Source organism: Pinus tabuliformis, chromosome 9, assembly GCF_031772625.1.
Source record: "Pinus tabuliformis cultivar Carrire ecotype Pingquan chromosome 9, CPIR1, whole genome shotgun sequence".
Lineage (NCBI taxonomy): Eukaryota > Viridiplantae > Streptophyta > Pinopsida > Pinales > Pinaceae > Pinus > Pinus tabuliformis.
The window spans coordinates 933,242,781-933,531,138 of NC_142307.1; the positions used below are offsets into that span (position 1 = coordinate 933,242,781).

At 39.6% G+C, this 288,358-nt stretch overlaps 1 protein-coding gene across 2 annotated transcripts; it reads left to right on the top strand.

Annotated features, from left to right (window-relative positions):
- Positions 1 to 48,865: 48,865 nt before the first annotated feature.
- Positions 48,866 to 220,464, top strand: RPC14 (RNApolymerase 14 kDa subunit). Of its 2 annotated transcripts, XM_089439707.1 has the most exons (5): positions 48,866 to 49,031; positions 49,308 to 49,369; positions 112,189 to 112,308; positions 142,732 to 142,808; positions 220,048 to 220,464. In XM_089439707.1, the coding sequence occupies exons 3-5, from the start codon at positions 112,208 to 112,210 to the stop codon at positions 220,191 to 220,193; spliced, it is 324 nt and encodes a 107-aa protein (XP_089295833.1). In that variant the 5' UTR covers positions 48,866 to 49,031; positions 49,308 to 49,369; positions 112,189 to 112,207; the 3' UTR covers positions 220,194 to 220,464. The 2 variants fall into 2 exon arrangements, with proteins under 2 accessions (XP_089295833.1, XP_089295832.1); XM_089439706.1 differs by lacking the exon at positions 49,308 to 49,369 and having other exon boundaries at positions 48,871 to 49,031.
- Positions 220,465 to 288,358: the final 67,894 nt, after the last annotated feature.

Here is a 288,358-nt window from a genome sequence, read left to right on the forward strand (position 1 = left end):
TTTTATGATTTTCAACCCCACCGATCTAGATCCCTGATATCTCCACAAAATACCCAAAGAAACTTGCTATGATACCAAATGATCCATAAATTGTCGTGGATATTCCACTGGACAGTTCGTCACAATAGATCTGATAATAATATATTTAAATTCTGAAATTTTACGCTATTACAGTTTTATTAAACTTCTTGATCTGTAAATTTAACCGTAATTAGTGCATTCATGCGAATGGAAATTATGCAGAAAAGTAGAGAACAAAAAAATATTCTTACATGCACACATAAGACACAAGATATGCTCTGTGAAACCCTTTCGAGAGAAAACATAACTGGAAGGTGAGGCCAATTCACTCTCTTTCTTTGTCTGGAAACTAAGGCTGCAAATACAAAGAAGTAATGTCTGTGGCCTTTGGGATGCAATAGCGCACAAATCCTCTCTATGTGCACTACCTCCTATGTCTTATGGTTATCTTTGCTCAATTATGGAACAAAATGCTCTCAAAATAATGGAATGCCTTTTCCCCTTAGTGGCCCAGCTATAACACAACTCGATAGCCTACTAGTGGTTAAGTTTGACTAATCAAATCTTAACTAGAGTTACAATATAGACTCTTCTAAAGTCTTTTACATCACAAACACGTGGCTAGCCCCTTTTCAATGAATAATGGGGGCTAACACGACATCCTCCTGAATTATAAGTGTGAAAACAGGAAGGTCAACTTCTGAGTGGCATAACTTTTGCATACAGACTCTGATTTACACGCTTCTTACGTCATTGGAAATATCTTTGTTTGTAGAACAACATGAAAAAATTTCGTAGTGAAGGGACAAAGTTTATCCCCCAAAAAAATTGTTTGATGCCTCAAAACGCTCCCGAAAGGTTTTAGACCCCATTTTTCGAAACTGTGTCCCACCGGTAAAAACGGTCCCATGAGTTGATTCCTTCACTTTTTCCGCCAAACTGTGTCCCGCTGGTAAAAATAGTCCCACGAGTTGATTCCTTCACTTTTTCCTTTCTAAATGCATCGAGATGGATGAAAAACAATATAATGATCTAATCTAGATCATACCTCCCAATTTTGGGAGACTTTTGGTCCCAAAAACCTTCTACTTAATGAGTTAAGGAAATTTTTCCTCCACCTTCTCTCTAGTGTACCATTTAGCTTTACCCGGAAGTTGTCCCTTCAACCTAATCTCTGAAAGGTCATGCTGACCTTATCATGTAGTTCTAGACCTCTTATAAAAAACTGTATCTTCTGACAACTCTGCCTGAGCATCTGGTGCCAAATCCTCCATAGAAGGTAGGACATGTTCTTCTTCTTGATCTATCATGGAAGGCTCATAGAGCTTCAAATTATCTACATTTACAACTCAATAAATCCTCATAAATAGTGATAAACTAAGTCGATAGGCATTATCACCCACCTTTTCCAATATCTCAAAGGGAGCATACCTCAGAGCCTTTATTTTCTTACCAAGCCCCTACAAACACTCCTTGTTCAACTGTAACCACTCTTTGTCTCCCACCTTGAATGATTTCCCTGTTTTGTGTTGATCATGTCTGGCCTTATACTTATCCTGTGAATTCTGCAGTGTTTCTTGTACCTGTAGATGGATCGGCCTGATCTTATATAAAAAAAAAAAAAAATCAACCCTCAAAGCATCTCATGTAAGATCTTCCCTCACCCCTCCATGTTGCCCATATGCAATGTCCAATGGTAAAGGTAGAAAATATCCAAAAAAAGTTTTAAATGGGGACTTTCCTGTAGAATTGTGGACTGCTCTGTTGTAAGAATTTTGTATATATACCAGATTTTCATCCCAAGCCTTTAGATGCTTCTGTTTGTATTCCTCAGAAAATGCACCAAAGTCCCGTTGACTACTTTTGTTTGTTCATGGAATGTTGTATATCTCTTCAACTTTATGTCCATCTTATCCCATAATGTAGTCTAGAATGCATTGAGAAATCTTGTCTCCCTGTCTGAAATGACACTCCTTGGTATCCCAAAATTCACACAGACCTTTCCAAAGAAAAGTTTGTTGCTTCTTGTCCGTTGATGGTCTTTCCACAGGGAATTAGGAAAAAAATCCTGCTAAACCTATCAACTACCACGAACATGTAGTCATGTACCTCCTTGGTTGTCTGTAAACCTCCCACAAAGTCCATGGAAATTATTTCCCAAGGATAAGTAGGTACAAGTAAGGGATGATATAGACCCTGTTTCCTATTGCTAGGCTTCCTAGTACAACAAAGAATGTATCCTCTTATGAACCTAGCTACCTACTCTTGCATCTTGGACCAATACACATACCTCTGCAAATCAGCCATGGTCTTCCCTACTCCAAAATGCCCTGCAACCTTGGAGGTGTGAGCCTCTATAATCAGCTGCAATTGGTCACCTTTAGGAACGCATAACTTATCTAGTCTATAGATTAACCCATCCTTGAGATGGTAGTGAATGGTGCTATTTCCATCGTGCACATGAATCTGACTCTGCAACTATTGACACACCTCCTTGAAATCCTCATCCTTTGAATATGACTCACTATATGCATCATGGGTGAATGGATCCATGCGGATAAGTGTCCCCAGAGATCTAATATTTGATGTGGGTGGCCTTGAAAACATGTCGGTCAACTTGTTTGTGTTGCCCTTCTTATACTTGATCACTAAATGAAATTGTTGTATAAACCCCATCCACTTGTAATGCCTGGTTTGTTGTAGCTTATTCTAGGCCTGCAAGTACTGTAACGATTGGTGATCCATGTGTATTATTGTCTCCTTTCCCATCAGATAGTGCTTCCATTTCTTCATAGCTTGTAACATGGCATAAAGCTCCTCGTTGTAGGTAGGGTAGCTAAGGATTGCCCCATGAAATACTGCATAATGGTAGCATACAAGCCTTCTTCCCTACATCAAGATAGCTCCCATAGCATACCCACTCACATTTGTCTCCACTTCAAAGGGTCACTGCAAATTTGGTAATGCCATAACTGGTGCTTGACTGGTATTCTTCTTTAACTCCTTAAAAGCCCTCTACTAACCTTTCCCTACTGGAAACTCTTGCCACTTGTTGTTATGGCATGGAGCAGTGTTGTTGCCATTGAAAATGAGGCTATGAATTTTCTCAGGTACTGTGCTGCCCCAATGAAACTCCTGACCTCATAAACATTAGTAGGAACTTGCCATTTCACGATTGCCTCCATCTTAGAAGGACCTATCTTCATCTCTCCTCCACCGATCACATACCCCATATACACCAAGGACTTCTGAGCAAACTCACACTTCTTGAAGTTTTCTTGCAGCTGGTGCTTCTTCAATGTTTCCAGCACCAACATCAAATGTGAAATATGCTCCTTCGAGGTAGCACAATATACCAGTATATCATCCAAATGGACAATAACAAATGAATCTATAAAAGGTTGCAATATATCATTCATTAATCTCATAAACAGAGTTGGTGGATTACATACGCCAAATGCGATGACTAACCACTCATACAAACCTTGCCTAGTTTTGAAGGCAATCTTCCATGTATCTTCTTCTTTGACTCAAACCTGATGATATCTAGACTTCAAGTCCAGTTAGGTGAAGTACTTTTCTTACTGCAACTGATCCAATAGATCATCTATCTTGGGTAGGGGGTGTTTGTTCTTGAGTGTGGTTTTGTTCAACATCCTGTAATCTATACACATCTGCCAAGTCCCATCCTCCTTCAACACAATGATGATAGGTGACCCATATGGTGATGTACTCGGTCGAATGACACCATGTTCCAGCAACTGCTACAATTGTTTCTTCACCTCACTTGCTTCTATAACATACTACCTGTATAGCCAAATATTCGACAATGGGGAGTTTGACAATAACTGGATCTCGTTCTCCACTTCTCTCTTAGGTGGTAACCATTTAAGATCTCATAACACATCCCTGTATGCCTGTAACAACTCCTCCATTGTTGTTTTTGTTTCTTAATACACTTGCCTTGGGGTGCCTTGTCTCGTATTGACTCCTATTCATACTAACTTTCTCTTAAAAACAATAAAACATGCTTCTTGCTAGAACTGATCAATTTCTTGGCTTGATTGGCACTTACTAGTGAAATTTTTGACTCGCCTTTATACACGTCGATGATGAACAATTTTCCATCCTTAATGAGCCAGTATTGGTTGGCTCTCCTCATGACTATTGCATCACGCATGTACATGTGTGGACTCCCAAACACGACTCCACATACATCAAGGGAAACCACATCTAGATCTACTTCATCAATAAAATCAAGGCTGGTAACAAATCTAATTTTACAATGTTTTGTTACCTTCAGCTCTGCATCCTTATTTACCCATCCTAGTGGATATGGGTTTGGATGACCACGAACTTCCAGACCCAACTTCTTGACTAGCTCTGATGTAATGAGATTCTCTTGTGATCCTAAGTCAAACAGAGCATTAATCTTTGTCTTCTTGACCTATATCTTTATATGGAAGATTTTAGTCATTTCTTTGTCTTCCCGTTGTTGAAGGCTACTCAGATTCACCTCCTTATGAATTGACGTACAAACAATCTTCTCATCCACGTCCGAGTTTCTTTCAACCTGATTGTTAGAATATGTGGCCATGAGATTCTTCTTCTTATTATCCTTCTTCTTATTCTTCAAGTTTAGCTCTGAATGCAACATCCAACACTTCTCCTCTGTATGGCCATCAATGTTGCAGTGGTTGCTAGGATCTTTGCACTGGTGTGCTCTAACTGTTGTCTTTTTATCTTTCCCCCTTTTTACTTCTTCTTCCCCTGCTTAGAAGCTTCTTGTTCCTCCTTCCGCTTCAATCCACTTGATTGTGCTCTTTTCAGGCGTATGTTCTCCAGGTACTATGCCTCTACACAACCCTCATCCACTGATTGAAAAACATCACTTGCCCATGAAGATGGTGGTGCATACCCCCCAAATACTTCATGAGTACATATGGGTTCTTTAGAGGGATACCCAACATTATATCTTTCCAAATTTCATGGGGTACTCCTGCACGCTTTGGCTAGACTTTTGCCATAAGTAATTCAACCAAATCCACTGGTCCTCCACGTACCCAATGGGATAGAACTATGAATTAATGAGGGTTTTGAAATCCTCCCGCTTAGTCACTAGAGGTTCTCCCTCCAACTTGAGGGTTTCTGTGTGGTTCTCCCTCCAAGTCAGTGCATGGCCCTCTAATTCTAGCTGCGTGAATGAGATCTTTTGCCCTTCCTCGATATGATGAATACTAAAATAAAATTCCAATTATTGCAACCAGTGGTTTAGCTTCAGAGCATCGATCTCATTGTGGTCTGGCATGATATTGACTTTTTCTTCCATTTTAAATAAGGACTAATTCAAGGCACTCGAACCAGGTTGATATTTTCTGGATTCTTTCTTCAACTGGTTCAAAGTTTCCTCTAAATTCAAACCCCAATATTCTCCAAATATTCCTAGCTTGCTGTTCAAGGCCACCACAAGGAGGTTTACATTGCAGTTGATATCTACGACTAGTTGTTCTAGCTGCATAAACCTCACCTTTGCAAGATCACGAGGTTCGTTTATAGATTTGTTGGCCATGATTAGGGTTTTACTATTTTCGGCCCCACTAATCTAGATCCTCGTAATTTCCAAAAAATACTCAAAGAAACTTGCTCTGATACTAAATGATCCATAAACTGTCGTGGATATTCAATTTGACAGTTCGTCACAATATATATGATAATAATATATTTATATTTTAAAATTTTACACTATTACAGTTTTATTAAACTTCTAGATCCATAAATTTAATTGTAATTAGTCCATGCATGTGAATGGAAATTATGCAGAAAAAGTAGATGATCCAGGAGGATGGATCCAGGAGGACTGATCCAGGAGGATCCAAAAGGATTAATCCAAGTGGATCTCTAAGAAGTACCAGTGGCATGGTAAAAAGGCTCAAACTTCAAAGTGGTAGAATCTTGATAAACTTAGCTTCATATTGAAGTGCTCGACATCCTAATTCCAACGATGCGAACGACACTCGAATCTGAGCTCATATGAAGAAGTTAGGGCAAGTCAAAGTTCAAGTTTGACTTGGACCGATGGCAGGAAGAAAAATGACATGGAAAAGTCTTCAATGAATGGGGAAGTACCAAGTGGCATATTGCCATTGGCCTTGCAATTCGTTGATCGCAAAAGGTAGAGGTCTGCAGTTAAAGAATCGGCCCCAAGAAAGAAAAGGTGTGATGTGATGATCACATATCGCACATCACAAAGGGAAGCGTTTTACAAAATCGGCCTCGACAGAGTCAGGTGTGATTGCGATATCGCAATCACATATCGCACATCGTAGGGAACAATGCCCCGTTATATGTATTACCCTTGACTCTGCTGATTGTGATATGCCGATGAACCCCGGATGTGATACGGTTATAGGGTGTGGTTTTTAAACTCGTCGATCTTCCGATTCACAAATCACAGTTCACACAACGCAACGGCCTGTTATGGAGAATCACCCTCAGCCCCGCCGATTGTGATACACCGAAAGGCCTGCGAACGCGCACAGTTATACACTACAGTTTGATAGTTCCATCGGGTCTGCCTTTTATCGCACATCGCTAAGTGCAAAGTCCCGATAATAGTACCACCCTTCGGATTCCGCCAATTGTGATTTTTGATGGGTTATCGACGCCGATAGACTAAGGTCGTCACTGATAAAGCCACCGGTTAAGGATTAATGCGCTGATTCTTGTATTCTTCTATCGGTTTAATGTTTAATGTGAAACGACCTGTATGAGCTGTTCGATGGAGTTTTTTCTATGATTAAATAGGTTGTTACCTATAGAACTATTTAAGGGTCCGAGAATCTCTGTTTGAAACAACTCGCCTACCTAAACTTGTCGTTTTGTTTAAACTGCCTGGATCGTTAAGGATCCTGCCACCGACATATAAATTGTGCTATCAACACAGCGAGACGGGGGGAAACAAAGAGCAGCGTAGATTTACAGAGCAAAGCACCGACATCTACTCCTAGCAGGTGGTCGGAACCTTACCTCAAAATCATAAGGTTTCGAGAAGGTGCAGAAAGCCCGATTATCTGAATTGGGTGTTCGGATAGGCGATTTTGCATGATTTTTCGCGAGGAAGTTAGTGGCACTCTCTATTTTTAGGGTTGGGCTCTCCATTTGTCATCTATATTCCAGATTGGAGGTATAAGGGTGTTATGTAAAATATGCTTGTACTTCTCTCTTTTCATGCCATTTAATGAATGAAGGCCTCCCCACTATTGAGCAGGGCACGGAGATGTAGTCCAAATTGGATGAACTCCATAATCAAATCTCTGTGTCTTGATCTCATGCGTGATTATGTATTTTTATCTTTGTTTTATATGCTTATGTTCCATGGTTTTTAAGTGCTCTTTTATATGTAATTTAATAATGCATCCATAGAAAAAAAATCCTGGATCAAGTGGTATCAAAGCAGGGCTTAGTTGATGTGAATTGCATGAGTACGCTAACCAGAAATAAGCCTCAAAGGACGTGCATCATGAAGAGGAGACATGGTGGATGTTGAAGCTCGTTGGGAAGAGAAGTGGTCTTGTTTCTGTTAAGAATTGCGAGCATGAATGACCGAGTGTGCAACCATGGAGAATGATAAAGAAATGCATGAGACCTTCCTGCGAATGTCCAAAATGGTGGACATCATGTATGGCACGTATGAGAAGAGAAGAGAGGAGGAGACAGAGAGATTAGAGAGCAATGCGTCATCCACATCTTTTGGTGCTTATGCATCTTATTCATCACCTTCCTCGAATGAGGAGATTAACCAGAGACTTCAAGAAGAGAACGTTGAATTAAGAAGGCTATTGCGAGAAGAGAAAGAGGAGAAGCAGTGATTGCAACTTTAGTTACGAACCACAGATGAGGCCCTGGAAGAGTTGAAGTGCAACGACCAAAGTCTTAAGGCAGAGCTTGCTGAATTAAGGAGGCTTCTACATGAAGAGAAAGAGGAGAAACATAGGTTACTATGCCAGTTGCAAGCTAAGGACGAGGCCTTGGAAAAGCTGCAGCGTGACCCCCGTGAGGTAAAAAGCATTTATTCAACTCCATGTAAGTTTCCTAATGATGATTTCGCCGTTTTTGAAAACCATACCATAGGAATTGGCTCCAAATTGTTAAGGAGAATGGGGTATGAGGGGAAGGGCCTCGACATTAATGGCCAAGGCATCATAAACCCCATCAAAGTAGAGGAATTACCCCGTCAGGAAGGACTTGGGTATGTCAGGAAGGAGGTTGGGGAATGCACCAAAAAATCCAACAAACCACAAATGATAGATGATGAGAAGCCCTCATCAATTCTTTCCAAATCGACAGTGGAGGTAAAAGATGTTGATTTCTCCTCAGTTTCGTCTTCGCATGATATAATTTCTGTTGGAACTGTGGAGATATCCATTACAGGGAAAAACATGAGACTCCTTACCGAGATGAGGTACAAGGAAAAAGAAGGACTTGGTGTTAAAGGCCAAGGCATCAATCAGCCATTGGAGGTTGAGAAAATACCTTGATTCGCAAAGTTGGGGTGCACTGAAGGACAATGCTCAAAGATGTCAGAAGATTCCATGACATTGTTGAAACCGTCGAGGAAAGAGGATGATGGGAACACATCACCATCAACCTATGGCAATATGCATTGCAGAGAAAGAGCTAAGGCAAGCTCCCATTTCCATGATCATACCAGAGACCAACATGAAAGGTATAACAAGTCTCGGTATTCCAATGTTCATTTTGATTACAACAGTATTGTTAATAATGAACGAAAATCATGGCATAGAAGAACTTGCAGTTTTTGTGGATTGCATAACCATGTGTTTGTTGAGTGCTGGAGGAGAATAGTAGCATGAAAAAGGATGAGGTGTGAAAGACCCTCTCAACAGCAGGCAAAGAAGAAGGTAAAGCAAATATGGAGGAAGAAGGCTTATTGTAGTCATTGTGACAGAGGTGGTCATCAAAGAGCCACATGTTGGAGGCTCCATCCAAAGCAACATCACAAGGACAAAGCATTCGTGCATGAACCAGGTGAAATAACTGTTCGACCAACGAAGGTGCCACAAGGAGATGACCCAGTCACTTTGATAAGTGAGAGATGGTTCTTCTAGGTGTGGTAGAATGTCATGGCCTTATTTTTTCAAATCATGTGTTTCATTTTAAACTATAAAAGTGATGATGTGTTTTCCATCACTTGTTGCAGCAATAATGATGTTTGGCCTTATTTTGTGTTGCATTTTAAACTGTGAAAGTGATGATGTGTTTCCATCACTTGTTGAAGCAACAATAATGTTTGGCCTTATTTTTGTAAATCATGTGTTGCAGTGATGATGTGTTTTCCATCACTTGTTGAAGAAACAATGATGTTTGGCCTTATATTGATAGCTAGGGCATTATTTCCATTTTTATGTAAACTTGACCATAAAGTATGTGTTATAAACTCGTGGCAAGTATTAGATGCTTGGCTCATTTTTGGTCATATAACTAAACATGTAATTTGCAAGATATTTTACTACAGGTTTGCAGGAGATGCAAGTGTCGGCTCATCGCTTATGGCTCCGAAGGACAAAGGTGAAGGAGAAGGAAGGATGACCTATTAGGACACTTGTGGTGCAGACAATGTACAAAGTTGTTGTAGATTATTTAATGCTTTTGGAGGACCAAAAGATTCTCTTAGTGGGGAGGATTGATCCAGGAGAATCCAAGAGGATTGATCCAGGCGGATCTCTAAGAAGTACCAGTGGCATGGTAAAAAGGGTCAAAATTCAAAGTGGAAAAATCTTTATAAACTTAGCTCCATATCGAAGTGCTCGACATCCTGATTGCAATGATGCAAACAACACTTGAATCCGAGCTCATATGAAGAAGTTAGGGCAAGTCAAAGTTCAAGTTTGACTTGGACCGATGATAGGAAGAAAAATGATGTGGCAAAGTCTTCAACGAATGGGGAAGCATCAAGTGGCAGGCTTCCATTGGCCCTGCAGTTCGCTGATCACAAAAGGCAGAGGTCCGTAGTTAAAGAATCGGTCCCAAGCAAGAAAAGTTGTGATGCGATGATCGTAAATCGCTGATCCAGGTCTGGGTGTGACGAAGGACCCTTCCAAGACCTTTTACTTTCGTGATGTGTTAAATTGCATTTAAAAAAAAAACATAAATGAATACATGTGCGTGCTGTAAAGAAGAGGAACATGATAATCATCAACAACATAAAAACATAAGTCGTTGATACCGGAGTTCGTCCAGGAGGGACTACGTCTCCAGGCCCCAGTGTCAAGATGGTGTAGGTCGTTGCATTAAGTGTTGTCAATAGTGATGATGTACATAAGAGATGACGTTGCGATCATACAAGGAAAATGCACTCACGCAGGAGGCTCTAGAGATGTTCCACTATAGGAACTCTTAGTCAAAAGACTCCTATCAGTATGACATAAAACTCATGCATGATGAGCATCCCGCCAACATGGCATAAAAGGGATCTCAATGCAAAAACATGCATGACGACAACAAGAGTATCCCAACAACATACAACAAAGGGATCTCAAAGCATAACATGACGAATCATGACAACAAGTACATCACATATACGATTCCGCATCACATCAAGTAAGGAATCATGAAGACATGTAATAAACAAGATCCTGCATCAACATCAATCAAGGATCCGTGAAACATAATGCATAAAGAAGAAGTACATGAACACATCATATACCTCACCACCAGGGACCATCTGAAGAAGAAGATGCCAAACTGCTGAAGCTATTTGGACCATCGATCTCACGACATCAATCCCATGAAAATCACTGCTCGCACATGAATATGGACATCTGCACTGGCACTTAGAAAAAGTGGCTGAAGAATAGAATGAGAGAATGAGAAATCTGAATGCACCATCAGATTTGTGGCGTCGAGTAGTGCAAAATCAACTATCCAAAATATGAATTCTCAGAAACTGAGAATCTGGGGCTCAAGGAATCTTTTAGATTCCTCAAAGATTCTGCTCCATGGGTGGACTGGAAATCTGCAACTCAAATGGAAAATCTGACCTCGCCATTGTGATCCCTGCGGAAAATCATGAAAAACAAGTATAAACTTGATGATATTCTAACATGGAGAAAAGTTACCTCCTTAGGAAAATTACAAGGATCGTGGTTCCGCTCCATGTTTCTGCAGCAATCATGGTTCCACCTGCAAACTGAAAAATGGTCGAAAATGCAAAACCCTGATGGAGAAACAGACAACTCCATTGCGTTCATGGCGACGAGAGGTGTTGAATTCATATAAACTTTGTCAAATTCTAACAAAGTGAAAATTCAACCCTCCTGCAAAATTCATGGTTCCTGCATTAAAAATTAATTAATTCGCCTCTATTTGCGTGCCTACTCCTGGTTCCTCCATCTCTCCCTATGCACTGAAGAAATCTGGTTTATGTAAGTTTTTGGGCAGATAAACCAAGGAATTAGTTATGGTGCATTGGTAAAGAGGTTAATTGGTTGAAGAGGGGTCAGGTGGTCAAACCCCACCCCTTTCGTTTTACCACCTTATGGTTTTGTTTATAAACAAAATTCATTTGAAAATGGGTGGGCGGCCTGCCCCAAAATCCCCGCGTGCTATTTGTTGTAATGTGATATGGTTTAAAGGTTGGCGCATAGTGTTTTTGGGGTCGGCCACGTGGGCCGGGCGGGTTCGACCCCCACTAGTCCCGTATTAAATGTGATATGGCACATGTTTTGGTGGTTGGGGCGTGGGCCGGGTCCACCGGTGGTGGCCCATGCCCACCCCCGTAATACATGGTAATGTGTATGCTTTGTTGGGGGTTATGGTATAAGGGCTCAGCGGGGTGATGGCCGCTGAGCAAAAATTAAAATGTTTCTTGTTATATGGTTGGGTTTTGGCCAGCGGGGTTCATGGCTCGTTGACCTTTTAATAACTCATTTTGTTATGAAGTTTTGGGGTGGCGGGGGTGGTGGCCCGCCATCTCATAATAATTTTTTTGACCTTTTTATAAGGTAGGGGTGTTTTTTAAAATCTTTAGAAAATAAGGGTCATTGGGAAAATTAACGAGGCCGCAATTTCAACCGATTTCGAGGGCTAGGTTTCATGCCTCGGGGTCGGTCAAATTGTAGGACACTTAAACTTGGCCCACAGCCCAACTTTGACCAAAACTTTGACTAGACCGTTCTCCCTCATACGAGCTTGGATTGACGAATCGTTTGCACCTCCGCGATCAAGACGAAAAGATCTACGCTCTGGTCCTAGGTCAAAGTCATTCTGGGCACTTTGATTTTCGAGCGTTCATAAGCCCTCTCTATCCTATGTGTCTCTAGAGCCACCTGGATCAATCCTCCCCACTTAGGAGCTTTCGGTCCTCCAAAAGCATGAACAATAATTTGCAACTTCTTTGTACCCTGTCTACATCACAAGCATCCTGAAAAGGTCTCGCCTCCATCTCCTTCACCTTTGTTCTTCGGAGCCTTAAGCGACGAGTCAACACCTGCTACCTCTGTAACCTGTAGTACATTGTTTTTCAAAATACATGTTTGAATGACATGACCAACTAATGAATCAAACATCCCACATTTGCCATGAGTTTATAACACATACTCGGTGGTCAAGTTTACATTAAGATGGACGCAATACCCCAGCTACGACAACAAGACCATCCTATCATGGTTGCTTCAACAAGTGATGGAAAACACATCATCACTGCAACACATGATTTACATACATAAAGCCAAACACTATTTTTTTGACAAGTGATGGAAACATAGCATCACTTTCATGCGACTGAAAATACGACCAAACATTGTTGTTGCTGAACAAGTGATGGAAAACACATCATCACTTTTACATTTTAAAATGCAACAAATGATTTACAAAAGAACGACCATGAAATGACAACATGTCTAGAAACCATTTTTCACTTATCAAGGTGAATGGGTCACCTCCTTGTGGCAGTTTTGCTTGTCGAACAACTGCTTCACCTGGTTCACACACTGACGCTTTGTCTTTAAGGCGCTGCTCTGGATGGAGCCTCCAACAAGTGGCTCTTTGATGGCCACTTCTATCACAATGACTGCAGTAGGTTTTCTTCCTCCATATCTGCTTAACCTATTTCTTTTCATGTTGTTGAGAGGGTCTTTCACACCTCATCCTTTTGTGTGCTGCCATTCTTTTCCAACACTTAGAAAATGTATGGTTATGTAATCCACAAAAGGTGCATGTTTTTTGATGCCATGTTTTACGTTCATCTCTAACAACATGATTATAATCGAAATGAACATTCGAAGATCGAAAGTGGTTATACCTTCCCTTGTTGTCTCTGATGTCATTATGGCGATGAGAGCTTGCCTCAGCTCGTCCCTTCCCTTGAAAACTTCCATGGGATGATGGTGTTGTGTTCCCATCATTTTCTTTCCTCGACGATGTTGACGATGTCTCTGAAGAATCTAACTCCTTCGAGCATTCTCCTTTGGTGTATATCAAGCCTGCAAATTGAGGTCTCTGCACAACCTTCAATGGTTGAGTTATGCCTTGGTTATTAACCCCAAGCTCTTCCTTCTCATGCTTCGTCTAGGTAAGGAGCCTCATGTCTATCCCTGTAATTGGGATCTCCACATCTCCAATAGAATCATATTATGTGACGATGAAACTAAAAGGAAATCAACATCTTTTACCTCCCCTGTCGATTTGGAAAAAACTTATGAGGACTTCTCATCATTTGTCGTTGGTGGTTCACTTGTTGTCTCAGCGCATTCTCTAACTTCTTTTTTGACATACACAAGTCCTGTTCGACACGGTAATTCCTCTACTTTGATGGGATTGACAATGCCTTGGCCATTAATGCCCAAGCCTTTTCCTTCATACCCCATTCTCTTCAACAATTTGGAGCCAATTCCCATGGTATGATTTTCAAAAACAGCGGAATCATCATCAGGAAACATACATGAAGACGGACAACTACTTTTTACCTCACATGGGTCACGCTACAGCTTTTCCAAGGCCTCGTCCTTTGCTTGCCGTTGTTGTAGCAAACTTTGTTTTTCCTCTTTCTCTTCATGTAGACGCATCTTCAATTCATCGTTCTCTGTTTGAAGATTCTAGTTGTTATGCTTCAGTTCTTCCAGGGCCTCTTCCGCGGCTTGCAACTAAAGTTGCAATCGCTCCTTTTCCTCTGTCTCTTTTTGTAGAGTTTCATACATTATCTCTACCCTTTTGGAAATGTTGAGCATGGTCTCGTACATCGCTTTTTCATCCTCTGTCATTTCACATTCCATTTTTCACGCTACAATTCACATCAACACAAAGACCGCTCTAATACCACTTGATCCAGGTCCGGGTATGATGAAGGACCCTTCCAAGACCTTTTACTTTCGTGATCTGTTAAATTTCATTTACAGAAAAAACATAAATGAATACATGTGCATGTTGTAAAGAAGAGGAACATGATAATCATCAGCAACATAAAAACATAAGCCGTTGATAACGGAGTTCGTCCAGGAGGGACTACGTCTCCAGGCCCTAGTGTCAAGATGGTGTAGGCCGCTGCATTAAGTGTTGTCAATAGTGATGATGTACACAAGAGATGATGTTGCGATCATACAAGGAAAATTCCCTCACGCAGGAGTGGCTCTAAGAGATGTTCCACTACAGGAACTCTCAGTCAAAAGACTCCTATCAGTATGACATAAAACTCATGCATGATGAGCATCCCGCCAACATGGCATAAAAGGGATCTCAATGAAAAACATGCATGACGACAACAAGAGTATCCTAGCAACATACAACAAAGGGATCTCAAAACATAACATGATGAATCATGACAACAAGTACATCACATATACGATTCCGCATCACATCAAGCAAGGAATCATGAAGACATGTAATAAACAAGATCTTGCATCAACATCAATCAAGGATCTGTGCAACATAATGCTTAACGAAGAAGTACATGAACACATCATATAACTCACCACCACGGACCATCTGAAGAAGAAGATGCCAAACTGCTGAAGCTGTTTGGACCATCGATCTCACGACATCGATCACATGAAAATGACTGCTCGCACATGAATGTGGACATCTGCATTGGCACTTAGAAAAAGTGGCTAAAGAATTGAATGAGAGAATGAGAAATATGAATGCATCATCAGATTTTTGGTGTCAAGTTGTGTAAAATCAACTGTCCAAAATCTGAATTCTGAGAAATTGAGAATCTGGGGCTCAAGGAATCTTTTAGATTCCCCCTAGATTCCTCAACTGGAATTTTGCAACTCAAATGGAAATTTTGACCTCGCCATTGCGATCCCCGCAAAAAATCATGAAAAACAAGTATAAACTTGACTATATTCTGACATGGAGAAAAGTTACCTCCTCAGGGAAATTGCAAGGATCGTGGTTCCGCTCCCTATTTCTGCCACAATCATGGTTCCACCTGCAAATTGAAAAATGTCCTGAAAATGCAGAACTGTGATGGAGAAACGGACAGTGCCATTGCATTCGTGGCGACGAGAGGTGTTGAATCCATATAAACTTTTTCAAATTCTGACAAAGTGAAAATTCAACCCTCCTACAAAATTCATGGTTCCTGCATTAAAGATTAATTAATTCGCCTGGATTTGCGTGCCCCCTCCTAGTTCCTCCATCTCTGCTTGTGCACTGAAGAAATTTGGTTTATGTAAGTTTTTGGGCAGATAAACCAAGGAATTAGTTATGGTGCATTGGTAAAGAGGTTAATTGGTTGAGGAGGGGTCGGGTGGTCAAACCCCACCCCTCTCGTTTTACCACCTTATGGTTTTGTTTATAAACAAAATTCATTTGAAAATGGGTGGGCGGCCCACCCCAAAATCTCCGCGCGCTGTTTGTTGTAATGTGATATGGTTTAAAGGTTAGCGCATAGTGTTTTTGGGGCCGCCCGCTTGGGTGTCAGCCACGTGGGCCGAGCGGGTTCGACCCCCACTGGTCCTGTATTAAATGTGATATGGCGCATGTTTTGGTGGTTGGGGCGTGGGCCGGGTCTAGCGGCGGTGGCCCGTGCCCACCCCCGTAATACATGGTAATATGTATGCTTTGTTGGGGGTTATGATATGAGGGCTTGGCGGGGTGATGGTCGCCGAGCCAAAAATTAAAATGTTTCTTGTTATATGGTTGGGTTTAGGCCGGCGAGGTTCATGGCCCATCGGCCTTTTAATAACTCATATTGTTATGAAGTTTTGCGGTGGCGGGGGTGGTGGCCCGCCATCTCATAATAATTTTTTTGACCTTTTTATAAGGTAGGGGTGTTTTTTTAAATCTTTAGAAAATAAGGGTCATTGGGCAAATTAACGAGGCCGCAATTTCGACCGATTTCGAGGGCTAGGTTTCATGCCTCAAGGTTGGTCAAATTGTAGGACACTTAAACCTGACTCACAACCCAGCTTTAACCAAAACTTTGACTGGATCGTTCTTCCTCATATGAGCTCAGATTGACAAACCGTTCGCACCTCCGAGATGAGGACGACGAGATCTATGCTCTGGTCTAGGGTTAAAGTCATTATGAGCACTTTGATTTTTGAGCATTCATAAGCCCTCTTTGTCCTGTGTGTCTCTAGAGCCACCTGGATCAATCGCACATCATAAAGGGAAGCGTTTTACATAATCAACCCAGGTAGAGTTAGGTTGCGATTGTGATATCGCAATAACATATTGCACATTGCAGGGAACAATGCCCCATTATATATATATATATATATATATATATATATATATATATATATAACCCCCGACTCTGCCGATTGCGATATGCCGATGAACCCCAGATGTGATACATTATAGGGTGTGGTTTTTAAACTCGTCGGTTCACGGTTCGCACTGCAAACCGACCCGTTATGGAAAATCACCCTCAGCCTCGCCGATTGCAATACACCGAAAGGCATGCAGACGTGACATGGTTATACACTACAGTTTGATAGTTCTATCGGGTTTGCCTTTTGTTAGTGTCGGTCTTGAAAGCCCTCCATCAGTGATCAAAGCTCTTTGCATTTGCATTAGTAGGTGTCTCATCAGTGTCAAAATTTGCATCCCGTTAGGCATGCCATAATCCTGATGGAGGAGCTGGTCTATTCATACCCCTCTTGGCTTTGTTGGATCAGGTCATATCAGTCATTGAGTTTGTCAAGCTTCTCTTGTTTGGTCTTAGTGTCAAAAGTCTAGGTCTAGGGTTTTGGTCATTTGTCTTTGCAAGGTCATGTTTCTGAAAGTCCTTGAGTGACCAGTAAGCCAGAGGGAGGATGGTAAACATGTTCCTTTGAAATTTTCATCATGTATAGTTCATTTTTAACCTTGGATTTAAAAACCCTGTTTTTAAAGCCAAGGTCATGATAATTTTTGTACAAAGAATAAATTTCCAAAATGTCTTCAAAAAGGGCAGCAACAACCCTGGTCCCCTTGCCACAGTCCTTCAGATGATCTACCTGCAAAAAGAATCAGGTCAAAGCACTCAAAAAGTCAACTTCAGGATAAAGGAAACCAAGAAAATCAGTGTTTTAAAAAAAAGTGTCAAAATAGACTTTATAAAGTGGGTTTATGGATGAAATTTTTTCAAATGAGATTATAAAAGGTAATGTTCCCTCCTTTCACTCTCATTGTGCATTTCAAGATTGCAAGAGAGATTGTGAGAGAGTGATAGGCGAAGGAGGCGAAATTGCAACGGTTTCGGGCAGTTTGCAGGTGCGCGACCCGTCCAGGCTTGTGCGCGACCCGTCCAGAGCACTCCAGCAGTTCAAAAATTCAACGGGCGCGACCCGTTGGGAGGTGCACGACCCGTTGGGAGCCCTGCGCAACCCGTTGAGCTGTTGGCTTCCAAACTTCAAACGAATTCCTCAATCTCCCTTCAACTCATCTCAATCGCTCGAGGTAGGATCTTTACTCATTGTTTTGGAGGTTGATGATGAAAATAAGGTTGTATGCTATGGTTTTAACCTCACATCAAATGTGAATGAAAGGACTTATATGGCTGCAATATTTGTATGCAAACTGTGTTAGGGTTTATGGTGTTTCAAGTTGTTTTTCCTTTGATTCCTTTCCCTTCCTTCCCTCTTGCTCACACTCATATGTATATCATTTTTCCCCATGTCATTTTATCAAAGAAATGAAAATCCCTTTACATCCCTAAATCACTAAAATGAAACCCTACCCCTCCCAAGATATATAAAAAAAAATAAGTTTCAAAACCCTAATTCCCTCTACCATACACATGCAAAAAATAAAACAAAAAGAAAAGATACATTTGTAAATAAAGAAAAGAGTCATGTGAAAATAAATGTTGCTGTATATCTAGAGTCATGTACATAACCCCTACATACCCTTGATATCCCCTTGTACATGAAAACCTTCCCTCTATGTTAAAACAATGTACATGTACTCTTTAAAAACAAAATCTGCCTTATGACACACATGAACTCCTATAATTAAATTTGGTGTATGGTGTCCCTATGTCCCTATTGATACATGTATGCCCCTTCCATGTTCATTATCATACATGTTTTTGTCCCATATGAGATGTTCTTTGCAAATGATTTCCCAATGTTAAAATGTGTTCCTATATGCATGACAATTTGTAAAGTTTCCCTTGAAAATTCCCTGTTATTTTTATATATTCCCATTCCTCGTTAAGAAGTTCCCTCCCCTAACATTCCCCTCATGTTTTTTCCCCTTGAAACAGCATCAGTACTTTTGCAGGCAGAGGCAGCAGTTCAATTTGTCCTTCAGTTTGCCCACCTTGCTCCAAAACCATGTCAGATACCGAGACTTATGAGCAAGGTGATGATCATTCATCATCTACAGAGATTGAGGAATAGAGGAGGCCTCGTAGAGGAGGTAAGGGAGGCCATCATAAGAGGGAGGAGCCTACTTCTTTGGCAAAGTTACAGGCTTGTCCTTTGGCACTGAATTGTTTCCAGTATATGTCATGCTATCAGTTTTGTGAGAGTCTCTCTCAGATTCAGCATCATAGAGAGTTGGCCCGCTTGTTTGTCTTACACCTCCATGATGGACATGTCACTCTTGCAGGGGTGAATTTCATATTGACACCCGAGGTGATCTCAGAGGCTACAGGGATACCAAATGTGGGTGAGGTGTGGCCTAAGCGCAGATTACTTGATTTTGTTCACTTTGAGCCTTATGTCCGACCATCATTTGTGAGACTGTTGACGGGTGTTTTCCCATTCAGATTTCTTCGGAGTGAGTATGCCCCCCTCATGAGACTTATCATGCATTATTTTACATGTGAGGGCAGATTTTCACAGGTGTATTCATATCACATTCGCCTGTTGATGCATTTCACCCGGGTGAGGATGATGAACCTCCCAGTCTTCCTGTTTCAGAACATTCAGAGGATGGTGCCCATGTTGCAGAGGAAGACCCCGGCCCAGCAGTACAGGAGCCTTTGTCACCATGGTTTGATCCAGCTTATAGTCTCTCATCAGTTGACTCAGCAGGGTATCTCATGGGAGGAGTTCATCTCCCGTGAGTTTTTCACAGTGCCACCTCAGCCACATCAGGAGGCTATTCATGAGGAGGGAGGACCATCTCAGCAGCCTGATGCTCCCATCACCCGACATGTCAGCTCCACTCCTATGGTAACCTATCAGAAAGGCCCAAGGGCCTTATTTGCAGCAGCTAGGCGAGTACTATCTCCACAGCAGGTGGAAGGGGTCTCGCCTTCATCTTCAGATCAGCGAGTGTTATCTCCACACCAAGTGGAAGGGGCCTCGCTTTCTTCACCAGCACAGGTATTGCAGAGGGGCAAAGAACCCATGGTTCATGAGGATCCGGTGATTGATCTCGAGGTCAGTTCTCCTAGCCAAGAGGCAAAGGAGATCATTCATCAGCTCAGGGCCGAGAATGATGTTTTGCAGCGGAGACTTGAGGGTGCCCAATGGACCATCACATATCTAGAGCAGCGGAACACATAGCTAGAGGAGGAGAAGGCACTTGATGAGATTTGGAGGATTCGTAGTGACCGAGTCCTAAACCGTAGGAGGCCCGGTGACCCATTGACTGTTGACCGGGAGTCATTGCTTATTCAGGAGAATGCCAACTTGGAGAGGCTGTTGGCTAAGGCCAACCAAGAGAAAAAGCTGCTAAGGAACATGAAAAACCACTATTGGGCTAGGATGCATGTTTGTAAAGCAAAGATGAAAATGTTCCAAAGAAGGTTGACCGAGGCTCTTAAGAGGAAGAAGAAGACCAACCCCCTCCGCATCTTGGCCAAGGCTTCTCTCACTCATCATGACACCCACTAGCCTCTTCAAAGCACCAAGCACAAAAATTTTTGGAAGTTTTGGCTCATTTTTGACATTTTTGGGCAATTTACAGGTTTTGGCTTCTCAACGGGTCTCACCCCTGGTGAGACCCTTTGTCATCGTAGCTCCGTTTTGCGAAAACTCAGCATTGTTGGATTTTTCATGCAAAGTTATACATGTCTATGGATGGATTTGAGTTTTCATGAAGTTTTGGGCCTCCAAAAGGTCAAAATACATGAAAAATTTGACTTTCTGCCCCTTTTTTGAGTTGCAGAAGCAGTCTTGGGAGAATTGACTTTTGACTAGGCAAATGACCTCCAAATCCAAAAATTTTAGTTGGGTTGGAAAGTAGACTCAGAGATCTTTCCAACGAGCTATCCTGCACCTCATTCTGACACCGGGAAGGCCTCCAAACAGGGATCCAAAGTGCGCGACCCGTTGAGGAGGATGTGCGCGACCCGTTGAGGAATTTGTGCCAGATTTGACCAGTTCAGCCCAGAATTTGCAGTTTAGCTCCAGTTTGACTTTCTGAGGTCGATGGTGGTCCTTTTGACTGTACTTGTGGCACTTTTTGGATACTTTTACCCTTGTTTTACTCTTCTAGAAGTTTCTCTCATGTAAAAGGGTAAAATTGACTGTATGAACTGGTTTCCAAGTTTTTAGAGGCAAGTTGTTTTGACTGCCTATTTTCTAGTGCTTAGTTTAGAAGTGGTTTAAACAGCTCCTAGGATAGTGAGCTCGACCCATGGATGCAGGGAAAGAGGTTAGATCATCTATATTATGTACTTTCTTGCTCATTTTCATGGTTGGACTCTTGAGGGAGAAGCTATCATTGTATATTTTCACTGTATCTCTGCAATTTTTGGCTAAGGAAGACCAGGGTTTTGCAGTCATCTTTGGGATTCTTGTGGACTCATGTGTTGATGATGTGTATGTTAATGTACTTGTAAGTGTTTTTATGTGCTTCATTTCCTTTCTTTACTGCTGCACATTAAACAAATGAAGTGTTAAAGTATGAATTCATGCTAGCCATGCTCTGCTTTTAAATTTGTTTAATTTCCATGTTTTCTACTGTCTAAAGGGAATTCAAAGTCATTGTTTGCTCTCTTTAGCTCCTCATCTTTCATTCCTGATCATCCATCTCAAGTTAAGGCATCAATACTATTTCCTACCTCGCCCCAAGGAACCCCCTGCAGAAACTGTGTCCAATCCCCGCACCCAAAATTGCAATTCCTCAATTTGCCACCAAAAACCCAAAAAACCCCAAATCAACCTTTTTAATCAGTTTACTAGCCTAATATCAGTGTTACCTTGTTGGTCATCTCATCCCATTGAAGATCTACCGAGATTGACCGGAGAGAGCCTTCTCCTGCCCCGTAGGGCTAGCTACGAGGCTGAATGGTTTGATGTAGCTTTGAGAATTGCCTTTTCAGCCTGAGGTGAAATTTCAAGTGCTAACACCTTTTATCACACATCGCTAAGTGAGGAGTCCCAATAACAGTACCACCCTCCGGATTCCGCCGATTACAATTTTCGATGGGTTATCGACGTCAATACACTAAGGTCATCACTGATAAAGTCATCGGTTAAGGATTAATGCGCCGATTCTTATATTGTTCTGTCGATTTAATGTTTAATGTGAAATGACCTATATGAGCTATTCGATGGAGGTTTTTCTATGATTAAATAGGTTGTTACTTGCATAACTATTTCAGGGTTCGAAAATCTCTGGTTGAAACATCCCGCCTGCCTAAACTTGTCGTTTTGTTTAAATTGCCTGGATTGTTAAGGATCCTACCACCATCATATAAATTGGGCTATTCGCACAAGGAGAGGGGGGCAGCAGAGGGAAGTGTAGATTTACAAAGCAAAGCAGCGACACCTGCTCTTGGCAGGTGGCCAGAACCTTGCCTCAGAAATCAGAAGGTTTTGAGAAGGTGTAGAAATCCCGATTATCTGAATAGGGTGTTCAAATAGACGGTTATGCATGATTTTTTGCCAAGAAGTCAGTGGTTCTCTCTACCTCTAGAGTTGGGCTCTCCATTTGTCATCTATCTTCAAGATTGGAGGTATAAGGATGTTATGTAAAATATGCTTAGACTTCTCTCTTTTCATGCCATTTAATGAATGAAGGCCTCCCCACTATTGAGCAAGGCTCAAAGATGTAGTCCAAATTGGATGAACTCTGTAATCAAATCTCTGTGCCTTGATCTCATGCGTGATTATGTATTTTTATCTTTGTTTTATATGCTTATGTTCCATGGTTTTTAAGTGCTCTGTTATATGTCATTTAATAATGCATCCATAACAAAAAAATCTTGGATCAGTAGAGAACGACAAAATAAGTTCACACACACACACACATAAGACACATGATATGCTCTCGGAAACCCTTTTGGGAGAAAACCTAGTTGGAAGGTGAGGTCGCTTCACTCTCTTTCTCTTTTTGGAAAAGAAGGTTGTAGATACAAAGAAGTAATGCTTGTTGCCCGTGGGCCGCTACAATGCAAAAATCCTCTTTGTGTTCTCTACCTCCTATCTCTCTTGGTTATCTTTGCTAAACTATGGAACAAAATGCTCTCAAAAGAATGGAATGCCTCTTCCCCCTGGTGGCCCGGTTATAACACACCCTGATAGCCTACCAATGGTTAAGTTTGACTACATCAACTCTTAACTAAAGTTGCAATATAGACTCTTCTAGAGTCTTTTACATCACCAACATGTGGCTAGCCCCTTTTCCATGAATAATGGGGGCTAATGCGACATCCTCCCAAATTATAGATGTGAAAACAGGAAGGTCAACTTCTAAGAGACATAACTTTTACATATGGACTTTGATTGAAGCGCTTCTTACAATGTTGGGAATATCTTTGTGTGTAGAACAACATGAAAATGTGTTAGGCTAAAGCAACAAAGTTTTACCCCCAAAAAATGTCATTTGATGCCTCAAAACGCTCCTGGAAGGGTTCACGTAGGTAAAAATGGTCCATGAGTTGATTTCTCCACTTTTTCCACTTTGGATGCATAAAGAAGGATGAAAAAAAATATAACTATCCAATCCAGATCATTGCCTCAGTTTTTTGGAGAGAGAGAGAGGAGAGAGAGTTGCATTTAAATATATGCAACTCAAAACAATTTAGAAATGGAACATAACATTACATTATATTTATTTGAATTCAACAGTGTGTTTCATACATCTTTAAGTGCTAATATGTTTAAATTGTTCTTGTGCATAGGTGCACAACAGTCAATAATTCACACCAATGCTTGATAGTAGATATTTTTCCTTGCAACTTTTAAAATTTTATGATAGGCATGGATAGTTTGATAATAACGTGACCCTATCAATGCATTGTATGCATGAAAATGCACTGGTACTTTTAATGAACTTTAAAATCCATTAGTGCATAGTAAATATGTGTACATTGATGTACTTTAATGCATTGATTAAAAAAAATACTCCGCTATGGCTTTAGATTGCCCATAATTTTTAGTTTATTGAACATTTTCAAAATCCCCCACTAAAACCATTGTTGTTAATAATAAAGGTTTTAATAGTTTTTTGGGGATTTTTTTTGCACAATCTTGTAACAGTAAAAACCTCCACTTAAACATCTATTATATTGTGTTTTTCTTGTTGTATTTCAATTTGAGTAATTACATAATCCTGTACCATAGAGTTTATGATTGCACTTTGAGCTCCAAGACATCGTGATTACACATTGAACAATTTTGTGATCAAGATACACAATAGGTGCTCTCGGCCACCATGATTATGCTTTGAGTTCCGAGACATCAAAAATGAATCCAAGTGATTGTGTAATCATAACGCTATAGGGCTTGGAGTGAAATCATGGCACCTCATATCTTAGAGTGCAACCATGATGAGCTAGAGTATCACTAAGGATTAATGATTACACTATCATTTGGAGTGCAATCGTGATGTCCCAAACCTTTAAGAATAATCATGATGATCCATTGTGAGTTTACAATCATGACATGTTAGAGCACGTTTGTATTGTCATTACTATAGGTTAGTTTGTGACAAGGGTGGTATGAACATGCTACGTGGCATCATGATTATGCTTTAAGCATGCACTAGGGACCTTGCCAATCTCGATGTGCATGGGATATTTGGCATAGCCCTTACGCTATCGATACTTTGAAATCCCCACATCTTTTCCAATAAGAAATTGTCCATTAAAAGTGAACTTAATGTATTGTGTTACTTGGTAGTGGATGATCGTTATCAAGTTATTACATCAAAAGGAACTTTCAACCCAATATAAAGGAGATGTGTAATTCCTTTCATGCTCATAATGGAGTTGACACGATGCTATAGAGACTGAAGTGAAATCATGATATTTCGTAGCTTACAGTGCAATCACGATGGCTTAGAGCACCATTGAAGTGTAATGATTGCACAATCCTTTGGAGCATCCTCATGATCTCTGAAATCATGGAGCATAATCATGATGACCTATAGTGAGTTTGTAATCATAATTCCCTAGAGCATGTTTGTATTGCCATTGCCATAGGTTAGCTTGTGACAAGGGAAGTATGAACTTGTTATGGGGGATCATGATTGTACTTTGAGCATGCTCTAGGGTCCTTGCCAATCTCCATGTGCACATGTCATTTCTCATATCCCTTGACCTATCGACACTCCAAAATCACCACATCCCTTTGAATAGGTAATTGGCCATTAAAAATGAACTGCATTTATTGTATTACGTGGTAGTGGATTATAGTTTTCAAGTGATTGCATAGAAACATTGTTTCTACAACCTAGTATAAGGGATATTCATAATTCCTTTCGTGTTGATCATGGAGTTGACACATGGCATTTAAAAATATATTTTAATTTTTGCCACAAATAACATTTCAATGTCTACTTTAAGTAATGTAATATTATATCAACTCTCTCTCTCTCTCTCTCTCTCTCTCTCTCTCTTTATATGGAGAGAGATATTTGGTATTAAGGATTGAATTTAGGACTTGAGAGATGGCTAGGGCTCAAGATAGTAGGGACATTATCATTCCTCAACATGTCGTCGTCATCCAGGGTGATCCTTTTTGTAGCTTCTGTTAATAAATGGATCGGATCAGGATGATCGATTAGAGGCCCTAAAGAACCCTTGCAAGATTTTCTGCAAAGGTCCAAAGGGGTCTCATGGCTATCATGGTCCCAATCAATCACAAGGATCAAACTAAGAGGAGGAAATTAAGAGTTCAACAGGCCTTGGATGATGATCTGCTTGCCAAAAATTTACGAAGGCGACCACCATGCAAGTAAATGGGAGTGTTTTTTGATAGGTTGTTCTTTTGTCGGCCCAGATCTGGTATTTATCCCCCATGGGAGCAATAATCACAGTAGAATGGCCCTCTTATTTGTTGATACGAATAGTGAAGCTAAATCCACCAAATATCTATGCAATCGTTGCCTTCACGATATAGATCTGGCTGCCAAAAGGGAAAAAAGGCCAGATGATCAATGGAGAGACATGGATATGGGGCCAAAAATAGATTATATAGCAGATATATTCAACATTACTTCGGATCTAAGAAGTGTAAGACCAAATATGGGCTCCCTAAACCGATTCTTAGTATAATTTGTCAAGGAAAACAAGGAATTTTTTTCTCCCAAAGAGTATCCATCAGTGAGCCATGAGAAAACAACTATTTTTTGTGTAAGGATGCAATCTTCCAAATATTGCACAAACCCTAATAGGAAGATTGATCATCTTGGGGATTCGAAAGGACCTTATGGTGTGATATTTGAAATGGGCGATCTACAAAAGATTTGGTATTCCAATGGAACTGCAAATTCTGATCTATGTGAGTAGATCTATGAAGGAACAAATGCGCTTATATGACTGCAACGTAGAACAATACTCATCAATCATCATTAACTTGAGTTTGCGCCGGGGGGGGGTTCGACAATATATTTTGGTCAAGGGATAAACCAATGGATACATCCTTAAAAGAAAGGTTGTTACTTCAGGCAAACCTAAACAAACTCTCAATATTCTTGGGCCCTATATTGTGGAGCAAATGAATCAAATCCCGAAAATGAAAGTATATCTAGCAAAGATAAATAATATTCGTACAAATTATCAATCCTAGGCAATCATTTGAAGGTTCAATGGTTTCTGGCCAAAACTTGTGGATCTCTTTCAGTGGATATTTACGACTTGGACAGTAAACTTTGATACTCACTTATGTTCCAAGGGCTTCTTCATAGTAAAATTTGAATCATCAGAGATCAAAGATTATATTTTACAAGAAGGTCCATGGTCATTGGGAAATGTGGGGCTATTTATCACCCCATGGTTCCTAGATTTCGATGCTAATTCAATGACGGTCTCGAAAATGCCGGTTTGGGTAAGACCGCATAACTTACCCCTTCAATTTTGGCATCCAAAAGTTTTAGAAGGAATTGGTAACATGCTGGAGAGATACATCAAGATGGATGCATAGAGAACTAAAGAATCAATTTATACTTTTTCCAAGATTTGGGTAGAGGTAGACCTCAGCAAAGGACTACTCAACTATATCCTTTTGACACATAACGACCAGTGTTGGACCCAATTCTTAGATTATGAGAACACAACATCCAGGTGTCATCTTTGTCTTCAAACTAGACATTTACAAATCACATGTCCTTTGGAAAAGAAATATTCTAGGAAGAAAAATAAACCAGCAGAAAAGCCCAAGGGATGGAAATTCCCAACACCACAACCTAACAAAGAAGAGGAAGATGAGAACTAGGGCACCCCCATCAATGAGGAAACCCCAAACCCACATACATCGTAAGAAAATGAAGAAAACAACCAAGAAGGAATTATGTTATCAAGTTCTCAAAATCCAAGAGTAGAAGGACACTCAGGCCGAGCAATGTAGAAAGAGAAGGAGATAAGAGGATTCAAACATCCTTATACATTTGAGAGCTCAGACTCAGGTAAGGAACAATCGAGGCAGACATAAGAGAACCAACTAATTATTGATTATTGTAACAACCACACTTGATAAAGGAGGATGGGGAAAAGTAGAAAAGTAGAAAGGCACAAAAGGGTGACTAAGCTTTCTTTCTTAGCCCCAATTTTATTTGTTTGTTTTGCTTTTTTGGTTTTGATCTTATGGGCACCAGTTCTTGAGTGGTCCCATTTGGGTCAATAAAAGAATGCACATTGTACATGTACATATGTAACTTTTTAATATTAATAGAAAGTTGCGATTTTTCCACGGCAAGAGAGAGAGAGAGAGAGTTTTATAAATTGTCGTGGATATTACACTAGATAGTTTGTCACAATGGATTTATTAAAGTAACCCAAAATCTATATTATGAAGGGTTAATTCCATTAAATTTCACATCCCTTATCACTAATTTTTTTGTTTATGCGTGTAATAGGTAAAATGTGGAAAATAGAGAACAATGAAATACAATCACACGCCGATCACAATGAACACCAAGATATGTTATAGGAAACCCTTTTGGGAGAAAACCCAACTAGAAGGTGAGGTGCTCTTCTCTCTATTGTCTACAATGGATAATGTGAATAGAAAGGAGAAAACACTCTCTATGGAGTTACTCGAGACATGTAGCCAATGGGATGTTACACAACATAAACCCCCTATGTTATTCTCTCTCACTTCAACTCTTGAGTTGGTCTACTCTATTATCAAATAAGATACAATCAAAATGAATGGACTCCCTTTTCTTCCTAGTGGATCAGTTATAACGTGGCCCAATAGCAAACTAAGGTTTAAGTTTGACTCCTTCAACTCTCAACTAGAGTTACAAATTTGACCCTTCTAGAGTCTTCTTCGTAGTCTCCACATGGCTAACCCCTTTTCCCAGTGAGTAACATGTGTTGACATGGCATCATCTCAAATTGTGGTGGTTAATCACGCTAGGTCAACTTACGAGAGGCATAACTTTTGCATTTGAACTTTGGTTGACATCTTTCTTCCATCGCTGGAAAGGTCTTTGAGTGTAGAATAATGTCATGGGGTCTGATGCTTGTGTATGAAAGTTTTTACCCCTAAAAAAACATTAATTGAGACCTCAAACTAGCCCTGAGAGATTTCAAACCCCAATTCTCCAAACTAGATCCTACTAATAGATTACTTTTGTACATTGATTCCTTCAATTTTTCCATTAAAAAAACATTGAGATGGATGTCAAATTATATAGTGATTCAATTTGCACGAGAGAAAGAGAGAGAGAGAGAGAGAGATGCTTTATATAACCCAATATGGTTGGGATATGTAATTCCTTCCATGCTTAGTGTGGAGTTGACACATAACATTTAAATGAATATTAATAACAAAAAGAATTAGTGTTTGCCATGAAACAAATATTTGAATGCTCACCTTGAGTGAACTAACTTTATATCAACTTTATATGTATAAAGAAAAAAAGGAAATTAAAAGTAAAAGAAGTAAAATAAAAAATCTTATTATATTCATGGGCGCTTTCTATTTTTTAGTGCGAGGGAGAACATATGAGATTCATTCAATTCTTAATATGGTGATGATATATGACATCTAAAAATTGTTAATAACAAAATAAAATAAAATATTGTAAGTTAATTAAAGCATTGCAATACCAACGATGTGTGTAAATCAATTGAAAGTAAATAAAAAAATATGGTTAGAACATCTAAAGGGCGGGAGGGATCAAAATTTGATGACAGGTTTGAACCTTTAAGGACTTGATTGTGCCAGGTACATGGTGGTTAAAACATTTCAATGGTGTGTGTTGCTCAATATGGGGGATATGTGTAATTGCTTCCATGCTTAACATGGATTTCACATGTGGCATATTAAGAACTTGCATAGATCCATCTTAACTATGGATCTATCATGTATTGAGATGGATCAGAGTTTGATGAAAGGTTTGCACCATTAGGGATTTGATCCCACTTGGTGCACAATAGATTCAGAGTTAATATATATCTGTGTTAGTTTATGAGTCTAGTGGTGGAAATGTAGTTTGGGAGATTAAATTTTCTAAGGCAACACCTTTATTAACCAAATGCTTTATATGTAAAAATAAAATATAGAAAAAATCTTGCTTTTTATACTTGCAAGCTATTCAACATGAATCATGTAGATATAATAATTTCAAACTCTTGTATTTCTACTTTTAAAATTTGGAAGATAATGCTTTCATGCTTGGAAACTCTAGCCAGTTGTTTTGTAACATTTTTGCTTAGCCTTGAGTTAAAAAAAATACTAGCTAATAGGTTTCAAAAATTTGAGTTCCATATGTTGAATGTTGTTTGGGGATTGACAATACTGGAACAGAAGGCCCTTCAGAGAATAATTTTTTTATGAAGGGCGTAAATGGTGTTGAATTGGGGGTTACTTCATCTAGAGTGGTGCTAAAAGCTAATGATGGGGGGGAGGATTTAATAAAAACATGACGAAAATGGTGCAAAGAATGTCTACTAGATGTTCTTTTCACTTATAATATAAAAATCAATCCATTATGTCCAAAATTTTGGAACCCATTCAATCCTTTCTACTAGAATACACTTCAATTTATAGAATCACACATATTGTATTGCAACTGTATATATACTCATTACACTTTATTTCTATATTTTTACTTGGGATGTGACAACCTCGGGTTAAAAATTCATGTAATAAAATTAATAAAAGCAAAATAAGACAAAGGTCATAGGACACGTATTCCAAGCTGAATTTTGGGCAAAACATTCTAGTGGGTGTTCATTTGGTTTATTATGGCTAAGGAAATTGGCAAAGGCATTGAAAAAGGCAAAGAAACATTAATCAATATTTTATTTATGAAAATAAAGGAAAATAGGAGAAAAGGAAGGTGAAAGGTCACATGTTTGCATGAGAGGAAAATTGAAGGAAAAATAGAGGAAATTGAAGAAAATAAAGGCCTCAATAATAAAAAGGCTTCTGAGAATCAATTCACAACTTTTGTTGGTTAATCTTTTTGTCAATTCAGTTTTGGAGCTCTCTCTATTCTCTCATACTCTTGCGCACTTAGAGCATTTTTGGAGCACTCTATCATTGAGGAAGGAGAGCAAAGGAAGGCAAAGGAAGGACAAGGAAAGTAAGGGAAAAACAAGAAAAAGTTGGATCAAGCAACTTCAATAAGAATATTTGTAGGTAACAGGTTGTGTGTATGATTTTCTCACTGGTTGGTGAATGCATGATACATACATGTCATTGGCATGGGTTTTCCCAAGTGTGACAGTGGTTTCAAACTTGCCTTTCCATTTTCGGATAACCATGGTGTGATGGGGTTCTTTCATTTGGTTGAGCTTTGGATTGCTAGATGGTTTTGGAACCGGGAGAGGTGGTCTCGGGAAAATTCCCAAGAGCCTAGGAATCCCTTGACCGATTTTGGCGAGATTGTGGTAAAACCCAAGGGTGGAGACGTGCAAATTCCTTAAGGTATTGGTGAAGAAATCCAGAGGCATCCAAGCTTGTTTAGGGCCTAGTGATCCCCTGACCGGTTTTGGTGGGATTGCAGTAAAGCCTAGTTGATCAGATGCTTGCTTTAGGCCTAGGAATCCCTTGACCGGTTTTGGCGGGATTGCAGTAAACCTTGAGGAATACTTGGTTGTTTTGTCTTGAGTCCAACATTCATGCTTGGAATATGGCACGAGGGTGATTGGTTGAAAGAAAGATTTGGTTCAGCCCAATCTATGGTCTGGTGGTACGTGGAAGTCCCTGACTTTGTTGGCTTTTGCATATGTTAATAAGAACTCTTTTCCCTCTTGTATTTCATGAGTAATTGTTATTGTGTGGCTTTGATGGCTATTCTATTATGGTTATATGTTGGTTACAAGCATGATCCCATAATAGGTTCTAGTTATGCCTCTTGATATGTTTTGATTAGTTGATGAATGGTCAATGAATGCATGAGCTAACAAATGTTATTGCAACTATTATGAGAGGGAATTAGACCTTCTTGGTGATTCTCAGATACATTTTAGACCCCTGTGTTCAGATATGCATTCGTAACCTATAGATTACCTATTTACCATATGTTTGACGAAATGTTTGTCATGGTTAGGCTTGGTTAGGACAAGTCCTTGGTCAAGTTTGTGTTAGAGGCATTTTCCTTGTGTCATTTGTTATTCTGGAAAGTATCATCAAATTCTAGGTAGTGGTCTAAAGACTAGCCCTAAAAAGGTGGATAAGATTCCAGAACCGCAACCTTAGAACTGGGAAATCTGGGTTGTAGCCGCATGGAGGCAGTGTTATACATGTGACTGGAGGATCATAGCCACTGGCTTGCAGGCTTGTGCATGCGATTGGGAGTCTAGGTTAGTAAAATAACTATTTGGCTCAGGATTTGGGCATTGGGGGTGGATGTTTAGCCTCTGAGTGTCCTGTAGGATGTTAATTTTTGGTTCGTAGGTTCAGTTGTAAGCCCCATTTCCATAATTGAAGCTTGGAGGTCGGGTCATGTCACAGTAGCTCTTCCTCTCATGTTTACCCTTAGGTCAGTGAGAGTGGGTAGATATGGGAGGGGTGGTTACATGGGATATGGAGAGGCAGAACAAAATCAAACTACAACAAACATTAGAAACAACTCAAGTATAATATCCATTGCAATTGATGAAGAAACAAGGCATGCAAGCAATTCAAGTCGTGACATTAGTTTAAGTGATGATTAATGAACAATATAATTGAATTCTTCAACTTTTATATTTTGAAATGTTTGTTTGTAAAATTTAGACATTTTGTTTAAGGTAAACTTATCATCCGAACTGAAATGACGAAAAACTACTAGTAATTGTAACAATAAAAAAATAAATCTTTTTTATTGCAATACCAATGATGTAAAATATTATGTTGGATGATTAAATATAGGGATGATTTACTTATTACAATGAATATAGGTATAATTCACTAGTTTTTGTTTATTTATTTATTATTATTATTATTTCATATGAAGAATATACATGTCTTGGAGCCATTACAAGGATATACTCATTATGAGCTCACCATGTCACATGCGAGAATTGAAATTGAGTGGCGAGTATAACAACATTTCCCCAACCACCCAAGCTACATCCAATCGACACATAATTTTTAAGTGTATTTGTTTTAATGATAGAATACATTAATGCAATGACTCTATCCAAACACATTAATTAAAATATAAAAATCAATAAGGTAAAAAAATATTTAACTTATGATAATTAATAGAAAATTTATAAAAAATGAAAGTTGCATTTTCATACTCACAAAGAAAAACAATTCAACAATGGAACGTATCACTGAATTATATTCATTTGAATTCAATGGCATGATTCACACCTCTTTAAGCATTGTTGCATTTAAATTGTTTTTATGTGCTAGTGCACAATAATAGGTGATTCACATTGATGCTCAATTGTAGATAATTTGTCCAAGGGATTTTAAAATATATGATAGGCATTAGTTATTTCATAATAGTATAAACATGCACTCATACTTTCAAAGTATTAAATATGTTGGTGCACAATAAATATGTGCACATTAATGCACCTTGTTATTTTAAACGCATTAGCAAAAAAAACCTTAAAATCTGTCGGTGCATAATAAATATGTGCACATTGATGCACCTTGTTATTTTAAACGCATTAGCAAAACAAACCTCCATTATGGCTTTTGATCACCCATAATTTGTAATTATATTAAACATTTGCTAAATCCTCCACTAAAAACTTTACTGTCAATAACAAAGATTTAACATTTTTTTGTTGGAAAAATTGCTCAATCTTGTAACACAAAAACCATGAACAAAACATATGTTATATGGTGTTTTTCCTATAATGAGATTGTGAGATTTGAGCGATTGCACAAGCATGACTCCATAGAGTTCATGATTGCACTTTGAACTTTGGGACATCATGATTGCACTTCAAACAATTGCATATTCATGACACCCCATAGGCACTCAAAGTCTTCATGATTATACTTCGAGCTCTAGGGTATCATGATCGTGATTCGAGCAATTTTGTAATGATAATGCCATAGAGCTCAAAGTGTAATAATGACACCCTAGATCTTGTAGATCAATCATGATAGCCTAAAGCACCATTAAGGTGTCATGATTGCATAAGCATTTGGAGTGCAATCATGATGTCATAAAACTTGGAACATAATCATGATGGGCAATAGAAAGTTTGTAATCATTGTGTTCTAGAGCATGTTTGTATTACCATCACCACAAGTAAGCTTGTGGCAAGGGCAATATAAACATGCTCTCATGATACTGATGAATTTGGAGTGCAATCATGGTGCTAGAGAGCTTGGAGTGTACTTATGACACCCCAGATCTTAGAGAGCAATCATGATGACCTAAAGCACCCCCAAGTTGTCATGATTGCATAATCACTTGGAGTACAATCATGATGTCCTGGAGCTTGGCGCATAGTCATGATGGCCTACAATGAATTTGTAATAATGATGGTCTAAAGCATATTCGTATTGTCATCGCTACATGTAATCTTGTGGCAAGGGCATTACAAACATAACATGCTCTAGGGAGTCATGATTACACTTTTAGCATGCTCTAGGGCCCCTTGTCAATCTCCATATTCATAGGTTATTTGGCACAACCCTTACCATATCAACACTCTATCATCCTCACATCTCTTCCAAAATGTAGTTGCCCATTAAAAGTGAATTGCATTTATTATGTTACTTTGCAGTGAATGATGACTATTAAGGGATCTATGAAACTAGTGGTGGAAATGTAGATCAGAAAATGAAATTTTCTAAGACAACCCCTCCATAAAAAAATACCTTCTATGTAAAAAGAAAATAATAACTATTAAATCGTTCAATAACTCTTAATATTTCATTTAATAGTATTACTATAAAGTATAAAACAACCCTAACACTTGTTTCTTTGATGTTTCTTAGGTGCTTTTGTGTGGATACTTGTTTGATGCAATGAGGACCAAACACTATATCAATATGTTTTACAAACAACATCCATAATTATATATGAGAAATATTACAAAATACTTTTTAATACTTTGATTATCAAATATTTATTATTTAGTAAAATATAAGTTGTCATATGATCATGATGAGTGACTTAAAAACAAAAATTTCCATTTCATCCTTTTTTATATAAATGCATAAATCAAAGAAAAACAAACCAACCACATAAGTAATTAACCCATAAAAACAATAATAATATCAAAACTTTACCAAGTAAATAAACCCCTATCACAATGCATAAATTTTGTTTCACTCTTTCCCATATTTCATATATATATCCGTTGTAATTTATAAATATTTATTTTTTATTTTTTAAATATATTTTTGAATATATAAATAAAATTAATGCTAAAAAAACTCTTCCGAATTTCAAATTTGTGATTCAACCTCACACTAGGGGAGAGATTCCTAATGTTGTGCAGGGACCAGTAATTGATATAGTACTGGTCCCACCAAACCACCAGAAATTGAGACTTTTGCAACCAATATTTAAACAAAGATAAATAACATTAAGTATAAATAAGTATTAATTTATGTCCAAAATTTCCCCATACATTGACTGGGCCCACAACTGTTCATAAGTAGTATCTTGATACTTAAGAGTGCAAACCATATTGACCCAACTAGAAAATAGCTAAAACCATAAATGCTTCCAAAATGGTCTATTCCATAAGTACAAAGTAGAAGTCACTTCAACCCCCACTCATCAGAACTAAAGCTTTGTATCCCAAATAAATATCCATACCTGCACATAATAAAAGGGAATGTATGTCAGCCATAACTGTTGTGTTGTTCAACAACTAAACCCCCTATGTTCAATAAATGACACCCAACCCAATAACATTTAAACCCACTTTGTTCAATAAATGACACCCAAACCCAATAACTACAATAAATGACACCCAACTCACTCTATTTCTCATTAAAACAGATCAAAGCACATGGATCAACAAATAACAAATTCCCAACCATTAGATCACATCAAATTAAATCCAGACCACACATTCAAAATGAAGCCATTGCAATCCATGTCCATCCATGTCCACCAATTAAATTCAAGTGCCAAAAACTATAAAAGAAGTTCAACCACTGTTGAAGTTGCATCTTATGCTTTCAAACTATTCAACAAACTTGAAGACAACATCACAAAACAGTTGCCAGTATATCCAGGTTAGTTATATCAATTACAACACATTCTTCTTACAGTTCTGTTTTCATTTATCAGAGTTCTTACAGTTTCAGTTCTTACAGATTCAGTTTCACTTTCATGAAAATCAACACACAACCTACAGTTCTATTTCACAATTCACCTTCTTACAGATTCAGTTTCACTTTCATGAAAATAAACACACAGCCTATAGTTCTATTTCACAATTCACCTATTTCTATTTCTATGTTCAGACTTATAGACGTATTGATGTGCCCGACAAGATTTTATTGAAAAGCATAATCAAATGACTACTACTTAAGAAGAGCTGACATATAACCAGGAGGATCAGACGAAAACAGACTGTAAGGGAAATACTGTTAAGGAGCACCGAGATATAACCACAAGGATATGACAAAAATAGACAGTAACGAAAAGACTGTTAAGGGGAACCGAGTTATAAGATGAAAACATACAGTAAGGAAAATATTGTTGTCCATTTAGATGAAAACATACAGTAAGGAAAATAGAGTACTTAGATTTCATAAAACAACATTAAAGACTTTGCAATAGGTCAATTTCTCCATGGAGAATTTATCTTTTCCTCTCTATACTCCTTTACTTCTCTTGGTTTGATGATCAACATATGCATGACCACATTTTATTAACTCCACCACCAGATCATAAAGCTCTTGAAAATAGTTACTGTTGTAGGTTATCTTAAAAGTTCCCCAACCCATCCAATGTATATTTCTTGAACAAGTTCTATATATTTGTTTTCTCAGATATGGAAATTTTTTTGTGATTTATATAATTGAAGGCGTTATTTGCTTAATCCAAGGATGTCAAAAACATTCTTATAGGACAAGATTTTACTTTAATCTTGATCTATCACCTGGAAACCAATGTTATGTGTGTCATGCAAATTATGGGTGCTGACTATCGTTTTGTTTTTGTGCTACATGGATCAAGTTTGTCTAGCTTTGGATATTTTCGCTTTTTGGTCACAGGCCTTCCTCTTTTCCTTGGCTTTTTGTCCTGCTTATTCCTAGCTTTCTGCCCATCTTCTGAGGCAAAAGAAAGTTGTAATTTGCAATGAGAGACTACGAAGTAATGCAATTCGATTTTTTGGAAGTCAAATCTATGAAATATTATAATTGAGAAGATTTCTTGGAAACATGATCCAACTTTTCCTTTATTTCAGTTACCCCATTATCGAGCATTTCTTTCTCTACATGATGAAAGCATGGATTCAAGGCTTTTTATGCACATAACTACCGATAACCAAAACATCACAAGTTGTGATCAATAAAGTAACTGAATGTGAAGGAACTTCTTCCTTGGCCATAGGCATGGTTCTAATGATGCTAGCATGTGCAATATCACTATCAAATGATACGAGACAGAGTGAAACAAAATATATGTGCACATTTCTCTTGCTTATGCCTTAGCTAAAACAATGTGTAAATAGGTGAACAAAGGTCAATGGAGAGACTCAGAATGTAATAATCAAAATCGACTAAGCTAGAAACTCAAGATAATTTGGCTTTTGGTTGCCTATCCTCCAAATGAACTAGGACAAGATTTTACTTTAATCTTGATCTATCACCTGGAAACCAATGTTATGTGTGTCATGCAAACTATGGGTGCTGAATATCGTTTTGTTTTTGTGCTACATGAATCAAGTTTGTCTAGCTTTGGATATTTTCACTTTTTGGTCACATGCCTTCCTCTTTTCCTTGGCTTTTTGTCCTACTTATTCCTAGCTTTCTGCCCATCTTCTGAGGCAAAAGAAAGTTGTAATTTACAATGAGAGACTATGAAGTAATGCAATTCAATTTTTTGGAAGTCAACTCTATGAAATATTATAATTGAGAAGATTTCTTGGAAACATGATCCAACTTTTCCTTTATTTAGTTACCCCATTATCGTGCATTTCTTTCTCTACATGATGAAATCATGGATTCAAGGCTTTTTATGCACATAACTACTGATAACCAAAACATCACAAGTTATGATCAATAGAGTAATTGAATGTGAAGGAACTTCTTCCTTGGCCATAGCCATGGTTCTAATGATGCTAGCATGTGCAATATCACTATCAAATGATACGAGACAGAGTGAAACAAAATATATGTGCACATTTCTCTTGCTTGTGCCTTAGCTAAAACGCTATGTAAATAGGTGAACAAAGGTCAATGGAGAGACTCAGAATGTAATAATCAAAATCGACTAAGCTAGTAACTCAAGATAATTTGGCTTTTGGTTGCCTGTCCTCCAAATGACCTAGGACAAGATTTTATTTTAATCTTGATCTATCACCTGGAAACCAATGTTATGTGTGTCATGCAAATTATGGGTGTTGACTATCTTTTTGTTTTTGTGCTACATGGATCAAGTTTGTCTAGCTTTGGATATTTTCGTTTTTTGGTCACATGCCTTCCTCTTTTCCTTGGCTTTTTGTCCTGCTTATTCCTAGCTTTCTGCCCATCTTCTGAGGCAAAAGAAAGTTGTAATTTGCAATGAGAGACTACGAGGTAATGCAATTCGATTGTTTGGAAGTCAAATCTATGAAATATTATAATTGAGAAGATTTCTTGGAAACATGATCCAACTTTTCCTTTATTTCAGTTACCCCATTATCGAGCATTTCTTTCTCTACATGATGAAAGCATGGATTCAAGGCTTTTTATGCACATAACTACCGATAACCAAAACATCACAAGTTGTGATCAATAGAGTAACTGAATGTGAAGGAACTTCTTCCTTGGCCATAGCCATGGTTCTAATGATGCTAGCATGTGCAATATCACTAGCAAATGATACGAGACAGAGTGAAACAAAATATATGTGCACATTTCTCTTGCTTATGCCTTAGCTAAAACACTGTGTAAATAGGTGAACAAAGGTCAATGGAGAGACTCAGAATGTAATAATCAAAATCGACTAAGCTAGAAACTCAAGATAATTTGGCTTTTGGTTGCCTATTTGGCTGTTACTAAAAATCTAAGTTTTCTTCCATTTCCATCCAGTTACATCACTGCAGTGGAAACGTAGGGATGTGGTCAAAGGACAGGTTTGGAGAAAGGGATGCTGAGGCATGAACTCTATTTGTAATCTTTGACTTCTGTAATAATACATATTCCAATGTCAGCCAATCACTTACAAAAAACAACAAAACAATATTTTAAGTAGTCAAACCGAACAAGAGCTCTGTTGGGAAATGCATAACAAAACCAATGTAAAGACAAGTTATCAAAACAACAATCACTGATAATTTTGAAGACATACAACAAAATGATTCTGTATATTTGATTTTTCAAGGATACTAACATACATGTTGATAATTTCCTGTAATAAAGCAGAAGTATTTTTGCCTTGTATGAAAGCATAATTTACAAATATTCTAATGTCTAAATGCATGCAATAATTTTACAGGTTGTTGCATCTATGGCAAAAGGAAGTTATGCTGCTTGTACAAGGAGAAGTGGTAGGAGAGTGACAAGGGGTGCGCAGCTGCGATGCACATCATTTGATGAGGACAGGACAACTGATGTCAATGTCAACAATGCACCAGGGAACATTGTTGAGGATGACCATGTGACGGCAGCTGATGTTAACAAACCATCAGCCACAGAACCACCATCAACAACAGTCCAAGGGGCAAGTTCAACTAAAAAGATAAGTGCTATAAGAGGATGGACAAAAGAACAAATGTTAGTTGCAATTAACGACATAGAGTTTAATGGATACTCAGTTCGGGCATCTGCAAAAAAACATGGTATTCCTCCCTCATCAATACATCATTGGATAAATGCACTGACTCATACAAAACGTAGAGGGCCTCTTACAGTTATGACTGAGGAGGAGGAGGCCGAGGTGGTTGAGTGGTGTAAAGAGATGGCCCAATTGGGACATGGGCTAGAGTTGATACAATTCAAGTCTACAGTTGCTCAAATCTGTCAAGGGAGGCCAAACCCATTCAAAGATGGGTTTCCTGGTAAATCATGGTGGTTTGGGTTTAAAAAAGGGCATCCAGAACTTGTATTGTGTACTGCTGAGGGCCTTCACAGAGACAAAGCATTAAATTTGTGCCTTGCAGTTGTGAAAAAGTTCTATGACACACTTTCTAGTGCTTACGATAAACATTCTTATGGAGCAGACCATATATGGAACTGTGGTGAAACAGGTTTACAGGTAGGGAGGAATTGTGGCATGCGGGTAATTGCCAAGAGAGGGAACCGAAATGTGCCAAAGATTTTGCCTAAGAGCAGGGAGTGGATAACTATTTTATGTTGTGTCAATGCAATTGGTACTTCAATCCTAGGATTTTATCTATTCAAAGGTAAAAATCAACTGAAAAACTATATACAGAACTGTGAACCAAGTGCATGCATGGTTGCACATCCCCATGCATGGATGACTAAAGAATTGTTTCTAAGTTGGCTTTTTCACTTTGCTGCATCGGTACCAGGTGGCGTCTCGCCTAATAACATACACCTATTGATATTAGATGGCCATGGGAGCCACATGGTTATACAAACAATTGAGGAAGCAAACAATTTAGGCATCGACCTGTTGACATTGCCCGCTCATACCACTCACAGACTGCAACCCCTTGATGTTAGTGTGTTTGGCCCTTTCAAGAACTATTTCAAGTCGGAGTGCGTTGCATGGATGGCAAAGAATCCAGGGGTTGAGGTGAAAAGGTTCGAGCTAGCAGAGCTTGCAAGTAAAGCTTTTAAAAGGGCTTTGACACCATCAAATATCAAGGCTGGCTTTAGGAGGACAGGAATCTGGCCACTGAACTATGATGCTCTTATGCATGATACTAGTTGTAGCCAAGCGTTTCATGTGGATGGTCAGGAAGAAGGGAATGCCCAAACAGGTGTTGAAGTGCAAGAAGTAGATGACTAAGATGATGTTGTTGCGGCTGGTAATATGATTTCCCTATCTCAAGGACACTTATATGCTGAAGATGATGAAACTGTATGTGAAACACAATATAACCATGAACGAATTCGCAGTAACATGGAGATCGTTCCACCAACTCAAGAACATGAAACTCCTGTTGTTGCTATTGTTAATGACATTGTTGAACATGCAGTTGGCAATGACCAATTAACATTGCCAAGCCAAGTAACTCCACCTTCATGGCTAGCAGAAGCAATGATTAATATGAATGCACATAGTGTCTCAGCAACCAATGAAGAAAGCATGAACATGCCCTCACAACCAGCAGAATTGAACAGTGAAATTGTTCATTTTTTTGTGGACAATAGATCAATGGAAGAAGATGAAGCACATAATGAGGCATCAAATGAAGATAATGATATAGTTCAATTAGTTCCATCAGATACTGAAATGGAAGTACCAAGCAATGACATGCAGGTGGGAGGGGTGGAGAAGACACTTGGCCGGTTCCTAAAGCTACCAGTAGAGAGAGTATCAATGAAAAAAAAGCAAGGTGCACCGAGTAGTCTTCGTCTGGGCCGAAGCTCACAGTTACTCACCTCAGAGGACTATATAAACCTGTTAGTTGAGTCTGAAAAAAAGAAATTTGAAATGCAAGAATTAAAACAGAAAAAGAAGGATCTAGTCAAGGAGAAGAAGGCAACAAGGATTGTTGCAGTGCAACGTCGAGTAGATGAAAGGATTGAAAGAGATAAAGCAAGGCAAGTTAAGGACCAACAAAAACAAATGGCAAGACAGGAAAAGGAAAAATGAAAGGCACAACAAATGCTTGAAAAGGAACAAGGGATGATCAATGATACAAGAATAGCTGATGAAACCATGATTATTTCAAACTCATTGGACTCCATTACAGATAATACACCATTATTCCAAGATTTCATAAACATTCAAGTGCCTCACTATCAAACTAAGGGTTTACCCACTTGCCTTATTCCTACCAAAGTTGGTGTCAATTCTATGTATGCTCATTACACACCTCCACTTAATGCAGGGGTCAGTAGTGCAAATGTGAGGTATGGGTACTCAATACCTCCATGGTTGGAAGCTGCAAATTGGAGTCAATCATATGGCAGCAATCAACCATTTCCTAATCAACCCTTGACTGGTAGGCCAACCTACCTAGCTCAAGAAGGTAACTCAAGGAGTTTTGGCACTCAAGATTCTCAGGGCCATAAAGAATAGGGATGTCATATATTTTTGGTTGTAACCACATTATGATGTGGATTTTGGATGGATTGTATCTTTTTCTTGTCATAGAAACATTTTGGCTTACAACCTAGGTTGTTTTATTTCATAATGTGTGCGACATTGTAGCCAAAATCCATTTTAGAAGGAACATCTATAGTCTATTATAATGTAGAAATCTTACAAGATTCTCAGGGTCATAAAGAATAGGGGTGTCATATGTTTTTGGTTGTAACCACATTATGATGTGGATTTTGGATGGATTGTGTCTTTTTCTTGTGACAGAAACATTTTGGCTTACAACCTAGGTTGTTTTATTGCTTTGAAACGCTAACAACATTATGGTTCTATCCACGCGTCATCTAAAGTACATAGAAATTAAATTGCAACCATTGCTATCAATCTTCATTTAATATTCTTGCACAATTTGGGACGTGCAATAAATTTGAAACTTGCAAACTTCTCTCCTTGGATTTCTATATCTATATATAATCTGGAAAGAAAAAATCTTTATATTTCAGAAAGAGAAATATACATGTTACATCCTCTGCAGGGAATTGGAAGTGGCTCACAATGCTTTTCTGTAAACTTGAATCATACACCAATCCTGCTGATATGTTGGTGTTCATAAATCCTGCAAAATACTTATCACGGTTTGCGTCACTTGTCTTTTGAGCATCCCTCCTATTTGAAGCCCCGAGTCAACTTGATCACCTATTGTTCAAGGCTATGTAGCTAATCTACCCTCCTCCCAGATTATCAAACTAGATCGAGACCAAAACATATCCAACAGTAAGCAGTTAACTATTAGAGCACAAAGATTAACTCAATAGAGCCAAAGGGTATACTAGGTTGATTTCTCTGTAATATTTTTGAAATGTTAATAAAATTAAATTTCCATGTTTTTCCTTGAGTTGCATTATTATTCTTTTGAGAAATTAGCATTTCATTTTAGCCAACACAAGCGTGATCGAAGCAGTGGACACATAAGAGCCAGAGAAGTTGCAAATAAGCGGTACACTGGGCATTCCACACTCCAGGACATTGTAAAGGCCAACAAAGCCATGTAAAAGTCCATAGTCACTAGTAATTCCAAGTACACACATTTCATTAGAGTGTCATAGATTTCCTCACTGTAAAGTAAACATAATAGTAGTGTGGTGGAATTTAATCAAAATGGAAAACCAGTGTCGTGATGTTTCTAGTTTCCTTTGGGTTTGGGGAAGAAAATCGTATTAATAAACAAAATGTCCTTTTTAGACAAGTTGTGAGTTGTGACTGAAAATGTTCAAAGGAATGCTTTTACTGCACACCAACACATGCTGACTTTTGATTCAACAAACTCATTTGTTGGAGAAAAATAAGTCAGCGCTAAATAAAGCACCTCCCATAATCCCTATAAATATCTCAAATCTAAGAACTACCATATGGTTTGAGGAATGTGCGTGAAAATAAGAAATTGTGAATCAACTTTCTTTCAATTTGAGCGAAATACAGATACATGCTGATAAAATGAAAATGAAAATTCATGTTATGTCTCCACAGTATATAAGATGTGGAGGTATAGTTCCAGAGTCTGCTTAGAGCATAAACTATTAGAATGAACTGCATCTTATCTCAAAAAATTAATTTTTGGCCAAGGCATGATATATTTTATTATTAAACAATCGAAATATCAACAGTGCTTCATATGGGACCAAAGTATGGTCATGCTAGGTAACTAACATGTCTTCTATGTAGCTAATCTACCCTCCTCCCAGATTATCAAACTAGATCGAGACCAAAACATATCCAACAGTAAGCAGTTAACTGTTAGAGCACAAAGATTAACTCAATAGAGCCAAAGGGTATACTAGGTTGATTTCTCTGTAATATTTTTGAGCCAATACAAGTGTGATCGAAGCAGTGGACACATAAGAGCCAGAGAAGTTGCAAATAAGCGGTACACTGGGCATTCCACACTCCAGGACATTGTAAAGGCCAACAGAGCCATGTAAAAGTCCAAACAGCAAAACAAGGTGAACTCAAAAAGGTTTCACTCAATGCTAGCTTCTCCATAGATCACAATACTAATATTACTTGTCCGAACCTAATGTAACAAGATTTCAGTCTAAAAAAACAACAAAACAAGGCAAACTGAATATCTGCAGGTTTTTAACTCATACAAACCCCTTTGAGGCCTAAGACACAGACATTGCTGTCAGAATATCAGAGCTAATCAGATATCGTTATGCTCTGTGCCAATTGCAAATGTTAAGTTTAAACGACAGAACATAGTACTTGAGTAAATTTTCAATATTAACTCAAAAAGACCTCTTCGTAGCTAAATACGAGAATATTCCCAGTAGAAACTGAATTTAAACATTTCCGGCTTCAAATTTCCGCAAAGAAAAAAATATACCAGGGCGACTTCAATAAAGTTCAAATTTTTCAATCAAAATGATCCTCCGTTACATTTATTCCTATGATAACCTGAAATAGAGGTTTCTGGCTTCAAAAAAGAAAAAAATCAAGGCGATTAAATTTACAATTTTTCACTCAATGGACCTCTCTGTAGCTAAAGCATGCAAACTTTCCTACTAGAGCCTGAGTTTAGCGATGTCCGGCATCTGAACTTCACCTGTTTGGCTTAGAGGAAAGAAAATGATAAGGTGATCCAATAAATTTACAATCTTTCACTCAAAATCAACCTCTAAATACGCAAATATCCCTATTAGAACTTGAATTTAGAGATTTTCAAATTCATAGAGAATATATCAAGGCGACTTAAATAATTTTACAAATCCTCAGTCAAAATGAACCTTTATGTAGGTAAACATGCAAACAGTCCTACTACAACCTGAATTTAGAGATGTCCAACTTAAAAATTTCACCTTGTTAGCTTAAAATATATATATATATATATATATATATAGGTGGATTTAGTAAATTTACGATCTTTCACTCAAAATGAACCTCGTTCCAGCGTAAGAACGCAAGTATTCTTACTAGAGCCTTCCTAAATATGGAGATTCCAGGCTTAAGATTTCACAGTTTTAGCTTAAAATAAATATTATGCTTGGCAACTGCAATAAATTTACAAATCTTCACTCAAAATGAACCTCTTAGTAGCTAGTAGCTAAATAGCTAAGTATGCATTTAAATCTAAATTCAGAGACCAAAGAAAGAACAAAATAAGTTAAATACACTAAATTTACTGCTCTGTTGCTCGATCTGTTCGCCTTTAAAGCCAATAGCACCAATAATACCATCACTTCATAGAGAAAATGTTACGCTGATTTCACTAGTAATTCCAAAAAAATTTAGAATTTTGCCCAAAACCCTAAAAAATTTAGAATTTTTCCCAAAACCCAAAACCTTGCAAAAACTCTGATGGGAAACATGATGGGAAACCTACGAAACCCTAAACCCCTAACATGCAAAACCCTAAACCCTCAAAACCCGCCATGCAAAGTTAACAAAAATTCCAATAAGGTGTTTTGTGTTGAAAAACACATAAGAAATAGTTGGTAGGATTAAAACCCTACTGGATAGAAGCCATGTTCAAGTCCAGAGCTCGCCACACCTTCGCCAGACCTTCTCCGGAGCTCGCCACACCTGCAACAAGTTGGAAATTAGCAATTGGACAACAAAAAAACCAAAAAACCAAAACAAAAAACACAAAAACCTGCAATTACCTGTAAATGCAACCTTCGACCTCGAACTGGCTGAAACTGCTACTGGCTCCTCCCCAAACAACGGATGAGCGCGAATTAAACCACCACCAAGGAAACCCTAAACCACCGACGGTCCAGAATGACCAACAATTGCAGGCGGAAAACCACAAGAAAGACAGAAACCCTGTTCCAACCATGGACGCATATCGACAAACAATGGTGGACATCAGCTCAACCATGGCGGACGAAGCGCGCAGGTACTGGAGCCGTCCTGTGCCATCGTCGGCGAAGGGATTCGCCCAACAACCAGAGTCGAACAAAAAAACAAGAGGGAAACAACACATCGCAGAAATGAGGCGGAAACAACCCTATTCACGGTGCGGAAGTGTGTTTTATTAGCTTGACACGATGCCCAACACGTGGCAGTCCACAGTGGACATCTGTTGTACGATAACCATGCAGTTCACGTGGCGGTAAGCCCCAGGGGAGGTGGAGAGGAAGGCGAATAGGTAATGGCGTCCCTCCCCTGACTTAGTTTTGAATAAAATTTACTCAATAATAAACATACCCATTAAAAAAGAGCAGCAGCATACAGATTTATACATACGGCCAACTTTTATATTATATTTATTTAATGACCAAAGTTCCTTTTAATTTGTTGGAATTTAGATGTAAAGGAGGAAAGTAGATATTTAAAATTTGGGAAAATATATTTGTATAAGTCCTACCTCCTTCCTTCCAGCACGACTGAGATTGTTTACCTTCCTTCTATGCAATCTATCACCTTGTATTTGTTTACATTCAACCATCTTTCATTTGCTGTAACGATTACACCTCTCCTCAAGATGATAGGTAAATTGTCTCTTGTTAACATTTTTTTGCAATAGCTTCTCTATTGACATTATTATCCTTTTCTTCATATTTTCTAGGAATGAAAGGGAAAAGATTACCTCTAGGGGATGCATAACAGGTAAACTTGGTATATTTTCTACAACCATTAACCCTCATTCATTTCCAATAAGAGATTCTAGTAATGTGCTTACTGATACTCCTAAATTCTTCATATCCTATCTACAGGTATAATAAAAACAACTTCCATTTTTTCTCGCTCATCATGTATGGCTTTATGTTACAATGCTAGCTAACAATGCCAACCCTGTATAGGTCAGTTAAACAATTATTGCTCTTGTTATAATAGGTTGTTCAGAAATTGTCCAACGGAAATTCCTCTTTATACTCCGAGTCACTCTCTTCATGGTCATGAATTTGGCCCGTTTCTTTATTTTTCAAATTTGTTTCCACAGAAGGGAAAAAATTGTAATTATAACTATTGTGGACCTGGAATTTTTCTCCTCACGATTTTTTTCACTCAGATTGTAAATATATTGCTCAGTTATGTTTAGCTTGTTATTTTGACATGTTCGGTCTATTTGAAGAATGGATAATTCAAAACAAAAGACTCTGAATATTTCTCTATTATAATTTCGATGACTAGTACTCACTATTACTTGTTTTCTTTTTGAGTTATGTATTTATAATGTGTTTCCTTGTTTTGTATAATTCCTATTTTGATACTGTCGTACTTACTCCAGTGATAATTTATATAGAATATGTATGATCTTTAGTAGCTTATGATTTACCATTAATTAACTTTTTCCGATAATTATTAGCTAGCGTAACAAAGGATATATCCATAAATATATGGTTGTGTGTATTTCTTGTGTGTATATTTTATTCACTTTCCAATTCTAATAGAATATATTTTAAATATACCGTATAGGGTACTTACATCTGTATCTGGCCCATAGTGGCTTTATCAATTCCTCTGATTTTCATGGGTTATTCAACTATAGACCCATTTATCCATTTATCAATTAGTATAGTTTCATTTGTTTTACAAGATTACAGTCATTACTAAATATGGTTTCATGTATTTGTTTCTCATCTCTCTAAATTTGCATAATCTGACATATAATCAATATCCAAGTTTAGGCTTCTCTTTACAGTTAACCTTATTATAATTCTATAGCTCGGTCATCAACGATTTCTCTTGTTTATTTGTAACAACACTTTATCTATGTTTATAAGTACCTGTAGGTTAGAGATTTCTCCTATCATTTCAACTGATTTCTCTTGTTTATTTGTAACAACACTTTATCTATGTTTACAAGTACCTGTAGGTTAGAGATTTCTCCTATCATTTCAACTTTTCACACCTGATCCTTATCTCGTTCTATATTATGATTCCCTTTTGGCATAGGAGTTGAACTACCAGTATTGATACCTCTATATTTGTACATTTTACCTGCTAGCCTAAGCGTTGCCTACCCTCTACATCACTCACTTTCATTATTCCACCACTAGTAGCTTGACTGGTATATACACATCTATGAAGATTTACTAGTATATGATTACTATTGATCTATAAAAATTATACAACACACTGTTGTCTTAGGACCTGATCATAATAAGTATATAAATTTTCTTGTAACCAATTATATTTATATTTATTTGGTCTTTTATATAAAATTACTAGACTTGGGTATAACATTAAAATGATTATCTTGTAATATATATTTCTTTCCAACTTTTAGAGTTCGATAAAGGAAGAATCATGCAAATGATTGAGCTCCACTGATACGATAAGATCATTGCTCTTAATCAAATTGAAAACTTCCCCAAACTCTTTCCATGATTCTATTTGAGAACATAATTGATCCATTCTGCATCGATAATGCTAACTAGAAATAAAATGTATGAGATCTACCTCTCCAATTTCAATAAGGGACAAAATTAGTAATCTAGAATCTGTAATATGTATATGAAGTAGAATCAAGGACTTTATATCCATTATTTTAATAGGAATAGGATTTATAAAAATATATAGCTATATCTAGAAAACAACACAACACATGCAATAAATAAATAAATATATATATATATATATATATATATATATATATTAGTTGTAAATAATCAAAATCCTCGAAACAATATATTTCGTCTCACATATTTTCAATAGATGAATCAAAACCCTAAATGACTCACAACATATAATTGAAATAACTAAATTTATAATATAAATGTACAACAACCAAACCTCTAATTACGCCGTAAGGCGTTCCCTCTGAGAAAGACATCCCTAAAATGTGACGTGTGCGATCCTGAGCCATTGATTCTGTGTGTTAGATGATTGGGGTGTTTTCTGCCGTTCGTTTAATTGTTTTTTTCATAGAAAAATGGTTTTTTTCCCATAGTAATGGGCCATGATTCCAATAATTAGAGGGATTGTCATCATGGGGTGATAAGAAATTTAATATTCCAAGAAGAGGAGGTAGTAGTAGATTCTAAATAAATTAGCAATGCAATAACATAAATGTTTGCAACAAATTTAAAGAGATCCACCTTGTTGAATAATGCATACACTACATGGATAATGGATTTCCGCACTTTATGCCTTAGGGCGTTTTCTTTGCAACATCTGGTGCAAATGCTAGTTATTTAATGACCAAAGTTCCTTTTAATTTGTTGGAATTTAGATGTAAAGGAGGAAAGTAGATATTTAAAATTTGGGAAAATATATTTGTATAAGTCCTACCTCCTTCCTTATTTTGTATAGCATGGTTTTTGAGCAACTGGATTTTTAGAGACACCCAACACAATTTTTCTTCACTCGCGCAGCGACAGAGGATAGCTTAGGCTCGAAGATCTGTTCATCTGTAGAGTACGGCGGCGAGGACAGTTTGAAGAGGGCAAGAGGTAAGTGAATCGTTCTCTGTTTTTTTCTTTCTTTCTTTCATGCCATTAAACAGAGAAGCTAAAGCACCCACGCCTCCGCCTCCACCGCCACCCAGTTCTAATTTTGGTCTACTTTCCATTCCTCACTCCAGAACCCACACCCTGTAAAACTCCAACTCTCCTTGTAGAGTCGCTGAAACTGGAGAAATTTGTCAAACCACGCGTATTGAACAAGTGTATTATTTTTCTAGGGTGTCTTTCCTTGTATGCTATAATATAAATGAACGACATTTTCAGGTTGTGGGTTCAAATAAATAGAATTGCTTCTGTCAGTAATGGAGAGCTGCAATATAATTTAGGTATGTGATTGGATTTTGTATGTTAAAAGCCTCAATATAATGGATACTGGGACTTCTTGACGTGGTTTTGCCTTAGCATTAAACTTCAAGTGTTCTTGGAATGGGTTTAAAGTATTGTTTTTGCATGTAGTGTTATTTCGAACATCTCAACAACGAAAAAAACTAAAATGGTATATGCTGGTTCCCTTTGTTTTGGGATCAGTTTACTTCTCGGCTTTTATTAGTAATGGCAAGCTGCGGTAGAATATAAGTATGTGTTTCGATCCTATGCATTTGCCATTAAAAACCTCAACACAATCGGGCTTCTTGACGTGGTTTTTATGGAATAATAATTAAAGCCTTCTCATAATATTGGATATATTCGGTGACAATTGATTTCTGTTTCTTTTGGGAAGTTTGCATGTAGTGTTGTTGAAAGTTCGCAGGTTTCTTGTTGAAATTGAGTCTCTGCCGTTGTTTGCATACTTACCCGATTCTACTTGGCAAATTACTTGGTGAGGCAAATGGGTCAAGAGTTCGGCCTGGCTCGAGAAAATACTTGGCTCATTCGTAGACTACTGCTGTGAGTTTTTTGTCGAGTCAAAGTTTTTTGACCCATCAATGACCTGCAAGTACTTGTGGGTTAAAGCTGCCCTTGGTGAGCCAACTTATTGAAGGCGAATTTGACTCGCTGGCACTTTGTAACGGCTTGCCTAGGCCAGGAAGCTGGGTTTTGACGCACAAGTTTAGGTCAAACCTGGGAGTCTGGTGGCCATGGTTGCTTGCAAATTTGTTTGTTCATGGTACAAGCTTTTCTCGCAACTTTTTTTGTTTTTATTTTTTTAAAACTGGCTTCCTCATAGCATGATGTGGTAAACGCAACTAACATCATTCAATTTGGAATCTTTGGCTAAGAGGCCACAAGTGGGGGTATCTATACCACCAAAGACATCCGTGACTTGAACCTGGCCCCAACTGCTGTTGTGTATGCTGATGCCTATATGATCATGAGCACAAACATGAGCTTGTAATTGGAGAGACTTGAACCTGGGTGGGGTGCAATACCAGTACTTCAGTTTTCGGTGACTCTCAAGCCACTATTGACCCTCTCAAACTTCATTTCAGGTTTTTACTAAAGTATTTGAAAGAACCCTTTTATGGTTGTGCTTTTAATTGTTTGCTAACTTGTAAGACCATACATAATTCTCAGTTTCATCCTATCATTTTTGTTGTCCATGAACAAGCGAAGCACCACCAGCATTTGATGTTTATGCTATTAAATTCAATTGTCGGCTTCACCATGAAGAATTGTATTCGAACTTTGGGACTCCATGCAGAGGAATGATGTCTCTTTACGGCTATTTATTTTTTGAGCTGTAAAATGCAATGCCCAGTTTGATTTCTTTTTAATTTTCTTCATGTAGTAGTTTAACACTTTCTAGCCTTGAAGTTTTCAAAGGCCTGGTAATTGCTCTTTATAGTAAAGGATTATTTTAAAGGATATAGTGTAACCAGCATGCCATCTTTAAATTACACGAACTATGTAATTATGGCCAACTATGAAACTGAACCTGTGACTGTTCAAAACTGTAATTTCAGTTTAAATTCATACTCCCTGAAAATGCACACTGATTACTCTATAGCTGGAGCTTATTATACTTGAATTTCAATTTTGGAAGGGCTTGGGTTGCATTACACTTAAACCAACATATCTCTCGCAGGAAATCAAGCTTTTAAATACATATTTGGTCACCATATGGTTAAAAAAATGTTGGGTTCTCATCAAGTCATTGGTAGAATGAATCCACTGTCCAAGTTGGAGACATGAACACGTGTGCTGGCCCAGATGTTTTCCACCTTTGAGACAGTTTTCATGTATGTAATCATTTCGACATAAAGTCAGATGTGGACTTGTTGAAAAACAATTCAGTCATTGTTTAATGTTGAATATGATAGTTTACATGGATAATTAAGTCTGGACAGAAACCCATAGGTTAAAAAAAGTAGTGCAGTATGCGTTGGTTATATATATTTGGAAATTACCTTTCTGCAGAAGTACAGTATTTATGGGTCATGTTGCCTCAATATCTCACAAGAGCTAGACCCTAATGCAATAATGAGGTGGACTGCCATTGTCACCTCAGCAATTTGCCTCTTACTTTCTAGTGGAATTTTATCACATGGGAGTCTTCCCAATTTTCACCTATAAAGGATATTCTAAGTCAATTGGCTCAAGGTGATATGTGTGAGAAGCGCTAAGTAAGGCACTTCTTAGATGGACAAGGGCACAAATTCCCTATGTATGGGAACAACGTACCACAAACAAAGCCTCTAGAAAAATGTTTGATACCTAGGGTTTCAAGGTGCAGTTCAGCAATGGAGTATCTAGGCATACAAACATGAAGAAAAGGTTTGCTAATGATGAAATCAATAACAAGAGATGACAAATCTTCTAGGTAAGCCCTAAATAAGACTGGGGTTTTCTAGGGCACAAATTGCTTAGGTGGATGACGTAAGCCCTAATAGGGCAAATTTCACCATGTGAAAAGCTAAATTTTGAGTTTATGAGATCAATCAAATTGAGATCAAGCCAAGACAACCTCAACGTCTTCCTTGTAAAGGCCCTAGTCGAATTTGGCCCTAGAAAATCAAGGGTTTTGATCACAGTGACTTGATTTTCGTATTCTTGATAATTACTTGTGAATTATATGAGTTGTCTTATTACTTCTTAGATGTTCTTCTTATTCATCAAGCAATTATACAATAATTCCAGTATGCAGGAAAGTAAAGATCATAGAAACACAATACACAAGACAAAGATTTACCTTGGGAAAACCCCTCTTATAAGGGAAAAACCCAACAATCCTTCGTTATACCAATGAGCAATATCAAAGTCAGCCTTGCCACCCAAGATCAAGTCAAGCCCTCTCCAAACCAGGCCTCTCGAGTCCAAGTCAAGCCTGGTCAAACCTTCCCTAGCAAACCCTAGCCAATTAGCTTCAAATTCTGGCACGATGTTGTAGTTCAACCTTGCAACTAGTAGAGAAAAATTTGGACTTGCAGTGGACCCCAGAAACTCGGCCCCCAACAACAAAAACTGCCTCCCACACGTGTGAACTACTGGAGAGAGAAATTATGTCAAAAACATAAAATTTCTTCTTCTCGAGTGCATAAAATCTTACTTCTGTCTACTTGATTCCTTGTCCTCTTGAGCTCATCCTCTTTCTTACCTTCATATGGTTGCAGTAGATGTCTCCAAGAGAAGAATACAAATTGTGCTAATGAGGTCTAAAGGCCTCTTATTTATAGTTGCCCATGGGGTTCAATGTGGTGCCACTTGGGGTCTTGAGCCTACATGATGGAGGAGAGCTGACTTGATCTTCCTGTGGACTTATATTTTACAAAATAAAAATTCATTTTCTTTTCTTCCGACAATGTCAATGGGACTTGTCTCAAATACAAATAAATTTTCTTTCATATGTCACAATGGGACATATTACAAATATAATTCTTTTGATTCAAATATCAATTCTTTTTCTTTCTTTCTTTACAATAATCAATAAAATGATATTATGAAGACCGAACCTAGTTACATTTTCCAACACTCCCTCTTAACTAGGGAGGTATTCATAATGACTTATCCAGATATTGTCATCTAAAGGAAAGGATTGCATATTGATAAGCATCTTCATCACAACCAACATTATCACATGACCAAGGCCTTGTCATCATCATAACAAGCTCTATCTCTCCACAAAATCAAAGCACATAATGCTAGGAGGCCTTCCTTGCCTCTCTTCTCAATCAAGCCACATACTCTACCTAGGATTACTGAGTATGTCTAGCTCATAGGATCCTTCCCAAATACTATATCACTAGGAAATACCAGTTCTCTTGGACCAAACATGTCCACTCATAAAACCATTTCCTATCATAGTATCAGCTGGGAACATTTGTCCTTCAACCATTCTTTCCATGTCAAATGTACTTGACTTACGACGGTTAGACTTGGTCATAGTACAAGACACTAGAATGTCTATCCAAGATGCTTGTTTAATCTCTCATTCTCCATATCCGTGTTCATGCATCTGACTTAAGGTGGTTAGTCCTGGCCAAGTACATGACAAATGGAGAACACCATCTCTCCCTCTCATCCAAGGAGGATACACATACTCATTCCCTATAAACCTGGGAGGAGCTATATCCTCTCTCCCTCTCAACTAGGGAGGAGTCAAACCCTCACTCTCTTTCAATCTGGGAAGAGAAACACCCGCACTCCCTCTTAACTAGGGGGAGACATCCACAAGCCCACAACTTGTTCCAAAAGCTATTAGTTTATCATAGCTTCTTGGCTCCAAATCACATATCATCGTCATGTGCCTCGACCCATCATCAAACTTGGTTCTTTCAAGCCCCTTTGTGAGCATCATGGTTGAATACAACACATCCTGTCCATCATACAGTTTTTCCAGGAGCTATCCTGCTTCTTAAGTCTTCCTCTGATGCATCAGAAACCTGTTAACCATGGCCAATTCTCAAACAAAAGCAGTCAATAATGTCACAACTATCAAACAATGCATGTATCAACAAATAATCAACCAACTGTATATATCACGATGGACCAACAATAACATAGCCTCTCTAATAGATTCTACCATCTATTATCAACCAAGTTTTCATCGGATCTTGATTCCATGTACCATTGTACCTAAAGCTCAACTTAGTACACCATTCACCCTTGAATCAAGGGAATGTCATGTCCCAATAGGCTTCTACCAAGCCCCAAGTTCAGGTAGCATTATATCATTCCAAGATCCTTTGTCAAGCCCTGAAAACCAACATTCATGTCACATGGCTTTCCAAGAGAAGCCACCTCCCTCTTGCTCTCAGATTCTATGCAATGTAACCTGCAACTTCATAAAACTATTATTTACATCATTCCAAGAGTTAAGGTTTCCAAATTTCATTAGTCCATGTCTTGCTCAAACCCATTCCAAGGTTTCCAAGGCTTCCTCTTTGGCCTCCTTTCTTACTTGCTAGGGTTTAGCCTAGACTTTCAAAAACCTTCCTTTATTCTTTCTTCTTTATCTTCTAGGATACATCTTAGACTTTCTTAAGTTTTGCTTTGCTAGGAAACAATCTAGTTTTTTAGAGACTTCCTTTCCTTTCTAAGCTATCTTAGTACACAACTAGATATGTAGTAGGAACCCAAGTGCCAAGATATTGACTACATCAAGTCAAACATGTAAGATGAATAATACACATAAAGGTTCATAAACAATTATTATAGCCAAAGAGGAGCTTGCCCTATCTTTACATGGATCATATGTCACAATACTAGATCCCTCACAAAATGAGTTTCTTCTTGATCCTGTACTAGACCAGTCATAACTGAATATTCAACCAAATCACATTCAACAAATTATACAGACCCTTAACATCTAGATTCAAATTCAAATTTACGAGGAGATCTACTTATTGAAGCTCCATGCACACGCCTCTGCAAGTTAGCTTTCAAGCAACAAATACAAGATCTCCAATCTCAAAGTCATTCATCAAGAACAACCATCTTGACTTCATCATATCACAACAAGTACATCTTACATACAATAGATATAGGATCTCTAATTTCAAAGATATACCACAAGAACTAACAACAAGTACATGCATCACACTTGAATCATACAATGGACTCATACATGACTTTTCTTATTAAGGGGATAACAGATATGCTCTCACACACACAATACTTTGATTCACATGTCAGAACGAAGATAAACTGTTAAATTTGGACAACTAGGTCCAAACTCCATGTTCTGATGCTCAGATTAAGAGGCTAATATTTTTGTTGGATTCCTCTTTCTGAGAGGTGTAAAATCCATATAAAAATAGTCTTAATCCGATGAGCAGAACTTATATTTTGAATTTATTATTCTTAATAAATTATATGTGCAAAGGTCAGCCAGTTTTGTAATGTAGGCTCACATGCCCAACAGATGTGTCACACACCCTCATTGATGGATATATATATACAGGAAAAGTTGGAGAGAATTCGATCACAACACAACTCACATCTTCCTCTCTCATCCTAAAAAGTACGAGCTACCTGGAGGACGAATTTCAGCCACACGTGGGAAGGACGAAGAGGATTTTTCTGCTGCTAGGGTTTTGCAGAAGTTTGATCAGCGTTGACTTTGGTCAACGCTTAGTCCAAACAAGCTGAAAACTTGTGGGAGGTTCGATTTTTGAAGGCCATACTACTTGGCACAAAAATCGAGGTCAAAGGGTTGATCGTTTTGCTGCTGCGTTGACTTTTAGCTTGCTGCCCCTGCGTTGACTTTTCAGGACAACGTTGACTTTTGTAGTACTGACTTGGGTTGACTCATCTACTGGTTGGAGGGTTGTTGTGACACATGCTGGGCTGGCTGACCAAAGGAGACTTTGCTGGTTGAAGCATCCTGTTGACCGCCGAAACAAACACATACATTTTTCTTGTTTCTGATTTGTCTTCTGTAAGATCTGCTTATATGTTCTATCTGCATTTTGCTTATCTACTTGTATGATTGCTGTGAGAAAAGTGAAATTGCTCTTAGCATAGAACATCTTCAAAACTTGACATGGTATCAGAGCTGAGGTGAAGACAAACTCTATCTATAGCAATCATCATCGAAGGAAATGGATTCCTCTAAGCTTGAATTCAGGGAGAATGACAAGCTGACTGGAAGTGATGACTTCCATGCCTGGAAGATGTTATTAGATCTCAAATTAGAAGATCATGATCTCCTAGATCATGTGACAGGGAAGATTCAAGAACCTCCATCAAATGCCTCTGCTGCTGTTAAACACAAGTATAAGAAGGAAGAAATCAGAGCAAAACTGCCGATCAGGGAATCCATAAATAAGAGTCTGGTTGCCTACATATCTGAACTAGGCACATCCAAGGAGATGTATGACAAACTGATACTTATGTTTCGAGTAAACAATGTGAACCAAGTGCTATTCCTCAAGAACAAGTTGAAGAATATGAAGAAGGGCCGAGACGAGTCTATTCAAACTTTCTTTATGAAGTTGACCGAAACCAGGAACAATCTGCTAGCTATTGGGGAGACAATAGCTGATCGTGAGATGGTTCTCACCGCACTTGGAGGACTTCCATATGAATGGCAAGTATTCACAACTACCATTCTCAACAATAATACCATCCCTAACTTTGATGAGCTTCTGTCTAGATGTATGCAAGAAGAAACAAGGATGAAGGAATTTGATAATGAAAAAAATGCTGCCTATGTTGCTCATTCCCGAAAGAAGAACTCTGGTGGTTCCAAGGACAAAGGAAGGACTAAGACTCAAAAGAAGAAGGGTAAATGTTTCACCTGCCATAGGACTGGACACTATGCTAGAGAATTCCCCTTCCAGAAGAATTCTCCCGATAGTGACGACAACAACAACAACCGAAGGAATGGGAATCAAAGAAATGACAAATCCAAAGGAAAGAGGAAGGCTCACTTTAAAGGAAACCATCCACCTTCTAAAAGGACCAGAAATACCAGGTATGAGGAGTCTAATGTTGTTGATAAAAGAAATGAGTATATTCTAATATCTGCTCTCTCAGCTGCATCTCCGCCCGACACTATGGATGTCTGGCTAATCGATAGTGGTGCCTCAAGACACATCACCGGATTCAAGGAAGCACTTTCTGACATGGTTGAAAGGGATACTAATCTAGAAATTATCCTTGGGGATAATGCCACTTATCCTGTGAAAGGGACCGAGACTGTGACCCTCCACTTGTCTCAAGGACAAGTCCTCCATCTACAAGCTGTACTCTATGTACCCAAATTGAAGAAGAACCTTGTGTCTGTATCTGCCATGGAAGACAAAGGATTCAATGTAACTTTCTCTGATGGAAAGGTACTCATGTGGAAGAAGAGCTTCAAGGAAGCTATCTCAATTGGTTTTAGAGTTGGTACACTCTACCAGGTTGGAGGGAGTCCGTTGGGAGCTATGACTTGTGATACTATCCGTCAAACCGAACTATGGCACCGAAGATTTGGACACCTTCATTACAAGGCTCTTCCCGAAGCAAGGAAGGTGGTGACAGGGATGCCTGATTTTGGAAATAATCATAAAGGTGTATGTAAGGGCTGTGCTGAAGGAAAACATACAAGGGGACCTTTCCCCTCAAGTGTCACAAAGACATCTGAGATATTGCAACTGGTCCATTCTGATCTTTCCGGTATGTTGCCTGTAACATCCCTGGGGGGATGTTCTTACTATATGACATTTACTGATGACTTCTCTCGCAAAACCTGGATATACTTCTTGAAGAAGAAGGATGAGGCTTTCATGTGGTTCCGTACCTTCAAAGCCTTGGTGGAAAATATGACCGGAAAGAAGATCAAGATTTTGAGGACTGACAATGGCACTGAATATGAGTCAAATGAGTTCAAAGACTTTTGCAGAGAAGCTGGCATTAAGAGGGAGACTACCACTGCATATACTCCTGAGCAGAATGGTGTTGCTGAACGCAAGAATAGGACTATTGTGGAAGCTGCCCGTGCCATGCTATGTGACCAGGGTCTTCCAAAGTTTCTGTGGGGAGAAGCTGCAAATACTGCTGTGTACATTCAAAACCGATGCCCTCATTCCGCTTTGGACTCCAAAACTCCCGAAGAGGTTTTCTCTGGTAAGAAACCTGATGTCTCACATTTTAGAATTTTTGGATGTCCTGTCTATTTTCATGTGCCGAAAGAAAAGAGAAGTAAGCTGGATGCTACTGGGAAGAAAGGAATGTTTGTGGGCTACAGTGAGACTTCTAAGGCATATAGAGTCTATGTACCTGGTCAAAGGGAAGTAGAGATAAGCCATGATGTCACTTTTGACGAAGATGCTTCCCTGAAGAAAGTAGTAGATCTTCCTAGATCTGAAGAAAACCATGAAGAAAGACCTGGAAATCTGGAAGAACCCCAGGATGAGACTATGCCTGATGTTGAAGGGCCAATGGACCCTATTGATCCTTCCCCTTCTCTAGGAAAGAGGCCATCATGGCTCAGGGACACCCTTGAAGATGCTGAGGGTCATGCTGCCCCAAGGGGAACATTCCGAGAAAGCAAGAAGTCGTGTAGATACCAAGGGTATCTAGCTGCCATGAGTACTATTATACAATCTGAACCTGAATCTTTTGAAGAAGCCATCAAGCATCAAGTCTGGAAGGATGCTATGCATGAAGAATATGAGGCTATTATGAAGAATGATGTCTGGGATGTGGTCCCGAGACCGAAGGACAAATCTGTTGTCACTGCTAAATGGCTCTACAAGATTAAACATGGATCTGATGGGAGTGCTGAAAAGTTTAAGGCAAGATTTGTTGCCCGTGGCTTCTCTCAAAAGGAAGGAATTGACTATGACGATATATTTGCACCTGTGGCTCGATATACCACCATCCGATCCATCATAGCCCTTGCTGCTACGCAAGGATGGAGTCTTCATCAGATGGATGTCAAGACCGCTTTTCTGCATGGTGCAATAAAGGAAGAGGTGTATGTAGAACAACCTCTGGGATTTGAAGTTCAAGATCGAGACACTTATGTCTGCAGGTTGAAGAAAGCCCTCTATGGGTTAAAGCAAGCACCCAGAGCTTGGTATGAGAGGATGGATAGTTACTTGATGAAGCTGGGCTTCACTCGAAGCAATGCTGATCCTAACCTTTACTTTAAGGTTGAGGAAGGAAAGCCTCTCATTCTAGTGCTGTATGTGGACGACCTCTTCTTGACAGGTGATGACCCTCTCATTCATCAATGTAAGAGGGAGCTTGCTGCTGAGTTCGAGATGAAAGACCTAGGACTGATGCACTATTTCCTAGGCCTGGAGGTCTGGCAGAGACCTGGAGAGATTTTCCTTTCTCAAGGAAAGTATATTGTGAAGCTTCTGGAAAGATTTGGGATGGTGGACTGTAAGTCCGTGTCGACACCAATGGAACTCAACTTTAAGAAGTTGAGTGGCAGCGCTGCAGGGCCTATCTTGGCCAATCCTACTGAGTATCGTCAACTCATAGGAGCTTTGATGTTCTTAGTGAACACCCGTCCGGACATATGTTTTGCAGTGAATACTTTGAGTCAACAGATGGTTGAGCCTCATCATTTTCACTGGGTTGGTGCCAAGAATCTTTTGAGATATCTTCGGGGCACGATAAACCATGGGCTGAGATACACTGCCGGGAGTGTGATACTCCGGGGATATACTGATGCCGATTGGGCTGGCAGTGTGGTGGATCGTAAAAGCACATCTGGATGCTGTTTCAATCTTGGTTCTGCTTCGATCTCATGGATGAGCAGGAAGCAGAAGTCGGTGGCTTTGAGCACCGCAGAGGCCGAATACATTGCTGCTAGTATGGCCTGTTGTGAAGCAGTTTGGTTGAGGAAGCTCTTTAGTGAGCTGTTCCAACATGTGCTAGATACCACTGTAATACTCTGTGATAATCAGAGTGGGATTCGTATGACTGAGAATCCTGTGTTCCACGACCGATCCAAGCATATTGATATCAGGTACCACTTTATCCGGGATATGGTACAGCGAGGCGCCGTAAGGCTCGATCATATAGGAACTGATGAGCAGGTCGCGGATATTCTCACTAAGCCCCTGGGGAAGGTCAAGTTCCTAACCTTTCGTGAGAGTCTTGGTGTCGTGGAAAGACCCTATGATGTGGGTCCTGTTGGACGATGAGCTCTGGGAGCTCTGGGGGGCTTTGGGGATAGCTTCTCGAAGCTATAAGCACTCATAATGCTTCTGCCCCACCCTTGTGATTATTGAGCTGGTTCGCCACTCATTTAATCTGTGCCCCGTATGCATCCTACCCATTGAGTTCAGGGCTCATGGGAAGTACCTCTCATTTGGCCAATGAGGTGTGGAAAAGCTAGAGACTATTAGCAAAGACTGATGGACGCATCAGAGATTGCCGTACTCTCTATCTAGGATGGCATGGTCCAACCACTTGATCTGGGATCAAGATTTGTGAGGTCTGGGACCTCTGGACTGATTATGTCAGTCGGGGAATGATGTCTTTGTGACTGACCCACTTCTGTTCTGAAATAAAGAAGCCAGCAAAGCAAGTTTCGGCGGGATGACTCACGATGTTAATTGCACTAATAGATGGAGTTCTCCCTAGTTGAGAGGGAGTGTTAAATTTGGACAACTAGGTCCAAACTCCATGTTCTGATGCTCAGATTAAGAGGCTAATATTTTTGTTGGATTCCTCTTTCTGAGAGGTGTAAAATCCATATAAAAATAATCTTAATCCGATGAGCAGAACTTATATTTTGAATTTATTATTCTTAATAAATTATATGTGCAAAGGTCAGCCAGTTTTGTAATGTAGGCTCACATGCCCAACAGATGTGTCACACACCCTCATTGATGGATATATATATACAGGAAAAGTTGGAGAGAATTCGATCACAACACAACTCACATCTTCCTCTCTCATCCTAAAAAGTACGAGCTACCTGGAGGACGAATTTCAGCCACACGTGGGAAGGACGAAGAGGATTTTTCTGCTGCTAGGGTTTCTGCTGCTAGGGTTTCGCAGAAGTTTGACCAGCGTTGACTTTGGTCAACGCTTAGTCCAAACAAGCTGAAAACTTGTGGGAGGTTCGATTTTTGAAGGCCATACTACCTGGCACAAAAATCGAGGTCAAAGGGTTGATCGTTTTGCTGCTGCGTTGACTTTTAGCTTGCTGCCCCTGCGTTGACTTTTCAGGACAGCGTTGACTTTTGTAGTACTGACTTGGGTTGACTCATCTACTGGTTGGAGGGTTGTTGTGACACATGCTGGGCTGGCTGACCAAAGGAGACTTTGCTGGTTGAAGCATCCTGTTGACCGCCGAAACAAACACATACATTTTTCTTGTTTCTGATTTGTCTTCTGTAAGATCTGCTTATATGTTCTATCTGCATTTTGCTTATCTACTTGTATGATTGCTGTGAGAAAAGTGAAATTGCTCTTAGCATAGAACATCTTCAAAACTTGACATAAACTATATACCAGACTTGGTATATCACCTAGTGTCTCAAGATAGACACAAACCTTATCATAACCTTCTAACATCCTATCAAAGCTTTTATATTATAGAGAGCCCTTAAACATAAAAGAAACATCTTCTTTTCATAGAAACAAAGCATCATCTAACTTCTAATCCCCAAGAACTCAAAAGTACTTGTAAACATATGCAACTATTCAACTTATCAACTTTCATAAGAGAGAAACCAAATATTACATACCTGATATATACCATGTGTATCAATCATAGTAAAGGTCCTTGTGATTGTCTTCCTTAACCTTCTTCAGAGGTTTCTTATCTTCATCATCTTGAGCTACATTGGCCTGATGCTTCACTTTTCCCTTCTTGTTGCTTGGATCTTTAGGACAATCCTTCTTGTAGTGTCCCAATTCATGGCATCTAAATTACTGAACCTTAGATACATCAACTTTTGCTTTGAACTTCCTTGAAGACTTCTTGCCAAACATGTTCTTGATTTTTGCAGCAAATGCTTGAGGACTTCCTTCTGGTTTAATATCTCCTTGGCAGAGTTTAATTTTGATACAAAACTGAAAGTGATCAGATGATCCTTTAGAAGAATCCTTTGTGCCCTGATTTCTCCTTTGTTGTACTTGGCAACTTCATGAGTATTCTCTTCATTAGGTTTAAGGATCTTGCCTTCCACATACTGCTTCACTTCATTCTCTAGGAGGACTAGATCAATCCTCTTCTTTCATGCTTTGAAGTTGGAGGCACCATCTAGCTTGTTGTTCTCCTTGTAGATGGATGCCATTTGATCAGAGGACATGAATAAGAGAAGGAGGAGGACTTACTTGATTCTCAAGAGAGAATATGTTTCAAGATGTTGGAAATAGTACCAAGGAGAGGTGTTACTAGGCATTTATCCCTTTTAGCCTAGTAGACACATTAATGACTTTTGCCTTGGTGACATTTATGAGTTATATTGATGTCATGGGTGGAAAAGATACTTATAACTGTTGTACCATGTACTTTTTCTATTATTAAAGTCAATTGTATTTTATAAAGTGACTTTATGTGTAAAGTACTAAGCGTACTTTTTTAATATTAAAGTGAGTTGAAAAATCACTTTATGAGAAAATTAGAAAAAAGTTACACAACTTGAAAAAGGTACCAGGAGGCTTTTAAGCAATGGGGCCAATGTGTGAGGGTGGTCAATTGGGAGAGTTAATCTCAACCACACATCTTGATATTTGAAGATTAAATCTCGTCTATTGGATCATAGGTTTAGGGATTCGATATTTTCTAAGAGGCAAAAGGAGAAAAGGGAGGGTCATTCTTCACTTCACACTTGAGAGAGCATGAGGAGAAGAGGAGAGGAGAACTTGAAGGAGAATTTGCAGCTAGAGAAGGAGGGTTCGATTTTCTAGGAGGGAGGCAGTCATAGGAGGTACAAATTCCAAGGAGAGGAGCACGAAAATCAAGGAGATAGTCAACACATAAACTGAGGCTAATAGTAGCATGAATTTTGAGGGTTGTGGCACACATTTCGAGGGACTGTTCAATGTGATTTTTGAGGAGGGTCTCTGCTGTCACCATGCATGAATTTCAAGGCACATTTCAGTCACTTCCAGCTAGTGTTTTAAAAACCGGTTGGTTTGAACCGGTAATTGGTCAAACCGGTTGGTTAGTAAGCCCACCGGGTCAAACTTGCTTAAAAACCCGGTTTACCTCCTCATTTTGCCTTTTTTTTTTCCCTAACCAGTCCTAACTGGCCGGTTTAGGACGGAACCGACCGGTTTGTGGTCAAACCCGCCGGTTTTGTCCTAAATCGGCCGGTTTATTGCCAGGGCAACTATAACCCCCACAAAATGCATTTTTGTGAGTTTTGAAGCTGGTTTGAGGGAAATTTGGGGTTGTTTTCCTCCAAAAATAGTCCCTCCAAGAAAAACATGCCTACCCTCTCATTTTCCTGACACATCTCAACCCTAACAATGTTGGCAATTAATGGTAATGTTAAATTCTTAAAGTAAAAGTGACATTTCCTTTAATTTTCATTTTCATCCTTTTACTTAAATTTTTAACATTACCATGAAATGACTCAGGATGTTTAAGAGTGGTTTCGATCTCGTTGGATTTCATATGGAGAAACTAGAATTTTAGATTTCACTCAAAATTCAACAGACTTAATGTTTTTCAAGATTTCATGGTTTGGGGGTTTGCAATGTTTCCATTTGATTCTATCATGCGTGAGGGTATGAGATTGACATTTGATCAAGAGCATGAAGCCCTTTAAGAACCTTGATCGTGGTGGCATTGATTGTTGAACTTTGTTGATGTTGGTGGTACTGATTGTTGAACTCCTCTACCATGGCCTTAACAAGAATGCACCCTTCACTCAAAGGAAAACCACTGGTTAGGCATGCTAATCTTTTTCTACCACATTATAAGGTTGAGGAGATGAACCCTTCACTCAAACCAAAATCATTGGTTAGGCATGTTAAACCTTTTCAATTTCTATCATGTTATAAGGTTGAGCAATCCAAGTCTGAAGACTTTGAGCTAGATGATGTTCATGTATCTCTTGTTGATGATGTTTATGTATTTCTAGTAGTGTTGAATCAATGATGAGTTTCATGAGTGACCATGTTGATCAGTGATTTGTAGTTTTGATGTCTATTTTTGCTACTACTACTAAAGTTGTAGAGGAGTTTTAGGAGTCCTCAAACTCGGAGCCATATTATTTATGTAGCTCATGTTGATGATCTCTTGTCTAGTAGTGGTGATGAGTTTGATCATGATGAGGAGTGATCATGTTGTTGATCACTGATATGTAGACTTGTAGTAGTTCAGTGACCCCATAGCTTAGAGCATTGTTTTCGGACTCTAGAGGCCATTTAGAGCTTCATTGATTATGTATTTTGTTGCGGATATGTATTGCACTCGATGTCATTTTGATATATTCACCTTTACATGGTATATAGATGAACAAACCTTGCATATTTTGTTTTTATTGGCTTGGAATCATTGTTTTAAATCTTAAAAATAGTTTTTTTCATTAAAAATTAATTATTTAAAATATTTTTTTAAACCGGTTCGTTTAGACCTGACCAATCCCGGTTCGAAACCTGGTTCATTAGGTGGACTGGTCTGGTCACCGGTTCTGTTTTTTAAAACATTGCTTCCAACACAGAAATTGAGGCAGCTTCTTTGCACAATTCAATGCAGATTTGGCACAAAATTCGAGGTTGTTTTGGCACAGAAATCGAGGCTGTTTTAGCACATATTTTGAGTCAAGTTTCTGGACACAAAAATCGAGGATCTAAGCTGTGGGAAAGTGCAGAAAATTTCTGGGCATGAAAAATTTGTAAATTTGAAAATTATCAGTGGGCACAAATTTCCAGAAATTGCATTTAATGTTTCAGCTGAAGTGAGATAAGCACTGTGTTTAATTTTATGTACTTAGACTAATTTCTCAAGCAATAAAATCCTCCTTTGAAGACCAGTTTTCCCCAAGAGACTGTGGGGTTTTTTATGGGTCACCTTGACCAAAAATAAGTGTCTCACATGCTTGAATGCTTGCCTAAATTTTGTATTAATTTCAGCTTATAGGAAAAGTGAAAATAGTCGAAATACTCTTTGAATGTTTACAATTAATGCTTTCTGAAATTTATATTAGCATGACAAAACATGTGGGTTGGGCCAAATAAACACATGCAAACTTGTAAACTGGGGTAAGGGTGTAGATCATTAATTTTCTACATGGTATCAGAGTCAAGTTGAGCCAAGTTGAGGCTTAAATTTCATTTTCAGTCAGCTGCTAAAGAGGGCAGCAAGCTACTGAAGTCTTCAAATAGTGAACCATCCTTTGAAACTTTGCCAGAAACCCAAAGACTTAAGCAATTCAGAGGGAGAGACGTTCTAGCTTCTAGGTTTGCTTCATTTTGTTGGTTGTGGGGTCATGGCTACTGGGTAGAGAGTAGAGGACAGATTGATGGGGGCTGAAAACTTTGGCCCATGGAAGGAGAGGATTATGCTTTTATTGGAGGAGGTGGAAGTGTGGGATGTTGTTGAAGCAGCTGTGTAAGTACCCATTGATCCAACTCAGTTGGTAGAGTTCAACAAGAAGAATGTGAAGGCAAAGGGGATCCTTCTAGATGCCATCAAGGACCATTTATTCCCTCATGTTTTAGGGATGAGATATGCATATCAGATGTGGGAGTTGTTATCACCCCAAGAAACTCTCCTAGGTTGTAGCTCGGAGATGCTCGGGAACATTACAAACTCAACTTAATGTTGGAAATGGATGAATGGAAAGAATGATGCTTGTTCAAGCTAGATAACCATTTCTACTTTACTTGACTCCAGACATGTGTGAACACCCCTAGACTACAAGGCTTTAGACCACCAATTACTCATAGTTTAAAGAATTGGGTGAATATGGAGAATACTGACCACACCAGCAGATGCACAAGACCTTGTGATGGCCGGCTGCAACCAATAAAGAGGTCTGCAAATCTAATTCCCTAATGTACAGACAGGATGACAGCTCCCTGGCACTAGGCGAAAAGAAACCTGAATAACTCATTCACTGATACATGCAAGATTTTAACACAGAGGTAGGATGACAGCTCCTCTAATGCTACACATCAAGAGTTCAGGAAAACTGCATATCAGGCACAGCCTAGAACAGAATAGAAATGGAAAATGAGCAATTAACAGCAAAAGAAGCTTGTATTAGCTGAAAATGAAAACGAGACGCTACAAGTATCAAAGTAGTTACAGTCTCTAGAAGTTGAACCTTACATCAAAACATCAACCATCCACCCTGATTACATCTTGTTTCTGGGATATATAGAGTTTCATTACAAAGGCACTCAGCCATTCTAAGTATGGAGGGGTCATAATTAACCGCCAACCGCTTTAACTGCCTGATGGAGTCTAAGTGCGATTGCTTGCGGTAGTGGATGAATTTGATTTTCTCGGGTGCTCTGCTGTCCTCTCAGGTAGCTGGAGTGTCGTACGGGATGAAGTCCCATAACTGTTAAATGCATTTGCCTGTTCGTGCTCTGTCCTTTTCCTTCTTGGCCACACTGTCTGTTGAATGCGGTTGTTGAGGAGAAAATGCAACTAGTATTGGTAGACTGGTCACCTTCGTCCTTCGGGAGCACAGAACAGTTAAGAGACGCGGACTGCACAGCAGGTGGACGAGTAGGAGGAAGGAGAAGGGTCAGTCGTTGGATCGGGAGGATAGATGGTGGAAATGGCTTGGCGAGGGATATCGGAAGAAGCGGGAGCGGAATGAGTGTGGGCCATTGGATCTTGGTGGAGCTGATCGGACGGCGGAGGGATGATCGGGCGTGTCGCTTTATCGGGGGCGACGGGAGTCGTCGAATTGGTTTTTTGGATCTTGGGCCTTTTCGTATGGCGACGTGCGATTGCGATCAGATCGCATCGGCGGACGTAAAGGGGCGCGGCTTTTATACACACACGTATGCAATTTGCGATCAGATCGCATTGCAATATCGCATCGACGGAAGCCGAGGGGCGCGACCTTGATACACACACGGATGCGATTTGCGATAGCGATTAAACCCGAACCTGATAAAGGAATTAATCGTTTTTGGGACTGATGAAGGGAGAATGAGCAGGGGAAAGGAAAAGGAGAAAGTGACTGTTGTGAACTTCTTTTTAGCGGAACCAAGCGGACCAAGATCATTTCTGACCTTCAAAAACCGAAGCTATGTAGCGGCGCTAACACTGGCTCCTTTTGGGGATGAGATCCTCCCTGTGAGGTCTCAAGAACCGTAGACCACTGCCTTCTACATCAAAACAAGATTAAAAACATTGCCTAGTATTCCATTGGGCATGGAGTCTAATTAAGTCTACACTAAAACCTGTAAAAGAACACATTTACAACATTAAGGCTTGAAAACCTTAAACAACCTAAATTTTCAAAAACTGCCCATTTAATCGGCCACCAAAATTGTTTCTCCTTCCAAACTCTGCAACATGAAAGTATTGTTCCCCTGGACTTGGGCGATGACGAATGATCCTATCCATAGAGCATTGATTTTACCAAGATTTCCTTGCCTTTCTTTCATTGTGTCCCATTGGAGAAAACAATTACCATACTGAAGGTTAACCCTTTTTGCCTTTCTATGGAAGGTCTCCTTCTCTTGGTCAATGTGCCTGTTAGCCAATTCATCAAAGACTTGCAAAATCGGGTTGATTTGATCATCTACCTCGAAAAGCTCAGGGCATTTGACCTTATCAGGTAGAGATGGTTTATATTTCACCCCCTCTCTGTATGTTCTCATCCTTGGATGTTCTTCGCGGAAGCTTTTATACATCATATGGGAGACTTTCTTTGGACTGAGATCCAAAGGGGAACTGGATGAACAAGGAGCTTTATGAATCTCTGCGGGTATTTCTTCACTAACAATGCTAGGATCTATATCTTCAAACCGTATATTCTCAGCTATAATCTTCCCTTGCAGAGATACATAAGATTTCTTAGGGTTACTTGATCCTGATGCTCCTTTTTGTGATGTTTTCCTTTGCTTAGCAATCTTCTCAGGGTCAGGCACTGGGTCAGCTGGTGATTTCTGAGGATTTCTCCGGGTATGCCTCACAAACTGAGCCAGAACTGTAATGTGGAGTCGCCACTAGGTTGGTTCTCCAGTAGAGCCGCCAGATAGATGATTACAACCAGAAATGTGTCCAAACTTTGTCTATCATCAAAGTGTGGAACTGTGTCGTTCTCCCAGGGAAGCTGAGCTTCAATCTCCTCTCCCCGGCAATGGCGCCAATTAATGTTATCACCCCAAGAAACTCTCCTAGGTTGTAGCTTGGAGATGTTCGGGAACGTTACAAACTCAACTTAATGTTGGAAATGGATGAATGGAAGGAATGATGCTTGTTCAAGCCAGATAACCACTGCTACTTTGCTTGACTCCAGACATGTGTGAACACCCCCAGACCACAAGGCTTAAGACCACCAATTATTCACAGTTTAAAGAATTGGGTGAATATGGAGAATACTGATCACACTAGCGGATGCACAAGACCTTGTGATGGCCGGCTGCAACCAGTAAAGAGGTCTGCAAATCTAATTTCCTAATGTACAGACAAGATGACAGCTCCCTGGCACTAGGTGAAAAGAAACCTGAATAACTCATTCACTGATACATGCAAGATTTTAACACAGAGGTAGGATGATAACTCCTCTAATGCTACACATCAAGAGTTCAGGAAAACTACATATCAGGCACAACCTAGAACAGAATAGAAATGGAAAGTGAGCAAATAACAGCAAAAGAAGCTTGTATTAGCTGAAAATGAAGACGAGACGCTACAAGTATCAAAGTAGTTACAGTCTACAGAAGTTGAACCTTACATCAAAACATCAACCGTCCACCCTGATTACATCTTGTTTCTGGGTATATATAGAGTTTCATTACAAAGGCACTCGACCATTCTAAGTATGGAGGGGTCATAATTAACTACCAACCGCTTTAACTGCATGATGGAGTCTGAGTGCGATTGCTTGATGTAGTGGATGAATTTGTTCTTCTCGGGTGCTCTACTGTCCTCTCAAGTGGCTGGGGTGTCGTACGGGATGAAGTCCCATAAATTTTAAATGCATTTCCCTGTTCATGCTCTGTCCTTTTCCTTCTTGGCCATACTGTCTGTTGAATGCGGTTGTTGAGGAGGAAATGCACCTGGTACTGGTAGACTGGTCACCTTCGTCCTTCGGGAGCATAGAACAGTTAAGAGACGCGGACTGCACAACAAGTGGACGAGTAGGAGGAAGGAGAAGGGTTGGTCGTTGGATCAGGAGGATAGACGGTGGAGATGGCTTGGCGAGGGATATTGGAAGAAGCGGGAGCGGAATGAGTGTGGGCCATTGGATCTTGGCGGAGCTGATCGGACGACGGAGGGATGATCGGGCGAGTCACTTTATCGGGCGCGACGGGAGTCGTCGAATCGAGTTTTTGGATCTTGGGCCTTTACGTATGGCGACGTGCGATTGCGATCAGATCGCATCGCAATATCGCATCGACGGAAGCAGAGGGGCGCGACTTTTATACACACACGGATGTGATTTGCGATCAGATCGCATTGCAATATCGCATCGACGGAAGCCAAGGGGCGCGACTTTGATACACACACGGATGCGATTTGCGATAGCGATTAAACCCGAACCTGATAAAGGAATTAATCGTTTTTGGGACTGATGAAGGGAGAATGAGCGGGGCAAAGGAAAAGGAGAAAGAGATTGTTGTGAACTTCTTTTTAGCGGAACCAAGCGGACCAAGATCATTTCTGACCTTCAAAAACCGAGGCTATGTAGCGGTGCTAATAGGAGTCCTTTGTCTCTTTGCACCAGAGTTCTAATGAGAACAGAAAAATGGTGTTGAGACAAAAACTACGCAACACCAAGATGACCAAGATCGATAGTGTCACTTCTTTCCTCACTAGAGTCTCACAAGTGAAGAATGAGTTAGCTGCTATTGGAGAGACTGTTCCAAAGGAGCAGTTGGTTCGTATTGATTTAGAGGGGTTCTCCGAGAAGTGGGATAGTTTTATCCACAACTTGGTGGCCAGAGAGCACTTTCCTGGTTGGAGGAGGATGTGGGACGATTTCCTCCAGGAGGAGATCAAGAGGAGTATGAAAAGTGGCAGCAAGAGTGGTGGGGGAGGTGAAGAGGAGAATGTTGCTCTTGCGGCAAAGGGCAAGAAGATCAAGAAGGGGTCTTCTAGTGGAGCAAAGCAGGATAAAAGGAAGCAGAAGGCTAAGGAGAAGGACATGAGCAAAGTGAAATGCTTTGCTTGTGGGAAGATGGGTCACTATGCTATTCAGTGTCCCAACAAGAAGGGTAAGAAGAAACAAGGAGTTGCAGCTTCAGCAGATGTGGATGATTTTGCGGCTATGTTTGATTCAGAGTGTGCTTTGGTGGTGAGTTTAGCCACTCATGTCACATCTTCCCATGCATGGTTCATAGACAATGGAGCATCCTGCCATATGACCGGAGTTAGAGAGCACTTCACGAGCCTTTTGGAGGATGACATTGACTTGGAGGTTGTGCTTGGCGACAAATCCAAAGTCAAGGCGACAGGTATGGGGACAGTTTCATTTCAGAGGGAGTCATCACTTCCTTTGAGTGTGACAAATGTTCTTTATGTTCCAGGGTTGAAGAAGAGTTTGATATCCATTTCCAACTTGGAGGACAGGGGTATGAGGTACTATTCCAGAAGGGACAAGTGTTGATATATCCTAGAGGATCCAGTATCGAGTCTGCTCGTGTGATTGGAGCTCGCAGTGGGAGACTATACAGACTCATGTTTCAGCCTCTTCGAGCTATGGTAGCGCAGACGAGTAGCAGTGATTTATGTGAGCTGTGGCACAGGAGGATGGCCCACTTGCACCATGGATCTTTTAAGATGTTAAGGGAGATGGTTACCGGGTTGCCATATTTTAGCACTAAGCATCATGATGTGTGTAGGGGGTGTGCTTTGGGAAAGTACACCAAGACACCTTTCCAGAGCAATGACAACAGAGCTGTAGGTATCCTTGATTTGATTCATTTTGATGTATGTGGTCCTATGTCCCATGTCTCATTGAGTGGATATGAGTACTATGTGACATTCATTGATGACCACTCTAGGAGGACTTGAATTTACTTCTTGAAGACCAAGGATGAGGTCTTCCAGCAATTCCAAGAGTTTAAGGCTCTTGTGGAGAACCAGACAGGGAGGAAGATCAGGGTGTTGAGATCAGACAATGGGGGTGAGTACACTTCAGCAGAGATGAGAGATTTTTGTGGGAGTGTTGGCATCAAGAGGGAGCTCATTGTGCCTTATAACCCTCAGCAGAATGGGGTGGTAGAGAGGAAGAACAGGACCATTGTGGGTGCAACTAGAGCGATGTTGCATGATCAGAGTTTACCTTTCTTCTTGTGGGCCGAGGCATGTAACACTACTGATTATTTGCAGAATAGGGGCCCACATAGAGTCTTGGGGAGCAAGACTCCTAGGGAGATATATACCGGCAAGAAGCTGGAAGTTGGGCACATAAGGATATTTGGTTGCCTTACATATTCACATATCCTTGAGGAGAAGAGGACGAAGATGGAACCCACAATAGAGAGGGGCATCCTCATGGGTTACAGTGAGACCAACAAAGTCTACCTCATATATGTTCCTGCATAGAGGAAGATGGTCTCGAGGAGGGATGTGACATTTGAGGAGGAGAGGGCTTTGAGGAGGTCTCGAGAGGTTAATCAGGTGGAGCAACAGGCTCCTAAGCGGGGGGCCACACCACAAGTTTTGGGTGCATCAGGGTGGTACATTATGATAAGGAGGTTCACCTTTTTCAAGGGTGACAAGTTCATAGAGTACCGGTTCACCTGGTGCAGGATCATCAGGCATAGTATCTCAGAGTTCAAGATCTCCTTTGGTTATTTCAGAGCCTTCCTCGCCAGGAGGAGAGGCACCAGTTGAGGATTTTCCCATACCACTATAGGAGACTACTGCAGGGAGGAGGAAGCCAAGATGGCTTTGGGAGACCTTGAAGGAGGCTCAGGAGGCAGTGGGGAGACCCAAATGGGTAGTGAGGGAGAGTAGGCTGCCAACGAAGTTGGGTGGCTTCGTGGCAGATGTTGTGGAGACAGAGCTAGCTAGTTTTGAGGAGGCCGCTAGATAGCAGATCTGGAGGGATGCCATGGTAGAGGAGTATGCCTTTATCACGAAGAATGGTGTCTGGGAGGTAGTGCCACAACCTGATGGGAAGTCAACTGTGACTTCCATGTGGCTCTACAAGGTCAAACATGTTGCATATGGTAGCGTTGAGAAGTTCAAAGCTCGGTTTGTGGCGCGGGGGTTCTCACAGTTAGAGGGAGTTGATTATGAGGAGACCTTTGCACCGATTACTCGTTATAATTCCATTAGAGCAGTGATATCTATAGCAGCTAAGATGGGCTGGAGGATTCACTAGATGGATGTGAAGACCGCCTTTGTCAATGGTGTTATACAGGGGGAGGTGTACATTGAGCAACCTGAGGGCTCTGAGTTGCATGGGAGAGAGTCTCATGTTTGTAGGCTGAAGAAAGCCTTGTATGGTCTGGAGTAGGCACTGAGGGCATGGTACGAGAGGATAAATGCCTACTTGCAGCAAATGGGATGCCAGAAAAGTGATGCAGATCCAAACCTATACTTTATCCTTGTAGGTGGCGATCCACTCATTCTGGTACTATATGTGGATGACTTGTTTATCATATGGGAGGACAGTCTCATCCAACATTGCAAGAGAGATCTTGCATCAGAGTTTGATATGACCAATATGGGGCTGATGCTTTACTTTTTGGGGTTGGAGGTTTGGTAGGACGATGGGCACATCTTTGTGGGCCAGGGCAGGTATGCAGGAGATATCTTGAGATTCTGTATGGATGGTTGCAGGCCTATGGCTACTCCTATGATCTCCAACTGAAGAAGCTTCATGATGCTGATTCTCAATTGGTGGATCCCACTTTGTATCATCAGTTGATTGGGTCATTAATGTATTTGGTCAACACTAGACCAGATATTTGTTTTGCAATCAACTCATTGAGTCAATTTATGATGGATCCCAGGAGAGTACACTGGGTGGCTGCAAAACATGTGTTGAGGTACTTATAGGGCACAATGGATTATGGGTTGGACTATGTCAAATGTGATGGGGTCAGATTGATTGGTTGCACAAACTCAGATTGAGTTGGCAGTGTCAGTGATCGGAAGAGCACTTCCGGATGTTGTTTCTCATTGGGCTCGGCAATTGTGTCATGGTTTAGCAGGAAGCAAAAGTCAGTGGCATTGAGTAGCGCAAAGGCAGAGTACATGGCTGCTAGTTAGGCAGGGTGCGAGGCATTATGGCTTCGCAAGATGCTTGATGATCTATTTGGTTAGATGCTGAGATCAACTACGATTTACTGTGACAATCAAAGTTGTATTAAACTCTTTGAGAATCCAGTGTTTCACGATCGGTCAAAGCATATAGAGATCAAATACCACTTCATCAGGGACTGGTTTCAGCGAGGGGCAATGAAGCTTGAGTATAGATATCCACTGATGAGCAGGTAGCAAACATTCTCACCAAGTCTTTGCTAAGAGGCAATCATGTTTTCTTCAAAGATAGGATGGGAGTGGTGAGCAACACCTTGGTCGGTAAAAGAGAGTATTGGAAATAGTACCAAGGAGAGGTGTTACTAGCCATTTATCCCTTTTAGCCTAGTAGACACATTAATGACTTTTGTCTTGGTGACATTTATGAGTTATATTAATGTCATGGGTGGAAAAGGTACTTAAAAGTGTTGTACCATGTACTTTTTCTAATATTAAAGTCACTTTTACTTTATAAAGTGACTTTATGTGTAAACTTTAAAGTGAGTTGAAAAATCACTTTATGAGAAAAATAGAAAAAGGTACACAACTTGAAAAAGGTACTAGGAGGCTTTTAAGTAATGGGGCCAATGTGTGAGGGGGGTCAATTGGGAGAGTTGATCTCAACCACACATCTTGAGATTTGGAGATTAAATCTCATCCATTGGATCCTAGGTTTAGGGATTCAATATTTTCTAAGAGACAAAAGGAGAAAAGGGAGGCTCATTCTTCACTTCACACTTGAGAGAGCATGAGGAGAAGAGGAGAGGAGAACTTGAAGGAGAATTTGCAACTAGAGAAGGAGGGTTCGATTTTCTAGGAGGGAGGCAGCCATAGGAGGCACAAATTCCAAGGAGAGGAGCACAAAAATCAAGGAGACAATCAATGCAGAAATTGAGGCAAACAACATGAATTTCAAGGGTTGTGGCACACATTTTGAGGGACTGTTTATTGTGATTTTCGAGGAGGGTATCTGCTGTCACTGGGCACAAATTTTGAGGCACATTTCAGTCAATTCCAATGTAGAAATTGAGGAAGCTTCAGCGTAGAATTCAGGGCAGATTTGGCACAAAATTCATGGTTGTTTTAGCATAGAAATTGAGGCTGCTTTGGCACAGTTTTTGAGGTAGATTTATGGGCGCAAAAATCGAGGAGCTGAGCTATGGGAAAGTGCGGAAAATTTCTGGGCATGAAAAATTTATAAATCTGAAAATTGTCAGTGGGCACAAATTTCCAGAAATTGCATTTGATGCTTGAGCTGAAGGGAGATAAGTACTGTGTTTAATTTTATGTACTTAGACTAATTTCTCAATCAACAAAATCCTCCTTTGAAGACCGGTTTTCCCCAAGATGTTTGTGGGGATTTTCTGGGGTCACCTTGACAAAAAATAAGTGTCTCACATGCTTGAATGACCTAAATTTTGTATTAATTTCAGCTGATAGGAAAAGTGAAAAATAGTAGAAGTACTCTTTGAATGTTTACAATTAATGCATTCTGAAATTTATATTGGCATGACAAAACTTGTGGATTGGGCCAAATAAACACATGCAAACTTATAAAGTGGGGTAAGGGTGTAGATCATTAATTTTCTACACAAGATATGATTAAATATTGCTTCAAGATTCCCCAAGGCAGTCTCCAGGCAAGATGTGATCTTTTGGCTTCCTACTTCACCTTAGCTCTGAAACCATGTTAGAAAATCAAGGGTTTTGATCACAGTAACTTGATTTTCTTCTTCTTGATAACTATTTGTGAATTATATGAGTTTTTTTATTACTTAGATGTTCTTATTCATCAAGCAATTATACAGTGATTCCAGTATGCAGGGAAGTAAAGATCATAGAAACACAAGAGACAGAGATTTACCCTAGGAAAACCCCTCTCATAGGGGAAATACCCTCTCATAGGTGAAAAACCCAACAATCCTTCCTCATACTAATGAGCAATATCAAAGTCAGCCTTGCCACTAACAGAGTGAAATTCGGACCTGCAGTAGACCCCAGAAACTCTGCCCCCAACAACAGAAACTGGCTCCCACATGTGTGAATCAATGGAGAGAGAAACTATGTCAAAAACATAAATTTTTTTCTTCTCGAGAGAATAAAATCTTCCTTACATCACTTGATTCATTGTCCTCTTGAGCTCATCCTCTTTCTTACCTTCATATGGTTGCAATAGATGTCTCCAAGAGAAGAATACAAATTGTGCTAATGAGGTCTAAAGGCCTCTCTTATTTATAGCTGCCCATGGGGTTCAATGTGGTGCCACTTAGGGTCTTGAGCCTACATGATGGAGGAGGGTCGACTTGATGTTCCCGTGGACTTATATTTTACAAAATAAAATTTCGTTTTCTTTTCTTCTGACAGTCTCAATGGGACTTGTCTCAATTAAAAATAAATTTTCTTTCATATGTCACAATGGGACATATTACAAAAATAATTCTTTTGATTCAAATATCGATTCTTTTTCTTTCTTTACAATAATCAATAAAATGATATTATAAAGACTGAACCTAGTTACATTTTCCAACACTAGAGGCTTGCCTTCAAGGGCTTAGGAAAATAAAAAGGAAGGAAAATATAAAAGTTTTGATGAATTTTGACCACCACAAGTATCCTCGGTGCCTTTCCCTAATTGTGTGTTGGAGCCTTTAGAGCTAAATTTAAGAGATATCAAATCTTTGCATGGAGTAAGGGGGAAACCCTAGTTCACTTGCAAAACCCTAACTATCCTTTTATGGGGGGAGAAATTAATTAGAAGAAATCTCTCTAGGAGGTCTTCGATGGTATTCAAAGAAAATGGATTTAACATGTAATAAAAAGGATTTTCCAATGAAAATATGCATTTAGACACAAAATAAGAAAAAAAAACCCTCGCATATATCCATTACATGAAAAACCCTTAAAAATATGCAATAATACTCACAAATTTTCCAATAAATTGCCTTTTTTCAATCCCAAAATGACATCTCCAATACACAAACTATTCTTCAACAACAGTAGCTCCAAAAAGATCACATCTCCACAAGTATTGAGTAGCAAAGAAGGTTGAGTGAAGCTGTCTAAGGGTGGCCGAAATCCACAAGTGATAAACAAATGAAATGGAGTGATCCACCTTTTATAGGAGGTCTATCACATCCATTAATTTAACTAAAAGCCATATAACAAGTTTGATTGAGAGTAAATATAAAGTAAATGGGTTACAAGCCAACCCAATAGCTCAAGAAAATAAAATATGCCACTATTTGCCCACACATATGGAGCTGAAACACCTCTTTAAGCATGACACCATGCCCTTTAGGGCTAATGAAGCTCCAAAAGTGAAATACAAGGGCTATATGCGTCTCCAACTATCATGATCAATGATAATTTGTAATGCCCTCTTCCCATTAATTGGCCCAAGGAGGATGGAATAACCTATCCAACCTCTTAGGCTATTGTCAACGATAAAGGGGGAAACCCATTATCCAATGTTTTGGGGCAACATGGGGTAAATTTGGGGTAGTTGGGGCAAGGAAGACAAAATTGGGGGCTAAACTTGTAACCCCTCACATCAAAATAAGGAGAAGAGGCCCCATAAGGAATATATAAATAAGCGAGAGGAGAAATCATTTTCTCATCCAGGTTGAATTAGATATTTCTGTTTTGTGAGCTGAGGCTCGAAAGCTTTTAGGACCCCTTTCTAATTGATTTTGGTGGTGAAAGATTCCACCCTAGTCAATCTTCTCTCCTCATTTGTCTGGTACAGTTTTCTGAGGCACATCTTAATTGATTTTTGGCAACAAGGATTGAAGAATCACGCTGAGACAGTGGGGTACCCAAGGTGTGATAATTTTGGAAAGAGGATTGATCTGTTAGGGCATCTTTGCGGTTGAGTAAGGCTTGGGGCAGTGTGTTAGGGCATATTTGCAGTTGAGGAGGGCTCCCCTGCGGTAGTTTGTTAGGGCATCCTTGCGGTTGAGTAAGGCTCCCCTATGATAGTCTGTTAGGGCATTCCTTACGTTTGGTTGGGGCTCCTTTGCAACAACCAAATGAGGGCTCAGTCACACCCTAGTCACAGATTTGGTGTAGCAAATCAGTCAGGACAGGCTGTCCAAAACAACAAACGACCAGGTAAAAGCTCAGTAGCAAGTGAGGTGGAAGAGGCCTGGGAAGTTGCGGTCTATACTCCAAGGGCATGTTGGATAACACTTTGGTTTGGGTAGCAAAACAAACTTGGGAAGTAGTACTATAAGAATAGCAAGACGATCGACCCAGTTAGGGCATCATTAGTGTAGCAAGAATCAAGATCAAGTAGTTATGTAGGTCAACCAACCTGTAAGTTGGTTGAAGTTGATTGTGGGATCAATATTGTTGCAAATATAGAAGTGGACAGTTTTACATTAGATAGACAATTGCTGTTATGAATACTAAACTATTGGTATAACAATCCTAGTAGCAATTGTTAAAATAAGATTGATGTGAATTAATTGATGCGTTGTGAAATCTACTGTTGTTTGCATTGTTGTGTAATCTATATATATATATATATATATATTTTTTTTTTTTTTCTTCTGTTCTGTGTAAGGCTAATTCTATTAAAAGAAACAAAAATATAATTACAAAGAGGCCTCAGCCTCAGCCGTTATCAACGAAGTTCATCAGGAGTATCTAAACTGCCCCATATTTGGGGAAACCAGTTTGCCATAGCAAAAAAACCATACATATGACCTGGACCCAACACCGAAGAAACCAGAAGAAGTTTTGACACAACACAACTTGATACAGCTGAAATTATGACATAACCGCCTATCGTTTAGACAAAAATAAAAAACAAGTGACTGGACCAAACCAGTCAGCAACAGAGACCTGAGTTGGCGCTTGGGTGGCAGCGGATGCCACGTGGCTTCACTTGGGTTCATCCTGGTCAGGAGTCTCCTCGACAATGCGACAAGCGTACCGATACCAATCCTCGTCCGCCTCCGCCACGCCGCCTTCCGCCACGCCACCTGGTGGCTCCCTCGCAGGAAGAGTGCCGCTCGAACTGCCGGCCATAGCCATCGAAATAGATGCACCAACTGAGCTGCCACCTGGTTGCCTAATGTCTCCAGTGTGTCCTCCTTCTGCATGCAGTCCGCCACGTCGAATTCCCCTGCCTTCTTCCTTCGGGAGCAGCCCAGCGTCACAACCAATTCCATGACTGCGTTCCTCCTGAAGCTGCGTTTCAGAGTTTCTCACAGGAGCGTTGTGCTGCTCATTTTCTTCAGAGAAGACAATGGTAATGTTGGCAGTGATGATAGGCCTGTTCAGGTTGCTCTGGAACCTGAATTGAGTCGAGTGAGGGACCGAACTGGGGTGCAAAGGAAAAGTGGCTGTATGAAGCCTGAAATCTCTGTGCTCGGCAAATGAAGCCTGCACACGACCCCGTCCACTGCGAGTTTGAGGATAATGTCTGTGAGGCGAGCTGGGAGGGGGAGAATTTTCATGGGGAGGAGGTGGTGAGGCAGGTTCGGAGCTCTGCGCTGCCTGTGGGCGAGCGCTACCACCGCGGGTACCACCTCTGCGGCTCCTCATTTGGTGACAGACCATATCAATGTGGTGGGAATGGAATTCAGCAGGATAGAATGCCGGGAAGGATAGCAGAGTATGAACAGAGGGCGACTGGGCAGGATTCAGAGGGCAATGCCTAGAATGGGAATAATGATGCCCATTTCCAAGGTCGATACAACACAGAAGCCAGCAGCGTCTCCCGGTAACAGTTCTACTGCAGGGATTTCCAGCATGGGGCGGGCAAATGCTGAGGGAAGGAGGGCAGACTGAGGGGTTGAAAGGCTCCATGTCAAGGCAAACTGTGTCCGGGTCTCGGCCTGAGGGGCCATTAAATGCAGCATGCAGGCGGGCCTACGTTCGTTTTAGGTGGACTTGGGATGGTGCGCTGGCCACCATCTGGCTAGTCTGAACGCCGCCAATCCGTCGAGTCTCCATTAAATGCCTCGGTGGTCACCCGCATCCGGGTATTGTGTAATCTATATTATCTTTGCTTGAAGTTGAAGAACACTGTGAAATTAGTAGTGTTTATCTTATGATTTCACAACCATAGGGGTAAAAATTCCCTAGGGATATACAATGGTATCAGAGCATAATCAATCTTTGCTTGGAAATATCTGTCACCATGATAGTTTAACTTCTGGAAGTCTGAGATGTAGGATTCCAGTGACCTAGTCTGCTTAAGTTGTGCGAGCTCCCTAAAGTGTATATCAGGATCCTTCTGGTCGAAATGTTCTATCTATGTTTGGGTGAAGTTCACATAAGAGGTACGCTGGAGTGCCCCAAGGTGACCAATCCATGGTATCGCCATTCATGTGCTTCCCCTTCCAAGTGTAATGTGGCAAACTTGATAGCGTTTGCTTCCAACATGGGATTAAGTTGGAAGTACCCAAGCACTTGCTAAACACTTAGACGATCCATCAAAAGCGGGAATGGATAGTTTGCTTACCTTGTGCATCAAATCATGATTATGTTGTCCCTTGGGTCTATTCCTGTATTTGATGTTGCTGTGCCCTTGAAAAGTCATGGTTGCCCATACATTTTCCCATAGTGTTGCATACTCTCAAAAGTATTCATCAAAGAGTCCATTCAATTCTATTGTTCCTTGGGTTGACGTTGTCTAATTGATAAAAATTAAGGAAGTAAGGGTGTATGATTTCTTCCATTGGTTGCCCTTCCATTAGATTGTGCAAAGATATTGAAAAAGCTAGGATTATGGTTGCTGCCCCCTTCAGCATAAGTTGTGTTATGAAAATTCAAACCATTAGCAAAATTGTTACCTAAGTTGTTTAGATTTCCCATGACCTAGGCAAAGAACTGTGTCATTTGTTGTTGTCCTTAAGCTATTTGTTGCTGCGTGTTGCCACACAATCTAGCAAGGCCCTAGGAGGGGAACCTACGGGACAACTACCAGACCAAATGACAATAATGGGACAAAGACCCACTGTCACCTTAGTTAATCTCCCTTGCTCTTACTGAATTTCACTGATGGGAGGAGTCCTGGGAAGGAGAAATCACATCTAGTGGATATGGTAATGACTATGTATGGAGTGATTTCACAAGGCCCATTCAAGGAGAGGCTCAGTCAAATCTCAATGCTTCCAAGAAGCTAAACGATTAGGGTTGGGAAATGAAGACTTAGGGTTGGGATTTGCAATAATAATAGGCTTGCCTAAGGTCAAGATTCCAAATGTGATATAGGACCCTCAAGAAGATTTGCAAGATGATTTGTCACTTCAAATAGGGATCTCGCTTTACTTAAGAGACCTAGAAAGAGCCCATTCTAGGCCTAGGGTTTATGAATTATCGTAGGAGGAGCTCCTCCAATGTGCTCATTAGGTCAAGGCAGGAGAGGAAAAAGGGTCTCTTGATATTTATTCCATCAAATACTAAGTTCATATGTGTAATATTCCTAATTAGCCATGGCTAATTGGAATATTCGATTTTGCTCAATTTTGCCTTCTATAGTTATTTATAAATAAAAAGGTGAGGAAAGGGGGGCATAACTCACTTTATGAATAAAGTCACTCCCTAGTAGCGCAACGTTGTAACTTAAAAGTGGAGCGAAGGGGGCCCAAGCACCACGTAGAGAAGGGGCCCACGTAGACACTTGGAGGGACTGCGCAGATGGACAAGGAACATGTGGCAAGAGAGAGGCTATGTTGGAGGAGGTGGGCCTTAGGGTTTTGAGAGAGGCCAACGCTATAAAGGAGAGAGGAGCCTCCTCACTTTGATCATTCGATTATGTTGCATTTGAGTTAGTCACTTTGACTTAGAGCACGCTCGCTATTTAGCTTGTCTGCAACACTGTTTAGTGCATCGAGTGTCTCCGTTCAGAGATCTCACCCTTGGCTCTGGGGGACTTCGAGTGTCTGCTCGGGCAAGGTAGTTTCATCAATATTTTGCAGGAGGAGCGATTTCTGGAGTTGAGGAGGAGCTGAGCATTTTGATGACTGCGTAGTCTTGAGAGGGGAGGACGTAGTCTCTTTTGGTAGGAGCTCCGGATTGGGTTTGTGTGGAGGATTTGAGCTTGGTGATTGAGCAAGGGATCAACCCTTGCATATTGGAGGATTTTGGCAGAGTTTCGAGTAGAGTTTTGGAGGATTCTCTTCAGGGGCAGTGCAGAGCCTTGAGGGATTGCGTAGATCCCCAAGGGGGTGATTTTCGGGGGTCAGCTATTTTAGAAAAGCTTTCTGGGCTTTTCTGGGTTTATTGAGCAGAGGTTGATTCCAGAGTTTCAACATTTTCTGAGGAGGGGAACAACCCCAAATCCTCACTTGATTCCAGCAGTAGCAACAACACAACAGTTCTCCGGTAGCTTGGACGCAGTTCAGAGAGAGGCCATTTCCTTACTATTCTGAGTGTATTTCTTCACTTGCCTTGTGCAAGTCGAGGTGCTATCTTTCTGATCACCTCTTGTACTCTTTCCATTACTCAGTATAATAAAATGGCTTAGCATTTCTCTCTGCATTTTTCGAGTATCTGCTTATATTCCATGTATACATTATTGTATGTTGCACTATTGTTATTGTATGTTGCACTACTGTTATTTCTCTCGTTGGAGTTTGCTTGTGTTTGAGGGATTCCCCTGATAAGGGATATTACAGTGGTATCAGAGCATAGATCTGGCTCAGCTTGTGGAGCTAGCAGTCTATGACATCGAGGGAGAAGCCCTACATTTGTTACAGAGGTAGGAAATACAGAAATATTGAGTGTAGGTTGGAGAACACCTACGGAGAGGGAGACTGTGTTCGAGTGGTGGACACAAAATAGGAGCCTGTGGTGGACGCAGAGCAAGATGATTCGATGGCAGATGAGGACGGGAAGAGATTTGTGGACATGCTCCTCAAATCAGTGCAGGATCTGTCGAGGCAGATCCAGGTGATGGGGCAGAGATTCACGGCGGTGGAGGCTAGACAGCGTGAGAACCCATGGGTTTTCCAGGTTGGTGAGGGCTCGGGTACATCCCACCATTTTCCAGAGCAAGGTGCCTCTCAGCGTGACACTACTCAGCAGATGGCCTCACATGCCCCTACACGCTCTACCATGCCCACTATCCTAGGAGTAGACACGGGGGCCGGAGCACAGCAGGAGGCAGAGCTCGATCATATGGGCGATTATTTTGCGGAGTACCAGGCCTAGGGGCAGGAGTTCAGGGATGCTCTCTCATTTAGAGACTTTGTTCAGCTCCAACGGGATAGTAGACCCCGCGACCATCACAGAGGATACCGACATTATCATGATGGAGACACCCACCGCACAACTAGTAGATTCCACTTGCCTACGTTTGATGGCTCATCAAACAGTTCGGCAAAGTCTTGACCGGAGAAGCTGGACATCTATTTCCAGCTTAACCAGATGTCGGAGACAGAGGGCATTAAGGTGGCGACATTACATTTGGATGGTGAGGTCGAGGACTGGTGGTTCCATGGGTTGGTTACACTCGGACACTCCAAAGTGACGACATATGCCGAGTTCACCAGGAGACTGATAGAGAGGTTTGACCAGAGGGATCTGGAACAACACTTTGTTGAGCTGACGAGGCTCAAACAGACTGGGAACCCAGAGACCTACATTGCAGACTTCTTGAGGGTTTTAGTGATGGTGCCAGATCTATCCACGACACGGAGGATCTACATGTTTGTTGAGGGGTTAGCAGAGCCACTTCAGGGTCTAGTCAGATCCACTAGACCAGCCACACTCCAGGATGCTATTAGCAGGACCTGGGACTTACAGGATGCCTTACCCAGGACCCGGACACCTTACCCCTAGAGACAGGCTTTCCAGCCTAAGGGGAAGGATGTGAGGATTCCGCCTCCAAAGGGGAATCCAGGACGAGCACAGATTGATGATGATGCCAGGAGGGAGCTGAAGAAGAAGTGGTTGTGCTTTACTTGTCAGGAGCCATGGGCACCGGGACATAGATGTGCTGCTGGCAAAGCACATTTTATTGAGGTCTTCTCCGAGAGCAGCGGGGAAGAGGATGAGGAGGATGATGTGGAGGTAGGAGATATTCATGCCGTGCAGGATCCTTTGCCACCTCCACCACCAACAGTAGGTGGTGCAGCTTTTGCACCTACCAAAGGGGCCCTTGCAGCTTTGCGAGGAGTTCCCAAGTATTTGACGCTGCGTGTACGGGGGACAGTATGTGGCCAGCGAGTATCAGTTTTGGTTGACAGTGGGGCAACCCACAACTTCATCGATGCACAGATGGTTGAGTGGAGAGGTATACAGACAGAGAGCTTCAATGGCTTTTCAGTTTTGGTCCCAGGAGATCAGACCATGGTGTGTGCTCGTTATGTTCCAGAGTTATCAGTGACGATGGGCACCTACACACTGACTGACCACTTTTTCGTGGTCGATATTCTGGACACCAACATGATACTGGGTGTTCAGTGGCTTATCACTCTAGGGAAGGTCACGACAGATTGGAAGGCCCTAGAGATGGAGTGGGATGATGAGAAGACAGGGAGGCATGAGAAGATATGGGGACAGCACACATATCCGCCTCAGACTGTTTCGGCTCATCGGATGGAGGTAGTCTTTCAGAAGGGAGATGTAGAGTGGGCAGTGGAGCTGCGTGCATCAGAGGCAGGGACTACAGGGCAGACGGTGCACCCAGAGATACAGTCCATCCTTGACCAGTATGCCACAGTGTTTGGGGAGATTCTGCCGGGACAGCCACCGGATCGGGGGTTTGAGCACACCATTGAGCTTGAGCAGGGCATATAGGCAGTGATTACTACCCTATAGGCATCCCAAGGCCTATCGGGATGAGATTGAGCGGGCCATTCAGGAGTCGCTGGCTCTTGGGCACATTCGGCCGAGCACGAGTCCTTTTGCTTCTTCCGTGGTGTTGGTGAAGAAGAAGGACGGCACATTGAGGATGTGCATTGACTACAGGGACCTGAACAAGAAAACCCTGAAAAACAGGTACCCTATACCTAGGATCGATGAGTTGAGAGGAGCACGGTTCTTCTCAAAGATTGATTTGAGATTTGGGTACCATCAGATTCGCGTGAGGGAGCAGGACATTCCCAAGACCGCCTTCAGGTGTCACTATGGGCACTTTGAGTTTTTGGTGATGCCCTTTGGGCTAACCAATGCCCCAGTTACATTCCAGTCCTGCATGAATCACATCTTCCGCAGTCACTTAAGGAAGTTTGTGTTGGTGTTCTTTGATGATATTCTCATTTACAACAGGATTTGGGAGGAGCATCTCCAGCACATTGAGACAGTGTTGCGCATCTTAGAGGAGTAGCAGTTCTATGCCAAGCTCTCCAAGTGTGAGTTTGGGTTGACGGAGATGATGTACTTGGGACACATCATAGGGGTGGACGGAGTGAGAGTCCACGAGGAGAAGATCAGGGCCATTAGAGATTGGCCGGAGCCGAGGAATGTGACAGAACTTCGGGGATTCATTGGCATTTGTACTTACTACCGAAAGTTCGTCAAGAGTTTCTCACAACTTGCTGCACCCCTGACAGATCTGACAAGGAAGGGGGCATTCAGTTGGTCAGATACAGCGCAGCGAGCCTTTGACAGGCTCAAGGAGGTTATGAGCAGCTGCCCAGTGCTTGCATTGCCAGATTTTTTGCAGCCATTTGTTTTGGAGTGTGATGCGTCGGGAGAGGGGATCGGTGCAGTGTTGATGCAGGGAGGTCACCCTATAGCCTTTGAGAGTCGGAAGCTCCTTCCGCATGAGAGGTTGTATTCTATATACGACAAGGAGATGTTGGCCATTATGCATGCATTGGCCAAATTCCGGCAGTATTTAGTGGGTAACAGGTTTAGGGTGAGGACTGATCACAACAGCCTCGGGTTCTTTTTGGAGCAGAAACAGCGACAGGAGAGGCAGCAGAGGTGGATCAGTAAGATCCAAGCATATGACTTTGACATTGAGTATGTCAAGGGTAAGAACAACGTGGTAGCAGATGCCCTTTCACGTAGACCAGCCACGTTGTCTCTTATGAGCTTGGACACAGACTGGAGGGCTCGACTCTTAGTAGAGTACTCCAAGGACAGATTTGCATGTGAGGTTCTGGATGGGCAAGTGGCGGATGACAGGTACAGGGTAATCGATGAGATCATCTACTATAGGGACCGAATCTTCTTGACTGAGAGATCTCAACTCAAAAAGAAGATACTTCATGCATCACATGATTCACCATTGGCCGGCCATCAAGGGTTTACCAAAACCTATAGGGCCATTAGAGAGAGGTTCTCATGGAAGGGCCTCAAGGAGGACGTACTCCAGTATATCCGGGAGTGCGATATTTGCCAGAGGAACAAGGGGGAGATGAGCCATTCTGCAGGATTATTGCAGCTTCTTCCCATTACGGAGGGAAAATGGGAGAGTATTTCGATGGACTTCATCACAGGGTTGCCCATGGTGTAGGGCAAGGATTGTATCTTTGTCGTCATTGATCGACTGACAAGGTATGCACACTTTTTCGCCATATCCGCACAGTACACAACAGCGCAGGTGGCCGAGCTGTTCTTCAGAGAGGTCTTCAGGGTACATGGTCTTCCTAAGACCATCATCAATGACGGGGACAGCCGTTTCATGGGCGGGTTTTGGCAGGAGCTTTTCCGGTTGGTGGGGACGGAGTTGACACCAAGTACCAGTTATCACCCACAGACGGACGGGCAGACAGAGATAGTTAACAAGTGGCTGGAGGGCTACTTGTGTAACTATGTCAGTGGGCAGCAGCAAGCATGGTTGAAGTGGCTGCATCTGGGGGAGTACTGCTACAACACTACACATCACATGTCCATTGGTATGTCACCATTCTATGCTTTGTATGGATATCATCCTTTATCTTTTGCTGACATGATGTTTGGTACTAGCAAGGCTCCGAGAGCCAAGATATGGATCCAAGAGAGTCAGGATATCCTTCGAGCTCTCAAGGATAATATGGCTATAGCGCAGAACTAGAAGAAGCTGTGTGCTGACAGGGGTCGGGTGGAGAGACAGTTTGAGGTAGGGGACTTGGTCTACCTACGATTATAGCCATACCGACAGTCGTCACTGAAGCAAAAGGGAGCTAATAATCTCAAGCCCCACTTTTATGGGCCATACAGGGTGATACGCAGGATTTGACAGGTTGCGTATGAATTGGAGTTGCCCCAAGGCAGCAAGATTCATAATGTTTTTCATGTATCATGCTTGAAGAAGGCATTGGAGCAGCAGGTGACAGTGACAGATGAGCTACCACCCACGATGATGAGGGGCATTTGGTGTTGCAGCTAGAGGCTATTATTGATACCAGGGAGAGGCAGCGACGGAGCAGGACGGTCCAGGAATTCTTGATGAGGTGGAAGAATTTACCGGATGAGGATGCCACTTGGGAGAGTGAGAAAATTTTGTAGCATCCATCACTTCAGTTGCTTGAGGACAAGCAACATTTTGCCGGGGGAGACTGTAATATTCCTAATTAGCCATGGCTAATTGGAATATTCTATTTTGCTCAATTTTTCCTTATATAGTTATTTATAAATAAAAAGGTGAGGAAAGGGGGGCATAACTCACTTTACGAATAAAGTCACTCCCTCGTAGCACAACGTTGTAACTTAAAAGGGGAGCCAAGGGGGGTCCAAGGACCACGTAGAGAAGGGGCCCATGTAGACACTTGGAGGGACTGTGCAGATGGAGAAGGAACACGTGGCAAGAGAGAGGCTACGTTGGAGGAGGTGGGCCTTAGGGTTTTGAGAGAGGCCAACGCTATAAGGGAGAGAGGAGCCTCCTCATTTTGATCATTCGATTATGTTGCATTTGAGCTAGTCACTTCGACTTAGAGCACGCTGGTTGTTTAGCCTGTCTGCAACACTGTTTAGTGCATCGAGTGTCTCCGTTCGGAGATCTCACCCTTAGCCCCTGGGGACTTAGAGTTCCTGCTTGGGCAAGGTAGTTTCATTAGTATTTTGCAGGAGGAGCAATTTCTGGAGTTGAGGAGGAGCTGAGCATTTTGATGACTGCGTAGTCTTGAGAGGGGAGGACGCAGTCTCTTATGGTAGGAGCTCCGGATTGAGTTTGTGTGGAGGATTTGAGCTTGGTGATTGAGCAAGGGATCAACCCTTGCATATTGGAGGATTTTGGCAGAGTTTCAGGTAGAGTTTTGGAGGATTCTCTTCAGGGGCAGTGCAGAGTCTTGAGGGATTGCGTAGATCCCCAAGGGGGTGATTTTCGGGGGTCAGCTATTTTAGAAAAGCTTTCTGGGCTTTTCTAGGTTTATTGAACAGAGGTTGATTCCAAAGTTTTAGCATTTTCCTAGGAGGGGAACAACCTCAAATCCTCGCTTGATTCCAGCAGTAACAGCAGCACAACAGTTCTCTGGCAGCTTGGACGCAGTTAAGAGAGAGGCCATTTCCTTACTATTTTGAGTGTATTTCTTCACTTGCCTTGTGCAAGTCGAGGTGCTATCTTTCTGATCACCTCTTGTACTCTTTCCATTACTCAGTTGAATAAAATGGCTTAGCATTTCTCTCTGCATTTTTCGAGTATCTGCTTATATTCCATGTATACATTATTGTATGTTGCACTACTGTTATTTCTCTGGTTGGAGTTTGCTTGTGTTTGAGGGATTCCCTTGATAAGGGATATTACAATATGATCCTCAAGAAAGCCAACAATCCAAGAGAATCAAGCTAGGTTCCCTTATAGGGCACACTTAGGGCATCAAAATTTGTGGAGAATCCACTGTGGGAACTCAACCAGATTTTGAAATCATATAGAGAAAACACTAAGGAAGAGTCTTATCCAAATGATTTCTCAAAACTCCTCTAATGAAATTCGCAGGATGGCCTAGCTAGTCGTCCTAAGGAGAGGGGTTAGAAATTTAGAGGAGAGAAAAGAAAGCGAAAGGAGGAGGTGATCACCAATGCTCATGGACCAGTGCCTACTTCCCTTTGCTATGGAGTCTATGATGATTTAAGATTTGCCAAAATTCGTCTTTAATGAGGCTAAATAATGATGCCCTAGCAACCACTCTTTAACAATTACCTACTCAATACAAATGGTTTTTCATGCAAGAAGAACAAAATCCCATCCACTAAGAACATATGCAATGAGTAACATGTGCAATTTACAACCAAATAATTTTTTATAATGATATTCAATAAATTAGGGCACAAGAGAATTAACTAGTTGCAATAATTCCACACATTAGACATTATTGCAATAAATTTTTTCAACAAGATAACACTTACAAGATGACAAGAGATTTATCCAACCATAGAAAGAAGTAGCTCCAAGAGAGATTGAAATTAGCTTCCAAAGATATTGAAATGTATCAAAGAACATCCAAGTCGTCCAAGAAAAGAAGTGCGAAATTCTTTTTACAAGAGAAGTCCAAGTGATGATGATGCCTGCTCACAATGAGAGCTAGTTCTATTTATATGAGACCTTTAAAAGGTCGAATTCCTAGCCTAAGCCCCTAATATTATTTTAATGTGCAAAATAACAAGGCCTTGGTGACAAGTCCACCAAGTAGCTTCATAATTACGAATAAACCATCCAATAGTAGGCCGAAAAATGATGATGTCATAATAAGATGAGGCCTTTGGAAGGCCAAGTTGAGTCCTCTAAGTGCCAAGATGAGGGATAGGGCTCCATAAATGATGCATAAGGGGATGGCCCATCAATTTTCATGTAAATCATCATGTGGTGCACCAAAGTGGCTCTGGGGCACAAATACTAGTCTCGTGGGTCTCCTGATGAAAAATATGCTTGTACACGGCTCCAAAATGAGGGCACTGATGATGGTCCTTGCCCTCCCATGTCTCAAGGGTGATAGAAACCTCTTGTGGGCCTCAGGTCAACTACCAAACCATGTGTATATTGCTAAGCCAACTGGGGGCAATGCTGGTCCAAGTGCATCATATTGCGAATAATGTGGGGCAATGAACAAGCTGCTGAAGGCGCTGAGGGTGCCCATGATCTGAGATAATGCTTTATCACATGATGGAGTCCCATGGATCTCAACGCATCCCCTACAAGTGTCAATGTAATCCTCTGGTGGGCTTGGGCCCTAGTTAAGTTGCCCAACCCATGATGAAACCACATGCCAATTACGCACAAGATCCAATGCGTCTCCTCACCATCAAGTGGAATGATTCATTAGTGAATCTAAGTGAACCAAGCTTGTTAATCAAGGGCACAAATGGGACTTCATAATGGGCTTCCCTTCCAAATTTGGGGCTTTGAGCATGTAATATTGTTACCTCCCTATGTAGGAGTGGCTAATAAACTACCCTATTAGGTGTTCCCAACCCCTAATGGGAAAGACTTGTCCAAGGTACATCCCTCAAGTGATAGGAGTCGTGTGGATGATGATGTGGTGGATTGGGACATAGGGGTCTCAAGGCCAAATGCCATGGGTTCAAGGGTGGCAATGATGAGGGATGTCCACACATCTGAGTGTATAGATGTAGGAGGTAGTGATTGTGGTATATGAGTTACCCCGACCTTTGTTTTTCCACCCTTCTTCATTTGCCTTTTGCCTTTTCTTGTTTTTTATTTTATTATATTGCTTGAGGCTCTAGGGGATGAGAGTATGCTGTGTATGATATAAACAATGATAACCCCCTTAAGGTGGGGTAGTTCATCGCCCACCACGGGTTGGGACATGCATGGGTTCCATAATGATGCGGGGGGCACTCAAGGGGACCCTAGGAACCAAGGTGATGGCTGTAATGGTAAGGGGTAGAGCTCATGTTTGGCTTTTGCCCATGCGCTAATACAATGTCTATTGAAAATATTAGCGAGACAAGTCCCTCTTTGACTTGTGCCTTAGTCAAAGAGACCAAGAAGCAATTTTCCTTAGAATGCACGAGTTCCTAAAAATTAGGACGAATTTCTAAAAATCAAGGCAAATTCCTTCAAGTTAGGACAAATCATGAAGCAGTTCGACTAATGTGTTGGAGTGGGAGGTTCAGTTGTTGTCTCCTAGTGTGAGTTATCTTCGGAAAAAGACAAGCGAGTGAGTCTCAAGTTCTAAATTTGGGCAGGACGAGTTACATGAGTCAGACTTAGTTAACTCAATCAATCACTAGTTCGATTTCCAAAAATAATAACTTGCTAGATTTAGCCTATTCGAAAAGCTTATAAGGAGGACCAAGGCACAAAATTATTCAATTGTTTTGTGAGCACGAGTTGGTGAGACAAGGCAATAGAGAGCACGAGTTTGTGCAGGAGCTTGTAGTGGGAAGGGTAGATTGATAGAGGAGAATTCTTTGAGGAAAGCTAGAATTTAGGAGTAATTCCTAAATAAGAGGAGCCTATATTGTGCTAGGATTTAGGAGAAATCAACGCAAGGAAATAGGAGTTCAACCAGGCAAGGAAGGGAACCAACAAGATCAACATTCTTGCAAGGTGTTCCAAGCTATAAGGACTAGCAAGGAGAATAAGTTGTTTTCTCTATTGAAACAAGACTGTGTTGTAAGAGATCCATTGCTCTAAATTTATATCAATAAAATTCTCAATCAAGCAGAGGGTTTTCCCAATTGGGTTCCCTAGAAAAAAAAAATTGGGTTTTTGATATTGTGTGACTGTGTTATTTCTGTTCCTATTTCGCTGCAAATTAAGTAGAAATTTTTTTGTCTTGGGTTACAAGTTAGTTTCAGATTTGTTCATTCAAGCATCATAATTTTCGTGGATTTTCTACATGGTATCAGAGCTCTTGCAACAAATTTAAGTTTGTCACAAGTGCATCAAATCATAAGAGGAGATCTGAGGGAGCCGCTGCCTAGGAAGCTCAGCCGAAGGTATGGAGAGGTCTTGTTATTGTGACAGGTTTAGGAGAAGAAAGGCATATGCTGGCTGAGGTCTAGGAGGAAATTCTGGGCAAATTCTGTGCTAGGTTCTTGGGCTAATTTCTTCAAGATCATGCCACATATTTGTGTAGGAGGCCGAGCTCCTGTAGCCTAGCTTGGGTGGGCCGTAAGGCTAAACAAGAGGCTGAAAAGAAGGGTCGAGTAGCCTCATAATTACATCGTAGAAGTGGACTTGATAGAGGAGGGAGTAGCAAAGGTTTTGCATCAGATTGAGGCCGAGTATGGAGGGCTGTAGCAATTGCTGTAGTAGCCCTAACCAGGGCCGAAGATTGCAGACATTCATATAGGCGTAGGTCGAGAATATTGGGACAAAAGTTAATGTCTCAAGGTATGTTAAATCTCCTTCAAGTATGGTGTTGATGCTAGGTTGGTGAGTGTCTAGGATTGGGACAAAGTAGATGGCAACTTAAGAACAGATTGGAGGGCTGCTAGAAGGTGTCTATTTAGCCCTAAGTTCAGTCCTTGTGAAGGACTACAAGACTGATAGGAGAGGTAGAATTATTTGAGCCCTAAATACAACTTCTTGTGAAGGATCACAAGGTCGTTAATGGGAAAATGTTGGAGAGCTCTCTAGGGAAGCAAGATGGCGTACCGACTGTTGAGAGTAGATCACTGTTTAGAGGGAGCATGGAACTTCGTTCCATGGAAAGGGAGTATCATGATAGTGTTGAAAGATAATGGTGTGGAAGAGTTTATCAAGTAGGCGATAACGCCACCTCAAGATCCCCAACAATTGGCCCAACATAATAAGAATGATATCAAGGCAAGGAGGATTATTCTAGAAGGGGTCAGAGATCATATAGTACCTCATATCCATGAGAAGAAGACAACATATGAGATGTTTGATGCCATCTTAAAACTATATCAAAGTACCAGTGATACTAGGAAGCTTGCTCTTAAGGAGAAGCTGAGGAGTATCTGGATGAGCAAGGATGAGCCCATCATCACATATTTGTCAAGGTTCACTTAAGTACGAGATGAATTGGGTGGTGTGGGCATGGTTGTATTTGATCATGACCTTGTGAGTTTTGCCTTACTTGGCCTTCACAAGTCTTAGCAAGGGTTCCAGGATGCTATTAGTGGGAGACAAAACTTTCCAAACTAGGAAAGGTTTTGGACTGACTACATATAGGAAGAGATCAGAAGAGGAACCATAGAAGCGAGATCAATTATGATAGTGGACGAGGAGAACCTTGCCCTGACAGGCAAGGCCAAGGGCAAGAAGGGCCAAGGAGAGGCTGAGTCCAGTTGGAAGGGAAAGAAGGATCTAAGCAATATCAAGTGCTTCCATTGCCATGAGTTTGGACGCTATGCCACTAAGTGTTCTAAGCGGAAGGAGTCCAATAAGGATCATGTAGCTGCATTAGCGGAGGTTGATGCATTTTTTGCCCAGTTTGAGAAAGATTTATCGTTGATTGCTTGCATGGCAAGCTTAGCAGATAGCATTATATGGTATATTAATTCAGGAGAATCCTTCCACATGATTGGGAACAAGAAGAGTTTTAGCCACTTGAAGGAGAAGGACATGCAGTTTCAGATTGAGCTAGGAGATGATGGTCAATATGTAGCTAGAGGAGTTGGTATTGTTAGTTTTCCAAGGGAGTTAGGTAATCCTCTTTATCTCCTAGATGTTCTCTATGTTCTAGGATTGAGGCAAATTTTGTTTTGGTAGCTACCCTTGAGGACAAGGGATATGATACCATCTTCAGCAAAGGTAAGGCGTACCTCCAACACTTAGCTTCTTGATGTAAGAAGCATATAGGTGTGAGGGTGAAGACTCTCTACGAGTTGCAGGTAGAGACAGATGCAACCTTGAACAACAAGGCAAGGAGAGCTCATAGTAGAGAAGTAGTGGTTGAGCGAGAGTAGGATAGAGCTCTCAAGATGGAGCCTCAGCCAATATCTCAGTTTTAGTCTAAGCTAGTTGGCAGTTGGGCTGATTAGTAGGATGTTGAAGAACATAGCCCAGGGCGAGTGGAGGCGGCCACTCAGTCAAAGACTCCCAGTATAGGGAGAGTTCGAGCCAAGTGGGTAGAGGATTTGGTTAAGGGAGATCATAAGAGAGTTAAATCTTCTAGTATCACTTCCAACCAAAAGAAGTAGCCACAAAGGTATACAGGGTACATGGCACTTGTGACTAAAGTGATGCACTCACGAGACATGGTGGGAAAGAACATGTCTTCAGATTAGGTTCTGTAGAGGAATGCAGGAAAGTCTTCTAGTTCTGGGCGGGCAATTGCAGCAACAGAGAATGTGGTAGTGTTGGAGACAGATTCAGGTGGATGAGGTTCTTCCAGAAGCACCTTCCTTATTAAGAGGGAGTGTTGAAAAGCAGCAGTAGGTGTTGCCTTGCCTTTTGTCACTCAATATGATGAAGCAATTCATGGAATCTCGTGTTAGGATCCTTCTAGATAGATTCTCCTCGACAAGATGTTTTTGGTGGTATGTGGCACAACACGCAACTCTTCACGGTTTGAGAGATATTTAAGTTTGAAGTTGGAGACCCCCATTAGTGGGCCAAAACCCCAAAGGGTGGTGACATGGCATACTCTCATTGGTTATTGATCATTAATATTTACTTATGAAAAGCATGACATACATCTTGCTCCCATTAGAAGCATCTTTCATATATTAAATTACTGCAATTCCTCCCTACAAGGCTAACAACCTCCTTACGTTAGGCTTAAGATTAATATTTAGTAATAGAACAACCCTCCAACGTTTATTTTTGGAACCCCAAATGTCTCCTCCAATGGTCAATTAGAAGCCCTCTCCAAGCCTATAAAAAGAGGTCTAATGCACCTCCATAAGATATGCAGTTGCACTAAAACAAATGATCTTGTGAATATATCTTCTGAAATTTATTTGGCCCTTCTGTGCTAGAAAGAACAGATCCGAAGTTTGGGTAGGTTTTGGTTATGCTTTTTTTGGAGCTTCATCTTTGATAAGGAGAGCGAAGGTTCTATTGAATAAGAACATGATAAAGGTATTGCATACCTTCTAAACTACAGACCTCGGACCTGTAGTCATTACCTGAGATTCGTTTGACTACAAGACATTGGCCATGTAAGAGAGCGAAAGGGTCTTGGGTGTTTCGCATGGGCCTATCCTCCTTGTAGTCTGCGGGCTGTCTTTATCTCAGTCCGGTAATATTTACACCTGCGGCTAGGGCATTTGTTACATGGCCAGCAAAGAAGTGTTAAAAGTTGTTAAGGGGATCAAATCGCTCATCAAGGACATATTCAGCTATAAAAGCATTGAAGTTGCAACATTGAGCAGGCATGTTGTTGAATACATCACAAGGCAGCGTCATACTACAGGTCAGTTTGTTTTGTTTTCTAGTATTTCTTTTTGATGTTACAACAGTAAGTCTTGTTGATCTTTGGTCTTCTTTAGGGCACTTGGATATAAGGTACTTTGATTGTTTATTTTTGAAAATTATGGGATTCACTTAAGTATTATTTTCAGAATTTGTTTCAATATGAATTATATCTTGGTTCTAGATTGGGGTAGTTTTCTATCATTTTTCTTTTGGAGTTGGGGATTCGCCTTGGGTAAATTTTTCGTTACAGATTCAGACTTCAGCAGTCATCCTTGCAGTCAACTCCCGATCCTTTGGTACCTCTGCCTTTGAAGTGACTAAGAAACCCAGAGGAGGCTTTGCACAAGAAGAGATTGAGGACTGTAAGCAACAACAGTACATTGACAGAGTTTTGACTTGCATCATCAAAGGCAGTATGAAAGAGCAGCAATCTTGTTGAAGAAAGAACATTGAAGCAGTAAGCTGTTGTGATATATCCAAGTAAATATGCACAAAGCCAATGATTGGTTTCAAGTTTTGTTGAAGCAGTAAGTAGTGATATTTCCAAGTAAATATGCACAAAGCCAATGATTGATTTCAAGTTTTGTTGAAGCAGTAAGATGTTGTAGTACCTCCAAGTGATCTAACATTCATTCACCAAGCGGTATGATTCAGAAATTTTGTAGCAGCAATAAGGGTTTCATTTAACACAGTGAAGATTACTTCCAGTCATGAAGTATTGTTGATTCATCAAAGCAACACTACATTTGACAAAGCATATCAAGATAAAGGCAAGTCTTCAAAATCAACTATTATCAAGGACAGGGTGATACATCAGCAAGGACAGAACATCTTTATCATTTCACAACATTGAAGGAAGAACAAATACATCAGTCTCATCATCAGCATCAAAACATTGTGTACAGGTCATTGTACAAGTTATTGTGTTGTCCAAAGTCTTGTAAATTTTGTAAAGGGTTTGTACTATTGTACAAAAATTGTGGAAGTCTATTGGAATAAGGGTTTGGTTTGTTGTTGGTTTTTTAGTTGGTACAAGGGTTTAAGGTTTGTTGGGACAAGGGGTTATGTCCTAGTGTTGTTTGGTCAATTGAAGAAAAATCATTGCACATCATTGTAAGTGGATCATTGCCCCTGGTACATGAGTCCATAATTTTATATTTAATTCTTGTCAATTTTAGGGGTGGTAGGGTGGTGCTAAGGAGGTGGTTGAAGTCACCTTCAGGTGGGTGCTTGAAAACACTTCAAGGTGGTAAGGCAGTGTTAGGGAAAGTTGGTGCTTGCTCGGGTGTTGGTTATATCAATTCAGCTGATTGCTGATAAAACCTAGGGCGTTGGGGCGTCCTTCCAGTGGGTGCTGGAGAAGAATGCTTTTCTAGAGTTCTAGGGAGTTGTATCTTTCTTTTCAGTTGGGGCTGAAGATTTAAAAAACTTATTAGAAAAGCGTTCGATGGTTTTTGACACGGAGGGGGTTTTCCACCTAAAAATTCTTGTGTTCATTGTGTACTGTTTATTTACTGTTTTGAATACTGTTGAAGAATAACTAATGCTCTGAAAAGATTAATAAAGTGCTAATTGCTAAGAAACACTGATTCACCCCCTGCTCAGTATTTCCAACAAACAGTAGCGAGAAAGGTCCTTCTTTGACTTGTGCCTTAGTCAAAAAGAACAAGAAGCAGTTTTCCTTAGCATGCACAAGTTCCTAAAAGTTAGGAGCTTGTGATGGGAACAACAAATTGATAGAGGAGATTTCCTTGAGGAATGCGCTAGAATTTAGGAGTAATTCCTAAATAATAAGAGCCTCTATTGCACTAGGATTTAGGAGAAATCAATGCAAGGAGCTCCGCCAGGCAAGGAAAGGAACCAATAGGATTAACATTCTTGCAAGGTGTTTCAAGCTAAGGACTAGTAGGGAGAATAAGTTGTTTTCTCTATTGAAACATGACTGTGTTGTAAGAGATCCATTGCTCTAAATTTCTGTCAATAAAATTCTCAATCAAGCAGAGGGTTTTCCCTGTTGGGTTCCTTAGAAAAATAATTGTGTTTTTGATATTGTGTGACTGTGTTATTTCTGTTCCTATTCCGCTGCACATTAAGTAGATAAAATTTTGTGTCTTGGGTTAGAAGTTAGTTTCAGATTTGTTCATTCAAGCAAATCATAATTTTCGTGGATTTTCTACAGTGTCCCGACCATATTTTGCATTTTGTGGTATTATTTCCTTTTGTATGTGGCCATAATATGCTTTTAATCTCTTTTTTAGGTGCATCAACCTTTGAGGCAACATTTCAGGTCCGACCTAGACATGTGGACAAGGGGAGGGGGAGTTCCAGAGCCTTTTGGACCTAGAGGGGGAAGATGATGAAATGGGGCATGTAATGTGCGGAGGGGAGTGCAAAATATGAAACGAGAAAACGGGACCACGCTACCGAAATCGTGGTTTCCCAAGTAGTGCCCATCCTGAAGCTATAAGCCAATAGGGGGGATCCCATGGGACTAAAGTCAAGGATTAACCCCCCATTTAAGGTGAGGGAACAAGATTGCAATCAAAATGCTTGCTCCTTCCAAGTCACCCAATAATCCATACCCAATGTGCCCAAGGAAAAACAAGCATAAGCACCCTATTGCACATTGAAAGACATACCTTTAGGGCTAGATGGCCGAAATTCAAACATACGCTCTCGATATATGGGTGAGGGGACATATGACTGGCTCAGGGAGTAGAGATCAACTGGCACAATATCGGCTACACTTGTGGTTGTCAGGGGCTACTGGTTGTTGGTTGAAAACAAATCTAGGAGAAGAATTCTCCTATGGGGTCATCCACTGGTGGTGGGTAACACTGCTCTTGCATTAACAATTGGGTTATTTGTTGTTGCCCTTGGATTAACACATTTAAGAGGTTACTAGGATCCTGTTCTCCTCGTTTTTCTTTATCTTCCATATCTGAACCGTGAATAATCCTTTTCCTTCCCACTGTAACGTTACTCCTATCTTCTGGAAGGATACAAGACTCATATACTCACAAGTTGGCAGGATGCGCAACTCTAATACCACTATATCACATGAGGTTTTTGGACCCCTTACTCTCTAACTGATTTCGAGGGTGAAAGGTTCCACATTAGTTAGCCTTCTCTCTTTCTCATTTGTTTGGTACAATTTTCTGAGGCACATCTTAATTGATTTTTGGCAACAAGGACTGAAGAATCATATTGAGACAATGTGGTATCCAAGGCGGGATAATTTTGGAAAGAGGATCGATCTATTAGGGCATCTTTGCGGTTGAGTAAGGCTCCCCTGCGACAATTTTGTTGATTTGGGGTAGCATTGGATGTGTTCTAGCCACAAAAATTGGCGTAGAGGCTAAAGCACATGAGATCTTCAATACCCAGAAATTCGAAACAGTTTGGGAGATATTAAAATAATTAATATTTTTAATGGAGTCCCTAAGTTTAGACTTAGGGAAAATAAAATATTAATGTGAATTAATATAAAACTGTGTTAGAAGGGTCCAAAAGTCACGGATCAAGCTAGAGTTAATCTTAGCCGTTGATTAGGGACTTAATCTCGATCGTTGAATTGTCAACGAGAAAAGTATAAGAGGAGGCTTGAGGGTCACTTGGAGGAGACATGAGTTGATCAAGAATTCGATTTTCTGGGGCAGGGCTTGCTGAGGAAATCAAAGGAGTGATCAGAGTTGCAATTGAGGGGCAGTGAATACAGAAGCAGAGAGGCAAAGAGGGTACTAGGAGCATCAGCGCAGAAGTTGGAAGAGAGGGACGCAGAGCCAGCTAGAGGCCACGCAGAGTCTGTCAGGGCCCACGTAGAGGTAGCCAGGAGCTGCGCAGTGTCAGAGAGAGCTAGCGTGGGTGACGCAGAGTCTCTAGAGGTTGACGCAGTGCCTCCAGAGGCTGACACAGGGCGAGTTGGGGTGATGCTGGGCCAGAGAGGCTGATGCAATCCCTAGAGGCAGATGCTGGAAATTTTGTGAGGCAGATTGGAGCTTAGAGTTGTGGGATTGTTCATCCGTGGTGTTAGCCGGAATATCTGTCTCCGACTGAGAGGTACTATTGTCAAGATCATTCTCTGTTGGGTGAGTTGGTTTGGCACCCAGATTGTATTCTGAAACTGCTTAATAATAAAACCCTCAGATAGCTGTACCCGTTTTCACACATTGGGTTTTTCCGGGGACATTGTTCCAAAAACAACGGTGTTACTTGTGTGCTTGTTTTTTCTTTGGTTGATGATCTGTAATGTGTTGAGCATGTACTTGTATTTATTTTTCAGTGTTTAAATGGTAAATAACTTGTTAATTAAACATAACAAGTAGGCAGAAATAAATCAGAAAGTACATGAAGGATTTCTAACTGTTAGACTTAGAAATTCCAACAAGTGTTTTAGGGCATCTTTTTGGTTGAGGAAGGCTCCCCTACAATAGTTTGTTAGGGCATCCTCGTGACTGAGTAAGGCTCCCCTATAGTAGTTTGTTAGGGCATTCCCTACGATTGGTTAAGGATCCTTTGCAACAATCACATGAGGGCTCAGTCACACCCCAATCATAGATTTGGTGCAGTAGATTAGTCGAGACAGGACATACTATCCAAAACAACAAAAGGCGAGGGAAAACCTCAGCAACAAGTGAAGTGGGAGAGGTTTGGGAGACTGCGGCCTATACTCCAAGGGTCTTTTGGATAACCTTTCGTTTGGGCAACCAAACGAACTTGGGAAGTAGGACTGTAAGGATAGCAAGACGACCAACCTATTTAGGGCATCATTAGCGTAGTAAGATGACGACCTTTAGGTGCCACTGTGGGCATTTTGAATTCTTGGTCATGCCATTTGGACTAACTAATGTGCTAGCCACCTCCTAATCTTGTATGAACCTCGTCTTCAACAAACCGTTGAGGAAATTCCTCTTGATATTCTTCGACAACCTCCTCATATACAACCGAACATGGAAGGAAAACTCCTCATTTTGTATTTAGAGCATATTATTAGTGCGCAAGGAGTATAGGTGCATAAAGAGAAGATTCGTTTGGGCATTGGGTAATCCCGTGCTCCTCGTGTGTTTCGCGAAATGTGCTTAACCACTTCTCAAGAATCCGTTAACTCTAGCGATGCGTTCATCTACTAACACCTGCAGGTTTTGGTGTAACAACAATCGTGATTTCAACAATTGGTATCAGAGCCAAAGTTTTAGAGTTCGAAACAACCTTGGCTCGCATTTGGGGGGAGATTGTTGGGCATTGGATAATCCAGTTCTCCCCGTGTGTTTTGCTGCATGTGCTTAACAACGTCTTGAGAATCTGTTAACTCTGGTGATGTGTTCATTTATTAACACCTGCGGGTTTTGTTGTAATGGCAATCATGATTCCAACAAATGCAAGCAATGTTTGATTGGTCTACACCAAGGAACCTGACAAAGTTACGAGGATTCTTTGTAATTTGCAGCTATTACAAGTGATTTGTCAAAGGATTCTCTCAGTTAGGTGCACCATTGACAGATTTGGCAAAGAAAGGGGATTTTAGATGGACATAAGAGTTAGACAAAGCATTTAACAAGCTTAAGGAGGTGATGAAACCATGCTTGGTATTGGCACTTCCTGACTTCATCTAACCTTTTGTATTGGAGTGTGATGTGCCAGGAGAAGGGATAGGAGAAGGGCCACTCGATTGCATTCGAAAGTTGGAAACTCTAGGATTTTGGGAGACTCTACTCCATATACGACAAAGAGATGCTAGCCATTATGCACGCTTTGGCGAAATTCAGATAATACTTGGTAGGGAGCAGGTTTGTGGTCAAAACATGTCACAACAACTTACGTCACTTCTTGAAGCAAGAGGACCTAAATGAAAGACAACAAAAGTGGGCAGAGGACCTAAATGAAAGACAACAAAAGTGGGTAAGTAAGATCCAAGCCTATGATTTTGACATCGAGTACGTAAGGGGAAAAAATAATGTTGTGGTTGATGCACTTTCTAGGAAACCAACAACATGCTAACTCATGGAGATCACAGAAGATTGGAAAGCTCAACTATTGGTGGAATACTCCAAAAGCAAGTTTTCTTGTGCACTGACTACCGAGCTCATCCAAGATGATAGGTACAAAATAATCGATGACATTATTTTTTTTTCAACAAAAAAAAACCTCCTTGTTATTCTTAGAGTGAATCAAAGGTAGATTACATGTTGAAGTTTCTAAGTTTACTTAGTTTAGAAACCCTTCATGCACTTTTTCTGATTTATTCTTACCTACTTGTTATTTTTCTTTAACAAGTTATTTACAAAGTAAATACTGAAAATAAACACCAGTGCATGCTCAACATATTACAGATCAGCAACTAAAAGAAACAAGAACAAACACACCACATGACACCATTATTTTTGGACCAATGTCCCCGGAAAAACCCAATGCGGGAAAACCGGTGCATCTATCTGAGGATTTTCTCATTAAGCAATATCATAGTACAATCTAGGTGCCGAAATTGTTCTACCCAATAGAGAATTTCCTTAGCAGCTATACCTCATAGTTTGAGAGAAATCTCCTGGCTGAAACCCCGGAAAATCCTTCTGGCAGCTCCTCAGCACAAAACTGCTCTGCAACCCCAGCGTCTGCCCAATTTGGACTACGTCAGCCCCTCTCTGTCTCACGCTGGCCCTGCGTCAGCCCCAGGAGGCCCTGTGTCAGCTTTCTGGGCCTCTGCGTCAGACACGCTGGCCTCTCTGGTGCTCTGCGTAGCACTTGGCTGCTTCTACATGGCCCTACATGAGCCCTTGCTGGCTCTGCGTCACTCTCCTTGGTTGTTGCGCTGCTCTCCCGGCAAAATCTCTGCCTTCTCTGTTTCTCTGTACCTATGTTGCGGGGGAGCGCCCCCCACCCCCTTCGATCCTGCTCCCAATCCGCGCTCCAAGCGGGAGCGACTAGGGAGTGGGTCGGGAGTGCGCTACCTAAAAAAAATTTCGCTCCCTGCCTTTTCGGGAGCGATTTGCCTTTTTTGCATTTTTTTTTTTGTAGTAATGTTTGAAATGCAATTATTTTTGAAAGAAACAAATAATTTTTGAGTGGGGTAGCTTAATGATCAAGTCTAGGCCCTAGCATTGATATGCTATTCATGGTAATGTTAAATTCTTAAAGTAAAAGTGACATTCTCCTTAATATTCATTTTCATCCTTTTACTTAAATTTTTAACATTACCATGAAATGACTCAGGATGTTTGAGAGTGGTTCCGGCCTCATTGGATTTCATATGGAGAAAGTAGAATTTTAGATTTCATTCAAAATCCAGCAGACTTATCAATTTTTCAGGATTTCAGGATTGGGGAATTGCAATGTTTCCATTGAATTTTGTCATGTATTAGGGTATGGAACTCGTATTTAATCAAGAGCACCAATCCCTCTATGTACCTTGATGTTAGTGACATTGGTTGTTGAACTCCTCTATCACGACCCTCCTAAAAATGTACGCATCACTCAAACAAAATCTTGACTTGACATGCTATGCTTGTTCTATCTTATGTTAATGCTTAGAGGGTGATATTAATGACAAAGATCCCTATACAGATACAAAGGTAATGACAAAGATACCTCTGGATATTAATGCTTAGAGGGTGATATTAATGACAAAGATCCTGATTTTCCAACAAGACTAAAAAATTAGACATTTCTCGTGGTGGCAAGAGGCCCAAGCATAAGAAATAGATAATAGATTTACTTCTCTTTTCTAGTTTCTAGTAGCTTTTATAACTATTGTCTCTTTCATATTTATTATGATATTTTTTTAAGCAATATATGACAATTTAAGTTTGAAGTTGGCAATTATAACTCATTAGTAATAATTATGAATATGATGCTTCATGAACGTTGAAAGTTGTTTCATTTCATTTCATTTTATAACATTTCATTTCATGTTAGATATTATTTGTTGTAATGGTTACACTTAGCTTACAAGTACAACTTTGGTGATCAATGATGATAAATGTTATATATTGAATTTTGAAAGCTTGAAACTTTAATATTGATGAATCATGAGACTCAATATGTTGTATGTTACTATGTTACTAACTTGTGGATGTGGTTGATGAAGATTATAACTTCTAGATGATTGTTGTTGTATGGTTCAATCTATGTTTTTTTATGTTTTTTATATCTAATTCATTATTCTACATGTTTTTGTTGACATATATGTATCAAAATATAAATATATATATATTATATAAAAAACGCTCCGGGATTCGCTCCCAAACCGGGAGCTTATGAAAATGTCGCTCCCGCTCCCGTTTTCGCTCTCGCTCCCCGCTTTCACTCCCGCTCCCAAGTAACATTGCTCTGTACTCAATGCCCCTCAGCTGCTCTCCCGATCATTGATTCTATCTCTCTTAGCAAACCCCGCTCTAGAGAATAGAATGATTGATCACTCTGGTGTATTCTCCAAGTGACCCTCAAGCCTCCTCTTATACTTTTCCTGTTGACATATCAACGACCGAGATTAAGTCCTTAATCAACGACTAAGATTAAATCTGGCTTGATCCATGTCTTTTGAACCATTCTAACACAGATTCATATTACTCCATTAAAAATATTAATTATTTTAATATCTCTTAATCTGTTTAGAATTTGCTGAAACCCTTTCTAGGTATTGGAGATCTCATGTGCCCCAACCTCTCCACCAAATTTCGTGGCTAGAGCACATCCGATACTACCCCAAATCAACACTCCCTCTTACCGAGGACTATGCTCTAGCAATACTGCACATTGAGTATTACTCTGATCATCCGGCATCGGTATGTGTGCTGATGCTAGGCCTTCCTGCCCAACATTCTCTGCACTGCTGCATCCTGTACTGCTGCCCATGGTTCTACCACTGCCACTACTGTATCTGTACGACAACTCCCTCTGCATCCGTGCTGCTGGTCCTTTCTTCCAGCACTGCATCCGCACTGCACCTCCTCTCATCATGCTGCATCGTGCTGCCCACTGCTGCACTGCAACTCAGTTACTGAGAAGTAAGTAATTGATCTCCCAAATGACCTCCCTGTTGGGCTATAAACACCCACTGATGCTGAAGCTTCCTCTGCCACTAACAAGTGCTCCCTCTCTTTGACCTCTGTGCTGCAGCAACAAATCCCTGCATTTCACGCCGTTGCACACCTCGCTGTGCCTTCCTGCACTAGTGCAACACTCCCGTGCCTCTCGCACTGCTGTAGCCTGCTAGCTTTGCGCTATCTTGGGACTCCTGCACTGTAGCTCTCTCTGCCGTTCCATCTGCATCCGTCTCTACCCACCTAACCAGTCCTGCTACTCCTCGTCGAGGCTCCCATAGCAAGGTCTAATCCAAGAGGCTGGGTACCTTGAGGATCCTGCCCCTCATCGCCTGTAGTTTGCCTGACTACAGCTCGATGTCTCCCACTTCCGCTCAAGTGGCGTGTGTGCACTCATGGCACAATCATTGTCTGTCAAAACTTCCTTCTCTGCCCTTGCTGGCGTTGCCTTGGTCTCAGAAGACTCTCCCTTACTCTTCTTCCTTGGGCACTGGGTCGCATAATGACCCATCTCTCCACAATGGAGGCACTTGATCTTGGAGAGATCTTTCTTCTTCCGCTTCTCCTGCTTTCCCTCAGATGCTAGGGCCACATCCCCCTTCTCTTGCTTGACCTTGATCCCTTTGCTGCTGCTACCTGTCTTCGATTGCCGTTTGATCTCTTCCTGGCGAAGAGTTGTCGACATCTCGTCCCAAGGTGGGAGAGTCCCTCTGCCCAAGATACTCTATACAAACACTTCCCAATCTTCTGAGACAACATTCAGGGCTGTCCTCACCATAAGCTCCTGATCCGGTGTCGCTCCTATAGCTGTCAACTGGTCTTGGATCTCATTCAGTCCTCCGAGGAAGGTGTCAATCGTTTGACCCTTCTTCATCTGATACGACCTCATCTGGTTCTCAAGTGGCATTCTTCTCTGCACAAAAGTATGCTGGTACAGGTTCTTGAGAGCCTCCCACATCTCAATTGCCATTTCCTTCTTGGCTATATGTGGTACCACATGATCCTTGACCTCGTTAAGGATAATGCACTTGGCCCTCGCCATCGCCTCTTCGTACTTGTCGTTATCATTGGGGTCGACTGGGATAGCTATAACCTTCAAGGCGAAGTTTTTGACACGATTCCTGTGTAGCACTGATAAGATTCTGGCCTTCCAGACTGCGAAGTTCGATGCTCCGTCCAATGTGTCCTGCTCTCTTTTCCCGTGTAGTGCCATGACGCTCCTCTACTTCCCTCCTGGAAGTTCTCTGTTTGACTCCTCCGAGTCTCTACTTCCCGTCTAGAAGTTCTCTTCTGGACTCCCTCTAAGTCCTGATTTCCCTCCTGGAAATCCTTCTGCCGCTTGTCAAGATGCCCCCTACTCTGATCGTCTTGTGCAATTGCACTGCTGATCTTGGTTCCTCGGTTAGAAACCCTCGGTAACAACTCCTCTGGGCCTGCTCTGTCAGGTACTATTCTGACTATAGTACCTCACCAACTCCACTCTGCAATATTTCTGCAGCCTTCTAGACTCCAGCAACTGCCTCTTTATGAACTGCGTTAGCCCCTCTCTGCCTCACGCTAGCTGTGTGTCACCCCAGATGGGTTTGCGTCATCCCTGGGATGCCCTGCGTTAGCCCTCTGGCCCTCTGCGTCAGCAACGCTGGCCTCTCTAAGGCTCTGCGCAGCGCCCGACTTCTTCTGTGTGGCTTTGGCTGGCTCTGTGTCACACTTCTTAGCTTTTGCACTGTTAGAAACAACTTCTGTCACCTCGGGACAACTGTTTTCTGCTGCTATTGCTCCGCTCGGCTGATGTCTTTTAGTCCTCCCGTGATCTGCAATCACGCTCTGATACCATGTTGAAGTTTCTAAGTTTACTTAGTTTAGAAACCCTTCCTGCACTTTTTCTGATTTATTCCTACCTACTTGTTATTTTTCTTTAACAAGTTATTTACAAAGTAAACACTGAAAATAAACACCGGTGCATGCTCAACATATTACAGATAAGCAACTAAAAGATACAAGAACAAACACAGCACATGACACCATTATTTTTGGACCAATGTCCCTGAAAAACCCAATGCGGGAAAACGGTGCAATTATCTGGGGGTTTTCTTATTAAGCAATATCAGAGTACAATCTGGGTGCTGAAACTGGCCTACCCAACAGAGAATTTCCTTAGCAGCTATACCTCACAGTTTGAGAAAAATCTCTTGGCTGAAACCTCGGAAAATCCTTCTGGCAGCTCCTCATTACAAAACTGCTCTGCAACCCCAGCGTCTGCCCAATCTGGACTGCGTCAGCGCCTCTCTGTCTCACATTAGCCCTGCGTTAGCTTTCTTGGGCCTCTGCGTCAGACACGCTAGCCTCTCTGGTGCTCTGCATAGCACTTGGCTACCTCTGCGTGGCCCTGTGTGAGCTTTTGCTGGCTCTGCGTCACTCTCCTTGGCTGCTGAGTTGCTCTCTCGGCACAATCTCTGCCTTCTCTGTTTCTTTGTACTCAATGCCCCTTAGCTGCTCTCCTGATCACTGATTCTATCTCTCTTAGCAAACCCACTCTAGAAAATAGAATCACTAATCACTCTGGTGTATTCTCCAAGTGACCCTCAAGCCTCCTCTTATACTTTTCCTGTCGACATATCAATGTCCGAGATTAAGTCCCTAATCAACGACTAAGATTAGATCTGGCTTGATCCATGACTTTTGGATCATTCTAACACGGATTCATATTAATACACATTAATATTTTATTTTCCCTAAGTTTAGACTTAGGGACTCCATTAGAAATATTAATTTTTTTAATATCTCATGATTTGTTTAGAATCTGCCCAAACCCTTTCTGGGTATTGGAGATCTCATGTGCCCCAGCCTCTCCAGCGAATTTTGTGGCTAGAGTAGATCCGATGCTACCCCAAATCAACATTACATATATAATGCTTTTAGATTAAAAAAGAACCTCATATTTGCTATCTAATCAACATCAACATATTGACCTCAACAAGTCTATAAAAAAATAACTTTACTTCCCACATAATAAAACATATAGTCATCCACATAGACTATAGCTAAATATTATCTAAAACAATAAATTTGTCTATGATAGCTAATCGCTAAAAAAGCTGAAATGTTTCCCTTACCATAGTTGTTGAATCCAATACTTCTCCAAAGTAAAGTTGACCTTCATTTAAACCCACAACTTTTTTTGACAATATATCAACTTTACCATTCAATTCTCTGAACACATGATTGAATGAAAGGTCTTGGAAAAGTTCTCTAACTTCTTGTGTCCCGCTTTTCCAATGTTCTAAATTGATGACCTGAAAATTTGACAGTGCCGACATCTAGTTGATGATAAATCTTGAGTCCTTGCAAACTTGTAGCCTTTGAAGTCCCTTACTAGCAGCAAAGGCTAATAACATCCATAAAGCCAATAATTCAACCTTTGAATTTATTCCATAGCCACATCCCATTTATAAATAAAAGCATTGCATATCAGAACATCTGAGAAAAGCTCCTCCTTTGCAAAGATTTTCTTTGGCTTCCCCATCAAAGAAACCCAAAGGAATATTCACAAAAATGCTGGAGCAACTAAAATTATGGTTCTCTTTTGAGTTGTTTTCTTATAATAATCCAAGTAGAATCCAATAATCTTGCAACAAACAAAATCTATTGATTGCTACTTATCCTGAATCAATATACCATATGCTGTTGCCTACTGAGCTTGCCATGCAAGCTATCAATGAGAAATCTTTCTCGAACTGAGAAGAAAACCCATCTACCTCTGCTGTCGCAGCCGCATGATCCTTACTAGACCCCTTCTTCTTGTTAGGACACTTGGTGGCATAGTGACTAAACTCATGGCAATGGAAGCACTTGACCTTGCTCAAATCCTTATGCTTCTTCTTGCCCGTCTGATTGGTCTCGACCTATGTTGCAGGAAACGTGGGGCAGAAGGGCGTTTCCGTATGGAAACGGGTACGAAACGCTGAAACGCGTTTGGTACGGCCCTGAAACGCGTTTCAGGCCGTACTACCACGTTTCACGAAACTGAAACGTGGCCAGTACGGCCTGAAATGCGTTTCAGGGCCGTACGACCCACGTTTCAGCATTTACTTGTGTTTTATTTTTTTATTTTATTTTTTATTTGTTTTCTAATCTATTCTTACGTTAGCCTAGTGACTTCTAGTTGCTTCCAGATGCCTGTCTAAAGTTATAAAAGTGAACTTTTGCCCTAGTGTTGATATGCAGTTCATGGTAATGTTAAATTCTTAAAGTAAAAGTGATATTCTCCTTTATTTTTCATTTTCATCCTTTTACTTAAATTTTTAACATTACCATGAAATGACTCAGGATGTTTGAGAGTGGTTTCGCGCTCATTGGATTTCATATGGAGAAAGTAGAATTTTAGATCTCACTCAAAATCCAGCAGACTTATCTGTTTTTTAGGATTTCAGGATTGGGGGGATTGCAATGTTTCCATTGGATTTTATCATGTACTAGGGTATGGAACTTGTATTTAATCAAGAGAACCAAGCCCTCTATGCAGGGGAGACTCCCAATAATCAAGAGAATGTAGGGTACTAGGGTATGAAACTTGTATTTAATCAAGAGCATTAAGGTCGTTCGACTATGTAGGAGGAGACTCCCAATCAAGCACGAGACAAGAAATTAGAAATTTCTCGTGGCTGATTTTGGATATTTCTATTTTCATTATGTGATTATTCATGACTAAATGTGATGCAAATTTAGATACTTATAGTTTATGCATTGACAATTGACAGTGTTATCATAATGTAATAAATTAGAATGTATCATATATGCTTTATGATTGCACATATTTCTTAAATGTCCTAATATATATATATATATATATATATATATATATATATATTCACGTTTCCCCGTTTCCAAAATTTAGGGAGGTTGTGTTTCGTATTGCTTCCCGTTTCGGAAACTCGTACCCATTTCCCCGTTTCGTGCAACCTTGGTCTCGACCTTGCCTTTGCCCTTCTTGCCCATGGATCTACTACCTTTTCTTGCTAGGGCAAAGCTCTTGTCGTCCTCTGTTGGAGATTCTCTACCAGCTCTCTTCTTGAACACAATGACTACATAACCTTTCCCAACTAGGAATATTCTCTTTGCACTTATTGCATCCTGGGAACTATACCAAGACTTTTGGAGTCACAAAAGCATAAGACTCACAGGGTCTTTTTTTGCTACTATCTCGTCCACACCACCTAGCTCGTCTCGAATCTGAGTGAACTTTGAAATATATGTGATGATGGGATCTCCTTTGCTTATCCGGATACTTCTTAACTTCTTTTTGAGAGAAAGCTTTGTGGAATCATTGAAACCTTGATACAAATCTAAGATGGCTATAAACATCTCATATCTTGTCTTCTTCACATGGAGATGAGGGATAATATGGTCTTTGATCCCCTCAAGAATGATCCTCCTCGTTTTGGTGTCATTTTTGTTATGTTGGGCCACCTGTTAGGCATCTGTAGGTGGCACTATTTGCTGCTTCACAAACTCTAACACCTCATTATCTTCACATATATTTGCTCCTTCCGTGCACAGAAATTTGAGGCTCCCTCTAAATAGTGTTGATTTGGGGTAGCATTGGATGTGCTCTAGCCGCGAAAATTGGTGGAGAGGCTAAAACACATGAGATCTCCAATACCCAGAAATGGTTTGGGTAGATTCTAAACAATTTGAGGGATATTAAAATAATTAATATTTTTAATGGAGTCCCTAAGTCTAAACTTAGGGAAAATAAAATATTAATGTGAATTAATATAAAATTGTGTTAGAAGGGTCCAAAAGTCATGGATCAAGCCAGATCTAATCTTAGCCATTGATTAGGGAGTTAATTTCGGTTGTTGAATTGTCAACGAGAAAAGTATAAGAGGAGGCTTGAGGGTCACTTGGAGAACACACCAAGTTGATCAAGATTTCGACTTTCTGGAGCTGTGTTTGCTGAAGAAGTCGAGAGAGTGATCAGAGTTGCAACTAAGGGGTAGTGAATACACAAGCAGAGGGGCAGAGATAGCACCAGGAGGATCAGCACAGTAGCCGAGAGTGAGGGACGCAAGGATCAGCACAATAGCCGAGAGTGAGGGACGCAAAACTAGCGAGGGGTTCACGCAGAGGCAACTTGGGCTCACGCAGAGGTAGCCAGGGACGCAGAGGTAGCCAGGAGCTGCGCAGTGCCTCAAAGGACCAGCGTGGGTGACACAGAGGGCCAGACGGTTGACGCAGTGCCTCCAGAGGCTGACACAGGCCAAGCCAAAGTGACATTAGGCAAACGTTGGGCCAAAAAGGGTTGATGCTGTCCCTAGAGGCTGATGTTGGGGTTTCGTGGGGCAGATTGGAGCTGTGAAGCTGCCGGAGTGATTATCCGGGGTTTCAGCCGGAACATCTGTCTTCGACTGAGAGGGACTACTGCCGAGATTATTCTTTGTTGGGTGAGTCAGTTTTGGCACCTAGATTGTATTTAGAAACTGCATAATGATAAAACCCTCAGATAGTTGCACTGGTTTTCCCGCATTGGGTTCTTCTGGGGACATTGGTCCAAAAACAACGGTGTCACTTGTGTGCTTGTTTTGTTTCCTTCAGTTGATGATCTGTAATGTGTTGAGCATGTACTTGGATTTATTTCTAGTATTTACATGGTAAAGAACTTGTTAATTAACAGAACAAGTAGGTGGGAATAAATCAGTAAAGTACATGAAGGGTTTCTAACAGTTAGACTTAGAAATTCCAACAAATAGTGATCTTCCCTTAGTCCTTGGAACACCATACTTCTATCCAAAGAACTGCTCTTCAAAACTGTGATCTGTACTATTCACTAATTGATCAACTTGGTGCTGGTTTTTATATTGATCCCTGCTCTGTTACCATGTTAATTTTCCATGAAACTCTGCAACTACTTAGTGAATTATTGAAAACTAGGCAACTGAAAACTGAAACCAAATTCACTTTCACCAAGATACAGAGTTTCTTAGCAACGTATAAGCAACAAAATAAAAACACAGAGATAAAAATAGATCACACAATTTTTTCACGATTATTTACCCAAGATACCCAAATGGGAGAACCTGCTTTCTTTGTTGTAGTATTTTATTGATTGAGCTTGAGCAATTGAATCTCCTACAAGGCAGTCTGTCTCTCTGAGAACACATTTTTCACTTGCTAAACTAGCTTGGACTCACCTTGCGAACTCTTGATCGTTGCTCCTAATCCTTTGTGCACTTCCTGGCCCTATTACCTTGCGCACTAGGCCTATCTCCTTGTGCACAAAATGTCCTATTATGTAACGCACTAGGCTCCTATTTTTGTGCGCACTTGGACTCCTATTTTGTAGCTCAAATATGCTCCTAAAACTTGTGCGCTTTTGCTCCTCAAGGATACACACACCACAACAAATTGGATTGTCTAAAAAATTTGTGCGCACAACAATGAATAATCCTCGTGCTTTTGTCCTTCCTTTATAGATTCGATCCATGCTAAATTAGGCTAGTACAAATTTAGAACTCGAGTGGTTGATTGACAAGTTAATTGAGAGTGAACTCTCTCTCTCCAATCAACACTGGAGTCGCAACTCGTCCTTCAATCAATGATTGAAGTTCCAACTCGTTCTATCTGAACTCGTAATTGCTACCCAACTAGTTAAACTGAAGAAGGCTCCACGTAATTGAGCCTCCAACACTATGCATGAATTGAAGTCTATCTCATGATTTGGAACCATGGTAGGAGAAGGACAAACACGTGGTCTTTCTGGCTAAGGCACAAGCTAGAAGACCTTCACTTGCTACAATTTTCAACAAAATAGATGTAGGATTTAAAATATAAATCATTCCCTAAAAGAACACACACTTTGAAAAGAGGAAATGAAGATATGGTGTTAGAGTGGTAATACTTAATAACATTTATGTTAGGAGTCACTAATATTTATGTCATTTTATATTCATGACTTAAGAGCAATGTAATGATAAATGTTGAGATTAGGTGGTTTAACCATCTAACCACTCATTAACATTTATGTTAGGAGTCATTGATATTTTTACGTTATGTTAATGACTTGAGAGCTGTGTAATGATAATTATAGAGGTTAGAGGGTTAAACCATGTGACCAAGTAGGGGTGCTATAAATATGATGTATGATGAATTAGAAGTGTGATGTATTGCTGCAACGATTGTAATAGAGGCCATTTTTTAGTAAATGTATGCATCCTATTTTCCTAAAGAGGGAAATGGAAATTGGTTTGAACTGAATTTTGTTTTGGATTACTAAGGAAGATGCAAATGACTTCAAGAGAACAGAAAATTCTGACAAACAAACTATAATTGCCCCTCTTTTTGGACTTGCACCACACAATGTCAACATTTATTTCCAAGATAGTCATATAAACAAGTTCAAACATTTTTTGCTAGAAAGAATCTCAAATTCCTGTATTGCGTTTCCAAAGTGGTCTTAGTGTGGATGTACAACGTGTGCCCTGTTTAAACTTTAGGCTGAAGGTATGGAATATGATCTCTTAGAAAAGGATGCATTGTTGGCATTCAGATCAATACAAATGCCATTCTCAGCAAGTTTTTGTTTTTCTAAGTCAAACATTTGAATATCTCAATTCTATTTGTTTTTGGCAGGAAAATAAACCTTGCCTTTGTAAAAGAAAAATATGACATTTTCATTCAATTTGTTTTCTGCAGGAAAATAAGTGGTGTTGCAATGGAATTGGGCTCTGTTGAAAATCCAAGTTCTTCAACTTTTGCATTCAATGACGAGGACCATACTCTTGGAAATTCTCTTCGTTATGTTCTGAATCATGAGTTAGTATTTGATTGCATTTTCATTTTTGTTTTTAATTAAACAGTGCATCCCATTTTTGACCTGAGATAGAGAGAGACATACAAGTACATTGAGTGTTGGCTTGATGATGATATGTTTAGATAATTTGTTTGTTGGGTACATGTTTTGAAAATTCTAGCTTGATTTAGTTGCGAGTTGAATAACATTAATTGTTAACAGTTTGGTCATTGAAATGAAGTGGAGGTGGGGAAAAGGAAATGCTAGGTAACCTTCAGACCCAGATGTAACACATGAAGGAATCTTATTGTTTCTCTTTTTGCTAATAAAAGAAAATCATACCAGGAGTTTACGAAAATTACAAATCAATATAATCAGTGAAAAGGTTCCTGCTATGAAATTCAAGACAGTTTTTCCTGAGTTTTTAGACAAAGAAACAGTATCACAAGAAGATAAAATGTCTTTTTGTTCGAAAAAACAATCTCCCCACCCTCAACACTTCAGCGAAGAATGAGGCTTCTAATACCATACCTCCTCTTGTGGATCTCTCCCATTTCTTTGCCAGAATTTCTGATGGAAGACGGATTGGTTGCCAGCTGCTGGTAACCCCCAAGGGTCCATTGCAGTTTGATCTCGAGACTTCCATGGACTTAGCACAAGAGCATATACCAATCAAGCTAAACCTTGGGGCTTAAAAAGATAAAACTCTTATCTTAATTGAACAGGGTTGTTTCATCAATTTTGGCAACCCAATTTAGATCTTCATGTTTATGCTCCTCTTCTGTTCCAGTTGAGCAAGACTCCTGAATTCGATTCTTCATATTTGGTTCCGAAAGATTCTTTTAATTAAGTGCCAATGCTATTAGTAAGTTTGTTTTTCCAGAATCTCAGTATCAAGGTACTGAGTTGGAACTCAATGTTTCTTTAATGAAAGAGAAGCTGAATAATGTTGAAAAGTGATTCTCATTTATATCAACCCAAGCAGCAGCCAGAAGGAGCCCTGCTCTCAAGGGCAAAATTTAAAAATGACAGGGAAATTCAAGTCTCTAGGGCTCATGACCATCATCATCAGATAGTCTTCGTCATGCCGATTCCAATGGTTATTGGTATGTCACGAGACTCCTCACGGTTTGATAAATATGTTAAATTAAAGTTGGTGCCCCCATTTTGTGGCCAAAGGCCCCAAAAGGGGTGATGATGTGGCAGCATATTATTGACTAAAGCGATGGCACATATCATGTGGATAGAAAGGACCTTCATTAAAAGCTTAAATATTTATGAAGGGGTTAAATTTAATTGTTGAGGTCATAATTTTTTTATTAATTCAAAATTCAAATTATATGGTCCAAAATGGAGGGAATATTTTGCTCCAATTGAAATTGAAATTTCAAATTACATTTCCCTCCTAGCTCATGTCGGCTCCTAGAAGCTTCTTTCTCCTCTATAAAAGAAAGAACATTCTCCTCCAAATTATGTTTGATTCAATGCTGATTTGAAGCAACTCGGATTATCTCTCTGATCTTGCATCTGTGGCCTTGAGGAGTCTTGAATATCTACATGCAGGTCGATTTCTGAAGGTTTTTGGGGTTTCTTTTGTGGCTTCTGGGATTTGGTTATTCGCTGGCTCTCTGACACATTTCTAAAGCCTATCTCTGCTTCTTTCCTGGAACGGATCTGCTTGATCGAGGGTTTATGATGCTGGACTTCATCTGAAACTAATGCATATTCCTTCTAGCTTTAAAATTGTAATCCAAGGTAAACGTTATTTGAAGTCTTGAAGCTGTTCTGAAGGTGGCGTTGGCCCCATTCAAATTAGACCAAGCCCTATACAGACATACTTCTGTGGAAGCCAAGATCTGTGATTGATGCATGAAGAATTAAGGCAGAGATCCGAGCTGTTGAAGGTCCTTATGTTGGAAATTTAGTGCCCTAACCAGATATTTTTTCAGCCCTCGTTTGGAAGAAGACTTACAGTACAGACCCGTGGCTTGATTTAGTCTGAGACAAGGGTAGCTGAAGTGATTCAATGTCCTGAAGCATTGGGTTTTATGATCTCTGTACCGGTGTATCCTTCGCGACCCTCTCAAAAATCTGAAGTAGCCTAATCTAGCATTACGAAATCTGAAGATCAACGTCACTCTGTCCTGAGATCTACTGTCCACTTTTGAAGCTTTATATTGGTTGAGGGTTTATAAAAGGTTCTGTTACCTTTCTTTTGTCAAGGGTTTAGCCCTCTTAAAACATGAAATCGTGACATAAACTGAACTGGGTCTAACCTCAGAAAATTTCGTCTTGTTCTGGCATCAGGACTGAGGGTATACACTTCCAGTAATTAATCCAAATTTGCTGTGGCATAGTTGCATCATTTGTGGTATGCTTAGGGTTTGATCCTACAAAGAACATATGTTGTGGTTCGAATCGTTGTTCCAGGAGTCCGTGCATCTGTAGTTTAAGGGTTTGAATGTTTTGGTTTATGGAAGGGCACTTAAATCAGACCCACTATGGTAGCCGCATCAGTTGTATACGGGTTTCAGATTTCGAGTTGCTTAGTTAAGGTCATACTTGCATCCTTGTCCTCTTTACTGCATCATTTGAAGTCTTCAGAATCGTCTAGGGTTTGCAGAATTTGTGATATCATAACCTTGATATTGAAATAAAGGAACAATGCTAACAAAAGTTGAAGGAAGTGACTCGTGTTGCACAATTTTTCTTTGGTGCATTGGCATTATCATTATTTGAAGACAACAACAAACTAGTTTCCATACAACATTGAATACAGTGGCAGAGATACATCTTTAAGGCAAGGTCAACAACAAAAGAAACTGAGGTATGTTTTCAGTTTTATGAAGTTTGTGTATCCTCCTGCAGTTTGAATTTGGATGTTTTGATTAGTTTGAAGTTGGGCATTATTGTGTATTCTTCATCATTTTGAATTGGACAATTGTAAGGTTTCATTGAATATCCTTTTGTAAGTGGGTCATTGCCCCTGATACGGGAGCCCACAACTCTATCCTTTATATTTCACTTTTCAGGGTAGTTGGGTGGTGCAGGACAGAAGAATGAAGTCTGTTTCAGGTTAGAGCTTGAAAATACTTCAGGGTGATAGGGTGGTGCTAGGGGAAGTTGAAGCTTGTAGGGTGTTGGAGCATCCTTCTAGTAGGAGCTTTTAAAATAGGGTTTAGGAGCATCTTTTCAGGGGTCGGAGCTGCCTGTTAAAACTTGAATGCTTTTCTAGAGTACTAGGGAGTTGGGGCTTCCCTCTCAGTTGGAGCTAAAGCATTGTACTCATAAACTATATTAGCAAAATGTTCAGTGGTTTTTCTCCTGGATGGGTTTCGACCCAAAATTTCTTGTGCATTGTTCTTTTGATGTGTCAATTTTTTTCTTTATTCTTAATGCTTTGAAAAATTAATAAATACAAATTGTAATAAGAAATATTGATTCACCCCCCTCTCAGTGTTTCCAACAAATAATAGAAATATTTTATTTGGATGGAAAATATATAAGAAATATGTAACAAAGTTAGAGGGAAAATGAAGATTTGGGTCAAAAAAAGGAGTGCTGATCCTATTATTGTTAAATTTTAAAGGAAATATAGATGTGAGAAGACCAGAGACCATTGGGATTTTTTGAAATTGAACTCCCATTCCTTATGGTATCAAATACACATACAACAAAGCTTTCTATAATTTAATCCATCCAATCTTTCCTTGACTAATAATTGTGCTTGTGCTTCTAACTGGTTTGCATGTATAGAATCTTATTCTAACTAATTGTAATTCAAGTTGTGTGCATGTCTTATTTCATCTCAAGTGCTAATGTGGCACTGTTGATATGGAAATGCTAATGTGCCAATGCTTCTTGTGACATTGTGGACGTAGCAACTAGAAGGGAAAAAGAGCATAAACTTCTAATGTGCCCATTGATGGCCATTTTGTTTACTCCCACCCAAGCATCTCCCTAGACCTTCGAATTTACTGTTGTTGTAATGTTCTTAAGCATGAATTTAACTGATATTCCAAATAAATAACCAGTGCAGTAGTACAAGATTAAAAACATGCATCAAACACCCATGAAACACTGTAAAATTGGAACTGTTGAGCCATATCTTATGAAATATAGAGCATGAGTACAATATATAAACAAAGTCGTGCACCTGGGATTGTCTCAAGGACAAGATGGACCAAACCCAGGTGATGGAATAGTTGAAATCATGGCTGTTCAGTTGCTGCACCACTCTGCACTGCGCTGTCCCAGTAAAATGCTGATCTGCTAACTTCGACTTGTTGGAATGTGCCCAAAAACTGCCCAAAAAATTCTGTCCTTTCAGCCTTTAGACTCCTTGGAAAAAACTCAGAAAAACTCAAAAGGAAATTTCTCTGATTTTGAATTTGGATTTTCGGCTTGCTTGGAGCCCCTCTTTGGCTACTACTGCCAAATTCGATTTGCAGGAAACAGCCTGCAAATCCACCTGAAAACACCCCTCAAAATGTTGCTTTTACCTGTGATAGCTGATTCCTTGCTCCCCGGATGACTGCTCTCCTAAGTCCCACAAAATTGCTGCTAGAGGCCACTGCGCAGTCCTTCTGCCCAGAAATGCGTACTGTTGTAACCACTGACTGGTTGGCTGCAAAACTCTGAGAAAATGTCCTCAACCCTCTACCTTTCCTGCTCTTGGAACCCCCAGCAAGCTAGGGACCTCTTGGCTGTCTCAATCCTCTTTTGCGTATTTCTGGCTGCCCAGAAAACACGCAGTCTTGTCCTCTGCGTGGTTGGATGAACTGTAAATCAATGTTGGAATTCCTGCAATCTCTGTGGAACTGCCTCCCCAGGGCGAACAAGCATAGTCCCTCGAACTAGAGGTTGAATCCTCCCTGTGGAAGACTCGTGGCTAAACAACCGGTAGACTCGCTAAGCAGCAGAGCGTACATGGTAAGTTTGTTTGTCAAATGATCAGAATGCTGCAAAATGAGAGCTCCTTCTTCTTTTATCACTTTGGGCCCCCTTAGCCTCTTGTGGGCCCCTCCTTCCACTAGTTCGAATTCCCTCCAACACATTCCTTGGCCAAGTTCGAATTATGCATGTGGGTGGGCCCCACATTCCACTAGCTGCCATAAATAAAGTCGAATTGCCTATAGTTCCTAAGTTCTGCGTGTGGGGTCCTCCACCTAAGCCAAAAATGATGCCAAAATTGTGTAGCTGCAACTTGTGACTAATTCATTTGAGAAGGGACATGACAGTTGTGTAAATGCCTTGGCAAAAATGTCTTTTTGTTAAAGAGTGCAACTAGGGGCTAATTCCCCTTCCTAGAAGCCTTTTATGAATCATATATATATATATAACAATCATAAATAATGAATAATTAACTAATAATTAGTGTTGAAGAGTCATGTCTCTAAGGACATGACCATTCATTGAAAATAACTCATACTCGCAAATAACATATTTACCATTAGTTACTATCCCTACCATAATTTAAGCAAGTATTTGCGTAAAAGATTGGATAAGGAAAAAGATGTAAATAAATATACTTACCAAGAGTTACTGCCCACCATTATTTACAGGTTTTTCAACACTTCAACAAATATGGGTAAAAATGTAAATGTGCAAACTTACTAGAATTTAATTTACAAAGATATGTGATCCAATTTACAAAGAGACTCTTGGACATCTTGAGTATAAAATTCACTTATCATCTCATATCTTCTTGTACTTATTGTTGATGTTTTATCTACAATCACTGTCAATGATGATTTAAAGTGAATGCTATTGAAGTTTTAATGTGATTGCTATTAGAATCTGAAGTAAAGTTGTTATTGGGCTAATAAGACATCGAAGTAATTGTTGCAAGCATGGAACATACCATAAAATTTAACACTTCTAGTTGATCTTGTGAGTTACAAATTTACAATGGATCAGTCTTATCTCCCTCTTTTATACATACTCTCTAATGATAGTATTGGCATGAAACATGATTCTTTATGAACATTATTACAAAAGAAAGCCGTGGCTTGAGTTTCTTGAACCTTTAATTTATCAACTATTCTCTTGATCCATATTGCTTCACAAGAAGCACTAACTCCTCCTTTATGCTCTACTGATGTGGAGGACAATGCAATGGTTGATTGCATTCAATGTCATGAAACTACTCTTGATCCCATACTAGATGAATAATGCATGGTAGATTTTCTTTCATATATGCAAACCTGTCCAATCTGATTCCGTGTGACCCGCCAACTTAAAGATACCATTGCACATATTTAAAGGCCACGGTGTAATGCTCTTTTCACGTACTTTAAGCTTCTTTTTGTTGCCTTTCAACAAGTAGTTTTGGGGAAAGCCTAAAACCTTCATACATTACCAACTATGTAACATAAATATTGCCTAGTAGTGGAAAGATTGGTGAGACTCGTTATCAACTTTCTGTATAGTGTCATATCCATTGGCTTTGAATCTTCATAAGTTGATGACTTCATACTTGTTATCATGTCTGTAGATTCATAGTTGACCAAGTGTTTAGTATCTCCTATGCATACTAAGTCTTTATCATAAAGATGTGTTGTTTCTATCATTTCTTTATTTCTTTATGATTGTCAAGATGTAACAGGAAAACTTGTATTCTGAAGTGATAATAATTATTATTGAAGAAGAATGAATTTGATGGTACAATAACCCTCGTGACAATTTATTATATAACATTGACTGGTTAGGAGGTGAAAAGCATATGTGCCCCTTGACTATTCATTTTTAATTTATTAATTAATTTATTACTTGCATTATGTTTATAATATTTCCACCTCCTTCAAAATTGCTTGTCCTTAAAGCAAGGGTAATGAGGGGTATTGTTGGTGAAAATTTTATATTTCCCATGATGCATCTTCTTCTATAAGGTAACAAGGTATTTTTTGATGGTTTTGGAACGTAACGCTTTTTCGTTAGTTGCAAGAATTTCTTCTAGTTCTAAAATAATTATTCATTTGTCGTCAAAGTCGGGAATCTCTGTTTGAATAGATTGGGCTTGTCCCAACACCTTCTTGAGGCAAGACACATGGAAGGCATTATGGATGCAATAGTTGTCCGGTAAATTCAACCCATAGGCTACTTCGCTATATTTTTATTGATTTGAAAAGGCCCATAGAATTTTGGTTCCAATTTGTTTTTCTCTTGTTGTTTAAGTAAAAATTGCTTGTAAGGTCAGAGTCTTATAAACACCCTTTCGCCTTTGTTGAACCTTCTTTTTGAGCTATGTTGGTCTGCTTGTTGTTTCATTCTATTACACATTGTAGCAAAATTTTCTTTTAATATTTTGATGATCTTGATCTGAAAATCACTCTTGAGTGATCTCAGTTAAATAATTAATGAATGAAGGGATTACAGACTCATGTGCTGGTGTGTGTCTATGTTATCTTAGGCAACAGACCGATCAGATTGCAAAATACACAGGCACTGGAAAAATGCAAAACAATAAGAGAAATACAGTAAGCAAATACAAGAACACAACAAATTAATAAGGAGTTCACCCTATTCTCCAGGGCTACGTCTCCGGTCCAGCTTTCAGTGGTGGCCTTCTTTTATTGTGTCTTTAAAGTAGAGATTTACAATGAGGAGCTCAACTTGAGTCTCTTGAAATAGAGGATGCTTAGTAGGGTGGTTCTTGGATTCGCCAAGCCACTAGAGTGCACAAACTCTTTCCTTACCAAATCTTGACCTCTCTGGTCTTTAATGTGAGGAGCCGAATATGGTACTCAATTCCGGACAGACCCTCACAGGGATTGCTTGAACCTCTCAAGCTTTCTGTTTGCTCGATGTTGCCTTAGGTCAACTCGGCTCTCTGTTTTCTGCTTCTTGCTTCACTGTCTTTTCTTCGCTCTCGCTCTCTCTGTCTTCGTTCTTCTCTCTCCGTTCTGTTCTCTGTCTGTTCATGGCTTAAAGCCAATCTGTCTTTGACTGTTCACTTCCTCTTCTGCCCCTTCGAATCGCCTACTGCTGTTCGTTTGGAGTTCCCTACCTCTGCGTCATCACCAACATCTCCCAGGGAAGTGGCCACTTGTCCTCTCACGAACTGCGCTAGCTCTTTCTCGACGGTTCGGTAATTCAGTTACACTGTGGAATGACTCATCCGCCAACTCAGCGGTCAAATCGGACTTCAAACTCTTATGTGTTGCGGCTTAATCCCCTGTCAAATCCGGTTCCTCCATCGGGCGCAATCTCCGCCGTCAGATCTGGAGCCCCCAGATCCTACGTTGTTCGCTCATTTCACGCGGTTGACTTGCTCGACCGTTAGCGCGCGATGAGAGGCGGTTTTCTCTCTCATCCGCTGGACACGCGTCGTGCGTTGAATGGAATCGCTTGTTTTCAGCCAAATCTGCTTACCGCCCAAGGGTGCCCCCGATATACCGTTGGTTTTGGAGTGTGGGACCCGCCTTTCGCCTTAGTGCTTTCCCCACGGTTTCCCGGCTTCCCATGTGACCGAGCGCTTCGGGGCTTTTCCTTCTCGAGGGGTTTTGCCCAACAATGCGCGCATTAGAAATGGCCTCCGTTTCTCGATCCGGGCTTCCTAACTGCCAGTTTTGCCTCTTGCACGGTCTCCATGGGCCTCGGTCAGCGCGCTTTGACCGAGGTCCTCGTCGTTCCTTGTTGGCTGCAAACTACCACTGTCCAGAGGTCTTCCTGATCGCTCTTTGCATAAATTTTGAAGTCTGTCCTGATTTGATATAGTCATGGCACTTTGATAATCTTCATGGATCCAATTCGGATTAGATCTTTTGTTCTTCGTTGAGATGATTCTTCACTGTCTGGACCTTAGTGTCAATTAGTGCAAAGTCCTTCCATTTTGGTGGTTCATAACCATATTTGAAAAGGAGTCATTTTAGCGAATGTGTGGTAGATAGAATTATACCACCATTCGGCTAATTGCAGCCATTAGAACCACTTGTTCTGCTTATTTGTCACAAAACATTGGAGGTAAGTTTCCAAACAATTATTAACAATTTCTATTTTTCCATCTGTGAGACATTGTATATATATTATATATATATATATATATTTTAAAATCATCCTCTTTTAGGCTAAGGGCAAGAGTGAGGGTTAATATAACAATATTCATAGGCACATAGCCATTACATCAATATTTCTCATCATCACGGCACTCAGAAATAATTGAACCTAGGTGGGGAGATAACAACCATTCTGCCTAACCACTTGAGATAAACCCTGATTGACACACACACACACACACGTATATATATATATATATATATATATATATATATTTAGCATATTTTCTATATTTGTGGTGGAGTCCACTATTTTGGGGTACACCCTCGGTCCTTGACATACACTGTAGTCACCTGAAATCTGGGAGGCCTCTCCAATTATATGAAGTATGCATCACTGGGTATCTGCAAGCCCATTTACTGAATGGTGGAACATTTTTTGTTAGTACATAACGTATTTCTCCCTAGTTTGATGGTTTTCCTTGCTTGTTATATGTAATCCATCACTTTTTTACAGCACTGTGTAAATTATTCTGCCCAAACAACTTTTTGCTTGTAAAACTTTGTATTAGGAATTCATGTCTACCAGAGATCATAACATCAAGACACATTTATTTCTTTCATTTTTTTCTCAAGTTGGATAGTATTTAAATTCATTACTGCAATCACCTCTGGAATCTTAAAGCACAACTATTGTCACTTTTTGTGATTGAAATTGCCCATGCCAACTCTCAATTGGAAATGATGCTAATTCTTCCAAATATAACACAATTAAGAGTGTCCTGAAGAGGACAGAAAGAGAAAATAGAAGAATATATGGAGAAGTCTAACTATATAGGGCCTAGCCACAAACATGGATACTTTCATTACCATTAAAGAAAATCCATCATAAGGTTGGATAAATTAGTAATAGCAATTCTTTATTATCACCATGAGAACCTGGACAGAGATCATTTCATTTTGGACAGAACAAGATGTAATATCCCTTCAGGGAAATTTACCCTTAAGGTTTGAAAAAATCACATGACAAGATTTGTATTCTAACTAGAATCACAATATTCTTTGAATTTTTTGCAACCAAAGACAATATTATATGCAATAAGATAGTGTAACCAGTATTCAACAACTTATTCACATGAAACCACTTCAACAATACATAAGGAGTTTAGATCCACAATCCTCCCAATTCAGACTATAGTTTAAATACACAACAATTGCTATCAACAAAGCCCTACTGTCCTAATACCCTTAATTTTACCTTTGCACCCAACCTCAGTAATTTATGCCTCATTCTATCTCTTTGGTGCCACAAATTCATACAGAGTTGATTTGATGCCCAGACTAAGCCTCAATCTCAATGTGCTGCCACAGATTGAGTAAAAATAGGGATAACAAAGTGCGTCGTTGCTACCAAACAACACTTCGCTAACAAACAATCATCTTCTGCTCAAACCAGGCTTCAAGAGGGTTTTCCTGTCACCGTGATTCAAAGTTTATCTGAACCCTAGAAATAATCCAATTGCGACCTTCGCTTCCCTAAAGAACCACCTCAGCCAAGATCTTCCATCACAAAGTGACCCCCAAAAGGGATCTGCTGCCACCAACATAGCCTTCAACGCTTCCACAAATTTTGCTATAGATGAGGGCGTGGCCACAAAACTGCCTCAGAGGTGAACCGCTGTCACAAATGGCCTCAAAGTCCTTCAATTGTCACAGGTAATCACAAATGGCCTGAAAGTACTTCCTTTGTCATGGGTAAGTGCTTTAGGATGGGGCTATTGGCTTAGAGAATAACTTCGCTGCCCACACCTTGCCCAAAACCCTTGTTATCATAGAAAGTTAGGCCTCCAAACCCTATGTAGCCTTAGGAAATGCCTCAGGTGAGGATGTCGCCACAAAAGATCACGTCCAAATGGACCACAACTTCAGGGAGATAGAACAAGAGGTATTTTATTGCCAATGAGTGCCCTAGAATCATAGAAAACACCTTTGCTGCCTCAGAGATAAATACCTCACAACCCTTGCTGCTCCACACTTGCTGGCTCAAACTTTCCATAGGATAGATGAGCGTTGGCTTAGAAATTTCGCTAAACAAAATAAAGAGAAGGTTTGGATAGTGTAGAATCTTTCGCCACCGAAACCAATGAGAGAAAAAAGGGGTTTTAAAACCCTCAGAAGCCTTAGTTCATAATTTAGATAGATAAACAATCCATGATGATGAGAATGAACCTCCTCCTCTTATATAGTTTGTCTTGGGTTTTTTCCCTCCTAAATTCAAATTTGGATTACTTTTCAATTTCCCTCCAAAACCACCTTTTAATCTTTAATTATCTAATGTTATTCTATAAAATGGATTTTTCCACTAAGTAACATTAAATAATAATTACCTTATAAATTACACTACGACCTACGAGAATTAGATAAACCACTAAGTCATTCTGGTCTTCATTTTGAAAGGGACATCACAATTCCCCCTTTTCGACATTGCTTGTCCTCAAGCAACAATCAGGTGGCCATCATGTATTAACCCTATAATCATTCATCTCCTCAATCTTTGCCCGCTCAAAATTCTTTTGCAGTTCTGAATTACCTTCCTTATTTCATGCTCGTGATGGAAGCCTTCTGGATCCTCATCTTTTATGACAATGTCATTTTTTGCTTGCTCCATTGCAAATATCAATGGTTTGTCTGCCATTGAAAATATAGACCTATATTTTTCAAGTCTTTCAAAATTTTCATCGAAAGTGATCCCTCCCTTACAAAAGCTAGAGAAACCATGTACACTAATTGTCTAATCCATCAATGTTGGAACATTGTAACCATACAATGCTCTACGTGGAAGCATATGGTAAGTGATGTCGTATCAATGCTCTACTCGATGCGATCACTTAACCTAGATCCTCTGTTGTCCAGCCAGATAGATATGCAGATACTCCTCAACCCTCTCGGTTGGACCATTAGTCTAAGGGGGGTAATTAATACCGAATCAACTCTATGTTGACCACTATGAACAACTCCTACCAAGGTATTCTGTGAAACCTGCTATCCTGAATGTGGATCATGTACACCGTTGGCTCAGGGAGTCTCAACATCTCCCTTAGGAACAATTCTGCCATTTGTTCCAGCTGATCAACTGCTACATAAATGTGACCTCCGCTCCGAATCGCTGGTTGACCCATGATGACATCCATCAACCCACTTATCTCAAGAATGGGCAAGGGATGACATACTCCTGCAGGATGAGTCTTCTTAGACTTGTTCTATTGACAAGTCAAACGCTCCCTCACATGCTTCATCACATCATCTTGGAAGCCCTTCCATGAGAACCTCTCTCTGACCTACTTGTAAGTATCAAAGTATCCCAAGTACCTTGCCAATGGTGTATTACGAAGGGTTCTCAAAATATTCTCCTTGAATGAGGATTCAAACTAATATACTCTATCTTTGTAGTAGATGATGTCATCCACCACCTTGTATTTGCCACATCCCGAAGGAGTCCATCCATCAACTCATAGGTAAACTGATGCTTGGAATATTCCACCAAGAGGCGAGATTTCCAGTCATGTGTCTTGAGGATGTGCTCAACGTCTTTGTGAGGAGGTATTTTTGGTGGAAACTCCCTGGAAATCCCGTTAGATTTCCTCAACACTAGCTGAACTGACCTCAAGATATCCTTAGAATTCTCAGCTTCCTCCTTTAATTGACCTCAAGATATCTTCATGCTTGGCCGCTCTGAAATAGAACTCGATATGGAATCTTTAGTTACCTGTTCAATCTGTTGGTCCTTTCTTTCCCTTATAGATTGCGTGCCTTGCTCAACTTTCACTTTGAATTGCCTGATTGCAATATCAGAATTGCTTTCCCCTATCACTGTGACAAATTTTATCTTGTTTGCACATAATGAATGTTCCGACATATCTAGGACATCCCTCCATGAGATAACTAGAATTTTTGCTTTTGGAGCCACAACTTTAATCAACAGAATTCACCTTGTGGCTGCTTTCCTCAACCTATCCAAATACCGGAGCTGGTCTATAATATGGGACAAGTCAGTTAAGACAACAAATTTTTCTCCAGTTGGCTGCACTAATTCCAGGGCATTAACCACCAATTTTATCTACCCACATGTTGGCCATCACTCCTTGCATCTGTAAAGGCTGTAAGAACTTTTGAATTCATCCCGAGCTGCAACAAGCCTTGTAATAAACTGTAACATGTACTTCTCCTTGTTGCATTCACATTGCTTCATCAGGAAATTGTATCTCACTGTCATGAGATCTCCTTGTTGCTGAATATCTGAATTAGAGCATGAATTCATGGCCATTAGGTCTTCTTTTGAGCATGGATCCAGAATTGCATTTGACCTTTTTGAAGTTCTGGTAGAGCTAATATCACCACTCTCCAACATTCTCTTCCTTTTTATGAAACCATTAAATGATTTGCCATCCCCTTTTATTTTCCCCTTCTATGCCTTTTCGTCACTTTTAAAGCTGAACATTGCTCTGGTTGCCTTGTTCTCTAACCTACTTGTAGTGATAGATCTGTGGGCCCCTGCAGAAGTTGAAGCACATGTATCTTCTTCCATTTTTGATTCAGCATGTTTGTCCTCCACTTGTTTTTTTGGCCTTTTTGTACTCTCTTCCTGATGCCCAATATTCTCAATCTTTTCATAAGTTCTAAAATGCTCTTTCAAGCTAATTCAAACATCATTCTCCTCTTGATAGTTGTTAAATCCTAGTACGGTTAAATTGGCCCCATCTTCTACCCAATGAACTCTCTTGCATTTTCCTTGAGTAGCCAAACTACTGTAGACCTTTATTTGTTTTGCAAACGTTTCACCATTTTCAGAGTCAACATCTTATAATGCGTCGATAGTTTTGTCTTCCTCTTTCTGGATTCTCCAGATATGGTATGGCCTTTTTGTTCCACTATATGTGCGTTTCCCTCGTTTGCTTGATTAGGGGGAGTCTCCGATGGGATTGATTGCATCACTTCAACAACAAATTCGTCGTCATTTTCAATATCAAACATGCTTGATGACTTTTTGCAAACTAGACTTTTTTCCACATGTTGTTCAAAAACTTATCCTAAATTCAAGGGTAATTTCTCACTTTTGGCATTTTGTTTATCAGAAGCAATGTTTTGGTTCCTGTGAAGATCTTGTGCCTCACCTAGTTGTAACCTCTCTGAATGCCTAGAGACCTTAGCAAATTCTGACTGGCTTGCCCCTTTGGATAAGGTAGCCTTTGGTCCTTGAACTTTCGTCCCCACTTCAATTTCTTGTCCATGTAGCACATTAAAAGGAACAATCATGTTAGAATCTAAGTTAGCTAGCTTTAGCAAGCCCTGCAATAGAAGTTTGATTTTGTCTTGTTACCAAACAATCTAGCAAGGCCCTAAGGAAGGGAAACCTAAGGGATGACTACTAGACTAAGTGACAATAATGGGATAATGACGCACTGTCACCTTAGTCAAGCCCCCCTGCTCTTTACAGACTTTCACCGATGGGAGGAGTCCCGGTGGGAAGGGAATCACTTAGGATGGATAAATCAAGGTATGAAGTGATTCTACCAAGCCCATTCAAGGAGAGACACAACAATGGCTCAATGCTTCAAGGAGGCTAACACACTCTCTAAGAAAAGCTTTAGGATGAAGAGATCAGGACCTAGGGTTTTAGATATGATGACGATAATAGGTATTCCTAAGGTCAAGACTCTAGGAGATCAGGTAAGACATCTCAAAGAAGCTCTGTGTGATGATTTGACGCTTCCAAAAGGCTCTTTGCTCTCTTTGAGAAACCTAAGAAAAATTTGCGCTAGACCTAGGGTTTTATGAATGATCGTGGGAAGAAATACTTCCAAGGTACTCACTAGGTTAAGGCAAGGGAAGAGAAAGGGCCTTTTGAGATTTATTCTAACGAATACTAAGCCCATACAACTCTCAAAGAAGTCCCTAAGGAGAGAGAAAGACCTAGGTTTTCTCTCTTATAGTAGCACCTAGGGCAATAGATTTTGTGGATGAAACTCGAGCGAATGCCCATCAAACTTGGAGCATAGGTAGCCTAGACCCTGAGCTTGATGTTTGGACCCTCAGATTCTTGGAAAATTAAATCCCTAAAATTTCGCTGCAAGCCCTAGATTTCAGCCGTACCTTTAGGGGATCGAAATTTAGGAGGATAAAATATGGAGAAAGAGGAGTTTGATCACCAAAATCCTTGGACTAGTGCTTATTCTTTTGGGATATGGAGTCCTAGATGCGTTAGATTGGCCAAATTTGTCCTCAAAGAGGTCAAAAGTTGATGCCCTATCTACCAACCTTCAACAATTACCTACTATTAGAATATGGAGTTTCATGAAGAAAAATAACATTTCATCACTAGGAACATTCATTGCATGTTATATCATGAGTAACACATGCAAGAGCCAACCAAATAACTTCCAATTTTTTTTCTTCAACAAAATTAGGGCACAATAACATTTACATTAGTTGCAACATTTACATACATTAGCCATTTTCAAGAGAAACATCTCATCAACAAAAGAACTTGCAAGATAATCATGCAGTGTATCCATCCATATTCAAGAAATAGCTCCAAGGCAAGATTAAAAATCAAATCCAAATATCATAATGCATCCAAGATACTCCAATAGCTTCCAAATAAAAAGTGCTAGTTCTTTTACAAGAGAAGAATCCAAGTGATGATGATGAGTTCTTAGAAATGAGACTCACTTCTATTTATATGAGTCTCTCTAAATCGAATTAGCCTAATGAGCCCCCAAAATTATAAAATAATGTGCTAAAAACAAGTCTCGGTCACAAGCCAACCAAGTAGCTATCACAAGTTATGAATTAGCCATCCATATGCATGCCGATTTGATGATGTCATGATTATGTAGGGCCATTGGAGGGTCACGTCAAGGCCTCTAAGTGTTATGATGAGAGTGAGGGCTCTAATAAAGATGAATTAGGGGATAGCCCCTAATTTTTCATATAGGTCATCATGTGGGGCCCAAATGTGGGTTTGGGGCACAATTGCTGGTCTCATGGGTCTCAAGATGAAAGAAAAGCCTATACAATTCTCCAAATGAGGGCTTTGATGATGGTGCCTGCCCTCCCATGTCTCAAGGGTGAGATAAACCTCCTTTGGGCCTTAGATCAACAACCATGATCATGCTAAGCCGACTATGGCACGTTGGTCCAAGTGGGGCAATGAACTAACTGATGAAGGTGCCAAGGGTGCCCATGGCATGAAATGATGCTCTAACACATGATCCCTTAGGGGTGTCAATATGATCCTCTAGTGGGCTTGGGACCCAATTAAGTTGCCTAACCCATGATGAAATCGCCTGCCCATTACATATAAGATCCAATGCGCTTGCTCAACATCAGGTACAATAATTCATTAGTGCATCTAAGTGAACCAAGCTTGTTAATCAAGGGCACATTGAGACTTCATAATGAGCTTCTCTTCCAAATTTGGGGCTTTAAGTTTGTAATAGTGTTACCTCCCTAGGTAGGAGTGTCTAATAAACAACCCTATTAGGTGTTCCCAGTGTTAGAAAATCGGAAAGGCATAAATATTTTCGTATCTTGATAATTACTTATGATGTATTTGATTTCTTATTAGCTTCTTTTATCTTCTTATCATCAAGCAACTATAAAAACCCAAAAGCATAAAGATCAAGACAACAAGTGACACAGTATGTAGGCTCTTAGCTAGGGCAAAACCCAAAGATTCTCCGCTCTTCTTCAAGAACCAAATCAAATGAGACAAAAAGACCCTTTGACCAAGACAACGACCTTCTGCAATCCACCAAGTCAACCTCCAACAAAGTCCTTTCAAGATAACACCAATCAACTTCTAGTCAACAAGAATCAAACTTCTTCGATCTTGCTTCAGTCAGAGATTTCAACTCTCTGCATCAAATTTTTGGTGTCTACTATAGACTTGCAATTTTCGGCCCCTCCTACAACTCAGAATTTCGCACGCGTGAGCCAGAACAAGAGAAAGACAATCTTCTTTCCTTCGCTAAGGTTCCTCCCTTCTTCACTAGGGTTTCTTCTTATTTAATCTTTTTCACTCCTTCTTTAAGCCTTCACTTTTCCTTTTGATTGCAGATCAAACTTTACTTGATGATGCCCCAATAGGTCGAATTGCACTGCTTATTTATAGTGGTCAAAGTTGCCTAATGAGGCAGGCTTGACTGCTCTTGAGGTCGATTTGTTGGAGGAGGTTTACATGACCAATTTACATGAAATAATTTTTCTTTCTTTGACATAGTAAGCCTAAGAAGGGTCTAGAACATAAAGACAAGAACAATGATTCATGACACAAACCCTAGAAGCACTCAATGGGTGCTTTGACCTAGAAATATAATAAATTGAGCATGAAACCCATGCTTATAAAATAATAATTTTCTTTTCTTTTACATTTTTTTTTTGTTGCAAATACATAATAATTACATCATGTCATGAGTTAGACAACAATTATGAAGACCAATACTAGTTACATTTTCAACACTCCCTCTTAACTAGGGAGGTATTCATAATTGTTCAACCGGTACAAGGTTGACCTCAATTTGAAGTGTTCCAAGAAGAGTACAACAACATATGCAATGCTAGATACCATCAAGGCCAAAAACTGCCAAGGTATCAATCAAGTTTCATCAAGTCTATCTGCCAAGACACTAACTTAACAGGGACTAAGCTGTCATCAAGGAAACTTGCTATTATAGGTACCATTAGGCTACAACCCTGGTATCAATCCAACTGGATATAGATACCATATAGGCCTTCATGCCAAGACACCAACCCTCACAACGATCTAGGTATTATCAAGGTCAAATCACTAAAACGGAACTCCATATCTAGACTAAGATACCCTCCCACACCGGGATCTAGACATCATCAAGGCAAAACAATAACTGATATCTCAATACCGACCAGGCCAAGATGTCCTCTCATGTACCATCATTCAAACACACAACCTAAGGTACTCATCTCTCCCCTTCAACCAAATCAATCCAAGCATGCTTTATCAAATATTCAAACTTCTTGGGGAGAGATCAACACATCAGCTACATGTTCGTCCATCAGAACATATTGTAGCTTCAAAACCCCAACCAATATCAAACTTCCAATATATATTGGTTCTTACTATCAATATGCTAGCATAAAATCCAGTGTCCTCAACCATCTTGATGTTGCTTGGATCATCATAATATCTTGACAAAAGCTTCCTCTTCCAACTTCTTAAGCAACACCAAACATAACTTCAACACTACTCAAAACAATCGATTCTTATTCATGACTTTCATCAAAACTGACCACCAGTAGTGCTTTAGGTATTCTCTGATTCTTATCCTTTTTCCATGGTCTTTACTGTCAATTTCACATGGTTCGAGTTCGAGTTTGGCAATGATTAGGTTCGAGTTCGAGTTCGAATTTTATGATGAGGTTCGAATGAGGTTTGCCATTAGGTTCGTGTGTGTGTATATATATATATATAACGAATTATAGGATAAACCAGTAAGAAATCAACATCATTAAACATCATAAATGTTATCACGGACAAGGAAACTATAAGGATAAATTACAAGCTTAAGCTGTGACATGAGGTTATGAGTTTTGATCTATGCACTTGGTCAATGGCTATGAGGTTCGATGAGGTTCGCCGAACCTCAAAATTTTTTTAAGGTTCGCCAAAATTCGAACCTCAAGGTTAAAGTTCGACGAACCTTGTGACATAGTTTATTGTACATCATGTGCTTCCTCTCAACTATGGAGGATATATTTTCCCTTATCCATGCTTCTTCTCAACTAGGGGATAAGTCCATCATCAACAACTTCATTCTTTTCAGCTACACAAGCTCTTTCTTTTGCATCATTATATCATCAGAGAACTTCGACCTACTACAACTTTTTATCTTCATATGGCAACAAGGTCATTTTTCAATCAACAATGTCGACTTCAAAGTCATCAGGGTTCTTGCAACTCTTTCTTTCCATCATGCTCAACATCATCATAAAGTCATCATCAAGTATGAGGTAGGCATACCTCTTTACAACCTCTTGCAAACTATGTGCCTGCAAATCTTAACAAAGTGTACAACCAAGCACAAATATACAAGAGCATGAAGTTAACTTTATCGATCTAGGGTTAGCATCTAAGGTTATCAAAACTTTGAACAATTATAGCGGGAGTAATGCCCTAGATTCTTACAACAACCTTTGCTAGGGTTTTGTCCTATGTTGCACAAAACTTCTAAAAACCCAACATTTTGGGTCGTATCCGAAACTTGGCCGAAACTCGACTGAAACTCGACCATCATGTAATCATCTATGAAAGTTAATATAGCCTTGCTTTTCCTTCTAAATTGTCATCTATGGGTCTTATACCCCTTTTTCTTGCAAGATAATGTGTTATTCACTTATATATATATATATATATATATATATTTTATATATACATATATGACGTTTTAGCAGACGTTTCCATTTTTGGGTGGTGACGTTTCTAAACGTACCCATGTGGAAACTCCAAAAGGTTTCGACGTTTCATGCAACTTAGGTTTTGTCACAAACTTTTAGATATTATCATTAAAACTTTAATAATAAACCTTAGATATTCAACAACTAAACCATGTTAGGGTTTCAACCATATCGAAAGCATTTACACCTAGGGTTTCATTGTTCATGCCCTAGGATCTTTTATCAACTTCTACAAGGGTTTTGTCATAAACCCTATATACTATCACCAAACCCTAAAAAGCTAGGGTTTTATTGTATGCCCTAGATATCATCAACAAACCCTAAAAATCAAAAGGCTAGGGTTTCACCAAAGTGAACAAATAACAAAGATAGTTATTACAAGGGTTGATTTAATCTAGAGATCAAACACCCTAACAATATAAGAATCTTCATGATTCTATAGCAAAACCCTAGACATGAGAGTCATTAATATAAAGCAATTTTAAAGACAAAATAATCGTACCTTCTTATATGATGAAGACTTGCTACAAATCTTGTACTATTAAACATACCTTGAGTTGTTTCCTTTACAAACCTTGTAGGGCTTCCTCTTGAAGGGCTCCTTTTGCAATAAGACTTCTCACCAGCTTCCTTTTGAAGGCTCCCTTTGAATCTAGCCATAATCCTTTCCTTTTAGAATATTTTTGCAAATCTTTCTTTTAAGGAAACTACAAGATAAAGGATCTGTTAAATTTGGAAACTAGGGCCAAACATCACTTTGGACAGCCCTTATGAGGCAGCTGATATTTTTCTTGGATTCGTCTTTCCAAGAGATGTAGGATTGATCTAAAGATCATCCCATTATGACATGTACAAATGAAGTTATGAATTTATTTTGGTTATGGACAAATTGTCAAGGTCGACCATTCATCAAAATAGTCTCCTCCAGCCTTCAACGTTGCATATAAATACAAAGTGCCTCCTCCTCATTTTGGCATTTCATCTCATTCATCTTTCTCTCTCTCATCTTGATTGGGTCTGGATTTCTGGGCCTTTCTCTCTCCACACGTGCGAAAGGAAGACTGCCTTTTCTAGTTGTTGCATTGACCAGTTTTGGCTGAAATTTCAGGAGGCTGAATTTGACTAGCGCTGACCTTATTCGACTTCAGTTTTGTGAGGGAGACTTCTATTTGGGCACGCCGCTGTTTTGGGCACAAAAACTGAGGCAATTTGACCCCTGCGTTGACTGCCCTAATTCACGTTGCTGTGTTGAATTTTGTTGACCAGACTTGACTGGTTATTTTCAGATTATTTTGTGCTGCATTATCTTACTGTTGGAGGCCGAGTTGACCAAGGTTGACCGAGCTGTTTTGGAGGTCAATTTGACCATGTTGACCAACGTTGACTTTCTGGTTAGGGCTTTCTATTTTTGCTGTTTTGATTGATCAATTTGGGCAAGTGAATATTGTAAATTGTACTCTCTCCCTGTGTTGAACTTTTGAAGAATTATAAGAAGAATGGATCAAGGGTTTCCCCACATTGGGGTTTGTACCTCGCGGGTGCCATATCTTGTGCCCTCTTGTGTTGGCTTGTCTTCTACTATTATTGTTTATGTTCTATCTGCATTTTACTATCATGTTGATGTGATTACTATACTAGATATGATATTGGGCTAATAAAGAAAATTGAAGTAAAATTACTCTAAGCATAGAACATACCATTGTTAAAATTAACATGGTATCAGAGTTGAGGTGAAGACAAAGCCCAAGCAAGAGTGAAGAGCAATCACTGATCAAGAACAAGTCTCAATGGCCTATACATCCTACTTCAAGTCTGATGATAAGCTTCACGACAAGTCTGATTATCATGCATGGAAGATGTCTCTTGATTTGACTTTAGAAGAGCAAGATGTCATGGATTATGTGCAGGGAAAGATTCCGGAACCTCCTTCAAATGCACCGACTGCTGCTAAGACAAAGTACAAGAAGGGTGAAGTCAAAGTCAAGAAGATCATCAGGGATTAGGGATTCTATTCATAAGCACTTAGTTGCTTACATCTCTGTGTTGAATACATCAAAGGAGATATATGACAGGTTGGTTGGCATGTTCAAATCTAGTAGTGCAAATCAAATTCTTTTCCTCAAGAACAAGCTAAAAGATATAAAGAAGGGAAAAGGGGAGGGGAGGATATTCAATCCTACTTCATGAGGATTACCGAGATAAAAATGATCTTCTTTTGATTGGTGAAGCTATTGCTGACAAGGAGCTCACTCTCATTGCCCTTGGAGGTCTTCCTCCCGAATGGCATGTGTTCAACACGTTCTCAATAACGACATAATTCCAGGTTTTGAAGAATTGCTGACTAGATGTTCTTAAGAAGAAACAAGGATGATGGAATTGGAGATGCCTTCGAATAGAAATAATCCTACCGCATTCTCCGCTCATGCCAAGAGGAAGAACAATGCAGGTTCAAAGAAGCAAAGTCAAGGAAGACCGGGATTCAAAAAGGGAAGGAAGGGAAGATGCTTCGTTTGCAACAAGTTTGGTCACTATGCTAGGGAGTGTCCAAATAGAAGGTACACATCTCATGATGATGATCACAATCATTCCAGGGGCAACAACAACAATCAAAGGAATGGCAGGTTCAACAACAAAGGGAAAAGGAATGCTTTTGCTACTCAACTTGGAAATGATCGATCTTCTAAAAGAACAAGAAACTCCAGGTATGATGAGTCTAATGTTGTAAATTCTAGGCAAAATAAATTTTATCTTATATTTGCCCTCTCTACTGCCTCTCCTCTGGATACTTTGGGAAATCAACTAATTGATAGTGGTGCGTCAAGGCACTTCACCAAGTATAAAGAAGCTCTTTCAAATCTGATTGAAAGAGATACAAATTTAGAAATTATCCTTGGAGACAATGTGACATATCCCGTGAAGGGAGTTGGGAATGTTACTCTTCCATTGAATCAGGGTAACACCATTCATCTACAAGAAGTACTATACCCAATCTAAAGAAGAACTTGGTATCTATCTTGGCGATGGGGGACAAAGGATTCAAGGTGGCGTTCATCGATAGAAAGGTACGTGTGTGGAATAAAAACTTCAAAGATGCCTTTACACTTGGCTTCAGGGTTAATAGCCTATATCAAGTTGGAGGAAGCCCATTGGGAGCTATGTCTTGCAACACATCACTTCAATTTGAATTATGGCATCGGAGGTTTGTTCATCTACATTATAAGGCTCTACCCGATGCGAGGAAGATGGTGACAGGTATGCTCGAATTTAAAGTAGAACATGAAGGTGTTTTTCGGGTGTGTGCCGAAGGAAAGCATGTAAGGGGACCATTCCCTTCAAGTGATAGCAAGACTACTGACATATTGCAATTGATTCATTATGATCTATCTGGTGCAATGCCCATGAACTCGTTGGGAGGATATTTATATTATGCCATCTTTATGGATGATTTCTCTCGCAAGACTTGGATATATTTCAAAGCTTTGGTAGAAAATCAAACCGGGAAGAAGATCAAAATATTGAGGACCGATAATGGAACTGAATACGAATCAGATGACTTCAAAGATTATTGTAGAGAAGCTGGCATTAAGAGGGAGACTACTACTGCATATACTCCTGAGCAAAATGGTGTTGCTCAAAGCAGGAACCGTTCTATCGTAGAAGCCACTCGTGCTTATGCTTCATGATCAAAGCTTTCCGAAGTTCATATGGGTCGAAGTTGCAAACACCGCCGTGTATGTTCAAAATAGGTGCTCTCATTAAGCGTTGGACTCTAAAACTACCGAAGAAGTTTTCACTGGTAAGAAACATGATGTTTCTCACTTTAGAATTTTTGGTAGCCGCGTATATTTTCATGTGTCGAAAGAAAAGAGAAGCAAATTGGATGCTTCTGCGAAGAAAGGAACATTTGTGGGCTACAATGAAACTTCTAAGGCATATAGACTCTATGTGCCTGGTCAAAGAGAAGTGGAGATAAGTCATGATGTCACTTTCGATGAGGATGCTGCCCTTGGGAAGATTAGTAACCTTCCTCTTCCAAGGAAGGACAAAGAAGTAGATTCTGGAAAGTAGGGAGAACCGTAGGATGAGCAGATGCCCGATGTTAAAGGACTAATGGATCCCATTGATCCACCCTCTCATGAGCCCTCCTCCTCCAAAAGTAGACCCTCATGGCTGAGGTAAACTCTTGAAGCTGTCGAGAGACATGTTGCACCGAGGGGGATGTTTCGTGAAAGCAAGAAGCCTAATAGGTACCAAGGGTACTTAACTGCTATGAGCACCATTATTCAGTCTGAACCTTTCTCATTCGAAGAAGCTGTGAAGCAACAAGTATTGAAGGATGATATGAACGAAGAGTATGAGTCAATTATGAAGAATGATGTTTGGGATGTGGTCCCTAGACCCCTGGAAAAACCTGTTGTCACCCCTAAATGGCTCTACAAGATCAAGCATGGTGCTGATGGATGTGTTGAGAAGTTCAAGGCCGGATTTGTTGCTCGAGGCTTCTCTCAAAAGGAAGGTGTAGATTATGATGAGATATTTGCACCCGTTGCTCGCTACACCACCATCTGTTCGATTATAGCCCTTACTGCCTCGCAAGGATGGAATCTACACTAGATGGATCTCAAGGCTGCCTTCTTGCATGGTTCACTGAAGGAGGAAGTCTATGTGGAACAACTTGAGGGGTTTGAAGTTCAAGATCATCAAACACATGTATGCAGGTTGAAGAAAGCCATCTATGGGTTGAAGCAAGCACTTTGGGCTTGGTATGAGAGGATTAATAGCTATTTGATGAAGTTGGGATTTACAAGAAGTGAAACTGATCCAAACCTTTACTTTAAGGTTGAGAATGATAGACCTCTCATCTTGGTACTCTATGTGGATGATCTCTTTCTGACAGGTGCAGACCCTCTTATTCGTCAATGTAAGAGAGAGTTGGTTTCCGAATTTGATATGAAGGACGTAGGACTGATGCATTACTTCCTAGGGTTGGAGGTCTGGAAAAAGCCAAGTGTGATTTTCCTTTCTCAAGGAAAATATGTTGTGAAGCTACTTGAAAGATTTGGGATGGTGGACTGCAAGTCCGTGACTACTCCAATGGAACTTAACTTCAAGAAGTTATGCGGAAGTGCTTCTGGGCCCGATTTGGGAAATCCTTCTGAGTATTGTCAACTCATAGGGGCCTTGATGTTCTTGGTGAACTCCCATCCAAACATATGTTTTGCAGTGAACACATTGAGTCAGTTTATGGTTGAGCCTCATCATATACATTGGATTGCTGCCAAGAATCTCTTGAGATATCTCCGGGGCACAATCACTTATGGACTGAGATACATTGTTGGGAATGTGAGGCTCCATGGTTACTTTGATGTGGACCGGGCTGGCAGTGTGGTGGATCGCAAAAGCACATCAGGATGTTGCTTCTCTCTAGGTTTTGCTTCAATATCATGGATGAGAAGGAAGTAGAAGTCGGTTGCTTTAAGCACCGCTGAGGCTGAATACATTGCTGCTAGTTTGTCCTCCTGTGAAGCTGTCTGGTTGAGGAAGCTCTTTAGTGAGCTGTTTGTACATGTGCTGGATACCACCGTGATCTTCTGTGACAACCAGAGTGAAGAATTTCAACCCCCACTCTAGTTATCAGTTTTCCTTATCACTCCATGCATTTAGTTTTAAATCCAAGCATGATAAAAATTCTAAAATCTGGAAATGACAATACTTTCTGAAAACACAAATTTAGAGATTTCACAACTGCCGAAATTGCATAAATAAAACACAACAAAATTATGACAGCCACACAGAAAATAACACAGTGATTTGTGGTCAATGTGACCCTGGAAAAAGCCCCCTACAACTCTTGGGGAAAACCAGTTTGAGAGCTCTTCTTTATTTTTGAAAATGCTTTTACAGAGAAACTGAAATATGTAGTAAAAATTCCAGCAACTACAAATTACATCTTATCTCGATTTCTGTGCTTGAACTATGCCTCGGAAATCATGCCAATCAGCGAACTGCCAAAACAAATTTTTTTCTAGCAATAAAACAACATTAAATGGTATACGATCTGCCTCAAAAATCATGCCCATGACCTGCTATATAAACTGTACGAATTTCAGCAGTATGATAGCCTCGAAAATCATGCCCAAAACTTGCCTTGAAATTTGTGCCCTTGTTGTCCCTCTTTCTCGATTTCTGTGCCTTTCTCCTACTGTATGGTTTTGCCTTGGGATGTGTGCCAATAAATGCTGCTGCCCAAATCTGCTGAAATGTCTTCTTGTTACTCTCCTTCACTTCCTCACTGCTAAGAAATTTTCTCCTTGCTCTCTCTTCTCTTTCTCTCAAATGCTCATGAAAGAATGAATTGATCTTTTTCTCTTCTCTTCTCCTTTTACTCTCTAAATAACCTTTTTAGGTTACCCTAAGATCTAATGGCTGAGATTCATTTAGATTTAGGGATGAGAATAAATGTGCATTTAATTCTCACTTTCTATTTTTTAACTCACCCACTTAAATAAAGACCCACTTAGCCTTTTATTTCCGTATTCCCTTTTTCACTTTCTAATTCTTCATTGACTTTAATAAAGTTTTATTTCCATAGTCCCTTTTTCACTTTCTAATTCTTCATTGACTTTAATAAAGTCACCTTTAAAATAGAATGTAACTTTACCATTTGTGAAGTCACTTTTAAATTAAATTGACTTTACCACTTATAAATTCACTTTAGGAGAAAAGTACAAATAAATTTGGACACTTTTCCCTAGGCCAAAGATCAAAGCCTTAGGGAACCACTTGTCCTCTAGTACCCAAATTTTAACACAGAGTGGGATTCGTCTTTCTGAGAATCCCATGTTTCATGATCGCTCCAAGCATATTGATATCAGGTACCACTTTATCTGGGATATGGTACAACGGGGAGCAATAAGGCTCCATCATATTGGGACCGATGAGCAGGTCGCCGATATTCTTACGAAGCCCCTCGGGAAGGTCAAATTCTTAACCTTCTGTGAACGACTTGGAGTCATGGAGAGACCCTCTTATGAGATGGATAGTGAGCTCTGGGAGCTCCGGGGGGCTTGGGGTACTTCTTGGAGCGATGAGCGACCATAGGGTGACTCACCCTCCCCTAGTGGTGTGCTGTGTACAAGGTGAATGGTTCACCTTCCCCTGTGATACCCCATGGTGGCATATGCATAGGCTGAGTGGTTCATCCTCCCCTATGGCATACGAGCAGGATGAATGGTTCACTTCTCTTGCCGGCACATCCTACCCATGCAGTCCGAGACTCATGGGAAGTACCTCTCATTTGGCCAATGAGTAGGGAAATGAGGATAGGGACCATAGTATTCCCGATAGACGCATCATGTACTACCGTACTCCCGATGCTAGGATGTTGATATTGATCTAGGATCAATGGAAACTGACTACGGGTCAGTTAAGAGCGGTATCACACATTTTGTTGTTGGACACTAACTTCGGGTCAGTGGAGAATGCTATGATACATTCTCGATCATTTCTTCTTTCTTCATGGTTCAGCAGAGCAGTGCAGTGACAAGGATGGTACAGATTGTCAGAAAATTTGGTAGGTGATGTTCTCCCTAGTTGAGAGGGAGTGTTAAATTTGGAAACTAGGGCCAAACATCACTTTGGACTACTCTTATGAGGCAATTGATATATTTCTTGGATTCCTCTTTCTGAGAGGTGTATGATTGATCTAAAAATCATCCCATTTTGACATGTACAAATGAAGTTATGAATTTATTTTGATTATGGACAAATTGTCAAGGTCGGCCAGCCATCAAAATAGCCTCCTCTAGCCTTCAATGTCGCATATAACTATAAGGTGCCTCCTCATTTTGGCATCTCATCTCATTCATCTTTCTCTCTCTCATCTTGATTGGGTATGGATTTTTGGGCTTCTCTCTCCACACGTGCGAAAGGAAGACTGTCTTTTCTAGCTTCTGTGTTGACCAGACTTGGCTGAAATTTCAGGAGGCTGACTTTGACCAGCGTTGACCCTGTTTGACTTTGGTTTTGTGAGGGAGACTTCTGTTTGGGCAGGCCGCTATTCTGGGCACAAAAACCGAGGCAGTTTGACCCTTGTGTTGACCAGCGTTGACTGCCCTAATTCAGGTTGCTGCATTGACTTTTGTTGACCAGATTTGACTGGTTATTTTCAGATTGTTTTGGGCTGCATTATCTTGCTGTTGGAGGCCGAGTTGACCAAGGTTGACTGAGCTGTTTTGGAGGTCAATTTCAGCCCTGTTGACCAGCGTTGACTTTCTGGTTAGGGTTTTCTGTTTCTGCTGTTTTGACTGATCAGTTTGGGCAAGTGAATATTGTAAATTGTACTCTCTCTGTTGAACTTTTGAAGAATTATAAGAAGAATTGATCAAGGGTTTCCCCACATTGGGGTTTGTCCCTGGTTGGTGCCATATCTTGTGTCCTCTTGTGTTGGCTTGTCTTCTACTGTTATTGTTTATGTTCTATCTGCATTTTACTATCATGTTGATGTGATTGCTATATTGGATATGATATTGGGTTAATAAAGAAAATTGAAGTAAAATTGCTCTAAGCATAGAACATACCATTGTTATCCTAAAATTAACAGGATGAAAATCATGCAACAAAAATAAAGCTAGACATATAGGGGAAATCAACAAAGTAATGAAAGAAATAAAGAATACTTATCTTTTGAGAAAAGTAGAACCTCCCCCCTGATTTTGTATCGATCCAGACAATTGGGGGATTCCTTCAACTTATCAAAACAAATCAAGAACTTTCTATCAAAACATATTAGATCTACAAACCCTAGGAATCAAAAGAAAGATTAATCCTACAGTTAATTATAAGGGAAAAAGTCTACAAAACATAAAAAATAATGACCTTACTATAGATAAAGGATATACAAGGGATAACATCCCTAGAGACTTAATAGAATAAGTCTTTGACTTCAGAATCTTCACTTTTGGTCTTCTTTGGAGGATTATCATCAGTGACAATCTTTGGACGTCTTCTTCACACTACAGTTTAAATACACAACAATTCCTATCAACAAAACCCTACTCTCCTAATACCCTTAATCTGGCCTTGCACCCAGCCTCAGTAATTTTCCCCTCCTGCTGTCTCTTTGGTGCCATAGATTCACACAGAGGTGATCCGATGCCCAGACCAAGCCTCAGTCTCAATGTGCTGGCAAAGATTGCTTAAAAAGGGGATCACAGAGTGGGCTGCTGCTGCCAAATTGCATTTTGCTAACAAACAATCCTCTGCTGCTCAAACTGGGGTTCAGGAGGGTTTCCCTGTCACCGTAATTCAGCCCTTATATGAACTTCCGAAATAACTCAGTTATGACCTTCGCTGCCCTAAAGAACCACCTCAGCCAGGATCCGCTGTCACAAAATGACCACCAGAAGGGATCCTCTGCCACCAATAGAGCCTCCAATGCTGCCACAGATGAGGGTGTGGCCACAGAACTGCCTCAGAGATGAACCGCTATCACAAATGGCCTCAAAGTCCTTCTGCTGTCACAGGTAAGTGCTTGAGAATGGGGCCGCTGGCTCAAAGAATAACTTCGCTGCCCACATCATGCCAGAAGCTCTTGCTGTCAAAGAAAGTTAGCCCTCCAGACCCTACACATCCTCAGGTAATGCCTCAGGTGAGGACACTTCCACAGAAGACCGCATCCAAATGGGCTGCAGCTTCAGGGAGAGAGAAACATGGGTATTTTTGCTGCCAATGAGTTCCCTAGAATCACAAAAAAACACCTTCACTCGGAGATAAATACCATATAACCCTTGTTGCCTCAGAATTTCCCCAGAATAGATGAGTGCTGCCATAGAAAGTTTGCTAAACAGAATAAAGAGAAAGGATTGTCTTGGGTGGAATCTTTCACACTGAAACCAACCAAAGAAAAAGGGGTCTTAAAACCCTCAGGAGCATGAGCTCACAATTCAGAAAGATCAACAATCCATGATGATGAGAATAAACTTCCTCCTCTTATATAGTTTGTCTTGGGTATTTCTTTCCCTCCTAAAGTCAAATTTAAGTTAACTTTCAATTTCCCTCTAAAACCACCTTTTAATTTTTAATTATCTAATATTTACTTTATAAAATGGCTTTCATCCCTAAGTAACATTAAATAATAACCCCCCTTATAAATTAGACTATGGCCCACGGGAATTAGATAGGCCACTAAGTCATTCTGGGCTTCATTTCGAAAGGGACATTATACAAGGGGGTATCTTATCCACTGGTAAAGACACCCAGAAAGTGAGCATGGTTCACATCATCCACTTCTCTAAACCCAAATGGGGGTGGTTGGGGTTCAACTTCGAGTTCGACATATTTAAATATACTGTTTGTTGGACACGTGATATGGATTCTCAAAGCATCCTTTCTTTACACTATTCCATGAACAAGTGATTTAGAGGAAGATATTTTTATGTGCATGGAATTTCATTGTCATTATTCTCCCGCTTTCAGGTCATTTGGACATGACTGTTGAGAGGTTTTATCCAAGAATGTTTGATTAACATCCAATATGGATTGTGATATCCAAGGTGCCTTCTACGTTCTCAGCATAAATGATGCCCTTTTGTGTATACAAACAATTTTAAATCTTTATTATGTTATTCAAGAGGTTTGGAATTTTATGGCATAAGGATTGGAACCCTTACTGCCCACAATATGCTTACAACTACACTTTCAATCAAATCTGACATATTCCTATCTTTCAACTCAAGTCATTTGCGAAATCACATGATTGTCTTAGTCTCAATTACTTTTGCAGTCTTGTATTTTTTTAAATATTAATATAAAAGTGTTCTGGTTCCGAAACTCTGAATACTAAATTAGGAGAAGTAGCTACTGCAAATGCTATTACAGTTGTTTGATATTCACTTTTGTTTTAAACCAGTGAAATATTATCTTCTGGTGATTAAATAAATATGTTTGTAATGGTTGCAGCCCAAGGGTGGAATTTTGTGGCTATAGTATCCCTCATCCTTCAGATAATCGGGTGAATATTCGAGTTCAAACCACAGGTAGTTTACTTTGCTCATTTCGTTTCCCTTTCCTAAGTAATATTGGTTATGTGTTGCTCCTTGATGTTGTGCATTGGTGGCTTCGTATCTTACATGGTTTCCTTAGGTTTTATGGGATATTGTTGCTGAGTACTTAATGTGATACTCCTTGAGATGGTGCATCCTCGCTCTAGGGCACATGCCTTCGAAAATTGTTTTGCATCAGATGGTTGAGATTTATTGTTGAGAAGCTCTCCATTGTTATCAGACCTGGACCAATTGACCCTAGAAACCAGAACCAGACAAAAACAAGAAACAAAACTGGACCATAAAAACCGGTAAACCAAGAAATACATAAAATAATCAAATTTTGAAAATAAAATATATTCATGTGTATCCATGTGAATCCAAACCATTATGCACAAATATGCAAAGTTTCTCATGTATTTAGCAAGGGGGCATATAACCCAAAATAGCATTGGGTGCAATTGATATTTGAACAAAAATTCATCAACAAAGAGGCTCTAAATGACCTCTAAAATGCAAAAGGAAGCATAGTACTAATTAATAACTATAGTCTAGAGTCTAGACTCACTCTACAATCTAATCATATCAGAGAGTCTAGACTCTTTGGGAGAGGTTGGCCAATTTTTATGTTAAAATTGTAGCTCTGATAGGTGTCTCTGCATAGGTCTTGTGTCCAGACATGCAGTAGATATCTTGAAAATTTACTTATTTCACCTTTTTTTAATTCTTCGTGAGTCCAAACTTAGGAAAAACATGATAATTAATCTAATTAGTTATTATTGGTTTTGTAACTCAGATTTCTGAAGTATATAACTTTGGAAATTAATATTTCCGTTTGACAAAACCAAGAAAGTGATAAGACCAGGCCTTTGATATTTTCTTTGAAGATCTCAAGGAGGAAATAGGGTTATGAGAGAAATTGTAAATTGCTGGAATGAGTGGGTAAAGGACACATTGTAGATCACATCGAGTGAGAGAGAAGAGGGTCAATTTGGGTGAGAAGGAAGGTCGAGTAATTGAGAGAAGATACCATCTTGCTTAGATAAAGAGGGGCGGTTGCTTGGCCATACTGAGCAACAAGAGAGGGGCTGAACCCTAGGCCGTGTTTGCAGGAGAGAGGCTGAATATTGGGGCCAAGTTTCCTGCTAGAGGAGAGGCCAAACCCTGGGCCGAGATTTCTTGCTTCTGCTGTGCATAATTTTTTAGAAGCCTAGCTGTGTTAGTTGCGTGCAGATTCTAGATCTAAGTTTTTTTTTATTTTTTCAATAAAAATAAATTTCTGGGTATAAAAATTTACTGGCACATTAATTGTTGGCTGGGCTTAGAGAAACTAACATGGTATCAGAAATTCAAGTGTTACATAGGTTCAAGGTCAAGTGGGTTTGTGGTTTTTCTAGGTTTTTCAAACAAACAATTATTCAAGGGTTTGATTTACCATGGCAACCAGTTTCAAGGATGAAGACAAGTTAGGAGCCTCAAACTATCTTTAGTGGAAAGTTTGGATCATAGTTTCTCAAGGAGAACAAGTTTTGGAGGTTTGGTAACTCCACAGTGGTTGTGCCAGTGTCATATCCTGTTGCCCTAGATCTCCATGAGGTGAAAGAAGCAAGGGCACAAAGGATCATCTTGGATAGGGTGAAAGATCACTCGATTCCCCATTCGTCTGAGAAAAAGACTGCCAAAGAGATGCGAGATGCATTCACCAAAATGTACTAGAGTGATAACTAGAACTGGCAGATGGTGCTAAAGCATAAGATCTACAACACCAGGATGTCCAAGGGAGAGAACATGGCTTCTTACATTACTAGGCTCACGCACGTGAGGGATGAGATGCCAACTGTATGGGAGACAATCCTTGAATCTGAACTACTGCGTATAGCCTTGAATGGTCTTACAAAGTAATGGGATGTATTTGTAAACTGCATTGTGGAATGAGAGCATCTCCTATCTGGGAAAGGCTGTGGGATAATTTCACAAAGGAGCATTGAAAATTGTAGCAAGTGGAAGGTCATCTCTGGCTCATGCCGTGGCCAAAAAGACCATAAGACCTTTGACTATATAGCGAGTTCTTGGAGATGGTGAGATTATTTCCAATTTGTGGGAATAACTTCATGAGTTCATGCATAGTGTTGGAGGATTAGTTACATGGTCCCTTCTTTAGTTTGACTAGAGGATCGAGTGGTAGTTCGAGTTTAGAAAGGACGAGTTGGGAACTTCAATCATTGATTGAAGGAAGGACGAGTTATAACTCCAATGATGATTGGAGAGTGAATTAGTTTGACTCAATTAACTAGTTAATCACAACTCAAGTTTTAAATTTGTAACTTGCCTATTTTAGCATGGATCGAATCTATAAAAGAAGGATGAAGGCACATGTATTTTTCATTGTTGAGTGCACAAGCTTTTGTGTGAGAGATCTCTTTGGTTGTGGAGTGCGTATTGAGGAGGCTTTCTTGTGGAAGAATTGCACTAAGAAATGGGAGGCAATTATGCGCTAGGATTTAGGAGTTGCGTCCTAAAGAATAAGAGGCCCTTTGCACTAGGAAATAGGAGGCTTGTGCGAAAGGAAATAAGGCCAGGCAAACCATAAGGAAGCAAGAGTTGAGTTGGTGTATTTGCAGGGTGTTTCAGGCTAGTTCAGTACAAAACAAGTTTGTTCTTAGTGAAACAAATTACCTTGTAATTGATTCAATTGCTTAATCAATAAAATGCTACAACGAAGAAGAGGGTTTTCCCAGTTGGGTTTCCCATGAAATCAAGTGTGTAAATTTGTGTGACTGTGTTTTTATCTTTGCATTTATATTCCGCTACTTATCAGTTAAGAAATTCTGTAGCCTGGGGATAGGAAATTTGGTTTTAGTATTGGTTGCCTTGTTTCGGTTATTCATTAAGTGGTTGCAGAATTTCGTGGAAAATTAATACGGTATCACAACAGAGATTAGTATAAAGACTGACACCAAGTTGATCATTAGTGAAGAGCGCAAATCAGAGTTTTGAAAAAGCAATTCTTGGGATAATCAAGATGTCGGTTCAGGGATTGAGGGCAGATCACAGTTTAGAGGGAGCCTCTAACTTTTGCTATCAGTATTGTTGGAATATCATGGGGTGCTCGAGTTTATAAAGTAGGCTCAAGTTCTACCTCCAAATCCCCAATAGTTGGCCCACCATAACAAGAATGCTACCAAGGCGAGGAGGATCATTCTAGAAAGGGTCAAGGACCATATCATTCCTCATCTCCATGGGAAGAAGACAACATTTGAAATGTTTAAAGCCATATTACATATGTATCAGGGTTCCAGTGATGTCAGGAAGTTAGCTCTCAAAGAGAAGCTAAGAAGCTAAGTCACATGGCCCGGGGATATGGGACACACAGGACACGAAGATTCGAGTGTCTGACACGGGCACGTTGATCCTCTGGTACATGACACATTATATATATATGTATGTATATTAAAAATAGATATTTCTTACACGAATTCTCATTCATGATACAAATGCAGACATAGATCTAGATTCTACATTGTAAATTTAAAATTTGTAAGTTTTACAAAGCAACGTTATGCATACAAATATAATTGTGACAGATCCATCAATGATCCAATAGGAGAAAGAAAAGAAACTTCAAATTGCAATTTTCTCATTAAGTCATCAAAATCAAAATGTGTTACATAGGTAGTAGCAAAGCCAATGGCAAATAGAAATAGCAAATACAAAACAACTACAAGCCTCAAGTTAATAGATAGCTCATGAGTAATCAATCATCATCATCAAAATCAACATGACTGTCATCATCATGGTCACCACTGCTCTCCTCTACTGCATCCTCCTCAGTATCCAGTGTCATCTCTGCATCCGCTGGTGTGGATGATGACCCCTGCACTAGCTCATTAACATCCAAGTTGGCCAATGGCAACTCAACATTGATGTCCAAACCCATATCATCAGGAAAGACATCCCACATCTTTGTCTTTCCCTTCAACCACTCATCTCTCTGCCTGCAACAAAGACGAAGGTTGATGTGCACATACACCATTGTATCTGCCCTGAACTGCTCAAGCCTTCTCTTCTTGACACTATACAAATTCTCATATGTGCTTCAATTCCTCTTGCAATAAGAGGATGAATTCACCTAAGTGAGGAGCCTCATGGCTAATTGCTGTAGAGGAGTGCTTGTTGCCCCATGATTTGTCCACTAAGAATAAGGCTTCTTAGCCCCTTTATCTCTAATCACATCATACCTTGCAAATCGACCAGTGCCAGTGGAAAACTCTGCAAAGGCATCCTCCACCTCATCAAGGGATGCTCTATCCTGAAAAATCCGCCTCAATGCATCCTTCCTCCCCTGTGAAATTTCACCATCCATGTGAGGAGGGAATCTATGGGAAGGTCCACCATTCAACCACTCATGGCTGTAGTATTTTGGGTTCAATGAGTGAGCCAAACAATGCAAAGGTGTGCAATTCTTGTCCCATTTGCTAACAAGAATATCTTGTATGGTGGTGAAGAAGGCCTCTGATGATGTCTCATACTCGGGGCACTCACTCTGTAAAATAATGGTCCTCACAGACTCAATCATGGAATCCCATCCCTCATAAACCTCTCTTAGGATGGGTTGGTTTGTATCTGCAAATCGTAGCAAAGCAATGATAGGGTCCATGATCTTAACAAGTAGATGCACCCTCTCCCACCAACCATCATCTAACATTGTGTCCTTCACTCTTTTTGAGGTTGCTTGATCTGTCTTTCTCCAAAAAGACCAAAAATCTGAAATAACCATGGCCCCAAGAGCAATCTTGACCTCTTTCAATCTCTTCAACATGATAATGAAGAGGCAAACCGTGTATCTGCAATCTTCAACAATGATAGATTGGTGTACTCCTTGTAGACTGTGAGGGCATTTGTATGATTTTGTACAAAGTTGCGGATATGCCATGCATACTCAATACTTCCAATCCAAAGCACATCAGAAGCAATCGATTTAAGTGCTAAATTCAAGGAATAGACAATGCAAGGTGTCCAAAATACTTGTGGATATTTAGATTCCACAATCATGCCAGCAACCTTGCAAATAGTTGCATTATCTGTAATGATTTGTGCACAAGAATTAACACCTACATCTTCAATAAATTTAATGAACAACTCACCCATATATTGTGCATCCTTGTATTGTCCAAGTGCATCCACTGATTTCAAGAAAATTGGTCCATTCAAGGAAGAAGACATGAAGTTGATAAGTGGGTGGCGTGTTGGATCTGTCTATCCATCAGAAACAATACTAACCCTAGATGTTGGCCATGCTGATTTAATAGGCTCAAGCATTTTGTCCACCTCTTTCTTTGTCAACAATGTGGTTCTAAGCTTCTCTGACCCAGGAGGCACATACCGTGATGGAGCCCCTTGACTTAGAGCTCGGTATATCTCAATAAATAAAGGTGAGCATGCAACATTAAAGGATATGAAGTTCTGATAGAAAAAGAAAGCAATGGTGAGATCAAGGTCTTCTTGTTTTTCTTTCTGAAAAATCTTGTCCATTGGACCAAGTGCCACTGCCTTTCTTTTTGCTGCTTGACCCACACCCTCACCAAAACTCTCAAATGGAAATTTGTTGCTGCTTTTCCTCAAGAATGAAAGGGGATCATCATTCTTGTTTTTTTTAGATGATGCAACCACCCTTGCCGCACCAACATTGGACTCTTTTTCCATTTCTTTCCTCCTAGCTAAAGACACCTATGTACACCTATGTACATGCTGCAATTCCACAACTTGGTAAGGCCAACAAATGAGCTTTCACATGGTCATAAGTGATCATGAAATGATTGTTGCAATAGAGGCATTTCCAAGCAACATTGCCTCCTCCCTTCAACATGTTGCTTGGTCCTTTCTCTCTCGTGACATACTTCCACAAGGGATATTTGTTTTCTTGAGCCTGCTATCTTTCTAAATTAATTCTTCCCCCAACATTTGAAGCTATTGCAGCCCCACTTCAAATAGAGGGAACACTTACATACCCTAATGAAATTGGAACAGGAGGGGCATCACCAATGGGGACATTCTTCCCCTTCCTTTGCCCCTTCCCTGTTGCCCTTGATTGAGCCATGAACGCTGTAAAAAGATAATAAAAAAATGCACAAACTTGTAAAAAAAATGCACATGCAAACCGCTGTAGTAAAAATGCAAAAAATATGCAAAATGCACTCACATGTTGCTTGAATCCCCTCCAAAATGCTTCCAAACCATTTGTTAGTCGCTCCCACACACCCACAGCAAGAGAGCCACAAAACAATGGGGGAGAAATGAGCCAAAAGTGGGCTTTAGGGGTCACATGACACACTTTTCCAAGGGATTCGTGTCCCAAAATTGGGATTCATGTCCTGAAATCGGGACACGTTGGGACACGACCAAGGGGTACGTGTCCCATCGAATCCCACAAGTTGGATACGCTGGGACACGATTAGAGGACATGTGTCCCATCGAATCGTGTCCGATTCGTCAGATTCGGGACACGACCGGGGTTTTGAGCGAATCCGGTTTCTTAGCTAAGAAGTATCAGGATGAACAAAGGACAACCTATTGTCACATATCTTTCAAAGTTCACTTAGGTTCGTGTTGATTTTGCACTGTTCTATGCTATTACAATCACTTTAGCCTAGTTCTTTTCGTCAATTAGCAAACAATTCAATCTTCCAGTAACAAATAACAATTGTAGATAGAACAGTAAATGCAATGACAATAGAAAACAATGAAGGGCAACAAGGGACACAAGATTTGGGCAAAGACCGGGGAAAAACCCCACAAGAGGGAAAACCCTTTCAAATCCTCCTTGTTAGATTGTCATAAAATGTTCAACAAAGAGTATAATGTTTCAATTCATCGATCAAGAGTCAAAGACTATCTTTGGACTATCCAACAAAATCAACCAACCAATATCCAAATGATGAGCCAATAGTCAAATACGTTCCAAGTCAAATCTTGTCAAAGTCAACAACAATCAACAACAACAAATGATGCCCTAACTAGTCCTCAAGTCAATGGTCAGCAACCCTCAAAAGTCTCAGTTAAATTGTCAGTGGGTGCGGCCTTGCAAGCTGGTCAAAGATCAATCAAAATAATCCCAAATTCCATAGTCAAACTTGGTCAATGAAGAGAGAAAATTTGTTGTCAAAATTTGCGGTCCACAAAAGTCAAATTGCCCCAAAATCCTCAATTTGTGTGCCAAAGAATGCGACCTCCTCAAACAGATCCAAAATTGGTCAAACCAAGTCAAAGTGACAAGTCAAAGATGGTCAACGAGCTGGTCAAACTATCCCAAACATAAGTCAATGCAAAATTTCAGATTTTCCTCCAAAGTCCAAAGCCTTTGCATGTGTGAGAAGAAGACCTGCAATTTTCAAATGTATGAACCAATCACAAGAGGAGAGAGAGAAGAATGAATGAGTTGATGTGATGCCAAATGAGGTTGACTTGTCTTGTATTTATATGCTTCCTTGGAGACCTAATTTGTCCTTTAGGCCGACTTGTACTTTTGTGCACTTGTGGGTTTTCACATTAAAAATATATTTTTCCTTGACCAAATTAAACTCTTCCAAGGGCAAAGAGGGTCTTCTCTAGATGAGGAAGGCTGTCCAAAGGAGGGAATTTATCCCTAAGTTGCCAAATTAACACTCCTTCTTAGCTAGGGAGAAATTTCCAACCGCATCATATGACCCATCTTAAATGTCTCGTCATCATCAAGTCAAGTGTCGTCACTGCTCATCCTTGCTCATGTTTGCTCATCTGCTGAACACTCGAGAATCTAAAAGAAGAAGATTTTGTCATCATAGGGGAGCTCAAGCTACCACCCTTTATCAATAGGTGAGATCTACTTACCGCAAGGGCAAGGATCATACTCTATCCTATTGACCTGTGACAATAGGCTAGATTGACTTAAGGATCACACTTTGGAGTTTGTCCTATTATCTAGTGACAATAAGCGAGATCGACTTAAGGATCACACTCTGTCATGTTGTCCATTGATCCTCCATCTAGACCCTAAAGAGTCAAGTGGTAGAACACTTGCATCCCAAGACTTGAGTGAAATCGACTTACTTGGCCAGGTAAGGATCACACCCTATCTCAAGTCACCTCAACCCATTAGCCAGATGGGGAGTACCAATCCCAACAAGCCCATCTTGTGGCTAGGATGCCAACTGGTGTATACTTTGCCAAAGCGACAATAAGCGAGATTGACTTACCTCAGGGGTAAAGATCACACCCTATCCTATTGTCTAGAGTTCCCTCAACCCCAGGAGTCCTTACTGCTCCTTTCATTGCCTTGGGAGCTCAACAGGGGGGAAGAGAACGCTTAGTGTTCTTGATCAATTGAGACCCTTACCCAGGAGGGTTACATCCATAAGTCCAAGCTTCTCTTTGAAGACCAAGAACTTCCCTTTTGGCAAAGTCTTGGTGAGTATATCCGCTGTTTGCTCATTAGTCGAAATGTGATGGAGTTTTACTACTCCTCTCTGCACCATATCTCGTATATAGTGATACCTGATCTCAATATGCTTGGACTTGTCATGAAATACAGGGTTCTTTGCCAATCGAATCCCACTCTTGTTGTCACAATATATGACGGTTGTATCTAGGACCTGCTCTAACAACTCTCCAAATAGGCTTCCTCAACCAGACTGCCTCACAGCTAGCCATGCTAGCAACAATATATTCTGCCTCGGCCTTGCTCAAAGCCACAAAATTCTGTTTCCTTCTGATCCAAGATATCATGGTGGAATCCAAACTAAAACAACACCTTGATGTGCTCTTCCTGTCAATAACATTTCTGAGCCAGTCAGCATCAGTGTACCCATGAAGTCATACATTTTGGCAGTATATCTCAGACCAAGGTTTAATCGTCCAATGCTGTTAATTTTAAGTATGTTCTATGCTTAGAGCAATTTATTTCAATTTTCACAGTTAGCTCAATATTTTTTCCACATTAGCAATCACATCAGCATTAAAGTAAATTGTAGATAGAACATAAACATAAATCGCAGAAGACAAGCCAAGACAAGAGGACACAAGATGTGGCGCTAGCCAGGTCAAACCTCAATGTGGGGAAACCCTTGATCAATTCTTCTTATATGTTCTTCAATAGTTCAGCAGAGAGAGAGAGAGAGAGTACATTTACAACAGAAGTCAATACGTTGACTTATCTTAAATAAGAGCATAGATCATCTCTAAGTAGATGATACATGAGGTAGCTGAACTCAGTTGAAGACATGCTGCTTCAACTGATTCTACCAGGTGACTCAATCACCTAACATAGTGCCGCACCTTGTCATCATGCTGCACCTCACTGTGCTGCATCGTGCTGCACCCATCATCACTATGCTGGACCTCATTACCATGCTGCATGCATCATACTGCTGCACTATGATTGCTTGCTGTCCTATGCAAGCATCATGTCCTTGCTGTCCCATCATTTATCATTGCTGTGCCATGTCATAGCTTGTTGTCCCAAGTACCAAGCTCCAACAAGCACCATGTCCTGCTGTACCACTTACCATGGTGCTGTCCCTTGCAGCACCATGGTGCTGTCCCACTATTTAGCATTGCTACAACTGTCCCAATATGCTTTTGCTGCCATTAATAAGATGACCCACATGTAGTTTGGCCGTAGTTGCCAATTTTAACACTCCCTCTCAACTAGGGAGAACTCCATCCGCTGATCTATATGTCTAACAATACTATCTCTGCCATCAGTGCCCTGCGCTGTTCTGCTCTGCTTTGCTGAGCTCTGCTCAGTTCTGCTCTGCTTAGCTCAGTTCTACTCTGTTGAGCTGTGCTCTGCTCAGCTTAGTTCTGCTCTGCTGAGCTCTGCTCAGTTCTGCTCTGTTGAACCATGAAGAAGAAGAATTGATTGAGAATGTCTCATACCATTCTCTACTGACCCGAAGTCAGTTTCATCTGAAGAGAGTGTGTCATATCACTCTTACTGACCCGAAGTCAGTTTTATTGATCCCAGATGAATATCACAAGAGAGTGTCTCAAACCACTCATACTGATCCTAGATCAGTTTCATTGATCCCAGATCAATGGAGGTCATCCTAGCATAGGGAGTATGATAGATACAACGATGCGTCCATCGATAGTACTACTATGGTCCCTAACCCCATTTCCCTGCACATTGATATGAGAGGTACTTCCCATGAGTCCCAGACTACATGGGTAGGATGCCTCGACAGGAGAACTAATCATCCTGTCCACAGGAGAACGAATCATCTTGTCCATTGGTCGCCACAGGAGAACTAATCATCTTGGCCCACAGGAGAACTAATCATCCTGGCTCACAGTCGCCATGGGAGAACTAATCATCCCGGCCCACAGGAGAACTAATCATCATGTTCCATAGTTGCCACGAGAGAACTAATCATCCCAACCCACAGGAGAACTAATCATCCTGTTCCATAGTCGCCACGAGGTATCACAGGGAAAGGTTGAACCTGTCACCTTGTACATAGCGCACCACCAGGGGAGGGTGAGTCGCCCTGTGGTCGTATGTCGCTCCAGTAAGTACCCCAAGCCCCCCAGAGCTCCCAGGGCTCAGTGCATGCAACATGTAGGACCCTTATACGAAGGTCTCTCAACGACTTCAAGTCGTTCGGGAAAATCACAGATTTGACCTTTCCCCAGGGCTTTGACAAAGTGTCTGTGACCTGTACATCTGTCTTAATGCGATGGAACCTTTTCGCTCATCAACTTACCATATCCTAGATAAGGTAATATCTGATGTCTATCTACTGGAGTAATCATCGAATACAGGATTCCTCAATAATCGAATCCCCCCCTGTTTTTCACAAAGAATCACAGTGGTTTTCATCATGAAACAACTCACTGATGAGCTTCCACAACCAGGCAGCTTCACACGAGATCATACTCGTAGCTATGTATTCGGTCTTGACGGTGCTTATAGCAACCGACTTCTGCTTCCTGCTCATCCATGATATTGAAGCAGAATCCAGAGAGAACCAACACTGAGAAGTGCTCTAGCGATCCTCCACACTGCTTGCCCAGTCAACATTCGAATAATCATGCAGCTTCATATTTTTGGCAATGTATCTCAATCCATGAGAGATTGTGCCCTGAAGATATCTCAGAAGATTCTTGGCACCAATCTAGTGAGGCTCAACCAAATATGAGCTCATCATGCTAACTGCAAAGCATATATACGGAGGAAAGTTCACTAAGAACATCAATGCAGATGAGTTTATGAAACTCAGAGGCATGTCCCAAATCTGGTCTGGTATCACCACCATATAACTTCTGAAAGTTAAGATCCTCGAGGTAGTCACGGGCTTGCAGTTTACCATTCCATATCTGGAATCCAACTCCCTCTTATTTCAGAAATAGGTCGTCCTCAGAAGGTGTCGGTATGAGAGGTCTATCACAACCTTCGAGCAATGGTTTGGATTGGTTTCACTCCTAGTGAATCTCAGCTTCATCAGACAGCTATCAATCCTCTCATACTATGCCCGGGGTGTTATACTTCAAGCCATAGAGGGCTTTCTTCCACCTGTATACATGAGATTCCCGATCATGAATCTCAAACTCCTCGGGTTGTTCCAAACCTGTGGACCTGCTACATGAGGGGAATGGTCCCCTTGTAAGATTTTCCTTCGGTACATCTCAGTCATGTACCTTCATGCTCTTCTTGAATTTAGGCATTTGAGTCACCATTTGACTCATATCGGGTAGGGCCCCATAAGTAGACCTCTGGTGCTATAGATCAGATGTGTCAACTGATATGGTCCCCAATGGACCATCCCGCAACTTGATACAAATTGCCAACCCTGAACTCAAAATCATCCTAGAAAGTTTTATTTTTTAAACACGTACCTTTCCATCGATGAATGCCACCCTGAAACCTTTGACTTCCATTGCCGAAATGGACACCAGGTTCTTCTTACGATCAGGGACATAAAAGAGATTCTGTAAGTGAATTGAGTTACCCTCATTCAATTGAGAGGTAACATTCCCTACACCCTTTTCGGGATAGGTGGCATTGGTTCCAAGTATAATCCCACGATTGTTTCCATCTCTACCAAATTAGAGAGAGCACCCTTCTATGCGATGGAGTGCCTTGAAGCACTACAATCAATAAGCCAGATTCCCAAAGAATCTAAAGGAGAGGGCCAATACAAGATAGCACTTCTTTATCTTATCAGAAACAACATTTGATTCTTCATACCTGGGGTTCCTTGCTTTCTTGAAGAGTCAGTCGTTACCTTGATGACCTGCACTGTCATTCCTCTGATCATTGAAGATGTCCCTGGAATGATTGTTATCATCATCAAGTGATGTGTCCTTGCCATTCAGACACTCCTTCGCATAATGGCCGAACTAGTTATCTGCCTTTCCTTCCACCCTAAGATTCGGTCTTCCCAATGAAGTGATCTATAGGTAGGCCATATTCTACTGCGCCATTTTGATAATATTCTCTGCTTCGATTTCACCCTCGGTGAATTTGAAGAGGGATGAGGAACCCATTGATCCTTTTGTCCTTTCCTAACTGTCTTCGGTGATTGCTCTTTCACTCTTGCTTGGGCATTGTCTTCACCTCAGCTCTGATACCATGTTAAGTTTAGGTATGTTCTATGCTTAGAGCAATTTATTTCAATTTTCACAGTTAGCTCAATATCTTTAGCAATCACATCAGCATTAAAGTAAACTGCAGATAGAACATAAACATAAATCGCAGAAAACAAGCCAAGACAAGAGGACACAAGATGTGGCGCTAGCCAGGGAAAAACCCCGAGGTGGGGAAACCCTTGATTAATTCTTCTTATATGTTCTTCAATAGTTCAGCAGAGAGAGAGAGAGATAGTACATTTACAACAGAAGTCAATACTTTGACTAATATATTATCTCTACATGAGATCAGTTGAAGACATGCTGCTTCAACTGATTCTCCAAGGTGACTCATTCACCTATCATGTGCTGCATCTCGTCCATATGCTGCACCTCACCGTGTTGCACCATGCTGCACCCATCATCACAATACTGGACCTCATGCTGCTGCTGTCCCAGTGTTTACCTAGTGCCACGACTGCACCATGCTATGCCCATGTGCTTACTGCACCATTGATACTTTGTGTCCTAGTTGCACCAAGTACTATACTGCTATCCCATACAACACTCTACTTGCAACTGTCCATGCTTTACCATGCTGCTGCTGTCCATGATTCTTCATGCTTGCAGTTGTCCCATGTTGCATCATGTTTTACCATGCATGCTATAATACCTCATCATTGCCATGCTGTCCCATTGCAACACCTATGTCTAGCAATACTGATCATAAGTATTGTTGTCCATTGCTGTTATGACTGTGTTCAGGTTAGGGCTACCACACAGTCAGGAGATAAGTCCTTTTAGGACTGCAGTTTATCTTGAAGAGTTTTCCCTCATGCCACACTGCCATTTGAAGGTTTTGTCCATCCTTGACAGTCCTTGACACAACCTCAGCTGTGTGCTCTGGCTTGCAGCCTAGCACAATAGCTCGCTGTAGCACTTCGCCTTCCCAAATGATACCCAAACAACAACGTTACTTTCCTCATGAACTCGGGCAAGCAAACAACACTTAGCACAACAGCTCGCTGTAGCACTTTGCCTTCCCAAATGATACCCAACAAGCAAACAACACTTACCTGCACTCAAACATATACATATATAGCCCTGAATCTCTCCTCCTTGTGACTGCGGTTTCCTTGTCTTGCTGCTGTCCATGCCCACGTTGCTTCATGCTATGATAAGGTCCCTTCTATTGCGGCTAAGGCCTTGACTCAGGGCTCCTCTTGACAACAGTTAGGGCTTCCTCTTGATAGTGGTTTAGGGCTCCCATTAGCTACGGATAAGGGCCTTCCCTTTGTTGCGGTTAGAGCTCCCTTTGCTGCTGGATTAGGGCCTTCCCTTTGTTGTGGATTAGGGCTCCCTTTGCTATGGATTAGAGCCTTCCCTTTGCTGCGGATTAGGGTCCCCTTACTGCGCATTAGAACTCCTATTGACTGCAACTAGGGCTTCTTAGATCTGCGGCCAGATCTCCTCCAAGACTGCAGCTAGGGCTCTCCTAGATGACTGCGTCTAGGGCTCTTTTAGATGACCCTCTCCACTGCGTCTTCCTTGAGAGAAGACAAACCCAAAACAAGTGGAGAGAGGGAGATCATGAGAGTTGTGTTCTCAAATGATTCAAGGCACCTTTATTTATACAAAAACGTGGAGCACATGAGGGGTTTATTTGGTTGCTGGCTGACCTTGACGAATTGTCCCATAACACAAATAAATTCATATCTCCATGAATACTTATCGAAATCGGATGATCTTTAGATCAATCCTACACCTCTTGATGAGAGGGATCCAAGAAAAATATCAGCTGCCATTAATAAGATGACCCACATGGAGTTTGGCCCCAGTTGCCAATTTTAACAGAAGAGCTCCCCAAGAAGATGAGTGTCTAAATGACTAGAAGTCCTACTTTATTTATACTAAAACGTTGAGCACAAGTGGGGTTTATTTGGTTGCTGGCCGACCTTGACGAATTGTCCCATAACACAAATAAATTCATATCTCCATGAATACTTATCGGAATCGAATGATCTTTAGATCAATCCTACATCTCTCGATGAGAGGGATCGAAGAAAAATACCAGCTGCCATTAATAAGATGACCCACATGGAGTTTGGCCCTAGTTGCCAATTTTAACACTCCCTCTCAACTAGGGAGAACTCCATTCGTTGATCCATATGTCCGACTTTACGATCTTTGCCATCAGTGCCCTGCACTGCTTTGCTCTGCTCTGTTCTTCTGAACCATGAAGAAGAAGAATTGATCGAGAATGTCTCATACCATTCTCTACTGACCCGAAGTCAGTTTCATCTTAGAGTGTCTTAAATCACTCATAATGATCCCAGATCAGTTTCATTGATCCCAGATCAATGGAGGTCATCCTAGCGTAGGGAGTACGGTAGATACAATGATGCGTCCATCGATAATACTATTATGGTCCCTAACCCCATTTCCTTGCACATTGATCAGATGAGAGATACTTCCCATGAGTCCCAGACTGCATGGGTAGGATGCCTCGACAGGAGAACTAATCATCCTATCCACAGGAGAACGAATCATCTTGTATCACAGTTGCCACGGGAGAACTAATCATCCTGGCCCACAAGAGAACTAATCATCCTGTTTCACAGTTGTCACGGGAGAACTAATCATCCCGACCCACGGGAGAACTAATAATCCTGTTCCACAGTCACCACGGGGTATCACAGGGGAAGGTTGAACCTGTCACCCTGTAAATAGCGCACCACCAGGGGAGGGTGAGTTGCCCTGTGGTCGTATGTCGCTCCAGTAAGTACCCCAAGCCCCCGACAGCTCCCAGAGCTCAATGCATGCAACATGCAAGACCCTTTTACAAAGGTCTCTCAACGACTCCAAGTCGTTCGGGAAACTCACAGATTTGATCTTTCCCTGGGGCTTTGACAATCTGTGTGTGACCTGTACATCAGTTTCAATGCGATGGAACCTCCTCGCTCACCGACTTACAATATCCCATATAAGGTAGCATCTGATGCCTATCTGCTGAAGCAATCATTGAATACGGGATTCCTCAATAATCGAATCCCCCTTGGTTGTCACAAAGAATCACAATGGTATTCATCATGTGTACAAATAGCTCACTAATGAGCTTTCACAACTAGGAAACTTCACACGAGATCATACTCGTAGCTATGTATTCGGTCTTGGCGGTGCTTATAGCAATCAACTTCTGCTTCCTGCTCATCCATGATATCGAAGCAGAATCCAGAGAGAACCAACACTGAGAAGTGCTCTAGCGATCCTCCATACTGCCTGCCCAGTCAGCATTCGAATAATCATGTAGCTTCATATTTTCGGCAGTGTATCTCAATCCATGAGAGATTGTGCCTTGAAGATATCTCAGAAGATTCTTGGCACCAATCTAGTGAGGCTCAACCAAATATGAGCTCACCATGCTAACTGCAAAGCATATATACAGACAGAAGTTCACCAAGAACATCAATGCAGATGAGTTTATGAAACTCAGAGGCATTTCCCAAATCTGGTTCGACATCATCACCATATAACTTCTGAAAGTTAAGATCCTCAAGTTAGTCACGAGCTTGCAGTTTACCATTCCACATCCGGAATCCAACTCCCTCTTACTTTTGCAAGTGAGAGGGTCTGCGGCTGTCTGAAATAGGTCGTCCTCATAAGGTGCTGGTATGAGAAGTCTATCATCCACAACCTTCAAACAATGGTTTGGATTGACTTCGCTCTTAGTGAATCTCAGCTTCATCTGAAAACTATCAATCCTCTTATATCAAACCCGAGGTGATTTGCTTGAGGCCATAGAGGGCTTTCTTCCACCGGCACACATGAGATTCCTGATCATGAATCTCAAACCCCTCGGGTTGTTCCAAACCTGTGGACCTGCTACATGAGGGGAATGGTCCCCTTGTAAGATTTTCCTTTGGTACATCTCAAACATGTACCTTGATGCTCTTCTTGATTTCAGGCATCCCAGTTACCATCTGACTCACATCGTGTAGGGTCCTATAATAAGTAGACCTTTGGTGCTATAGATGAGATGTGTCAACTGACATGGTCCCCAATGGACTTCCTGCCAACCCTGAACTCAAAGATAAAAACATCTTTGAAAATTCTATTTCCAAACACGTACCTTTCCATCAATGAATGCCACCCTGAAACCTTTTGACTTCCATTGCCGAAATGGACACCAGGTTCTTCTTGCAATCAGGTACATAAAAGAGATTCTTGTAAATGAATCGAGTTACCCTCATTCAATTGAGGGGTAACACCCTTTCCAGGATAGGTGGTGTTGTCGCACAGATTGTCACGACAACGCTCAGACTGGGGGCTGTCACCCTGATCCCCGATCTCTCCGTTTAAGCCTGTCTCCTGCGGCTAAGGGGGGTAGACCCTATAGGAAAATGGATGACCAACTGTGAATCTGTTGGGTTGGGAGACACGAAGAAACAAGCACTAAATTGATTTTTTTTTAAGTTTTAATAGACCAATGCCTTATGAGATAAATGATTAAACGATTACTTGTCAAATGCTGCAGGAATATAGGCTTTATAATTCCATGATTAACAATCATTTATAAGCAAAATATAAGATATTCAACAAATGCACAACGCTTTAAATGATAATCTAGCAATTAAATTTTCAAAGAATAAATGCTTTAAACAACCAGGAAACTTAAATGCTGACCATATTTCAAATAGTTAATCTCCAGATATAAATATTTTAAGCACGTTAACTAGACCACAACAGAGAAAAGATTTAAAAAAGAAATTTCCAATTTTTAAATTAGCCTTTTTTCAAATTTTTTAATTATATATATCTATATATCTATTTATATTTTTATGTTTTTTTATAAATAAAACAAAACTAAGCAAAAATTAAAATGAAATCTAAATTTATTGACACTAAATTGAACTAAATAAATAAATATATACAATGAAATTTAAAACTAAAAATTATTAAAAAAATCTAATTCTAAAAAAAAAAAACTAAGGTCCTAAACTAAACTAAAACTAAAAAAATTCAAAAGTTAAGCTGAAAAAAGAACAAATCAATTTTTTATTTTTTTTAATTTTTAAAACATTTATGATTTTGTTTTGGTTATTTTTAATTTATTTTTTTATGATTTTTTTGATTCATAAAAAAAAAAGATTAAAACAAAACTAAATCTAAACGAAATGAAGCTTAAAACTAAATCTTAAAAGAACCTTTTTATTTTTTTTAACCACTTATGAGTTTTTTGTTTGTTTGTTTTTTTTTTTTTTAATGATTTTTTAAAAAGTCAAAACAAAATAATACAAAATCTAAAAACCCAAAAGAAACTACGTTAAACAAAATTAAATCTACATAAATAAAAATCTAAAACAAAAAACTATGTAACAATCACTATATTCCTAAACTAAAAAGAAAAGAAATCGTATTTGCCTTTTATGATTTTCTTATTTTTATGATTTTTTATTTATTTTATTATATATTTTTCTGATATTACTTTTAAAATCAAACTTAAACCAGAATGTAAATCTAAGCTAAACTAACGGGGACTAACACATAAATATACATAAACCAAAAAAAAAGAAAGAAAACCCAAAATCATATTTATTTATTTTCATTTATTTAGTTAATTTAAATTCTAAACTACCCAAATCTAAAATCTAAAGTAAATAGCATTAAAACAAAAATTATGATTCTACAGATAAAACCTTGCCATATCAAATGAAGAAAGTAAAAAAACGATTATTATTATTATTTTTTTTAAACACACAAAAAAAAGAACACACGCTAATCCTAAAAGTAAATTAATCTAAACTTTACCTTTTATGTTATGTGAAATCAAAACTAAAAACTAAAATCGAATCTTGCCAAAATGCAGAAACCTAGCCGCTATTCAGAAAAAAAAATTTGTTTTGCCGCAGGAAGGAGCAGACACGACGCGGCTTTGTCTTGACGGTTGAGAAGTTTCAGTGTGCAGGCAAGGGCAGGGAGAACGCTGGAGCAAGGCAGCGATGGTGGAGTTTGTGTTTCCTGGTTGAAGGAAAATGCTGGGCAGCGTGATGGATTCACGCAGAATGAGGGAGCAGGCAGCAGATGGATTTTGGATGCTGGTCCAAGGGTTGCAGAGGGAGGACGTAGGTTCTGGAGTGAAACGCATGTGTGGGGAAAATATTGACTACAGGCTGGACGTGGAAGAGGCAGCGATTTATTTTTTGCAGTAGCGTATAGGCAACTGGCCAAGCGGCAAGGGCTTTACCCAGATCACAAAAATTTTCGAGAAATCTCTTCCTGCAATACAATTGAAACCCCCAGATATGAAAACAACTGAAATTTGAAACCCTTTGACAACAAAATAGCTTAGACAAACCCTCGGAAATCTTCAGAAAACCCTGCAACCTGTAATGGAGAGACAGACACCCAAAAATAATATGTGCAAAAAATGAATAAAAATAAAACTAAAACCTTAAAACCCAACAATTTTTTTTACAATATTTACAATTTGAAAGCTCTTAAGAAGCCAGATTTATCAATAATTACAGTAATATTATCAGAATTTAATTTTAATGTAAAACGCTTCAGAAAACCCTGCATGCATTCATAAAAAATATTTCGAATGATAAGCCCGGGATCAAGAACTAGCTAGGCTCTTTCAGAAAACACAACCCGGGAGTTGGCTGGTTCAGCCGAGAACTTCCCCTAACGCCCGGTAATCTGAAAAAATGATTTCCTGCACAGCGTAAAATCAACCATTAACATAGAAGGAGAAAACAATAGTGAAACTCCGATCAAATGGAGATACCTGCCACTATATTTCAGAATCTAAACTATTATTCAAACCCCAAAGATCAGACAAGATACCTGTGCCTAGACAATCTTCATTAAGCTATCATCAATCGTTGAAAATAAAATTATGCAAAAAAAATAGAACAATCTTACAACATTTTCAGAAGAGTAACACCAGCGAGATTTTTAACCCCAAAGTCTTCTTTATTGCACAAAAATGACTACAAGAGAGCTTTCTTTAGCACCAGACTCTCAGATCAAATCTCATCTCAAATGACCCCTAGCACCCTATTTAAAGTAAAAAATCCCAACAGCTAGTTCGAGTGATCCATGTCAAAATGATCTCGACAGTTGATGAGGATCAAGATATCCCTTAATCTCATCCGTCGAATTTTTAATGTATTAAAAAATTGAAATTCTGCATTTATTTACTCAAAATATTATTATTTTATTATTTTTTAAGTTTTTACTTTATTTTATTATTTTTATTTATTAGTTTATTTTATTTATTTATTATTTTATTATTTTTTTTTAATTTATTAATTTTTTTTTAATTTATTTTTAAATGGATCCTCGAACTTAGCCTTTGGAAAAATCACCTACTACCTAGGACTTAAGAGGGGATTAAAAACATTTTCTAACCCTCAAGACACTTTACATCATGACTTTTACAACTTTACATCTCAAGGGGGAGAACCCATTTGACATAGACCCTCATAAACCACCCAGTTCTGCGACACAACTATAATCTAGCAGATTAACACACTAGGATTCTCCTAAGATTCTAATGACAAAATCCATTCCGGCTTTGGGGTTAGGCTGAAGGAAAACTCTGCCGATCATAGATCGGTGAGACAAAAAACCTTCCGGAACGTAGATTATCACTAGAAAATTAGGTCCACCTAGGCAATTTACATACATGACTCAACTCTGCTAAGATTATTTACAATTAAATATGCAGACTGGGTTTACAACATAAATTGATCAAGCTGTCGATGACTGTCGAATGGCACGGACATGTCGATCAAGCGCTATCCCCTTTTTGCGAAGAAAAGGGGGTGTACTGCTAGGAAGTTGACACGTAGTGGTCAACAGGTGGCATCGACTCCAAGTATAATCACACAAATGTTTCCATCTCTACCAAATTAGAGAGAGAGCACCCTTCTATTCGATGGAGTGCCTTGAAGCATTGCAATCAATAAGCCAGATTCCCAAAGAATCTGAAGGAGAGGGCTAATAAAAGATAGCACTTCTATATCTTATTAGAAACAACATTTGATTCTTCATACCTGGGTTTCCTTGCTTTCTTGAAGGGTCAGCCATTACCTTGATGATCTGCACTGTCATTCCTCTGATTATTGAAGATGTACCTAGAATGATTGTTATCATCATCAAGTGATGTGTTCCTGCCGTTCGGACGCTCCTCGCATAATGGCCGAACTAGTTATCTGCCTTTCCTTCCACCCTGAGATCCGATCTTCCCAATGAAGTGATCTTTAGGTAGGCCATATACCGCTGCGCCCTTCTGATAATATTCTCTGCTTCGATTTCACCCTCGGTGAATTTGAAGAGGGATGAGGAACCCATTGATCCTTTTGTCCTTTCCGACTGTCTTCGGTGATTGCTCTTTCACTCTTGCTTGGACTTTGTCTTCACCTCAGCTCCAATACCATGTTATTAGGTATGTTCTATGCCTAGAGCAATTTATTTCAATTTTCACAGCTAGCTCAATATCTTTTCCAGATTAGCAATCACATCAGCAATAAAGTAAACTGCAGATAGAACATAAACATAAATTGAAGAAGACAAGCCAAGACAAGAGGACACAAGATGTGGCGCTAGCCAGGGACAAACCCCAATGTGGGGAAACCCTTGACCAATTCTTCTTATATGTTCTTCAATAGTTCAGCACAGAGAGAGAGAGAGAGATAGTACATTTACAACAGAAGTCAATACTTTGACTTATCTTAAATAAGAGCATAGATCATCTCTAAGTAGATGATACATGAGGTAGCTGAACTCAGTTGAAGACATGCTGCTTCCACTGATTCTCCCAGGTGACTCAATCACCTATCATAGTGCTGCACCTCACTGTGCTGCACCCATCATCACTATGTTGGACCTCATTACCATGCTGCATGCATCATACCGCTACACTATGATTGCTTGCTGTCTTAAGCAAGCATCATGTCCTTGCTGTCCCATCATTTATCATTGCTGTGCCATGTCATAGCTTGTTGTCCCAAGTACCAAGCTCCAACAAGCACCATGTCCTGCTGTACCACTTACCATGCGGCTGTCCCTTGCAGCACCATGTTGCTGTCCCACTGTTTAGCATTGCTACAATTGTCCCAATATGCTTTTGCTGCCACATGTCATCAGTGCTATTATGCTGCCCATGCATCTTGTTGTACTATCACATTAGTATGCATTCAAACTTCATAGGTCACTTTGCTATTGCTGTTGTCCCGTTGTGCCATCATTGCACTATGCCATTGCTGCTGTCCCACCGTCATTGCTATTCCATGTTTGCCATACTGCTGTCATACTATTCCATGTATTTTGGGCAGCCTTTATCATCAACAGTCTTCACACTTTGGCATGCTGCTCCAACCCTGTTTGTTAGTGCATATTGCAGTCTATGTCACAAGGTTCGTCGAACTTTAACCTTGAGGTTCGAATTTTGGCGAACCTCAAAAATGTTTTGAGGTTCGACGAGCCTCATCGAACCTCATAGCCAATGACAAAGTCCATAGATCAAAACTCATAACTTCATGTCACAACTTTGTGATAGCATATTTTATGTTTATTGATGTTGAGTTCTTACTATTTTATCCTATAATTTATTTTAAATTAATATATGCTTATATATAGACGAACCTAATAGCAAACCTCATCAAAAAATTCGAACTCAAACCGAACCCAATCATTGTCGAACCCGAACTCAAACCCGAACCATGTGACATTGATTGCAGTAACCTTAATGTTCTCCAATTTGCCCCAAACAAACCTTGAAAGACTGTGGCTTGCTGAAGGTGAACTCCTTCCTTGCTAGGTTGCTGCCATAGGGTATATGACAGCTCTTAACAGCTCAACGCAAGCCCAGCTGTGGTGCTATGGCCTGAGGCCTATCACAACAGCAATTGGCTTTTGGTTATGCTCAACACAACAATGTTTAACCCTAACACTTTAGCCTTCTAACCATAGTTTGGATATCCTTCAATGAGCCCTAGAACGGTCCTTAAACTGCTTTGCTGTTAGCTGTGTCTAAGGGCTGCATTATACCTTCTATTCTCTGTGGCAAGGGCATGTTTTACTCCAGCTATGGTTCCTCCAAAAGCTATGGTTATAACCCTTCTTGTAAGACTTCGTTAAGGGCAGCGTTAGCCCTTCTTTGATTGCAGATAAGTGCATGGCTTGGACAACAGTTTCACCTCCTAGTCTCGACTGCGGTTAGGGCATCATAGTTATATTTAGGACAGTGTATATCCTCTTCTTGACTGCGGCTAGGTTACCCTTGAGACAGCGTGGAGGATTAGGGCATCTCTTCATGATAGCGTCCTCTAGGTTAGGACAACGTATATCTTCTTCTTGACTGTGGCTAGGGCATGTATCCTTGTGGCTAGGGCACCTCCAAGATTCCTCCTTTAGGGCTGCGTAGAAGACACCTTCATGACAACGTATAGGATAGGGCATCCTCTAGGGTAGCGTATCCTCTTTAGGTCTCTCCTCCCACTAAAACCCAAAGACAAGTGGAGAGGAAGAGATCCCCAAGAAGATGAGTGTCTAAATGACTCGAAGCCCTCCTTTATTTATGCTAAAACGTTGAGCACAAGTGGGGTTTATTTGGGTGCTGGCCGACCTTGACGAATTGTCCCATAACACAAATAAATTCATATCTCCATGAATACTTATCGGAATTGGATGATCTTTAGATCAATCCTACACCTCTCGATGTGAGAGATCCAAGAAAAATACCAGCTACCATTAATAAGATGACCCACATGGAGTTTGGCCCTAGTTGCCAATTTTAACAAATGCAAATATCTCAGCACATGCTTGGCAACAACCTAGTGTGCACGGAGGGGCTTAATCGTGAATTGACTCAAGTGTTCACTGCAAAACATATGTGTACCCATGAAGTCGTACATTTTGGCAGTATATCTCAGACAATGTTTTAAAACTCCGACTCCGACTTCGACTCGGCCGAGGGTCAACTCCGACTCGATTTCAATGACTCGGTCGTTGTAAAAAATACATTAAATATTTATTTTTTATAAAAATACATAATTTTAAAGATTTCATTCATGTTTCTAAACACACAACATTAGAATATAGATAGAAGACACCATATGATCAAAGTAGGCTCATGAATATATCCATTATATCAAAATGGCACCTAGTGCACTGTCTAGTACATACACGATGATGACATAGAGATCAAAACAAAAACACATAACCAAGGAGGCTATAAATGGCCTCTACAACAAAAGTCTGTGACCAGTACTACTGGATATTGCTAGAGTTGCCAACATCATCTGGCTCAATGTTACTTGGGAGCGGGAGTGAAACTGGGGAGCGAGAGCGAAAACAGGAGCGGGAGCGACATTTTCAGAAGCTCCTGGTTTGGGAGCGAATCCCGGAGGAGTTCGATAACCAATGTCACTAACATCAAGGTACATAGAGGGATTAGTGCTCTTGATTAAATACGAGTTCCATACCCTAATACATGACAAAATTCAATGGAAACATTGCAATCCTCCAATCCTGAAATCCTGAAAAACTGAGAAGTCTGCTGGATTTTGAATGAAATCTAAAATTCTACTTTCTCCCTATGAAATCCAATGAGGCCGGAACCACTCTCAAACATCCTGAGTCATTTCATGGTAACATTAAAAATTTAAGTAAAAGGATGAAAATAAAGATTAAGGAGAATGTCACTTTTACTTTAAGAATTTAACATTACCATGAAATTTGAGTAGCATATCAATACTAGGAGAGGGGAATGGACCCCAAATAGCACTTAACCAATTTAGAAAACACCTTGGAGTCCCCAACAATCAGCTAAATGTTAAGAAGTAAAAAAAAATTAGACAAATCGCTGTTTTTTTGGGTGACTGGCCGGATTTAATGACTTAGCCGAGTAGATGCAGAAATGGCCGGGTTGACCGAGTCATGACTGACTCGGCCGAGTCATGCAATAACTCGGTCGAGTCAGTCATGGCTCGGCCTCCTGAATTGGTTTTTCTGCCGGGTCATAAAATTCTTCAATGACTCGGATCAACTCGGCCGTTTCGGATTCGATTCGGCTGAATTTTAAAATAGTGATCTCAGACCAAGGTTAATCGTCCAATGCAAATATCTTAGCACATACTTGGCAACAACCTAGTGTGCACGGAGGGGCTTAATCGTGAATTGACTCAAGCGTTCACTGCAAAACATATGTCTAGATGGGTGTTCACAAGGAACATCAATGCCCCAATCAACTGTCGATACTCAGAGGGATTCGCCAAGTCAAGTCCAACAACATTTCCGCATAACTTTTTGAAGTTCATCTCCATCGATGTGGCTAGGGACTTGCATTCTACCATTCCACTACCTGTCAAGAATAGATCGTCAACATATAAGACCAAAATCAAAGGCATACCTTTGACCATTTTGAATTAGATTTTCAGGTCAACACTGCTTCTTGTGAATCCAAACTTCCCCAGGTAACTGTCAATGTAGGCATACCAGGCTCTGGGGGCTTGCTTCAGACCATATACTATTTTCTTCAATCTTCAAACATGAGTCTTCCTTTCCTTCACTTCAAATCCCTGAGGCTACTCAACATATACTTGTTCCTGCAATATGCCATGAAGAAATGCAGTATTCACATCCATCTGGTGAAGAGCCATCCTTGACTAGCAGCAAGGGCAACAATCAATCTAATGGTGGTGTAGCGGGCAATAGATGCCAATATTTTATCATAATCTTCTCCCTCTTTCTGGGAGAAACCTCTAGCCATGTACCTTGTGTTATACTTCTCAATGCTTCCATCAACTCCATGCTTGATCTTGTATAGCCACTTCGAAGTTACAAAAGATTTTCCTTTAGGTCTTAGAATGACATCCCATGCATCATTCTTCATAATCGATTCATACTCTTCACCATAGTATCCTTCCAAACGTGTTCTTTCACAACTTATTCAAAAGTGGGAGGCTCAGCCTGGATGATAGTGCTCATAGCTACAATGTATCCCTGGTATCGACATGGATTTTTGCTTTCTCTAAAGTTCCTTTGGCAGGAACATGTCTCTCAGCATCCTGTAATGTATCATGAAGCCAAAGTGGTCTCTTCTTGGCAGGGGATCACTTGGAGGAGCATCCAAGGGGTCCATAGGCTCCATGGGATCATCAACAATGTCCTCCTCAGATTTCGGCATAAAAGGACCTTCTAGTAAGTCCATGTCATCATCATTCTTCTCAACATGAGGACGTGGAGGAAGGTCCCTTTCTTTTCCAAGGGCATTGTCTTCGCCGAAAGTTATATCCTTGCTAAACTCGATTTTCCTTTGACCATATATATATATTTTCTAAAGGCTTTAGATTTTTCACAATATCTAACAAATGTACCTTTCTTTTTGGCGGTTTTTAGCTTGTTCCTCTTGTCCTTCGGTACATGAAAATACATAGGGTAGCCAAATATCCTTAGATGACCAATATCAGGCTTCACACATGTGAATACTTCTTTGAGAGTCTTGTTATCCAGAGCTTGATGAGGAACCTTGTTTTGAACATAGACCGCAATATTTGTAGCTTCTACGCAAAGGAACTTCGATAGCTTTTGATCATGCAACATAGCTCAAGAAACTTCCAAGATGGACCTCTTCTTTCTTTCCACCACACCATCTACTCGGGATTATAAGGTACAACAATTTCCTTCTTGATTCCAGCTTCCTTACAAAAGTCAACGAACTCGTTTGAAGTATATTTCCAGCATTGTTGGACCTGAAAGCTTTGATTCTCTTCCCTGTTTGATTCTCTATTAGCGCCTTGAAGTCCTTGAACATGTCAAATGCCTCATCCTTATGCTTCAAATATGATATCCATGTTTTCCTGGAGAAGTCATCAATAAAGATTATGTAGTAGAGATGGCCACCAAGAGAGTGCACTGGCATAGGTCCACATAAGTCAGAATGGATGAGTTGAAGAGTATCGATGGTCTGGTTCTTGCGAGAGGGGAATGGTCTCCCTTGTCTTCTTTTCACTAGCACATCCTGGAAATACTCCATCATGACTAGCTTGAACATCAGGCATCCTAGAAACCAACTTTAATTTGGGCAGGGCTTCATAATGTAGATGTGCCAACATTTGGTGCCATAACTCACTTTGATGATTGATGTCGTGGGCCATTGCTCACAGAGGTCTTCCATTGTCTCTATAGAGTCCTATTCTAGATCCCAAGGTAAAAGCATCCCTTATGAAGGCTACTCTCGTTGCGTTGTCTTCCATAGAAGATATAGATACCAAGTTCTTCTCTAATCCCGGAACATGCATAACATCATGAAGAAGAACAGATTTACCAGAGTCCAAATGAAATTTGATAGAACCAAAACCCTTCACTGGATGAGTAGTATTGTCACCAAGGATGATTTTTAAATCTGTCTCCCTCTCAACTAGGTTTGAGAGGACTTTTCGTTCTCCAGATAAATGTCCAGAAGCCCCACTATCTACCAACCAACTATCATACAAATCTGGAGGGGAAGAACTAGAAAGAGTAGAAATAAGAATATATTCAGATTGAGAAGCAACTGCATTATTTTCATACTTGGAGTTCCTTGACTTCTTTTGAGGATGATGGCCTTCTTCATGATCATCCGGAGCATCTCTTCTTCTTCTATCATCTCCTCTTCTGCTATTGTTGAACTTGTTGTTGTTGAAACTACAATTGTTGTTGTAGTTGGATCTTGGAGCATCTCTCTTTTCCGGACATTCTCAGGCATAGTGACTATGCTTGTGGCAGTTGAAGTATTCAATTCTTATTCCTCTTTTAAGTCCTTTGATTCAGGGGGAGCCCTTCTTGAACCAGATGGTCTTCCTCTTTCTTTTCTCTTCTTGTCTTGAGCAACAAATGCAAAAGGCTCTTTGTCTTCATGCTTTTGAATCCTCCTTTGGGCAATCAACCTGGTCTCTTCTTGAATGCATTTACCAACAAGCTCATCAAATGTCGGGAGTACATTATTATTGATTATAGTAGTAATGAAGGTTTCCCAGATAGGAGGAAGACCTTGAAGGGTGACCACCACCAACTCTCTATCAAATATAGGCTCACAAGTGTTGAGAAATCTAGGGCATCACGAATTAGGTGATTTCTCTTGATTAGTAACTGCTTGTGAGTGCTTTTTACAACTTTAGATTAGGATCTTCTTCAATTAAGTTATTAATGTTCTTCTTCATCAAACAACTACCAATGAATGAACATAAATAGACAAGAGACACAGAATGTAGGCTATGAGCTAGGACTAAAACCTCTCACTCTTTGAGAGGAAAACCAACACAAATTCTTCTTATAGAGATTCCAATTGATGAATACCAAGACCAAGACCCTTGACCTATTTGCCATTCCAAGACCAAGACACAAGTTCTCTTGACAGTAAACCTTGTTCTTGACTCTTCCACTTTGCGCTTCTTAGCATCGAGACATTGTCGCCACCGAGATCTTATCACTGTCTTGATACCGAGATCTCCTTTACTATGAGACTTTTGTGATGGCACCGAGTCCTTGATAACATTGATTCCTACCGATCCTTTATCACTGGGATAACATCATCAACGAATTGTGATCAAGCCTATATTTCTGGACTTGTTATGACACCGAGATAGAGAGACCCTTCTTGTGATAATACCGAACTTTGATCACAATGATCTCACCAAATTTCTCCTTGCTGTACCGAAATAGAGTTTCAACCTTGACTCTTCACCACACTGTAGTCTCCTCACCGAACTGTGTCACTGTAGCCTCCTATACAAATCATAGAGATATCTGAACCTGTCTTGCACTAGGCCAACTGAATTCAGAGAGATCTGAACTTGTCACTTAACTCTTCCCCCAAAATCACAGAGAGATATCCAAACTGTTGACTCTAGAAATGCGAAGAACCTATGCTCATATATATAGTAGTTGTCTCATATAAATAAGCCGACCCGAGAGTTCGAACAGGTGTGTCTCCATATTAGGTGAGCCGACATGAGTTTCTACTTCATCTTGAGGCCAACTTGAAGAGGAGAACTTTGTGCTTGTCTTAAAGGGCCACCAGACCATTCTATTGACTCATATACATTAGTAACATGCCCAAGAAGGGTTCTTCATACATGACATTGACTCTATATGACTTTTATGACAAATCCTAAAGGCTTTCAATGGGAGACATCTAAAAATAAAATCTCTTGCTCATGAAACCCATGAAGCCAACATACAATCATTTTATTTTTCTTCTTTACATCAATTACATAAAAATCATAATTACACGTCATTATGAAGACCGAACCTAGTTACACTTTTCAACACTCCCTCTTAACTAGGGAGGTATTCATAATGGTACTTGGTCATTCTCAATCTAAAGAATTTCTTATAAGAAGAATCAGATTGGTAACCCATTTGTATAACATCATATCAACCAACATTGTCACATAGCAAGGCCTTGACTAACAACTCTATCTCTCCACAAGATCTGAGCTTAATGCTGGCGAGACCAATGATTTATAGACACCCTTATCATTATCTCTCTCGGAACATACCCCACCCGGGTTCTCAGGGTGTGTTCCACCAGGACTATTCTTATGTTGGATTCCCAGTCCTCAAAGAATATCGGTCCTCTACGACTACTCTTATCGTGGATGCCCTATCTCATCCTCAAAGAATATCGGTCCTCTACGACTACTCTTATCGTGGATGCCCTATCTCATCCTCAAAGAGCATCAGATGCCAGATAATTACCCAATCCTCCATTCTGTCTTCCCAAGTGAAGACAAAAATGATGTGTGTATCCCTCCCTCTTAATTAGGGAGGACATATCTATTCCAATAAAGGAATATACTCATTTGTACAGAAGGAATGTACCTAAGCTCCCTCTTGGCTTAGGAATTTCCAAGTTTCTTCCAAGTAAGAAACTTGTTTCCAAGCTCTCTTAATTAGGGACCTACAACAACTCTTCAGGTGGAGATGATGGGACAACTAGCTGCTTGAAGAACCCCTCCTCACGATGTCATGAACTTCTTTTTCTTATCTAGGAGTCTTCATGTTTGGGACTTCTACACAGGGCACTGACCATCCATCACTTTCATCCATGCGTCAACCATGTCATCATCGGAAAGTGATCCACCAGTGCATATCTGGCCTTCCTTCATGCCATGTTGCTTTCTTCATCTCATGTTTACTTAAGGATCTTTCATCCTACTACACGTGCATCGATGGTGAAAGACATCCATAGATCTTCCCTTGGCAGCCCTGCATAAACCCATCTAGATATTTGTTCAAAAATAAAGGAATGAACATTAAAATCAACATTACCTTTGTGATGGTCTTTCATCATGACATCTACAAGTTTGCATCAACATCCTGCATACATATCGACACATCTCCCAAAGATATTGTCAAGGGTCTCTTTGTTTTTTAGACTCCATCAATCTTCATATCTTTCATGGAGATATCCTAGTCAAATCTTCTTGGTCTTCCGGATGTTGGTTCCCTTTACCATGGTTGCATATCTCATGATCTTTTCCTTCCTTTCTTCACACATTTCATTCCCAAGAGCTTCCAAACAAAGTTCCTCAATTGTAGTTAACCACCTCATGCTTCATATGAAGACATAATGTTGATTTCATCTAGTGTGACCCATGCCTTTCGACAATATTTCATAGGAGGAGATTCCTTTCCTTTGATCACGCTTCTCAAGATCGAGCAGTGATCCATGTTACTTGCAACTATACAACATGACTTTATAACATTGAATACATGCATACATACCTCATTTACCTTTAGGTCATCTAGGCTTTATTTAGCAGCTTCCTTGATTGAAGAGAGCTTCAACCCCATTATTTGTGTCATCTCTTATGTCATCATACCATCATCCCAGGAATTCCACAAGTTGGAGTTCCTGATGAAACACTTGCTTCCTCTCTAGATCGGTGAACCTTCCGACGACGATTCCATCAGAGAATCTTGAGGATCTTGCATATCCCTATCCAACAGATGTTTCCTTTGACTGATGTATGATGAGACTTGTCCTGGATGACTTCTTCCTTTTTACTTGAGCTTTTAATGAGGTCACCAAGAGCTATATCCTTCATAGTTGACTATCAGACATCCTTCATGTTTCCTATGGTGATGTCACGAGCTCTTACTTCTAATGCTTTTCCTCTTTCTTGGACTTCCTTCTTTCAACTTCCTCCACTTCTTCGGTGAAATGGACTTCTTCTCTATCTTTCTTGTTATTGCCCTTCTTGAGCTTAGGACAATCTTTCTTGTAATGCTCATAGCATTGAATCTTAGCTATGTTCTTCTTTCCTTTGAGGACCAAATTTTCCAAACTTCTCCTTCCTTCCGGCAAATGTTTGAACACCTTTTGCCCACAACCTATCTTCTTCTATCTTGCATAGATACCACAAGTTGTAGAATGGAATAGGCATTTGATAGATAGTGCATTTGGAACAATGGAGATCATTTCCTTATCCAAAATCATCTTCTTCAAAACTTGCAGGTGAGATTTTATGAAGATGACCCTTTATCCTTTGATACCTTCAATTTGTGTAGATCAAATCTAAGTGATATGACCACCTTTATCGCATCTTCAGAGAATAGTTTCACCAGCTTATCATATATCTCTTTTGATGTCTCCAATCCTGCTACGAGGGAATCCTTGTCGCATTCGGTAAGAATCTCTTGATCCAAGACTTTTCTAATGACTTCATTTTCTTCGAGGACTATTTCTATCCTCCTTTTCCATGTATTCAGATAGTACTTTACCTTCGGATGGCTTGGAGACTTTTCTAATGACTTCATTTTCTTTGAGGATTATTTCTATCCTCCTTTTCCATGCAAGGAAGTTTGATGATCCAACCAACTTATAGATCTCCTTGCAAAATGAAGTCATTTTACTAGATTAGATTATAGAATAAAAGATACTTACTTGATAAGTGAAGATGAAATCTTCAACTTGATCCCTTTGATGGTGGTTGACGAAGATGTATTAGTGCCCTTTTGGATGATCTTCTTCCAAATGAAAAATCCCTTCTTCAATAAAAGGAGATTGCCCTTTTTATGATGACAACGCTTTTTGATCTAGCTCCCTTTGTTGATGGTGATTGATGAGGATGTCTTGATGCTTCCTTGGATGATCTTCTTTAAGGATAAGGAGGTCCTTGCTTCAATGAGGGGGAGACTGCCTTGGAACCTTTTGAGGATGATGACAATGCCTTTAGCCTTCTAGCCTTCAAGATACTTCGACTTCTTTGGTGGTGAATGAGTGCAAATACCAAAAATGCTTCTACATGATGATGTGATCTTTGTTCTTAAAGTACTTCTCTTAGATGTCTATACTTTGGGCTACATTGCTTTGTAGATCTCTTCAAATTGATGAGGGTCTTTTGATGATGACTAGAGGATCCCAAAAATTTTGCTGGTGTAGACTTTCTTCTTTGATCTAGGGTTTGATTCTTCAATATAGATCTTGAACTTTCGCTTCATATCCTTCAACTTGTTTTGATGACCTTCTTGAAACTCGATCCTTGAGTGTCCCTTGATAGAATGCCCTTTTCTTGACTTTGTCACCATAGCTCTGATAGCATGTTGAGAAATGTAGGGCATCACGAATTAGGTGATTTCTCTTGATTAGTAACTGCTTGTGAGTGCTTTCTACAATTTTAGATTAGGATCTTCTTCAATTAAGTTATTAATGTTCTTCTTCATCAAACAACTACCAATGCATGAACATAAATAGACAAGAGACACAGAATGTAAGCTATGAGTCAGGGCCAAAACCTCTCACTCTTTGAGAGGAAAACCCACACAAATTATTCTTGTAGAGATTCCAATTAACAAATACCAAGACCAAGACCCTTGACTTATTTGCCACTCCAAGACTAAGACACAAGTTCTCTTGACAGTCAACCTTCTTCTTGACTCCTCTTCCACTTTGACCTTAGCATCGAGACATTGTCACCACCGAGATCTTATCACTGTCTTGACACCGAGATCTCCTTTACTGTGAGACCTCCTCGCTGTCATATTACCGAGACCTTACTTCTGTGATGGCACCGAGTACTTGACTGCATTTCTGGACTTGTTATGACACTGAGACAGAGAGACCCTTCTTGTGATAATACCAGACTTTGATCACAGTGATCTCACCAAATTTCTCCTTGCTGTACCGAAACAAAGTTTCACCCTTGACTCTTCACCGAACTGTAGTCTCCTTTCAACATCGAGCTATAGTCTCCTCACCGAATTGTGTCACTGTAGCCTCCTATACGAATCATAGAGATATCTGAACCTGTCTTACACTAGGCCACTCGAATTTAGAGAGATCTGAACTTGTCACTTAACTGTTCACCCGAAATCACAAAGAGATATCCGAATTGTTAACTGTAGAAATGTGAAGATCCTACGCTCATATATATAGTAGTTGTCCCATATAAATAAGCCGACCTAAGAGTTCGAACAGGTGTGTCTCCATATTAGGTGTCGACATGAGTTTCTACTTCATCTTGAGGTCGACTTGAAGAGAACTTTGTGCTTGCCTTGGAGGGCTACCAGACCATTCTATTGACTCATATACATTAGTAACATGCCCAAGAAGGGTTCTTCATACATGACATTGACTCTATATGACTTGTATGACAAATCCTAAAGGCTCTCAATGGGAGCCATCTAAATATAAAATCTCTTGCTCATGAAACCCATGAAGCAAGCATACAATCATTTTATTTTTCTTCTTTACATCAATTACATAAAAATCATAATTATACGTCATTATGAAGACTGAAACTAGTTAGACTTTTCAACAACAAGAAGTTTGCAATTGATCCTTTAGTTGGGATACCCTCATGACATAGGATTGCATAGATTCACCCTTGTTCATCATGTTTATTCTTCAAGGAGAGGATATGATTCAAATTTTTGATGTCATACATCCCAACCAACTTATCATAGATTTCCTTAGACTACTTTAATTTTCCAACATAAACAAGCAAATGATCTTGCAAACCATCAATGAGAATTTTCTTAGCTTTGATATCACCTTTCTTATACTTGGACTTTGTAGTAGTAGGGGCATTCTCTGAAGGCTCATGAACTTTTCCTTCCACATATTCTAGGACATCATTTTTGTTGATTTTTTTGGTAGCTTGGGAGGTACTCCAAGCCCTAGGGTTCGGGGTTTGGTGTTTGGAGTGCCATAAAAGCACTTTGAGGGCTTGGAGTCCAAGATGTGGGCTTTGCACCTAAGCATGTGGGTGTGAATCCATGAGGAATTTTGGGCATGTGATGATTTGAGGTGATAGAGCATCTCGAGAGCAACCGGGAAAAACGAAATTGCTCAAATCCGAGTTGTCTATGATGGGATATGAATTTTTTATTCTAGTTGTGGGTTAATGTGGCACTTAAAGGAGGTCGGCTTGATGTGTTGTGCCACAAGCTATGATTGTTGACACCACATGATTTTGTATAAATTAGAGAGAGAGATGAGAGGCATTTCTCAACATCCACGTGTGCATCTCTCATAGAAAAACCATCCATGAGGTAGCCGCAACTCTAGAAGAGGAAGCTGAGTATGTTTGGAGACTGTTTGTGATGACTTGGCATGTTTGTTGAAGAGCAAAGAGGCAACCACATAATTGGAGATGATTTGGGCAATGTTTTGGTGAAGTTTTGTGTGGGTTTTCTCTGCTACAGGAAGGCTGCAACTCTGGCTGTGATGTTCATATAGGTCGCAACCCTAAATTTGCTTGTACAGGTGGGCTGCATAGATAATCCCTTGTATAGGTGTGGTAGGAGGCTTGTTTGAGGGCTCGTATAAGCCTAGATTAGTAGCATTTGTGAGTAGAAGGTGTTTGGAGAGAGGCCACAACTGAGAAAGAGGCCTGGACGTGAAAGAAAGATGTTGTAGCAACATTGTTACAACCCTAACCAGAAGTGCAGACCTACAACAATGCATAACAACCCATGAAGGATGAAAATGTATGTGTTTTGTTGATGGTTTCGTGTTGAGTTGATGCTAGTTGGATAGAAGTTTGTATTGGACATCTTGTGGTTGGTGGAGGGCAACAAGTAGGTGCCCAAAGGTAGCCCTAGAGCAGCAGACGTTGGACAACTGTGAGTTGGGTAAAGGATTTGTAGCGTAATTGGCTCCTTGCTGGACAAAGTAGGCTACTAGAGGAGGCGGATTAAAGCTCAAGGTTTGGCCAACTAGAGGAGCAGATTTGACAGTCCATGTTCGTCATTGGAGAAGCGACATTAATGGTGATACGTGGCAGCCCTCTTGCCCTATGCTAGTCTTCATTGGAGCAACATAGGAATACTATAGTGGGAAGACAAGTCCCAAAAGAGCTGAGGAGTAGCAGTGGGTAGAATCCCCTACGTGTTGATGATAGATGGACTTATGATCAGTTAGAGGGCATATTGTGGAGACCGAGTTCAGTGGCCTTAAGTAGTTGGTGCATTGATAGAGGCAGTGCTACAGAACAAAAGCGAAGGACCCGCAGGTGTACAGGATATGACAAAGAAGTTGTGATCATGCACTACATCAACTAGACCGTCAGATTATCTTGTATTTCGTATTCTTGTACTTGTGGATATTTGAGGGCCATTATCCCTGGTACGGGAGCCCTAGATTGTTGTATTATTCAGTTGGATCATACATTTTAGTCTTCTTGGAAGGAGGTTGTGCTTCTTCCATGCTTGCATTTGCAGTTGGTCTTTGTCCCTTCTTGTTATTGAAGTTATTACCATGACCATTGTTGAAGTTCCCTTTGCTGCTGCCTTTGTTGTTGTTGTTGACATTATCATTTTTTCCAACATTTCTTCTCTTAGGACAATCTCTGGCATAGTGACCATAGTTGTCAAACTTGTAGCACTACACTTTGGACATGTCCTTATTGTTATTGTTGGAATTTGAAGATGGCTTTCTTGACATCTAATGAGGAGGCTTCCCTTTCGTTGTTCCTTTCTTTGCATGGGCAAAGAAGGCTGTTTGATATTCATCTTGCTTGATAATGCCACAATTGATTCTCCTTCTTGAGTACACCTGCCTAGTAACTCGTTGAAATTAGGTATTGTGTTTTGATCGCTGATGGTTTGAATGAATGATTCCCAAGATAGAGGTAGACCTCCAAGACCTATTTGTACCAACTCTTCATCATCAATTACTTTTCCCAAAGAAAGAAGCTCATCCTTGATTTCAGAAATCCTCATGAAGTAGGCTGTGATGTTCTCGGACTTTTGCAATTTGATATCCCTGAGTTTGTTTCTCAAGGAGATGATGTGACTCAAGTTCTTCTTCTCATACATGCCAACTAATTTGTTTTACATCTCTTTGGGTTTCTACACCTTAGATATGTAGGTAATGATATGATCCCTTAGGGAATTGTTAAAATTGGCAACTAGGGATAACTTCCACCTTAGGACAACTCATATGGTGGAGATGATTATTGCATTGGATTCCTCTTTTTGAGAGGTATAAATTTGATATAAAGATCATCTCATTCTCACAAGCATAAATGGAATTTTGAATTTATTCTTTCTCATGGACAAATTGTCAAGGTTGGCCTCAGTCAAATGTAGGCTCAAGAAGCCCAATGGATGTGTCTCCTCACCCTCAACGAAGTGTATAAATAGAAGTGACCCTTCTCTCATTTGGACATCCCTCATCTCATCACATCTTCTTCTCTCTCCTCTCTTGATTGGTTCGTACAACTTGGAGGCTCTCTCTCCTTCGCACGTGTGGAAGAAGGCATATTATTGGACTAGTTTTAGAGGTCGAAAATTTCAGGGATTAGGGCATGCATTGACCAATGTTGACTTTTGTTTTGTGGGAAGAATTTCGATCTTTGCAGGCCTCTTTCTTTGGCACAAATTTCAAGGTGATTGCGGATTGTTTGACTAAGTTGATTGTTGCATTGACTTTCTTGTTTGACCGCAGAATTATGTAATATCCCTTATTAGGGATATCCCTCAAATACAAGCAAACTCCAACCAGAGATGGACTGGGAGGGCGTTTACTAGATATGTTGCCATTGAAAAGAGGACGAGATTTGGAGGCTACCTGGCCCTTTCCAAACTGTGCCTAAGAGTATAGGAGAAAAACACACAAGTGGTATAGTAGCCGGGAAGCTCAAAGAGATAAAAATAACAGTAGTGCAACATATAATAATGTATACATGGAATATAAGCAGATACTCGAGAAATGCAGAGAGAAATGCTAAGCCATTTTATTATACTAAGTAATGGAAAGAGTACAAGAGGTGATAAAAAAGACGGCACCTCGACTTGCACTAGGCAAGTGAAGAAATACACTCAGAATGGTAAGGAAATGGCCTCTCTCTGAACTGCGTCCAAGTTGCCGGAGAACTGCTGTGCTGCTACTACTGCTGGAATCAAGTGAGGATTTGGGGTTGTTCCCCTCCTCAGAAAATGCTGAAACTCTGGAATCAACCTCTGCTCAATAAACCCAGAAAAGCCCAGAAAGCTTTTCTAAAATAGCTTACCCCTGAAAATCACCCCCTTGAGGACCTACGCTATCCCTCAAGGCTCTGCGTTGCTCCTGAAGAGAATCCTCCAAAACTCTACTTGAAACTCTGCCAAAATCCTCCAATATGCAAGGGTTGATCCCTTGCTCAATCTCCAAGCTTAAATCCTCCACAGAAACCCAGTCCGGAGCTCCTACCAAAAGAGACTGCGTCCTCCCCTCTCAAGACTACACAGTCATTAAAATGCTCAATTCCTCCTCAACTCCAGAAATCGCTCCTCCTGCAAAATACTGCTGAAACTACCTTGCCTGAGCAGGCACTCGAAGTCCCCCGAGGCTAAGGGTGAGATCTCCGAACGGAGACACTCGATGCACTAAACAGTGCTGCAGATAGGCTAAACAACGAGCGTGCTCTAAGTCGAAGTGACTAGCTCAAATGCAACATAATCGAATGATCAAAATGAGGAGGCTCCTCTCTCCTTTGTAGCGTTGGCCTCTCTCAAAACCCTAAGGCCCACCTCCTCCAACGTAGCCTCTTCCTTGCCACGTGTTCCTTCTCCATCTGCGCAGTCCCTCCAAGTGTCTACGTGGGCCCCTTCTCTTCGTGGTCCTTGGGCCCCCCTTGGTTCCCCTTTTAAGTGACAACGTTGTGCTACTAGGGAGTGACTTTATTCATAAAGTGAGTCATGTCCCCCTTTCCTCACCTTTTTATTTATAAATAACTATAGAAGGCAAAATTGAGCAAATCGAATATTCCAATTAGCCATGGCTAATTAGGAATATTATAGTCTCCCCCGGCAAAATGTTGCTTGTCCTCAAGCAACTGAAGTGATGGATGTTGCAAAATTTTCTCACTCCCCCAAGTGGCATCCTCATCCAGTAAATTCTTCCACCTCACCAAGAATGCCCGGACCGTCCTGCTCCATAGCTGCCTCTCCCTGGTATCAATAATAGCCTTTCGCTGCAATACCAAATGCCCGTCATCATCCGTGGGTGGTAGCTCATTTGTCACTATAACCTGTTGCCCCAATGCCTTCTTCAGGCATGATACATGAAAAACGTTATGAATCTTGCTGCCTTGGGGTAGCTCCAATTCATACGCAACCTGTCCAATCCTGCGTATCACCCTGTATGGCCCATAAAAGCGGGGCTTGAGCTTATCAGCTCCCTTCTGCTTCAGTGACGACTGTCGGTATGGCTGTAATCGTAGGTAGACCAAGTCCCCTACCTCAAATTGTCTCTCCACCCGACCCCTGTCAGCATACAGCTTCTGCTGGTTCTGCGCTGTAGCCATATTATCCTTGAGAGCTCAGAGGATATCCTGACTCTCTTGGATCCAAATCTTGGCTCTTGGAGCCTTGCTAGCACCAAACATCACGTTAGCAAAAGATAAAGGATGATATCCATACAAAGCATAGAATGGTGACATACCAATGGACATGTGATGGGTAGTGTTGTAGCAGTACTCCCCAGATGCAACCACTTCAGCCATGCTTGCTGCTGCCTACTGACATAGTTACGCAAGTAGCCATCCAGCCACTTGTTAACTATCTCCATTTGCCTGTCTGTCTGTGGGTGATAACTGGTACTTGGTGTCAACTCTGTCCCCACCAACCAAAAAAGCTCCTGCCAAAACCCGCCCATGAAACGACTGTCCCTGTCATTGATGATGGTCTTAGGAAGACCATGTAGCCTGAAGACCTCTCTGAAGAACAGCTCAGCCACCTGCGCTGATGTGTAGTGTGCGGATATGGCGAAAAAATGTGCGTACTTTGTCAGTCGATAAACGACGATAAAGATACAATCCTTGCCCTGCACCATGGGCAACCCTGTGATGAAGTCCATCGAAATACTCTCCCATTTCCCCCCCGGAATGGGAAGAGGCTGCAATAATCCCGCGGGATGGCTCATCTCCCCCTTGTTCCTCTGGCAAATATTGCACTCTCGGATATGCTGGAGTACGTCCTACTTGAGGCCCTTCCATGACAACCTCTCTCTAATGGCCCTGTAGGTTCTGGTAAACCCCTGATGGCCGACCAATGGTGAATCATGTGATGCCTGAAGTATCTTCTTCTTGAGCTGAGATCCCTCAGTCAAGAAGATTCGGTCCCTATAGTGGATGATCTCATCGACTACCTTGTACCTGTCATCCACCACCTGCCCATCCAAAACCTCACATGCAAATCTGTTCTTGGAGTGCTCTACTAAGAGTCGAGCCCTCCAGTCCGTGTCCAAGCTCATACTAGACAACGTCGCTGGTCTACGTGTAAGGGCATCTGCTACCACGTTGTTCTTACCCTTGACATACTCAATGTCAAAGTCATACGCTTGAATCTTACTGATCCACTTCTGCTGGCTCTCCTATGGTTGTTTCTGCTCCGAAAAGAACCTGAGGCTGTTGTGATCAGTCTTCACCCTGAACATGACCCAGTAAATACTGCTGGAATTTTGCCAATGCATGCATAATTGCCAGCATCTCCTTGTCGTATATAGAATACAACCTCTCATGCGGAAGGAGCTTCTAGCTCTCAAAGGCTATAGGGTGACCTCCCTGCATCAACACTGCGCCGATCCCCTCTCCCGATGCATCACACTCCAAAACAAATGGCTGCGAAAAATCCGGCAATACAAGCACTGGGCAGCTGCTCATAACCTCCTTGAGCCTGTCAAAGGCTCACTGTGCTGTATCCGACCAACTGAATGCCCCCTTCCTCGTCAGATCTGTCAGGGGTGCAGCAAGCTGTGAGAAACTCTTGATGAACTTCCGGTAGTAAGTACAAATGCCAATGAATCCCCGGAGTTCTGTCACGTTCCTCGGCTCCGGCCAATCTCTGATGGCCCTGATCTTCTCCTCGTGGACTCTCACTCTGTCCACCCCTATGATGTGTCCCAAGTACAACACTATCTCAATATGCTGGAGATGCTCCTCCCAAGTCCTGCTGTAAATGAGAATATCATCAAAGAACACCAACACAAACTTCCTTAAGTGACTGCGGAAGATGTGATTCATGCAGGACTGGAATGTAGCTGGGGCGTTGGTTAGCCCGAAGGGCATCACCAAAAACTCAAAATGCCCGTAGTGACACCTGAAGGAGGTCTTGGGAATGTCCTGCTCCCTCACGCGAATCTGATGGTACCCAGATCTCAAATCAATCTTTGAGAAGAACCGTGCTCCTCTCAACTCATCGATCCTGGGTATGGGGTACCTGTTCTTCAGGGTCTTCTTGTTCAGGGCCCTGTAGTCAATGCACATCCTCAATGTGTCGTCCTTCTTCTTCACCAACACCATGGAAGAAGCAAAAGGACTCGTGCTCGGCCGAATGTGCCCAAGAGCCAGCAACTCCTGAATGGCCCGCTCAATCTCATCCCAATAGGCCTTGGGATGCCTATAGGGTAGTAATCAATGCCTATATGCCCTGCTCAAGCTCAATGGTGTGCTCAAACCCCCGGTCCGGTGGCTGTCCCGGCAGAATCTCCCCAAACACTGTGGCATACTGGTCAAGGATGGACTGTATCTCTGGGTGCATCGTCTGCCCTGTAGTCCCTGCCTCTGATGCACGCAGCTCCACTGCCCACTCTACATCTCCCTTCCGGAAGACTGCCTCCATCCGATGAGCCGAAACAGTCTGAGGCGGATATGTGTGCTGTCCCCGTATCTTCTCATGCCTCCCTGTCTTCTCATCATCCCACTCCATCTCTAGGGCCTTCCAATCTGTCGTGACCTTCCCTAGAGTGATAAGCCACTGAACACCCAGTATCATGTTGGTGTTCGGAATATCGACCACGAAAAATTAGTCAGTCAGTGAGTAGGTGCCCATCATCACTGATAACTCTGGAACATAACATGCACACACCATGGTCTGATCTCCTGGGACTAAAACTGAAAAGCCATCGAAGCTCTTTGTTTGTATAACTCTCCGCTCAACCATTTGTGCATCGTTGAAGTTGTGGGTTGCCCCACTGTCAACCAAAACTGATATTCGTTGGCCACGTACTGTCCCCCATATGCGTAACGTCAAATACTTGGGAACTCCTCGCAATGCTGCAAGGGTTCCTCTGGTAGGTGCAAAAGCTGCACCATCTGCTCCTGGTGGTGGAGGTGGCAAAGGATCCTGCGCGGCATGACTATCTCCTACCTCCACATCATCCTCCTCATCCTCTTCCCCGCTACTCTCCGAGAAGACCTTAATAAAATGTGCTTTGCCAGCAACACATCTATGACCCGGTGCCCATGGCTCCTAACAGGTAAAGCACAACCGCTTCTTCTTCAGCTCCCTCCTGGCATCATCATCAATTTGTGCTCGTCCTGGATTCCCCTTTGGAGGGGAATCCTCACATCCTCGCCCTTAGGCTGCAAAGCCTGTCTCTGGGTCCTGGGTAAGGCATCCTGTAAGTCCCGGGTCCTGCTAATAGCATCCTGGGGTGTGGCTGGTCTAGTGGATCTGACTAGACCCCGAAGTGGCTCTGCTAACCCCTCAACAAACATGTAGATTATCCATGCCATGGATAGATCTGGCACCATCACTGAAACCCTCAAGAAGTCTGCAATGTAGGTCTCTGGGTTCGCGGTCTGTTTGAGCCTCGTCAGCTCAACAAAGTGCTGTTCCGGATTCCTCCAGTCAAACCTCTCTATCAGTCTCCTAGTGAACTCGACATATGTCGTCACTGTGGAGTGTTCGAGTGTAACCAACCCATGGAACCACCATTCCTGGGCCTCACCATCTGAATGTAATGTCGCCACCTTGATGGCCTCTGTCTCTGACATCTGGTTAAGCTGGACATAGATGTCTAGCTTCTCCACCCAAGACTTTGCCAAACTGTTTGATGAGCCGTCAAACGTAGGCAAGTGGAATCTACTAGTTCTGCGGTGGGTGTCTCCATCATGATAATGCCGGTATCCTCTGTGATGGTCGCAGGGTCTACTATCCCGCTGGAGCTGAACAAAGTTTTTGAATGAGAGAGCATCCCTGAACTCCTACCCATAGGCTTGGTACTCCCCAAAATAATCGCCCATATGACCGGGCTCTGCCTCCTGTTGTGCTCCGGCCCCCGTGTCTGCTACTAGGAAAGTGGGTATGGTAGAGCGTGTAGGGGCATGTGAGGCCATCTGCTGAGTAGTATTAGGCTGAGTGGCACCTTGCTCTGGCAAATGGTGGGATGTACCCGATCCCTCATCAACCTGGAAAACCCGTGGGTTCTCACGCTGTCTAGCCTCCGCCGTCTTGAATCTCTGACCCATCACCTCGATCTGCCTCGACAGATCCTGCACTGATTTGAGGAGCATGTCCGCAAATCTCTTCCCATCTTCATCTGCCATCGGATCCTCGTGCTCTGCGTCCACCATAGGCTCCTCCTGTTCTGTGTTCACCACAGGCTCCTCCTGTTCTGTGTCTACCACCCAAACACAGTCTCCCTCTCCGTAGGTGTTCTGCAACCTACGCTCAATATCTCTGTATTTCCTACCTCTGTAATAGATGTAGGGCTTCTCCCTCGGTGTCATAGACTGCTAGCTCCATAGGCTGAGCCAAATCTATGCTCTGATACCACTGTAATATCCCGTATTAGGGATATCCCTCAAGCACAAGCAAACTCCAACCAGAGATGGACTGGGAGGGCGTTTACCAGATATGTCGCCTCTGAAAAAAGGACAAGATCTGGAGGCTACCTGGCCCTTTCCAGACTTTGTCTAAGAGTATAGGAGAAAAACACAAAAGTGGTATAGTAGCCGGGAAGCTCAAAGAGATAAAAATAGCGGTAGTGCAACATACAATAATGTATACATGGAATATAAGCAAATACTCAAGAAATGCAGAGAGAAATGATAAGCCATTTTATTATACTGAGTAATGGAAAGAGTACAAGAGGTGATCAGAAAGATGGCACCTCGACTTGCACAAGGCAAGTAAAGAAATACACTCAGAATGGTAAGGAAATGGCCTCTCTCTGAATTGTGTCCAAGCTGCCAGAGCACTGTTGTGCTGTTGCTACTGCTGGAATCAAGTGAGGATTTGGGGCTGTTCCCCTCCTCAGAAAATGTTGAAACTCTGGAATCAACCTCTGCTCAATAAACCCAGAAAAGCCCAGAAAGCTTTTCTAAAATAGCTTACCCCTGAAATCACCCCCTTGAGGACCTATGCTATCCCTCAAGGCTCTGCGCTGCTCCTGAAGAGAATCCTCCAAAACTCTACTCGAAACTCTGCCAAAATCCTCCAATATGCAAGGGCTGATCCCTTGCTCAATCTCCAAGCTCAAATCCTCCACAAAAACCCAGTCCGGAGCTCCTACCAAAAGAGACTGCGTCCTCCCCTCTCAAGACTGCGCAGTCATCAAAATGCTCAGTTCCTCCTCAACTCCAGAAATCGCTCCTCCTGCAAAATACTGCTGAAACTACCTTGCCCGAGCAGGCACTCGAAGTCCCCCAGGGCTAAGGGTGAGATCTCCGAACGGAGACACTCGACACACTAAACAGTGCTGCAGACAGACTAAACAGCCAGCGTGCTCTAAGTCGAAGTGACTAGGTCAAATGCAACATAATCAAATGATCAAAATGAGGAGGCTCCTCTCTCTTTTATAGCATTGGCCTCTCTCAAAACCCTAAGTTCCACCTCCTCCAACGTAGCCTCTTCCTTGCCATGTGTTCCTTCTCCATCTGCGCAATCCCTCCAAGTGTCTACGTGGGCCCCTTCTCTACGTGGTCCTTGGGCCCCCTTGGTTCCCCTTTTAAGTTACAACATTGTGCTACTAGGGAGTGACTTTATTCATAAAGTGAGTTATGTCCCCCTTTCCTCACCTTTTTATTTATAAATAACTATAGAAGGCAAAATTGAGCAAAATCGAATATTCCAATTAGTCATGGCTAATTAGGAATATTACAAATTACAATAGACTTTGACTGGGTTGACCATGCAGGTTTTGGGTTGACTTTGATTCCCTTGGCAGGCCGCATTCTTTTGCTGTTGACTGAGCTGCTTGGAGGATGCTTTGGGGTAGCTTTGACCACCGTTGACTTTCTGGTTAGGGCTGCATTGACCGCTGATTTGGCAGACGTGTTTTGGGCTTGTATTTATGATATTTGTACTCTCTCTATCTACTGAGCTATTGAAGAATAATAAGAAGATTTGATCAAAGAGTTTCTTCACATTGGGGTTTGTCCCTAGCATCTGCCACATCTCGTGTCTTCTTGTCTTGGCTTCTCTTCTGCATATGTTTTTATGTTCTATTTGCACTTACTGTTAATGTGTATAAGTTAATGTGATTGCTACTGAAGATAATTGGCATAAGGAACATTGAAGTAAATTGTACTAAAGCATAAAACATACCATTGTTATCTAAAATTAACATGGAATTAAAGCTCAGGGGAAGACAAAGCCCAAGCAAGAGTGATGCAAAGCAATCACTAAGGGAAGCAGTTGGGCAAGGACTTGGAACTAGTCCCAATGGCGATTGCATCTTTCTTCAAATCTGAGGACAAGCTTAAGGAGAAATTTGACTATCATGCATGGAAGATGTCTCTAGATTTGACATTGGAAGAAAATGATGCCATGGACTATGTCAAATGAAGAGTAATGGAGCTTCCTTCAAATGCATCTGCAACTGCACAAACGAAGTACAAGAAAGGTGACGTTAAAGCTAAGAAGATTATTGTTGATTCTATTCATAAGCCTTTGGTTGCCAATATTTTTGATTTGGAAACATCTAAGGAGATGTACGAAAAACTGGTTGGAATGTTCAAAGTAAACAATGCAAATCAAATTCTCTTTCTCAAGAACAAGCTGAAAGATATCAAGATGGATAGAGGAGAATCCATCCAATCCTACTTCATGAGCATTACCGATATCAAGAATGACCTCCTATCTATTGGTGAAGTCACTGGTGACCGAGAGCTCTCTCTTATTGCACTTGGAGGCCTCGCAAGAGATTGGGATGTGTTTAACACTACCATCCTCAACAATGACAAGATTTTGGGATTTGATGAACTATTGGCCAGATGCACTCAAGAAGAAATAAGGATGATGGAAAGAGACAAGCCCTTGAATGGAAACAATCCTACCGCCTTCTCCGCTCATTCTAAGAGAAGGAACAATGTTGGTCCAAGGAATCAAGGACAAGGGTTTAAGCCGGGATTCGAAGAAGGAAGAAAAAGAAGGTGCTTCAATTGCAACAAGTTTGGCCACTTCGCTAGAGAGTGTCTTGACAAGAAGGATACTCCAAGAGATGATGACAACAATAACAACGACAATCAAAGGAACATCATGTTCAACAACAAAGGAAAGAGGAATGCTCTCGCTACTTGAAATGGAAATGGTTGTCCTCCCAAGAAGTCGAGAAACTCTAGGTATGATGAAGTTAATGTTGTAAAGCAAAAAGAATTTTATCTTAGCTTCCCTCTCCACTGCCTCTCCTTCGGATACATTGGACCATTGGTTGATTGATAGTAGTGCCTCAAGGCACTTCTCTGGGTACAAAGAAGCTCTCTCAAACTTGGTTGAAAAGAAGACAAATATAGAGATTATACTTGGGAATAATGCCACTTATCCCGTGAAAGAAATTGGGACTGTTACTCTACACTTAAATCAAGTTCAAACCCTCCACTTACAAGAAGCGCTATATGTACCTGATCTAAAAAATAACTGTTGAGAAATCTAGGGCATTCAGAGTTAAAAGATTTCTCTGCTTGATAATTGCTTGTGATGCACCTTTACTTCTTATCTTATAGCCTTTTCTTCGTTAGCTTAGCTTATTAATGTGTTCTTTCATTAAGACAATTACGAATGTGCATAATAAAAGACAAGTGACACAGTGTGTAGGCTTGTCAGCCAGGGCCAAAACCTCTCACCTCTTGAGAGGAAAACCCGATCAAAAATTCTTCTTCTAGATCTTCAATTGATGAGTACCATGACACAGACCCTTGACTCTAGTATCCTCCCAAGAACCTTGTCACTAACCTTGATGCTTTGCCTCTTCCTTTCCTCGCCTTTCTTCTTGACCTCAAACTGCTATCCTCAGCTCCTTCTAGAGAAACTCGGTCTCTATCCTTCACACTGCTCTTTCTTGACTTTCTCTAGAGAATCTCAGCCTCTAGGCTTTCATTGATCTCCTCTAGAGAAACTCGGTTTCTAGATTTCTACTTCGGTCACCCAGAAGAATCTTCTTTTGTTGCCCCAAAAGAAACCTTCCTTCGCTATTCTAGAGGAAACTTTGCTGTCCCAAAAGAAACCCTTCTTCGCACCGCCCTAGAAGAAACTCCTTTGCTGCCCTATCTTCGCACTGCCCAGAAGAATCCTTATCTTCGCACTTCTCAGAAGAATCGTTATCTTCGCACTTCCCAGAAGAAAGACTCCTCTCTTTTTCGCACTTATCTTTTACCCTTCTTCGCACTACTGTTCTCCTTTTTCCTTCTCACTTCTGCTTATCGAAGTTAGACTGAATTGCTTGTCGAGTTACTTGCTACAAATGGAGGTCGAGTGTGCTTATATATACACCTCATACCTTGTCCTTTAGGCCGACATGACTGCTGGAGGTTAGGTGGATTTGTTCTAGAGAGTTCCTTCATCGTTTGGAGGTTGACTTGAAGAGGATAGATGAAAAGTTCTTAGAGAATACTTTACATAGACAAGATTGACCTTTTACTAAGTGTAACATGACTTCATTACATGACAATGACTAATATTTTATGACTAGATGACACATAAATCCTAAAGACTCTCAATGGGAGTCTTGACTCAAAAACAAAATCCCTTGCTCATGAAACCCATGAAGCAAGTCAATAAAATAATTTTATTTTTCCTATTTACTTCTCATTACATAAAATCATATTTACATGTCATTATGTAGACCGAACCTAGTTACACTTTTCAACACTCCTTCTTAACTAGGGAGGTATTCATAATGGTACTTGGACTTTCTCAATCTGTTGAATCTCTCATAAGAAGAATTTGGATTTGTAACTCATTTGTATAGCATCATATCAACCAGCGTTATTACATAGCAAGGTCTTGACTAACAACTCCATCTCTCCACAAGATCTGAGCTCAATGCTGGCGAGACCAATGATTTATAGACACCCTCATCATTGTCTCTCTCGGAACATACCCCACCTTGGTTCTCTCAGGTTAAGTTCCATGAGGACTATTCTTATCTTGGACTTCCCAATCCCACAAAGAATATCGGTCCTCCATGACTACTCTTACTGTTGGATGCCCTATCTCATCCTCAAAGAGCATCGAATGCCAAATGATTACATAATCCTCCCTTCTGTCTTCTCAAGTGAAGACCAAAACGACATGTCTATCTCTCCTTTTCAAACTAGGAGGACATATTCCAGTAAAGGAATGTACTCATTCCTATCACAAAGGAATGTACCTAAGCTCCCTGCTTAGGAATTTCCAAATTTCTTTCATGTAAGAAACTTCTTTTCAGGTTCCCTCTTAACTAGGGACCTACCGCAACTCCTCATGTGGAGATCCTAGAACAACCCACTGCTTGAAGAGCTCCTTCCTTTGATGTCATGAATTTTTTCTTTGTCAAGGAGTCTTCATCTTTCGGGGACTTCTTCATAGGGCACAGATCATCCATCACTTTTATCCATGAGTTAGTCATGTCCTGAACTCATCAGAAAGTGATCCTTCAGATTTTCCATCTGGCTTTGCTTCATGTCATTCTGCTTCCATGCCATATTTTCGAAAGGACATTACATCCTTCTATATGGTCCACTTGGAAGTCATCCACAAATTTCCCTTGGCAGTGCTACATATGCCCATCCAGATATTAGTTCAAAAATAATAAATGAACATTTTAAATCAAAATTACCTTTGTGATGATCTTTCACCATGACATCTTCCTGTAGGTATCAACATCTTGCATGCAGATTGACACATCTCCCACTGATATCCATTGTCAAGGGTCTCTTTCCTTTTCCGACTTCCATCAGAGTCTTCACATCTTTCTGGGAGATCTTCTAGTCAAATCTTCTTGGACTTCAGATGTTGAATGCCTTTTACTTTCATTGCATATTATCGTGATCTCTTCTTATCTTTTCACACTTCATTCCCAGGAGATTCCAATCAGAGTTCCTTAATTGTAGTTAGCTTCCTTATGATTCATATGAGAACATATTATGTTGATTTCATCTAGTGTGACTTATGCCTTTCTGCAATCTTTCAGAGGAGGAGATCCCTTCTTCTCTTGATCATATTTCCCAAGATGGAAATAGTGATCCATATTATTTGCAACCATATGACATGACTTTCATAATATCCATGTAAGCATACATACCTCATCTTTCTTTCGGTCATCCAGACTTCCTGTAGCAGCTTCATTCGAAAGAACTTTATCCTTTAGACCTGCTTTCCTGTTATGTCATCATACCATCATCCCTTGAATCCCATGAGTTGGAATTCTTGATGAAACATTTGCTTCCTTTCTAGATCGATGAATCATTTGACAAGGATTCCATCAGAGAAACTTGAGGATCTTTCATATCCTCACCTGACAGATGTTTCCTTTATTGACTATGATGATCCCAGTCGATGATGAGCTCTGCTTCTTTCTATAAGTATTTAATGAGGTTTCCAAGAGCTCCCATTCTTTGTAATCAATAGAATTTGTACTAGACATATTTTCTGCTTCCTATGTCACGAGCTCTTACTTCTAATGCTACTATCATGGTGCTTTTTCTAATTTGGTTCATTCTATCTTATTTGTACTTTACAAGTGAAAGGTACCTCCTAGTGAAGAAGATCATCTCAGTCATAGTAGAGATCCTTTTGCTTCTTCCTTCTTAAGCTTCTTTGACTCAGGTTCTTTCACTTCCTTAGTCGTATAGTCTTCTTCCCCGTCCCTCTTACGTTTAGGACAGTCTCTTCTATAGTGCCCAAGGTTTTGACAACCATAGCATCTTTCCTTAGCCATGTTCTTCCTTTTCTTCTTTGGAATACCAAACTTTCCAAATTTTCCTTTTCGTCTTGTCACTAATTGTTCCCTTCTATCTAATCTTTTGTCACTTTCTTTCTTCATCCTGTCTTCCTTTGCCTTGCAGAGAGACCATAATTTGATGAATGGGATAACTTCCTCTTCACTGGTAGATATGATGTTACCTTGTTCACCAGTCAATGCATTCAGAATAACGAAGATCATTTCGTTATTAGATACCATCTCTCCTCGATCCTGTAATTGACTTTTTATTTGAGATGCCTTTGAGAGACATGACGATATCCCTTCATCCTTTGACACCTTCAATTTATGTAGATGAGATCGAAGTGATATGATCTTTTCTATCGTGATTTTAGAGAAATGTTCTCCTACCTTATCATGTATTTCTTTAGGTGTCTCCAACTCGACTACATAGGAAATGAGTGGATATTTGATAGACTCCTTAAGAATCTTTTGAGCCTTGAGATCCCTTTCCATGTAATCAGATAATGATTGTTCTTCGGATGGCTAGGAGACCTTTCCATGGACATGATCAATGACTTCATTCACTTCGAGGACTCTGTCTATCCTTATTTTCCATTCAAGGAAGTTTGATACCCCAACCAACTTTTGGTTCTCCTTGAAACATGAAGTCATTTTTGCTAGATTAGATTATAATAAAAAGGTACTTGTGAAGATCAAATCTTCAACTTGATGACGAACTTGTTGCTTCTTACTATGAATCTTTAAGTAGATTTTTACTTCGGTGAGGGAGGACTACCTCCTTTGAGATCTTTTCTTCAATAGGGACAAGATTGCCTTTCAGGCTTCCACTTCCTTGGTGATGTATGATTTCTGGAGTGCTTCTAGGGTTTCGGTCTTTCTTCCTGCTTCCTTCTTGAAGATAATTTCAAGACTCTTGCTTGGAGTATTCTTCGATCTAGGGTTTCGGTTTGATGAAGATATAGATCTCTTGCTTGGTGTTCTTTGACTTGCTTTGATCCTTCTTTGAAGTTTGATTCTTGTGTGTCTACTTGCCTTGACTGGCCCTTCTTATCTTCAACAACTAAGCTCTGATACCATGTTGAGAAATCTAGGGCATTCAGAGTTAAACGATTTCTCTGCTTGATAATTGCTTGTGATGCACTTTTACTTCTTATCTTATAGCCTTTTCTTCGTTAGCTTATTAATGTGTTCTTTCATCAAGGCAATTACCAATTTACATAATAAAAGACAAGTGACATAGTATGTAAGCTTGTCAGCCATGGCCAAACCCTGTCACCTCTTGATAGGAAAACCCGATAAAAAATTCTTCTTCCAGATCTTCAATTGATGAGTACCATGACACAAACCCTTGACTCTAGTATCCTCCCAAGAACCTTGTCACTAACCTTGATTCTCTGCTTCTTCCTTTCCTCACCTTTCTTCTTGATCTCGAATTGCTCTCCTCGGCTCCTTCTAGAGAAACTCGGTGTTTATCCTTCGCACCGCTCCTTGTTGATGTTCTCTAGAGAATCTCGGTCTCTAGGATTTCATTGAACTCCTCTAGAGAAATTCGGTCTCTACATCTCTACTTCGATCACCCAGAAGAATCTTCTTTTGCTGCCCCAGAAGAAACCTTCCTTTGCTATTCTGGAAGAAAATTCGTTGTCCCAGAAGAAACCCTTCTTCGCACTGCCCTAGAAGAAACTCCCTATCTTCGCATTGCTCAAAAGAATCCTTATCTTCGCACTTCCCAAAAGAAAGACTCCCCTCTTTTTTGCACTTCTCTTTTACCCTTCTACAGACTTCTGTTCTCCTTTTTCCTTTGCACTTCTTCTTGTCAAAGTTACACTGAATTGCTTGTCGAGTTACTTGCTACAAATGGAGGCCAAGTATGCTTATATATACACCTCATACCATGTCCTTTAGGTTGGCATGACTGTTGAAGGTTAGGCCGACTTGTTCTAGAGAGTTCCTTCATTGTTTGTAGGCCAACTTGAAGAGGATAGATGACAAGTTCTTGGAGGATACTTTACATAGACAAGATTGACCTTTTACAAAGTGTAACATGACTTCATTACATGAGAATGACTAATATTTTATGACTAGATGACACGTAAATTCTAAAGACTCTCAATGGGAGTCTTGACTCAAAAACAAAATCCCTTGCTCATGAAACCCATGAAGCAAGTCAATAAAATAATTTTATTTTTCTTATTTACATCTCATTACATAAAATCATATTTACATGTCATTATGAAGACTGAACCTAGTTACACTTTTCAACAAGAACTTGGTTTCTATTTCTGTGATGGAAGACAAAGATTTCAAGGTGACATTCATTGATGGGAAGGTTCGAGTTTGGCAAAGGAACCCAAGAGATGCATTCACTCTTGGATTCAGGGTTGAAGTTCTCTATCAGGTTTGAGGAAGTTTGTTGGGAGCAATGACTTGTGACACTTCTCTTTAATCCGAATTATGGCACCGAAGATTTGCACACCTTCATTTCTCAAAGCCTTACCCGATGTAAGGAAGATGGTCACAGGTATGCCCGAATTCAACTTGAATCATGAAGGTGTTTGTCAAGGATGTGAAGTTGGAAAACATACAAAGGGACCATTCCCCTCAAGTGAGACTCAAACCAAAAATATCCTTCAATTGTTCCATTCTGATCTATCAGGTATGTTGTCCGTGACATCTTTGGGTGGATATTTGTACTATGCAATTTTTGTGGACGACTTCTCTCGCAAAACATTGATCTATTTCTTAAAGAAGAAGGGAGAGGTGTTCAAATGGTTTCGCTCTTTCAAAGCCTTGGTTGAGAAATAAATAGGGAAGAAGATCAAAATACTAAGGACCGATAATGGAACCAAATATGAGTCAAATGAATTCATTGACTATTGTAGAGAAGCTGGGATTAAGAGGGAGACCACTACTATATATACTCCTAATAAAAATGGAGTTGCGGAAAGGAAGAATCGAACTATCATAGAAGCCACCTGTGCCATGCTTCATGACCAAGGTCTATCGAAGTTCTTATGGGAAGAAGCTGCCAACACCATTGTGTATGTTCAAAATAGATGCCCACATCAAGCATTGGATTTCAAGACACCCGAAGAAGTTTTCACTGGTAAGAAACCTGATGTCTCTCATTTTAAAATTTTTGGATGCCCTGTATATTTTCATGTGTTGAAAGAGGAAACAAACAAACTAGATGCATTTGGGAAGAAAGGAATGTTTGTGGGCTATAGTGAAAGTTCGAAGGCATATAGAATCTATGTGCCTGTTCAAGGGAAGTGGAATTGAGTCATGATGTCACTTTCGATAAAGATTCTGCGCTTAGAAAGATCTGAGATCTTCCTATTCCAAGGAAGGACAATGATGATTTTGATGCAGATAAGCAGGATGAACCTCCATCTGATGAATTGATGCCCGATGGATCCCATTGATCCACCTTCTAGTGAGCTCTCTACTTCAAGAAAAAGACCTTTGTGGCTCAAAGATACACTTGAAGATGCTGTGAAACATATTGCACTGAGGGGGACATTTTGTGAAAGCAAGAAGCCGAATAGGTACCAAGGGTACTTAGCTGCCATGAGTACCATTGTCCAATCTGAGCCTTGTACATTCGAAGAAGCCGTGAAACACCAAGTTTTGAAGGATGCGATGAACCAGGAGTATGAATCGATCATGAAGAATGATGTTTGGGATGTGGTTCCCAGACCCAAGGACAAGTCAGTGGTCCCTTCAAAATGGCTCTCCAAGATCAAACATGGAGATGATGGAAGTGATGAAAAGTTCAAGGCCAGATTCGTTGCTCGAGGCTTCTCTCAAATGGAAGGAGTAGACTATGATGAGATATTTGCACTGGTTGCCCGATATACCACCATCCGTTCGATCATAGCCCTTGCTGCCTCGCAAGGTTGGAGCCTACACCAGATGGATATCAAAACTTCTTTCTTACTTGGTTCGCTTAAGGAGGAAGTCTATGTAGAACAACCTGAGGGGTTCGAAGTTCAAGATCGAAAGACACATGTATGCAGGTTGATGAAAGCCCTCTATGGGTTGAAGCAAGCCCGTAGTGCTTGGTATGAGAGGATTGATAGCTATCTTATGAAGTTGGGATTTACAAGGAGCGATGCTGACTCGAACCTATACTTCAAGGTTGAAAAGGACAAGCCTCTCATTTTGGTCCTTTATGTGGATGACCTCTTTCTGACAGGGGATGACCCTCTCATTCTTCAATGCAAGAGGCAGTTGGCTTCCGAGTTCGAGATGAAGGACCTAGAATTGATGCATTATTTCCTAGGGTTGGAGGTCTGGCAAAAGCAAGGTGATATTTTCTTTTTTCAAGGAAAATACTTTGTGAAGCTACTTGAGATATGTGGGATGGTGGACTACAATTCCGTGACTACTCCGATTGAACTCAACTTTAAGAAGTTATGTGGAAGTGCTACTGGGCCCGGATTGACGAACCCTACCAAGTATCGTCAACTTGTGGGGGCCCTGATGTTCTTGTTCAACTCCTGTCCTGACATATGCTTCGCTGTGAATATGTTGAGTCAATATATGGTCGAGCCTCATCACATTCATTGGATTGCTGCTAAGAATCTCTTGAGATATCTCTGGAGCACAATCCACTATGGACTGAGATACACTGCTGGGAACTTGAGGCTACATGGATATTCATATGCTAACTGGGCTGGCAGTGTGGTAGATCATAAGAGCACGTCTGGGTGCAGCTTCTCTTTGGGGTCTGCTACAATATCATGGACGAGCAGGAAGCAGAAATCGGTTGCACTAAGTACCGCAGAGGTCGAATACATTGTTCCAAGTATGGCCTGTTGTGAAGCTATTTTGTTGAGGAAGCTCTTCATTGAGCTATTTTAGCACGTGCTAGATACCACTGTGATCTTCTAAAACAACCAGAGTGGGATTCGCCTATCATAGAATCCCATGTTCCACGACTGCTCCAAGCACATTGATATCAAGTACCACTTTATCCAGGATATGGTACAACAGGGAACAATAAGGCTCCAACACATCAGGACGGATGAGCAGGTCTCAGACATTCTCACAAAGCCTTTGGTGAAGGTCAAATCCTTAACCTTCCAAGAGAGACTTGGAGTCGTGGAACGACCCTCATATGGGGGTTCCGTGTGAGTTGGACACTGGGCTCTGGGAGCTCTTAGGGGCTTGGGGTACTTCTTGGAGCTATGAGCGACCATAGGGTGAGTGGTTCACCTTACCCTAGTGGTGCGCTAGATACAGGGTGAGTGGTTCACCTTCCCTTGTGATACCCCATGATGGTTGACATGTGTGTAGGTGTTGATTTGGGGTAGCATCGGATGTGCTCTAGCCATGAAAATTGGTGGAGAGGCTAAAACACATGAGATCTCCAAGACTCAGAAATGGTTTGGGCAGATTCTAACCGGTTTGGGAGATATTAAAATAATAATATTTTTAATGGAGTTCCTAAGTTTAAACTTAGGAATAATAAAATATTAATGGGTATTAATATAAAACTGGGTTGGAATGTTCCAAAATTCATGGATCAATCCAAATCTAATCTTAGCCGTTGATTAAAGATTTAATCTCGGCCGTTGATGGACCAACGAGAAAAGTATAAGAGGAGGCTTGAGGGTCAGTTGGAGAACACACCAAGAGAGATCAAGAATTCAATTTTCTGGGTCAGGGTTTCCTGAGGAAATCGAGTGAGTGATCTGAGTTGCAGTTGAGGGGCAGTGAATACATAGCAGAGAGGCAGAGTTGGTACCAGAGAGGTAGCACAGAGCCTAGTGAGGTTGACGCAGAGGCAGCTAGAGGCTACGCAGAGGCAGCTAGGAACTGCGCAGAGCCAAAGAGGCCATTGTGTGAGACGCAGAGGATCTAGGGTCTGACGTAGAGGCTCCAGAAGTTGATGCAGAGGCTATAAGAGCTAACGGAGGGCCTAGAGGTAGCACTGGAGGATTTCGTGGGACATATTGGGAGCTGGTGAGCCAGATAGGGTGACGCAGTCCCTATCAGAGTGACGCAGAGCAGCAGAAGCTGCAATTGTTGTTGTGGGATCGTTCATTCGTTGATTAATCAACCATAATATCTGTCTCTGAGGAGAGGTACTACTGCCGAGGGCATTCTCTGTTGGGTGAGCCATTTCTGGCACCCTAGTTGTATTATGAAAACTGCATAATAATAAAACCCTCTGAATAGTTGCACTGGTTTTCCCGCATTGGGTTTTTCCGGGGACATTGGTCCAAAAATAACGGTGTCACTTGTGTGCTTGTTTACTTTCAGTTGATGATCTGTAGATGTTGATATTGTACTTGTATTTATTTTTAGTATTTACATAGTAAATAACTTGTTAAGTAATTGAACAAGTAGGAAGAAATAAATTAGATAGTACTGGAAGAATTTCTAACGGGTTGAACTTAGAAATTCCAACAGTAGCGTGAGTGGTTCACCTTCCCCTACAATTGCGGACACATGTATCTAGGGTGAGTGGTTCACCTTCCCTTATGATTAACATATGCATAGGATGAGTGGTTCACCTTCTCCTATGGCATATGAGTAGGATGAGTGGTTCACCTTCTCCTGTCGATGGCCCAGTACACATCCTACCCATGAAGTCCAGGACTCATGGAAATTACTTATCATCTGGCCAATGAGTTGGGAAAATATGGTTAGGGACCGTAGCACTATCGATGGATGCATCGTGTACTGCCGTACCCCCTATGACTAGGATGCATGGTGTTCAACAACTTGATTTGGGATCAAGCACTGACCTTTGTCAGTGGAGAGTGATATGATCTTATGTCTCACTCTTGATCACTTCTTCTTCATTATTACTTCATGGTTCAACAGAGCAGAGCAAAGCAGAGCAGTACAGGGTAGTGATGGCAGGGATGGTACAAGATGACAGGTTGGCATGATGATGGATTGGCAGATGGAATTCTCCCTAGTTGAGAGGGAGTGTTAAAATTGGCAACTAGGGCCAACTTCCACCTTAGGACCGCTCATATGATGGAGATGATTATTGAATTGGATTCCTTTTTTCGAGAGGTACAATTTTGATATAAAGATCATCTCATTCTGACAAGCACAAATGGAATTTTGAATTTATTCTTTCTCATGGACAAATTGTCAAGGTCGACCTTAGTCAAATGTAGGCTCAAGAAGCCCAATGGATGTGTCTCCTCACCCTCAACGAAGTGTATAAATAGAAGTGACCCTTCTCTCATTTGGACATCACTCATCTCATCACATCTTCTTCTCTCTCCTCTCTTGATTGGTTTGTACAACTTGGAGGCTCTCTCTCTCCTTGGCACATGTGGAAGAAGACAAATTTCTGCATTGGTTTTGGAGGGCGAAAATTTCAGGGATTAGGGCATGCGTTGTCCAGCGTTGACTTGGAGTATTTGACCAATGTTGACTTCTGTTTTGTGGGCATACTTTTGATCTCTGCGGGCCGCATTCTTTGGCATGTATTTCAAGGTGATTGGGGACTGTTTGACTGAGTTGATTGTTGCGTTGACTTTCTGATTTCACTGCGGAATTACAATAGACTTTGACTGGGTTGACCAAGCAGGTTTTGGGTTGACTTTGACTCACTTGGCAGGCTGTATTCTTTTGCTGTTGACCAAGCTGCTTGGAGGATGTTTTGGGACAGCTTTGACCATCGTTGACTTTCTGGTTAGGGCTGCATTGACCGCTGATTTGGCAGAATTGTTTTGGGCTTGTATTTCTGATATTTTTACTCTCTCTTTGTTGAACTATTGAAGAATAATAAGCTGATTTGAACAAAGGGTTTCTCCACATTGGGGTTTGTCCTTGGCATCCGCCACATCTTGTGTCCTCTTGTCTTGGCTTGTCTTCTGCATATGTTTTTATGTTCTATCTGCAATTACTGTCAATGTGTATAAGTTAATGTGATTGCTACTGAAGATAATTGGAATAAGGAACATTTAAGTAAATTGTGCTAAAGCATAGAACATACCATTGTTATCTAAAATTAACAGGAATCATTGATGATTTTCCTCGTTGTAGTTTCTCCCAGTGTTTTACAACCAGGCCGAGTCAACTCGGAAACGGCCTGGTCAAACCGAGCCGATAAAAAATTTTACGACCAGGCCAAGTAACCGGCTAGGTTGGCCGAGTCAACTATGACTCGGCCTAGTCATCCAATGACCAGGCCGAGTCATAGTTGACTCGGTCAACCAGGCCGAGTCCGTATTGACCAGGCCGGGTCAATGAAAACCGGCTGGGCAGCGTAAATCATGTTTTTTTTTTCACTTTTTTACCTCATAACTGTGTGTCATTGCAGAGATTTTACTTTTTGAAATATGTGTATGTTAAAAATTGAAAAAGGCTGCCAGCCAAGTTGAATAGGCTCACTAAGGCATGTTGGATCCTCCAAATAGACATGTCTCTTCATAGACTCAAACAAGTATATATACCCAACTGAACTTGTCCATTTTAGCTCTGAAATTTTCAGTCAAGAGAGTACAGAAAAAATTGGTTAAGAAGAGGTGAATTGCAGAAAAGAGCAAAGAGTTAAAAAAGGATGAATTTTGGTGAAGATTCTGTGATTGGGATTTGATCGATATACTGTGCAAACCTGAGACTTGTGTCACAAGCATAATTTGGAAACGTAGGACAGAACCTGAGTACTGTTTGGGCCCACAAATCTCACACTTTTTCAGAACTATGGTGTCTTCTGCTTGTAAAACGAATTAGTGGATCTGTGAAAGAATTTAAACCTGTTGTAGCTTGGATTTGTAGTGGGATTTTTTGGACTTGTGGAAGCATTTAAAATCAGATCCGTGGTGACAAAGTTTTGCACTGTGGAGGACATTTTCTTTGAACCATTGAAGCTCAGATCTGTTGAAAATAGTTTGGTCCAATATAGAACATCAGCAGATCTGTGGAGCATCTCTTCTTGACATGGACAGTCTTTTGAAACAGTTTTAAGCAGCCCTTTGAGACAATTTGAGCAGACCTAGGAGGCATTTTGCAGCACTCCCTTGATGTCTTTAGAGCAGCCCTTGAAAAGATTCTGAAGCAGCATTTTGTAGACATGCAAGCACCTTGGAGAAGATTTTGAAGGGCTCTGAAGATAACATCTAAAGCAGTATTGAAGTGCCTTGGAAGCCATTACTGGGATAGCCCTTAGAAGATCTCTTGAGCAGACTTGAAAGCCTGTTGGTGCAGATCTTGAAGACTTCTTAAGCAGGACTTCAAGTGATTCTAATGCAAGTTCTTGGGGATGATCTGAAGCCTACCTTGAGTACTTATAGAGGCATCTAGGGGACAGAGCTATTAGCAGAATTTGGAAGAGTCTTTGAGGAATTTTTGAAGGTGTTTAGATCAGACTAAGAGTCGGTTTAATCCTTGTATGACAGTTGACTATGTTTAATCCTTGGTTATTTGTATTTTGTTTTGAGTCTTTGATCATGTATGACAGTTGACTATGTATTGCCATTGGGTACCATTTTGATATAATGGATTGGTTCATGAGCCTACTTTGATCATATGTTGTCTTCCATCTATATTATAATGCTATGTGTTTGGAAACATGAATGAAAATCTTTAAAATTATGTTTAAAATATTTAAAATTATGTTTTTTTATAAAAAAAATAAATATTTAATGTATTTTTTACAACGACCGAGTCATTGAAATCGACTAGGCCGAGTCATTACCGAATCCTGGTCGGAGTCGGAGTCGATCCTCGGCCTGGTCGGAGTCCTGGTCCTGGTTGTAAAACACTGGTTTCTCCCTTCTTGTACTTTGCCTTGACACTAGCACTTGCAATGGAAGGAGGTTCAACCGCTTCTCCTATCACATGTTCTTTAGCATCATTCTCTTCTAAAGTCACATCAAGTCTGGTTCTCCATGCAACATAGTTTGTTGCATCATTCAACTTGTCTTCTATTTTGAAGAATGTAGAAGACATCTTGGCCCTAGATTCTTGTTCACTAATCAAAGGAAGAAAATATCTCTGTGCTCCTTAGAGTTTCCTTCACCTTAGCTTTGATACCATGTTAATTTAACATGTACTTTTTACAATGATTGTATCTTTAAATCTTCCAATGACAGTGCAATTAAAAACAATGAATAATAGAAGAAAAGGCAAGATGAGACACAGAGATTTGGCAATGCCAGGGCAAAACCCACTTTGGGGAAAACCCTTAAAATTCTTCCTCTTCTTCTTGTCAAAATTAATGTTAAACAACAAAATTGAATTTACAAATGCAATAGTCAAAATTTGACTTGTCAAAGTCAACCACAGTGAACCCAAACAAATTCTCTTCAAAAAGTCAAACTTAGTCAAAGTCACTGCCTGCAATTTTCGGTCTCTACCTTAGGCCTGCAATCAGGCCCTGTAATAGCTTGGTCAACCTTGGTCATCATAGGTCAAGGTCTTGGTCAAGCAACTTCCAGATATTCTAGAAAGACTCGGTCAAGCTCAACGCAGAAGATAGGCTGGTCAACACAGTTAACAGAGGTCAAATACTTGGTCAAACTGTGCCACGACCTTCTTCAGCAGCTCAGTCAACCTCAAAAGAATAATATAGCCCAAAACAGAAATAGAAATGCTCCAAAACAGCTCTGAAATCCTCCCTCTTTTTTCGCATGTGTGAGATATTGTGATTGGATGATGAATGAGTGAGTGCCAAATGATGATCCTTGATTTGTATTTATATCCTTTTGAGGAGGCCAAATTCCTTCATGTGGGTCGACTTGTCCAAGTGTAGGCTTAGTAGTCCAAAATAAAATTTCATGAGTTTGAACTCCATTTGCTAAGGTTGCCATGGGTTGATATGACTTCTAGGAGTGTTGGAGAGGAGATTAGTCCTCTAGCTGCCTTAAACATCAACAAAGGGCATAGATTATGATGAGATGCTTGCCCTGGTAGCATGATATTCATCCATCAGGATGATTCTGGCACTTGCAACATAGATGGGGTGGAAGATCCACCGAATGGATGTGAAGACAACAACCTCAACATAGTGGTTGAGGAGGAGATCTATGTGGAGCAACCAGAGGGGTTTGAGCAATTCAGTAGAGACATACATGTGTGCAGGTTGAAGAGTGCTCTTTATGGGCTCTCTCAAGCTCCGAGAGCATGGTACACTGGTATTGACAACTACGTTTGAGGATTGGTCTTCACTACGAGTGAGGTGGATCCCAACCTGTACTACATCATGGTTGGAGGGCTTCCACTCATTCTAGTGCTCTATGTTGACAATCATATACTGACTGGAGAAGATAGATTGGTTCAAGATTGCAAGGTAGAACTTTCAAGGAAGTTTGAGATGAAGGATATAGGGCTTATGCACTATTTCCTTGGATTGGAGGTCTGACAGGGTGATGGTGAGGTCTTCTTGGGACAGGGCAAGTACATGAAGGAGATTCTCAGGAGGTTTCATATGTAGGACGACAGGCCCGTGGCCATGCTTCTAGTCACAAACAAGAGGAAGGTGGATGGTAGAAAAGCAGAGTGAGTAGATGCTACATTATATAGGCAACTCATTGGGTTGTTGATGTATTTGGTCAACACATGACATGATATTTGTTTTGCAGTAAACCAACCGGGTCAGTGCATGATGGAATCGACTAGAGTTCACTGGGTTGCTATGAAGCATGTTTTGAGGTATCTTAGAGGCACAACAGATTATGGATTGTGGTACAGACAAGTTGATGGAGTGAGGCTTGAGGGCTTCATAGATGTAGATTGGATAGGGAGCTCCACAGATTGGAAGAGTACTTTGGGTTGTGTCTTCAGCATTGAGTCAACAACTATTTCTTGGTTTAGCAGAAAGCGGATATCAGTTGCACTCAGTTCAACAGAGGCCGAGTACATGGCTTCCATTTTGTCAACATGCAAAGCTATCTGGACGAGGAAGTTGCTTTCGGGACTTTTCAGAAACCCATGCTTTAATAAGTCATTTTCTTTAATAATAAAAATTCTTTTGACATGTACAATTATGAAGACCGAAACTAGTTACATTCTTCAACACTCCCTTTTAACGAGGGAGGTATTCATGCTTACATACATATAAAGGTACATGGAAGATCTCAAAATGATATGAACTACAAAGAGTTCTAGCATACGCAGTGCTACAGATTAGATATCTAACCAGGGTACTCTAATCGGGTGGGACTAAGGTGTTTCCAAGCTTCAATCTCTATAGGTACCATCAGGGTTCCACTTTAACACCAACCTAGGGATCTAGGTGCGTATCCAAGGTCAGAGCTCTATGACCAACACCACCCTCTCTACTTCAGGATCTAGGCATCAACCCATAGGTCAGCCATATGTCCTCCCAAGCATCTTGTTGCCACAAGATGCTTTATCTCTCCCTATCAACTAAATCTGAAGCATCAACCAAACCAAGCATGCTTCTAAAATATTCAAACTTCTTATTTAGAAGAGATTTTGTCAATACATCAACTACTTGTTCATTCGTCAGAATATATTGTAGCTTCATGACCTCATCTTGTACCAAACTCCTAATGTAATGGTACTTCTTGTTGATATGCTTCGCCCCGACATGCAATACAGGGTCTTTAGACATCTTGATGTTGCTTTGATTATCAAAATTTATCGCTGTAGGATCTAGAGGCTTTCCAAACAAATTTGACAAGAGTTTTCCTAACCAAACAACAACTTTTCCTACTTCACATGCAACAACATATTCTGCTTCAACACTACTTAATGCAATAGGATCTTGTTTTTTACTCATCCATGAAATCATTGCAGATCCCAAACTGAAACATCCACCGATAGTGCTCCTTCCATCAGTGTCACTGCCACCCCAATCGGAATTAGTAAAACCTGTTAACCTAACTTCCTTTCCATCATACTTTAGGTAGTGATGAGTTGTACCATGTAGGTATCTCAAGTTATGCTTGGAAACTATCCAATGGTCAGGACGAGGCTCCAACTAAAATTGACTAAGAACATTTATAACAAAGCATATATCTGGTCTCGTATTCACTAGGTACATCAAAGAGCCCACCAACTTACGATAGCTTGTAGGATCGACGAGACTAGAGTCGAAGCTTCTCAACTTCTTGAGATTAGTGATCATGGGAGTGGTCATAGGCTTGGAATCCATCATACCAAACTTTTGTAACATCTTGATTATGTATTTACCTTGACCAAGATATATCTCACCGGGTTTTTGCCAAATTTCCAACCCCAAGTAGTAATGCATGAGTCCCAAATCTTTCATCTCAAATTCTATTGCCAACATTTTCTTGCATTCTAGAATTCTGCGCTCCACACCTGCAATAAAAAAATCATCCACATATAGTAGTATAATGACGGGTTCATTCTTCACTATCTTTATGTAGAGATTTGCATTGGCAGAACTTTTGACGAACCCAATCCATAAGAGATATGCATCCGTCCTTGCATACCAAGCCCTAGGAGCTTGCTTCAGGGCATATAGAGCTTTCTTGAGTTTGCAAACCCGAGTATCCCTGCTATTTATCTCAAAGCCTTCCGGTTGTTTAATATATACTTCTTCATCAATGGTTCCATTTAGAAATGTTGTTTTGACATCCATTTGATTGATATTCCATCCCATAGTAGCAGCTAGCGAAACCAAAGATCTAATAGTAGTATACCTGGCAGTAGGAGCAAATGTTTCTTCATAATATGTTCCTTCCTTTTGTGAGAAACCCCTTGCAACAAATCTGGCTTTGTATTTGTCTATGCTTCCATCAACGACATGTTTAATTTTGTAAATCCATTTGGAAGTGATAACCAAGTTGTCACTAGGTCTTGCAACGAGTTCCTAAACCCCATTCTTCATGATGGGTTGATATTCTTCTTGCATCACCTTCTTCCATTCTTCTTGATGAGCAACTTCTTCAAAGGTAGTTGGTTCTGATTTGATTAACTTCGTCATGTATTCTGCATATCTTGAATATCTCTTTGGTATTTTGTTCTCTTTGAAAGTTCCTTTAGTTGCCCCATGTCCTTTGATATCTTCAAGTGTTGCTTTTAACCAATTTGGCCTCTTCTTTTTTTCGGGAATGATTATAGGTTGAATAGGCTCACTTGGCCCTTCTTCTTCTTCTTCTTCTTGGTTTGCAGGTGCCTCGTCATGATGCTCCTCTTCTTCAAATAACGGTACATCTTCTTCATCAAATTCAATTGTTATATCCTTGGATCTTTTGTAGGCATGGTTTTCATCAAATATAACATCCCTGCTAACTTCGATTTGTCTTCCTTCCTTGATGTAAATTCTATAGGCCTTTGATGAAAGGCTATGACCAATGAAGATACCTTTAATACTTGTAGAGTATAGTTTATTTTGCTTGTCTTTTGGAACATGGATGTATGCGGGACACCCAAAATTCAGAGATGGTCTACACATGGCTTCTTCCTTATAAATGCTTCTTCCGGTGTCATATTATCAAGGATTCTATGAGCACTTCTATTTTGTATATATACTACTGCCATTGCTACTTCTCCCCACAAAAATTTTGGTAGAGCTTGATCAAATATAATAGTCCTTATGCATTCTTCAATGATTCTATTCTTCCTTTCATTTATTGCATTCTGCTTGGGGTTGTAGGGAACAATGAGCTCGCTCTTAATAATTGCTTCTTTACGATATGCAATCAATTCTTTTGAGGTGTATTCCCCTCCATTGTTGGATCTCAAAGTCTTTATCTTTATTTCAATTAAGGTCTCAACTTCGGATCTAAATTCCTTAAACTTTTCAAATACTTCATCCTTTGCCTTGAGAAGATAGAGCCATGTCTTTCTAGAGTGATCATTAATGAAGGTCACATAGTAAAGATGGCCTCCAAGAGATTTATTAGACATTGGCCCACACACATCGGAATGAATGAGGTCTAATATCTCCTTAGACCTTGTGTTACTGCTTGTAAAAGGTTTCCTAGTATTCCTTGATGTTGGGGATGCCCTTTACCATTTGACTAAGAGAGGGTATTATCTTGTAATGAATATGCCCATATATTTTATGCCAAAGTTCGATGGGGTTTATCTCCATGTGAACTAGGGCTTGAGGAGATGGTGTTATAACTCTATATAGTCTTCCTTCACGAACTCTATTAACCTTTGCCTTTCCAATACTTGAATCCTTTCCCCAAACCAAAACTTTACCATCTACAAAAGAAACCCTATATCATTTATCTTCTAAACAAGAAATGGAACGTAAATTCTTTTTCAAACTTGGGAGTCGGGACATAGAGGATGTTGTTGAGGTGTAGCTTTGCTCCACTTTCCAGCGTTAATGATGTAGATCGAAGGCCTTTAACTGCATAACTGTTGTTGTCTCCTAGCTCCATTGCATGTGATGATGGTTCCCTTGATAGAGTATGAAGTTGTCCACTTTCTCCCGTCATATGTCTTGAGGCTTCACTATCAATGATCCATGCGTTGTCATCATCAAGTGTACCTATAAGTGCAACCAAGAATCCTTCACTCTTGACTCTCCTAGTTAGATTGTAGATGATCCTTCCGATCCAGCTTCTTGCGATTTTTATGATATTGAGACCCATCTTCAAATTATTTGCCATAGAGGGAGTGACCTTTCCTTCCAAGGTTGGTTTTCCCTTCTTTAATTGATAACCAACAAAGCGATCTTCAACCTTCTTCCACCTTAGCTTTGATATCATGTTGAGAAATCAATGCTTATAGGAATTAGGGTTTGATTCCTCTTTCTTTATAATTACTTGTGAATTATGTTGGCTTCTTTTACTTCATTAGTTTATCTTTCATCAAGCAATTACCAAATTAAATGTATATGAAGTCCACAAGAACAAGAGACACAAGATGTAGGCACTCAGCTAGGGCAAAACCGTTACAAGGGGAAAACCTAGTCCAACTCTTCCACTAGTAGATTCAAATCAACATGAGACAATCCAAGACCCTTTAGACCTAGACAAAGACCTCCTCCAATCACCAAGTCAACCCTTCCTTCCAATAGATGATCCACCCCCCTTGACTTCGACTAGGAGTGAGCGTAGATGATGCCTGCCACACACTAAACCTACACACATGAAACTGAATTCTTGCAATACAACAATTAATACCAAGAGAGCTTGCTCCTATAATGGCAAGATTGTACTTGTGGTTTAACCAAGAACACACAAGTCTAAATGAAGCCTAAAACAAGAGTAAGTCTAAGAGGAACTACTAATAGTTGTAGCTCCTCCTCGCTAGGAAATAGTGCCTTTAAGCTGAGATACAAAACTAATGTAAGCAAGTGAAAAGAATCATAGAAACAAGCACATAAACATCATTGGATTAAATACACAAGGTTACCTCATAAGCTAAGGATCATCCACTACAAAAAAGACAAGAGACCTCTAAAGCCTTTTCAATACTATTGATAGCAAAAGTATTTTGACAAAGTATGCCCAAGCACATAGCTTCCAACCATGGGAAACCATGAGCCCAATGGACTTGTTTATACAATTGAAGAAGCAAATCCCAATGTAAAGAGTGATGAACAAGTGGAAAATGGATGATAATCCCAATGAGGATTCGACCTTCCAAGTGGCAAAAGGACCGATGGCAAAGTGTTGTAGGTGGCAATATAACTCTCCTTTATAGTCGGGAGAGTTCCCTCTCCAATCTCTGCGAGTATCCTTGACATCTGCGTGCTAGTTTAGTTGCCTTCCAAGTATACAATAAGTGGAGATGAGGGGGAGCAGATCCCCACACAACTTGAGCTTCAAACTAACTATCATCACGTCAAAGCAAGTGTCACACTCCTCTGTTGCATGGCCTTCTTAGACTGACGTGCATAGGATCTGTGGTAAACTCAACGTAACCCTTTGTAACTGGCTGTGAGCACCTAGGTATATGGAGGAGGTGAGTTAAGCGGAGTTAACTGGATAATTGACCAATCTCGAATTTATTCTTGTTCCCACACTTCACTTGGGACTTGGGAGATTAGTCTTTGAGACTAGCGTAGTGGGACCTTCTCTAAGGCCTTAGAGTCTAGGAAGGGCAAAATATTGGGGAGACTTTGATTGATATAAAGTGTTCAAGGTAATTCATACTTACCACTTTGCATCTCTCCCATTTAGTTATCTCCATCCTTTGGGTTGGTAGTCATTGGTCATTAGGATTGGCATCCAATATCCACATCTTTGAGTTAGGGCCTAAGAACTTAGCCTCGAAGGTTAATCCAACTAAAAGAAAGTTAAAATCATATAAAGCTACAATGAAAGAAAATGTAAAATGCAAAAGTTGGTTGAGACAAAGATTAGTGCGTGTGCAAAAATGTAGCATGAGCTCTAGCCCGTTCATTAGCCATCACACAGTTCCTCAAACTTCATCTCAAATAAAGGAATTCTTGAATGTCCCAACTTGATGAGCGAGAAATTGCTACATCTTAAAGGGTTATTGGTAAAACTTAAAACAAGCCTGGGCTCCTGAGCTATGCACCAAATAAAGACAAATCATTAAAGTAAAAGGCACACTAGAGGGGTGGAAAAAGTAGGCTGAGAATGTTGAAATATGTAACTAGGTTTGGTCTCCATAATATGAAATGTACTCTTGATTCTTGTATGTTGTAAAAAGAAAATAAAATTATTGTTATAATTGTTGTAGCATGGGTTTCATGCTCAAGGATTATTTTATTTATAGGTCAGGCACCCATTGAGTGCTTCTAGGGTTTGTCATAGAGTCAAGAAGTCAATAGAGTCATTGTCATATGAAGTAGACCCCATTGGGCATCTTGTAACATGTCAAGAGAATTATTTTTGTGTCTAAAGTGTAAAAATACCCCTCCAAGGCCAAGTCAGCCTGGATTAAGATGTCGACCTCATTAGGGCATGTTGTCCTCCTTGGAAGCCTATATATAGGAGAGAATTCAACCAAATGTGGATATTCACTCACTCACTCATGATTCAAGCGAAGAAGGAAAAGAAGGCAAATGAAGGAAGGAGGAAGAAGAAAGTATGAATTTTTGGGTTGTTTCTTTCTCTATCTCTCTCACACATGCGAAGACAAGGCTAGGCTTTTGCAGCTACAAGGTCAAAGTTTTCAAGTTGCAAAAAGAAGGTCAAAATTGGTGGAAGAAAGTTCTACTAGGTCACCTACTAGCCCTTGAAGAGGAAGCAACCCAAGTGAAGGAGCAAGGAAACCTTGGATGCTGTAATATCCCTAACACATGTGAAACATGTGAAAGCAACAACTGTTGTAGGGGCGGAAAATTTCATACCTACCGTGGAGGCCCAAATTCTATAGCTAGGGGTCGAAGTTGTGTAGCTGGAAGAGATTTGACTGGGTTTGACTTGGATAGAAGAATCACATCATCAAGAAGGTCTGGCTTGGTCTTGGTCTAGAGGTCTTGGAATTTGTCATTTGAAGAATCTATAAGAAGAGAAGAGATTTGTGGGTTTTCCTTTCAAGAGGAGAGGTTTTGGCCTTGGCTAGCAACCTACATCCTGTGTTCTTGTGTACTATTGATCTTCATGTTTTTGGTAGCTATTTAATGATAAGAATAACATAATAATAAGAAAAGAAGCTAATAATCAAGAAAAAGTAAAAATACGTCACAACTAGTTATCAAGTCTTAGAGAAATCACCCTAGTTGTAACCCTATTGATTTCTCAACATAGTATCAGAGCTAACATGTCAAGACAAGAAGAGGCAGCGCGAAGATCATCAATTGAAGAAGGATACATAAGGGTCGAGCATTAAGAGATAATCAAGAATAACTAATCCACACATCATCTTGAAGGAAGGAACTAAGGAACATCAAAGAGGACTACCCATCTCATCACAAGGATCATACCATCTAGAAGCAACAACACTTTGAAGAAGAAGAAGACCTCAAAGACCCCACCTTATTCAAAGAAGGACTCTACACTTGAAGCATTCTTGGGAAGCTCACACATTCTACAAATCATCATCCAAAAGAGCACCTCATCATCAAAAGAATCAAGGCCATCTCCCTCACATTGAAGAAAGAATCTCATCTCTAAAGAAGGGCATCTCCATTGAAGAAGAAACATTATCTTTTGAAGGAAGAAATCATCATCAAGAAGGCATCTTCAATAATCAACATCATCAAGAAGGCATCTTCAATAATCAACATCATCAAGAAGGCATCACGTTGAAGATATCATCACCAAGAAGCATCTTCACTTGACAAGTAAGTATCTTTATATTTATGTCTGAATCTACTATCAACATGACTTCATTATGCAAGGGAAGCAACAAACTGGTTAGGTCATCAAATTTCCTTGCATGGAAGAAGAGGATAGATTTGATCCTCATAGAGAATGAAGTTATTGAATATGTTAAGGGTTCAATCCCCAAACCATCTCAAGAACAATCTCAACCACTGTCAAAATGCATGAAAGGTGAAGTAAGGGCTCAAAGAATCCTCATAGAATCAATCAAGGATTCACTTATCCCTTATGTAGCAAAGCTAGAGACTTTGAAAGATATCTATGAAAAATTGGTAGAATTGTTTTATGCAAGCATTGTAGAAGTTATAACATTGGGAACTGAACTATACAAGATGAAGGTATCAAAGGAAGAAGGGGTAGCGTTGTACCTTATGAGGGTATCTCAAATAAGAAATCAACTACAAGAACTAGGAGAAATAATGTCTGATAAAGAAATGACCACCATTGTGCTCAGTGCACTAGCTGATGAATGAGGCAACTTTGTATCAAGTATCTATGGAAAGAAGGAAGCCACTCCATTTAGTGAACTTGGTCATTATGTAAGATTGATGAAACTAGATTGAAGACAAAGAGTGATGTTGGATCAAGTGAACAAACTCAAGCATATGCAACTATGGCTAGAAAGAAAGGGAAGTTTGGAAAGTTTGATCCTCAGAAAAAGAAGCTTGACATGTCAAAGATCCAATGCTATGAATGTAATGAATATGGGCACTTTAAGAGGAATTGTCCTAAACTCAAGAAGGACAACAAGAAAAGAAAAGATAGAAATGAAGCCCATATCACTAAAGAAATAGAAGAACCTGAAAATAAGAAGTCAAAGAAGGAAGAAGTGATAGACCTCCACTATTAGAAGGTCTCTCACACACTTAATCTACTTTCAAGCATATAGAAGTTAGCAGTCATGATGGAAAGCATCACAAGTATGATAGGATGCATTATAGCAGTGATTGATATGGCATCAATCATCATGATAGAAAGGAAGTAGCTCATGACATCATGGAAGGATAGTTGAAGTAGAAGTTGATATGGTTGACACATATAACTCATGGAATCTCCATTAGAAGCATAGAAGAATAATCTATGTAGCAATTTGAATAAAGAAAGTCATCTAGCTAGATAAGAAATCATCACACCTCATCATCATTAAAAGGAAGTACTTGCAGAATAAGGATCATTAAGATCCTCCATTGGAATCTTTATTAGAAGGTTCACCTCTACTTAGAAGAAGCGTCACATAGATGGTCTACATTCCACCTAGTGTGGGATCCACAGGTTAGAAGGATGATGGTATGATGATAAAAATGTGCAACATGTCAAGTTGGTTGAAGTATTTTCATCTTCAAGAAAGGAAAGGAAGTTGCTAGAAGAAAGTCTAGATGACCACATAAAGGAAGAGGTATGCATGTATTTGCTAACTTTGATAGATAGATAGACGAAGACATATCATCCATTGGTTGCAGATAGGATGGATAGAAGGATCTATCTCATGAGCATGACTGAATGAGAAGGAAATCTTCCTCTGAATGATACATAAGGATACAATATACCTTGAACTCTTCTATATGATGACATGATGGGATCAACATTGTATGACCTCATGGAGAATATGAGGTGGTTGGCAATCATGGTTTCTATGATGGAGGAACTATGTATAGAAGATCCTAAGGAAGCAATATGGGAAAAAGGTGAAAGAAGAGTTCGTGAACGATGTATCTACAAGATGAGATGGCAAATCAACATCTGGTAACTAGAAGGATTAGCTATGGCATCTCCATGGAGAAGGTGTGAAGACCTTGATAAATATGAAGGAAGAAGAGAACCTTGGCAATGTATGTTTTGGAGATGGATTCATACATGTGCAAGATGTTGATGATAGAAGCTAATAACATGACGAAAGGCCATCATAAAGAGGTAACTTTGATTTATTGTTCATTTTGATTTTTGAGAAATCATCTGGTTGGGTTGAAACAAGGCTACGAAAAGAGAGTTGTAGAAGTCACCTACAACTAGTACTCATGAGATTGGATGGAAAATCCTAAAAGAAACATGACTTGGAAGAGGTAGTTGTATGAAGAATAACTAGATGTGAACTAGAAGATCATTTTCCGATGAAGAAAAGGATGACATGACTATTGGTTCAACATTATAGTTCGTTGAAGGGAAGTGATGGAGAAAGATGGCCAAAACCCTACAAAGAAGTTTTGAAAGAAGAAGGCTCCATGATGAAGAAGTTGAAGTTCATCCATGACATGATGATGCCGAAAGGAGGAGCCCTACTAGTAGCTTAGAGCACCATGATCTCCACCGAAGAGCTGATAGCTGATGTTGGAAACAAGTCCCTAGTTAAGAGGGAGCTTGAGTATATTCCTTGTATAGGAATGATTAGATCCTCCTTGGTTGAGAGGGAGTGACAGATATGGTTCTCTACTTCATGTGTGATGCACTAGACCAGGACTAACAACCGTAAGTCTTAGTGAATGCCATGAGGGAGAGATGGACACATCATTCTTGTCTTCATGTTATGAAGAAAGAATGGAGGATTGGGTAAGCATCTGAATTCCGATACTCTTTGAGGATGTAGTAGGGCATCTAATAGGTAAGAGTAGTCGAAGAGGAAATCCCTTGAGGATGTGTTAATCCAACATAGGAGTTGTCCTAGAAGGACATATCTTGTGAATATCCCGATGGGGTATGTTCCTTAAGAGACAATGGTGATGGTGTCTATCAGTGATTGTCTCGCCAACATTGTGCTCTGATCTTGTGGAAAGATAGAGCTGTTAATCAAGGCCTTGCTATGTGACAATGTTGGTTGGTATGATGAGATGCAATGAGATAAATTGAAATACTAGCTTATAAGATGACCTACCAATTTGACTCTTCTTATGAGATCTCTTCAGTATGAGAATGTCTATGTACCATTATGAATACCGCCCTAGTTAAGAGGGAGTGTTGAAATATGTAACTAGGTTCGGTCTTCATAAAGATGAAATGTACTCTTGATTCTTGTATGTTGTAAAAAAAATGAAAATTATTATTATTATTTTTGTAGCATGGGTTTCATGCTCAAGGATTATTTTATTTATAGGTCAAGCACCCATTGAGTGCTTCTAAGGTTCGTCATAGAGTCAAGAAGTCAATAGCGTCATTGTAATATGAAGAAGACCCCATTGGGCATCTTGTAACATGTCAAACGAATTATTTTTGTGTCTAAAGTGTAAAAATACCCCTCCAAGATCAAGTCAACCTGACAGCGAAGAAGTCGGTCTCATTAGGGCATGTCGTCCTTCTTGGAAGCCTATATATAGGAGAGAATTCGACCTCCTATGGATATCCACTCACTCACTCATGATTCAAGTGAAGACGGAAAAGAAGAAAGGAAAGCGAAGGAAGGAGGAAGAAGAAAGGATAAATTTTTGGGTTGTTTCTCTCTCTATCTCTCTCACACGCGTGAAGACAAGGCTAGGGTTTTGCAGCTACAAGGTCGAAATTGGTGGAAGAAAGGTCTATTAGGTCACCTACTAGCCCTAGAGGAAGTAGCCCAAGCGAAGGAGCAAGGAAACCTTGGAAGTCCTAATATCCCTCACATGTGTGAAAGAAACAATTGCTGCAGGGGTCGAAAATTTCAGACCTACAGTGGAGGCCGAAATTTTGTAGTTGGGGGTCGAAGTTGTGTAACTGGAAGAGATTTGACTGGGTTTGACTTGGATAGAATAAGCACATCATTAAGAAGGTCTGGCTTGGTCTTGGTCTTGGTCTAGAGGTCTTGGAATTCGTCATTTGAAGAATCTATACAAAGAGAAGAGATTTATGGGTTTTCTTCTCAAGAGGAGAGGTTTTGGCCCTTACTAGCAACCTACATTCTGTGTTCTTGTGTACTATTGATATTCATGTTTTTGGTAGCTGTTTGATGATAAGAACAACATAATAATAAGAAAATTAGCTAATAATCAAGAAAAAGTAAAAATACATCACAAGCAGTTATCAAGTCTAAGAGAAATCACCCTAATTGTAGCCCTATTGATTTCTCAATAGAGAAAAGGGGTAACTCATGCCACCATGATTTCTCCCTCCTTACATCATTACACTTAGGATGTTGGAACCCCATTAGCTAGTCTCCTGGCTATGATACCTTCCTTGAAGTCTCTCCCACCCCATGACCACCTTTTTTACACACACTTATGGGTTTGATGGGATGACTTGGGAATGTCACTTCCTCTTGGGGTCTCGAAGCACCTAATAGGGTTGGTGATGTAATCTTACTTAAAGTGGTGTAACTTGTTTACAAATCCTGATCTAGTTAGACATTTGAAGGTGAGTTTTGTGTGAAGTATTTCTATGCCCTAACATTAGATATCGTCCATTGTGATGCTTTAATGTTTTGATGCCCCTAATGAAGTTGATCTCACCTGATTTTGAGAGGTTTTGTTTAGGTGATTCCACATTGCAGCAGAGATCCCTTGAGGGACATTTTGACTATTTTTAGCACCTTCCTGGGGCTACTTTGTTACCTCAGCTTGAGCAACTCTGACCTTGTGGCCCTAACGTTGCCCCAATAGAGATGAGCGTTGGGCCTTGAACAAGTTCAATATGATATTGCACCTCTTGATGAGCCTCCAGATGTTGAAACATTGAGCTTGAAAGCTTTGGCGTTGGACTTTTTGATGATGTGCCCAGATGGACCCAAGATTCCCCCAAGTTGGCCTTGACCCTATTCGAGGGACGATATCTTGTTCCAAAGTCAAGTGAAGATGGTTATCATTGAGATGATTTAGTGGGGGATAGCATGTGCCTCTTTGATTCCAACACTTGCCCTTGGAGATGCCATGTCACTCCTACATGCTTGCAAAGGGTGCTGTAGGGCATCTCTTGGATGATATCATGGTGGAGGCACCATTTGGAGATGTACACATGCACTTTGGGTCTTTGTTAGAGTGAGGAGCACTCTTGGGCTCTTGTCTTAGCCCCTTGATGCCTTATTGCCTATTTTGGGGGATAGTTATGGTGGAGGTCACTTTTCTCTTGCATGTGTGGGTTATTTTTTAGCGTTTTTTTATGTTTTAGAGCTATTTCAAGGTTGGCTTGTGATCTTTGACCTAGTTGAACGCTCAAGTAAATTTTTTAGGGGCTTTGCTTGTAAAATTAATGAAATAAGGCTTGGTTAACCTCATATAAATAGAGGGGAGCCTTATTCACTTTGATCATCATTTACTCATCACATGTCCCTCTCTTTGGAAGTGCATAGTAGCTCTTTGTCTCCTTCGACTAGGCCACAATGTGAATCTATTGTCCAAGTTTCTCTTGGAGGTGGATTTTTGCTTGAAGTTTCTTACTTGGGATCGAGTGAAGAAATTCTTGTGCATATTTTGTAAGTTCACTGCTCATCTTCTATATTTTGTATGTTATATTGTGTAAATTAGGGTTTCTACAAGTGCCATGGTTAAAATTGCTATATTTTTGTAGACATCTTGATCCTCTATGCCATGCAAAATTGTTTTCCTTGAATCATTTAAGATAACTCCTAGCTATGCATCTCTTAAATTTAAAATCTCCCTATTAAGGAAGTTGCTAGGGTTTGTAAAGCCCTCTCACCCTCTTCAACAAGACCATCCTCATTGAATTTTCCCTAGGTAACTCAATTGCCGATCTAGATTAGGGCACTATTCTGGGTGGTGGTAATCAATTCCTCTACTTTTACTATTTTCTCTCTCTTTTCCCTTAAATTCTAGATATCTAGGGTTAGGGTTAGGATTTCTTTGAAATATAGCTAAAAAGTAATTTTATTTGATATGTTGTTGCCCTCTAAGTAAGAATTGCATTAAATAATTGTCAAAAAATGGAAAATTTAGCATTTATTGCATGTTAAAAAGTCTATTTCTAGGGCTGACATCATCATTGTATTGCTGTTTTATGCATGTTTCATCCGTACAACTCAATTGTAAACCCTAAACCTTTCATATCTAATTGATAGTTTTGACCCTTTATTGATTATCATTATAAGACTTTCTTCTGGGCCCTGGCCGTTATATGACATTGCATGCCCTATTATTGAAAATTTATCAAACCCTAACTTATAACAGTCCTCTAATTTGGTTAAGTGGTATAAGGATGAAGTGCTTGTACTTTGATAAAGATTATCTTAGCCCTCCTAGCTCTTCTAGCACCCCATCCCAGTCATTATACCTCATCTATCACCTTGAACCCTTACTATTGAATATCCTTAGGTGATCCTCATATAGGGAAGCCTCTATTGTGGTTAAATACCACTAATATCTAGAGAAAGGATGCTGATGTGACAATGGTGGTCGATCTCTTATTACCATGAGGTATAGACTCCCCTAGTAAAGCTTTGCACTAGACTTGCTAGATTCTGTGGTAACAAGACTAGCTTTGCACTAGACTTGCTAGAATCTGTGGTAACAAGACTAGCTTTGCACTAGACTTGCTAGATTCTGCAGTAACAAGACTGTAACATGAACTGTCCTCTATAAAGAAACATTTCCTAAAGGCTGGAGATAAGGGAATTGTTGAAGGATCTCTGTTAGTTCCCATGAGGCATCCTTGGGCTGTGTATCCTTCCACTATATCAACAGCTCTTGTATAATGCGTTGATAGTAACGTGTCTCTCTTTTTTTGACGATGGCCTCTGGCTACAAGCAAATGGAACTTTCTTCATGCAATTTTGAAAGGCAAGTTTGAAAGGCAGAATTAGAGCCAACCACTTTCTTTAAGCAGGAGATATGAAAGATTGGATGAATTTTAGAGTGGCTAGGAAGCTCCAATTTGTGTACATTAATCATGGTATTAGAGGAAAGTAGTCATGAGGCCTCCTGAAAGGGGGCATATCGCTTAATGGTTGAATCGCTATTCATTGTGGGTTCCGTTCTTAGCTTGTCATTTTCAACATGGTGTTAGAGCTCAGTGGCTAGAGGGCATTAATGAGTGTGTGGCTTATGAGGGGTGTTTGTAGATGACAATCCACCTTTCCACAACGAACCATTAAGTGTGCTTGTCTTGAAAAGGGCATATAACTTAGTTGTAGAGCAAATTTCATTGACTGAAGGCAAGTCTGGGATTCAACATTTAGCTTGTCTTAGGGCTTAGCTTTAGTCCTTGGATCCAGGGTTGGGATTTGATAACTGTTGTTGCTTAGCGTCAAGTCCTAGGAATCTAGGATTAATTTATAAGTTGCTAGGAGGCATTAACTGAAGCATGGCTTGAGGTGGGGTGTTGGGGATCACAATCCACACTTCGAAGGAAAACTATCATGGGTGCCTAGTAGGAAAATTCCACACATCTCAATGGAAGAGTAGCTTGTTTTTTGAGGGGTAGGTATTGTGGTGGCTTGGAATTTTATAGGCATTTATGCCTATCAATTGAAATGGTGATGACGTTCTTCATCGCAGCATTTCCATTTATTAAATGTTTTTAAGGAATCACTGGCCATTAAAATTTTAATTCGATATGCCCATCCAAATTACATTTGATATGGAAGCCCACCAAGTGTCTCTCCATTGCCTATTTCTCAGCCAAAGAAGTTTATTGCGTACCAGACAAAAAGTGAGACAAAGTGGAAAAAAATAATGCAATTGTATGGGTTACAGAAGTATTCTTTAAACTATCATTGTTAATAGGTTACAGCAATATTATTAATTGTGCACTTCACTTAAATAAATAAGAGGTAAGAGAACAATTATGACAGCATTCATGATGATATATAGAATGCTGTTTAATGCTTATTCAACACACACTCTGTTTACATTATATACTTGTGAAGAGATGAAGATATTATGCACATAATACAATGATATTGCTTCCACTCATGATAACTCAATTCAAAGTGGGGGATCCTTTTATATACCTAGAGGTCCATGTCATTGTTATAAAAGTCTGAATAGGACTTGGAATCAGCTGAGGGTCAGACTGGACTCAGATAAGAATCAGCTGGCGACTTGGCTTACTAAACTATACATTACACACACACACACAGCAATGTAAATCCAATCCATGAGAGACTTTCTGCAGGGTTAGGCTTTAGGGTTCTTTTACTGTTTTTTGTTTTATTTTTCCATTTTTTGCTGTGGGCAGGTCCAGATTGGTTTAGAACAGAACTGGCTGAATCAGTTGCTCAGACTGGTTCTGTACTGAACTGGCTGGTTTGGCATGGAAATGGTTGCTGAACCAGTTCAAGGGCCAGTCCATCATCGTTTAGGATGAACCGGCCCATTCTGGTTTTGGTTTGGCTGGTTTTCAAAACACCAGTTCACATATATTATGGCCGGGAACAAAACCGTCCACCCAGCTAATTAGGACTTCCTATTGAGGAATAATTGATGTCCTTGTAATTTTGCCACCCTCACTTAACTCACGATCGACTCATTATTGACACAATATTTATTCCATCAGTCATCTGTATAAGTCAGTAAAGGTCAAAACAGACAAAAAATATATCATAATTATAAATTTGGGTGTAGCAGGTTGCCTTTGACTGCTACCTCAAAAGTTGAGTTGTCACGTAAGATAAGAAATTTTACTCCAATATTTGTCTAGGATCCTTGGATGAGTAAAATTTCTGGATGAGCCCCCCAAAGCTTGTCCTTCAATCGAAAATTATATAACTATTTGAGCACTTTTGAGTGCTCAACAAAATATCCCCCATCTATTAACTCACCAGCATACCTGGTGTGTTTGGTATTGGTTATAGGTAGCTTCCCTTCTGAGCTCAGGTGTTGTTATTACTGGACTAGCAACTGATCTGTTTGTGCCTTATTCATATATTATTTCATACTGCAAAATATTATCGTGACGTTGCATTGGTGAGAGTGTTTCTGTTAGAGACATTGTCGCTTTGGTGCCTATTCGTGAATCGTAAGTATCATATATCCCTAGATTGTTATTATCATATAACATTTTCCAATTTTTATTTCCTTTCAGCCTTTTCATTAGAATGAAAGGCTTTACAGTGGGCTATTTCCATGTTTTTTATATTATTAGTCAAGTCATTGAGTTCTCAGTTTTACAATAATTTCTATCACCTGTGTTGATATTGGTGTAGGTGATCCTGCTAAGGATGTGCTCAAGGATGCATTGCAGGACTTGATGGTTGTTTGTCAACAAGTGAGACAGACTTTTGGCAAGGCAGTTGTGACTTTCAATGCAACTCGGGGTGTGAAGGAAATGAGTACAGATTCCGATTCTTAGATAACTTAAAGTGATATTTTTTAAAGAACAATATATGTAATTGTAATATTACTCACTAGCCATGGCTATGACCGTGTTATGGTTGTAGAAGTTGCCACCACTTGTGGCTAGTAATGAACAAGATGTATTTTGTAGGCACTTAAATCTCAACAACTTCTGTTGGCTTCGATCTGGCTTTGAGAGGGTCATGAAATTCTAGAAATAACATTTTCAATTTATCATGTTAATATGGTAATATCCTTGGCTTCTGCCGTTGTTCATGATGCCTAAATCATTTGCAGACCTTCCTTTTTTTCTCTGTATTGAAAGTGCTTCATTTTAAACTCGAGATGAACATTAAAACTGGTCCAAGGAGGTTGGATATGACAAGTGGTCTGCTAGCATGGGATAAGCATCCCTTGAGGGGCAAGTCACTTAGCATGAGCACTTTTTTCAGCTTAGCTGCCCTGAGAAGGGGGTACCGTTTCATCAAAATCACCTAGGTCTTGAACTCAGTTTGAACTGGTTATTCATGCTTCCATGGGATTTGAACATTGTTGGGTGGCTGGACATGCCACTGTCCACCCCACTGAATCATGACCCATTGGCATCCTTTGTAAATCTTGATTATTCATCCCATTTGTATTCTGTCATTTCAAATCTTGATTTGAAAATGTACACGCTCTTATTATATGCATTTGACATTTTCCAGCAACCATCACTGGAATCCAGCAATGCAATTGTTGGTGAAATTGCAAAATTGCAATGTTACATTGTTTGAATCACATTTTTGAATGCATAAATAGATTCTGCATCCTTAGAAATCCCTCAGGCACTCTGATTATATAATCTCAACAATCGAAATCTGCAATTCCAGAATTTCAGGCCAGTTTTTAGGCAAAAATGGTCAGAAATATGTGCTGCATGGAAAAGGTAAAAATTGTAGAATGCTTAGGCTACACTTGTACGTTCTAGTCTGGTGACATGGCCATCTTAGACTCCAGAGGTTGGTTTATAAAGATTTTACTCTTTTAACATCAATCAATGGAAAATTGTACTCTCTCATCATAACGGCAACTGGATGGATATAAACATTTTGAAGTGGATAATCATTAATGATCCACCAAAAGCTTTGGGGGAGACATTATTGTTTTTTCTCAATTTTTTTTGGTAATATGGTCTTGAGAGTAACGTTCCCAACGATGTTATAAGAAGAATATTTCAAGTAACTTGATAGTTGGGGTCGAAAGGACATTTCTTTGGACAATGTAGATAAGATTGCACGTCTCCTCTTGCGACGTTTTGCCCTTCTTTGAATGTTTGTCATCTAAACGTTTAGCTTTTAGCTTGGTTGGGGGATTACTTTCTTGTCTTGGGAAAACACAGTCAATGGGAGCACATCCCATGGAGTGCCTTTATCCAACGTTCCTATTAGTCGGTCATCTTTGCTGTTTGCTGGTTTGACAATTCCTCGGTAATTGTTTTTAATGGTGGAAAAACAAATTAATATTTTATATATTATGATACCCTTGGTAATTGCCTTTTAAAAAACGATAATGATGTAAACCTAACTCGATCATAGCCTATTTGCCATATAGACTACCGTTACTAATTACCAATGTTCCACCAAGATTCCGGGACGAGGGGACGAGGGAGCGAGGGGGCGTGGGAGCGGCCTATGCAAAAGCTCCCCACCATTTTTTAGGAAACGTGGGGGAGCGTCAGGGTCTTAAAAACTTATAAATATAAAATATAATTTATTAATTGAGTCCACTATGACAATTTGGTTTGAATTGAAAAGCTGCAAAGCATGATCATTGATATGAATATCATTATCTAAATTTCTAATATCATATAAAATAATAAATTTAAAATTCTAATTTATAATCATACATCAATGATCATACATTATAACAAAATACAAAGACAGCAATACCACCATCTTCAGCATTCTGATAATACACAGCAAACCTCAACAATGTCGTTGTAGAAGATCACTGTAGATCTATTCTTCCTGCATCTCTGTTATCAATAAAAGATCTTAACCTCAGAATCTTAACACTTCTGTCCTCTGCAACTTCAACAATATGTTATCAAGGCAACTCTGTTCAGTTCTAGGCCAAACTGCTATAATCATTGGTGAGTTTTTCCCATCTTTACATAGTATCCATTACAAGGATATACAAAACAACAGTGTTGTGTTATGCTCGTGTGAATTCTATTGTCAATTGTATCCTTGTTGAAGAGTGACTGTTGTGCAGACTCCTGATGGCATAACAAGATGCTAATGCCTTTGTCCACTGATGCACATTTGTGTCTAGAACATTACTCATACTTCTATCATAACTCCAAAAATCTGCAATCTAAACCTGTAGCTTCCATATCTGACAATTTGACTATATGTATTACAGCTTCTGCTCCTTTACTTTGAAACTCTTGTTTAAATTCAAATTACAATGACCTCAAGGATTACTGTAACTTGATTATCCAGATACTTGTAAGACACCAGTTAGGGTTACTTAGAGAAATAAAAAATACTTCAACGTGATCGGTGTGTCTTTTAGAAAGCAAGCACTGCCACACAAAAGTTAATTTGATGCTGAACTTATTTGCCTTCTAATATTTCTTATCATCACAAATTGAATTCTTCACAAGAGGGAGCCTCTGATGTTGATCATCCATAGTGGATCTTGAAGAGCCGAGCTTTGAGAGAAGCAGAGAAGCATTGATGAGTAACCACTTCAGGGATGATCGCCTCACAGAATGTGTAGGGTAATATTGAGCAGCAACCACAGATAAATGAATTTGTTTGATTCAAACTCAGAATTTGTCTAATCAGAGGGCCGACAGTTCATAGTGATAGAAATCCTCAAGATCTGTCTTCAATTCTATCTAATATGTGCACTCCAGAATTCCTGCAAATAACCAAATCACATTACCAATGTGATAGCCATATCAAGGGTCCATTCTGCAATCTACAATGTTCCAACAGATGCCATCGAGGTTCCATGCATGGGAGTGATCAGATCTAGTAATAACAACACACACAGTGCGCGAAGGCTGTGTTTGTTGTTATTTGTTCACCCTGCCGTTTTTATAACATGAAACAACTAAATTCCAAAACCCTACGCTTAGTTTAACTGTTAATTAAAGATTAGTTTTAAGGTTAAGTTAATTAAAATCGTTTTTTTTTTTTTTGCATAAACGTGTGCCTCGCCCCCCCACGTCCCCTCACGTCCCTTTTTTCAGAAACACCCCCTCAAGAAAGGGAAATGACTCCCTGGCACATCCCCCTGAGTTTCCTCATTTTTGGGGGCGTGGGGAAACGTCCCCTACTCGTCCCCAAGTCCCTGGAGCGCGGGGGAGCGAGGAAACTAGACCCCTAGGTGGGGGGGCGAGTCCCCGTGGAACACTACTAATTACCCATTCTCATTCTCATGTTTATAGCATAGTATTGTTAGGGTATGCATTTAAACAATCATGTGATTCTCTAGCTTCCTTCACGGATTGATTAATCAAATGAAGACCTTTTTCTTTTTGTTTGTAACTTGCAAGATTAGCCTTTGGCCAAGCAATCACAGCCTACGGGTATCCTAGTGGTCAAAATCATTCGGGAATTGCATCTAGCCTAGGTCTCACCAACCCTTTGTTGAGGAACCAAGTGTAATGAAGTCTAACACCTAATTTCTCTTCTTGATAATTACTTGTGAATATTAGATGTCTTCTTATTACTTCTTATGTCTTCTTCATCAAACAATTATACAAATGTTCAATCTTTTAGGGAAATGTAGAGATAACAAAGAGCCAAGAGACGCAAAAACTAGGCTAGTAGCTAGGGAAAAACCCACAAGGGGAAAACTCAACAATCCTTTTCTTATAGAATTAGATCAAAATGAGAGATATCCAAGAACAAGACCAAGACCAAATTGCCACCAATATACCAAGTCCAACCCTCCTCCAAACTCAAAGTCGACGTTGGTCAAATTGCTCCAAATTTGGTCAAAGTTATGAAATTTGGACTTGCAACAAGGGGCTGAATTTCATCTTGCAACTACCTCAGAATTTCCAACCTCTTTCACAAAAAATCAGACCTCCACAAGTGCGAGATGCAGTAGATCAAAAATTCGGTCAACAAGGAATATTCTTCCATGCTTTGACTTGCTTTGTCTCCTTTGACTCAGCTTCCTCCTTCGCTTGGTTCAGAAAATGCTTATTGTGATGATGGGTGAATGTGCTCCAAGTAGGTCGAACTATCTCTTATATATATAATTGTCCATGAGGGTCGAATAGGTGTCACTTTGGAGGGCCATGTCGACTTGTCCAAGGAGAGCTGACTTGGTCATCTTGTGGACTAATGACTCAAAATAAAATTCAAATTCCTTTTTCTTACAATTGTCCACAAACAGGACATGATTCAAATAATTTTTCTTTTGACTCATAATAAATTCTTTTTGACTCTAAGCACGAAGAACACGCGTTGACAAAAATATAAATATAATACATCATCAATGATATATTTACATTATGAAGACTGAACCTAGTTACAACTTCAACACCCCCTCTTAACTAGGGAGGTATTCATAATGACTCAATAGGATAATCTCAAGTTGAAATATTAAGATAAGAAAGGATCTAGATTGATTAGCATCATTATAAACATCATCATCACCAATATTGTCAAACTACCAAGGCCTTGACAGTGAGTTCTATTTCTCCACTAGATCAGAGCACAATGCTAGCAGGCATTCAATAGGATACCACACAACCACCTCTCCAAGGCACATACTACACCTAGGTTCATCAAAGTATGTCCTCCACAAGACCATTTCCTAATTCGTTGTCACAATACTTGACACAAGGAAATGTCAGTCCTTCGGACCATTCTTATACCAGATCATTGTGTATGACTTACAACTATTAGTCCTGGTCACAATACATGTCTCAAGAATGTTGGTCCATGATGCTTATCCAATCTACCAATCTCCCTATTTGTGTTCATGTACTTAATTTACGTTTGTTAGTCTTGGCCACAATACATGACACATGGAGAACAAGGTGTCCATCCTCACTCCCTCTCAATTTGGGAGGAGATATCCACAAGCCCAAGCTTGTCTTGAAAATGCTCATGCTTTCCCTTAGGAAGGGACTTCGTCAATACATTAGCTACTTGTTTGTCAACAGAGATATATTGTAGCTTCACGACTCCATCTTGCATCATGCCACAAATCATAATGTGCTTTGATCTTTTGGGTTCGCTGACAATCTTCGTACAACTTTGATCAATACAAAATATCATGATCGAATTCAACATGTCATCAAACATTTATGGAGCCAAACTGCTTGACCACTAATTGTACAAAGCTTCCATGTCTTCTTCCTTCATAGTGCAATAAAGTCTTGCTTCATGTTTTACCAAGAAACCATACCAAATCTTGAGTAGAACCAACCATCACTTGTAGTATCTCTACTCATCATCAACACTGCCAACCTAATCGACGTGTCCTTGGATCAAATGTATTAGGGAAGCAATAAGCTACCGGTACAATGATGGATCAACAATATCATAACTCTCCACTTCTTGCTAAATGGTGTTGTCATAGGACCATAATATGTCCTCCTATCGTCTAGAGGATCTTGGTTACAAGCTTCTCTTAGTTTTTTGTCAAACCTCAAGTAGTGGTGTATCATTTCAAGATATGTCAGATTCCACTTTCAGCGCCCTCTAAAGATGGATATCTCTAACTCATGAATTCTTTTTTAATCATTCAATTTGATTCTAAAGTACATGGTCTTCTTTGATCTTGAGATTCCTTTTTTGTGTCTTCCAACTAATGCAAGTGCCTTATTATGAACTTCTTCCTTTTACTGGGAGAACCTTTCCAAGACTTTCTTCCATGCTGCCATCTAATGCTCATTATTAATTTTTTTAATGTATACTTCAAACTGCTTGCTTCTCCTGGAGAGTATGCTTTGCTATGTCCTTCTAATTGTTCTATCTACTTGTCAAAGTCTAGTCATATAAGAAAAGTATGCTTTCTGAAATGCTCTATACTAGCAATTGTAGTATTATTGGCTCATTCTATGATGTATAAGGTCATATCTGCTTCATTGGATTTGAAGTGAATGTTAACTCTTTATGGTTGGAGGAATCTCTATTATGTTGCAAGTTAGATATTGACTTCTACTGATAGACTTCTTGACTAATTTCCCCCTTTCAAAGTCTTGATTTCCATCCTGTTAGCTTCCTTACTTCTTAGAGAAAAAATGTTAGCTTCCTCTAGATTTGCATGATGAAATACAAGTCTTTCTACATTATGTGGGAACATCTTTGGTCTTCTTCTTATGCACCTGAATGTTTCTTCTAGAGTTCTGTGATGGATTCTATGTAGACAATGGTCAAGGAGGCTTCTCTTCATAAGAACTTTGGAACATACTTCAATGAATTGATTCTTTCTTTTAACTACTTCATTATAGATGACTATGAGCTCCCTCTTAATTTCGATCTCCTTGAAAAGACTTATAAGCTTATACAATTCACGAATCCCAATAATCTTCTATGCTATTCCCCATAAATTATATAATTGTCTTGCCATCAACAAATACTATTCTATCTGTCATCTTCTAAACAAGAAATAGAAATCAAACTTGACTGCAAACTTGGTACAAAAGTAGATTGTAGAGCTATGTACACCTGCCATATTCTTCATTAACTTTAATAGTAGAGATCCTTGTTGTCTTCGACCTTGGGTTTCTTCAAAGCTTCTTCATCTTTAGCTATTAATGCTTCATGTCTTTCCTTCCTCTTATTATTCTTAGGGTTCTTGGGACAATCTCTCTTGAAATGTCCATATTCATGACAACCATAACATTGAACTTTGGACATATCCTTATTTCTATGAGACTTGTTGCCATTATTTTTGTGTTGAGATCCAAAATTTCCAAACTTCTTTCTCAATCTAGCTGCAAAAGCTTGAGAGTCTTCATTATTAGGTTGAGTATCATTTTTAGCCTTCAATCTTGATTCCTCTAGAACACATGAAGCCCATAATTCTTCAAAGGTCAGAGTTTCCTTTCTAGCATAGATACCTCCTGCAAAACCATCCCAAGCTGGAGGTAGAGCATTGATTACAAAAGTGATCAATTTAGAGTCATATGGTTTCACCAAGCCCTTGAAGTTGATCTTTGATTTTTGATATCTTCATAAAGTATGAAGCCATGTTCTCTTCTTTTGACATCCTTGTTCCATAGAGTTGATTCCTTAGAGATATCTTTTGACTGGTTGTGTTGATGGAGTATAATTTCACCAATGTATCATAGACTTCCTTGGATGTAGACAAATATGAAACAAAAGAAATGAGATGATCTTTGATGGACTCAAAGAGAATCCTTTGAGCTCTAATTTCTCCCTTATTGTATTTGGCCACTTCTTGAGCATTGTTTTTATTTGGTATTGGAACATTGCCTTCAACAAATTGCATGACTTCATTTTCTTTAAGGACTAAATCAATCCTCTTCTTCCAAGCTTTGAAATTGGATGCTCCATCAAGTTTGTTGCCTTCCTTGCAGATAGATGCCATTTGATTTGGAGTATTAGACATATAGAATAGATTAGTACTTCCTTGAGAGAGCTAGAGTTGTTACAAGGGTGTCTTCAAGTATGCCAAGTTGTGATCTTCAAGCTTCATTCCTCCACCTTAGCTCTGATACCATGCTGGGAAACTAAGTGTAATGAAGTCTAACACTTAATTTCTCTTGTTGATAATTAGTTGTGAATATTAGATTTCTTATTACTTCTTATGCTTTCTTTATCAAACAATTATACAAATGTTCAATCTTTCAGGAAAATGTAGAGGTCACAAAGAAACAAGAGACACCAAAATTACATTGGTAGCCAGGGCAAAACCCGCAAGGGGAAACCCAACAATCCTCTTATAGAATTGGATCAAAATGAGAGATATCTACGACCAAGACCAAATTTCCACCAAGATACTAAGTCCAAACCTCCAAGTCACCTCCAAAGTCAAAGTCAACGTTGGTCAAATTGCTCCAAATCTGGGCAAAGTTTTGAAATTTAGACTTTCAACAAGGGGCTGAATTTTGGCCTGCAACTACCTTAGAATTTTTGGCATCTTTTATAGAAGATCAGACCTCTGCATGTGCAAGCTGCAGTGGATCATAAATTTGGTCAAGGAATATTCTTCTATGCTTTGACTTGCTTTCTCTCCTTTGAATCGGTTTCCTCTCTCCTTTGCTTGGTTCAACAAATGCTTCTTGTGATGGTGTGTGAATGTGCTCCAAGTAGGTCGAACTGTCTCTTATACATATAGTTGTTCAAGAGGGTCGAATAAGTGTCACTTTGGAAGGCCACACCGACTTGGTCATCTTGTGGACTAATGACTCAAAATAAAATTGAAATTCCTTTTTCTTACAAATGTCCAAATGGGACATGACTCAAATAATTTTTCTTTTGACTCGTAATAAATTCTTTTTGACTTTAAGCATGAAGACCATGTTTTGACAAAAATATTATTATAATAAATACATCAATGATAAATTTATGTTATGAAGATTGAACCTAGTTACAACTTCAACACCCTTAACGCGGGAGGAGTTTTTGTACCTACAGGGTTTTGAACCGACGACGTTCACACAAGGAGTGCCTTAACATAACAAATGAAATTTTTTACATTGGCCACAAAGTTTAATATTTTTTTCACATTTTCAATGACTTAATTTTGAAGCACTTCCATATTTTCAATGACTTAATTTTGAAGCACTTGTTAGATGCCTCTAGAGAGTTACTAGTTTTTTATTGGGATCAAATAAGGGATTTGTTAGAACACACACAAAAATGCAAGAGGATTAGATAAGCATGTGATGGGATTCTTATTCATATGATACACATAAATACATAAATTCATGACCCTCATTATCATATTCCAAACAGTCTCTTGGACTCATGACTATTCAAGTTCACTTGTGGCTTTTCACATTCTTCTCAAGTGAATAATACAAATTCACAGTCTCGAAGGATTACGTTTCCAACATTCCTCCCTTAATTCAAAGGGGTGTGTGTGAGTCCAAGACGTGAGCTGAACTATGGAGGTGGATGACAAACAATGACTAGATGTGCTTTTTGAAAACGGTGGTTTAAAGAAGACCACAACCTAAATGGGTAGCAAAAGGCAAGTCTCGTTAGAAAATCAGAAAGGCAGAAATATTTTCTTGTCTTTGATAATTACTTTAGGTGTACTTGTATTCTTATTATCTTCTTTATGTCTTCTTTAACTTCTTTTCATCAAGCAACTATCAAAACATAAATGCATGAAGATCAAGACAACAAAGGACACAGAGTGTAGGCTCTCAGCTAGGGCAAAACCCCTCTTCTAGGGGAAAACCCAAAAAATCTCCTCTTCTTCAAGAACCAAATCAAATGAGACAACCAAGACCAACAAGACCTCCAATCCACCAAGTCAACCTCCCAAGAAGACTAGTCAAACTTTAGTCAAATCCTCAAAATTCAACACAAGTCAACCTTCCAAAATCTGAGTCAAATAGGGTCTCGACCCTCTCTGTAGCTTCTGAAATTCAACCTGCAAAACTTCGGACATGCAGTAACCCTAACCAGTCTAGAAACTCGCACAAGTGAGCCAAAATAAGAGAAATCATCCTCCTTTCCTTTGTTTGGGTGCCTCCTTCCTTCGCTAGGTTTTCTTTTCTTCTTTAAGCCCTTTTCCACCTTCTTCTTCACCTTCACACCTTTTCTTTTTATTGCAGATTGAATGTTTGAGTGAATTATCCCATAGGAGGTTAAATGCACTACTTATATATAGTGGTTGATCACCCTAATGAGGTTGACATGAAGAGAGGGAAAGCCGACTTGGTGGAGGAGTTTTACATGACCAATTTACATCAAAATAATTTTACTTCTTTGATACAAAAAGCCCAATAAGGGTCTATTATATGATGACAAGGACTATGACTCAAGACACAACCCTAGAAACACTCAATGGGTGCTTTGACCTATAAACATAATAAATTGAGCATGAAACCCATGCTTATAAAAATAATTTTCTCTGATCTTTTACAATAAATTTCTTTTTCTTTTGACAAATACATAAGAATTACATCATTTCTTGAGTTAGACAACAATTATGAAGATTGATACTAGTTACATTTTCAACAAGTCTTCTATTGGTGGTCGTTTAAGGCTAACCACGAACTTTGTAACTTGGCTCAAACTAGGTCTTGGAACAATTCTAAATCTAGCCAGAAGTCGATATCTTATGTGAAATGGAAGTGATCTCTGATGATGCTTTAGGACCATAAATTATTGTCTAGTAGAAGCTATAAGTTCTACTAAGTGGTGATTTAAGGAGGAACACAAACTGAATGGTGCTTATGGAATGTGAGTTTGTCTTTGGCTCTAGTTGACTCTAGCATTAGGCTCTCGCTGCTATCTTTGGTTTTGGTTGTGTCTAAGGTTTTCTTGATATGACTCTAAAACTAGTAGTTGACTATCAATTTCCCCATGCCAGATACAAGTTGAGAATATGGAAATCTCTCAATTGCAAGGTGTGTGAATACACGAGAATGAATTCTATGGTATCACTGATATATCTTCTTGGATGTTGAAGACCATTGCTAAGAAGTCATCCATCCGAGGTGAATTTTTCCTCTTGTTGGGTTCTTTTGATTGGAACATATGTTTAAATGATGAGTATGTTTTCCACAATGGCCAGATGGTTGAAGATCAAAACATTGATTTTTCATGTGGCCAACTCGATGACAATTTTGATGTATGGGAAGATGATGTAGAAGTGGTTTAGGTGAAGATGAACTTTCTTGGATCCCAACACTCTAGAACTAGATTGGTTGGGAGCAGTATAGATTATGAAAGTTCACTTCTTTTTCATATCGAAGATTGGTTTTGTGTTTGCTGTTGATGACTTCTTCTCAAGGTTTGATGATGGGCTTGGGAAGTGGAAACACATTTTTTTCATCTTCATTTGAATCTGCTCCTCAAGTGGCATCATGTGTTGGTTGCTGATAAGAGTCTTTCTCAAATTTAGAAAGCGAATTGCTTTGAACAAGAATTAGTTTAGGTTGATGACTCTTTTGCTGTAATTCATCTTGTTCAAGTGTGATTCAATCTAGAGAAACTCAATTTTGTACCGTGAACTGTGTAAACAAGTTTGAACATCGATGATAGTTGCTTTGTCAATTGTGATTGTATTGTCATTTGTAGAGAGTATATAGGGTTTAGTAACTCTAATAACTCATAAATTCTAGGGATTTTCTCAAGTTCAATATATGAAGGGTGTCCACCAATTTACAATGTAATTCAACTTACTTTTAAAAATACAAGAAGACTTACAAATAACCATTTGCAAATTACAATAGTGTTGCATCAAGCCAAACCACTAATCAAATGATAAACCTAATTTTTCTGACACATTAAACACGGGTTCAACAACTAAGTCAAAAGTTACCTTCTTAAGTCCAATATGCTTGAAATAAGAGGGGAGCAACTAGAAAGCAAATACATAATGTTGTTGCAAATCCACACCTAAATATTCCATTCAAAAATAATTGGAATTAGTTTGATGGTCCTTCAATAATAGATCCAAGCCACCTCCATTCACCACCAATCATGTTTTGAAATATTTTCTTGCACATAGATTATAACCATGGGATCTAAAGATCACCTTGTTTCTCTCTATCATCTAAAGACAATTTGCAATTCCATAATATGGCCCAACTTAGCTCAGTGTGCAATTAGGTCCACAAATGGGCTACAGAAGGGCCACACACAAAGTTCCTCATAGAAAAACCTTTCCTTTGCACAATTAGAAAAATGGCCATGGCTTCCCTTTTTTCTAATTCCCAAGGAAAATGTCATTCTCATCCATTTTGTAGCGTTGAACAACATGATGTGCAACATGCATCGATCCTATTCTTTGATGGAATGTCTCAACCTGCATCTACCTCCCCCTTAATTATTGGTTGATCCATTGTTTAAAGCTGTAATTAAGCATCAACAACAATCAAGCACCTTTGATAGAGTGAAGGAAGTATTATGTGGCAGAGGAAGGATAACATATATGCTCCAAAATTTTATAGAAAAGGAAAGCTAATTTGTCTTTACCCTTGTAATAATCATAACATTGCAGATGCCATATGGGTTGCCTTGCCCATGTGTTTTGGCTCATCACAATGTAACTTAACATGGAATGGTGTCATTACAATTTCTAATTGAATTCAGCTTAACAAATTTTGGTATTTAAGTCAACAGGTGTCCATGGGATTGTAGATTGCCTTGCAATTAACTGGTAAAAATGTTGATATGGGAAGCTCAAATCTTCCAATATTTCTTCAATTTTTTGTCCCCTGATCAGATTCCACGTACTTTAGATGGATAATTGGTACCAAAAGTCCTTGTATAAAGTAATTACCTTATGTTTGAAATTAATTCATATTCCTTCTTTGTAGTCCTCGATATAAGTTGGTCTTGAAACTCAAAACCCATAACTTGCAGAGCACAATTGAGCGTGCATACATTGTCTATGACAAAATTGCATGTTCAATTCGAAAAGCATATATTAGTAGGAGTAGCATATGATCCTTGCATCATGACCTGAGAGCACTTGCAAGACCATTCTAATCTAAATGTCTTTGCAATTCCTCACCCTCCTTTACACCATGATGGCTTGTGGTTCAATTGATTTGCTAATGGGTACTAGGGTTACATTGATGATGTTGAAAACTGTAACTAGGTTCGGTCTTCATAATGACATGTAATTGTGATTTTATGTAAGGAAATGTGAAGAAGATAAATAAAATATTGTAATGCTTGCTTCATGGGTTTCATGAGCAAAAGATTTTATTTTTAAAGTAAAGGCTCCCCTTGAGAGCCTTTAGGATTTCTGTCATCTGGTCATAAAAGAATAAAATAGTCAATGTCATGTAATGAAGCATTGTTGCGAACATCTCGATAACATCATGATGTTATCTTGAAGTCACGTTTTTTTGGCCTCGCTAATGTTTGCTGATTTTTAAAGATATTTTTATGTTATCTTAATTTTGTCGATGTTTTCCGTTTTTTACCGATATTTCCCGATTTTTATGATTTTTTGGTTTTCCGGACCCTTGTCGATTTTATCCCGATGTCGATGTTTGCAACATTGTAATGAAGTCATGTTACACATTGTATAGACTCTCACTTGTCTATGTAAAGTATTCATCCAAGACCTTGTCACTAGCCCTCTCCAAGTCAACCTACAACGAATGAAGAACCTAGAAGGTGATGTCGACTCTCCTCCTTGTGATCATGTCAGCCTAAAGGACATGAGGCAACGTGTATATATAGCCACACTCGGACTCACTTAGAGGCAATCAATTCGGTGAAGAGAACAAGCAGAAGTGCGAAGAAGAGCTGGAGAAAAGAAGCAACAATCAAGAAAAGGATAGCGAAGGAAGGGATACTTCTGGGGTTTTTGATTTAGGGTTATATACTCTCCCACATGCGAAAGAAGAAGGACCGAAGGCATAGAGAGAAGATCGAAGAACTTGTTGTTGCATTGAAGTGACTTTGTTTGGGAATAGGACCTTATAGAAGGAAGTCGAGGAGAAGTGCTATAGGTCTCTCTCTCTTGAAGAGACCAATCAAGGAGAATAAAATATTATAGGGTTTTTGAAATAGGGTAACCTAAGAGACCGAGATTCTCTAGGGAATATGAGAAGAGCAATGTGGAAGAATAGGGAATGAGATTCTCTAGAAGAAGCTGAGGAGAGCAGTTCTAGAAGAATTCAAGAAAGGGAAGAGGAAGAGCATCAAGGTTAGTGACAAGGGTCTTGGGAGGACACTAAAGTCAAGGGTCTTTATCATGGTCTTGGTATTTTTCAATTGAAGATCTATAAGAAGAATTTTCTGATTGGGTTTTCCTCTCAAAGAGTGAGAGGTTTTGGCCTTGGCTGACAAGCCTACATATTGTGTCTCTTGTCTTCTATTGTTTATTTGGTAATTGTCTTGATGAAAAGAACACATTAATAATATAACAAAGAGAAGATCATAACTCAAGAAGTAAAAGTATATCACAAGCAATTATCAAGAAGAGAAATCTCCTAATCATTGATGCCCTAGATTTCTCAACAGATGAGATAGAAACAAGAGGCAAGAAAAGGGTTCAAATAGAGAGACAAGTCGAGGGTTTTTGAGAGTCAAGTTTGGATTGTGAGCGAGAGCCTCAATGGACTAAGGGATAAGCATAGTAATCTCTTCGTGGAAGGAGTGCTGAAGTTGATGAAGGCCACAAAAGCAATGGCTCATAAATAATCAAGTAGGGTAGGAATACACCTTCTTTGGTACCACTGTTAGAACACATGAAAATGCAAGAGGTTTAGATAAGCGTGTGATGCAATTCTTATTCATATGATACACATGAGTATATAAATTCATGACCCTTGGTTACACCTTCCAAGAGGTTTCTTGGACGCCTCATGACTATTCGAGTTCACTTGGGGCTTTTCGCCTTATTCTAAAGTGAATAATACAAATTCACATAATCCTTAAGGTTTACATTTCCAACATGGGATCAAATGGAACCAAACAATGAATTCAAAAATTGGAAAAGTAAAGGAGAAAACAACATTAAACAAGTGCATCATAGCTGTTCGAAAGATCCTCTACAAAGAAAAATATAACCATAGAACAAGGGAAGGTCAAAGATACAATGTTCTTAGGCTCAATCACTTGTGTAAAAGAATGAGGCTTGCAGGTTTAAAAAATGTTCACAAGATCACATGACTGCACAAGATGATATTGAAAATGAGGTTTGGGTTGTGTATAAATACACAACTCAAGTTGGATGGTCTTCTAAGAGATGTTATGGGTCCACATAAGTAGGATGTAGTCCCTAAGAGGGTTATAGAGCCTAGATATCAAAGTTGACTAGGTGTAATTACTTTTGGGATGCAATTATGAGTTAGGATTTTCAATAAACACATGAAAGAGTTGTATTTCATAACAATGTTGCAATACTCATCAATCTATAAAACAATGAGGATCTTTATTGAATACACAAGTAGTATAGTAAATAATTCAAACAACAGTTGATTCCACAAGAAACCACTATAAGTAGGGTTGATTCAACAAACAAATTATAAACTTTCAAAGATTAATAGTCTCCCAATAGGATTATTAAAACATGGTTTTTAAGCTTACAAATTGTAGCTATCTCCATTGTTGCCACAAAATCACATCATCAAGCCTCGTTGCTTCCTTGCACCCTTATTCACCCTTGCTACCTCTGTCTCTAATGCAATGAACACCCTAAATTTAGCCTTAAACCCTCATTGTCTCCTAATCATGGCTCTTTAGGGCACTCACTGCCTCAGAAGAAGGCTTCTTGGCCTTTCACTGCCTTAGAGAGTTAGATCTCATCCCTTTGCTGCATCAGGAAGACATATACCAACCCTTCATTTACTTTGAAAGGTGAATATTGGCGCTCCACTGCCTCAATAAGATATATACCAGTGCTTCATTGCGGCAGAAAGGTAAATATCAACACTTCATTGCTTCAGGAAGACAAATTCCAGCTCTTCACTACATCAGAAAGGTAGAGTTCAACCCATCGCGAACTCATAAATATAATCTTAAGCCCTTCACTACGTCAAAATGATAGTATCCAGCTTTCATTGCCTTAGAAAGGTAGATACCAACCCTTGTTGCCTTAGAAGGATAATTCTCCAGCTAGAATTTGGTCATGTAGCAAAGAAAAGTGGAGATATTGGCTAGGGTGGAATGTTTCACCAATGAAACCAATAAGAACAAAATTTCTTAAAACCCTCAAAGAGCCTCAACCCATAATCAAAAGGAATAATAATCCATGATGATCACAATGACTCTTCTCCCTTCCTTGTATGGTTTTTCTTTGGGGCTTTTCCCTCCTAAATTCAAATTTGAGTGCTTTCAAGTTACCCTCCATTTGCCCCAATTAATTTTTTATTGTCTAATGTTATCTAAGTAACATTAAATAATAATTACCCCTTTTTTGAAGTGGCTATAACCTATAGGGTTAAATAGGCTACTACGTCCTTCATGTTGGTCTTCTAGTGCAATCGAGACTACTACAATTTTTCAAATTGATAACTACTTCCAATGATACAATTATTCCAGTCATTAAGCAGTTATACATGAAAATTTTCAACCATTCATTTTCTTCAATAGAGAAAGAGAGATCACAGTAGACAGTGAAACAATATACAAGTGACACTAGTAATTAGGCTATCAGCAAGGGAAAAAACCACAAGGGGAAAACCTAATCAATCTTTCCTTATGAGAGAGAAATCCAATTCATCAAAAGTACATCAAAATATTCCAACAAGATTCCAAATTCTGACCTCAACAAATAACAAGTCAAACTAGTAAAAGGAGAGATAAAGTGCAGTCAATGCTGGTCAAAGTCAAATATGCAAGAGAGGGCTAAATTTTGGCATAAGGTAGCTCAGAATAGAGGGCCGAAATTCTATCAAAACCATAGTCAATGATCCCTTGCAATTCTCGGTCAAAGTCTTAGGTTTGACTTGCAACCAACGAACCAAAAACAAAAGTAAAATCTCAGTAAACCAGAGTCAACAGATCCCTGGAATATTCAGTCTCCAAAATAGTCACAAATCTCGGTCAAGCATAAGCTATCTCTCCAAAGTCAATGTTGGTCAAACAAAAGAATAAAGGCTAGCCAACTCTTAACATAAAGACTTCTTGACTCCTTCACACGTGTGAACTTCTCCTTGCTATTTCAGATCGAATGTGTGAGTGATGTAATGCCAAAACGAGTTCCAATGAACTTGTGTTTATATGTGTCTTAAGAGGAGGCTTTTCATCATGTGGGGCCGACTTTGTCAAATATCAAAATATGAATTTTCTCCATTGATTTGCAAATGAAAATACTGACCATAGCTATCAATTTTCAACACTCCCTCTTAGCAAGGGAGGTATTTTTCATTCTCTCTTAATATCAATCTCCTTGACCAATCCATAGCTCTCTCAGCAACAACCTAAGGGAGAGATCAGATGTACAAGTCTCTCCCTGTTTTAAGATCAATCTCCCCGACCAATCCATAGGTCTCTCAACAACAAACCAAGGGAGAGATCACAAGGCTCACCACAAGGAAATATACATATCATCAAAACACATTCCATAAGACAGAACCCAATGGTATCTATGTCAGTGTTCAACTGATCAAAGGGATCAATTAATGAGGCAACATTCTCCAATCATATACACAGGGTCCATCTACTCGACCATAACAAGGTATTTTGGTCCCGACCCAAGGGAGGAATCCCTACCTCAATCCCTGACTATATAGTCTCTTAGTCTACGACCCAATGGAGAGAACTCATCCTTCTCGACCAAAATCATTGGGCTCTTAGTTAATGACCTAAGGAAGGGAACTCAAGATCAATCTCCCCGACCAATCCATAGGTCTCTCAACAACTACCTAAGGGAGAGATCACAAAATCAATGTCCCCAACTAAATTGGTCTCTTAGTCATCATGACCTAAGGGATAACTCTAAGCCTTAGAACCAAGCTCCTCTACCAGACTCACCAGTCTCTGTTAGAAAATTAGAAAGGCATAAATATTTTCTTATTCTTGATAATTACTTGTGATGCTCTTGATTTTTTATTACATTTCTTTACATTTTCTTTCTTTTAGTTCATCAAGTAATTACCAAAGCAATACCACATAAAACAATGAACACTAGATGTAGGCTCACATCCAGGAAAAAACCCCTCTAGGAGAAAACCTAGTAAGTAATTCTTTCTTCAATAGTTTTCCAGAGATATTCCAAGACTCTTGACCTTGACACAAACTTTCCTCCACACCAAGTCAACATTCTCCCTTACTTGTAGATGATCCTTCTTGACCTAGCAGCAGCAACAACGACAACACTTTCTTCGACCCAACAACTTCGACCCAACAACTTCGACTTTGCCTTAGAGACTTCGATCTTCACTGAAAGACTTCGATCTTCACTCAGAACCTTCGATCTTATCCCAAACAATGTAAACTTTGAAACAAAAACTGCTATGATTTCCCGTTTCATTGAGATAGCAAAAAAGTCAATCGATTTTGAAAAGTGGTGATGCAGAATACATATATTTTATTTTTAGCATAATTTTTGACAATTTAATTTTTTGTATGTACATTAGTTTTTAGAATGTTAGTGATTTGCATGCTGATTTTAAAAAGTGTTGATTCTGTATCAGGGCATTTTTTAAAAGACTTATTTTTTGACTTTAAATTTTCTAATGTATTAAATGTGAATAATTATTTTCTAAATTTAACAATTTTTAAAGTGGTCTTCTTCTTCATATTTTTTTGTTTTTGTTTTTGTTTTTGTTTTTGTAGTGAGGTTTTTATTTTTTTGCATAGTTAAAGAAGAAGATCAATATTTTAAAGTTTTGATATTCTACATATTTATATATCATTAATTATTTTTTCAATGCACATCAAATAATTGTCTCTTAAAAAACAATAATTTTTAACAATTGACATAAAAATAACAATTTTGAACATAAATATAACTAAAAAATTACACATTTTGAAATTTTTTTGCTAGAAATGACATGTCAAAATCACAATTTTTATAGGAAAAATTTAACAAAAAATGGTTAAATAATAGTTTCTTGTTTTGTTTTTTGTTTTTTTTTGTTTTTATGAATTTCATGTCAAAAAATAATAATAATCACTGTTTTTTTTCAAAAAATAATGCCACATAAAAATTAAAGTGAAAATAACATAATACAAATATTGAACATATAACAACATTAATTGAATGCCTATTCTTCTCATAAAATGTCAAAGTCGAAACATTACAAGTATAACTAATCAATAGTTACCAAAACTGAGCTTGATTTCCAAGCATAACTTAAATTTAATCAACAATATCACATAATCCAAACTCTTCATCCTCTTCACTAAAATCCCCTTTATTCAACCCAATTTCTTACATTGCATCTAGAAGAAAATGAAGAGCATTAGTTCTTCGCTGAATAAATTTGCACTGTACTGGATCTTTTTCAATGACAATGTAATTTCTTCATTTTTGTAGGCAACATGCTAATGTTGTACCTAATTATCAAGCACAAAGAAATAATGAAATAAATTAGTATAATGACATATAAATTAAGAAATAAGATATTGAAATTCAATTCTATATAATAAAACTTATTTGAGCCTGAAAATAAATCCATAATCCAATCTTCTTCATATGAACATAAGTGTATAAGACAGTTAATCAATCACTGTGGTTTTTAATAAATGTTAACTATCTCTTCTTTTGCTTCTTTATCTTCATATGTTAGTTTTTTCACAACAACATCATAACCTAGTGCTTGGCTATGATTCTTTCCATCTACCCAATTAAAAATCATAGACATATAACTATCATTTTTTGTCCAACTATCAATATGGATGAAATCACAATTATTTATAATTGGTTGATTTTCACAGTTAAGAAGATTTGACTTTTCCCTGTAACATGAAGTAGTAAAAGTTCAATTAATTTGTACATAAATGATTTTTTTAACATTAATCAAACATACATTTTCAACATCTTACCATGTACGCTGCATCCTTGAGTTTGTTTTCCCCTTGAAGTTTATCAATAACATTGCCAATTGTGTGTCTGAATGAAATGTCACAAATCTCCATAATGGTGATGATGTGACTTCTACAAATCCCGCAACCACTTTACTAAGAGCTTGATAAGTATATGAGTCACTATCATAGTCAATGTTTGGAATATTGAAACCATGAGGAATATCTGCAATAACTAGGGAATAATCCATTTTAGGTATGAGTTTAGCAGTGTCTTTACAATCACCTTGTATTACTTGACATTGAATAGTTTCAAGCCCATTCCAAATGAAATGAGTAAGAGTTGGATCAAGTTCGACATTCCTAAGACACCGATTTCTTAGGCTTTCGATCTTAATTTTTTTCAATAAAGCTTCTGAAACTATCTGGTGCTCCATTTGCATCTTTCCTCATATTTAATAAAATAAACAAATATATTTATAAGTTATAGAATAAAAATAGTACACAGATGAATACAAATGAATGTATAAATCAACATACCTTTTTAAATGCAAGATAAAAATATTTTAGTTTTGATGTAGAACTTGAATCTAGATAGTTGCGTACAACATCATCCCAACTATCTTCATTCAACAATTTAACCATTTGTTCATGTATTTTTCATATAAAATTTGTATAAAAAAGTATATATAGTTTTTAATATAATGATATGTATAATAAAGACTACTAAGAACAATATGCTATATTTACAAGAAAATTATAATCTAGAAATAAGTAAGAATAATTCAACAAACTTTTGAAATTCCTTAGACATTTCCTCCAATGATAATTCCCTTAACTTCACACGAGATAATATTGCTTTAACACGTTTTTCATCCTTCACTCATTGCAATTCTCTCCAATGTGTGATAGTCGTATCTTTTGGACGTTGTTTCATTTTAGTTCCTGATTTACTGCTACTACATATCAATGGTTTAGACTTTTTGACCTTCTGATTTTTAATGCCAATGTTCTCCCACATGCTAAAAATCTCATTAATCAATTCCCATGTCTCTCAAGTTCTAAATTCCAACTTGAAAATGTTACCAATACTTCTGAATATATCAGAATGTACTTTGTCGCCTTTTGAATTGATTTTCTCCTCAATTTGATAGCCTATTTCTATACAACATTCCTTTCAGAATTCTAGAGTAACATTTATCTTATCCCCACCACGTTTTTCTTCAAATTCATTATGAATAAATCAAACTCTTTGGATGAATGTCATAGACATCCTATATTTATTATCTATATTATGGTCCCATGCTAATAAATTTGTTTCTATATCTGATAAACCATCATAAATGATTCATTTCATTGTTTCAAAATGTGGGTTATTGAGATATTCCTTCATCAATTGCCTTTGAGCTTCTATAGAATGGTTCCCCCCAAGCACATAATAATTGTATTCAAAACATTGACTTATCAAATTATTCTTTATTGGGATCTTGAACTGTATCAACAAGAAGCACATAATTAACCACATGAGCATATGGATTGTACCTCATCAATGTCTTCAAGTTGTGAACATGCAGGTGGTATGGTTTTCTGATTTGATATTTAAATTGTCCTTCACTTGGATTATAGATTTGTCTCACATTAAGCTGAAATGTGCGACCACCCTCAATTTTGTCTTTCTTAAGTTTTGTCGAATAATATTTTGTTTTGTTTTAATAATGTCATCCTCTAAATCAACTCCTGATGTAATGATTTCCATGCTTTCTTTTGAATATTCAACTTTCATTTTCTCCCTCTTAACATTTTCATCATTAACTAGAATAGAGACATTCCTGGGCATTGTTACTTTTGGTCTTTTATGGCTCTTCTCCTTTCTAACATCAGTTCTAATGTCATATTCAATAATGACAACATATTCTTCAACGTCAATTTCAATTTCCTCATCTTCAAAAGTAATCTGTCTACCTTTGCTAGATTTATCCGCTATAGAGATTCTTCGCTGATCCATTGGATGTAGTTTTGTAGCATCATGAATTACTATTTTTTGCTTCTTTGTCGTATCTTCTTCTAAACCTAGGTAGAAACTGCTGACAACATTCATAATATCTTGCTCTATGAAATGAATGCCTCTCAACATAATTGAAAGATTTTCAATAAAATTTTGCCACATAAAAATATCGTATGTCAATAAAAACTAAGTTATAAAAATATAATGATACAGTTACAATAACATAAAACACAAATATAAATAACAATACTTACCATATATTGTGAAATGTCATCTATAATTTGTTTAGCCAACTTTGTAGATTCCTCTGTCGTGTCATACAATGACAATGATAATTGATATTTAATCTTGTAATGTGACTTGGACGATTTTGTAAGTACATAAACAACTTCAGTGTCCGGTATCAAACAAATGTCTATGACGTTTCCCAACACTTCATAAATTCCACTATCGTTAGGGATATCAACATATAAATATACTACCTCTGTTGTTCTTCTTCTCTATCTTTCACATACCATACATTTCCTGTAAGCTTCACTTCTTTTGATTTCTTCCAGTATGAAATCGTCTTCTTATCATTTGAGGCACTTGATATATTTGTAGTTATTAGCTCAGGTTTGGTTCATTCAACAATGTTTTTTAAGGATCTACCTTTAATTTTCGTAGTTTTTGGTCCATAAAGATTCACATAAATATTTTTTGACACTATTTTACTGCAAAAAATATACACATATATATAAGTCAGTAAATTAAAAAAAATAGCTTAAATAAACAAACAAAAATCTAAAAACGACAAATAATCATAAATCATAAATTATTTTGTAAAACATAAGCTTTTAAAAAAAATTAAAAAAATTAAATAATAAATTAAAAAAATGTAGCCCCCTCTTGCCCCAGCCCCGCGGCCTAATGGGCCTGTGGTGGTGGAGGCCTGATTCTGAGAATCGAGCATCCATCCCCGTGGCCCATCGAGCCTGTGGGGTGGAGGCCTGATTATGAGAATCAGGCCACCACCCCCACGAGTCCGATGAGCTGTGGGGGTGGGGCGGAGGGGTTGTGCGTAGCCCCTTTGCCCCACCCCTGCGGCCCATCTGGCCCATGGGAGTGGAGCCTCGATTTTAAGAATTGGGCCTCCACTCCCATGGGCTCGATGGGCCACGAGGGTGGAGCGAAGGGGCTGCGCCCAATTGGGTTGCCACCCCCATGGGCTGTGGGGGTGGGGCGGAGGGGCTGCACCCAACACCTCTTCCCCACCCTCGGAGCCCTATTAAGAGAATCGAGCCGCCACCTCCACAAGCTCGATGGGTCGTGGGGGTGGAGCGGCAACGGCTACACGTCGGGCCGCCACCCCCATGGGTCTCCAACGAGCCTCCACTCCTATGGGTCCGTTGGGCCGCGGGGTAGTGACAGGAGGGGGCCCGTGGGGCCATGGGGGTGGGGCGAGAGGGATTGCACATTGCCCCCTTTCGCCCCACCCCCGCGGCCCAACGGGCCCATGGGGGTGGAGGCCCGTTGGAGACCCGTGTGGGTGGAGGCCCGATTCTAAGAATCAACCCTCACCCTTAGCGAGCTGGGCCGCGGGGGTGGTTGCTGCCGGTGGGCACGACTAGGCCCACCACACCCACTGCAGACGTAATGGCCTTGTGCCTGCCATGGGGCTGTTGGGTAAGAATGGCTCATCTAAATTTTTAATTTGTAAAGAAAAACCTAAATTTCATTAATAAAAATTAAGTTTTATTTTATTGGAATATGTTTTTGTTCAGGTATTTTACACAAAAATAACAACTCAACTGACACATAACTACTAGTAAACCTATTGAATTTTAAAGTTTGCACACAACAAAATGAAAACTAACCTTTCAAATGTGATAATTTTCCATTGAATATGTTGTCAATAACAATGTAGCTGCTCTACAAAATCGCTCCAAGTCTTTTAATGAACTTCGAAAAGTCTTGTTGTGATGTGAGGAATAGTGATAGTGAAATTTATGATATAGCAAAAATTACAGAATTGTTTTACCACACAGTTAATGTGGGATTAATTTGTTCCTATAAAAAATTTAACATATAAATTTTGTTATGAAAATATAAGGAACTATGATAAAACGAACATTATAGAATTGTTTTACCGCATGGTGAATGTGGGATTAATTTGTTTTTATAAAAACTTTAACATATAAATCTTGTTATGACAATATAGTAAATTATGATAAAGCAAACATTACAAAATTGTTTTATCGCATGGTGAATGTGGTATTTTATTTTATTTATTTTTTATAAAAACTTAACATATAAATTGTGTTATGGCGATATAGCAATTTATTTTAAATGTGTGATAGAAGAGATAATAAAAATTAAAAAAACATTCAATTGTCTAGTAAATGTTATATAGTCTAAGTAAAAAATTAATTTAGGTAAAAGACTTAGCCCAATTTTAATTTAAAGATTTAGTTTAAAAGATTATTTCATAAGAAAATTTTAGTTAAAAATTTTTCAATAAATTGTAGAAGAAAATTATGGAGGAAAATACATGCAACGGAATTTTTGGAGGGAAAATTTTCGGCGAAATTTTTTAGAGGGAAACTTTGGAGGGAATTTTTCATTCTTTAATCTATATATTATCATTATGAGAGAGTTCATTTGTATCATTCAACCTATTCTGTTTGAAAGGCATGGATTCTTCTGATAGTGAAGTTTCACTTTGTGAAACATCAACATCTTTGTCATGTAACAACTCTATTCATATTGGTGAATATCACATAAATTCTTCCACTATGAATAGAGAGTCAAATCTTCTATTTAGTCATAATTCTAAAGACTATGAGAGCAACATTGATGAAGGGAAGGATGAAAAATTTCAAATAAATAAATAGTCACGGTTTCCACTTAGTCCTAATCCTATGGACTATGAGAGCAGTAGTGATGAAAAGCATGATAAAGATTTTCAAATGAATAATGAGTCGCTATTTCCACTTAATCCTAATCCTATGGACTATGAGAGCAATAGTGATGAAGAGCATGATGACGAATTTCAAATTAATAGAGAGTCACAGTGTCCACTTAGTCTTAATCCTATGGACTATGAGAACAATAGTGATGAAGATCATGATGAAGAATTTCAAATGAATAGAGAGTCACGATGTCCACTTAGTCCTAATCCTATGGACTATGAGAGCAGCAATGATGAAGAGCATGATGAAGAATTTCAAGTGAATAGAGAGTCGCGGTTTCCACTTAGTCCTAATCCTATTGATGATATAGAAAGTCATGGTGTTCACTTAGTCCTAATCCTATGGACTATGAGAGCCGCAGTGATGAAGGCCAGGATGAAGAATTTCCAATAAATCGAGAGTCACATTTTCCACCTAGTCCTAATCCTAAGGACTATGAGAGCAGTGGTGACGAAGGTCAGGATGAAAAACTTAGTCCTAATATTAAGGACTATGAGAGCAACAATGACGTAGGGCAGGATGAAGAATTTCTAGTAAGTAAAGAGACACATTTTCCACATAGTACTAATCCTATGGACTATGAGAGCAACACTAACAATGCACATGATTAAGAATATCCAATAAACATAAAGTCAAATTTTCCATTTAGTCCTAATTCTAAAGACTATGAGGGTAGCATTGAAGAAGGGAAAGATGAAGAATATCCTCCAAGTCAGTATTTCAAAAGCACAGATGATCATAGTGAGGATAATATTCCTCATAATGATGATGAAACTGCTTACACAGATGATAATCCATTGATGGAGATGTTTCCAACAAATATTGTATCGAGGAGTAGGAGCAGACCTTTTCGTATCAATCCAAGATGTTCTAGTTATACAAGGGGTAGAGCAGAATATATGATGAGAAGAAGTTCTATCAGTGCTCTCATTTCAAGTGAATGTTGTCAAAAAGATTGTTTGAAACATATGGATTTCAAGTTTGCATTGGAGAAAAGGAAGAGATATTTTTCAATGAATAAAAGAATGTAAAATTCATATATAATGCATTCAATTTACATTGTCAGGTTATGACTATCTGTAGAAAGGCTTTCAAAATGTTTCATTCATTGGTAATTTTCGTCTGTCAAGAATCCAAGAAAATTTGGAAAAAGATCCCAAATTTTATTCAGAAATACATCATAAATGACAGTTTGGGCCTATTAGCTCTGCTACAGTTTGAAGTATTTGATGGATGAACTCAGTACAGGCAATGCCGGTATTGGCTACAAAGGGTTTACAGCAGTGTGTTTTATCCCTCTCTTTCATGTTCATTATGCCCTTATAACCCCCATACCTTCATTTCACCCTTCCCCTTTTCATTTTTTCCGCTTAAGCCCTTTGTAACCCCGTGTACCCCTTTTTAAACCCTTCTTCACATCTCGGGCCTCTTTTTATTTTTAAACCTATCTAAAACCCCGTATTAATACATTTTCTGTAAACCCTGGCACTAAGGCCCTAACCTTTATTAACTGCGCATATAATAAAAGTTATTATAACTCGGCGGGCCCGCCCCTCATCTGTCAAATCAATTCAAAGCACACTTTTAAACTGTGACCGTCTGATTATCCTGCATTTCATCCAATGGTTATTGCAACCCCCGCTTCGCCAACCCGCTCATTTGATAGTCCCCGGGATAGTGGTTTTCCCCGCCGTTCTCCCAGCCACGTGTTTTGATTTCATTGCATCGCACTGCCCTATACGATTACCGCCTGCAGCCCAAAAGTAGTGCGGGGAAACCGCCCGTCTGCTTTTCCGCTTCTCTCCCGCCCGTTAACGTGTGTGTTTCTCTGCCGTGCGATAACCGTTGGATTTGCTATGGGTAGATCCAACGACTGTCATCCCTCCCTGCTCCCGATAGCTTCTCCCGTGTGATCTTGGCCGTCCATTTCTCTAATCTAACGGCTCGTATTCAAATGGTGCCCGCATGCTTTCCCATTGCCCTCCGTCAGCATATCTTGATCATCCATGCAATCCATTTGATGGCCAATGTTCCTCCTCGGTTCTTCGTTCATTTTTGATGTATATTGCTGTGTTTTTGGCCAATTTTGGGCACGTGAAGAAGCAAGTTATGAGCCAGCTACCTGCATTTAATCGTCAGCTACCATAGTTAAGGAACAACACAGTCAAAGGCAAAAAGGTCACCCTCGAGCAGTTCAACTATGCAGCAGTTATGGAAGCTTATTCAGTCAACATTCCACATGTTCGAGGAGTACATCAAAGTACCAAAGAATGTCAAATTTGTTAATTAAAACAGTCAGAATGTATCAGAGCCCACAACATTTTGTAAATGTGGTTGGTGATCCATTAAGACACCTCCACGCATAACCTAGCTGAGATTTTTTGTAAACAAATTCTATATATACTTAAAAAAAACGATGTAATCAGTTTGATGAGTGTGAGGTGAGTGTTAGTGTGTTGTAAGATTCAACTTCTGGAGACTGTAACTACTTTGAGACCTGCAGCTTCTGGTCTTCATTTCCAACTAATACAAGCTTCTTTTGCTGTCATTTGCTCATTTTTCACTTCTTCTACGTTCCAGGCTGTGCCTGTTTTGCAATTATTCATATGCTGTGAATGTTTAACATCAGAGGGGTTGTCATCCCACCTCTGTGTTAGAATTTAGCATGTATCATTGAATTTGCTTACAGGTTTCTGTTGTTTTAATACCAGAGAGCTGTCATCCTGTCTGTGTATTAGATAATAGATTTACAGACCTCCTAACTGGTTGCAACTGGCCATCACAGGGTCCTGTGTATCTGCTAGTGTAGTCAGTCTTCTCCATCATCACATTTTGTTTAAACTGTGAGTAATTGGTGGTTAAAAGCCTTGTAGTTTGGGGGTGTTCACCCATGTCTGGGGTCAATCATAGTAGGAGTGGTTATCTGGCTTGAATATACAACATTTCTTTCATTCATCCATCATTTTATCCAACATTTTGTTGAGTTTATAATGTTCCTGAGCATCACTGATATACAACCTAGGTGAGTTTCTTGGGGTGATAACATTAATTGGCGCCGTTGCTAGGGAGCGAAGAATCGAAGCCCAGCTTCCCTGGGAGAACGACATAGTTTCAAGCTTTGATGATAGACAAGATTTGAACACAGTGTTTTGGTTGTAATCATCTGTCTGGCGATTGCTTTGGAGGAAGACCATCCTTTGGCGATTCCACATTGAAGTTCTGGCTCAGTTTGTGAGACACACTCGACGAAATCCTCAGAAATCTCCTGCTGAACCAGTGCCTGAACCTGAGAAGACTGTTAAATCGAAGAAATCTTCACAGAAAGGGGCATCAGGATCAGGTAAGCCTAAGAAATCTAATTCATCTCTGAAAGATAAAGTTGTTGTTGAAGATTTATAGTTTGAAGATTTGGAAGTCAGCACCATTAATAAAGAGAAACCTTCAGAGATTAGTTCAGCCCCTTGTTCAGTTAGTTCCCCTTTGAATCTCAGTCCAAAGAAAGCTTCCCATTCAGTCCAGAACATCCCTTATTCATTGCCATCCATCACATTACTTCCTACTCCTTCATCTGTTAGTATTCTTCCAAATATTCCAATCATGGCAGGACAACAAGCACCTACTAGAATAGAGAGAATTGTTGTTGCTAGATATGGACCTCTAGTCTTGCCTATCCCTCTAAATCCTATGCCTATGGGAGAATATCATAAATATATGCCTAAATTCACTGGTACAGAGGGAGTAACAGCAGAGGAACACCTTGAAGCTTTTTATAGTTGTGTTGATAATTTAGATATAAGTGAGAATGATGTGTGGATGACAGTCTTTGTCTAGAGCCTTGATGGAGAGGCTAGGAAGTGGTTTAGAGAATTACCCCAGAGATCTATAACAGATATTGAAGTGTTAGATGATGCATTTTTAAAACAATGGGGAGATAAAAAAGACTTGCTGTATTATCATACTGAGTTTGGTAATCTGAAGAGGGAAAATGGGGAATCAATACCTGATTTTAATAAAAGATTCAATCGAATGTATAGTAAGATTCCAGTTGAGGTGAAGCCTACTCCTACCTCTGCCAAACTCACTTATGCCAATGCTTTTGACTCTGATTTCTGCCTGTTATTGAGGGAAAGGAGATGTGCTACGTTGGCAGACATGCAAGATGCAACATTAGAAGTAGAGTCTAATATTATGGCTGCAGAGAAGTTAAAGAGTCAAGCTGACAGAAGAAGATAGAGAAATCAGGCTTCAACTTCTTCTGCATCATCTTCAGAGCCTAAATTAGATAAAATGACTAAGATGATAGAGTCATTGGCTGTTGAAATTTCTAAGCTAAAGGTTGAGCAGAATTCTGGAAAAACAAGGCAACAAAATGCATTTGCTCCAAGAAATCAGAATCCTTTCAGAAGAGTAAATGAGCAGTTGCAAATAATGCAAAGGGGTGAAGAATCAAAAGAAGATCACAAAGTAAAAGCCCCTTTCCAAAATATAGTCATGGAGGAAGAACAATTTGAAGAGGATGAGGATGAAATTCACTGCATGGAGGATAAAGGCAGTGCTGCATTTTTGACATTGGCTGAATATGAAGAATCATTGCTGCATGAGCAAAACAGTCAGAAGTGGGACAGAGGAGCTGTTCTACAATCTGGTGAGCAACAACAGAGATATAATTTGAGGTCTAATGCAAAGAATGTCAAAGAAAATCCTGCGCAAAGAGCTGCTGTTCAAACAGAACCACAGAATACCAGGCAGAGAAGACCAACAGCTGATCCAGTCATCCTTAGAGCTCCAGTTCAAGAGGTAAAAAGTTCTGATAAATCATATTCTTCGTTCAGCTTTGAGTCAGAAGTTCAGAAATTGAAAATATCTGTGCCTCTGGTTGAGTTGGTGAAGAGTGAAATGTTTAGGAAGCCTATCCTTGAGGCCCTTGAACTAGACATCAAACAAACCTCCACCGACTCTGTCAATTTGCAAGATGACAAGCCTGCCATTGTGCTCAGCCCCATGATTGAACCTGCTGATAATAATTCTCCATCTTTTTATGTTTCATTGACCATTCATGATAAAATCCTCCACAATTGCCTGCTAGACACAGGGGCCAGCCACAATTTGATGCCTAAAGCTGTCATGGAAGAGTTGGGCCTTGATATCACTAGACCCTATCATGATTTGTTTTCTTTTGATTCAAGGAAGGTGAAATGTATTGGATTGATTAAAGATCTGCCCATTACCTTAAATCAACTGCCTATGAAGAACATGATGATGGATATTGTGGTAGCAGATATGCCTCCCAAGTTTGGCATGCTGTTTTCCAGAGGGTGGATCAAGAGACTAGGTGGGACACTCCAGAATGATCTATCTTATGCAATTGTCCCAGTTTTTGGAGGTGAAAGTAGGAGATTGTATAAAGAAGCACAACTGGCATACATTATCAGTGATGAGAGGAATCCTACAAATCATCCTATATATGCAGTGGACACTGATTTTGGAGCATGCATTCTCCAAATTGAAGAATCTCAGAAGGCCGTAATGCAGCTTAGGAAACCAATTGTTCAGGCCGAGAAACAACAAGAAGGTCAGGTTTGGGAGATGTTCTTTGATGGAGCGTGTTCCAGGGAGACTGCAGGAGCAGGGGTGGTGCTAGTATCTCCACAACAAGAAAGCATTCAGCTGTCTTTTAAGTTGGTTTTTCAAGTGAAAAACAATATAGCAGAGGTTGAGGCTTTGCTGTTGGGCCTTAATGCAACAAAAGACAGAGGAATCAAGAGCATAAGGTATTTGGGGATGCTGATATGATAATTCAGCAAGTAAATAAAACTTTTCAAGCAAAGCACTCAAGGCTGAAAACATACAGAGATGAGGTATGGAGAATCAAAGATTCTTTTGATTTTTTCTGTATTTCATATATTCCTAGAGCCCAAAATCAGCTTGCTGATTCCCTTGCTGTGTCTGCTAGTCTATTTATACCTCATATGCCTCCCAAAATAGTGTACGAAGTCCAAATGAAATACAGACCTTCCTTGCCTGATAATGTTCACCATTGGAAAGTTTTTAATGATGATGATGAGTTGAATAGGTTCCTTCAAGTCATTGATGAATTTTCAGAGATGCAAATTGACCAAGAAAATGAAGCTTTGTTAGAAAAACCCCAGTCCCAGCTTAGAAATAAAATTGGTAAAGACAGCATAGTCCAGCTTCCTAGTAACCATATTCCTAAGGGTCTAATTCCTCTTGAAAGATTGTTTGACCAGGATGATGTGCCATAAAAAGCTGCCCAAAAAGAAGATCAATCAACAGTCTATAAGCATAATATAGGAAGTCCAGGTCAGCCCAAATTTATAAATCTGTCTACTCATTTATCTGCTGACCAGAGTGCTGAATACTGCAATTTAATGAGGCAATTTGCTGATGTGTTTGCCTGGGAGTATAGTGATCTGAAAACATATGACAAGAACATAATTTAGCATAAAATCCCTCTAGAAAAAGACACTGTTCCTTTCAAACAGAAGCTGAGACCAATAAATCTGATGCTTCTTCCATTGATTGAAAAAGAAATTAAAAATTGTTGGCTGCTAAGATCATAGTGCCTCTCAGATATTCAAAATGGGTAGCCAATTTGGTGGTGGTGAGGAAGAAGAGCAGTGAAATCAAACTGTGTGTTGATTTCCGGAATCTGAACAAGTGCTCAAAGAAAGACAACTACCCTCTGCCCAAGATGGAGCATTTGTTGCAGAAGGTCTCAGGAGCAAAAGTGATGTCATTTTTAGATGGATTTTCAGGCTTCAATCAGATTGTTGTGCACCCAAATGACCAAGAAAATACTGCATTTACCACTCCATGGGGCACTTTTATGTATGCCAAAATGCCTTTTGGATTGATGAATGCTGGAGCTACTTTTCAGAGAGCTATGGATATAGCATTTGTGGGAGAAAAGGACAAATTTGCGCTGATCTACCTTGATGATATCGCTGTCTATTCCAGCAGCCATCAAATTCATATGCAACATTTGAAAAAAGTGTTTTTGAAGTGCAGGAGGTTTGGAATATCAGTCAATCCCAAAAAATCACAATTTGCTTTAAATGAGGGCAAGCTGTTAGGGCATATTGTTTCTGCTGCAGGTGTTCAGATTGACCCAGAAAGAGTCAAAGCAATTCAGGCTTTGACCGTCCCCAGATCAAAGAAGGATATCCAGTCCTTTCTGGGTAAGATAAATTTTGTAAGGAGGTTTATTCCAAACTTTGCAGCATTGGTAAAGCATGTAACCTCCATGTTGAAAAAAGGAGCAGAGGTAAAATGGACTGATACCGCAAGGAAATCATTTGATTCAATCAAGAAGGCTATAATGGAAGCTCCCACATTAATCAGTCCTGACTACAGTAAGGAGTTCCATGTGTTTTCATTTGCTTCTGAAGACACCATTGCAGCTGTTCTATTGCAGCAAGATGAAGAAGGTTCAGAGCGTCCAGTGGCATTTTTCAGCAAGAATTTGAGGGATGCTAAAATAAGGTATGATATTATAGAGAAACAGGGATATGCTCTTATTAAATCCTTAAAGGCTTTCAAAGTTTATATCTTACATTCAAAAATAATTGCATATGTGCCTTCTACTGCAATAAAAGATGTCCTAACTCAACCTGATGCTGATGGAAGAAGGGCGAAGTGGATTGCTAAAATGATAGAATTTAACATAGAGCTGAAGCCCACAAAGCTGGTCAGAGGTCAGGGGCTTGCCAAGTTATTGGCTGAAGAAAATTGCAGAACTTTAGACATTGATTTCCTATGCATGATGGCAGAAAATGGTCAGGCAGAAGAAGAGGAAATGGTTAAAACAATGAAAGAACAGTCAGTGGCCGAGAATCTAGCTTCATGTAATTGATATGCTGCAATAATTAATTTCTTGCTGAAGCTAGAAATCCCTTCAGAATTTACTTAAAGCCAGGCCAGAACTTTAAAACTCAGGGCATCGGAATATTGCATAAATAATAATCTACTCTACTGGAGGGATCCATTTGGAATATTTTTAAGGTGTCTAGACAAAGAACAGTCAAAAGAAGTCATGTAAAAGTTTCATTCCAACATGTGTGGAGGGCATCATTATTGGAAAACTACAGCTCATAAAATTCTCAAAGCTGAGTATTATTGGCCCACTTTATTTTCTGATGCATTTGCTTTTGTTAAATCTTGTGATAGGTGCCAAAGATTTGAAGGAAAGCGGTAGCTGAAATCCTTGCCCCTAAAACCAATAATTTCCAAAGGACCTTTTCATCACTGGGGTTTGGATTTCATTGGAGAAATCAAGCCACATTCCAGCGGCCGGCACAGGTGGATATTAGTAGCCACTGATTATTTTACAAAGTGGATTGAAGCGGTGCCTACAAGGAAGGCCGATTATAATGTGGTCATGAAGTTTTTGACAGAGAATATCTTCAGCAGATTTGGTTGTCCACATAAACTAATCACAGACAATGCAACAGCCTTCAGGGCAAAAGAGTTGGTGGAAATGTGAGATTCAATGGGCATTAAACTTGTTCATTCCACCTCATATTATCCACAGGGAAATGGTCTAGCAGAATCCTTTACTAAAAGTCTGATCAGGATAATTAAAAAACTATTAGAGGACAATAAAAAGAATTGGGATTCAAAGCTCAAGTATGCACTGTGGGCTGATAGAGTGACCATAAAGAAATCCACAGGAAATTCTCCTTTCAAGCTGGTATATGGCACTGAGGCTGTATTTCCAATTCAGTTAACTCTCCCTGTGGCAAAATTCCTTCAAGAAGAGCTAAATGAGGAAGAAGACATGGCAAGGAGAATCACTGATTTAACAGAGTTACATCAGATTAGAGAACAACTGGTTGAAAAGGCTGCAGTACATCAGAAGAGCATCAAGGAAGCCTTTGACAAGAAGGCAAAAAGAAATAATTTTCAGATTGGTGACTTGGTGTTGAAATGGGATGCACTGAAGGAAAAGAAAGGCAATCATGGGAAATTTGATGCTTTCTGGACAGGGCCTTTCATCATCTCACAGGTTCAAGGGAACAACACCTTCATACTGAAAAGTATGGGAGGTGAAGCAGTTTTTGATGGCCCGGTTAATGGGCGGTTTTTGAAAATTTATATTGCTTAAGGACTTTGGCCTTAAAGGTTGTAAATAGTTTTGTTTTTAGCAGTTTTGTGCAGGCAAAATAGACTCCATGCCCAATGGAACACTAGGAATTTTGATTAATGTGTTTTCAGAAGATAAAGGCAGTGGTCTGCAGGTTCTTGAGACCTCACAGGGAGGATCTCATCCCCAGAAGGAGCCAGTGTTAGCTCTGCTACAGTTTGCAGTATTTGATGGATGAACTCAGTACAGGCAATGCCGGTATTGGCTGCAAAGGGTTTACAATAGTGTGTTTTATCCCTCTCTTTCATGTTCATTATGCCCCTATAACCCCCATACCTTCATTTCACCCTTCCCCTTTTCATTTTTTCCACTTAATTCCTTTGTAACCCCGTGTACCCCTTTTTAAACCCTTCTTCACATCTCGGGCCTCTTTTTATTTTTAAACCTATCTAAAACACCGTATTATTTCATTTTCTGAAAACCCTGGCACTAAGGCCCTAACCTTTATTAACCGCACATATAATAAAAGTTATTATAACTCGGTGGGCCCGCCCCTCATCTGTCAAATCAATTCAAAGCGCACTTTTAAACTATGACCGCCCGATTATCCTGCATTTCATCCAATGGTTATTGCAACCCCCGCTTCGCCAACCCGCTCGTTCGATAGTCCCCGGGATAGTGGTTTTCCGCGCCGCTCTTCTAGCCACGTGTTTTGATTTTATTGCATCACACTGCCCTGTATGATTACCGCCTGCAGCCCAAAAGTAGTGTGGGGAAACCGCCCGTTCGCTTTTCCGCCTCTCTCCCGCCCGTTAACGTGTGCATTTCTCTGCCGTGCGATAACCGTTGGATTTGCTATGGGCACATCCAACGGCTGTCATCCCTCCCTGCTCCCGATAGCTTCTCCCGTGTGATCTTGGCCGTCCATTTCTCTAATCTAACGGCTCGTATTCAAATGGTGCCTGCATGCTTTCCCATTGCCCTCCGTCAGCATATCTTGATCATCCATGCAATCCATTCGACGGCCAATGTTCCTCCTCGGTTCTTCGTCCATTTTTGATGTATATTGCTGTGTTTTTGGCCAATTTTGGGTGCGCGAAGAAGCAATTTATGAGCCAGCTACCTGCATTTAATCGTCAGCTACCACAGTTAAGGAACAACACAGTCAAGGGCAAAAAGGACACCCTCGAGCAGTTCAACTATGCAGTAGTTATGGAAGCTTATTCAATCAACATTCCACCTGTTCGAGGAGTACATCAAAGTACCAAAGAATGTCAAATTTGTTAATTAAAACAGTCAGAATGTATCAGAGCCCACAACATTTTGTAAATGTGGTTGGTGATCCATTAAGACACCTCCACGCATAACCTAGCTGAGATTTTTTGTAAACAAATTCTATATATACTTTAAAAAACGATGTAATTAGTTTGATGAGTGTGAGGTGAGTGTTAGTGTGTTGTAAGCTTCAACTTCTGGAGACTGTAACTACTTTGAGACCTGTAGCTTCTGGTCTTCATTTCCAACTAATACAAGCTTCTTTTGCTGTCATTTGCTCACTTTTCACTTCTTCTATGTTCCAGGCTGTGCCTGTTTTGCAATTATTCATGTGCTGTGAATGTTTAGCATCAGAGGGGCTGTCATCCCACCTCTGTGTTAGAATTTAGCATGTATCATTGAATTTGCTTACAGGTTTCTGTTGTTTTAATACCAGAGAGCTGTCATCCTGTCTGTGTATTAGATAATAGATTTACAGACCTCCTAATTGGTTTCAACTGGCCATCACAGGGTCCTATGTATCTGCTAGTGTAGTCAGTCTTCTCCATCATCACATTTTGTTTAAACTGTGAGTAATTGGTGGTTAAAAGCCTTGTAGTTTGGGGGTGTTCACCCATGTCTGGGGTCAATCATAGTAGGAGTGGTTATCTGGCTTGAATATGCAACATTTATTTCATTCATCCATCATTTTATCCAACATTTTGTTGAGTTTATAATGTTCCCGAGCATCACTGATATACAACCTAGGTGAGTTTCTTGGGGTGATAACAGGGCTATTATCAAATACTGCAATGTTATGGATGAAAGACTTTTTTTCAAAGCATGGAGAGTGTATTCCAAATAGAGAGGCAATACATATTCAAGATAATTTCGCAAGACGAGAAATATACAACTTATACAAAGAATATGGAAAAGGTGTTGAAGGACATGGTCAATTTATTACATACCAATATTTTGTGAAGATATGGAAGAAAGAATTCAACAGTCTCTGTGTTCCTAAGAAGACAAGGATGGGGATTTGCAGTACATGTGATTCTCTTAAATAAAAAAGGGATAAATGTGAAGGGGCAGAAAGATGTAAGCATTCATAACATTATTTTTTGAAATTGTATAGTCATCAACTATGAAAACATATTTATTAATGACTTTCTTTTATGTTGTGTAGATTCCATTGTCAAAGTGCTTCAAGAGCATCGCGAACAAAAAACAAGTGAAAGGAAAAAGTTGTACAAGCATCAAAAGAAGTGTTATGATAATCCAAATAAATATTTGGGTTTGATAATTGATGGTATGGACCAGAAGAAAACACTTCTACCACATTTTGTTCACACACCCAAAAATTTACAGGAGGAAAATTTTATTCAGTATCACTTGGTCAGTTGTATGGTCTTCAATGGGAAAATGTTGCCAAGGGTATACTTCACAGCTCCAAATATTCATAATGATGCAAATATGACAATAACCATAATTCATGATATGCTTTCTCATTAGTCTGATAATCTTCCTGAAGTTTTGTATCTACAATTGGACAACACTTGTTGTGAAAACAAAAATAATATTGTTTTTGGATATCTAAACATGCTTGCTGAGTTGAGAATTTTTCAAAAGGTAAAGGTTGGTTTCCTTCTTGTTGGGCACACTCGTAACCATATTGATTAGATGTTCAGTGGTTTTTCAGTCACACTAAGGAGGAAGGAAGTTGGGAGCTTGCCATCATTAATTGAATGTATTAAGAAATCATACATGCCAGAGTCAATTTTTGATGTGTTGGAATAAACTGTTGACACGCGAAGGTTTATTTTGGGATCGCATGGTGAGGAGAAATGCATTGAACAACTTAATGACATTAGCTTCCAACATCAATTTCGTATCAAAAAAATTGATGGGAAAACACTAATATGGGGAAAGAAGTATTCAACTACTACAAAATTGGCATCGTCATAAGGTTTGGAATTTTTGAAGTTGATTCCAGATCATCCAATATTTGCGTCAAATTTATTGTTATTACAATCAGTTGCTGAAGTTCATAATGAACACAAACATAATAGAGATATAAATTATTCTGATTGCCTGGAAGAAATTAAAAAATGTATTAGATATACATATGAGTACTTTGATATTGCTGATTTAGTTTGGTGGGAGTCTTTTTTCAATAATCAAAGTGATATCATTTCAAGAACAACAAATGAAGATATACCTTTGAAAACTCCATTTATTTGGCCACAAAATGTGTCAAATGAACATGAGGAAAGAAACATTGTTGAACAACAACAATCTCAAGGTATTATTAATTCTTCACAGGTAGAGGAAAGAGAAATGTATATTGGTTCCAGAAGATCTCGTGCACAACGTGAAGCCATGGAAGACCTTTATAGGGGTTCAATATAGGATATTAAGGATGGTTGCATGATCAGAGTGCTAGCGGATGGAGATCCTAATGGCTATCCATTTTGGGTTGCTAAGTTTATAAAGGTCATTATAGAAAATGAAGATGCTGCAGGTGTTGAAGTACATTGGTATGCCACAAATACACACCCATTCTATGGTGTGTACAAGCTAAAGATGGTAGTCGATAAAAAATTTGGCGGAAAGAGAAAAAGAAAGGGTACAAATATAAATCGTCATCGCACAAACCTCTTAAAATTGGAGGATGTTGACATACTTGTTTATGAATTCAATTTAACAAAGAGAGAAACTCTTCGCTTCAAGACGATAGAGATTCTGAAGAGGTTGTTACCACAAGGAACAACTTTGAGATGAGAGTCTGCTAAAACCGGTCGTAGATCCAAAAAAAATTGAAACCTGAAATGGTGGGCATGCATGTGAACTCAGATGGGGCACTAGTTGATGAAAGAGAAGAATATGGAACATCTTCATCTGCATCTAGTCATTCATCTGAAAATGTGAATTCTGATGGTGTGCAAGAAAATATGAGTGATTTTGAATAATTGTCAACACTGTTTATATAAATGATGTTTGCATCATATCTTGAAATAAAAATTTTGATTTCCATATGGTATTAAATGAAGTTATGAGTCATTTTTATGTTTGTTGGATTATATGTTTTAATTATGATGATTTTTATTGTTTAGAATATCTACAATGCAACAAAAACTTAGAGATATAATTTATGTTTCATTCAATCTACAAGTATTGCCATTTTGATTAATTTAGTCATGTAATTTGTTCATAATGTCATGGTTTAAATGTGTTGAAAACTTAAAGTATTTTAATTCTATGGTTGAAAATTTTCCCATTTTTTTGTATATTTAATGTTATGGTTGAAAACAATTAGAACTTTAGCGATCTTTAGTGTCATGTTATTATATGTTTAGCAACATGGATGAAAACTAATGGAATTTTAATGTGTTTCAGATCCAATTATTTTATTTTTATCGTTATTACTAAAAAACGCTGAAATTATCCTTGGAAAAGAAAAATGTTATTCTACCAAAAACATTAGTGTGTTTTTTTCCTCAAAAGCAATTGCTTTTTGCACAAAAAAAATTGGTTTTATTGCCATTTTTTAAATATGTTGAAAATTAACCCTAAAAAAACATCGTTCTAGTATACACAATTTACCTTTTTAGCACCGTTTTTCATTTTTTTTGGGGTTTTTTGGCTAGAGTTCCAATTTTGAGTTTACAGTTCCCATTTCAAAGTTTACATTGTTCTAGTACAACTTCTTGAAGTGGCAACATTACACGACAACTGGCTATGACTTTATACGTCAACTAGCTACGACATCAACCAGAGAACTGTGATCTTCCAAACTAGGGCACAAGAGAGAGAGAGAGAGATAGTTGCACCAAAGGTTCAATTTTCCCTTTCTCCTTCTTCCAGACCAAACTCACACTTCCTTCTCCTCCTTCTATTTCGCACTTCTTCCGACTTCAAGAGATATCGAACTAGCTTGTGTGGGAGCGTGCTTCAATTGGAATTCAAATGGCTTCATTTATAACCCTTTGGTGAGGTCGAATAACCTCCTTTGAGGTCGACTTGATCATCTTAAGGCCGACTTGGTGTGGAGACAACATAATTCATATTTGACTCAATACTTAACCTTTTTACATGATTCAAAAGCCCAAGAAGGGTCTCTTTAAAAGTACAATGACTCTATTGACTCAGAATAAATCCTAGAAGTCCTCAATGGAGACTTTGACCTAAAACATGATGACCCAAGCATGAAGCCCATGGTTTAATAAGTCATATTAATAATAATAATATTTTTTTTTTCTTTATTCTTTTGACAAATACATTACAAGATGACTAAAATAGATTTAATGAAGACTGAACCTAGTTACATTTTCCAACATTTCCTCTTAACTAGGGAGGTATTCATCATATACCAATACAAGGAAGATCTCAACTATATTGACCATGAAGAACTTTAGGCACCACAATGCCATGGACTAGATTCCTAACCAGGGTAATCTGTTCATTGGTCTCTCAACATTTTAGGCACCGCAATGCCACGGACTTGATTCCTAACCATGGCAATCTATTCGAGTGGGACTAAGATGGAATCAAGCTTTTAGCCTCTCTAGGTACCATCATGCTTACTTGCTAACCATCAACCCAGGGACCTAGGTGCGTATCCATGGTCAGAGTTCTATGACCCACGTAACCCTCCCTACTTTGAGACCTAGACATCAACACAGAGTGCCATTCAGATGTCCTCCCAGGCAATTCATCACACACAAAGCCTCAACACTTCTTTATCCAACAGATCAAGGATGGCCAACCTCTCCCAATCAAACTGATTGGTAACCAACATGATATCAAATCCTTCAAGAGATTCACCTGTACAAACACAACACCAATCATTAATATACTTTTACATGTACATAATCAAATACAAACCTTCGGGATCTTCCAGACAACTTGATGTTGCTTTTCAACTTTTCATAGTAGGAATATCAACTGAATCTTTGACATAATATTCCTTAATCATACACTTCCCTTTCCTACTTCACATGCAACAAAATATCCTCCAAAATTCATTCTCCAATCAAAACTATGTTTTGGTTTTCCTTTATCCAGGCTCCCTCTTAACTCAAGCATATTTCTTCTATTTAGGCTCCCTCTTAACTCAGGGAGATCGACTTCTTCTTTTCTTCATCAGAGAATCTTTCGTGGCTTCCAACCATCTTATTAAAGTTATCATTATCCCCATCATGCTTATCATATCAACGAACATCTTCACCATATTGAAGATTGTGTACTTGCACAAATAAGATAGAAAGCAAAACAAAATCTATAGATGCATGAAGTTAGCCATATCAAAATTGCAGAAGCATTTCAACCTTATATATATATCAGATATCGAAAACTTAATTATAACCAAGAGACATGTACTCTTCAACATCTAGCTAGGGACTTTATCATAAACCCTAGACTACTTCATAACAACTTTCCATTACATATAGGGTTTCAATATTTCTTTCAAAGGTATGATATACCCTATTACAACATATAACAGACCCTAGAAACAATTCAAACAAATATAGATCTACAAGGCATCTAACAACTTTCAGAATATGTTAGACTTTTCCACTAGAGATACAAATCCTAGATTTCATACAAGAGAATCAATCAAAAACCAATCACAACTTAGTCATTAACATGACCAACCTCCACTAGGGTTAGTTGCAAACCCTATATTTTCAATCAAATATCAATCTCAACTAAAACTTAGATTTCAACAATCTTTCACAAATCTCAAATCATCACATTGTCATCATACATAAGATATTTTCACTTCTACTAAGGTTTAACTCCAAAACCCTAGAATTTCATAAATACTATCATCCTAGAGAAACACATTTTAACTAGGGCTTAGTTCCAAACCCTAGGATTCATGACCACTGACAAACATGTCAAATCATACATCTAGGAATTCATCATCATGCATAGGCATTTCATATCACGTGTTAGTCAAATCCAACTTCACAAATATCAATAATAGTTAGACATATAACAAACTTGATTAGACTAGGGTTTGATAAGACAAACAAACACATACCAAGGAAATCATTTCTAATACATTATAAGGATCTTGCTTACACGTTCCACCAAACCCTAATGAGTTAGGGTTTCCCGATCATACCAAAATCCCAAACATGACATCATCAATAAAAACTTTCACATAACATTTCTCAATAACCCTAAGCAGTTTAGGGTTTCAAACATTACCATTAGCATACCCTTAGGTTAGGGTTTTCTAGATAACTTGTCTAGGGTTCTTATAAAATCAGTTAAGAATAGGGATGGGGTATATTTATAAAGTGATGAATCACCCAAAATAAGGATCATTAAGATTCAATATATCATATAAATGTTAGTGATAGATTGTCAAGTGAATAAACATTTATAAAGAAAATCAATGTTTTGTAGTTTAAGGCATACCTTTGTTTCTTGACAAACCTTATCTTGGGTGGCTTTCTTCCATACTCCTTGAGGATATGGAAGATGTCTTCCTAATCAAGATAATAGAGGGAGAATGATGATTAGTATTTAATATAATCAAAACTAAATGAGTACATGAAACAAAAAACTGAAAGGAAATGAGATACTTATCTTTGGGAGTTGTTGGGGGCTCCCTCCAAAGCTTGAGGGATACCTATAAACTTATAAAACAAAAAAAATGTGTTTTCAAAAAACATGTTAAAATCTATAAATTCTAAATATAAAAAATACAAAATAGAATATCTAAGACTAGAACCAAATGACTTAATAATGTAAGTCCCTTATTTCAGATTCTTCGGGTTTGAATTTCTTTGGATCTCCTTCTTCAACAATGTTAGCATGATCTCTATCTCTCTTCTTATTCTTTGGATTGTTGGGACAATCACTCCTGTAGTGACCCTTCTTATGGCATTGATAACATTCTACCTTGGACATGTCTAATTTCTTCTTTGGTCCTTTTGACTTCTTTCCTTTGTGTTGAACAATGTAGGCATTAGATACTCTTTCATGATTCGTAAATAGAGAGATCTTCAATTCTTCTTGACTTGTAGGCAACCCATAGTTCTTCAAAAGTGGGAGCTTCCTTCCAACTGTTAAGTCCTACAATAAATGCACCTAATGTAGGTGGAAATCCTATTAGACTGGTGATCACAAGTTCATTGTCTAGAACAATTTCATCAATGGCCAAAATATCATCTATGATTCTCGCTATCTTGACAAAGAAGGAGGCCACTGCATCTTCTTTAGTCATGTTTGTAGTCCTTAGTTCATTATTCAAGCTTTCCACTTGACAAATGTTCTTAATGTTGATTAGTGGTTGTCATTGATGTCAACCCAAGAAACACCAGGGGCTACCTCGATCTTGTATGGGAATTTTGACTTGACAAATTACTCTATTCTGAGTCAAGGATCTTCTAGATGGATTCTACTCGTCGAGATGTTTCCGTTGATATATGGCATGCCAAGTAATTCTTCACGGTTTGAGAGATATTCATGTTTGAAGTTAGTAACCCTAGTTAGTGGGCTAAAACCCTATGGGGTTGTGGCATGGAACTCATAATTGGTTGTGGTCATTGAATAGTCAATAATTAATATTTTTTTTTGCTCCTAAAATCCCTCCAACTTTCACTTGTTGAGGACCCTCTCAACTCAAGACATTCATATAAATAATGATTCTCATATCCTCCTCTAGTAGGGATTTTGTGGCTTTAAACAAGTCATCGTGGCATTTTCGTTATAACTTTTTGTTGTTGTTGTTGTCTTTTTTTTTTGTTAATTTCTGTGAAGCTTCAGACGCTGAAATCAAAACTTATATCATAAAAAATCTTGAAGAACCTCGTGACCGAATTGCAGATTTTGGTTCGCTATATTTTCAGAGATGTGATCCGAGGAAGTTAGGATTTTTTGCAAGCTCCCAAATTCCACGTCAAATAGGTGATGTTTGGAAAATCGTCGTAACTTTCTCTCTAAGAATTGGATTCAAATTTTGTAAATAGTCCTAGAAAGAGGATGCACTATAGTTTTTTGAGTAGCATTTTCAGGGGCGAAGGTTGCAACAATGACACATGGAACTTCGTACAAGTTCGCTCTACTGAACTAGTCTATAAGCAGGTCATCGTGGGAGATTTGGAATAACCCTTTCTTGAAGAATAAAATCTTGATCAATCATGTGGGGTTGGAAAGAGGACTCAAAGTGCTACCACAGGATGAAATTTCAGACCGTGGAGATCCGAAATTACATAGAGACAACAGATTCAGTATCGAGCTCCTAGAAGGAAAGAAAAAAATGCATTCAAGGATCACTGCAGTAAGGACCACACATCAACAATCAAGGGTAAGTCTCCTATAGAAATGTATGTATGATTAATGTTTACATTTGAAATATGAGTATCATCTATGACATATGTTTTTGCAGGACAACATAAGTACATACAGGGTCTCGGTTATATCTCTATCTCTCTATATGTCATAGTTAGTTTTGATACCACATTTCAGATGTCCTATTCTTGATACTACACATTTGATGCTACATATTCTTGATGCTACACCAAGTCTGCTAAATCTATATGATGTTGTAAGTTCATGTTACTTGTCTTGTCATAGTTTATAGAATGGTCTTTGTTGTTGTACTTAGAACTTGGTCCATCACAAGTCTAGGGCCTGTCATCAGTTTTTATTGTATATATCTTTAGGTCAGTTTTGGATATAGTCTTGCATAAAGTCCAGGCCTATATCAAGAGTAGGAGTCTTTGTCTACTGTTGCAACAAGTCAACAACAAATGTGACAAGCACACTTTAGGTATGCATTGTAATTTTAATTTGTATTTATTCATTATTATGCACTTACATGTGTCTTGAAGGCAGAGGTAAGTTGAAGGGTATTTTGTTTTGTTTTGGGATTGGTTTCGCTGGTCAAATTTTGCATGCAGGTAGGAGAAGATTCAAGTACAACTTCAAGCAAGAATTCAAGAGTAGAGGTATCAAATAAAAGGAAGCATTGTAGCGGGACATCCTTTGAAGACATGGCAATCATTCGTATATTGTGAAGAAGTGTCAAGGCCAATAGTCATCATTGTAAAGTTGTAAAAGAGTCATTTGTAAAAGTGTCAACGTTGGAAGAGTCATTATTGTAAAAGAGTCAATCTGCCTAGAGTCGAAAAGGAATTATTGAGAGGTATAGGAGTCTCTATTGGGATGATGTCTTGGTTGGGTTGCAGTTCATAGTGTGATTGGGTGTTCGGTCAAAATCATTGTAAATCATATTGTATCTTGGATCATTGTCCCTGGTACGAGAATCCACACTCTTGTCTCATTTCAGTCTTTATAGGGTGGTAGTGAGGTGCTAGGCTAGTGCATGAAGTCACCTACAAGTTGGAGCCTGTGAACACTTCAGGGTGGTAGGTTGGTCTAGGATGTTGGGGCAACCATTCAGTTGACTATTGAAGAAACCAGGGTGTTTTGGCATCTTTCCAGTGGGAGTTGGAGAAGATTGCTTTTCTAGAATTCTAGGAAGTTTTTGCTTTCATTTTAGTTGGGGCTGAAGATTAAAGAATTTATTAGAAAAGTGTTTGATGGTTTTTGACCTGGAGGGGTTTTCCACCTAAAATTCTTGTGTCTATTGTGTTCTTTTATTTACTGTTATTATTGCGTAAACATTAATAATAATTGAAGATTAACTAATGCTCTGAAAATATTTAAAAGTGCTAATTTCTAAGGAATATTGATTCACCCCCCCTCTCAGTATTTCCAACACTTGGTATCAGAGCTTGGTTCCTTCAATAACAATCTAAAAACTAGAACGAGATCATGGAGTATACTAAGAATAGAGTTACTTTTTTCAATGTAAATAACTATGCACTTTGGAGTGGAAGAATGCAGGTTCATTTGCTGGTGCAAGGATACAAAGTATGGAAAATCGTTGATAAAGGCTTCACACCAACCCAGGATGAAGAAGGTAAGAAAAATACGATATATGATGCAAAGGCTAAAGATATTATTATCAGTGGGCTCATCGAATCTGTTTATCTTAAGGTATTGAGTTGGAAAAATGTTAAAGAGGTATGGGGCAAGCTTGAAAATGTATATGCAGGTGACTCAAAGGTGAAAGAAGCAAAGCTTCAAATTTTCAGGGAGAAATTCGAGCAACTTAAAATGAGGGAAGATGAAGATATTGATGCATGCTTTTAGCATGTTGATGAAACAAAAAATACATTGGAAGGTTTGGGAGAACCTGTTGAAACGAAAATTGTTGTCTGAAAGATCCTCAGAACCTTGCCAGCAAGATTTAATCCTAAGGTATCTGTCTGGGAAGATAGATCGAATTTGATGAATCTCAGCATAGATGAATTGCATGGAATTCTTACAACATACGAAATGAGGATTGAAGAAGATGATGGCACGTCTCACTTATAAACATCATTTTCTGCATCCAAAAAGAAGAGTAAGGACAAGCAGACTCCGAAAGAAAAAACTTGCAATTGTAAGGATGAGGAAAAGGAAGAAGATGAAGAGGAATCCTCAGATAAAGAGTTTTCCTACATCACATAGAAAATGATAATAGGTACGGGAAAATTCAAAGGTAAACTTCCATTAATATGTTTTGATTGTGGTGAGGTTGGACATTTTGCAGCCAAATGTCCTCACAAAAATGAGGTTGTTACGAAAGGAAAGAAAAGTCCTAGGAAGATAAACAAGCAAGGAAAGAAGAAATGGTTTAATAAAAGTTTCTTCTCCAAAGAAGATAGCTCCTCATTCGAAGAAGATAGTGATAACGAAGAAGAATTCAACGGAAGAGTATTGTTTATGGCCAAGCACAATAAGCAAGAGGCACCTGACGAAGAAGGAGACGAAGAAGAAGAAATGACTGAGGTTGAATTTCAAAACAAAGTAATCAGGGTTATCAAAGAGCTCAAGGCCGAGAAGAAGCACGTCAACACTCTTGAAGATGAATTAAAGACAAAAAGGGAACAAGTCCTAAATCTTAAAATCAAGGTTGAAGAATACAAACGAATTGAAGAATCGCTCAGGAAAGAATTAAAGGAAAGCAACAAGGAAAGAGAAGCATTGGAAATTGAAATCGTTTCTTTACGAAAAGAAGTAAAAAAGGGAAAAATATTCAAAACTATGCCAAAAATTTAAAGACTTTGGATGAACTCATCAACAACCAGCGATCAAGCAGCAACGAGACTGGTCTTGGTTACAAATAAAAATTCGAAAAGGAGTTAAGTCCTTCTATGACAACTAAAGAAGATGGATATGAAAAACCTACCAAGTAGGTAGATCTCCTAGCTAGATCAAGAAATCAAGATTCGCGGGAAGAACCTTGGAAGACAATACCTCGAAGAAGATTTCCTCCCAAGTATCAACCTATCTTTTATGATCATTGTTATTCATGTGGAAATTTTGGACATAGAGCTGCAAATGTTGCATATATGTTTGGAATGAAGATAATTCCAGGAGATCTCTCAGAAACAAATATTCCAGAACTCAATAGAATATCAACAGATATGATCATTTGAGAGATGATGTTGAATGTTACAAATGTAACAATTTTGGACACCTGGCCAAAGATTGCAGGAATAAGAAGGTATGGAAAAGGAAACAGGTACAGGAAGACAAAGCAGATAACAAGGTTTCAGCAGTTATGCTTTCAGGATTTGTAAAAGGAAAAGGTCATGAGGAATTAGTAGTTGTTTCAGATAATGACTCAAGTCAAGATGGACCGTTAGGTGACTCACTATTTTGAACAATCTGGCTTGTTGACTCCTTAATGTTTGTAGAGGAGGAGTCTATGCAGCAGTATATGGCACAAGTCTACGATTGACAGGAAGGTAGTTTGAACAAGATGGCAGTTTCATTACAGGTTTAGGGGGAGCAAAACAATTGAAGGATTACAGGTTACCAGGAACAAGGCAAGATTAGTCTGCAAAGGATATGCACAGGTTGAAGGAATCGATTTTGAAGAAACATTTGCTCTCATTTCCAGAATGGAAGCTATCAGGATGTTTCTCGCTTATGCTTGCTCGAGAAAAATCAAGGTCTACCAAATGGATGTTAAGTTAGCTTTTCTAAATGGTGAATTGGAGGAAGAAGTTTACATTGAACAACCCAAAGGTTTTCTTCTCTCTGACAAAGAAGACTACGTCTGCAGATTAAAGAAGGCTCTATATGGTCTCAAGCAAGCTCCTAGGGCTTGGTATGCTCATCTTGACGGATATCTACATCAACAGGGATTCAAGAAAGGAAGTGTTGACAACAATATTTATGTGAAAGTGGATCGAGATAACCTAACAATTATTGAAGTATATGTGGATGATATAATCTTTGGAAGCAATGATGATAGATTAAGTAAATAATTTTCCACAAAAATTGAAAGTGAGTTTGAAATGTCTATGATTGGCGAACTGACATACTTTTTAGGGCTTTAGATTTCTCAGCAAGATAAATAAATATTCATATATCAAACCAAGTACATCAAAGAAATGCTCAAGAAATTCTAGATGGAAGATTGCAAGCCAGTCCTTATCCCCATGGTAACATGTTGCAAGTTTAGCTTAGAAAATTCATGAAAGGATGTGGACCAAAGGTTGTATAGATCCATGATTGGCAGTCTATTATATGTGACAGCCTCCCAGCCTGATGTGATGTAGGCAGTTGGACAAGTAGTAAGATTCCAAGCAGCACCAAAAGAATCTTATATTATAACCGTCAAGAGAATTCTTCGATATCTTAAGGGAACAACAAAATATGGTCTATGGTATCCCAAAAGAAGTGATTTAGTCATCCAAGCTTATATAGATGTAGATTGGGCAAGAAGTGTTGATGATTGTAAGAGTACCAATGGAACATCATTCTATCTAGGTGGTTGTCTTGTTTCATGGTTAAGTAAAATGTAGTCTTTAATCTCGTTATCCACAATAGAAGTAGAATGTGTTGTGGCAACATCTTGTTGTACTCAAGTTCTTTGGACGAAGTAAACTTTGCAAGATCATCAAGTCAAGTTCGATGAGCCTATTCCCATATTTTGTGATAAAATCAACGCCATCAGTATCTCAAAGGATCCTGTGATGCATTCCAAAACAAAGAACATTCCAATTAAATATCATTTCGTTAGAGAGAAGGTCACTAAAAATAATATCAAGCTTGAATATGTTGGCACAAAGGAACAAATTGCTAACATATTTACCAAACCATTACCTCGTGAAGCATTTGCGTATATTTGCCAAAAGCTTGGGATTCTCCAAGTTTTCATTAGACTCATTCTCTTACTACTCGAGTAGAAAGGGGGAGTGGATGTGTGTACATATTTGCAGGATGTTTGTTTGTCAGGGGGAGTTACCCTTTTCCATTGATGACAAAGGGGGAGAGAAGGCAGTAGGAAGAGGTGTCATGATCGTAGGGGGAGTACTTGTGTTTCGATTAATGCCAAAGGGGGATATTGTTGAGCAATGGTTATCATTGATGTCAACCCAAGCAACACTAGGGGCTTCCCTGATATTGAATGGGAATTTTGACTTGACAACATACTCTATTCTGAGTCAAGGATCTTCCAGATGGATTCTACTCATCGATATGTTTCCGTTGTTATATGACACACCAAGTAATTCTTCACGGTTTGAGAGATATTAATGTTTGAAGTTAGTAACCCCATTTAGTGGGCTAAAACCCTATGGGGTTGTGGCATGGAACTAATAATTGGTTGTGGTCATTGAATAGTAAATAATTAATATATTTTTTTTCTCCTAAAATTCCTCCAATGTTCACTTGTTGAGGACCCTCTCAACTCAAGACATTCATGTAAATAATGACCCTCATATCCTCCTCTAGTAGGGATTTTGTGGCTTCAAATAGGTCATCGTGAATTTTTTGCTATAATTTTTTTTTTTTTTTGGTGAAGCTTTAGAAGATGACATTAAATTCCATTTGAGCTGAAATCTTGATGAACCTCGTGACTGAATTTTAGATCTTGGTGCACTATATTTTCAGAGATATGCTCTGAGGAAGTTAGGGTTTTTGCAGACTCCCAAATTCCATGTCAAACAGGTGACATTGGGAAAATCGTCATAAATTTCTCTATGAGCATTGGATTAAAATTTTGTAAATAGTCCTAGAAAGAGGACGGACTATAGTTTTTTGAGTAGCCTTTTTTAGGGGTGAAGGTTGCAACAGTGACATGTGGCACTTTGTACAAGTTCGATCTACTGAACAATATATAATTAGGTCATTGTGGGATATTGGGCATAACTCTTTCTTGAAGAATCCAATCTTGATAATACATGTGGGGTTGGAAAGAGGACCTAGAGTGCTACCACAGGATGAAATTTCAGACCTCGATGATCCAAAATTACATAGATACAACAGATTCAATATCGAGCTCCTATAAGGAAAGAAAAAATGCATTCAAGGATCACTGCAGTAAGGACCACACATCAACAGTCAAGGGTAAGTCTCCTACAGAAATGTATGTATGATTAATGTTTACATTTGAAATATGAGTATCATCTATGACATATGTTTTTGCAGGACAATGTAAGTACATACAGGGTCTCGGTTATATCTCTATCTCTCTATATGTGACAGTTAGTTTTGATACCACATTTCGGATGTCCTATTCTTGATACTACACATTTGATGCTACACCAAGTCTGCGAAATCTATATGATGTTGTAAGTTCATGGTACTTGTCTTGTCATAGTTGATAGAATGATCTCTGTTGTTGTACTTAGAACTTGGTCCATCATAAGTCCAGGGTCTGTCATCAGTTTTTATTGTATATATCTTTAGGTCAGTTTTGGATATAGTCTTGCATAGAGTCTAGGCCTATATCAAGGGCGGGAGTCTTTGTCTACTGCTGCAACAATTAAACAACAAAAGTGACAAGCACACTTCAGGTACACATTGTAATTTTAATTTTTAGTTATTCATTATTATGGACTTACTTGAAGGCAGAGGTAAGTTGAAGGGTATTTTGTTTTGTTTTGGGATTGGTTTCGCCTGGAAAATTTTGCATGCAGGTAGAAGAAGATTCAAGTACAACTTCAAGCACGAATTTAAGAGAATAAGTATCAAATCAAAGGAAGCATTGCAGTGGGACATCCTTTAAAGACATGACAACCATCCGTATATTGTGAAGAAGTGTCAAGGCCAAGAGTCATCATTGTAAAGTTGTAAAAGAGTCATTTGTAAAAGTGTCGTCATTGGAAGAGTCATTATTGTAAAAGAGTCAATATTCCTAGAGTCAAAAAGGCATTATTGGGAGGTATTGGAGTCTCTATTGGGATGATGTCTTGGTTGGGTTGCAGGTTAGTGTGTGATTGGGTGTTCGGTTAAAATCATTGTAAATCATATTGTATAGTGGATCGTTGTCCCTAGTATGGGAATCCAAACTCTTGTCTCATTTTAGACATTATAGGGTGGTAGGGAGGTGCTAGGCTGGTGCATGAAGTCGCCTACAAGTTGGAGCCTGTGAACACTTTAGGGTGGTAGGTTGGTCTAGGATGTTAGGGCATCCATTCAATTGACTACTGAAGAAACCAGGGCATTGGGGCATCCTTCTAGTGGGAGCTGGAGAAGAATGTTTTTTTAGAATTCTAGGAATTTGTTTCTTTCATTTCAGTTGGAGCTGAAGATTAAAGAATTTATTAGAAAAGCGTTAGGTGGTTTTTGACCTGGAGCGGATTTTCCACCTGGAGGGGGTTTTCCACCTTAAATTCTTGCGTTTGCTGTGTTCTTTTATTTATTGTATTACTCCATAAACATTAATAATAATTGAAGATTAACTAATGCTCTGAAAATATTTAAAAGTGCTAATTGCTAAAGAATATTGATTCACCCTCCCTCTCAGTATTTCCAACACTTAATAGTGAATAACTCCACTCATCCCGTCAAAGGCCTTGGGTCCATAAAATTAATTTGGATTTTGGGGAATCTATTTTGCCCCATGATGTGATGTATGGGCCGAGATTGAAGAAGATTTTGGTATCAATATCTACTTTGGAATACAAAGGGACGAGGGTTTCCTTCATCAAGGGAAAAGTTCTTAGTTGGCCAATTGGATCACCTATGAGAGGTGCATTCACATTGGGATCGAGAGTTAAAGGAATCTATAAAGTCACTGAAGACTTCTTCTAGCATTGGTCCATGATACTAATCATCTAAGTGAGCTATGGCACCAAAGATTGGCCCATCTACATTATGATGCTCTTCTCAAATTGAAAATATTGGTCTCTGGTATTCCCGATGTTCAAGCCCAACATGATGGAGTATATCCAGGTTGTTGTTGAAGCCTGAAATTGTCTCTTTTTGATAACCTTTACACTCCATCCTCCTTCTTTTTTACTCTAATAACTTTAATTGAGCATCAGTTTACAAGGTTCATGGAAATAACAGGTATTTAAACATATTTTATTTCATAAGTTACATTGTTATTTACTATTTAACTCAATATTTGCATAAGCTACTGAATTTCACCAATTGTGCAACTAATGATTGATTCTGTAGCATAATTGAAGGTTCGATGGGTTCCAAAATTGCAGCCGAGGAACGAGACATATGGGTAGGTGGCTAATAGATGGCATAATGATATTTACCTATCTTCATGACCTGGATTGATGATAATAACACTGCATAAGCCCAGTCAACGTGGAAGTCAACTAATGAAGGAGCCGAAGCGAACTAGGGGAGCGAGAAAATTAGTGGAAGCATATATTTAGCCTCATGATTTGCTTCTCTGATAGAAAATCATGAGGAAATCATGTCATATTATCTTCTTATGTTGTTTTTAGTCTCTGTCGAGTAGGATAGGCCCATAAATCTCTAAAATAGTTATGGATAGAAGTTATACATCTACCTCTCGGAATGATAAGACAAACCTGAATATTAGTTTTGAAACTCTGTCTAGAGTTATAAAAAATTGTTTTGTTTGATAACTTTGGTTGTGTGTTACCTAAAAGAATATATAATTCTTTGAAGAAATCGTGCTATTACCTACATCTCGTAGGAGGGCCCCCTGGAGTTGTAAGGTTTTATCGTTTTTAATTAACATTTCAGTTCTGCATTTTATATAGTGTTTAATTAGTTCAACTAACTGTTCAATTTAAATTTTGAATGAATGTTTAGGATTGAGTTTAAAGAGTGATTTGTTTAATCATTTTGCTGTAGGGTGAATGAATGAAGCCGAGATCTCTTATGCACATGAAAAGTAATATGAAATAGTGTGGATTGATTTAGGATAGTTTGAGTTACATCTGAGTTAAATTACATTTGAGTGAAGAAGATTTCAATTTATATTAAGTGTGATATTTTAGATTAATTTCCTTTTTTGTTGAAAGTAATTTGGGTTTGATTATTTAGTCTTCTATTTCAGAGTGCCTTTATTTCTGCAAGTGTGATCTTTCTTTTGAGCAAGTGTGATAATTCTAGTGTGATATTATTTTAAGCAAGTGTGAAAATTCTAGTGTGATATTTCTTTCAAGCAAGTGTGATAAAATTAGTTTCATTTCTGTTAAAGAGTGACATATTTACTTTCATGTAAGAGTGATAGTTGTCAAGAAAACATGTGCATCTTGATATCTCAATTTCATCTAGGAATTGCTTGAATAGTAAGGACTCCTAGCACAAATAGTGCACATACATTTCATCAGTATACTAGCCATGATCAATAATTTATGTAGTAATTTAGCATCAATTAAATTACCAAACTCTTTGGCATCGTTACCGGGGAAGTGTATATAGGATTCTTTTACTTTTCATAAAAAAAAAATTGATAAAAAATATTTATGCATAGGGAGAGAAATTCTAAAGGTAGATTCATAAGTAGGGGTAGAAGTTCAATTCCAACATCACCACTCACCCCACTATGACCTCGTAGTGCCACACCATCCACCCAAACTCATATTTCATCATTTGCAGGTAGACATAGACTTCCCGAGGTACATAGATCTGAAATCTAACCTAAAGATTCACCAATGTCCTCTACTAAAGCTGTAATAGAAGAAGAAGATCCTACATCCCAAACAGAAGGAGTAATATTGCTATCTTCAACTGAAGAACAAATTCTAGGACAAGAACTTGAAATCCATAGTGAAGAAGAAAAATAAACCTATTTTAGCATTCCTTTGATAGAGGAACCAGAGGAGGAACTAGAAAATCCAATTTTGGAACGTTATATTAGCTCTGAGGAATCTACAATGGCAGGAGAAGAGGAAGGACAAGTACATAATGTGAATGGTAAACATAGGATTGGAGGTGGAATAGGAGGAAATAGAGGAGGTGGGAGAGGTGGAGGAAGAGGAAGAGGAGATGATAGAGGATGAAGTCTAGTACCTTGTTCTTTTCAAGGATGAGGTCAATCCTCTTCTTCCAAGGTCTGTAGTTTGAGTCTCCTTCAAGTCTTTTCTCTCTCTTGATTGTGTTAGAAATATTCCTTGAATATAATAGACTCCTTCCCTGAGATATTCCTTTTGAATGGTTCCTTGATCAAGTGCTTGAGATTGCCTTTTTCTTCTTTCTTTACCAAAGCTCTGATACCATGTTAGAAAATCAGAAAGGCAAAAATATTTTCTTATTCTTGATAATTATTTGTGATGTTCTCTATTTGTTATTACGTTTCTTTATTTTTTCTTTCTTTTAATTCATCAAGAAATTACCAAAGCAATAGCACATAAAACAATGGACACTAGATGTAGGCTCATAGCCAAGGCAAAACCCCTCTCTAGGGGAAATCCCAATCAGTAATGCTGCCCCTCTTTTTGGGAGAATCCCCAGGCCACAAATCTTGCCTTGTACTTCTCAACACTTCTATCATCTACATGCTTGATTTTGTAAATCCTTTAGGCCTTGGCATGATTTCCCAAACATCATTCTTCAATATATATTGATATGATCGATCATAACATGTTTCCAAATTTGATTCTCAATGGCTTCCTCATAGTTAGATGGCTGAGAGTCAATGATCTTACACATTATTGCTACATAACCATAATACTCTTTCGCCCTCTTGCTTTCCTTGAAGGTCCCACGAGGTGCAACATGTCCTTCAAATTCATTCAATATTATTTCAAGCTAGGCATGTCTCTTTTTAGTCTCACGTAAAATGGATCTTAGAGAGTGAAAAAATTCACGATCATCATATTCTTCATGAGGATCTTATTCCATTAGTTCAGGTTCTTTATATTTCGATTGCACATTCCTTGGAGCCACCTGCATCTCATCATTAGAGTCCAAGTGTCAACCCTTGGAATTCCAGAAAGCAACATCCTCATCAAAGATAGCATACCTGCATGTTTCAATAGAACGTTGTTTTGGTATATAGACTTGAAGGCCTTTCGATTTTCATTGTAGCCAACAAAAGTTCCTTGCTTCCTGGAAGGTTCCGATTTTATCATTTTCTCCTTGGGCACATGAGCATAAACATGACAACCAAAGATTCTCAAATTCTCAACATTGGGTCTCTCACCTGTGAGGACTCCTTGAGGCATCTTATAGTCCAAGATTCAATGTGGGCATTTCTTTTGAACATAAGAAACTCTTCTTGTAGCTTCTCCCCAAAGAAAAATAGCCAATTTTCGATCATGAAGCATGGCCATGGAAACTTCCATAATAGTCCTATTTTCCTTTCGAAAATTCCATTTTTTTTAGGATAGTAGGGAACTATCATCTCCTTCTTAATTCCAACATCCCTATAGAAGGAAATAAATTCCTTGGATACATATTCTCCTCCATTGGTAGACCTTAAAGTCTAGATCCTTCTTTCTGTAGAATTTCAACCTATGCCTTGAATTCTTGATTTTTTTAAAATGCTTCATCCTTGGATTTCAAGAGATGAATTCATGTCTTACGAGAGTATCATCAATAAAAGAGACATAATAAAAATTTACACCCAAGGTCTTGTCAAACATAGGCCTACAAACATTAGAATGCAGAAGATCTACAATTCCTTTGGATCTACTATCACTACTAGTACATCTTCCTCTAACATTCTGCCAAGGGCACATCCTTTGCAACTCCATCATGCTCGACCTTGATTTTAGGTACACCTTTAAAAGAATATTTCAATCTAGATAAGGATTTATAATGAAAATGAGCATACCTTTGATGCCATAGCTCACAATTATTAGTGGTGTTGTGTAATAAGGTTTGAATTGAGTGACCAAGGAGATTCAAACATTGATGACGTTACTAGATTCAAAAGGGGCATCCTTCTTCCATGCTAGAACTTGTCCATCCGCAAAAGCAATTGTATATCTTTTGTCTTCAAGGGATGAAATGGACAACATATTATTTCAAACAATAAACATATAAAATATTGTTAATAGATATATTACCTCTTGATTCCAATTGGAAGGATGACGAACCAATGCCCTTGACTTCGTATTTGCCATTATCTCCAAGCTCAACTCTTTGAGCTATCTTCTTTTCAACCAATTTAGAGAGACGTTCTCGACTTCCAGCCATGTTCCTAGAGGCACTATTGTCCACCAACCATATTTTATCATGACCTGCAATGGAACCTGTAAAATAAAAATAAAATGAGTATTCATCATCATAATCATTCTTTCTAGGCCTCGTCTTCTGTGAGGATTCATCAAGGTCAGCTGCAAAGTCATGATACTTCCCTTTCCTCTTTCGAGCATTATTCCTTTGATTCCTTTGAGGACAATCATTTTCTATAGTGACCATATGCTTGGCAACGATAGAATTGAACATTTGTTAGATCTCTTATCTCTCTTTTATCTTGAGAGGAAGGAGGAGGTCTTCTTTGTGGAGCAGGTCCCTTCTTGGAGTAGATCTTGGAGTAGGTCTTGAATTAGGTATTTGCCCTGAACTTATTTGAAATATTCCAAAGTTAGGCCTTCTTTTTTTACTCTTTGAGTGGGTTGCAAAAGATTGAGAGTCTTCTCTTGCATTTGCAATCTTGCCTTTAGAAACAAGCCCTTATTCTTCTTGTGTGCAAGAAACCCAAAGCTTGTCAAAAGAAGGTGCATTTTCTTTGACACTAATACTTGCTGCAAAAGGATCCCAGGATTTATGTAGAGCACCCATTTCCACAACTACCAATTCTTTGTCGGATACTTCTTCTCCTTTAGATTTGGGTTGATCTCTTATTTGAGATATCCTTACAAAATATGATGCCAATGTATCATTATTTATCATTTTGATATTTAAAAATTAACCCCTCAAACTTCTAGATTGACTGGCATTGTTGATAGTGTACAATCCAGTAATGGCATCATACATCTCCTTAGAAGTTTGGTGATCATACATCTCCTTGGAAGTTTGGTGATCAACTATATAGGGAATTAGATGATCCCTAACATATTCCATAATGATGCTCCTTGCCAAGATTTCATCTTCCTAAAATTTGTTTTTTCCTGCTTGGTCAATTGGTTCAATAACTTTTCCTGTAACTCTTGAGAAATGGCAACAAGAAATTCCAGTTTAATTTGTCCTTGAATTAAACTATGAATTAAATTCGAATTCTATTGTCATAGCAACTTAAAATAGACAAATTAAGTTTATTAAACTTACTTAACTTAGGAAATTCGAGTTGGAAGTCTTTTGGAAGTCATGTATATGTTCTCCCTACTTTATAGGAGTCCAGTGTGAGTTAGTTGTGAGTTGTAAAATCGAAGATTTAGTTTCATGAGTCAGTTCAGTTAAATTAGTTCTCAAACTGATTGAGAGAACTAATAGTGAGTTAACAGTATGTGGTGACACTAATGAAATCCACCAGTGCTACTCTAGTTAATTGAATATTTACTCATTTGAAACTCATGCACATCGATTATGAGAAATACCCAGTTGAGACTAGAGTGCAGGGACAATGTACTATTTGTTTTAGATTTTTCTGAGTTGCACTGATAGTGCATGCATTCAAGAACTGATCCTTGAGGGATTGCACTATTTTCAGAGGCTTTATTTCCCTTTACTATCCTTGATAGGAATTACACAATTGGAATAAAGACTTGGAGAGCTTGTGAAGAGGCTAAGATTTGGCCTTGCGCTTTCTTATGAATTGGGGATTAAATTTGCTGAGTGCTGGGATTGTTCTAGAGAGAACAAGCATTGTAATTTCATCTTGATTTTATAGATTAATACAAAACAGATAATGGGGTTTTGAGTTGTGGATTTCTTCGGATATTTATTGTGTTATGTGCCTTTGATTCTCTTCCTCTATTGATTATTGTTTTTCTTGATGTTTACGGGCTTTTGCTATAAAGAGTAGAAGTATATTCTTGTCTCTTGCTTTAGAAAATTGGATTAGCTTGTGGATCTACAGGATTTTCTGCATGGTATCGGAGCAAGATTATTTTTTGGGCCGAGAGTTTGTAGAGAAGATTTGAAAATTTATGTGAAAAATTTTCAGAAACAAATTGCATATCTAGATTCGTTGGGAAAAGCTACCAAAATTCAAAAAAACAATCGGCGGAATCAGAGTTCGGATGAGGGAGATATCGTTGATTTAAAATCAGCTCTCTAGAGGAGATTTTGAAGTTTTGTGTTTCTTGGTTATAGGTGAAAGTCAAATTTGCATACATACTTCAGGATCGACAGATGAAGTTCCATGGGTTGAGGTTTGAGTATGCCTTGGAAGGCAACTCGAATTTAATAGCCTAGAGGGACATGATGGAGGCTGTGCTAGAGGACAATGGCTTGAAGGAATTTGTTGAACACACATTTCCTAAGCTAGTAGCTATTGATGCACGGGACTTGGTCGAGTGGAAGAAGTGTGTGGCGAAGTCAAGGCAGATAATCCTTGAGGGAGTTCAAGATCATATTTTCTCGAGTCTCCATAGAAAGGAAACCTCGCATGCTATGTGGAAAACATTGATGGACTTGTATCTGAATTGCCGTGATCAAAGGAAGTTGGCAATGAATGATAAACTTCGTAAAATCAAGATGGAGAAAGACGAGAAAATTCCAAAGTACTTAACCAAGCTCACTCAATGTCGGGATGAACTTGGAAGTGTTGGAATCACGGTTGCCGAGGAGGATATGGTGAGCCTTTCTCTTCTTGGACTCCCAAAGGGTTGGCATAGTTATTAGGACTTTGTAAATGGTCGGGAGAAGCTTCCAGATTGGGAAAGACTATGGTCTGATTTGATGCAGGATGAGATCAAGAGGAACACCAGGGATGGCTCTTCATCAAAGACTGATGATGAAGAGAACTTTGCCTTAGTGATTAAGGCGAGGAAGGGAAAGGTAAAATTTATCGTTCCAAATTAGATTATTATCATGGAGGTAAGAAGAAGGACATGGCAAAATCTAAATGCTTTCATTGTCACAAGATGGGTCACTTTGCTACAAATTTTCCATTGAAGGGTGAGGCTTTGGCCTCCCAATTTGAATTGGACTTTTCCCTCATTGCATGCATGGTGTCTTCAATGATGGGAAGTGTCTGGTACTTAGACAGTGGAGCTTCTTTCCACATGACTGGCGACAAAGAGTTATTTAGTGAACTGGAGGAGAAAGATCTCAAGATGCATATCGAGATGTGTGATGACGGTAAGTATAATGTTACTGGTGTGGGCACTATTACTTTTCAGAGGGAGCATGTGGCTCCACTCACCTTGAAGAATGTTATGCATGTACCCGGATTGACGAAGAACTTGGTATCTGTTGCCATGCTTGAGGATAGAGGCTATGATGTGATCTTTTTGAAAGAAAAGGCGTTCCTTCGACACATCGCCACGGGTCAAGTTAAGAAGATAGGGATTTGAGTTCAGAATCTCTATAAGATAGAGGTAGAGGATTGTGTTGCTTTGAGTTCAAAAGAGAAAAATATGTTGAGCCGAGACACCGATGAGTTTTGGCACAGGCGATTGGGCCACTTGCATCATGGGGCTTTGAAGATATTGCAACAAATATATACCGGTCTTCTCAAAGGTACGCTTGAGCAAGTTGATACATGCAAGGGTTGTACTTTGGGAAAATACACCAAGCTTCCTTTGGAGACAGATACAGTCGAGCATAGTCTATTCTGGAGAGAGTTCATTTAGATGTGTGTGGACCATTCTTGACAACATACATGGCCAAACACATGTATTATGTTATATTTGTTGATGACTATTCTCGTAAATGCTGGGTATTTTTAATGCAGAAAAAGGATCAAGCTTTCATGAAGTTTTGTGAGTTCAAAGCATTGGTAGAGAATGAGTCTGGCAAGAAGGTTAAAGCTCTATAGAGTGATAACAATGGCGAGTATGTCTCCAATGATTTTAAGAACTTCTGTGTAGCATAAGGGATTAAACGAGAGTTGACGGCATCCCATAACCCTCAAGAGAATGGGATTGCTGAGAGGAAGAACATGAGCATAGTAGGGGAAAGAAGGGCGATGTTGCATGATCAGGGCCTACCACTACACTTGTGGGCTGAGGCATGCAACACAACGGTTTATGTTCAGAACCGTAACCCACATCGGATACTTAAGATGAAGACAGCAGAGGAGGCTTATTCCAGTAAGAGGCCGGATGAATCCCACCTTGTCAAATTTACTACTATTTTCTAGCATCTTAAAGATGATCCAGAGGTTATGGCTAAGATATTCCCTTGCACTCTCTCTGGTGTTGCCTTTAAGTGGTTGTAGAAGCCAAGGAGCAGAAGATAGTTTCTTTTACAACTCAATTGGCCCTAGGAAAAGGGCCTTGAAGCTGCTCAGGTTGGGTCATCGGTTTATTGCCATGTGACCAAAGATGCACAGAAGAAGCTTGAGTCAACAAAAAAGTTGGGGATCTTTGTGGGGTACACTGATACACCCAAAACTATCAGGTGTACATGCCGACTAGTCAGATGACAATGGTTTGCGAGGATATCGGGTTAGATGAGGAGAAGGCCATGTGAGTATCCCTTGAGAGGGAGCTTGAGCTACATGCAGATGAGGAGCTTTTAGCTCCTAAGGTTGAGGGGCCTCAAATTGATGTGGATAATCCACATGTAGAGGCTCAGAGAGTGGAGACATCCACTCAGGCAGAGTCTTCCAAAGAGGGAAGAAAGCGCAAAGAGAGGCTGAAAAATTGTTGGATGATGCACGGGAGAATGTGGGAGCACCCTCTTCTTAGCGCAGACAGAGGAGGTCACCAAAGAAGTACATTGGATATATGGCACTTATGGGTGCCTGTGTTGTGACAGGGCCATCTTCCTTTCAGGAAGTAGTGCAACATCTGGTTTGGGTAGATGCAATGGTGGAGGAGTATGACTCCATAGTTCGAAACAATGTTTGGGATGTGGTCCTGAGACTGAAGGACAAGTCAGTTGTGAGCTCCCATTGGCTTTACAAGGTAATGCAAGCTACAAATGGTAGCATGGAGAAGCATATTACCAAATTTGTGGCCTGTGGATTTTCAAAGGTAGAGGGGATTGACTATGATGAGACCTTTTCTCCTGTTGCAAGGTACTTTTCAATCAAATCTATTTTGGCAATATCAACACAGATGAGTTGAAATATCCTTCAGATGGATGTGAAGACTGCCTTCCTCAATGGCGTGATTGAGGAAGAGGTGTACATAGAGCAACCTGAAGGTTTTGAAACCTTAGACCGTGAGTCGCATGTGTGTCGACTCAGGAGAGCGTTGTATGGGCTGAAGCAAGCACCCCATGCTTGGTACACCCAGATAGATAGCTACTTCACTGGGTTGGGCTTCACGAAGAGTGAAGCGGATGCGAACCCGTATTACATAGTGGTGGAAGGTAAGTTGTTTATCTTGTAATTTATGTAGATGATCTTATACTGACAGGTGATGAGAAGCTCATCAAATCTTGCAAGGAGGACCTTGCAAGAGAGTTTGAGATGAAGAACATGGTGCTCATGCATTACTTTCTTGGCATGGAGGTATGGCAGGGAGATGGGTATTTGTTTGTATCTCATGGCAAGTATGCCAATGAGATACTTAGGAGATTTCGCATGGAGAGCAGTAAACCCATGGAGACTCCTCTAGCTAGTAACTGGAGGAAGGAGGATGCTACTTCAGGGGAAGTAGTGGAAGCTACTATTTACATGCAGCTTGTGGGTTCACTCATGTACTTGGTGAACACATGACCGGATATGTGCTATGCAGTTAACCAACTTAGTCAAGTGATGGTTAGGCCTACCAAGTTGTATTGGAAGGCGACAAAGCATGTATTGAGATACCTCAGAGGCATTACTCAGTTTGGGTTATGGTACAGATGAACAAAGAGAGTGAAGTTTCATGGCTTCACCGATGTAGATTAGGAAGGGAGTCCATCCGATAGGAAGAGCACATCAGGAGGGATATTTAGTATTGTGTCAGTGGCAGTTTCTTGGTACAACGAGAAACAAAGACTGGTTGCACTCAGTTCGGCAGAGCCAGAGTACATGGCTGCAAGTCAGGCATCATGTGAGACTATCTGGATGAGGAAGATCTTGGTTGGTTTGTTTGGTCAACAGATGGTTCCGACAATGATTTGTTGTGATAATCAGAGTTGTATCAAACAAATCCAGTCTTTCATGATCGATCCAAGCATATTGATATCCGATATCATCATCTCAGAGTTTGTGTATTGAGGCAGATCATGTTGTTAGATTACATTTCCACGGAGGAGCAAGATGCTAACATATTGACAAAGGCATTGTCAAGATGTAAATTTGAGTTTCATAGAGACAAGGTCAAGGTAGTTGATAATCCCTTTCTTGTTGTTAGGGAGTGTTGAGAAATGGAAACAAGAAATTCCAGTTTAATTTGTCCTTGAATTAAACTGTGAATTAAATTTGAATTCTATTCCCATAGCAACTTAAAATAGTTAAATTAAGTTTATTAAAATTACTTAACTTAGGAAATTCGAGTTGGAAGTCTTTGGAAGTCATGTATATGTTCTCCATACTTTGTAAGAGTCCAGTGTGAGTTAATTGTGAGTTGTAAAATAAAAGACTCAGTTTCATGAGTCAGTTCAGTTAAATTAGTTCTCAAACTGATTGAGAGAACTAATAGTCAGTTAACAGTATGTGGTGACATTAATGAACTCCACTAGTGCTACTCTAGTTAACTGAATATTTACTCATTAGAAACTCATGCATGTCGATTATGAGAAAGACCCAGTTGAGACTAGAGTGCAAGGACAATGTACTATTTGTTTTAGATTTTTCTGAGTTGAACTGAGAGTGCATGCATTCAGGAATTGATCCTTGAGGGATTGCACTATTTTTAGAGGCTTTATTTCCCTTTAAATACAGGCTATCCTTCATAGGAATTACACAATTGGAATAGAGACTTGGAGATCTTGTGAAGAGGCTAAGCTTTGGCCTTGAACTTGCTTATCAGTTGGAGATTGAATTTGCTGAGTGCTGGGATTGTTCTAGAGAGAACAAGCATTGTAATTTCATATTTATTTTCCAGATTAATACAAAACAGATAGTGGGGTTTTGTGCTGTGGATTTTCTCGGATATTTATTGTGTTATGTGCCTTTGATTCTCTTCCTCTATTGATTATTGTCTTTCTCGATGTTTATGGGATTCCGTTGTAAAGTGTAGAAGTAGATTCTTGTCTCTTGCTTTAGCAAATTGCATTAGCTTGTGGATCTACAAAATTTTCTAGAGTAACAATTCCCAATACCTTGTACCTTGCAAGCACTAGGTCAACCCTAGCCTTCCATGCCCTGTAATTTGTAGCTCCTTCAGGCTTGTTCTTGGTCTTCATGAAGGAATTCATGATGAAGATGTCCAACCAAAACATAAGGAAAAATCCCAAAACTCTTCAAAGTGCTTGATGATGCTCTTCAAGGTGATCTCGATGCTCTTTCCCTTCACCAAAGTTCTAATACCATGTTGATTTTCTACTACAATCAAGACTAATACAATTTTTCAAATTGATAACTACTTCCAATGATACAATTATTCCAATCATTAAGCAGTTATACATGAAAAATTTCAACCATTCACTTTCTTCAATAGAGCAATAAAGATCATAGTAGATAGTAAAACAAGAGACGAGAGATAACAATATCTTTATTATTAGCCAGGGTAAAAATGACAAGGGGAAAACCAACCAATCTTTCTTTATGAGGGAGAATTTCAGTGCATCAAAAGTACATTAGAATATTCCAACAAGATTCCAAATTCTGATCTCAACAAATACCAAGTCAAACCAATGAAAGGAGAGATAAAATCTAGTCAATGCTGGTCAAATTCAAGTCTACAATATAGGGACAAATTTCGGCTTGAGTTAGCTTAGAATAGAGGGCCAAAATTTGGTCAAAACCATAGTCAACAATCCCCTGCAATTCTCGTTCAAAGTCTCGGGTTTGACCTGCGATCGTGACCCAAAAACAGACATAAAATCTTGGTCAAACAGAGTCAATAGATCCCTGGAATATTCAACCTCGAAAATAGTCAATGAATTTGTTCAAGCAAAATCTATCTTTCCCAAGTCAACACTGGTCAAACAAAAGAATAAAGGCTAGTCAACATAGAACAAAAATACTTCTTGACTCTTTTGCACATGTGAACTTATCCTTGCTATTTCAAATCAAATGTGTGAGTGATGTGATGCCAAAATGAGTTCCAACGAACTTGTATTTATGTGTTTTAGGAGGAATCTTTTCATCATGTGGGGCCGACTTGGTCAAATATCAAAATATAAATTTTCTCCATCGATTTGCAAATGAAAATACCGACCATAACTATGGATTTTCAAAGCTTCATTGGGAAATTAATTTGAAGAGGACATTACACCAGGTTGGCCTTAACTATAACCTATTGCAATAAATGATGGCTCTAGCCACAAATAATGCTTAATAAAAGGTATTAATGACCATATAAAATGGCAATAGCCATGTGAAGATTATGCATTCTCAACACTACCCTTTAGGTTGAATAGGAGGATACAAAGAGAAATGGTAAATACATATATACGAGATTCAATGAGGGCAAAATACAAATGAGAGTTGGATTTATGGATATTAAGTTCTAATACTAATTTCAGTGGACTTGTGAATACCTGACATAAATAGGTTTGGTCATGGCCAAGATAGAACTCTACATCAGAAAGGTAGAGTTCAACCCATCATGACCTCAAAAATACAATCTTTAGCCCTTCACTGTGTCAAAAGGATAGTATCCAGCCTTCACTGCCTTAGAAAGGTAGATACCAACTCTTGTTGCCTTAGAAGGATAATTCTCCAGCTAGAATTTGGTCTTGTAGCAAAGAAAAGTGGAGATATTAGCTAGTGTGGAATCTTTCACCAATGAAACCGATAAGAGAAAAGGGTCTTAAAACCCTCCAAGAGCCTCAACCAATAATCAAAAGGAATAACAATCCATGATGATCACAATGACTCTACTTCCTTCCTTGTATAGTTTTTCTTTGGGGATTTTCCATCCTAAATTCAAATTTGAGTGCTTGCAAGTTCCCTCCATTTGCCCAATTTATTTTTTATTGTCTAATGTTACCTAAGTAAAATTAAATAATAATTAACATTTTTTTGAAATGACTATCTCCTATAGGGTTAAATAGGTTACTACGTCCTTCATGTTGATCTTCTAGTGCAATCGAGACTAGTACATTTTTTCAAACTGATAACTACTTCCAATGATACACTTATTCCAATCATTAAACAATTATACATGGAATTTTTCAACCATTCATTTTATTCAATAGAGAAAAAGAGATTATAGTGGACAGTAAAACAAGAGACAAGAGACACCAGTATTTAGGCTATCATCCAGGGAAAAAACCACAAAGGGAAAACCCAACCAATATTTCCTTATGAGAGACAAATCCAATTCATCAAAACTACATCAGAATATTCCAACAAGATTCCAAATTATGACCCTAACAAATACCAAGTCAAACTAGTAAAAGGAGAGAGAAAATGCAGTCAATACTGGTCAAAGTCAAATATGCAATGGAGGGCCAAATTTTGGCATGAGGTAGCTTAGAATAGAGGGCCAAAATTCTATCAAAGCCAAAATCAACAATCCCTTGCAATTCTCAATCAAAGTCTCAGGTTTGACTTGCAGTCAACGACGAAAAATAAATTTAAAATCTTAGTCAAATAGAGTCAACAAATCCCTTGAATATTCGATCTCAAAAACAGTCAAAAATCTCGGTCAAGCATAAGCTTTATCTCCCAATTCAATGTTGGTCAAAGAAAACAATAAAGGCTAGTCAAATAATAACATAAAGACTTCTTGACTCCTTCGTACTTGTGAACTTCTCCTTGCTATTTTAGATTGAATGTGTGAGTGTTGTGATGCCAAAATGAGTTCCAATGAACTTGTCTTTATATGTGTCTTAGGGGGAGGCTTTTCATCATGTGGGGCCGACTTGGTCAAATATCAAAATATGAATTTTCTCCATTGATTGCAAATGAAAATAATGACCATAACTACCAATTTTTATACCTCCCTCTTAGCAAGGGAGGTATTTTTCATTCTCTCTCAAGATCAATCTCCCCGATCAATCCATAGGTCTCTCAACAACAACCCAAGGGAGAGATAAAATGTACAAGTCTCTCTCTCTTTCAAGATCAATCTCCCCGACCAATCCATAGGTCTCTCAACAACAACCCAAGGGAGAGATCACAAGTCTCATCATAAGGAAATATACATATCATCAAAACACATCCCATAAGCCAGAACCCAATGGCATCTATGTCAGTGCTCAACTGACCAATGAGATTAATCAATAAGGAAACACTCTCCAATCATATACACAAGGTACATCTACTCAATGATAACAAGGTCTTTTGGTCACTGACCCAAGGGAGGAATTCCTATCTCAATCCCCAACTATATAGTTTCTCGATCCATGACCCAAGGGAGAGAACTCATCCTTCTCGACCAAACTCATTGGTCTTTCAGTCAATGACCCGAGGAAGGGAACTCAAGATCAATCTCCTCGGCCAATCAATAGGTCTCTCAACAACTGCTTAAGGGAGATATCACAAAATTAGTGTCCCTGACCAGATTGGTCTCTTAGTCAGCATGACCCAAGGGATCACTCTATGCCTTAGAACCAAGCTTCCCAACAAGACTCACCGATCTCTCAGTCAATTGACCTAAGGGAGTGACAATTTTCCCAACCAATCCATTGGTCTCTCAACCGCAACCCAAGCAATATTGCCAATCATATGATGTTGTATAATCAATGCTCCCATTGTATCAGAGAGGGGTTCTGACAACTGCAAGTTGTTCTCTAAAATAAGAAAACTTCATCTAGGACAATGGATTTGTCTAAATTTCATCAGTCTACTCATTAGTAGGGACAAATTCAAGCCTCACAACTCCCCTTTGGATAATATTCCAGATGTAATGATACTTGATCTCAATGTGCTTGGACCTGTCATGAAAAACCGGGTTATCAAAAGGCTTCACACAACTTTGATTATCACAATATGAAATGGTTGATTCCAACACTTGATCAAACAATCCAACAAACAACTTTCAAAGCCATACAACTTCACAAAAGGCTGAACATGCAGTGATATACTCAACTTCACTTGTACTCAGAGCAACATAATTTTGCTTTCTACTAGACCATGAAATCATAATGGAGCCCAAGCTAAAAAAAAAACCAAAAGTGCTCTTTCTATCATTAGAGCTTCCAGTCCAATCAATATCAGTGAAACCATGCAACTTCCATTCTCCATTAGAAGCATATCTCATATCATATTCAATGGTACCATGCAAATATCTCAGTGTATGTTTCACAGCAACCCAATGTACATTAGGGGGCTCAACCAAGGATTGGCTCAATGTGTTCACAACATAGCAAATATCAGGTCTAGTTTTCACAATATAGTTCAATGAGCTAATCAATTTGTGATACATAGAGGGATCAATCAAATCAAAATCATAGTCAAATATCTTGTTCAAATTTGTCACCATTAGAATTTTCATGGACTTAAAGTCCATCATGCCAAATCTCTAAAGGATCTTAATAGTGTACTTTCCTTGTCCAACAAAGATTCCATCAGTTTTTGCCAAATTTCCAAGCCCAAATAGTTATGCATAAGACCAAGATCCTTCATCTCAAATTTAGAAATCAACTCCCTATTACACTGGACAATGAGAACCTTAGCCCTTGTCAGAAACAAACAATCTACATATAGAAACAACATCAAGGGTTCACCTTCAACAACTTTGAAGTAGATATTCAGATTAACTTCACTCTTCTTGAAACCAAGACGCAACAAATAACCATCAATATGGAAGTGAAATGCATGAGGAGCCTGCTTAAGCCCATACATGGCTTTCTTTAATTTGCAAACATGTGTTTCTCTATCATGAACCTCAAAACCTGAGGTTGCTCAATATAGACTTCCTCTTTAATGACTCCATTCAGAAAATTAGTTTTGACATCCATTTGATGCAATTTCCAACCTACAATAGAATCAATAGAAATGACATATTTAATAGAAGCATACCTATTAATAGGAGCAAACATGTCTTCATAATCTTGTCCCTCTTTTCTGGAGAATCCTCAGGCCACAAATCTTGCCTTATACTTCTCAACACTTCTATCAACTACATGCTTGATTTTTTAAATCCATTTGGAAGACAACAAATTTCCCTTCAGGCCTCGGCACGATTTCCCAAATATCATTCTTCAATATATATTGATATGATAGATCATAACATCTTTCCAAATTTGATGCTTAACGACTTCCTCATAGGTAAACGAATTAGACTCAATGATCTTACACGTTGTTGTTGCATAACCATAATACTTTTTCGGCCTCTTGCTTTCCCTGAAGGTCCCACGAGGTGCAACATGTCCTTCAACTTCCTTCAATGTTCTTTCAAGCCAAAGATGTCTCTTTCTAGTCTCAAGTAAAATGGCTCTTGGAGAGTCAACAAATTCATGATCATCAGATTCTTCACGAGGATCTTATTCCATCAGTTCAGGTTCTTTAGATTTCGATTCCACATTCTTTGGAGCCACCTACATCTCATCATCAGAGTCCAAGTGTGAACCCTTGGACTTCTAGAAAGTAGCATCCTCATCAAAGATAACATCCCTGCAAGTTTCAATAGAACGTTGTCCTGGTACATAGACCCTGAAGGCCTTTGAATTTTCACTATAGCCAACAAAAGTTCCTTTCTTCCCAGAAGGTTCCAATTTCATCCTTTTCTCCTTGGGCAAATGAATATAAACAGACCAACCAAAGATGTTCAAATGCTCAACATTGGGTCTCTCACTTGTGAAGACTTCTTTAGGAGTCTTGTAGTCCAAGATTCGACGTGGGCATCTATATTGAATATAAAAACTGTTCTTGTAGCTTCTCCCCAAAGAAACATAGGAAATTCTCGATCGTGAAGCATG

Bases quoted from the DNA above. Each gene is read 5' to 3' on its own strand.
- RPC14 (XM_089439707.1), top strand. From the start codon at position 112,208: ATGGAATTGGGCTCTGTTGAAAATCCAAGTTCTTCAACTTTTGCATTC. The intron at 112,309-142,731 runs GTTAGTATTTGA...TAATGGTTGCAG, and splicing joins CGTTATGTTCTGAATCATGA to CCCAAGGGTGGAATTTTGTG. The intron at 142,809-220,047 runs GTAGTTTACTTT...ATATTGGTGTAG, and splicing joins TATTCGAGTTCAAACCACAG to GTGATCCTGCTAAGGATGTG.